The 288,358-nt window shown below is 39.2% G+C and overlaps 2 protein-coding genes, 1 long non-coding RNA gene and 2 pseudogenes across 17 annotated transcripts; 2 read left to right on the forward strand and 3 right to left on the reverse strand.

The window, feature by feature from the left end:
• Window positions 1-18,228: 18,228 nt before the first annotated feature.
• On the reverse strand, window positions 18,229-103,363 carry Lrrc8c (leucine rich repeat containing 8 VRAC subunit C). Of its 3 annotated transcripts, none has more exons than XM_074076541.1 (4): window positions 103,306-103,363; window positions 80,373-80,446; window positions 56,650-56,791; window positions 18,229-24,882 (listed from the first exon to the last, which is right to left on the reverse strand). In XM_074076541.1, the coding sequence occupies exons 3-4, from the start codon at window positions 56,785-56,787 to the stop codon at window positions 22,609-22,611; spliced, it is 2,412 nt and encodes an 803-aa protein (XP_073932642.1). In that variant the 5' UTR covers window positions 56,788-56,791; window positions 80,373-80,446; window positions 103,306-103,363; the 3' UTR covers window positions 18,229-22,608. The 3 variants fall into 3 exon arrangements, with proteins under 3 accessions (XP_073932642.1, XP_073932641.1, XP_073932643.1); XM_074076540.1 differs by lacking the exon at window positions 103,306-103,363 and adding an exon at window positions 102,768-103,025; XM_074076542.1 differs by lacking the exons at window positions 56,650-56,791; window positions 80,373-80,446; window positions 103,306-103,363 and adding an exon at window positions 46,425-51,950.
• On the forward strand, window positions 102,039-146,347 carry LOC141424105 (uncharacterized). Of its 11 annotated transcripts, none has more exons than XR_012448954.1 (8): window positions 103,094-103,427; window positions 103,884-104,048; window positions 114,561-114,639; window positions 114,750-114,882; window positions 133,026-136,511; window positions 140,093-140,264; window positions 141,646-141,724; window positions 146,215-146,347. It is a non-coding gene; the product is annotated as an uncharacterized lncRNA (long non-coding RNA). The 11 variants fall into 11 exon arrangements; XR_012448948.1 differs by lacking the exon at window positions 146,215-146,347 and adding an exon at window positions 142,656-144,069; XR_012448949.1 differs by lacking the exons at window positions 140,093-140,264; window positions 146,215-146,347 and adding an exon at window positions 142,656-144,069 and having other exon boundaries at window positions 133,026-135,484; window positions 136,389-136,511.
• On the forward strand, window positions 123,837-125,365 carry LOC141424104 (large ribosomal subunit protein eL31-like; annotated as a pseudogene).
• Lrrc8b (leucine rich repeat containing 8 VRAC subunit B) lies at window positions 141,957-207,083 on the reverse strand. 3 transcript variants are annotated; one of them, XM_074076537.1, is made up of 5 exons: window positions 206,180-206,417; window positions 203,533-203,624; window positions 164,667-164,768; window positions 159,498-161,662; window positions 141,957-146,566 (listed from the first exon to the last, which is right to left on the reverse strand). In XM_074076537.1, exons 4-5 carry the CDS (start codon window positions 161,634-161,636, stop codon window positions 146,294-146,296), a joined length of 2,412 nt encoding a protein of 803 aa, XP_073932638.1. In that variant the 5' UTR covers window positions 161,637-161,662; window positions 164,667-164,768; window positions 203,533-203,624; window positions 206,180-206,417; the 3' UTR covers window positions 141,957-146,293. The 3 variants fall into 3 exon arrangements, with proteins under 3 accessions (XP_073932638.1, XP_073932640.1, XP_073932637.1); XM_074076539.1 differs by lacking the exons at window positions 203,533-203,624; window positions 206,180-206,417 and adding an exon at window positions 206,962-207,083; XM_074076536.1 differs by lacking the exon at window positions 203,533-203,624.
• A 26,462-nt stretch (window positions 207,084-233,545) lies between these two features.
• On the reverse strand, window positions 233,546-234,903 carry LOC109677668 (histone deacetylase 3 pseudogene; annotated as a pseudogene).
• Window positions 234,904-288,358: the final 53,455 nt, after the last annotated feature.

Here is a 288,358-nt window from a genome sequence, read left to right on the forward strand (position 1 = left end):
ATCATTTCTTGGTGGAAACATCCAAAATCCTTTCTTCTAACTTTTTGAGTGATACAGTACATAATTGTTATCTATAGTCACCCACAGTGCAGGAGCCATCAGAGCTCTTCACTCCTATCCAACTATAATAGTACCTGTTGAACACTTTTCCCCATCCTCCCCTTTCCCTGCTCTTCCTGTCTCCATCCTACTCTCAACTTCCAGGAAGTCAGCATTTTTAGATTTCACTTATGAGTGACATCAATCGGTACTCCTCTTTCTGAGCCTGGCTTATTCCACTTAATGTAATAATCTCCAGTTCCATCCATGTTTTTACAAATGACAAGCTTACATTCTTTTTGTGGCTGAATAGCATTCTATAGTGTGTGTACCACTTTTTCTTTGTCCATTCATCAGTTTGTAAACACGTTTCTATTCCTTGGCTATTTGTGAAAGGCACTGCAATAACATGGGGGTGTAGATGCCTCTTCAACAGACCGAGTTCATGTCTTTTGATATATACCCACTGACTGGGATTGCTAGTTCATATTGTAGGTCTAGTTTTTAATTAAAATTTTTTGCTGGTATTGGGGAGTCTAACTCAGGGCCTTGTACTTGCTAGGAAGGCGTGTTACCACTTGAGCCATCCACTCCTTTTCGTGTTGGTTATTTTGAGATAGGGTCTTACTTTATCCTGGGATGGCCTAGATCACAATCTTCCTATTTGTGCTTCCTGGGTATCTTGGGATGGTAAGTGTACTACCATACTAAGCTGTTTTTCATTGAGAAGGCATCTTGCAAACTTTTTTGCCCTGGCTGGCCTGGAAATGCAATCCTCCAGATCTCAGCCCACCACATAGCCTAGCATGACATGCCTGTCCTACTACACCCAGCCATTGGTTGAGATGGGGGTCTTCATGAACTATTTGCCCAGGCTAGCCTTGAACTACAACTGTCCCTATCTCTGCTTCCCAAGTAGCTAGGATTGGGGCTGGTGGAGTGGCTCAAGTGTAGAGTGCCTGCCTAGGAAGTATGAGGCCCTGAGTTCAAACCTTAGTGCCACCAAAACACACACACGCACACACATGAATCTCCCAAGTATCTAGGATTACAGGCATAAGCCATTGCACTAGCCTTTAGTTTTAATTTTTTTTGAGGAACTTCCTTACTGTTTTCCATAATGGTTGTACTAGTAATTTACACTCCCACAAACAATGTGCAAGGGTTTTCCTTTTCTTCACATCCTTGCCAGTACTTTCAGCTTTTATCTGATGATAATAGCCACTCTTAGGTGGTAGCTCATTGTGGTTTAGATTGCACTTCACTGAGGTTTAGTGATGATGAGTGATTTTTCCCCGCATTAACCTGTTGTCCATTTGTATATCTTCTTTTGAGAAATGTCTATTGCTCATTTTTGATTGGGTTTTATCTTTTTTGCTATTGAGTTTTTGGAGTTCCATACATATCCTGGATATTAACCCATTGTCAGCTGTATAGTTTGCAAATATTTTCTCCCATTCTGCAGACTGTCTCTTTACTCTGCCAATTGTTTCCTTTGCTCTGCAGAAGATTTTTAGTTTGATATAATCCCATTTATCTATTTTTGCTTTTGTTTCTTGTGCTATTGGGGGCTCTTGTCCAAAAAATACTTATCCAGGCCAATGTCCTAAGTGTTTTATACTAACAGTTTCATTGTTTCAGGTCTTATATTTAAGTCTTCAATCCATTTTGAGTTGAGTTTTGTAAGTGGTAGAGATAGAGGTTCAGCTTTTTTATTCTGCAGGATTTCCCAAGCACTATTTATTGAAAAGACTGTTCTTTTTCCAATTTGTGTTCCTAGCACATTTGTCAAGTCAGTTGGATGTAGATATGTGGGGTTATTTCTGGACACTATTCTGTTCCATTGGTCTGGGTATCTGTTTTTATGACAATACCATACTGTTCTGATTACTATAGCCTTGGAGTATGTTTTGAAGTCAGGTTTGTAATACTTTCAGCATTGCTCTTTTTGCTCAGGATTGCTTTGGCTATTCAGCATCTCTTGTGCTTCCATATAAATTTTAGGTTTTTTTTTTTCTGGTTCTGTGAAGAATGTCATTCGGATTTTGATTACAGGTTCTACTGAATCTATAAATTACTTTGAAGAATATGGACATTTTAACAATATTAATCCTTCTAATCCATAAGTACAGGATCTTTTTTGTGGGTGTGTGTGGGTGCCCTTTCTAATTTCTTTCATCAAGGGTTTATTCTTTTCACTGTAGAGATTTTGTACCTTTCATTAGGTGTGCTTGTGTGTTTGTAGCTATTGTGAATGGAATTCCTCTTGTGATAGAGTCAGGAATTTTAACCCTAAAGGATATGCCAAAGGTGTGAGGGAAAGGAGAGGTTTCTTCTTTGGGGTTCTGTATTCACAACACCTTAGCTGGCTGGTCCTCTTATGTGGCCTCCCTGTTGATTCAGACCAGATCCTTGTAGGCTGCTAGGCAGGATTCTGGACCATTGAATAGACTCTGTGTGTGTGTGGCTATTTTTATTTTAAATTTTATTTCAAATAGATTCTATCATTCAGAACAGTTTTAGGTCCACAGCAAAACTGAGCAGGAAGTACAGATTTCCCACTTACCCCCACACTCACACTTACAACCTCCCCACTATCAACAATTGGTCAGGACAGACTTGTGTTCGAGGGTTACCATCCTTCTCCTTTTTTCACAAACCTGGGCTTTGTGGATCCTATTGTTCACTGTTCCCTGAGTCTTTTCACACATGGTTGCCAGGTTGTTGGTGCCTGCCATTCTCCTTTTATAAAGGAGGTCACATGGGCAGTCAAGAAACATGGACAGCAGGCTCCAGAGTGCTTTCAGGGCTGAGCTACTGCTGGGCTAAGGGGTGTCCTGCCTGACCCGTCAACACAGACAACCTTCTCTCAGCCAAGGTTAGGAATTCTTTTCTAGGAATTTCTCAACTCTTGCATTTCACCTTTTGCTGTTTAGCTTCTCATCCTGAGTTGGCTCAGCTTGGGCCCCTCTGCCCAACCACTTGCCTAAAAACTCTCTATTTAATATTGAGCCTTGAATAAATTCTCATTTGCCACAGTGCTGAGTCACAGTTTATGTCACTGCGAGAATGCTCCCTCCAAGCTGCCTTTCAGACAGGCGGCTCTGCCCTGTGGCTGAGAGGAAACAGCACCCAGACAGACACCCACACCTTTAGGCGGAGCCACTTCTGAGAAGCAGTGGGGTGGCGATGTGTCATCTGCCAGGAGAGGGGAAGGGAGGGGCATAGGGAAGTGAGAGGGGATCAGAAGAGGTGGGGAGGGGAAGGGATCAGGCTTGATGTCACCTGATTGGAGGGGAGGCCATAGGGAGCTTGCTTTTTGAGGGAAAAGGAGGTGAGGTCACTGATGAGGTCAGGGGATAAGGTCACACCTGCATTTGTGCATTTGGGAGAAGAAAGAGTGAGATCATACTGTTTCACTTTTGTTTGAGAAGTGAAGTGAGGACTGGGGCTATCGGCACCCCAGATGCCATGTTTCATGGCTGCAGAGGTGTGGAAGACCTTGGTCTTTAAGGGAAGGCTGACCTGGCCCAGCAGAGCTTGCTTTTTGCTGCAAAGTGCCCAAGGGAGCCACCCTTCCTGACAGCTCGAGGCTAGGCTAGTTTTGCTGTCCTACTTAGTCATCCAGGGCCACACACAATGACTCTCATGAGACTCCTCCACTAAAAAAAAAAAAAAAAAAAAAAAAACCCCAACTTTACAGGTTACAAGGATGGACTGGATTATTATATAATACTCATTGTCTTCTGTTTTGAAATTAAGAGAAAAACATTTATTGAATCCCTAGCACCACAGACAGGATGGTAAAAGGTAAAACATTTTTATGATCCTTTAAAAGTATCTGGGCCTGAGACCCTCTGTGTCTACCTGCCTATGGATAAACTGTCCTTGAGGTCCTGGGCTGGTTAGGGCTCTCCTTGCGTTTAGGAATGACTCAGGGGCTGGACCCAGGCATCAGCAGCCTTTCTTCCCCTACTTATCCATCTGAGGTGCTCCCTTAGCGACTGCACTGGGAAACTGTAAGAACTGAGCCCACCTCCTGCCATGGACTATGTGGAGGCAGGGTGCCCATCAGACAGCATGCTTCCGGAGACAACTTACTTAAGTTGAAGGGCCTGAGGCTGAGTAACTCATCAAAGAGCAGACACTGCTCTTGTCTCCAGGCAAAGGCAGAGCGCAAGGGGGGGGCACGCTTTCAGAAATTCAGTGTCACGGGTGATCAATCAGTGTTGAGGAAACAGTACAGGTGGAAGTGATCCTGTGCGTTATCCACGTTCACACAGTCACGTAACAAATGCTCATCAAACATCAGCCACGTGATAAGCACTAGGCCTGGAGGACATAAACACGTCCTGGATCTCATGGAACTTACACCCTGTACACCTGAATTCCCCAAGGTGTCCACTTATATTTATCTTCTAGAGAAGTTGAGAAGGAGAAGGGGAAACAGAATTAAGTTGTTAGAAGTCTTGTCACCTATTGCCTACCATCACTTGATGTAATGTATGAAGCACTTATTATCATGTGTTTCATAGACAAGGAAACAGGCTCACAGAAGTTAGGAAATGTGTCCACAGTCACACAGTTTACAGGTGGGGTTGGGGAAAAATTCTGAAATCCAAAGTCTGTGATGAAAATTCCACCTGGCTACTCGGCCTTACTAGCTATGATTTATGCTTCAGAGAAATAAGGCTTATCAATAGCTTTCTCAGAGTATGTTTACAGTGCAAAGTTAACATACTTTAACATTGCCACCCCTGTGGCAATGGTGAGGGCAAATTGCCTTAGAAAGAGGCTAAGTTCAGAAGAGATGGGGTAGGAGCCTATGTGAGCAGGTCAGAAGGGCAGGGTCTTCTTAGTCCATCTGGGTACGGTGGTAAGAGTGAGTGGATGGGGTCCCTGATGTCTGGGAAGACCACCTATGTAGTCAACTAGAGAAGTAAAGGCTTGGAGAAACATGAGTTCTCATATAGAGAAATGCTAAAGCAATGTGTTTGTTAAGGTACAGTCCTGCATGTACAGGAAAAAAGCTATACATAGGGTTTGGTCACTCCATAGTTTAGGACATCCACTGAGGGTCATGGAATGTATCCGTGCTCAAGATGGGGTGTGATGTATGACTGGTGCTGTATGCACTACAGCATGGACTGCAACATTTCACGTGCAGGACAAATCTCAGTCAGCTAAGTCTCCTTCAGGTAGCCACCAAGACTGGGCATGTGCAATTCAGAAGCTGCAAATCAGAAACCACTGCATCGGAGACCAGTGTTAGACCGGGGCTGCTTGGCGTTGACTTGCTTTTGCCACATGTGGGGGTGTGGGGGTATGTGTAGCACATTAGATAGTAAGGGGCAGGGAACTGGGTTCCAGGAATTCACAGGAGCTAGGAGCGTAACAGCTATTGATCGAAGCCTGCTGCCTCCTGAGGCAGGTATAGATGCTGTGTTGACCTCTCTGTTACCTGAATTTGCTCGTTTATTTTACACTGCCACCTCCTATAGCATGTACCAATTCCAAATATCTAAAATCTATTTAAAAATAATCTAAGCAATGTTTCTTTACAGTTCTTTTCTGCTGATTTGGTTTTCCTTATATACCAAGAGCCACATACAGTCCAGTCCTGTCTCACAAAGGCTCAGATGACAACAGTAGCTTCAACAGAATATTCTGCTGAGACTCATAGTCACCATTGTTTGTCTATCACTATCTTCTGTTTCCGCTCCTCAGCTCAAGCCCACTACCCATCCAAGGCATGTTTGAAGCCAGTGATGACTTCTTTTCTCCCTATATATCTGTTGGATTCAGGAGGAAAAGGGAAGTCATTAATTAATAAAATCTCTAAATGTCAAAACATAATTCCAGTAACTAAGCACAACCATAAGTGAACTGTCCACATAGTACTGTTTAGATAGCTCATCAGCTAGTCCCAGAGTCATAGCAAGGCAGATTCGGAACCACGTTGGCTGTGATACTAAAGTGGGTGAAATGACTCACCGGAAGGAGTGTGGATGCCATGGCACGATGAGCCTCCAGCTCACTTAGTGGAGGAAAAACATTCCTTCTTCCTCTCTGGAGGAGGAAAGAGGCTGTGAAAAGCAGGACGCTCACTTCCCAAGGAAAACACCAGACAGAGGATGATATCAAACGTTTGATCAGAGTACACAGAGAAAAGACAGAGATGAGCTGATGTAGTCATTTGAGTCTTTGGGTGGGTCCAGTCCTACCCAGTCTATGTAGTCACTCTCTCTTCTTTCTTTCTTTCTCTTTCTTTCTTTCTTTCTTTCTCTCTCTCTTCCTTCCTTCCTTTCCTTCTCCCCTCTTACACCTTCTGCCTACCTCCTCCTTTTGTTTCTCCCTCCCTCAATCCCTTCCTTCCCTCTGTATAGTATGTTTGTGTATAAGAATTTAAATAATTTTTCATTTTTTCCTTGGTGGTACTGGAGTTTCAACTCATGGCTTTGTGCTTTCTACCATGTGATCCATGGCCAACCATAAGACTGTGACTTTATCTACTTTTGTTGACACTGAAAATTCTTCTAGAATCTCAAATTCACTATTAGCAATGATTGTCATTGGATAGAAGGACAAAGGTTGACATAGAAAGTCTGGAGCCTGGTCTGAATTATCCTGGTCTTAGAATTATCTTGAAAGTTAGTTATGAGCAACCTAGTGAAGAGTTGCTTTCTTGAGATTTTCCATTTTCTTCAAAGGCAGAAGAGGTTCAGATTTCTGGTTTCTGATTATTGCTTTTCTTACCACTCTGCTCTGTCCTTTTCCAGATATTGGAAAATGTTCCTGGGTTAAGATATTAGCAAGTACCTAACAAGGGGAAAATTCCTTTCAATTTTATAAACCTTCCACGTATCTGGCTGCAAGATCATCTTCGCATGCATAATAATCTCTGGCTGAAAGCATTTTATCTTGATTAATTAAGCACTTCTGCTGTTGCTAACATCAGGGAAGAGTTTCTGGAAAGAACTCCGAAGCCACTTAGTCTCTTTGAGAGCTCTACTGTCCACAAGTCCAGACTGGCCTCAACTTCAATTATTTTATCGAGTACAGCAGAAGTATGGTAATTGCATTCTCTCAATTACTTCTGTTATGACTTAACAGTACCAACATAATTAACAACCTTAATTAAAAAAACGCTTTTCTATTTTAAATGTCACAGATTTTCATTTTGGAAATTATACTATACAATGAACTATCAAGAAGAAAACAAATCTCACTCATAATCTCACTGCTAGATGATAAACAACCTCCACATTTTGATGAACAGCCCTCATGTTTAGTCTCCTCATACAATTTTTTTTTGGTGGTACTGGGATTTGAACTCAGGACCTCACACTTGCTAGGCAGGCGCTCTACCGCTCAGCCAGCCCTGCATTATGCTTTTAATCAGCCACTTGTTTGCAGACCCTAGGGAGTGGCATATAATGCCATCTATTAAGTCTCCTACGGTAACAGGCATCTTTTGCTTCTTGGTTTGTAGGTGAGCTAATTGTTAGTTTTCACTGTCAGATCATTTCCAAGAATAAATCTTATGCAATATTTTATGTTTCTTTTTTGTCATCTTATCTAAGAAGGTCATGAGAAGTGAATGCATGCTAAAATCCAGTCAGTATTACCTGCTTCCAAATTTGTAAGCAATTTCCTAATCTCATGTGATTATTGTTCTGAAAATTTTCAGTGCCTCCTTTTCATCTCTCAAATGAAAACAAAACTTACTAGGAAAACTACTTACTACCACGTAACAGATTTCATCTAAAACTACACAGTCTAGTGTAGCAGCCACTGGCCATATGCTGCTACTTAAATTGAAGTTTTAAAAAGGCAATCGAATCAAAATTTCCATCCCTCACTTGCTCAATAGTCACATGTGGCTAGTGGCTACTATAGTGGATAGCACAGATAGAGAACTTTTTCATTAATGTACATACTATAGTACCGGACAGTACTGTCAACAGATTGTAACCTTTCTAATTCCCACACCTGCTCCCTTCTGCATCTCCTAGGCCCTCCTCTGAATACATCTCACCCTTTCCTTGACTAATTCCCATGTGTCCTCATGCAGCTCAGACATCAACTCTGCAGAAGCCTTTCATGTGTCCCTGCGTCACCTGCCCCACTCCCATCTGATTGCACACACTTCTTGAACCCATTAGAGCTCTGGGCGTATAGTGACCATTATGGTTCACTGTCGAAATCGTTTCACTGGTCTGTGTTCCCTACCAGCTTACTGAGGGAACAGTCACTGCCCAGGTTAGTATCTGAAAAACAGGCATAATTGGAATATGTTGAGTAAATGAACTGTCTATCCACTTTGCCTCACCCTGTGCAAGGGCAGTGGTTTTTCCCTAAAAGTTCTTAAGAACTAAAAAGCATAAAAAAAGTATTCAAAGATCAATATATTTATATTAGGAACATATTTATATTAGTAAGATGGTAAAAATAATAAAATACAGGGACATGCTTTATAAGAAAGGACGGTTATCACAGTGATACTATCTATAACCTTTCTCTTATTATCTATGTATATACATTACCTTTATACTTCAACAAATATATATCATTGGAACTATTACAAGTCATGCCTTCCTAATAATTCTCACCAAAAAATGAAAGCCTAGGCAAAAGCTTATCTGTTATGCTTAGTCCTCCAGGGTCCTTGTGGGATCTTCATTTTTCTTCTATAGCTACAATGTATAACTGGCAGGATATGCATTTGTGAGTGACAATCTGGGATACATTTTTTTTGCTTTTAATATTTCTTAGAGGAAAAATTTTAAGTAGTGATCCCTAGGTCTGAAACTGATCTTTAAGTTTTTATTTTATTTTTGAATTAGCCTACGTTAGTTATAGGAAGGGATTTCATTGTGATAGTTCCAGACATGATATAGTGTCCTGTGAACAAGTTCACCCCCTCCATTATATGTCCATTGACTTCCCTCTTTCCTCCCCACTTTTTAAACAGTGTTTGGTGGGTTTCATTATGCTGTCTTTACATGTGCGTATGTAGCATACTTTGATCCTCTTCACCCCTCAGTATCCCTTCCCCTCCACCTCCACTTATCCTCTCCCTAGACAGTTCTCCATATACAGTCCCATCATTATTATCATCATTGTCATTGTTTCAGGTCTAGGTTCCTCAAATGAGCAAAACCATGTGATATTTGGCCTTTTGAGCTTGGCTTATCATAAATTATGATCACTGGTTCCATCCATTTTTGAAATTGCAGATGAAATAGTTTCACTTTTCTTTATGGCTGAGTAAGGTTCCATGGTATATATAATATTTTTTTTATCCATTCATTGGTTATCAGGCTCCTCGACTGTTTCCACGGTTTGGCTGTTGTGAATACAACTGCAATAAGCATAGATCTTCAGGTATCTCTCTTGTATATTGATTTACACTCCTTCTGATATGTGCCCAAGAGTGGTAATTCTATTTTTATCATTTTGAGGGACTTCTATACGATTTCCATATTGTGAACCAGTTCTTTTCCAAGAGACAATGAATGGCCTTCTTTGGGGGCGTTAGGGGTATAAACTTGCCCAGACAACCTAAGAACAAACCAGCCAAATAAATGGCTCCGGAGTATCATTCTGAGGTCAATGGGCCAGTGTTAGAGGATTCCCAGATAAACAAGCCCAAGACAAAGCTCACCTGCTAATGCTCTTTTGGGAGGTGCAAAGGCAGGTTTGCAAAAATGAGAGCCAAGGAAAGTTCAGGCATGGAAGTAGGAAAGTGCATACTCCTTACTGAGTTGGTCACAGCTTCATGAGAAAACACAGCCAGTTGGTGGTAGCATGGGACATTTGTAGAGGACATACCAAACCACTGAGTCTAGAAATGATCCATAGGAGGGAAAGAGGGAGATTTATTTGCCATTTCCCTTAGGTTAGTTTTCCTTTCTCTAATTGGTCCAAGTTTATCCCATGAGGCAGTTGCTCCTCACCCCCCCCCTTTTTTTTGGTGGTACTGGGGTTTGAACTCAGGGCTTCATGCTTCCTAGGCAGGTGCTCCACCACTTGAGCCACTCCACCCCTTTTTTGTGTTGGGTATTTTCAAGATAGTGTCTCTTGAACTATTTCCTCAGGCTGGCTTCAAACCATAATCCTCCTGATCTTTGCTTCCTGAGTAACTAGGAATACAGGTATGAGCTGCCGGCACCCGGCAGCAGCCCCTTTCTTCCAGGCTGCGTCACCTGGTCTCTCTGGGCAGCCATCTTGGGGACTGAGCTCATGCTATGAAGCTTAGTGCTTTCTCTTGTGTCTGAAAGTGATGGGAAGAAACAGGGGTTCTTGTATGGTCAGGGTGAACATTAGTGCCAGAGATGCTGTGGTCCTCACTGTGGCTGATTCACTAGGGTCCTGCCAGAAGCTGAGGCAGGGGCTGCTAATACACTAAGAAATGATATCACTGGAATAGAAGCATGATCTCTGGCTTTCCACTTATAGTTTTCCCAGTATGCCTGCTCAGAGATCTTTGTTTCAAGAACCAAGGAATTCTGCCGAGTGTTGACCATAAGAAAGCCTAAGAACCATGTTACCCAGGAGGATAGGGCATTGTGAAGAACAGGAAAAGGAAACTAAGTTCTGTGGGCAGGAAACTCCACCTTTCCTCTGGGGACCGAAAATGAGGTCAGATGGGGACACTTGGCTCAGCCAGCCACAACTTCCTCCACATTTCTCACTCTGGGCTATCCAACCCACCTAACTCCAAGAAGGCAGCCTGGACTCCTGAGGAGTGTGCTTCAGGGAGGATGGCCAGGTGCAACCTGTGCACATCCTTGTGTGCCCTGACAGCAATGGCACCTCAAAAATGAGCATGCTAGTCCAATAAAGGGAAGGGGCTAGGGTTTGCCCTGAGAATGACAGAGTTCAAATTAATTGAGTGATTTCCTTCATGAGTTTACACACTCAAAACATGAAAAATTCCTTATCATTAAATGAACCATTTAAAAACCGGCAGCCAGGCAAAGGAAGGAGGTGGAGTGTGAAAAAGAGGAAGAGGCAGGGACAAAGGAGCATGAGTGTGCTGGGTCTGTAGTAAGGATGAAGTCTAGCAATGCCAAGGACAAGTTGAAGCAACATGTTAATGTTTGAGTCTCATTATATAGAATGAAATTTGCTCTGGGCACCATTAATCTGCTCTTGGCTTCTCTCTGTAGTCTTTGGTTTTTTGCAAGACCAGATGGTAGCTTTTTCTTCTTGCAGGGATTTCAAAGCAGAAAGAAAGGTCTGAGACACACTCTGTAAGACTATCTTGGTTTTGAATGTGATTAAGGATGTGATTATACCTTCCCCTTTTTTACCACTGCTGCAAAGTGAAAACAAAAAGCTCTCTGGTATGGGTGTCATTTACAGGGCACCCTCAAGCTGATCCTAACATTGCTTTTCATCTTTATCTCCTATCAGTTCCCTGCTCCCCAGTAACACCACTTGGTCTTTCAAGTTTTTGTTCCCATCCAAAAATCTTTCCCTAATGTGCTCTCATTTCTTCCTGGGGCCCCCTGCATTAACATTCAGTTCAGGTTCACCTCTGCAAGATTCAGTTAAGGTTTACCCCTGGAATCTTTACTTTGACCAGGTGACTCTGGCCAAAAGAGTAACCTTCCTTGTGGTTTTAGTGCCAACAGACATCTAGGATAGGTCTTGTGCTACACTGTAGCTATCTGAATGCATGGCTGTCTTGTCTTGTTAGATTATGGACTCTTTGAAAGCAGGGATCACATTTATTAATTTTTGATCCTCAATATCTAGAGTGCTGTCTGGTACCTAGAAGGTGCTCATTAAATGCTTATTGACTGAGAAAGCATGTGTATTTCCTGGGTGCTTCATCTAAACCCTCTTAGCATCACTGCCCGAGGTGACTATTCACTGTGATTCCTCTGTGATGCTCCAGATCCTGAAGGCCAAGGTATAAGCTTACTGCCTTTAAGACAATGTCTAGCACAGTGTGGGTCTTAAATAAGTGTTGAAAATGTGCAGTGTATAGTCATCACAATGTTAGCAACCTTCGTGAGTGTAGACATTTGAGCCAGACACATCTTCCTGACACCTCTAAATCATCATGGCAGCTTTAAAGACGGAGCCACATTACACATGAAGAGACTATGTCTGAAGGAGCCGGGAGATCACTACACACATTTGGAAAATGGCCTACATGGATGTAAACTGTGTTCTGAATGTTTAATGACCCTGCATGACCTCACGAGGCCTCCATGGCCCAGAAATACCTCCATAGTCATACTTTCGGCACTATCCCTTAGTTTCCTTATCTTCAGCCACCAGTCCACATTTGCGCTTCAGACAATAGGGAGCATGCTCTTTTCCCAATTCCACTCATTCTTCTCACAGCCCCCCAAATTGCTCCATGATACAGTTCACCATCCACCTAGTTGGTTATATATTATTACATTTGTCACTTCACTTTACTTTCTTGCTATCAATCCTGTTACGCCATACATACTTGAAAAAGTAGCTATTACTTGTGTCTAAGAAGGCAGGAAGAAGGTTATAAGCATGAGTGGTCTTTATTTGGATTAGAAACAGCACTGGTGGTGAACTATTCCAATTCCAATTCCAATTTAGTAAAGACTGCATTGGGTTGTCACCAGCTCTATGAAACATTCACATTTTAGTACCCCTGGGAAAGGGTCAAAATATGGATACCCTCAGTAAACAGAAGCTAGAGAGTTAAACTAACTTGTTCAGAGTCATAGTCAGATAAACAGGTAGAGAGAATTTGAACTCTTTTTATACTCTAGGGCTGTACTGGAAATGCCGTCAGGCTTAGATTGTGGTGGACTTGGAAACTCAGAGTGAAGACTTAAGCAGATAAAAGGAAGGTGTTTGTGTAGAAGAGCAGGAAGGTCAGAGTTACACTTGGGAGCACTAGAGGAGGAGAGAGAACACAGGGTGGAAGAATGAGCTGTTTATGGGGAGACAGTGTAGGGGCTGTTGCAATTACAATAGTTACGCTTACAGGAGATTTGCTTTCAGTAAATTCAACTTGAGGTGATAGGAAAGTGGAAATGTCCAGAAGGGAGTGGAGGTAGAAAAAAAAGGCTAACCAGAGGCAGAAATCTGGAAGTTGCTAGAGGAAGACTGCAGACATAGCCCTGCAAGTGAATGAGGTTACCAAGGGCTGGGATAAGGACAAAATAAACTTGGAAATCTGGCATGTTCAGAGGACAGAAGAGAGGGAATTGTGACAAGACAGGAGAAAAGGAAGAGAGATGCAGGTCAGGGCAGGGACTTGTAAAGTGGTGATTACAGATTTATACAACAGGCATGGGATTCCTTGGAGGGTAGGAAGTGTGTAGAGGAAATCTTTGAAGCTGGAAATTGTCATGTGAGTCTATAGTCCCAGCTACCAGGAAGCCCAAGGCAGAATGTCTTGAACTCACAAGCTGAAGACCAGCCTAAAAAAAACAAAGCAAAATTAAAACACACACACACACACACACACACACACAAAACCTTTGATAAGTTGTTAGGGTGAGAGAGTAAACTGACACGACAGGAAGGAGTTAGATGGTAGGGACTAGAAGGCAAGAGCAATGCGAGTCAACTCCCTGTATAGCTATCCTTATCTCAACTAGCAAAAACCCTTGGTCCTTCCTATTATTACTTACACTCTCTCTTCAACAAAATTAGAGATAAGGGCAAAATAGTTTCTGCTGGGTAGCCAGGGGTTAGGAGGGGAAAGGGAGGGAGCAGGGGTGGGGGGTGAGGTGGGGGAGAAATGACCCAAACATTGTATGCACATATGAATAAATTTTTTTAAAAATTTAAAAAAAATTAAAAAAAACTGCCTTGCACTGACTGAAGAGCTGGAGATGCATTGGGGTTGTGGAGGAGGTGGGACTAGGGGAGGGGAGCAGGGCTTCCACAAACTGGGTATTAAAGAGCTCCTGTTGTAAGCTCTTTAAAGAGCTTACTCTACTCTTGCCAAACCTTCATAGTCTCTATAATGCACAAAGGCCTGGTGTGAGAGTATTGGATGCAATCAAGGAACTCGGCAGACTGGTCTTAGGAGGGGTAGAAAAGAACCAAACACTAGAATGAGATTGAGCCCTTGGGAGAGTGAGCTGAGGAACAGAAGAGAGCTATAGAAACAGGTGCAGAGTCAGTGGCCTAAAAACATGGGCACACCAGGAATTTGTGAATCCCTGGGGAGGGCAGTAGGGTCAGAAGGCACGAAATGGGAATAGAGCTAATTTCCTCTCAATCTTCAGGGACACACCTCTGCAGTACACCCTTATCACACAACATGCTATTGAATTGAATTCTTTCTAAAGGGGCCACAGATGTTGGTGGATTTTACAAGGGAGAACATGAGTGAGGGAAGTCCTTTGTGAATTGGTTAGAGAATTGAGTAGGCTGGATGCAGAAGGCAGCTCTAAAGGCAACATTACATAACCACAGTTTACCAGCTGTAATAGGGCAGGCTGCCCGGCTGCGAGTCATTAGTTTAAATTGTTTGCTGGAGAACATCTCTGAGACCTTGTTGGTCCTTTTGCTCATGAGTAATTGTTTCCTAGAAAACTTTTTACAAGCCCAAATGTTCCTCCTGAGTTGAAAGGATATAATCCAATAGAGAATTTATGATCCAATCAAAAGGTCACAGCAGACTCACTGTGACTGTCACTAAAGTCAGGCTGGGCAGACAGCAGGAAGCTAGGGCTCTGTACACTTCTATGTGGGGATAGGAATGGAAACTAAGGGGGTTGGTCAAAGTTACACAGTTGTGTTCACCTTGTACCACAAAGACCGATGAGACATTTCCTCTTAGTAATCTGTGTAAGTTGTGCACACACATCTCTAAGCAATGTAGGAAATTTTGGCTTACATTTGGAGAAGCATATGACTTAAATTTTTGAGCGTACTAGCTGAAACCCTATTAAAAAGATGATTTAAAAAATGTAACTCAATAAAAGGGAATGATGGCTTTCTTGCAGTTATTTTATAATATACATTCTGCTAGGTGAAGAAAATGCTAGCTTTCTCAACTTTCTGGTTTTCTCCAATAATCACTGGGTGTACTGAAAGATTTTATGAAATTCATGGGTGTAACTTTGTCTGTATGGATCTTGTATATCTTATCTATAAATGCTAGTAAACATGAAGATTGCAGTCCTTACCGGACACTAACACTGAAGAGATGCCACTCAATGGTTGGAGAGGCTTGGGTGAGATTGGATGACAGACTGTATTTTAGACAGATGGTCACAACAGTAATTACAGTTCCACAAAGTCTTCTTATGATGTCAAACTGGCATTTTTCCCACAGAAAGGTGGGGCCCATGTCTTTGCTTCTACTCCAAAACCGAGCAAAATTTGTGATTGTTTGAACCAGCTGAGTTTAGCAGAAGTGATGTTTGTGACCTTGTTGGGATACTTGTTTTGCTAAGCTCTCATGTTAGATGTCTCACACCTGGAAGCTGCCATGCTAGGAGGAAGCCCAGACTGCACAGAGAGGCCTGTTCTGGCTGAGATTTTAAGTCATGAGGCTGATTCAAAGCATTAGAAAATTCTAAGTAAGCCTTAAAATGCTTTAAAAATTTTCAGGGATTTTAGTACAAATAGAGCCCTAAACTGGATTTAGGTGAAGAGAGCTGAAGCTAGAAGGGACAGTTCAATAAGTACCTAGCACTCTGTGTGCTCCTGTCTAATCAAAGAACATAAACAGAGCAAGTGCAATGCCTTTATCAATGGGCCTATTTAAAGCATTTATAGTCCTGGATACACTTTGTATATTTTTCCTCCTCTTGGTACTCATACAAAATGTATACAATTCTAAACATTTTAAAACAACTTTTTTTTTCTTGGTGCTGGGGCTTCAACTCAGGCCTACAATTTGAGACACTCCACCAGACCTTTTTAGTGAAGCATTTTTTTTTTTTTTTTTCCCGAGATAAGGTCTCTTGAACTATTTGCCCCAGCTGGCTTTAAACCACGATCCTCCTGATCTCTGCCTCCTGAGTAGCTAGGATTATAGGCATGAGCCACGGGTGCCCAGCTAAAACAACTTTTATAAAAGGAGGCAACTTATGTCTTACAATTGTTCACCATAGTGTGGTCAGTAGTATTAAGGATGTCATTATTAGTCAATACCATAAATTTTTGGAGTCAAATTTCAGACTTTTGATGTCAGATCTTGATCAGATTTATAGTGAAAGCACTCAACAGTCACTAGCAGTTTCTGAGTTAGGGAAAGTTATCCGACAACAATTATCTAGTTGGTTTACTGTATTTGAGATTTACTTGTTTTAATGTTGGGAAAATCTGAACAAATCATCCTGAATTTTAGAAAGTGCATCAAGGATCAGGAGGCCACCTGTTAAGCAAGTCATAGCGCTATTCCCCACTCCACGTTGAACAAGCCCTATTTAATGTAAATCAGGTACTTACACCCTCCGGCATTGTTCACATTTCCCATTTGATTTGAATTCAGTTTCTTAAAGAGGTTTCCTGGACTTAGACAAAATATTTATGTAGTTAAATGTTTAGACTGAGTTGTTTTGACTGAAGGCATGTCTCCAGTTTTCAATTTCACAGTACGAATGCATTCAAAATACTTCTTCCAAAAGCAAAGGCCAGCAACATCCTGTGTTTGTTTCTCCATTCATAAAACAACTAAGTCTGTTAGCGTGCTGGTATTGTTGAGGCTCAGAGTGTGACTACCAGGAAAGTTTATGAGTCACACTAGTGAGGCTAGAACATGGGGAGAGTTCCGAAAAAACAAGTCTCCGAATTTTGAAGTCAAATTGACTTCCTGTCGCAAAGTCTCCTAGAAAAGCTCTGCCCCCATGAAATAAAATTTGGTTTCCACTTAGGTCATTGTTGTACCTAGCCTTTTAGATTTTTGTTGAGAGTGGCTACTCTGTGAAGTATTTTTTCATTAAGTATATGTCTAGATGTAACTTGAGTTGAAATCAAATTAGCTTCTTAAAAGATTAAAAAAAGAGACAAAGTCCATCTTCTACTTGTTTTCAAACTGTACGAACAAAGAATCTTTGAATTGAAATACTCAGAACGTTTGCTGGTCTTATATCTTTTATGGAAAATATTCCAACTTATGGCTCGAATAATCATAGAAATACTTATTTGCAACTTGCCATATTCAAATGTTTAAATATGAATCTGAAGTATGACTGTATTCATAGATTTATAAACAAACAAAAAAATGTGGCTAATGAACAGCTTTTCACTTTCTTCCTTCTTGGATATTTAGGATGGCATTTAAACTTTCATTCAGCAATATGCAGGCCTTGTGTTGTGATTGTATAAATAAGAACCCTACTGAATCTGAAATTCACTTTAGTGACTACCACCTTATGTGTTTACTTTTGCCTCCTAAACATAATGCTTATCTTATATTTTGCTAGCCAACAATAGCAAATAACTGAAACTATTTGTTCAGTTTCAGACTTTATCTCAGTATTTCACATAAATGAAAGGACTGGAAGAGGAAATGGTGGAAGGCAGAATCTTTTTCTTATGTGTACAATGCACTGGAATCTCAAACCTATTGTCTCCAGAAGTGTACCAGAACACTCATACAATCTCTTCTAAGTTTCTGAAACACATGCACATGGCTCCTTTCCTCATCACATCCTTCCTATCTCAATCATCATTTTCCAGAGAGTTCATGATCAGTAAAATAAATACTGTGCAAAAAATATGTACTGGGACAACTGAGTTTTGAAAAATACTAGCTGAAATTTTCTTATGCATAAGTAGTACATAACATTTTCTCATAGAGGGCTTCCATAAGCCTAGAATGAAGGTGGTTAATTAGGGGAGACCTCCTAGCTGTGCAGAACCATTCCGATTTCTTTAAGTAACCGCCATCATTATCATAAGGGTATTTACAGAAAGCTGAGCTGGACAGCTATTGTACAATCAGATCTGGCAAATGCACAAAAATTGCACTCCAGATTACACATTAAGGCACTAATTATCCAAATGAAGCTCCAGGGGCACCTTAGGTAGAGGCAGTATGGTGAATTAAGGAAGGAAATAATTAGTCACAATTACAGAAAGTAGCTCAACACAAAGTGAAAGAATGTATGCAGCCTACTTCCAGCAGAGCACAGCAAGCCTTAGTAATAGTTTAAGATTAAATGCAAAAGACAAACATGACTTCTAAATGTAAGAAAGGGACAAATCTCAATGTTAAGTTACAAAAATGACTTTATTTATTTTCTGTTTCTACGTACTACATAGCCAAATAATGTTAAGATATTTTATCATGAATTTGCACTATGATAAATCAACTTTATCAGACCTCTGCTTGACAGACCTAGAGGTTTTGCCAGCATTTGACACAATCCAAACACATAAAGACAATGAGTAAATGAGTAGCTAAAGGAAAACTGAGCAAGCACATAAGGCATAAGTGTCAACCCCAATAAAAATATTCACTGAAGAAACAGAGTACGGTGAGAGAATAAAGAAAGTAGTAGATGTAAGCCACGACAGAAACTATGCAGGCCAGATGCACGCTTACAATCCCAGCCCTCAGGAGGCTGAGGCAGTAGGATTGAGTTTGAAGCTAGCCTGAGCTACATATGAGACCTGTCCTAATAAACAAAACCCTCAAACCAAAAACCAAACAAAAAACAACAACCTTCCACATCCCCCCAAAACCCAAAACCCAAAACAAAACAACAACAAAAACCCCATGCTTAAGAACTGTTATTTGACATGGCCAAGAAACTGAATTGTCAAAGTTACCTAACCCTTGTCAAGGTCTTCCGATTTAAAAAAGATCCCTTGAGGCAGAGGGAGACCCTTCTCTATCTCCCCCAAAAGAATATATAAGGGTGCCACCTTTATCAGTGAATGACTTCGGGAAGATGGAAATAAGAGTGGATGCATTTGGAAGCCTGGCACAAAACTGTATTGGAAACATATTAGGGCTTAAATCTGAAAACTCATGGAAGGTCTGGCCACGATACAAGTTTTCTTTCCACATTTCTGAATAGACAAAAGGGTCATATAGACCCTTTAGGCAGTCCCTCACTAATTACCATGCTGTTTCATTCGTCTTTTTTTCTTGTAGTACTGGAATTTGAACATAGGGTCTAGAGCTTGCTAGGCTGGAGCTGTACCACTTGAGCCACACCCCTAGCTGTTTTGCTGATTTGTTTTGCTAGCTTGGGGTTAGTATAAAACCCTATCCTGATTTATTAAGATTTTACCCCAAATGTAAATGGTTTGAATAGCATTATTCAGAATTCATAGGAGAATGTTAATTCAATCTTTCTAAAAACAAATTGAAATCACATTGACATTTATCTTATCTGTTCACTAAGCACTACTGACAATTTTCATAAAGATGGATCATGAATGTTCACTGTTCAAATAAACATGTCATTACTATTGACCAGGTATTTGGTATGAAATTGGATTAGAGAATAAAATGACTTAAAGAATGGGTTTTTCTTATAGTAGAAATAAACAACAGTTCTATTTGTTTATAAGTGGAATTTGTTTATTATGTTAATAAGAGATATAAAGACTTTTGTTTTCTCTTTCTGAATACCAGAAATCATAAGTAAGCATATTGTAAAAACATGGATTTCTTTTACCCCAAATAACCTAAAGAAGATTCCAGGTTGTCTCAACCCCTGACAAAAGCACTTGGTTCTAGCATATAGCAGGTGTATTTCCCCAGCTTTCCTCAAAAAGCAGTGCCTGTTGAACAAGACACCATGTAAATTGTAGAATTCATTAAAATACCTGGGAAGGACAGTGGCAGGGAAAGTCACAATTACAAATAACAGATTTCATTGCATCAAGATCCTTGAAATTAAATATGCTGCGTCAATGACAAAATCCACACATAATAAGAAAATGCAATAGTTTTCTGAGGCGTCATCTTAGGTGGTTCCATAAGATAAACTTACATGTTTCATTTCAGTCAGACCATCCTAAGCACTGTTCTGTACTTCACCAAAAAGCTTACCCACCTGAGCTTCAAGCAGCCGCTGGAGTTAAGAATACACACAGTGCTTTTATATTTGTACAGCAGTTTCTCATAATCTTATAGAAGGTGGAGAACGAAAGCTAGTTGTTCTTTTTAGCAAGAGCACTTGTAAAACACAGAAAAGGCTTCAGTAAATACCCCATACACTGAATTGACCAGCTAAGGAACTTTAGAAAAGTCAGCAGTTCATTTTCCTGAGTTTCCCATTTGAAGGATATATAGTAATGCTTTTTAGTTGAGAATGTGAACACAACCTTACAAAATTACAAAGGGCCAGAATGAGAAAATCTAGACTCAAAATTAAGCTTGAGACACATGAAGTTTTACAAAATCTAATAGAAAGTTTACAATTTTTTCCTCTTAAAACATAATGTTGTAGAATTATATTGATTTACTGAATGTTATTTACTACTTAGGTTGGGGGTCAGCTGCAAAATCGTTAAGAAAACAAATGAAATTATTTTGGAAGTTTGAGCAAGTGATAAAATCTAATTCTTAGTGACTTATTTTGGTTAGATACCCCATGAGATTATTAATTAACATCAGATAAAGTCTTCAGCATAAATATGTTTTTTTAACCTGAATAGTTCCCTTTTGAAGGGTGATATAGAAAACAACTATAAATTTTAATCCAGAAAAATAGTGCACCAGTGTTTCCATCAGTTGTGTAAGCTTATTTTTTTAACAGTGTATTTTAGTCATGCTCAACTATGGACAATCTGCCAACGAATTGTTTAAGACAAATAGGGCTATGTTTCTAAATGCAACACATTGTTCATACTCAATCCCAATATTCTGGAATTGAGCATTTTATCATATGAGAACTATAAACACGTTATTTCAAAACATTATTATTTCAATTTCAGCTTTACATAAATCAGCTATGCAAAATCACCACTGTGACATGTTAACCAAAGGCAAATGTGAAGAACTTGGCCTAATGATTGATTATTAAACAAATGAAATGCATCTCTTTCCTTTAGACTTCAGCTCATGGTGTATCTTTTTCTTTTCTTTGCCATACTGGGGTCTGAACACGAGGCCTCCAGCAGGCTACAAGCAAGTGCTCTGCCACTGAGCTGCACTCTCACCTCCCATGCTATCTCTTCAAACACAATCAATGTCCCCCACGTCTGCTAAGCAGCACCCACACCTGCCTTGTATATAATGCAATATAGCACGGGAAAATCCACCAGAATCAAAAACAGCACTTTGAAACCTCAAATCATCTTGCTACTTTCTGTCATTGTTAAGTTACAAAACTTTCATAATCAGTCAGGGAAATATCTAGCCCATGTCCCCATACTATCTATGCTGGATTTTAAGTACAAAGGTAAATGGAAACTTTGCTGACCATCAGGCAAAAGTTATTGTTAAGTGACATCACTTAGCAGTTTATTAACGCCTTTAAAAAAGTAACAGGCCATTTAGATGAGATACACATAGCATTCACAGCAAGGGCAGACTTTTGGAAAAATCCATTAATATGTAGATATGTATAAATGGATTATTTTGTGCAACAGGCAGAATTTAAATAGATTTCCACTGCCACAGGGCCCCTCACAAAGGAAAGGGCCTGAACGGAACTCACCAGCTCTTCAACAGAGCACTTTAGTAGTGAAATTTTTTTCCATCTGATGCATCTGCATATCAAGATATCAAAAATGATTAAATTTCTCAAAAACAGGCTTCTAATTCTATGATTTAAAATTTCATTATCTACTAGAATATTAAATCTAATTTCTTTAAGATTGTTTGCCAGCAGTACACAGCAGTATTGAAATTAAAGAAGAAACTAAAAAACTTTTGTATTTAATTTTTAAATGGTATTTCTAGGACAATGGTAAAAAGGCAATCAGTTAAATTATAAATGACCAACTCAAGCATGCCCACTAATAAGGATTGCTTGTTCACCCACTTACAAAATCCTTGCCTAAGGATAATTATAACTGTCAGGTATATGAAATAATACAACTTAGGGTTCTAAATTGGAGGCAGGAGAGTGGGGATTTAAAAATAATATGCTGAGACAATGCACTTATGTGAATTTACACTCCACAGAAAAGTTTTCTGTAGAATGAAAGACTTGGCCAATGGAGAAGACAACTGGTATTAAAATAACTAGCACAGATTCCATGGTACACATATAATGAGAACAAAAACAAGGACCCTGTGCAGGTGTAAATAAGCTAAAATGGCCTTGGCAAAATACCTTCATCAATTTAAAATATGCCAAAATGCATGCAATTTATAATTCCTTCCCTTTCATGAGAATGAACTAAAAAAACACTGCCCCCCAAAAAACCCAACGGAACCATCTGCCTCTGTCAGTAGAAAACAATAATATATTAGGTTCCAAGACAAATAAAACTTTAAAATATTAATATTGAAAATATACAATTAAATTTTTATTAAAAAATACAGACTCCTTACTCAATCTTTGTGTACATTTTGTTCTGTGTGAAAAAGAAAAAAAATAAGCTAGGAAAGGCATTAAGACTACCTAATTATTTATACTGTATTTGGTAGAAGCATGTGTCAGTCAAACTGTGATGAAAAATAAGTTATTCTGCTTTCATTTGCTCCCGGACATCAGAGGGCAGAGTTTCAAATAGAGCATCTTCCACAACTAAGCCAGCTCGCTTTAGAGCCCGGCAGTCTCCCAGTTCGGGTGGGAGGATTTCAAAGTGATTGCCTTTAACATCTAAGTAGGAGAGAAATAGTAAATTTCCAATTTTTGGTGAGAGTACTGATAGGCTGTTTTTCCCAATCTTTAGAGTTTTAAGTTTCTTGCAGAAGTAGAGTTCATCTGGAAGGCTTTCCACTTTGTTACAAGTGATGGAAAAATACTGTAAACTTTGAAGCACTCCTATTTCGGGTGGGATAAATCGAATGTCATTGTAGGATAAGTCCAAGTAGCGGATTTTGTTGCATAGGAAGAGGTGGGAAGGCAGCACCTCGATCTTGTTGTGACAGAAGGACAGTCGTTCCAGGCTGGTGAGTTTCTTTATGTGTTCTGGGATGTAGGTGATGCCATTATGCCACAGTTTGAGCACTGTCAACTTCCTCAAGTGCTGGAAGCTCACGATTTCTTCTATGGACTTCAGATTGTTTTCCTTCAGGTCCAGCTCCTGGAGGCTCAGCAGGCTGAACACAGCATGTGGAATGCGCTCCAGGTCACAGTGGACCAGCTCCAGCTCCGTCAGGTTGGTCATCTTCTTCAGGTTGTTGAGCATCACCAGCTTAGTGCCGTCATTATGTATGCACATCTTCTGGAGGTGGCTGGACACATCCACCACTGCCTGGGGGATTTTGGAAACGTTGCTTTTGATAGAGAGAATTTTAAGGCTTTTGAGATCCCGCAGAGACTCCAGGGTGATATTTTTGGAAATGTCATGACTTAGAGAGCCAACCAGGTAGAGCTCTTCCAGATTCCGGAGTCCATACATCCAGGGGGGTAGCTCCCGGATGTCATCAAACTTGACACTCAAGACCTTGAGGTTTTCCTTCAGGAAAGAGAGTGCTGCGCTGTGGATTTTGACAGAGCACTGGTGTAGAGAGAGCTCCTGGAGATTGTCAAGCTGCGCGATGGTGGCGGGTATCATTACGTTCTTGATGATCTCAAGCTTTAGAGACTGCAACTCTGTGATTTCAAAAACAGTGTCTGGCAGGCCAGAAAGCATGATAAGAGGCAATTCCAGTCGATTATGGGCATTCGTCTGCAGCTTCTGCCTCAGTTTATCAGGAGTCCACTCATTATTTAAGTTCAGCTGCTTTAGTTTGTTTTCACTGACTTCAGACAGGAACACTGCAAATCTCTTGGAATAGAGGGGGTCATACTGATCTATCATATGAAGCATAAAAGCAAAGTCATTTTTCACGTCTGGAATATCGTCAATTCCTGTCTCCTGCCGGACATATTCAAACGAATATTCCCTCAGAGAGCGGTAGAACAGCCAGTATAAGGTATAAAGGCACGTCAGCCCGTAGATACTTACGAAGCACAAATAGCAAAAGGAGAGTTTGGAGAACAAGTGCGCCATGGTATGATTGCAAGAAAAGTTTTTATATCCAGTCATGTCCTGAATGTCGACATTACAGTCCACCGTGAACTGGACCTTGGAAACCAGAGCGCTATTGTAGGCAATGATGATTAGGAATTTGATAACCTTAAGTACAGTCTGGCGAACATACATGGCATAGAGTATATCCCCTTCTTCCACATGGATCCTAAACTTCTTCACCTTCTCAAATAAGGCCTTTGCTTGCTCGCCTTCCTTTTTATCCAGAGCCCCTGCAGTAGCTTTGTCAACCACAAACTTCTCAGGAATTGACTTTAGAGACTGAGAGTTGACTAGGCTGCCTTCAGGACCAGACTGGGTGGTGTTGGACCTGTTCAAGTTATTCTTCCTATTGTCTTTTTCTTCTGAATCCTCCCCAGATACTTCAGATAAAGCCCGCGTGGTCCAGGGAGAGTCAAAGCACTTCCCCAGGATGGAGATGAAATGTTCTATTTTGGAGCTGGAGCCAGGGAATTTGAACCAAAAGTTACTGCAAAGCATGAAGACCAGGGTATGGATGAGCACAAGGTAAGGGAAATACTTGGCATACCAGTGAAGGGCTCGCTCATAACACATCTGGTTTATAAAACTGTACTGCTGGAGGTCCAAATCTGTCTTCAGTCCTTTCATTTCCACGGTGGTGGGGTTGGCAGGGGATGGCTTAGGGGGAGGCAGCGGGGTGGTACTGGCAATTGCTTGAGAGACATTTGAAATGGAAGAGTGGTTCTGAGCAGGCTGCACTCTTTTTGGAAGGCAGATTATCTTGTCTTGCATGACCTGAAACAGAAATAATATTTTCAAATTATATTACTCAAAGAGCTTTCATAATGTCATTAGTGCAAAGAAAGCAGCACTAACATCCAATAAATGTCCATTTCCTCTGCCTGGAGAATATAATGTTCAATTCCAGCACCAAGATTTTATTCTTAGCTCATCTGATGGAAAAATGAAATAGCAGACTTTGTTCATCATGTCTAAGTTATGACATAAAACAGTAGTTTTGTCAGGTCATAGAAAAAGTTATGACAAAGAATATTTAGGAAACATTTACTATGTTTCTTTAAATCTGCATTTCTTCTCTCACTGGAGCTAAAGAAAATCAATCACTGGTGTGGGAAGTGCATCCCCTTACCAGATTCAATCTAGAACTGGATGGCTCCCAACATTACCTTAGTTTGTGTATGAGCAGCAAAAGAACTGGATAGAAGAAATATGGAAAAAAATTCTTGACTTTATTACACACTCCTTTCTTTCTTTCCATATTCTGGACATGTACATAGATTAACCTGAATGGCTTTAACATAATGGCAATTCTACTAAACTTTTATAAAAACCATTTCTTCAGGGAGAGATGAAGATACAGAGGTGCTGAGTAGTAAAATAATTATATCTAAGCTTGCTAGCTTTTAAATACAGTATTGAGAACCTCTTTCTCTCTACCAATGCTTTAATTTGCTGAAAAGAACATTATGCTCTAAGAATGTAAAGCAGTCTCATAAGTTTGTAATGTGAGAAAGACAGAGTGCACCCTTATAATAGCTGAGGTAGGATGAGCCAGAATATATTTTGAATCAAATCAGAGGAATAATCCCCAACAAGAAGCCGACGTAAATGGAATAATTTGAACAATATGCAAGGAATCTAAAGGAAGAACAACCAGGAAGTACACAATAATACCTTGTCATATGGAATCAATAATGCAGAAAAAGTCCATTTGTACCTTACAAATGGCTGGAAACCCACAGTGTTTGGTGTTTTTACAAAATCTAAATATCTACTGATGTCGCCACAAAGCCCTTTGCATTGATTATAGAGATGGAAACTAAACTCACTGCCAAATAGAGTGTGATGACATGGTATGTGACCATAAGCTAGTGACAAGAGGATTAGTGGCCCACTAGACAGACGTACAAAGTTAACAATGGGTGGAAGCTTCCAACATTTACAGAAGTGCCATGGGAGACCACCCGTATGTATTTGCTGAGAAGGTGAATGCATCCAAAACCGTCATCAGTCCTTCCAGGTGTGGGGGGCCTTCTAGGCATGAAGATGAATGTGGTGATTACAATGAAACAACACCAAACTTACATTGTGCTTTATATGCGACTGCCCCAGTCTCATAATGTGAGTAGTAATTCTTTCAGCTGGCACCTTTAACTGATGAGGCAGTACTCTTGTACCACTTTACAGAAAAGGAGATGGAGGCCAGGACTCAGGTTAAATAACTCGCTTAGTATCATCTAGTTCAGGATATTATTATTTAACTGCATTGAATTTCTAGGATTAAACCAAATGATCCCAATTTGACTTTATCCTAAATAACAGATTACCTTCTACAAAAATTCACATTTTAGGAACAAATCCTACTGTTTCTCATATCCTATGCATTTAACAAGAAATGAGGCAAGAGGAAGTGGAGACTTCACTGCAGTTTATAAAGCTCTGTCTTGGAAAATAAAGTAAGAAACAAGTAGTTACTATTTAAGTCAAAAGAAAGCAGGGAGAATAAGTGTGATTACGTTTAGAGGGCTCAGTGGCTACAGAGATGTGAGAATCAAGCAGTGAGCTTCAAACATTTTTATCACTCATCAATATCAGAGAAAAGATGTTATGCGTGCCCACCCATATGTATGCCTACTCATAATTATATCTATGTATCAATCGATATTTCAAATACTGGGAAAGTTTAACTTCTTTTCCATTAAGTTGAAAATACTATAAATGAAATTTTTTTTGTGTTTTTAATCTTCTGTCTCAATAGAGCATCTTTCTTATTTCTTAGGGGTTGATCATCCTGCTTTGGCTATCTCTAGAATAGAAAATATTAGGAAAATCCTAGACAAATGCCAGGATAGCCTGAAGAAATATTCAGAAACAATTATGAAATTTGGTGGTTAGGATCACGGTCCAGATACTTTCCCATTTGTGGTCTCATTTAATGCTCCAACAATCCGTGAAGTAGGCAGAAGGCGGTGGCATTCTCCCAGTGCGCATTCTCCCAGTGACACCCTCGAGCTAATATGCTAGTGTGACATTGCAAAGGATGTGATGAAAACACACAAGAATCTGTCAAAGCAAGATCCTTTAGAAGATAAAACAGGCAGGTTCCTCCTGAAGGTGCTAAATCCCCACCCAGCAACCAGACAGGCTCTTACTGCTTTTCCCCCAGACTTGCTCCTCCTGGTGGAAGATGGCAGGCTTTGTGTAAGATTTCGGATTATGCACTGCACCCAGGTGCCCGGCTGGGGTGCAAATGTGGGCTAAAATCTAGCTTCTCTCACTTAGCTGTGAGGCTGTGTGCACAGCATATTTTTTCATATTTTACCCAAAGGCACCTAATTGGCTGGGATCTCCTATGCTGGGGAGATTGGTCATGTTCTCTCCATTCTACAGAAGAAGCTGATCTAGGTTTGGAAGACTTAAGTTCACCTAGATAGAAGTGGAATTCTACAACAGGAATTTAAAGCTGTCTTCTGTGTCTGGCCTGTTTTTTCACTGTTCCACAATGTCCATCTTTGCATCTTACCAGTCACAAAGGAGTGGGGGATACTAGGACAACCCTCAGGAAAAAGGTTTGAGAGTAGAGCCACTTGGTGTTTGGGTGAGGGGAAAGAGAGAAGGAGGAAAATGAGTATGTATGTGTGCGTGTATAAACCAAACCAAACCAGAGATCCTGATCCAAAATACATCAAGGTGAGAAAAAATAATATTGTAAAGGCTGACATGAAAATACTTAGAATGAAATTATTTATGTTAGAAAAATAAGGAAGGGTGGGAAATGAGGAGAGGAGACACAGAAGACGGTGAATCACTGATGGAGAGGGTCAGATACAAAGAGATGGCCGATTTGCTCCCTCTATGTGGGGAAGAACAGACTTGGAAGTAGGGGGAGGTGAGTAAGCAGAGCCAAGGGGGCTGGAATCAAAAAGTAGGTCAAACAACACGGCAGGTGGACAGATAGTGTATATACGCATCATTTCTATTTTGAGATGCAAATACCTTTCAGTCTTCCTCCAATCATTAGTAAAAATTTGCTATACATACCCAGGCACACATACATTTTTAATATCAAAGTTACTTTCATTATGAATGAATTTTGTAGAAATCACAGTAAATTTCATGGTTGGATTAGAGTTGTACAAAAAGGAAGAGTTTGCTCAGGACAGGTGAAAATCTATAATCCTAATTTATTTCCATGGAAACAGAAACTGGGACTGTGAGAACTGAACCCTTCCATGTGAGTCAAAACTTGGAGAGGGCACTGGACCAGCGTCTGACACAATATCCTCCAGATTTTTAAGAACAGCTGACATTTAGTTTACAAATGTGTACAAAATGATCTTGAAGGCTCCACAACTAAAGTTCTTGGAGGAAAAAATGTGCATGTAAAATTGCTCTATGACCTTAATAATATCTATTCAGTATTCCAAGAGTTGCAGGGTCTGGAGAAATGGGCTCGATAACATTTGGATTCATGAATTCTTACCTGTAAATAATCATGTTGAGAAAACTTAACAGCTATGTTTGAAAAGAAAAGGATACCGAAGATCCTCCTCAATCCTCAATGCTAGGGTCAAAGAAATAAACAGAATGTCTTCTTTTGCTTTCTTTTGTGACTGCTTTCAACAGAAACAAAGTAAAAATTCAGATTTTCTTTAAGAAAACAAACAAGTCATCCAATCTGCCCTGAAATGCTACTCAAATCTACAAAAAGAAATAGGATATTTAAAATTATAACTGTGAGATGAATTTATTTTGAAAATTTACCAGTATATTTTAATTGTACAAAGGAGTTTAATTATATTTCTAGACATGTATCTAGTGTACGTTGATCATATTCACACCTGTATTACTCTTTCTTATCCCCCCTTTTATACCATCAAAAACATCAAAAGGATGCTTTTTTTTGGAGGGGGGTGCTGGGGTTTGGACTCAGGGTCTTATGCTTGCCATGCAAGCACTCTTCTACTTGAGCCATTTTGCCATTCAAAAAGATGCATTTTGAAGTGGAGTATGTATGTATTTATCACATACTGAAAAACTTTGAGAGTCAATTCTACTCAAAAGAAAAGGGTCTTCCAGTAGTAATTTTCACTGTTTTAAATCATTAATAGAAATGAATGATAGCTACATCTTTGTATGATATATCTTTGGTGGTGATTATTTGAGTCTGAGCCCTCTTTTAAGTTAAACAAAATTATGGGACACCATTGTTTTGGAGGAGCTTCTGGACTAAAACCCCTACAGATCAGACCAAACCCAAATGGAGTCACTCCTGCTAAATGCTATGTAATCAAACAGAAACACTAAGGAGCCAAAGGAAGGTTGTAATGAAAAGCACCTGTCACTCACCATGACAACCACTAAAAAGTACTACTCTTTCATGTATGAGACACCAAGAGGCTGATGTTAAAACAAAATAAAACTACTTGGCTTCAAAGAAACTACTTGAAAATAACAAAGAGCAATATAAAAAAGCCTTTGTGGCTTATTTAATTCATTCAAGAGCTACAAATGACACCTACAGGATTGGTGTCAGACACATCCAGCATAAGTACTGGGGCAGTTATGCGTGTGCTGGGGAAAGTCAATCATGCTGGAATCTCCCCTCTGTCAGTTGTTCTGTTATGGTATCAAGAACAATAAGCCCTCCAAAATCAGACAGGAGAACACCACCTCCATCAGAAATCAGTGTGAGAGGAACTTGGATTTGCACTTTTCTTTCATGATGGACTTTACAATCTAACTTATCTACATTCAGAAAAAAAATTGGTAGTATTTCTATTGAAATTAGTTTACAGTTATAAGTTAAATAAGGAAGAACTGACATTTTCTTTCTTTTTTTTTGGTGGTAGTACTGGGAATTGAACTCAGGGTCTTGTGCTCGCTAGGCAGACATTCTTTACTTGAGCCCCAGCCCCAGCCCAAGGACTGACATTTTCATGGTGTTGCTTCCTCCTCTCCATGATGCTTGCTTCCACTTGCTTCCATCTAATTTTATCTCTCAGGAGTGTTTTACAGTTTTCCTCATAAAGATTTTGTACATTTACTGCTAAGTTATACTAAGTATTTTAGTTTTGCTACCAAGGTCTGTCTTTTAAACATTTATTTATGGCAAGCTTATCCCCCCCTTTTTTTTTTACTAGGTAACATTTTAATTATAAATTGGCATTATTTTGGTTGACAAATATCCAGATGCTGTTTTATTCTATGAACAAGTATTCAGAGAAAAAAACCCAGCATGACTTCAGATTGAATCTCATGTTTCTGGAATTTCATGTGGAGTCCAGGGACAGACATTTGAAGGCTATGTTTCTCTTCTTAAGCCTGTTAAAGGGCTGTTCCTCTTTTTTCTATAAACAGATCAGATGTGTCTTTCATCTGCATACTCCTTTCTTTGTACTAAGAAATCCAAATCCCTTAAACACATTTTTTAATATAGAAGGTAGAGGCCCACCCTCATGCCATTCCCTCAGCGAGCCTTAACAAATCTGATGTCTACTGTTTCAGATTTACATCTGTGCATTTACATATTAGTGATAAGTAAACAATGCAACCCTACCACATGTATTGTTCCTGCAATGTGTGCACTGAGTTTTCACTTTCATAAGATGCCTTTGAGATTTTAATGCATTGGCACCTGTAGGTTTTCATTCTGAGTGCTATGCAATCGTATTTTGTGGATGCGTTACAATTTCCTAAGGACACTTCCGTGACATGCATGAAGGCATGTCTGGTATTAAAAATGTGCTGATTGTAAAAGATTACATAGTCTCTGATTTTACATGGCCATCTGGAAAACAGTACAGAGAACAGATAGGGACCTAGAATGAATCACAGGTTAGGGGCTGGGGCTCACCGCCAAGATTACCACAAGCATTCCTTACGTGTTGAGATTGTTCTGTCCCTATTAGTGGTGACAGTTACAGGAATCTATGCAGATCTTTAAACTCAGAGACACACCATGTTTAGATGAAGGGTGCATTCTTGAAGAATGTTAACTGCTGTCTTAACATTCTCTACCAACTCTCCCCTGCTATTTTTATGTTAGTGATAATGTAATCTGTATTTTTTTACCATTGTGATTTTTATTTTTTAGATTTAGATTTTTTAAAAATCCAAACTAATCATCTCTTTCTTTTTACAAATGAACTGATTATACGTTACATTATTTCTGCTTGCTCATATTTTTATACATTTTAACTTATTTCTAGATTTAAAATTTTTATTTACACTTTTCCTTCCTCCTTTCTGTCATCCATTGTGTTGATAACTTTTTTCATATCTCTTATCTCTATCAGCCTCTAACACTCAGCCAGTCGGGAGCATGCAGACAGCATTTCTGTTCTTGTAGAGGTTACCTCTAATTTCTTGAAATGTACACTTAAGTCAGCATCACCACTCTTCTTCCAAGAAGGTTTTAACTACCTGCTTTGTCAACCCCAGACTTTTAGTTTCTTTTCATAGGCCTTTTTTTTTTTTTTACAATCTGTAGATGATTGATATTACATATGTATTAAGCCAGGGACCACCAGTTTTCTTAGGTCCCATGCCATCCCTTTGAAGTATATTCATCCCTTAAGTGGTTTTTTTTTTTTTTTTGTGGTGCTGGGACTTGAGCTCAGGGTCTCCACCTTGAATTATTACACCAGCCCATTTTTGTGAAGGGATTTTTGAGATATGGTCTCAAGAACCATTTGCCTGGGCTGGCTTTGAACCATGATCCTCCTGAGTGGCTAGGATTACAGGCATGAGCCACAGTGCCTGGCTCCTTAATTACTCTTTAATAAGGGTCTGTGGATGGGAAACTCACGTACCTATAGGTTTGAAAGTGTCTCTATTGCTTTCATTCTTTGTTTTTTGGCAGTATTGCTGTTTGAACTCAGGGCCTCACACATGCTAGGCAGGGACTCTACCACTTGAGCCACTCTGCCAGTTCTTTTTTGGGTTTTTTCAAGATAGAGTCTCTCAACCTATTTCCCCAGGTTGGCTTTGAATCTCAATCCTCCTGATCTCTGCCTCTCTAGTAGCTGTGATTAAACATGTGAGCCCAGGGCATTTGGCTGTTTTCTTTTTCTTTCTTTTTTTTTTTTTTGTGGTACTGGGGATTGAACTCAGGGCCTCATGCATGCAAGGCAAACACTAAACCACTAAGCTATATCCCCAGCTTGGCTGTTTTCTTAATAAATAGTTTGGTAAATCACAAAATTCTGTGCTGAAAGTAAATTCTCCTCAGCATTTAAAAAAAATATATTTTTCCTGGCCTATAGTTTTGCTGGTGAGAAGTCTCTGCCAAATTAATTGTGTTATTTCGTGGGCAATCTACCTTTCTCCACAGTAATGTTTAAGACTTTGCCTTTAATCTCAGATTTTCTACAGTTTCACTTTTTTTTTTTTTTTGGCACTACTGGGGTTTGAACTCAGGGCCTTGAGCTTGCTCTACTACTTAAGCCATGGCCCCAGCTTGCTTCAGTTATTTTTCAGGTCGGGTCTTGCTCTTTTTGTGCAGGCCCGCCTGGATAGCACTCCTTTCACATATTCCTCCTGTGTAGCTGGATTTCAGTTGTGTCCCATCACTACAAGCTTTTTTGTTGAGATGGTTTCTTGCTAACTTTTTGCCTGGGCTGACCTTGAACCATGATCCTCCCAGTGTAATCCCTGAGTAGTTGGGATTATAAGTATGAGCCACTGGGCCTGGCTACAGTTTCATTTTAATTTTGAATATAGGTGAATTAATCCTGCTCCATACCTAGAGCTAATTAACTTGAATTTCCTCAATTTTGGAAAATTTTAGTAAATAGTTTTCTAAATGTTGCTTCAAAAATTGCTCCATCATTTCTTGCACAATTTCTGTTAGATATGAGTCAAAGCTTTGCAGTCTGTCTTCCGAGTGTGTGAGTGTGTGTGTGTGTGCTTTGTAGTCCTTATTTTGCTCTGTGTTTGGATCTGGGTAAACTTAGGACTCTTGTCTAATTCATCACTTCTATCTGTAGCTGTACAATGCATTTGTCCTATTTGTGATGTTTTAAAATTCATGCTTGTTTTGTTTGTGGTGCTGGGGATGGAACACAGGATCTGGTACATGCCAGACACATGCTCTATCACTGAGCTATAACCCCAGGGTCCATTGCCGTTTTATTTCCAAGATTTCTTGATTTTTTTTTTTAATATCTATTTGCTCTTAAATCATATCTCCCTACCTTTTTAACTTGGTCTTTCTGACCATTCAAAATTAAATTCATTGTTGGCAGTTTCAAAACTTTTCTTCTTGCATGAATCAGTGTTCCAATGACTGATCTTGATGATAGTCTTTCTTGACTATCTTCATGTGTTCTGTGTAGCAGGCACATTGTGAGAGGGAGGTTTTCCATGGTCTTACTTGTGTGTGTTTTTGTGGTTTCCCACACCTGGTCAGCCCAGGTCCACTGTTAGGTCTCATCACGGGTGGGTGTCAGTGTCTCCCAGGTCCAGGTAGGGGGACTGTGGGTGGTAAGACACCCCTAGAGCAGTTTCCTCTGAAGCGCCAGTTCCAGCATCCAGTTAATCACCATTCTTTTCAGCTTCCTTTGGGGAGTGTGGGAGCCTTGGCTTCAAACAGTGACCAGACTCCTCTCTTATCTTGCTCAGTGCATTAATAGTTCCCTTTACTGGCAGGAGCTGAGCTCCTGGCTGTTACTGCTGAGTTTTGGATGTCAGCCTGACAATTGATTCAGCCCCACTCAGTATTCTATTTGTGCTCCATAAATGCTTATCTGGTTTTGAGTCCACATATGCACTTTTGCTATCTCTTTTAATATTTTAACCATCCTGAGGATATAGATGGACAGATAAGTGTTTTGAAGTGTAAGACTTACTTTACTAGCTTTTTCTGTGTATTTTAATACAAAAATTAGTCAAGACAAATGAACAGTATGAGGAAGCAGTATTGCTTGGGACATGCCAAACAAGGTAAACTTCTATTGCCAAATTACCTCCCCCACAAAAGACTGAATTCCTTTACGCTTCTCCCACCAGCATCATGAGAGAACGCTTATTTTCCTACATTCTCAACAATAAAGTCCATTGTTCTTTTTCTTTGAATGATAATTTAAAAATTATTTCTCCAATTTGGGCTGCTGTTATGACTATATTAGCATAGAAAGAGGAAACAGAGGAGGAAATTGGCTGGGTGTGATAAAACAGGTGCTACCATTCCTGCACAGTAGCTTGTGATCCAGATGCATTCTTTAGACAGTGGCTTATTCTTTAAAGACAGTGCTTTACCTTGGTTATGGCAGGTTTGATCCAAATGGATGGAATGGAGAAAGGTAAACTTTTTTGGGGGGAAGGCGGTACTGGGGTTTGAACTTAGGGCTTCACATTTGCTAGGCAGGCACTCTACCACTTGAGCCATTCTGTGAACCCTTAGAATAGAGAAAGGCAGTTGGCCAATACAAAGGTGATTAACTTTATCCTTCACTCTCCCTCCACCCCACAGATTCCAGTACAATTATTACCAAAAGGTTCTGCCCTGAAGCTGATTGTCTAGCCTTGCCCCCAATCTGAAAGAGCCAACCAAGTTATCCCTCTGACCTAATAATGCAGGAAGAAACACAGCCTGAAGATGCATTCCCTGGGGCTTATTCAGCAATACTAAGGACAGATTATCCTCTCTCTATCTGCTAAAACTTACTATTTGCTATTTGCTAAACATCACAGGGAAATTAAAGAGGCATAAGCAATGTTTTCTGTTCTGAAGGCACTTGCAATTCTGTTAGATAGACATAGCCATATAAAAAGTCAAACAAGAGGGCAAATAAGGCAGTAAATCCATCACACATATGGTTCATTACTGTAAGGGCTTGGGGCCTGGAGTAGGCAGGGGAGGGTCCATGGAATAGGCATGACTTCATTTGGCTCTTGAAGCTTCTACACTTGGATAGGGTATGGAGGATCCAGAAGGTCAGAACTTTGAGGGTTCCAGATACAGGAGCAAAGGTTGCATTTGGTGGGGGGAAGGAGAAAAGACTGGTCTGTTATTCTCTTGTTTTCAAGGCAGACCTATTTCTCCTTGGTAAAGGGATGGAAATAGAGGGGAGGAAAATAACTTTCATGGCACTAAGTTTTCAATTGATGCACAAACTTAATTAAGCACTTCCCAACTGAAGCACAAGATTTTTCTAGAGGACAAAGGAAGCATTCATTCTCAAAAGGCATGGGTTTACTCTTATCCGTGGTGGGTTAACTCTGAAAATGCCAATACTGTTTCAAGGCTAACTATTAAAAATATTTTAAGTGCCAAAAGACCTTGATAAGAAAGGAAAGGAAGTGAAAAGGCAGGATGGATAGCTCTAAAGGAGTGACCATCTAAAAGTTTTTGGGTTCAGCAAATGTCTCAGGCATAATTCTTGCTATTCTCCAAGTCCAAGACTGTGTGTCTGAGGACAATCACCACTGGAACACAAAAATAGACATGCGTGAGAACCATACAAGCTGCATCACTATCACCAGGACAAACAAGGGCCCTGTCTCCAGGGGAAATGGAAAAGCAAAACTGCAAGTGTGTGGCATCATTTCCTGCCTGCTGTACACACGCTATCTTCCCTTCTTCTTCTTCTTCTTTTTTTTTTAAAGTTTTACAGCAGTTTTACATTCACAGCAAAATAAAGTTTTCATGTACCTCCTGCTCCCCCACTGTTAACATTCCTCACAGAGAGGCATTTTTGTCACGGAGATGAACTAACATTGACACACTCTTATTACCTAACTCCATAGTTTCCTTAAAGTTCACTCTTTGTGTTGTGTCCTCTATGGGTTTAGACAAATGGATAATGACATATCTTCATCACTACGCTATCCTATGGAGCAGTTTCATTGTCCTAAAAGTCCCTGTGCTCTGCCTGTTCATCCCTCTCCTCCCCTGCCCTCTGCCTCCATGCAACTACTGATCTTTTTGCTTTTTCTAGAATGTCATATAGGTGGAATCATTCAGTACACAGCCTTTTTAGATTGGCTTATTTCCTAGCAATATGCATTTAAGGTGCCTCCAGGTCTTTCCATGGTTGGATAGCTCATTTTATCTTGATAGCACTCAATTGTCTCTTCTTAATTATGATGTTTAAAAGTTATATAATGGCCAGGAAATAACGCACTGTTCATAGACTCAGAGAGGGAAGAGACAGCAAAAATAGTATAAAGCAAATTGCCAAATTTTAAGGTGTTTATTAATAAACACAAGAGCTGTCTGGGGTACAGCTCAGTGGTAGAACCCTTACCTAGCATGTGTGAGGTATTGAGTTTGATCCCCAACACCACAAAAGAATAAAATAAAAGTAAGCAAACAAAGTTGAGGAACAGTGTAAATAAATATTGAACATGAGCAAGTTGAATTGTGTAATACATTCAAATAACTGGACATGTTTTTTTCATGAACATGTTTTTTTAATGAATTTTGTTTTCATGAGTTGCAAGAGGACAAGGAAAAAATGAAAGAAACCAAACCTTGGCATGCCTCAGGCATACAGACTGTGTCCTTGGGGGACAAAAATCTATGAGGTTGAAGGGATGTGTCCATAAATATTTGATCCTTCAATTTATGAACTTTCTCAGTGGTGGAATGTAGCAATACTAAATATATAGGTTTCAGTGATACCAGATATCAAGCAAATCTTTTTATGTACCATCAGAAATTTTGATGCTTAAGGAACATTAAATGCTACTAGTCTGGTAGAATTTCTAATTTATTATACACAACCAAGTAAAAGTATAAGGACCAGTAAGTTCCTTAAGATTTTAACTTCATTACCTGGCACAAAGTCAAATATCAGGTGAATAAATACCGCAGCAATGCCAAGTGTGCACCTCATACGGCCAGAATACGGGGAACACTTGGGTATGTTTGGCTTCTAGCCATCCTCCAAACTGCCAACTGATGTCAGCCTAGTGATTCCTAAGGCCGGAGTTAAGCCCTGACTCACTCAAGATCTATGAAGACAGGTAATTTGGGAGACACCGTTTGCATCTTCCAAAGTAAAAAAGAAGCCACCGCATCTACTTGAGGGTCATGTCAGCATCTTGACATATTGCTCAATAAGTACAATTCTCCCATCACTGTAGATACCGACTGACACAAGCATCTTTGATGACAGTGCACAGGCCTATTGTTGATTTTGTCAATCCATGGTTAGCCTGGCACTTTCCAGCCAGCAAGGATGTTTTCATTTCCTGTATCTTGGTTGTATCTATACTGTGTTTTTGCTTGATTCTTCTTGTGAAGAAAGCTGTTCCACAATAAACTAGGAATTAGGGAATTTTGTTTGTTTGTTTGTTTAATGAGGGGGTGAGTTTTGAAGCAGTCTCTTTTCATTTTGCTTCATGGTATTTTTCCGTAAGTCAAGTGGACCAATGAATTATTTGATCCATGGAAATTCAAGACTTAAGTGGAAAGAATCCATTTCAAAGTAAAAACCCAGTGGGAAAATTGAATGGGTAAAAACTATGGATAAACATTAGGAACATAGTTTGATTTATAACAAAGACTATTTGTCTTACCATATATTTGAAGAGTTTGAAATATTTTCTACAATTATGCCCTTGAAATAATATAGGAAAAGGTCTTTTTTGTTGTATTTATTTTTTCTGGTTACCACTTCAATTTTATTTATATTATTTATTTTAAGAGTGACCTATAACAAATTTTTTTTTTTTTGGTGGGACTGGGGTTTGAACGTGGGCTTCACCTTTGCAAAGCAGACACTTTTTGCTGCTTAAGCTACACACCTCCAGTCCATTTGCTCTAGTTATTTTGGAGATGGGGTCTCAGGAACTATTTGCCCAGGCTGGCCTTGAATTTTGATCCTCACAAGCTCAGCCTCCTGAGCAGCTAGGATTATAGTCGTGAGCTACTAGTGCCCAGGTAAAATCTTACCACTTTGTTTATGTTTGTCAAACATTTCCACAATTTAAGTAGAAGCTATTCATAAAATTTCACAACAAAATTCTGCGAAAGGATAAAAAAGAAAACTTCAAAAAAACGGTGGTAGTGGGGTTCAAACTCAGGGCTTTCTACTTGCTTAGCAGGTACTGTACACTTGAGCCATGGTCTCCATTTTTTTAAACCTTTTTATTAGTGTACGATAGTTATACAGGGGGTTTTGTAGTGACATTTCCATATATAAATATATTGAACCCAGGTTTGTTTCATCCTCTCTGTTAATCTCCCTCTTTTCCTACTCCCCTTCTTGACAGGGTTCAGTGTTCCATATTCATGCATGTATAGAAAGTACCTCAACCATATTCACCCTCTTCATTGACCTTCCCCCACTTCAATTACCTGTCCTTCACATGACCATTTTACATTCCCATTCTTCACTTTTTTTAGTGTTGTTTATTGTTCAGTGGGATTTTGCCTTGGTGTTTTACCTGTAAATATATTGTACTTTAATCAATCAACCCCCCTCTAGTACTCTTCCTTATCCTTTCCCCCTACCCTGCATTGCTTAACAGTTTTCAGTGATTTAGTTGTGTCTTGTTCCTACATAGATGTGATGTATTTCAATATTATTCACCCCCTATCATTCTCTTCTTCTGGAAAAGCTTTTTTTGAAGCAATGTGCAGGGACTGAACTTTCTGCACTCAGCTGACTTAAGACCCCCTTCAGTTTAATGATAAATCTGTCAGCAAAAGTAGGAAAAAAGAAAGAGAAATATAGGTCACCTGGACTGCCCATAACGCATTAACAGCACAAAAATATAGAATTCTAAATACTGGAAGCATCCAAATAAATAAGCAAAAATCCATTCTAAATAGGAATCCTCAAAAGTGATGATTATTTTGGAAATTCACTGTAATAATTCAATTACAGTGTGCAATAGTACTGAGTGAAATGATGTCAACTGCCAGGCTGTGGTGCAATCTAGGTGAAGGCACAGATTTGTATTACTCATAAAAGAGAATAGCTATAATTCATTGTGACATCACGGAAGGCTTGCACATATGGCAAGAACAGTGGCAACTGTTAGGCATTCGTTTATGTGGGCAGAACTCAAGACTCTTCTTTGTTCTTCTTAACCTCTTCCTAGGAGAAACAGGGCCAGAAGAGATGGCAACCTCAAGTACTGAACTTTGTTGTCACAAGTGTTAGTTCTGAGTTCAAGTAGCAGGGCTTTCCTTGGGATCAGTCTGTTTGGATGATCTATTTGTAGCTTCTGTTGGGAGTCCTTACTGGGGAGATGGGAGCACTAGGGGCCCAATCCAGGGCCTCATGCATGCTAGACAAGTGCTTTACCACTGAGCTACACTCTCAGCCCAGGAGTCTCTCTCTCCTTCCTTGAAGATGATGTGGTAGGATGGGTCTGGAGTTGCCTGTCTTGGAAGTTGATGGTAGCCTGAGAGGTCCCAAAGAAGACAGCTCAGGTGAACTCAGGTGACCTTTAGGGAGAATCAGTGGACATCAATCTTCCTCTGCCTTCTCTTCTTAGCCTCAACTTCTCCCTCTGCTTCTTCTTTGCTCAGATTCTCCTTATCTCCTCCTCCTTCTTTTTATGCAAGGCGAAAATGACAACATAGGAGAAGAGACTCAGAAGGTTTGTTACAGCCCCTCTCCCCTTCTGAGACTTACAGAGGAAAGGAAGTCCTTGTGACTGATTTAAAGTCTGGTCCAGCTCACCAGGAGACTGATAGTGAGGTTTGGAGTCAGAGTCTTAGCTTCAGTTACATGTTCTTTTGCTGGTTTTGTCTTCAATGTCTGCATATCTCCTGCAGTGGCTTCTAGGGAAGGAAGAATTTGGTCCTAGATCCTAGACCTTTCTCAATCTCCATTGGAGAGAGCAAGCTAATCACACTGAAGACCACATGGAGATGTTCCAAATGAAGAGAAGTCTATATTTTGAAGTTCAAGAGACTAAAAATAATAAATTTTTATTTTACTATCTACCATTTTCTTTTCACAATAAGCCTGTGGAAATGGGAATACCTAACTTGTTCACTTTATAAAACCAGGGCTCAGAAAAGCCACATATTTTAGCTACAAGCCAACTAAAAGCATATAGTAGGGCCCATGCTTTCTATTTGAAGTTTTGGGGATTTAATTTTTCTCTTGAAATTGAACTAACAAAAAAAATTCCTCAATTCTTGTATTTCTAGTGAACATACTAAGTTTCTTACAAAATAAAATGATAACATAGCTGATGGCCTGTTTATTGGACAAATGATTTGTGGTTGGTAGTACAAAATTTCTAAAAATCTAAAATTAAAGTGTCTAATATAGATCACGAAACAAGTGTTCCAGAACGGACTATCCTTACAACATTGCTTTATATTGCATTATGGATTTTCTGAGACCAAATGTAGAACTTATATGATAAATTTTAGCATCAACATCCCAAATAGTAAACTAACATAGTTGAATTTAAGTCCACATGACCCTAGCTTTGGGTATTAGTACAAAGAATCTCCTCCAGCTTTTAAGAACTAATACATCTGGAGTGGAGAGATACCAATTCTACTGTAAAGCAGTCAGTATTCCCTATATTTCTTAGAACAGCTGATACAGTTCAGTGAACTTGCTGTTACTTGAGGAACACTAAGCTTATAAGTCTTTATGCTTTTATTCTTAAGACATGAAGTGCTACTGCTTTTATACATATATAAATCCCAAGTCCTTATTTGCTAGAAACTTCCATATGGAAATTTATGAAATTTTCCCTTGTCTCACAAACCTCATCCTCTGTAATACCCTGCAGCACTTTTACTCCAGGAATATAATTTACTCCTATATTCCTACAATCATTCTTATATGGAACATCAAAGACCTTGATTTTCCCAGGTAGACTCAATTTTTCTCTCCTTTGCAATCATTATACTTTATCTATACCTACCCACTGTAGCAATTATGAACTTTCAGGAGAATATATATGAATTTCTACATTATAACAGTTTAAAACATTTTTAGGGCCAAGACCAAGTTTTGCATCATTAGAACCTAGAATAGTGCCTGTAAGTGTACAGAATAAGTCGATACAATGAATGAATAAATACTCTTTCTTTCTTTTTTTTGCCTCTGGAACTATTCCCTAAGGTCCTTTGGGGAGGAGATAGAGCCTTATTCTGTGTTTCCCATGGTGCCTAACACTGTCTTGGGAACCTGATTGGCATTCCATAAATATGCATTGATTTATTTGCAGTTTCATTACAGAAATTTCATTAAACAGAACTCTTCTGTCACCAGATGTTCTCAGGAATAGCTAGATATTAACATGTCAGGGATGTTATAAAAGAGATCTCTAGGCTGGGACATGGCTGTCTGCCTAGCAAGTGCAAGGCTCAAACCCCAGTACTGTCAAAAAAAAGAAAAAGTGAGGGGGATATTGGGCTTTCAATTCTTTTCCAATTCTGATACTGTTATTTAAAAAGAAAGAAAGAAAGAAAGAAAGAAACATCATTATTCAAGAACCAACACATTTTAAAATAAAAATTTAAATCCCTGAAAAAGTACACTAAAGAGTTAATGAACAAATGCTAGCTCTCAAAGTTCATTTAAAAATTAGTTTAGAATGAAAAACAGAATTTCTCACAAAGGACAGGAAGGTTGTAATACTCTTAGTGCAGCTCATAAAATCCAATCTATACGATACGATCATAAAGCTTATTAACCACTTAAAATGAGTTGTACTTTGGGATGCTGGCAATATACGTCACACAACGGATAATCATCACGACAACCAAGATTTTACTTAAGAACCATCACATATGGCCAAAACAAAACAAAATCTCAGTGCTGTAAGATGTAGCTATATAGCTCTGTAACTTACTTTAAGGAGGTGACTCAATTTCTAATTTTTTTTGCCCTAACTGTACATAAATTTTGGCTGTGGTCCTATATATAAGGGCACATAACAACACATAAATCAGGATTTATTGTTCTTTTGTTAACTTTTAAAAAACATTTTATTAGGATATATTAGTTATACAACGAGATTTCATTGTGATTATTTCCATACATGCATATAATGTACTTTGATCAAATTCACCCCCTCTATTACCCTTTCTTATCGCCTTCCCCACTTATAAAAATAACTTAACAGGTTTCAATATTCTATTTCACACATTTATATAAAGTATTTTGATCATATTCATCCCCCTACAAGCTGCTATTACAATATATTCTCAAAATATTTTTTTTCAAGTTTGTTATTCAAACATCCGGCTCTGTCTCTTTCTTTGGCATCGGGTTTTGATCATTATTCTAAGACTGAGGCCCCAGCCTTCCCATCCGGGTCTGCAAAGGATGGTGACAAATCTTTCACACTACCAAAGAAAGATCACTTGATACTAGCTGCATTTTATACCTTTTAGGGAAGCCCTGATTTTTCTTACCTCCTAAATAATGAGGTGAGAAAATTACCCCCACAAAGCTTTTCTCTTTCACTTTATTATGCAGGTTTAAACTGCATTTTTATTACTCTTTTTTGTTATGAAGATATGATCAATGAACCCTTAGCACTGACAGAATACATTACTATAGTCACTCAACAAATCAGCTATGAGTGTGTGCTAGGTTTAAGGCACTACATTGGTACAACGATGAATCAGACAAGATTCTTGCCTGCATGCAACTTGACATCCTACAGGAGCAATGAGGTATGCTTCCAACATGCTCTGCCTGACACCGTGGCTAGTTCAGTGCCAACAAAGACGTAATGATAACTGCTTTGGTAATTCATGGGGTCCAAAGATCCAAGATAGTGCAGGATTAAATTCTTTGTCCTACCTCTGAGAAGTCAGATGTAAAGTTGAAAGCTTAAATCCAAGACCCCTAGAATTCATGGGGTACAGTGCTCTAGGACACAGACTGAGGTGCTCAGGGTAGTTCAGCCCTTGTCTCAGGTCTTAGAAAGTGGATCTACTCAAGAAAAGCATAAAGGGAACACTCCCTTATTCTCTCTGCACCTGCCATGCTGGCTCATCATTCTTTGCCTAGAATGCTCTTTCTGCAGACACCCATGGGCCTCTCTCTGTTTCTTTGTTCTGCTCAAATGTCTCCTTTTCTGAAGACTTTGGCCACCTGATTTAAAGTGAGATCCCCTGTATTCTCCTCACCCTGCCCCATTTTTTTTCAAAGTACTTATGCCTGGCATTTATTATTTTAAATGTTTACTGGTTTTCATGTTGAGATTTTATCACTTTTATCATAGCTCAACCCCACTGCCTAGAATTATGATATACAAAGTAAAAGGGTTTATGACTTCTCCAGTGGCAGTACTCATGACCTAACATGGTATTTTCAGGAAGGTTTGACTTTGAAAATTCAGGTTTATATTGAGCCAAAACCTTCTTCTTAAAACTTCTACCACTGATTCTATTGGTTGTCTAGGACACATGGAATAGGTTTTAGCCTTTTAAATTTTTCTCATGGAGGCCTGTCATGGTTTGGACTTAATTGTCTCCCAAAAGCTCATGTATTGAAGGCTTGATCCCCAATGCAGCAGTGTTCAGAGGTGGGACCTTTTGAAGGTGACTGGATTATGAGAGCTCTTACTTTGTCAACAGATTAATTCACTGATGGCTTCATAACTTAATGGGCTAGTGGAGGTGGTGGAAATTTCAGGAGGTGGTGGCCTAGTTGGAGGTAGTAGTGCCCTTGAAGGGGACATTCTGTCCCTGTGGCCTTCCCATTTTGTTCTGCCCCTTGGCCACCATGAGAAGAGCAGCTTTGCTCCAACATGTGTTTCCCTCCCTCACCACAGGCCCAGAAACAACAGAGCAAGACCACAGACTGAAACCTCTAAAACCATAGCCAAAATTAATCTTCCTTTCTCTAAGTTGGTTTCTCTCAGGCATTTTGTCACAGTGATGCAAAGTTAAGTAACACACATGTTACTCTTATGTCCCCTTCAATCTTCTCAAGTTGCAATAAATCTATCTTCAGCCAGGCCATATACAAGCTTTGAGAGCTCTCTCCTTTACTGGTCATGGCCTCTTAAATTATAATGTAAAATACCCATAAAGAATGTTGAGCTCTGTAATTCAAAGATCTCAGCACCCTTTCCAAGGACACCAGATGCTCATTGTATGTTAGTACATCTAAAACATGCCACTTGCACCTCTGTTTTCTCATTCCTTCATCCATAAAATCCATTCTTTTGAGCACTTACATGTATCTGCTAAGGATTTCTGTTCTCAGGATAAGGAATGAATCTGACAGGTGAGGCTAGGCCTTATAGAGTTTATAGTTCTATAAATTGGAGATAATTCTTCTGACCATATTTTTGTTTTTTTAAACAAACAAATGATAAATCTTAGAACTAACAAGTTTCCCACTTGTGAAATTTGTAGTAAAAAAAATGTATTTATGAAATACAAATTGAAATACTTGCGAAGAGATTTATAAATTTATAATTGAAAAAAGGTAGGATTTGGAAAGAGCATCTGACTTATATTCTATAAAGGAAATGAGAAGAATTAGTTCATTTAATGAGGGTGATTTTGAGTGTGAGTGTGTTCAGAAGAGAGGAGCCTCGGGGCAGAAGGTTAAATTATCCATGCTCCTTAATTCAGTATATTTTCAGCATCAATTCATGCAAATCCTGTCTTCCTTCCTCCCCCATACTTCCTCTTTCCTTTTTTTTTTTTTTTAATCCCTTAAGACATTCTATGCCCCTCAACTAGTGTAAGTGAGCATTCATATAAATTTTGGGAGAAGTTCATAATTTTATTAATGTTGCTTTGGATGTATAAAATAACTTGTAGGAACTAAACTTTGTAGTATCAATTCTGTGCTATCCAAAGCATGTAATATTTTTCCATTTATTCAAATTATCTTATGTGCCATTTATTAGACATCTAAATAGTTCCTGTGAAGGTCTTATCTATTCTGGGTTAGCTTAATTTTTAGATACTTAGTTTCTCCTGCCATTTTCAATATTCTCTTACTTTTTGTCTTAAACCTTTCAGCTGGTATGTATCTTTCCAGTTAGGAGAAGGTTAGATATTCCAAAATGATAGGAATTATAAAATAATCTAACAAAAAGCATGATTTTGGAAAAGTAGTGTAGGGGAGAAGCTTTTGTTATATTGAATAAAAGGCTCCAGATATAACCTAGAAACTTCCTAGCCTTTAATTAAAATATGGTTCCAATGCTAGTCTGATTCTCACCACAGGGCCCCTGGAAGCTGAGGGGATACAAGTGTTCCCAGTGATCTCAGTGGAAGGGAAAGAGAAGACTTGGAAAAGAGCAAGAGGGCGGACAGAGTACAGTGACATGATTAGAACATTGGGAGCAATCCTGAAGTCACTTGCCCTGATTGGAAGTACAAGGTCACCCTCCTCCCATTAAAGTAAACTTACTTAATATAGATCTTTAAACAGAGGTCTTTTTTTTTTTTTTAAAGGTAAGACATTTTATTTTACATACAAAAAGGGTGCAAACTGAGTCCTTTCTTCCCCAAATTGGGGAAAAGGTATACTTAAAGATCACATTTGTGTTTTCCATTTTGCCCTAGGAAATGGGCTACTCTGAGATAATGTATTAAGACCCACTTTCCATTTTCTCCAAAGGTGGCTTCTTCCTCTGTAGATGAATTTTTCCTAATGGTGTACAAATCTCTCTCCTGGAGGAACCATTTCAAATACATTTGAAATTGACATTCATGTTTAAAAATACTACAAGTTTCATTTTCACAGCTGAGTTGTTCAACCAGTGCCAGGGTTTAGGAAACAATAAATATCTTAAAAAATAAAATAAAAAGGCATTTAACGATAGACACAACCACACAATTAAAACTTATTTCTCCATAGCTGATTTATACATTATCTAGATTTTTAAAAAAATGCAGTCAACATTTCAACATCTTTTTAAAAGAGTATAATGGGCAAAGATGAAAGGAACAGACAATAATAAATTAGAGCATATAAGATATCCAATGGGAATTATTGAATCAACATTATTTTCCATTAGGGGGGTTAAAATATATATATATTTTTTAATCTACCTTTTCTGTTACTCTTCTCTCTGCTTGATAAATGGGGCTCATTCCTAGAGGCGGTTTGCTCAGACACTGATTTGAGGAGCTCTCATCTAATTTATCTCTAAGAATACTCAGGACCACATGGTTCCCAGCAGCCTAGGCTGTCTTTATGAAAAAGAAAATGCACACAGATGAGTGCACACACAGCAATCAAACCCCTCCATCTGTAAATACACTTATCCCCAAAGAAATGGCTCATCTTTCCTGAGACATTTCTATCACTGATAACCCTCTATGAGGCTTTTGGTGCAAGGGCTGGCCTGGGATTTGGTCTTGAGCCCATGAAGAGGAACAATGAAAATGTCTCACCTACCCTGAAAGATGGATTTGGGGGGTGGTCAGGGAAGTAGTCCTCTTGTGGATTACTGGGATGACTGCACTGCACTCCATTGAGACAATCCTCCATTGAGACCTTAAAGGTGATAATGGCACTGGAAATGTGATTGTGAGGAATAAAAAAGAAAAAAAAAAAGAAAAGAAATCCTGTCTACACGACTGAGGTTTCTTTATAACGTCAAGTTTGGTAATAAAACTAAAAGTATATGGAATTCATGTCCACTTTTTCCTTTGTAAGCTGATCTACAAATATTGGGGTGGGTTTCTTGGTTGGTTTTTGAGAAAATATGTCAACTGCTATTTCCTATATTCAGGGACCTACTTACTATTCTGAATACAATGAGAAACCTATTCTTCTGCATTTAGTTACCTGCAAAAGGAGTTAGGAAAAACATTTTTAAGACTGCTTATTGGATCCAAGACCTGTGGCTTAAAACACTGCTCAAAATTCTACAAAGCCACAAAAGGGCCATGGTTGCCTCTTCCTTTTCTTAGAACTCCCCCCTGCCTCAGAAAACAACCCAAACCCAAAGGAATCCCAATCTGATTCCTACCAACTCATCATGAGCAAGACTGGGAGTCACTGGCCATCAACCTCTAGATGGGACTTCCATATAGTCTGCGAAACCAAGAACCCCAGAGATAAGTGCCTGTCACCCACATGGTCAATCCAGGTGGGGTATCTAGAATCCTGGTTCCCTGAGAGTCTCTGGAATTCACTAGCTCACTTTGGGCAATGGTGGGGATGGTGGCAGTGGCCTGGCAAAGGCAAAGTTGGCTGTATGGCCTTACAAACTCCCAATCTGAGAAACTCTAGCCCTAGCATGGCTCTAACTGGAGACATTGTCAGGGCAACTCAGTGGGAATGGAAAACTGGTTTCAATATAGACATGGGAGAGGTGGTTGGAACACAAGAGGCAAGTGAGCTTGGGAGAGAAGCATCAGATGACCAAGTTAAACAGAGGTCTTGAATGATTTACACACAGAAACAACAACAGAGACTAAATAAACAGTGAATCTCCTTGCTTCATAAAGAAAAAAAGCCCTGCACTCTGTCAGTGCTTTGTTATTTGAGGGAAAAGATGTGTTATTAAACAATCAATAGCCAAAAAGATCATATCAATCCATAACGATGAGATAAAAGGAAATGTTCCCCATTCACTGACTGACATTGGATGGTATCAGATGATCTAAGAATAGGATTTAGATTCATGCCCTTTGTTAAACCCAAGACAGTGAGGTGAAAGGCAACTCATATATTATTCTTGGGGCAGGAATATGCTGCACATTAAATTGTCAGAGTGATAGATGACAAAAAGCAAAGTCCTAGGGAAGATTAGAAGTATTGGGTTGAATAAACCACTACACCGAGGAGGTCCTAAGGCATATTTTGTTACTAGGTGTAGAATAAATTTTGAAATAAGTGTTTCCTCCATAGCATTCTCTACTGTCCCTGCAGACATGAAGAAGGCTGCTCTTCAGAATTATTTTCACCGTAATGACCTTTGTTTCCTATTCCTCAAAGCCCCATAACATACAATGAGTACATGGAAACTTTATAAAACATATCTTAGATGAAGTCTTGATTTTAAGTCTACTAATTGGTTCCATCTGCTATTTCATTGGTATTCTTAATGTCACCATAAATTCAAAGTTAGCAAGAGAAAAATGTAGACTAGAAATCCCAGAGAGTATGGGGCAGAGGATCGCAGGAGGGGAGCAGGAGCATGAATTCAAGGCATATAATAGTCACAAAATGAACTCCTGGGAAACCACTCTGGGATTTAAAATTTTTCCTGCCTGCATTTTCCACTGAACTGTGAGCGTTTTTACCTGGAGGCCATTTGCCATGGGGCTGACATTCTCTGAATCAGAGAAGTAGAAATGAACTTCAGTGAATCTCAAAATCAAAGTGGGGATCAACTTTGACTTATAAGCTCAGATGTCCCAAAGTCGTTGACAATGTGTCCTGGCTGGCCAGTTTGCTCCCTGGTGATTGGGTTAAGTCAACCAAGATTTTTTTGTAGGTGGTCTCAAGTCACTGAAATAATTCTCTTGTCTCATGTCCCCTCCCTATTCAGAAAGCAGGAAATGTCTTTCCTCTGTAAATCACAAGGCAGGTCCCTTAGGGCTTCCGGGGGTTTGCATCCTTCAATTCTTGTGTCTGGTTTTTCACTGCTAACTCTGTATTTGTAATAGCCTGCCTGTGCGCTGTTGTGAATTTGACCATAATAAGATAACCTGGAATCACCAGGCAGAGATCTAAAGCAATCTCATTTTTCCAGGAAGCAACACATTGACCTTTCAGGATCTGGTCTATTTTATGGAGTGTGTTGACTTTTTGAATAGTGTTGTTTACAGCACAAAGTTGGGTGTTTACACTCTGGGTCCCTGAGGGTGAATGACTGAACAGGAATAGGATATGAACACTCCTAGAATTCTCCTGGCTTACACAGTTTATATTTGTTTCTTATGTGGATTGATGGAGTCTAAAGAATGCTCTTTACACATGCTCTTATTCCATAGCCACTCTGAAAATAGCTACTTGCATAGAAATGAGTAAATATTCGTCAGATGAGTAAGAAAAGAGTGCTGATTCTAATCCTCCTACATTGAGGTAAGAAGGAACCAATCAACATCCCTTTAACAGGTAATAGTCTTTTCTTTCCCCCAGTGTTTCCAAAACTGTGTTGCATTAAACTTATATATACCTTTAGGAATAAACAGCTAATCAACTATTATCTGCCACAGAAGAAGCAATTTTAAAAATACTCAAGCTGTTTGATTACCATTTTATTATCAAGGAATGATCTTCCAACTCTACCTAGATTTTGCTTTGTTATGGTTTCACACCTAGGAACTAACTTGCTTTGCAGATAAGATGAGAAAGAGTGTACTTTCCTTTTACAAAGGGAAAAGCAAGGCATATAAAACATATTTTAACTATTTTAGTACCACCCTGGAAATGGAAAAGGAATTTGAGCTTCACAGAGAACCCTTTGTTTTGAAAAGTTATCAGACACTTAGCCAATTTCAGAGGATTAGTACAGCAGAGTTGAAATAAGAGCTTAAATTCCTTTCCTCAGGAACAGTGCTTTGAATTGCAGTGCGGATCTTGGGTGGTTTTACTTTCTTTAATAACTTATACCATGTTATTTCTTGTTTCCTTAATGCTTACTATAGAAGTTATTCTTTTTATAGCAGGCATATAATGCATAACCTTTAAAAAAACTTCATCTGTAATTTATCAAATTGGTACTTTTTATTACTTTCTGTCTTCTCTTTCAGTCATCTTGCACTTGTTTTTAATAGTGTTTCACAGACCAAACTTTTGAGTGCAATCTGTACAACTGTAATGGTTCCATAGCATTTGGCAGCAGCGAGCACAAGTGTGAAAGGCACAGGCTGGAGATGCAGCCTGAGACCTGATTCCTGGCTACATCCCTCTTGGCTTTGGGGCAGGTTACTCAAACTCCTATTTTTCTAATCCTCATCTGAAAAACTGGACTTATCTACTTCCACAGGTTCGTTCTGGGAATTAAAGAAAGTGTATACATGTCCTAACACAGGTTTCCTTACTTGTTACTCAGTGGAAGTGTTACTGGAACTATGGATGTGATGATTCCAGCTCAGGGCGGCATGCCTAATATTTCTGACTCCACCTCCTACAGTGGCACCTGGGCCTGTCTCCTAGCTGAACAGTGAGGGCTTTGTGAACTGATCATACTAAATCTTGTTTATTCTGAGTTTTTCTCCCATTCCCCCTTTGACATATTTCTTTGGTTCTGTACACATATTGTTTGAGACTTCACTCAATTATCTCTTTAAGTCCCTAACCCAGTGGCTGAGATAATTCAGACTTAATGCTCTCAAGGCACCAGTGAGGTGCTCATTCATTAGGAGGCACTGCTTATGAATTTCTCTGGTCCTTAGACTATTGCCATGGAGGGCTCCAACTGCACTGTGTCTCTGGTTCAGTGTACCCAGCACCCAGTGCCTGATGCATCACTGGCACAGGGGAAGAGTGTTGACTGGAATGGAATCCCCACTCCATACGAATTCTGAGCCCCCACTTCTCAGAACTTGGTATATCACACTGCACTGTCTGTACCCAGACGACTGGCATCAGATTTCTTTTTAAAGGCTGTAAAGATGAGGAGCCCAGGCTAGATAACCTATCTGATGTGGGAGGACCAGGGGTGGTCTATGTGATGCTCCTAGGGCTTCTAGATGAGGCAGCATGAGACAGAACTGAAGGATGATGATTCTGACTGTGGAACAGGAAAGGATGCCGAAGGGATGCTCCATCTTCTGCACTCACTGCAGACACGACTCAGTGATGCTCACTGATACAGTTTTGTAGATACACCCTCTTGTTTTTCATTCATTTGGTTCCAAGCGAGTTACTAGTTCTTACTGACTTTCTGTGCCCTTTCTCTCTTCTGTACTTCCTCCTGCCCTGAAATATGTAAACAACAGAAATGCTTCCTGGGCTTGCTATGTGGATCCTGCAGTACTGCTGGGAGCCATGCACAGTCATAAAGTGAGCAGGATTTATAGTCTTCCCGCTGCTCCATCTCCTTCCTAAACTGGCCATTCCAAATCTTTGCCCTCGAGGCTCCCACTCCACTGCCTTTCTTGTTGCGCTTTCTTGCTCCCTTCCATCCTCCCAATCTCTCAGCAGATGTGCTGCTTTCTACACCACAGAGAAACCAGAAACCATATGGCATAAACTCCCACCTTTTTGTCCCCTTTCAAATAAAATGCATCCTCACCTGTCATTCCTATGCTGGTGGAAGGTGCTTCTCTCCCTTCCGCCCCAATCAAGGGAGATTCTTCCATCTGGATCCTGGGCTTTTCCCCTCCTTCCTCCTGAGGCTGAGCATTCAGCACTAACCCTGAATCTTTGGATCTTCTATTCACCTGCTCACTTAGCATCTCAACTTGAATGATTGACATAGATCTCATACATAACATGCTCAAAAGCAAACTTCTTCAGCTGCCCAGGCTTAAAAACTTTGAGTCATCTTTGATGTGTCTTTTTATTTTTCTTCAATGTTTAACATTCAGTCTTTCAGTGAAACCTTGGTAGGTTATCCTTCAAAATATATCAACTATGGCTTCCACCCCAGTGCAAGTCATCTGTTTGATATCTTGTCTGGGTTACTGCACTAGCTTCCCAAAATCGCTCAGCTTCCTTGCCCCTACACTGCAATGTGTATATATATATATCTGTGTGTGTGTGTGTGTGTATTTATTTTTTTTGCAGTAGTGGGAATTGAACCCAGGGCTTTATGAATGTGAGGTAAGCACTCTACCACTGACCTACATCTTCAGTCCTTAGTTTTTTTTTTTTATTGTTGTGCTGTTTGGGGGTACAATGTGGCATTTATAGAAGCTCTTACAATGTATCAAATATATCATACTGGAATTCACCCCCTTCATGGCTCTTCTTTACCCTCCCCCCATTCCTGGAATGGTTTCAAGAGGTATCATTTTTGCATTTACATACATGTGTACACATTTTTTGTTCTGTATTCACCCTCCTATCCCCTATCCCCACCACGTCCCCGTTCCACTGGTACTAACCCCCGCTTGGGCAGGACCTGTTCTGCCCTCCTATTCCCGATTTTGTAGAAAAAGAAAGAAAATGAAAAAAAAAAAGACATTTTTGCTTGTTTGAGATAAAGGTAGCTACAAACGGAGTTTCCTTGTACTATTTCCATGTATATATGTATTATAACCCCAATTGGTTTAGCTTTTCTATTTTTCTTAATTGTAACTTAGTCCCTTCTTATGGTAGTTTCAGCCGGTTTAAAAATTCTGTATTTATTCTTGTATAGAGAGTACATAAACCAAATTCATCTCCTTAGTTTCCTTCTTTTACCCTCCCTCTCATTTGTGACCTCCCCTTAGTGTGACCAGTGTTTGATAATATTGCTATATTTGTTTTAGGTCTACATTCCACATATGAGAAAGAACATACAGCTTTTGGACTTCTAAACCTGGCTAACTTCACTTAAGATGATGTTCTCCAGTCCCATCCACTTACCTGCAAATTACAAAATTTCATTCTTCTTTGTGGTCTAGCCATTAGTTTTGTGAGACAAGGTCTCAGCCCAGGCTGGCCTGAACTTCATGATCCTTTTGCTTCCCCCTCCCAAGTTCTGGTATTGCAAGTGTGCGCTATCATACCTGCCCTCCACACTGTATTCTCAACAGCTAGAGTGGTCTTATTACAACATTAGATCATGACAACTCTGCTCAAAATCCTCCAATCATGTCCTATCTTGTTCAAATCAAAGCCACCTTCCAGTACCTACATGGTCTGGCACCTGCTACCTCTCGGCTTCATCTACTACTCTTCTCCTCACCCACATTGCTCTACCACACTAGCCTCTGTCTTCTTTAACATTCCAGGGAGACTCCTGCTTGCTTGGAACATCATCAGGGGCTTTCTAGGTTCACCTCAATGTTAAGACTTATAAGACTGTCATAAACTTCACGTAGTTCCAGAATCATTTAGAAAAAGACAGGACTGTAGTCATAGCTTGCCAGTCACAGTTGGAGCCCTGGGCTTTCCCCCTGTGGGAACATCTTCCCACCTGTCCAGGTAGTGGTCCATACTCAGGTGGTCTCTTGCTCAGCATCTCTTCCCCATCACCTCAGGGACAAAGAAGACAGCTCCACCTTAGACAGATCTAAGGTCTATCTAGAGTTAAGCCTCATGCCCTAAAGGAGCCAATATCTCTTGCAACTCAGTAGACACTTTTGATGTGTCAAGGAACATGTCTAGATATGAATGTCACCAAAACCACAGAAATCTCATGATACAACTTCCTATCAAGTATTTCTCATTCTCTTAGCCCAGACACAGCTGATCACTCAGTGGTCATTTATACCATGAGGAATGTTGCCTAGTAACACAGTTAACATTCTGCCTTGATCAGGTCTCCAGGGAAACAGAACTAGAAGCTGACACATTGATTTCCTGTGCATGTGTGTTACCTTCTAGGTTAATTCTTTTTGATCTAACCTTTTCTCTAGTTCCTGGTCCCCTTTTCCTATTGGCCTCAGTTGCTTTTAAGGTATCTGTTTTAGTTTCTCTGCGTTAAGGGCAACAAACGCTAGCTAATTTTTTAGGTGTCTTACCGATCCTCACACCTCCCTTGTGTGCTCTTGCTTTTATCATGTGCTCAAAGTCCAATCCCCTTGTTGTGTTTGCCCTTGATCTAATGTCTGCATATGAGGGAGAACATACGAGTTTTGGTCTTTTGGGCCAGGCTAACCTCACTCAGAATGATGTTCTCCAATTCCATCCATTTACCGGCGAATGATAACATTTCATTCTTCTTCATGGCTGCATAGAATTCCATTGTGTATAGATACCACATTTTCTTGATCCATTCGTCAGTGGTGGGGCATCTTGGCTGTTTCCATAACTTGGCTATTGTGAATAGTGCTGCAATAAGCATGGGTGTGCAGGTGCCTCTGGAGTAACCTGTGTCACAGTCTTTTGGGTATATCCCCAAGAGTGGTATTGCTGGATCAAATGGTAGATCAATGTTTAGCTTTTTAAGTAGCCTCCAAATTTTTTTCCAGAGTGGTTGTACTAGTTTACATTCCCACCAACAGTGTAAGAGGGTTCCTTTTTCCCCGCATCCTCGCCAACACCTGTTGTTGGTGGTGTTGCTAATGATGGCTATTCTAACAGGGGTGAGGTGGAATCTTAGTGTGGTTTTAATTCGCATTTCCTTTATTGCTAGAGATGGTGAGCATTTTTTTCATGTGTTTTCTGCCCATTTGAATTTCTTCTTTTGAGAACATTCTGTTTAGTTCACTTGTCCATTTCTTTATTGGTTCATTAGTTTTGGGAGAATTTAGTTTTTTAAGTTCCCTATATATTCTGGTTATCAGTCCTTTGATGTGTAGCTGGCAAGTATTTTCTCCCACTCTGTGGGTGTTCTCTTCAGTTTAGAGACCATTTCTTTTGATGAACAGAAGCTTTTTAGTTTTATGAGGTTCCATTTATCTATGCTATCTCTTAGTTGCTGTGCTGCTGGGGTTTCATTGAGAAAGTTCTTACCTATACCTACTAACTCCAGAGTATTTCCTACTCTTTCTTGTATCAACTTAAGAGTTTGGGGTCTGATATTAAGATCCTTGATCCATTTTGAGTTAATCTTAGTATAGGGTGATATACATGGATCTAGTTTCAGTTTTTTGCAGACTGCTAACCAGTTTTTCCAGCAGTTTTTGTTGAAGAGGCTGCTATTTCTCCATCGTATATTTTTAGCTCCTTTGTCAAAGACAAGTTGGTTATAGTTGTGTGGCTTCATATCTGGGTCCTCTATTCTGTTCCACTGGTCTTCATGTCTGTTTTTGTGCCAGTACCATGCTGTTTTTATTGTTATTGCTTTGTAATATAGTTTGAAGTCAGGTATTGTGATACCTCCTGCATTGTTCTTTTGACTGAGTATTGCCCTGGCTATTCGTGGCCTCTTGTGTTTCCATATAAATTTAACGGTAGGTTTTTCAATCTCTTTAATGAATGTCATTGGAATTTTGATGGGAATTGCATTAAATATGTAGATTACTTTTGGGAGTATAGACATTTTTACTATGTTGATTCTACCAATCCATGAGCATGGGAGATCTCTTCACTTTCTATAGTCTTCCTCAATCTCTTTCTTCAGAAGTTTATAGCTTTCCTTGTAGAGGTCATTTACATCTTTTGTTAGGTTTACACCTAGATATTTGATTTTTTTTGAGGCTATTGCAAATGGAATTGTTTTCATCCATTCTTTTTCCGTTTGCTCATTGTTAGTGTATAGAAATGCTAATGATTTTTCTATGTTGATTTTATAACCTGCTACCTTGCTGTAGCTATTGATGATGCCTAGAAGCTTCTGAGTAGAGTTTTTTGGGTCTTTAAGGTATAGGATCATGTCGTCTGCAAATAGGATATTTTGACAGTTTCTTTACGTATTTGTATTCCTTTTATTCCTTCTTCTTGCCTTCTTTTATTCCTTTTATGCCTTCTTCTCTGGCATCCTTGTCTGGTTCCTGATTTTAGAGGGAATGGTTTCAGTTTTTCTCCATTAAGTATAATGCTAGCTGTAGGTTTGTCATACATAGCTTTTATAATGTTGAGGTACTTTCCTTCTATTCCTAGTTTTCTTAGAGCTTTTATCATGAAATGGTGTTGGATCTTATCAAAGGCTTTTTCTGCATCTATTGAGATGATCAAGTGGTTTTTGTCTTTGCTTCTGTTAATGTGGTTTATTACGTTTATTGATTTTCATATGTTGAACCACCCCTGATGCTGTGTTCTTTCTCACATCTGTGACTTAAAGCTTTCTTCCCTCTCCCCTGTACTTACTCCAATCCCAGCTCCTGCTTCCTGACTAGCTTCAGCTGGTTCTCCAAGTTTTAATGCAACTATTATCTTTTCTCTTGTAAGAGAAAGCAGAGTTCCCTCCTCTGCACCCCCTTCCTATCTGTGGACCACCTGTTTGGTACGTAACACAACATATTCTGATTGCTAGTGTATTTAGCTCCCCCCTAGAAATGAACTACATACTGGTAGTGCCTGACACAGATACAGTAAAATATATCTGGACTCAATATGTAGATACATAGCATCTATACAGAATATATTTTGATTGGGTACCATTTTAATTCAGAACCAAACATTGGATAAAATAAGTATATCTTATCAGACTTAAGTGTAAGAGGCGAAGAAAAACAAAAAGTCCAATTTTGCTAACATAAATGACATTATGACTATTGATACTTTGCTATGAAGCTAACTTTCAAAGATAGGAAAACCTCTTTGATGTTAGAGATAGCAAGCATTACTTGAGCAGTTGGGCTCATTGAAGTCTTACAAGTACTATATTTACCTTATTAGGAAAATTCAGTAAATAAGTGTTTCAGTCTCCCTGCCATGATTACAGATGCCATACACAAATAAAAAGGAACAGATAATACTTAACACAATTAAAAGAAAAAATTGCACAGCCAGCTCTCTTTTTTGTCTTTATTTGTGATGCTGGGGATTGAACCCAGGCCCTAACACATCCTAGGAAGGTTCTACTACCACTGAACATCCCCACCCGCACACATTCCGCTCATTTGAGAGGTTTCATTGACCTTGTGTTCCGCTCTAGATCCCATCCTGCTGTGGGCCAGGCACCTACCTGTAACGTACATCCAAAGACACCTATCATCAGCATGGCCACCGAGAGGTAATCTGTGAACACATCCCACCATGGTTTCAGCACCCGGAAGGCAGGCTGCTGCTCAGAAAACTGCCGGAATTCCGTCACTGGAATCATGTTTCTGGGAAGAGAAAAGAGGGTTAATTTATCTGCAAGCTCTACCATGGGGCAGTTGCCAGCGTTTGAAAACAACACTTGAAATGCTGCTGTGACCCGTCAGGAGTAGGGATCTGCAGGAGTCCAGACACACCAGTGTCCCAACGAGTCAATGACAGCCACCAGTGGGGGAAATAAGGAGACCCGCATGACAAGGCAGGTGCCTGCACTAATTACTATCCAACCACCAGCCTCTCTTTGTGCTCTTCCTGGCACGGAGAGACCATGGCCAGATCCCGATTACCTCTTGGGCGCTTGCTTCCTCCAATACAACATGAAGATGCCAATAAGAACAGAGCCCATCCTTCAAAATTATTTTACTGTGTATCTGACTTTCTTGGGTTATTGCTTGAAACTATTCTTCAGTGTCATCTCAGCACTCATTTGTGTTAGGGCTTTTCTAGGCCCTGTTTATAATACATTTTGCTTGCTCCAAAGGAGAAGAAAAGCAAGGTTGCCACATGGTCTTTGCCTTTTAAGAGGTGAGATCTTATTGATGGTGACGTGGGTTGGGGAGGACCCCATTTTCTCTCCTCCTTTTTAGTCTCTGTGCTTTTGTCTTGATTTCTTTTCTTTGCTCCTTATGCTTCTCTTATGTCACTGTGAAACTCAAACTTACCCTGCTTTTCTCCTCTGATACATCAGTTGGCCCTGGAAACTTGCCATGGTTTGAATAAATGTATCCCAAAGGCCCCTGTGTTATGACAGGCTTGGTCCCCAGCCTGTGGCACTGTTGGGAGGTGGTGGAACGTTTAAGATGTAGGGCCTAGTGGAAGTTAGGTCACTGGGGCGTGCGCTTGAAGGGGATCCTGGGACCCCAGCCCTTTCCCCTCTATTTCCCAGCCGCCATGAGGTAAACAGGTCTCCTCTGTTTCATGCTCCTGCCTTGATGTGCTGGCTTCCCACAGGCTCTCAGCAATGGGCCAACAGACCATGAAGTGAAATCTCCAAAACAGAACCAAAATATCTTTTCCTCTCTTAAAACTGATTTGTCTCAGGTGTTTGTTACAGTGAAGCCAAACTAACTCCAAAGTCCTATCTCTATCTAAATGAACAGGACGCACATGGGGTGCTGAAAACAGGGAAACAGGGCTCGTCTGTCCCTTCTCATTCTCACTGCCTTTGTGACCCAGGACTTCTGGTTAATCATCCTGTTATTGTGAGGAGAAATAATCTTATTTTATGGCAAGGAATACAAGGGCCAAGAGAAAATCTCTCTCCCTTTGCCATCTTCAGATCCAGTAACCTAGCTCCTTTCATTTGTCTTTGTTACTCAGTCCTAATTAAAGAGGCAGAGGAAAGGCTATATTTGCTGCTTTATCTCCCAAATCTTGTGTGTTTCATGGTTTTTCCTTTCCTAACACTGAGTTAAGGACTATACAATAAATACTCCAGATAAAAGCAAAGCTTCTCTTTTGAATTCATTGGTGGTTATCATGTTGGGAAAATATAATGTTATTTATTCTTTCTTGATGTTTTATGACTTTTTCTTAAACAATAATTTGCTTTCCTTTTGAGTACTTTATTTTTGGCCATACTCAGGTTTGAGATCAAAGCTTTGTGCTTGCTAGGCAGGCACTCTACCACTTGAGCCACGCTCCCAGACTTTTTTGCTTCAGTTATTTGTTGAATAAGGTCTTGTGTTTATGTCTGGGTCATCTTTGACCATGACCCTCCTATTTATGCTTCCTGCATAGCTTTGATGACAGATAGGTGCCACCATGCTCAGTTTTTATTGGTTGAGATGGAGTCTCAGGACTTTTTGCTCAGACTTGCTTTGAACTGAGGTTCTGAATCCTGAGCAGCAAGGATTACAGGTGTGAGTCACCACAACTGGCCTTGGATTTGTTCTTTAATAATGTTGAAAATTTCAGCCCCACTAAGACCTAGCTACCTGAATCTGTGCAGCATTTGATGGGATTTCCTCATTTTACTGACATATAACTTGAACTTCATTCTGTTACCACTAGGCTGCAAGCTTCTTTAGAGTTGGGTCTATATGCTGTCATATGTATGTCCTTAAAACATATGTTGCATAGTCCTTATGTCATTAAAATTTCAAACTAGCAGAGCTGGGCACAGTGGCTCATGTCTGTAATTCTACCTACACAGGAGATGGAAATATGGGAGGGGCAAAGCTCAAGACCAGCCCAGGAAAAAAATTAGTGAGACCCCATCTCAATCGATAAGCTCCGTGTGGTGGCAGGGGCTTGTGACCCTAGCTACAAAGGAGGCATTGGTAGGAAGATCATAGTCTGAGGCTGGCCCAGGGTAAAAACATAAGCCCCTATCCAAAAAATAACTAAAGCAAAAAAAAAAAGGGCTGGAGGTGTAGCTCAAGTGGTAGAGCACATGTCAAGCAAGCTCAAGGTTCTAAGTTCAAACTCCAGTACTGCCAAGCCCCTCTCCCCCCCAAAAAGCCAAAACTAAATCAGACTTGTCACACTTTGATTTTTCTGACACTTTATGGCCTCTTTTTCTCAATGAACTATGATAATCTCACTGTCCCAAACATGTTCTATCAATTATTTGAGTTGAGTCACAGGCCAAAAATTTAACTCATCTTAACTTCTAAGGTGTGCTTCCAGAGCTACTGTCCGATCCTAGTTTGCATCCTCATCACTTACCATAGTACCTGGAAAGCAACATGTCCTGAACAACTGTGCTGAGTGATGCACGAATGAATTCAGATGCTCATTCAACTCAGATGAGGGCTGACCCTAACTGGCTGCAGTGACAGTGATAATTACTGTTCTTTGGCAGATTTGATGGCTGTCTCTTTCATGATCAGTTCCTTTACACCTTGGAGGGAATGGGCTCTATTCATTTAAGCAGGGGACAGTTTAGGGAAGAAAACTTCCTGGTCTCAGGACTCTTTTATGCTCTCAAACAGAATGAGGAGAACCTGGAAGTGTTCGTGTCAATTATGCCCATAAATAATCACCTTGTCAGAAATTAAAAACAAGAAATTTAAAAACATTCATTCATTCATTAAAAATAAATTCATTATGTGTTAACATGCATTATTATGAAAATAACTGTACCTTCCCAAACACAAAAATCGTGAGAATAATGGCATTATTTTACATTAAAAAATCTCTTTAATATTAGCTAAATATAGAAGATAACTGGAAATACAGATCTGCTTCTGCATTTGATATACTGGGACATATTTGGATTAAAATACACAAGTCAGACACAACCAAACAAAGATCTGTGGGTAGATGCAAGGAGTATCTTAATAGCTTTTTCCATGTCATTGTGGATATTCATTTTTGAGACTACACCAAAACTTGACTAGGTTAGCTGCAACACAGAATCTGGAAAATGTATTTCCAAACTCTTTGTTAAAACCCAATAGCTGGTCTTGCATCTTTTTTTTCCCCCCATTGCTGGGTCTGGTGCTCTACCACTGGTGCTCCATCTACTCTGACTTGCACTTTGAATGAGTATGAGTTTGCAAAATCGTGCATTGATAATTTGGAAAACAGTAGATCATGTTTATGTAATCTCTCAAATGTTGATAGTTTTCATTATAAAATATTTAAATCACATTTATTAACCACCACTATTATCAGAAAAAAAAAACTGCTAAGTACTAGAAACTGTCACACTCATGGTGGTTGATACATGTTCTCCAAAATCCTAATTATCACTTGAAAATTAGAATTTTATCACTGTCAACAAATATTTGTTGTTCTCCTTGAAGTCTCAGGCTCACTTCATTCAATGGGAGAACAAACATACTACATACCCATGTTTGAATAATCAGTTGTTTTATTCAATAGAAATAGTGTGATAAACAGCTAATACAACTTTCATCTCAGACATCACACAGGGCTTTCCCTTGAGATGCTGTGGTACTTCAGAATGCGGCAGAAGTGCTCTGTGTGTTTTGCCCAATTCATTACACAGTGTGCTAATATACCATCTAGAGAAGGCTGAGAGTTATTAAAATAATAACTTTTACTGCTTCCCAGGGACACTAAGTGACCCTGGCTTTAAAAAAAAAACTGTGTACCCGATCCCTTTAGCACAGTCTGCCTTGATTCATGCAAGGCACCTTACCTACCCATCACTGATTTTGCAACATTGATGAAAAAGGGAAAAGACATCTTATCATTAGAAAATTTGACTTTGTGGGGCCCCTTAAAAAGGTCTGGATTATCAGTGTTCCTTGGATCATACTTTGAAAGCCACTAAGGCAGAGGGTCACTGTTCCTTTCTTTCTCTTTGGCTTTTCTTGAAAGAGCAAGGGCCTGGGTACTCAGAACAGGTGAGTATCCCAGAGTCCTTGGCTAAGCTGCCTCCCAGGCATCATGCTTTTAGTTTTTGTTTCTTACTAAGATAGTGTTAATAAACAGTCTTTTTTTTTTTTTTGTGGTGGTACTGGGGTTTGAACTCAGGGCCTTGCACCTGCTAGGCAGGTGCTCTACCGCTTGAGCCACTCCACCAGTGGCATCATACTTTTAATATAGGAAATCCAGAAACTAAGCAACCTAAGTATTACCTACTGCTTCTTAATATTGGTACAGCCTAATTGAGATGGATTAGAAGATTTGTTAGAGACAGATCTGGTCAAGATGATGCAGCTTTTTAGTGCTATAACTCAACCCCTACAGATTGTACTTGAACTTTTTTTGGGTCAAGCATGGACATGTGTGTACATATACAATACATATAAATATATATATGTAGAAGTATAATACATACACAGACTTAATTGTTTTACTGTGTCACAGAGCTCCATATTAAACACAGCATTAATCCTGAATTTTTTTGGTTCAGAAAAGGGAGTGGGAAGGAGTTGATTAAAAAATCTCCCAACTTAGAAATAAGGAAAGGAAACCTAAAACTTGAATGTGGTTGATGTGCTCCCTATAGAGGAGTGAATATAGTAATCTCAAACTGCCAGAGGCCACTATGGGAAGGGGACCAGGAAGTCATGAAGAGGTCGGGTAGAACTGAACCAGTGTGGGTTGCAATATGCAGTGCATAGAAGCAACGCTAGGAATCTCTCTGCATAGCTATCTTTATCCCAAACTAGCAAAAACGATATTATGTCTTTCTTATTATCTCTTATGTTTTCTATTCAACAAAATCAGAGAAGAGGGTGGAACAGGTTCTGCCTGGAAGAGGGGGTTGGGGGGTAGCACAAACAATGAATACACACATAAGTAAATGTAAAAACGATAAAATAAAAGGAGAAAAAAATCTCCCAACTTATACAAGGGTGAATGGATCTCTTACTTGTCTAACTAAAATTTTTTTCTTTGTATTCTTCTTTCACAACTTTCAGCACATATTGCAGTCATAACTGCACTTGGTTTCTCTTCCATTTCAGTTTTCCTTTCCTAGTTATTCATGACAATGTCAAGAGTTATCATTGCAAATGAACAGACACATTCTGAAGAAACTTCTGGGTCAACATCATCTTACCTAAACAATTTTTTTTATTTTAGAAATGTTAATAATTATTTTTATACTTCTTTTGACTCTAATATCCAACTTATTACAAAAGACTTTATATAATTAGTATTGTCTTTGGAAATAAGGCATTTCAAGAGATTCTGATATAATAATTTTTAGAATGCAAGCTTTTACATTGCATTATATCTCTGCTTCTATAACTTTTTGCAGAAAGTTATATGCATTGAAAATATAAATTACAGTCTGGGAGTATCACTTAGTGGTATAGCCATGTGCTTTTTAGCACATGGGTTTGATTCTCAGTACCAGAAAAAAAATCTCATTACAAGAAACCATATTAATGTCTTTAAAATATTTCATCCAACTAAAATATCATTCAATCCTTTGGTAAAGAAGATTGGTAGTGTTAGGTGCAAACATAGTTTTCTTATTTCCTTTATTTATATGGCTTTTCCTAAAACAACGTCCCCACCACAACAGAACTGTCTCCAGGTTAATTTTAACGTTTTCTTGCCTAGAATTGATTACTCTGAATGTAATCTATTCTATTTACTAAACCATGACTTAACTCTACTTCAACATTGTTCTAGTATAGCTGTCATGTGGTACATGTGGGTACAGCTAACATTTACTGTATTGCACATTTTTCTGGGTGCTTCAATAGTATCACCTTTAGGTAGCACAGACATATGTCCTTTAAAGAAACAAGGGTCAATTCCAAATGATGACAGGTTTATCAGTAATCCAGTGAGTGGCCCCTTACTAGAATGAAAAAAAGATGATGATTCCTGAGTACATGAAATTCAACAGGAAAGAAATTCACAAACATTACTCATGTATGTTGCTAAATCCAATAATTGGTTCTCGTTTGTCATCTTACTTGATCTATCAGCATCTGACATAATATGACTGTTCCTCCTCACTTGGCTTTTAGGACATTGCAGACGTGGTTTTCTTTCTACTTCCCCTCAGTGTCTCAGTGTTTAGTCTTCGGTTCTCTTCTTTTCCCTAACTCCTTCACTTTCCAGGTGATGGTATCTGGTCTCAATGCTTTCAATACCACCCATACTGAACACTTCACAAACTCTTATCTCCATTCAGACTTGCAAATTCAGCTACCTACTTGACATTTCCCCTCAGATATTCACAAGACACATCCAACTCAGTATGTCTAAAACCTGCTCCTGTCCCACTCCTGACTGTCCATCACCACAGCAAAGCCCTGCTCCACTATAGTCTTCCTACTTCAGTAAACAGTAATTCTACCTGTCCAGTTGCCAAGGCCAAAAATCAGAGTTATCCTTGGCTCCTCTCTGTTTCTTACATCCACATTCAGTCAAAGAAACTTATTTATTAAATTTATTAATGTAACAACCCTCTGCTTCCACAAGAATGTATTACAAAGCCAGGGTTTATCTTCTCAATTCTATTTGTTCATCAATGTATCACAAATACCTAAAAAATAATGCTGGGCATATAGCAGACAACATTTGATGAGTAAATTAGTGAATATTTATAATTATTGAAGAACAGGGGTGCAATTGCTTTCAGTTTTAGAAATAATTGCAAAATCAAAGTGTTTATCTGAGTGATGTCATGGGAAGAAGGTTCCTCGCTGTAGGGCCAGGACATTAGCATAGCCGAGGCCAATATGGAGAAGTGCAAAAGAGAAAGAAGAGAGAAATACCATGGTTTTACACTTATGGGCTCTTTCCAGTTGAACCTAAAGGCGCCACAAATCAAAATAAGTCATCAGGATATGCTCAACACATCAGTTATAAAATAATCCTCTTTTCTCTAGCACTGTGAGAATGAAAATAAAAAGCAGGAAGAAAAAAGCCCCATTTTCCCAATTACATAAAAATTTCATATTTCTCCCTTGGGAAAGCATAACTCTGGATTGTATTTTACTGCATAGTTGTGGTACACATGACAAAACATTTCTAGAAGAATCCACAAAAGAGGTATATAATTACATGGTTGTGTAGAGATATCAATTATAAACCATAACATATTACAAAATCTTAAAACCTGAAAGGAACAAAAGAAATCATCTAGTCCATACCCTTATTTTATGGATGAGAAATGTGAACTAAGTAAGATTAGGTGACTCAACCAAGGAGCACAGCTAGTGTGAACAAGGATTTCTACCCAAATGTTTCTGTCCTCTCTGGAGCTCTTTAAAAACCACATGATATGTATTAGAACTTAAAGAACCTAAAATGTACTGAGAAACAAATAGTTGAAACAGAATGTCTCCTGTACACAAAAATCTTTTCATGTCCTATATTTGTCCATAAAAATAAAACAATATTATGAGTGCATTTAATTTATTCTTAAATTATATTGCCCTTATGGTGTCATAAAATGAGAGCATGTTGCAAGTGCTCTACCTCTGACCTGCATCCCAGGCCCAATGAAAGCACTTTGACAAAAAAAAATCTTAAAGGACAAGCTGAACTTGTAACCCAGCAGATTGCAAGTTTCTGTCTTATCCTCTTTTTGGATACTTCCATGATGTCCTATGTTCAGTTAATGGCCCAATTACATTATTTGGAAAGTCTTCAAATTGAGTTTACTTTGTTTTTCTATGGATGGTGGTGATGGGGAGCAAAAATTAGTTCTACCTAGCAATTCTAGTTCTCTTAACCAACAATGAGATCTTTCCTTTTTCTCATTATTCCCTTCGCACACTAAAGAACCATCCTTTCATGCGTGTGTACTGGAGGCATACATCTCAAGGCCTTTGTTTTTCGTGATAGCCTTCAGTTATCTTTTATGGTCATTGGCCTTTCAATTCACTAAAAATTTGTCTCATGTTCTGATCAAAAGCAGTTCCCCCCCCACAAGCATGATTCACTTTCATTCACTAATATGCTTGCCATAAGTTAACTGTGAAAGTGAGTTATGTTAGGCACTGCTAGATGAAGAGGGAAGAGAAGAAGACAAAACAGACAAGGTACTTGCCCTTGCCCACAGATATGCTCAGGGTAGAGTACTCACTAACACAATTCCTAAGAAAACGTGAATTCAAACTGCTCTTCTCAGTAAATGGTACTGATTATTGTTTCCTGTGTCAATTGTTACTTAAAGAAGTTATCTCCGAATCTCCAAGAAAATAGTACAATGGCTTAGTAGAGGACCTACTGAAGCCCTAATATTTGCTAAATTGAAATAGCCCTAAGCATACACACACAGAGATACACATACTCAATTATGCATTTTGTTGTAAAGACCAACCTCTTTTATTATGTTTTTAGTCTCTTTTAAAAAGCTTGATATTGCAATAAATAACAGTGACTATTGCCACATGGCCCCATATTGTAAATAATGATTATTCAGAAAACATCTACTGCTAAAAGGAATGCTTGAGATGAAGAAAGGGGTCAGGAATTATTTATAATTTCAAAGTTAAGGATCACTGAAATTTTAATGCACAATGTTCTGTCACTCGTGCTAAAGAGGATGTGTTGATCAATAATACTTTCTTACGTCTCAGCTTGCACCCAAGGAAATGAACAAATTTGTCACTCCCTCATCTGAACATTGAGTTATTTAGGAACAAGTGACAGAAAACAGATGTAAACATAAATGACTTATTAACAATATAGGGTTTGGAATTTTGCATTTCTAAATCTTGCTGAAGTCTTAAAAGGCTTAATTTCTTTGAGATTTTTGTCAAATAGCTTCAGCTATATTTATATGACACTGATAATTTAATGCCTATTCTACACATTTAAAATACATTTAAATTCAGAAATCCTTCCTGAATAGCCTTTAAAACTTGACCTTAAAAGATTATCACAAAATGTCATTCCTTTCCTCATCTCTATTATTCTGAGATCCCACAGTCTCTAAGACATGGCTCAGCTCTCTGCATCCCACTGGGTTTCTTATTCCATTATTTTCTATCTCCCTGAAACCAAGAATAGTATTTCAGGAGGTGAATGTGTACACACCCTGCACAACAGCAGTCTAAACCATTGAAAAGGCCAGTGTTTTCCCTCATCTTTGGCTGTGGTTTAGACAATGTTTCAGTTTACCGTATCAATCTGCAACAATTGTTTTGAAGATTATTTGTCTCCTCCTTCAGTGACTATAAAAGGACTGAGGTTTATCTCCAAGCCAGGCTTGTTCCTCCATCAGCAAAGGCACAAACAGTTGTAAGCAGTAGTCACACTGGACCATATAGTGCAGGCTAGAAAACCCAGCTGGCCAAGCTACCTGGACCACCATGGGAGGAGAAAGGAAGATCCTGCCCTGGAGAACATTAAAACTGGTTTGTTGTTTATTTCCCAACTTCTAGTGTTTAGAGTAATCTGAAAAGGCAGGGGTCACATTTTGTTTCCTATTCTTTGCTTTGGGCTCTAAAAAAGCTCAAGAAATTGTTGAAATCTTAATGATCCTATAGGGGAAAGTTGTTGCTTCTGTTGTGCCAGGAAGTTTGGCTTGCTTTTCAGATCCTTTTCACAAACATAGATGCTTGAGTGGTCCTCACCAGTGAGAAAAGGAAGATATAAAGCAACTTTCATCCCCCTAAATTTCCCATTTTTTAATAGAGATAAAATAAAAAATTCCAGTTATGTTAAAAACAAAGTAACATTAATCAGGAATGTTTATCTAAGAAAGGGTAGGGAGAATGAGGAAGAATGATGAAGGGGGCAAACCTAATGTGATTACACTGTAATCACATATGCTAATGTCAAAATGAATCAACCTGTACAACTAATACATGCTAATAAAAATGTGAAAAAAAAAAGAGACTGGTGTTTAAACTGAGAGACTGAAAGACTAACAGATTTATAGGCTGATCACTTTTACCTTGCTCTTTTAAAAAACTAGTCGTTTAAGCATCTGCCAGTTAAAAATTTCCTTTCTATGATCAGGGACCACGGAAGGTGTGATGATAGCAGAGAAACACTAACTGCTAAATGTTCTCCGGGGACGCTCAAGAAGGCTGCTCTAAGCTCATACCAGCTCTTGATTTGTCTTTCGTATTGGACGTGCTCAGTGAGATCCATGAAGGAAGAGCTCAGTGAGATCCATGAAGGAAGAGTTCAGGTCCTCTAGCTATGCAGGACGAGAGGAGCAACTGCAAAACTTTATTGTCAGAATATGTAAATTGACATGAGTGCATGAAAACTGGAATGTTAGGTTTTTGCCCATCGCATTGATAGTTAATGTAAGGCTTTGTCCCTACAGGATAATTAATTGTTAGGTTTGCCTCTAAATTTAACATACTGATTTAATGGTCAGCTTTTCCAAGTTAGACATTATATAAATTCACCTTTTCAAGTTATATTTTCTCATAGTGAAGCAAATAAAATCCAACGTGAAGACATTCAATGTGAAGAGCCTCACATTCTAGCAACTGGGGGAGGGCATCAATGATTTCTTTAGATGAAAGCTCTAGACAGATACAGCCAAAGGCTTCTGGCTTCTCACATTTAGACTGTGCCAAAGACTGATACGAAAAAAGTAAGTCTTTTAGTTAAAATTGATCTGTTTCTGAAGATGAATACTTTCTTCAATTTCAAAAGATAAAACAATTAACTATTCCCTCTTCTTCTAAAAAAAGAAATAGTAAAACTAGGTGATAATGTGTTACAGGATAGTAAAGGCCAAATGATCTTCATGGATCCTGAAAAGTCCCTAAAAAAAAAAGGTATAAAAAATAGTGGCAGGACCTTGTTGTGTTAAGCCTACATCTGGAATATTCCTTCAGTCCTCCTTGCTTTGCAAACTCCCATGCACACTGTGGGACAAAGCTCCAGCACCCTCGAATCCAGCATTTCAGGCTCTCACAGCAGGATGGACACCCTTGATGACTCTGCCACCGACTTAATTTCCCATTCATGGGTGTTTGTAGATTCATGCTGGTTTACTCCCAGACTAAAAGCGCCATGAAGGCAGGAATAATTTCTGTTTTATTCACCACCTTTTTACCTAACACCTCACAGTGTTTGGCACATAATAGATGCCACTGAATAAATAATGAATAATTAACTGAAATAAAATTTCAAGAACATTCCAAGTGTTAAGATCTTGGATTTATTTGTTTGAATCCTTTGTGAGCAGAAAGACAGATGAAAAAATTTAAACCCATCAGCTAACTTGGATTAAGACCCAAAGCAGTGCCATCTTTATAGATAAAGTATGTAGTATTTTGAAATGGTTTACTTGCAGTGGCTATTATTATTAAGAAAATTGGCTAGGGGCTAGATGGGGCCTTCCCGAGAAAACCATCTCAAAATATCTACAGTGTTGCCAAAAGTATTTTTAAAAATTGTTGTAAGACCTAGGAAACAGGATACAGAAGTCAAGCAATATATCAACTTACGTGCTGACATCTAAAGTTGGTTTCAGAACTTCATCAGTAGGATGAAAAGGTGGATGGGGGGTGCTTAACAAAACTAGCTCAAAGAGTTGTTAAATTGAGAGGCTTAAAATATTAATTGAGAATACCAAAAAATGAAAAATGGCACAGAAAGATCACTGGAATTCAATTAAAACCTAAAGATTTAGTAGGAAAAAAGTAGGGATGGAGCAAGGAAAAATTTACTTTTAAAAGTCAAACACCTCAAAGATATGTTATCTTTGGAAGTTCTGAAGAGGAATTTAGTGTATGATCTTTTGGGTGGTAGAAAACAGGCTGAGAGCCAAGAGCTGATGGAATAACTGTGGGGTTGTTTGTTTTTATTTGTTCCGTTCCTCTGTTCAGACAACCCATCTTAAAAACTTAATACAGATCAATGTTTTAGCGACCTAAAAATGGTTACACAGACATAAAATAATTTCTATTATTTTCTATAACGACTATAATATAATAATATATATTATTATCTATAATATTAATTTCTATAATGATAATAATTTATTGTAAAATAATAAATAAAAATATCCACTCCACTGAAAACTAGAGATTGGTAGAAAGATTGGTTGTTTTATTTCTATTCTATGCCCTTGGATACAAGCAGGGTCATCTCTGGGATTCTTGTGGGAAACAAGGGAGTATGTGAGAAAATTGTGTGGAGAAAGAACTAGGATCTGATTCAACCTTGGTCTCTCCCTTGCTGGAGGCTGAAAAGTACAGATTATCCATGGAGGCAGTCACTCCTGAGTGCCAGGGTTCTCAAGGAAAGACGCATTGTCTTTGAAAAGCTTTTATCCCTAACATCTCTATGACAGTGCATGGCAGCTTTAGTCATTCTTTCTACAAGTACTAGAATAGCTTTTATGTGCAAGGTATTGAGCTCAGTAATGTGGATAGAGCAGTAGAGAGACACAGCCTCCCTCTTTATGAGCCCTGCACTGTGGTGGAAAGGCAGGTAGTGAATAACTTCGCACACACACTTAATCGCAGTTGTGACAAACACAGTGAAGTGGAAGGTTAGGTTGCTCCAGCAACACACAGGTAGCTGAGACACTGTGGCTGAGGAAGTGACACTTGCACGATAATATCAAGAAAAAGTCAGAATGGAGAGTCAAGTTAAAGTTGGGGGCCAAGTTCAGGGGAACATTTCAGACAAGGTCTGCAATGTTCTGGCTTTCTTACCCCTTTTCAGATGTTTTATGCTGTCTTCCATTATTCAGCATAAATGTTTAGCTTCTGTTTATTCTAAATAAAATATATTTGACATTTTCTATCTCTAGAGACAGAAAGTTAGAACTGAGCTGGTCCAGATGCCCTAAGTTACATGCTCTTAGACTACATGGGCAAAATGTCATCAAGACTCCTTTACCAAAAGTCTTTTTCTAAGGGCTGTGTGAGAATCTAGCCAATGCAACCTTTCAGTAGAAGAATGTGGAACTTAGCAGTGTCCCTGTGTATCTGGCTGTTAAATGAGGCAAACTGCTTTCTAGATCATGTGAACTGACCATGATCTATACTGGATCTATCCCAGCGCCAGTTGCCTCAACTCTAATTCAGGGTGAAAATGATTTCTGTGTAAAAATGCCCTAAAGCAGTGACTCAGCAGCCTATGTTTGGCACCCAGTACACAAAATTCGCATTCCAAGCAGCAAGCACTGCTGTAGCCTCAGTGGGCCAGGTCTTAGCAATGAGAGGGCTACTTAGTGGCTTCCTGAACACAGAGGAACAATGAGGTTCAGATTGCTCTTCTCCCCTGCATCTGTCCAAACTTGGGGCAGCCTGCCCGAGTGAGTTTCAGTCACCTCACTCACAAGCCATCCAGGGACCAACTCCTGAGCTACATACAGATCAGTTCTTTGGTCAGAAGATGGTCTCCTGTGGTATGCTTTAAAAACTTTTAACTGGCACATGTTTATTGAGTAGAGTATGATAATTCTATACATAGACACAATGTATAATGATCAAATCAGGGTAATTAGCATTTTTACATCCGTAAGCTGTTACCATTTCTGACTGTTTTCTTTTATTTCTGCAGTGCTGGGGATGGAACCCAGGGTCTTGGGCATGTTAAATGAATACTCTACCACTCAGCTGTATGCTTTATCATTCTATGTGTTGGGAACCTCTTTTCTTCTCTAGTTATTTTGAGATATATCATATATAGTATAGACTATAATTACCTTAATGGCAAAAACCAGTTCTTCCTATCAAACTGCATTTTGGTACCAGCTGCCTAACTTTCTCCTTTCCTCTCTCCCCTTCCTTGTCTCTTGCCACCACTATTCTACTCTCTTCTTCTGAGATCAACCTTCTTAGATTCCACGAATGAAAGAACATGTAGCATTTGTCTTTCTGTGCCTGGCTGATTTCACTCAACTTGGTGCCCTCCAGGTTCTTTCACTTTGCTGTTTTACTTTCCTCTTTTTTGTTTTCCCTTCCTTTGATATGCCCTCTCTTTCCTTTCCCTTCTCCCTTCTCACTAGCTTCCTCTCATTCTCTTTCAATTTTTTTAACCAATTAATTGCCCAGCATTGGGTATCAAAAATAAATAAGAAATTAAAATAGACCTATATGTGGGAAGATTTTAAAGAAAATATTATCCCTTCTCTTTGCTCCTCAGCTCTTTACACAATTCAAAGCCAAAGGGTTTGTGTGAGCCAAGTGAGCGCTGGGAAGGATGTACCAGCAGCCATTTCACTCCCACAGGTAGATCGCCAAGTGGTCTATGGAGAGGACAGGATATAACACCAAGCTCAAGAGTGCCTTGGGATGAAGAAATGAAAGTGGAAATAAAACAGGTGTTTTAACTTTCACAATCTAAGTTTATAAGTGCAATAGTTTCAGATAGATTTTTGAAAAAGTCTTTGTCATACAAACTCTTGCAACCCGCTATCCAAAAGCTAAGACCCAAATAGATTTTAATAAGAGATACTTGAATGAGTTTCTAAATGTTCAACATTTCCCTCCATAATTTCTTAAGCTGGCATTCTTTTTCTGGTGAAAAGGTCCATAGCTCTTTTCTAGTTATCAATGGGATTTATAATCTCTGCAAATACTTTACCACTACACCAACAGTGCACCAGCTTTGGTGATTAAAAGAAAAGCAGAAAACATCTGTGTAAGAAAAGTAGCTGCAGGAATTAAAGTAGAAAAAAACTGTAAGAACAATATGAGTCAGCGTGAGGTATAACAGCCTGAAGGGCATCAACTTCAAAGAGAAAAAGAAATTATTTGGGTTGCCCTGGTAACACCAAGATAAAATGTGGAAATGAAAATGCAGGTCTAACATTAAGAAAACCTGCTTCAGCAGTAAAGTCTCTCACCTCACGGAATGCACTTTACCATGGCAACATGCAAAAAATATGTAAATGGATTAAACACAAAAAATATCCAACAAGTGGAAAGATGGCAATAAGGACTAAGCAGGTTTCATACATTTTCTGCATCTTTCTTTTCTTTGACTCTCAATTAATACAGGGGTGTGGTGAAGGGCCTAGAGGGATTGAATGGGATATAAGTGAAAAGTTATGTATCATTTTTACCTACTCACATTTCTCCAAATGACATAGAATCTCCCACATTCTAAACTCTGGTTTTATTCTAAGAACAATAGACAAGTATAAGAAATAGAAAGAGCCTTCCAGGTCACCTGTTCCATGTCTGATCTACACCTTTTTGGAACGGATGTGTCCAGAGTGGCTCTTCTCAAGAACAACCACAGTTACACAGCACTAGAACATTACTGTTGTTGTTATTTGTGTGTTAGGATTAAACTAAGGCCTTGGGCACACAGAGCACACACTCTGCCGCTGAGCGGTGCCCAGCCTTCTTTTGTTTCCTCATCTGTAAAATGTGGGAAAGGACAGTATTTTCCTTCTTGGGGTTGTTGTGAAGCATGGAAGAGATACTTGTGGCAAACACTAATTGCAGTACTGGGCAGGAAATGAGCACTCAGTGTATGACAGTTACTAATATTATCAATACAGATGACAATAAGATTTGGTAAGTGTGATAGGAAATTTATTATTTTAAACATTATTTACGTTATTGTGATAAGAACACCTAACATAAGAAACAAATGTTGTTTCTGTAGACAACACAGTTTTGCTGACTATAGTGTAATGTTGTACAGCAGGTCTCCAGATTACATTTATCTTACTAACTGAAACTTTATGCTCAGCAATTAGTAACTCACCATTACCCCCCTCCTCTACACCCTGGCAGTCACACCGCACTCCTTGATTTTGTGAAATCAACTGTTGCAGATTTGTCATTTAAATGGAATGAGGCGGCATTTGTCTTTCTGTGATTGGCTTCACTTAATATAGTATCCTCAAGGTTCATCCCTGTCATCACATATTGAAGAGTTTCCTTCCTTTTAAAAGCTGAATAGTATTCCATTGTTGTATGGGCCACATTTAAAAAATGATATGTACATCTATTGATGGACATTTCATCAATAGATGAAATGATATATTCATTACTGATGGACATGATGTGAATATTTCCACATCATGGCTATTGTGACTAGGAGAGTTTATTATTAATAGTAGGAATTTCTTGGTGTTTGATGTACCACGCTAAAAAAAAAAAAGAATTCCTTATAAAAACAGAAGAATCAAATTTTGAAAAAAAAAATTCTTGTTAAGTGAGAGAGGAAAGTTATAATATCTGACAATTAATGTTATTGTGCCTACCAATTGCTAGGCATTAAAAATGTGGTCTGTTAGATCTCTACATTAAACCCATGAGGTAGATGTTAGTTTTGTTCTATGAAGAAATCTGCAGAGGTCACATAGTTTCCCCAAGGTTACAAAGCCTGTGTATGGCATAGCAGAAATTCCAACTCAGGTCTGTCAGATTCCAATGTCCAAGCTCGCTCTACTTCACAAGGAAAATTATTTTAGTTTCTCACAACTTCTATTATGGGAAATTCAGGGTTGACATCCACTGGCAAAAATACCAGCCTTCCCAAATGAGGACTGTATTCAGGGTAGTCGTGTTTGTGACTTGAACACACTAACCTAAAATCTGGGACTGGGAGAGAAATGCAGTCTAAGGAAAGACTTTTTAGAGATTATAAAACACTCAGCTGGGGCTGCAGGCATGGCTCAAGTGGCAGCAGAGAGCCTGCCAAGCAACCATAAAGCCCTGAGTTCAAACCCCAGTACCACCAAAAAAAAAAAAAAAAAAAAAAAAAAAAAAGGAATCAGCTTCTGACAATGAGGGGGGTCACTAGTATGGATGGAACTTATCCTTCTGCCATAAATAGCTAGAAAAATGGAATTTTACCACAGAATGACTTCTGTGTTATTTCTTGGTTGTACCCATTTTTTAATGGTAAATCTTTGGATGGAGAATGCAGTCTCCAAATGTTGCTCTATTCTAATCTCCTTTAGGGGATCTGCGTGTGATTTCCAGGAACTCAGCACAGCAAACAGCAAGAAACTTCTGCACTGAGAATTTGAATACTGGGAAACTTACACCAAATTAAAATAAAAGGACACTGACTACTTATTTCTTCTTCATTGTTCTTGTTCAAATTAATTTGGTTAGAATACTTATTAACTATCTCTTGCCCTTAGAACATTACCATACTTTCCCTTTCCTGATGTTTTGGCTCAGTGTTCTGCTTCTCTCTCTCTGTCTGTTTGTGTCTCTCTCTGTTCCCTCCCTCTCTTTCTTTCATGATTTCTCTGGCTTTCTCATCAATGTTTGGGAAACATTGACCACAATGTTTCCAGAGGCAAGGGTTAGGATATACTTTAGATAAACTGTATGTAGAATATTCCCATGGGTACAGAGTCTCTCCCTAATCCATGGAGCTGTAGCCTTAGTTCTACCAACTAACTAGCACTGATGCTAAGACATATTGAAACATACATAGGAGGTTCAGCTCCTTAAGGAGAATATGACTTAAGATGTGATTTCACTTAATCTGGCTTCCAGGCTCACATACCCTTAGCTTTGGTTGTCTTTGTCTTATCAAATACTGTCCTGAAGGAATCTCTACTACAGCTCTGCTTTCTATTTTACATCTGTCATCTATCTATCTGTCTGTTTCACTGCCCGTATCCTCCTTTTTAAGTGCTTCTCAATATAACTTACCCAGGCTCTAGCTGAGGGATTAGATGTAGGGTAGGAGAAGAGTCAAGATGAGCCCAAGATTTTAGACTTGAGAAACCACACGAATGGAGGTGCCATTTGCTAAAGAGAATGAAAGACTATAGAAAGAGCAAGTTTTGGAGATGGGGCTTGGGGGTTTGATTACAAATATGTACATTAGTATATAAGTAGAGGGTTCCATGAACAGTTGGATATACTAGAGTAGAGTCAGGAAATGTCTTGGCTAGAGATTTTAACTTGGGAATTATCAGGTTATAAAAAGTATTAAAGACATGGGACAGGATGAAACCACTTAGGGCATGCATAAGCGAGGAAAACTAAGAACTTCCTAAAACAAGGAACATTTTGCCCCCAAATATAAGCATAAATATCTTCCTCTCACTTCCTTTAGGTCTTTGCACAAATGTCATTTTTAGAGGTGCCTTGTCTGGTCACCATGTTGAAAATATGTACACTAACTCACGCATAGCATCTCAGCAATCCCCCTCTCTCCTAAATTGTGCTCCTCTTAGCATAATCATTATGTGATGTACTATATACGGGGGTGCTTGTTTACTTGTGTCTTGTCTGTGTCCTGCACCATACTGTAAGCTTGTTTCTTAAAACAGGGGCTTTGTTTTGCTCACTCTTATCTCCCAGGCCTAGAACAGTGTCTGCCACATAAATATACTTAATGAACAATTGCTGACTGAATAAATGAAGGAGGATGGAGTGTACACTTACTCTGAAATTCTCCCAGTTGTTGTAAGTGTACAGCAGAAGTATTTCTATGACTATCTAGAATTTAAGATTAAGGTGATCCTAGTTTTGGGAAGAGAACTCCACAGATCCTTTGATGCCACTCTGAATTTTCTCATGATACTTCACTCTTCAAAGGGGCTGGGGAAAGCGGAGGAGTTGTAAGAGACCTGTACAAGGTGGAAGTGGGAAATCTCTATTTTATCTTTTTCAGGAAATTAGGAGAACGAGGAAAGGAGAGAACTCAGACAAGAGGCCCTCTTGGTCTCAAGAGCATGGGTTCTCTGTAATATTATCAGCATATCACATTCTTTCCTCCACCTGCTCCAGTCCCCTTCCAGGGACTAATAGTGGAATCTGGTAAAGAGTGCAAGAAGGGAAAATATAGGTATTCACCAAGCAACCGCAGTATAGCTGTGATCACTGACAGCTTAGGTCATCCATGTCAAACAGCCAGTAACACATAAGCACCACAAGACAGTGGCATGATGACTATGGAAGATGCGATGCATAAGAAGTGGAACAAATAAGCAATAATGTTGTTCTTGAAAAAAAAAAAAAGATACCCAGTTATTGAAGAGCCAGAAGGTTAACCTCTTGCTGTAGCTAGCATTATTCTGGTCCCCTATTGGAATTTAGGGCTCTATTATTTTAAAGAGGAATGTGGAAAAATAGTAGACACTTATTTCAGGGCAAAAAATTCTACCTAATATATCTAGAGTCCAACCATTTTTCCCCCCTCAGTGCTGAGGACTGAAGCCAGGGCCTTCAGCATGGCAGACAAGTACTCTAGCACAGAGCTACACACCAGCTGCCAACCACTTCTGACCACCTCTATTACCTTGGTCCAAGCCATCATCAACAGCTCAGCCAGATGACTGCCATGACCTCTTAACTGGTCTTCCTGCTTCCATCATTGATACCTGTAGATTGGCTTCAACTGAGCAGCCAGAATGACACGCTTAAAGTACTGAGTTTCTCCTCTGCTTTAACGCCTCTAACAACTCTCCATTTCACTTGGGGAAAAGCTAAAACATTCACAAAAAGTCTACAAGGTCTTATATGATCTCACTCTCACAGTCTCAGCCCTCTTCTGCACATTTTCTTTACTCCAGCCATACTGGTCCTTCTAGCAGTCCTGAAAACATCTGGGATTCAGTCCTGCCTCAGGACTTTCTGCCTGGAATTTTCTTGGATCTATATATGACTCCATCCTTTGCCTTCTTCAGGCCTTGGCTGAAGGCAAACCAATTTTGCCATCTCTGACACTACCACTTTAGTCCAAGCCTTCACCACCTCTTGTTTGGACAATACTGCAAAACTGATTTAATATTAAAACCATATTCCCTTTCTTTCAGATTTGCCTTGTCTTTCTCCATAACACTTAACAATGTTGAATACACAATATGTACTTCAGTTACTTATGCATTTCCTTTTCTGTCTTCTTTCACTTGAGTATAAGTCTCACAAGGGCAAGAACTTTTGCCTGATTTGGAAATTGTTTTGCCCCTAGTGTTCAGGAGAATGCCTGGCTCATATTTGACATTCAACACATATTTGTTGAATAAAAGCATAAAGTAGTAAAACAGAACCTATACAGAAATGTTATGCAAGTTGAGATGAGCAAAGAAACATGTAAGGTTAACAGATGAGGCAAGCCCAGAAGCACATGCATACCCTCAAGTACCAAATGCAAGATGCTTCCGCTTGGTCCATGGCAACAGGCTTCAATCTGTTACATGAGAGACTTGGAAGAACCTGTTGTTAAATAACTTGGAGAAAATGTTCTAGAACAAAACCTGTGGGTTGGTTATGCCCTGAAGAGATGAAAAATGGGACAGTAAATCACACCTGGGTGGTGAGCCTTGCTCTCTGGAGGCAGGTGCTAGCTGAGAAAGGCCCTACTGTAAGCCAGGGGCCTCTGGGTTTCTCCAGGAAGTGATATTACTGACACAGACAGTGCCATGTCTTCCCACAGGGGCAACATGTGTACTGCTTTGAATCAGGAACTGTTGGTTGGAAAACCTGTTGACAAAACCTGGGTTGAAAGCATCTCCTGGAATTTATTAGAGAACACCTGGTGGGAAATAAATCCCAGAGGAGGCAGAGAGACAGTGCTCAACCATCGCTGCACATCTGAAGCATCTGGAAAGATGTAAAAATACTAAGGTCTGGATGCAGTTAGGACAGAACCCCTGGGGAAAACCAAGGCATGAGGTATATTTAAAAGGTCTTGGGGTTGGGAGCTATTCTTTTACAAACATCTGTTTTCTCCTCTTGTAATTAAAATGTACAGCTCTGCACCAAATGAGGTCTTAGAGGAAAACCCAGTTTTATGTGGCCCTAACAAAGGTAGGGTTTGTTTATTTAGAATGCTTTCAATACTTAAAAAAATATATATATATAATATAAATATACACAAATATGCATACATATATATTTATTTTTGATGCTGGGGATTGAACCAGGACCTTGTGTACACCAAAAACATGCTCTGCCACTGAACTACATGCCCAACCCCTCTATTTTAACATCATATATTTATTTAATATCTACCTGCACACCATCCCTTCCCAGAGCACCACCTCAGGACTGAGATGCTTCCTTAGACAGTCGCCCTCCCTGGGGTAGAATAACTGCGGTGTCCTATTTTGGGAGCTTGTGGCTGAGTGTTTTCATATACAGTCCAAGATCAACACCTCCCTACCTGCTCTATTCACTCCTTCTCTGCCTGGGTTATTTATATACTCCTGTATCTCCCTCCCACAGTGTAAACTCTGTAAGGCAGAGATCAGTTGCTCATTTGCATACTCCCAGTCCCTGACCTAATTGTCAGTAATGTTTACATGACAGAGCTCCACACCTATTCTGATTTACCCCCTCCAGAACATCCAGAAAGGAGATGATGGCTTGAACACAGAGCTGTAGTTCTGATGATGTCTGTGCTTATGATAAATGTAGGGTTATACTGAGTATTGATTTTACTAAACAAAGCTCTCTTTATGTATAAAGAAAAAATTCTACTACATGGGCTAAAGGTTACCGCGTATGTAGCAGGCACTTCATATGTACATGTCTCTTAACCCTTACACATGTCTCTAGGTGTGAGGTACTACAAGCTATGTTTAGGGATGTAATTGAGACTTTGGAAGGTTGAATATTCTGGCTGGGGTTACACAGTGTGAGTAGAGAGGCCTGAATACAACCTGGGTAATCTGCTTCAAGAGGCCATTATTCCATGCCACTAAACCTAATGTTCTATACATAACACGGTAACATAATTTAACACTGAACTGAATTCCTTCTGGATTTAATTTAAGAATTAGTTTACAAGAAAGAGTGTTCTCTTTTTTTTTTCCATTTGTTAATTCAGTCCATCTTCAAAGGGAATTTTTAAATTTTATTCATATATTAACTGTATAAAATAATGGGTTTTGCTGTGACATTTTCATAGACATATTGACCCCACCCCTCATTTCTCTCTCAGATCTCCCCTATGTAGTGTCCTTTAAGGAAGGGTTTCATATGAACTGGAAGTGTCTAATTCATAAAATTTTCTGTTTACTTACATTGTAATATCAGAGATGCTTACATCTAAATTTATATTATACTCAGAGTAAATGTGATTGCTTTTCCATTGGCAGTGGCTCCTAACTCGCTGCCCTTAAATTTTTTAGCTCTACAGCCTCTCAAGCGCTTAATAACTTTACAGAATTTGAAGGGCAGGCCCTACTTCATCGAGTAGCTAAATGACAGAACAGGTAGCCCATTGTCCTGTCAGAAGAGGGCCCATTTTCAGTGCGCTGCAACAAGCATATTTTACATAAATGTTTCACAGTTTATCACCCCATATGAGACACAATGATATACAAGCATGGCTTGTATATCAACTGCTTAGTTTTAGAAAAATGATAAGCAGAATGGCTATTTGAAAACTTTAGTGAAGTTAAGAATTTTCTCATCTTTCTCAGATTACATTCTAAAAACAAATATATTTCAAAACAGGCTTCATTCCAGGTTTCCAAGCAAACATAGCCAAATAGATAAATTAATATATCAGAGATTTAGACTGCTTTCAAATGCTATCCTTAACATTACTTATGATGTCACAAAATAATTTTGATTCAGTGACTATGTCAACAGGAAGAGGTCTGGCAGAAACATAGGAATTCTTAGCAAATTAATCCTGAGACCCAAGCAAATCCATTACCAGAAATGCTAGTTAAACCAAACAGTACTGGAACATCAAGGACACCACTGTTTTCAAGATTTGTAGTTTCCTCATATAAGGGACCTATTATTCTCCTATTTTGGATGAGGCACAAGGGGGCTTTCTGAATGCATGGTATATTTAAATTTTAAAAAATCTCAGTGCAGCTGAGTAAATGTGAAGATACAGTCAGTCATATACTTATGATTCACAGTACCCAGGAATATATCTGCTGCTTGACATCAATAACATACCTAACTGCCTCACCTAAAATATTTTTGTTTTCACTTAAAAACTATTCTAATATAATACAGTCATTTGTCCATGGTCCCAGTTTTGGTCTCAAAATTTTTTCCTTGATATTATATAACAGGTATCCCCAAAATTTTGCAGAAACAAACTTACCATACTAAGCTTATTCTAAACCACAATGGCCACTAGTGACTGAGCCCAAGAGTCACAGGCAAACCATTCATGAAGATGTGATATGCCTCTCCTGAGGACACCAACATCAGATTATAGCATTTAATACACAGCTTTAAGGGAATTTGTGCAAGTTCTCTCTATGAATGGATTACAGTTGTTCTGTACATGTAGAATGATACAAAGTCTTTAATCCAGAATCATATATGTCAACAATAAAACTAATAAAAATATTCCTGTTATTACCTTATGTGTATGTCACTTCATTGAACATCTGCATTCCCAGAACTGTAAGTTTAGTCATAAGCAGCCACATTAATCTAAAAAATAAAAATAAGTGTAAGTCAACTCTACTCACCATTTTGTATAATGTAATTCAGTGTTTATGATGTAAATTTTACAGGCAGAAAGACCTAGGTTTGCAATCTACCTCTATGACTACTAGCTGATGACGTTGGGCAAGATCTTAACTTCTTTAAATTATGTATACTTAGAAAAATACCAGGTAGTATGTGCAACAATTATCAACTCCATAATTTAGTGAAGACAATAGTAGCGAGGCTTCTCTTTTGGGAATCTTCTGGATTCTGAAAAATCTAGTTTTATCGCATGTACTTCTATACCTGCTGTTGATGGAACGTGCCTGTAAGTACACTTAAATTGTGGTATCTTCTTTGAAACATCTGATAATTTCCCTCCTTGCCTCAAGATAGGTCAGTTTATCCAAATCAACCATCTCTAACTCCAAATGTAACTGTCAAAATAACTGCCTCAACCCAAAGGTCCTAGGTGTGCAATTCTCCTAGTTTCTCCAGTTTCTGTGATTCTTAGAGCTCTCTTAGCACCTAGCACCTCTGCAGCATGACCCAAAAACTTTAGGAAGTTTCAATAGCCAAGACCAGTAATGACCAGATCAATGGAAGAGTTCCTTGGGGACAGGGGCCCATTTCTACTCCAACCCTTACAGGTGGTTAGTCCTGCTGATGTGAAATTTGAACTACTTAGAGAAAGGCTGTTCCTGAGACCACTGCCTCCCAAGAACACAGCTGCCTTTCTGCAGCCTACAGATGCCAGCAGCTGTGCCTGAGGAAACCAGCTGCCTTCTACAGGACTGATGTGTCCCCTGATCTCCAGGAGTAGTCACTATTTGGGCCCCCATGTTGAATCACTGTTGCAAGCTACTGCTGTGCTCCAGTGCTCTTGTGCCCTTAGTAGAAAACTGCATCTTCATAGTGGTAGAGACAGCTTGTCAGCTCCCATTGTCCAGCCTTTCCCTTTTACATAATAGAAAAGTTAATGTTCCAACTCCCTTGTAGGCAGGTGTGTCTATGTGACACAATCTTAGCCAACGCAATATAAATGGAAAAGATGAATTCAACTTGGAATTGAAGGAAAGGAAGGTGCCTTGCAAATCCCTCTTCATTTTTTAGATGGGGTGTAGTCTCAGCGCTAAGCACCTTCAATCAGACAAGTAAGGGATACATGTTAGCAATGGCAGCACATCAAGACATAAAGAAGCAAAGTCTCATAATAATCTAGACACTATGACTATGAAAAAGAAAGATAATGTCCCTTCTCCAATTCTTCTCTATTGTGTGGGGGTGTGTGGAGAAAGGAGGGAGGGTGTCCCTTTGAGAACGTCTGAACTTATAGCTAACTCTTAAGTCATCTGGGCAGTGCTCCTCATTTGGAGTAGGTGGTGTGCTCGTGGTAATGGAGAAGGGAGGATAAGAAGCCATGGGATGCACAGGACATATTTTCTTGGCACACTGACTTTCCTCAAAGATTTTGGATTAAAAGGAAATTTTTTTTGAAACCAACAAAGATACAGAACTAAATTTAAAATTTGCATGCTTTTAGAAGTTATTTTTGTAAATGTCACAATGTACCCCCCAGTATGAAATAAAATAAAATGTTAAAATATAAGATATTAAATGAAATTTGGTTCTTTAAGCAGAACGCCCCCAGTTTTACTCCCAGCTTCCTGAAATATGCAAAGAATCTTTTCGGTCTTGAGGGAGGCACTGACAGAAAATATGAGGAGCATTAGCTGAAGAAAGAACTTTTAATAGGAAGGCCAAGGTCTAGACCCAATTCCATTTCTAACTATCATAGTCCTCCAGCCCTTGTGTTTTCACATTTACAAAACACAGCTGCATATATAAATAGGTCATCAATACATTGTCATCCTTTTGGGTTGTATAAGGATAAAGATGACTTGTGTGAGCTCAGCACTGGTGGCTCACACCTATAATCCTAGCTACTCAGGAGGCGGAGATCAGTGGTTTGAGCTAGCCCCGGCAAAATAGTTCATGAGACCCTATCTCGAAAAAAATCTAACACACACACACACACACACAAAAAAGGGCTGGTGCGGTGGCTCAAGGTATAGGCCCTGAGTCCAAACTCCAGTACTGCAAAAAAAAAAAAAAAAAGATGACTTGTGTGATTTTGAAAGGTAACAAGATATGAAGAATCGTATTCCTGTAGCAATGACACCTGAGTGGAAGTCATACAACAAAAAGACTACTCAAGACCTGATCACCCTATTTGAAGCTCAAGAAGGGACAGGGTCAATTTCACAGAACTCCTAAATAGTTTTCCCATGTTTCAACATGATGCTGTGGTTTGAATATTTGTCACTGCAGAACTCATGTTGAAATTTAATTGCTACCAAAACAGTATTAAGAAGTGGAGTTTTTAAGAGGTGCTATGTCATAAAGGGTCCACCCTCATGAATGAAGTAACGTCATCATCTTGAGAGTGAGTCTGTTGCCTTTTATGTGTGCTCCTTGGTCTTCTGCCATGGTTCCATCTGCCATGTGGTGATACAGCAAGATACCCTTGCCAGATGTCAGGGCATTGATATTGGACTTCCCAGACATCCATACTGAGAGCCAACACATTTCTGTTCATTATAAACTTTCTATCCGGGTGCTGGTGGTTCACGCCTGTAATCCTAGCTACTCAGGAGGCAGAGATCAGAAGGATCGCAGTTCGAAGCCAGCCCAAGCAAATAGTTTGCAAGACCCTATCTTGAAAATACCCATTACAAAAAAGGCTGGTGGAGTGGCTCAAGTTGAAGGCCCTAAGTTTAAGCCTCAGTACCACAAAAAAAAAAAAAAAAACCAAAAAACCCAAAAAACAACAACAACAAAACCCCCCAAAAAACCTTTCCAGACTGTGTATTCTATTATGGTTGTACAAAAAGGAGTAAGACAAATGCAGACACAGCTATAGGTCATCAGCCATTTGAGGAACGCCTCCAACCTGAAAGACAGGTATAAATAGGAAAAAGACACAATGATAGGAACAAATGAACACACAGAAAAACCAAAAGCAGGGCTGGAGATGGATCTCAGTGGTAGAATGCTTAGCAAACACACATAAGGCCTTGGTTTGGATCCCCAGCACTACAAGGGGGAAAAAGAGAACAAAAGCAAGGGAAATACACAAAAGCAGAGAGAATAAGTTTATATTTGTAACTAAACTCTAATTAATATTTCTCAGAGAGCTAGCAGAATGTAGTGTACTAATAAAAGTATCAGCAAAAGCATAGACATTAAAAACAGGATAATAAAAATCAACAAAAGGGTTAGATTTAATGCTGATGAGATTAATCTAAGTAGGATAAAAAGGGAAAGAAAAAAATGGAAATATGGACTACAGATCCAATATCTGAAAAACAGAAATCTCACAGCGAGTAAAATAGAGAAAGGAAAAAGGGCAAGAAAAATTTCCCAAACTATAGGACTTGATATCAAAAAGGCTGATTAAAATGTTCATCACAGTGAATCCATAAAGACCCAAAGCATCATGAAGGTTCAGAACTTTAGGGATAAGGAAAAGATCCTAAAAAGCTCTGGGAGTGGGGCTAGAGAAGGAGAGAGGGCATTTAACTGATCAACCAACAAACAAAAACAAAAATAAAAGTGTATCAGCATTACACTTAACAACAATACTGGATGCTAGAGGACCCAGTGAAAGCACTTTTCCATTTGGAGTTCAATACCCAGTCAGACTAGCTTTCAACTTTGAGAGTAGAATAAATAGTATATTCAAGACTCTGAAGAACATAGATAATTAACTATTATAAATTCTTTCCTTAAAAAGTGCTGAGGAATACAAGAGTCAAAATGAACAAGTAAGTATAAAAGAATTCTTCAATTCACTCCAAAACTCTGTCTGCTCTTCCCACAATCTTCTACATTTCAACAAATCTTTGCATTTCCTCTGGTTCAAAATCTTGGAGTCAGTTAATTTCTTCCTCTCATATCCAGGTCTACTCTGTCAGCAAAGCCTATTGGCCAACCTTTAAGATATATCCAGAATCTAACAAGTTCACACTACTTTTATTGCTACCCTAAGCCACTGGCACGCCTCAGTAGGCTTATTACAACAGGTTCCTAATTAGTCCCCATGTTTCCATCTTTGTCTCCTTTAATTTACTCTCTTCTCACCACTGTTTGTCAAAGTGTGCCTTTTGGGGAATTAATGAGGTCAATCAAAACTATTTCCACAATCTAGGAAACATTACTTGCCTCTTTAATTCACTTTCTGGTAAGCACACAGTGAAGTTTTCCAGAGACTACAGGACATGTGACAGTAGACATTTAATAGACTTACAAAACTTTCACTGCATCTTCTTACTGATTTTGTTTTTAAAAAACATATTTTCATAATAGTACATTAGTTGCATTAACATGCTTAAAAACTGCTAATATGGTAACATCTATAGACATAATCTGCAAAAATCTCTTTGGCATCTTCAATAACTTATGGTTGCAAACGCCCTGAGACCAAAAGGTTGGCTAAGGGCTGCTCTATAGTGCAGCAGGAGTGATCTTTTTAGAACTCAAGCCAGGTAACTATTCTCCTGACACTCAGAACAGAGGTGGACAGGACACTTATTAGTACACTCTTAATAATTGCTATCCTCCCATAGCTCAGGACCCTGCACACACTGGTATTTTTGTGGTTCTTCCATCATGCTGGGGATACACCTTTGTATTTTCTCTCCCCTGCTTGGACCCACCTTCCTCAAATATGGATAGCTCTCCCACTCCAGATCTTTGCCTTATTTGTCAGACTTTTAAGTGTATCCCTCCCCAGACATTTAAATACATGTAAATATTTTATGTCCTATTATGACATTGTTATCCACATTTTTGCCACTTGTATATTTGTTTACTCTCTTCTTCACAGAGTAAGTCCTTAGGGACAATGGCTATTCTTTAAATCCTATCAAAGATAGCAGATCTGTTGGTTTGCATCGAGGTTGGTCTTAAATGACAACTATTTGGGTGATCTCAAGGGATTATCTAAGACACTAAACCCATGACAGAGAAATGCAACTTTCTTCTGCTTTTAAGTTCTCCCAAAGATCCAGTCTCCATGAAAATTTATGAAAAGATGATTACTTGATGCCTGAAAGTTCATCTTTTTAACCACCAAATTCCTTATGTGCAGAGATGCACAGCAGCTCTTCCTTAATTGAGATGCTCTCATACCCCTGTAAGTAATTGTTCCATTTTTCCTTGACCCCCTCATTTTAGCTGAAGCATCTCCATTCCTTTCATTTTTTCCACAGAGCTGCTGTTTTCAATCCCACAATCCTTTGTGATGTTCTTCTGATTCTTTCCCAAGTCTTCCTATTTGTGTAGACCTACATTAAATAAGCTTTAAGAGCTATTGTGGCATCAAAAAACTCTTATAGTCTACTTTTCTTTGACTGCACCCCAGTGTATGCTTTGAAATACATCACGGCATGGCCTCGTGAAAGAAAAGTTTCCCAAATCCCAAATCTTTATGTATGATCTGATTGACAACTTCCTCCCAGAAAGAAATTACTGTTCCTAATAAAATACTTAAGTAGTTGATTCTCATGAACTTAAAAAAACACTAAGACTTGTTCTGGGAAATTAGTTACCACCCACAAAGTTGACCAGATGTCACCTAAGAGTTTAGTGACCACTAACCAAATACTATTTATTTTATTGTCAAATCTCATTATTTTCTAGCCCTTCTCTTTTGCTATAAAATACCTTTACCAAAAGTAAATCTTTGTAGCTCAGTGATTCAGTTTCCAGCACCAAACAAACAAAACAAAGCAAATTAGCCTATTAGAGAGCTTTTTCTTTATAGTAAGTTTATTACAATACTCTGATATCCTGAGCATGGTTGCTCACACTTGTAATCCTAGCTACTCAGAAGGTACAGATAGGGAGGATCAGAGTTCGAAGCTAGCCCAGGTAAAAAGTTAGCAAGACCTCATCTCAAACATTAAGCTGAGCACAGTGGCATGCACCTATTATCCCAGCTACATGGGAGTGTGCAGGTAGGAGGATCGAGGTCCATGCTGACTTGGGCAAAAATGCAAGACCTTACCAAAAAAAATAACTAAAACTAAAAAGGACTGTAGGTGTGACTCAAGTGGTAGAGCATCTGCCTTGCAAGCAGTAGGCTCTGAGTTCAAACCCCAGTATTGCCAAAACAAACAAACTTTGATACATATTAGCAAATAAGTTGTCATTTAAAAAAAAATTCAGGATCCTTCCTAGAAAGGGAGAAATGGTAAATACTTAAGCTTGACAGGTCACATGTGATCCAGGTTATATAGTCTATTAAAAAATTAATAAGTTACCTTTAAAAATATAAAAAGAGACCATGTTGGCAAGTGGATCTTAGAAAAACAGGTTTCAGACCCAAACTACATGGCCAGAGTTTGTCAGTGCCTGTCTCAAGTGTTCTCAGAAAGGCCATGGAGGCTTGCATAGTGTAAGAGGGACCAAGCTGTAGGCATTCTCCAAGTTCAGGCAGCATAGAGCATGTATCCTACTGACCTTCCCTTCTAGATGCCTGGCTTTTCTTTTTCTTTCTTTCTTTCTTTTTTTTTTTCTTTTTTTGCTGATATGGCAATTTGAATGTCAAAGTATAAAGACTATTTGAAAGGCTTCCCATTTTACTAGGTTTAAGATAACTTGACATATAAATTGAGAACTTGGAGAGCTATTTGGGTCCTAAGAATTGGTTGAACTTGGGGTTGGAGTTAAGTCAGAACTCTTTCCCAGAGTAATAGAATTAGATTTTGATGTAAGTAACACAAGTGTAGAAAGGAAGTGTAGAACCCAAAGTTTCTATCCCATGTTTTCAATTTGAGGACTTTCATGGCCAATGTCTTGTACTGACATAATTTAAATATGTATTATACTACTAAAAATAACCAAAGCCCTTAAAAATAAATTGTAAGATGTATACATACACATTGTTTAAAAAACACTGAAAACTTGGAATGAAGCAAAGACAGAACATATATCCTTTTAATGTAAAACTGAAGAATTATTTAACTGGTCCACCCAAAAATTATTTAAAGAAATATACCCTCTTTTAACTTGCTAATTACTTCTGACTAAATTTCAGATTTGTATTTTTGTCCAGTAGAAAACACAACACACTATAATTTTTAAGCAATATTATTCTAATATTACTTTTAAAAATAATTCCTTGAATACTCTTTGAATCAGTTTGTCATCCTGCTGGCTCCCTCATTTCTGAGTTAAATAAACATAGAATGAACTATATTTGTTTAGGAGGTAAACTTAAGTTTTTAAAAATTATCCTGACAACATTCAAAAAAGTCTTGTGTTTTGGCTGTGGCTTTGTTTGTGTATACATTTGCACTTGGATTTGCATTTGTCTAACAGTTCAAACTGTAGACAGGAGTTGGCTCAAAGGCTTCCTGTATATCTGTCTGTGTCAGCAGTTATTTACAGGGTCCTCTTTCCTTGGCCAGTGAATTCCTTGGGCACCCTCTAGACTTCCCACTTGCTTAGAACAACTCCAAGAAGGAAGGTTATGTGGTCAGAAGTTTGCTCTGCGTTCTAGGAGAATACCTCATTACACAAATGGATTCACTTTGAAATGAAGGGAGATGGGGAGAGCTGCCTGGGTAACTTCACACAGTGTGAAGAAGAAGGGTTAAAGGAAATTTCTGCTAGGCCTGCAGCTGACAGCAAATTAAAAGAACAGCTCTAAATAGACCCAACAGATAGGATCTACAATCTATCTAGAGAATTCTTCCACCATCATCCTGGACAAAACAGCAGTGACTGAAAGAATGTTAAGCAGGGAGAAATATTTTACTTTTTAGAGGTTTCTTTCATTCCTTCTAAAAAGAAATGAAGACTGTACAGTCTTTCAAATAGATCCATCTATTTGTTCTGTCACTAGTTCTGGACAGAAGCTAAGAGGACTCATATATATCTGGCCTATGAGAACTTAGGAATATCCCCCTTTCCTTAACATAGAACATAAAGAAAAATTGCACAAAGTGGACACAGTTCAGGTCACTGAGAACGACAAACAAAAAGTATGCAAATAGGTATCTGTCTGGCCAGCTTCCAGCTTTATTTCCTAACCAAGAACTCTTAAATTAAAACATAGAGCGATTTGGTAGTGCATTTTAATAGCATTTTTGTTAAATTTTATTAAAAAGATAGTTAAACATCTTAGCAATGATTTTATTTCTGTTTTGGGATATGATGCAAAATTATATCTCATTTACATCAAAATGAGGTTAATCAAACAGAGAGTTACCTCGTGAGCCAGCAATTCTACATCTACACATATCTATCCAAAAGCAATGAAAATACATGTCCTCATGAAAATTTGTACATGAGCATTCCTAGAAGTATTATTCCTAATAGCTCCAAAGTGGAAACAGCCTAAATGTCTGTTAATGGATGAGTGGACAAACAAAATGTGGAAGTCCATGAACTATGGACTATAATTTGACAATAAGAAATGCAGTAGTGATGGATGAATGAGGTTTATACATGGATAAACCTGAAATGTATGCTAAACAAGAGATGCTAGAACCAAAAAATCACATATTGTACATGAAATACCCAGAACTGGCAAATCTACAGACAAATAGACTGGTGGCTTCCTAGAACTTGGGAAGAGAGGGGAGGACATGCGTGGTCAGAAGTGAGCAGTGACAGTTAATGGATACAGGTTTCTTTTTGGAATGACAGAAATGTTCTAATGTTTAATTATGGTGATGGTTGCACCATTCTGTAGTTACATTAAAAACCACTGAATTCTATGCTGTAAACTAACATTATGATATGTAAACTACATCTCAATAAAGTTACTTATGTGTATTTTAGTTCATTCTAATGCCTTCTGATAGATCATAAATTTCAGTGTAAAGTACTAACCTTATATTTATATTTATTCATAGGTCACACAGCTGATAGTTAAAAACTTAAGAATTCAACAATATTGACTTATAACCAATGTCTCTTGAGCAGTTGTAAATTTTAGGCAATACTGCTGTAATGGGAGATGAGATCATGGAATATCCTGTTTCTCTGATAAGTTTTTTTCTTGTAGTACTGGGATCAAACCCAAGGCTTCATGCAGACTACTCATGTGTGTTACTACTGACCTGCACTTCCAGTCCTGATGAGCTTTTAATATGAAGAATGGTTGCAGTAATTTTTGGTATAATGTAAATTATAATTCAAGACATTAATTTTAAGATTATGGACTAATATTAAAATGAGGTAATTAATAATAATCTTTGGCAAAATAATAGTTTTAACCCGTGCATTATATCTATACATAAATACATCTTGCCCTTCATAACATTCAAATAAGTGTATGCTCATTGTCATTAACCTGTTTTATAAAATTATTTTTATCTTTAAAACTAAAGTTAAACACTTTCAAAAACTGTCACCCACCATTCTTTGCCCAATGTGATTTATATGGAAAATAACATACTGAGATAAAATCACTTTCTTTCTAAGTAGCTAAGCAGAACAGATAACTGGTAAGAAAAATTTTCTTCAGGACAGTCTTTTCTCAATATGAGTCTCTAAAGTTATTTATTTACTGTATGTATACTCAGATGGTAAAAGCTATCTTTTTCCTTCATCCCAACTGTGTCTTTCAGAAGGGTCAATTAGCTTTTCTGCTTGTGTGCTGCCTTTTAGTATTTCAGAACTGTAAATAAATATCTGAAAGCAAGCAAACAAAACAATAAAGACTTCTGGGTCAGTGGAGAAATTAAAATTCTAACACGTCTCATTATTAATAATAAGGCAGTCAATATTGTGGACTTCTCTTATCCTTGGCCATCTATACACTCATCTGACATCATTTTAAAATACTGCTGTACTTTGAAGATCATGTTTCAAATCTGGAATCATAATTTTTAAAAAGGGCAGATGTTTTTATACCCAGAACAAGAGTGGTACACACTAAATAGCACCTAAGTAGCACCAAAGGTTTGCTTCTCTCCTGTAATACAGGATGAGGCGCCCACAAGTTAAGTAATGTTAGAAATCACTAGTTGTAATTGATTTGCCCCTTAACTCCTTAATTAAGTCAGCAGTAGGTTCTGTTTACTGCACTATTAGGAAAAACTGTTAAGTAAAAAGAAAAGTAATAGGTAGAATGCTATTAGTGTGAATCTGCTATGGGATACACTTTCATGATGAGTAAAATCAAATTCACATTCATGTACTGACACTGAAGAGATGACTGACACAGGTTGTCAATAAATTTACTTCTAAGATTCTAAAAATGAATTTTAAATACTTTCATATCAATTAGAGATTAGTTTAACTATTACTATTTTCAGTTGTTGTTTGATAGATTTCTTAGGCTATGGACTCCTAATTTCTAACCACAAAGCCTATAAGGTTTCTTTCCAGTCTTCGTCTTGAATTATTTTTCATTCTTATAGTATTTGCTTAGCCTCCAGTATGCTGAATGGTAGTAATGAGACCAGATATTTTTGCTTAGTTTTTGATTTTAGGGGGAAAACATTCAGAACTTCACCATTAAGAATGATGCTCATTCTTAATGAGCATCTTACTTTTTACTTAAAAGTAACTGTAACTATGAGATTTATAGGTAATCTTTGAGAATCTTATCATGAATAGATTAAGTGCATCTAATGAGATAATAAACGAGGAAACTACAGTGATTGATTTTTGAATGTTAAACCAACCTTGCATTCTTGGGATTAAGCTCCTTTTGTGTGAAGTTTTCCTTATGGTAAGCTTTGGTTATAAATAAAATTTTGTCAGAGAATTTTTTTTCTATTTCAGTTGTCAAATGTATTGGGCATATAGTTTTCACAGTATTTTCTTGCTCTCCATTTCATGCCCATAGGCTCTGGACTGACAATGTCTTTCATTCCTGATACTGGTATACTGGCATATTATTCCCTCCGCACCCCATGCCCCACACTCCTATTTACGTCTCCCAGGCACTGGGATGACAGGTGCACAGTCTCCAGCCATGATCCTCCTGAGTAGCTGAGATCACAGGCATGAGCCTCACTTCTATATGAATTTTGCTAGACTCACTAATTTTTTGAAAGAACTAACATTTGGCCTATTTGATATTTTTTCTATCATTTGTTTTTTACTTCACTGATTATGTTATTAATTTTATTTTTTGCTTTATATTGTAGAGTTTAATTTAGCTTCCTGTGGTAAAAACTAAATTCATTGATATTAAATGTTGCTTTTTTGGGGTGCTGGGGATTGAACCCTGGGCCTTGTACATGCTAAGCAAGCACTCTACCACTGAGCTACAACCCAGTTCTAGATGCTTCCTGTCTAATATAGGCACATCAAACACTACAAAGCTGCATCCACCCTTCTACCCACCATCTACTGTTTATTTAGCAACCTGCCTATGCCCTGCTGTTAGCTATGTCTCCTCACTGTTTCCTATTGGTTTTTAAGTTATATTTTTATCATTCAGCTTGAAATATTTTAAAAATTTCTTCAATTTGTCTTTGGCCCAAAAGATACATGGAAGTTACTCATTTTATTTGTAAATGTTTGATGCCCTTCTAATACTGTTGTGGCAAGACAACACATTCTAAGATTTCAGTAGTCATGTTCTGTCCCATTTATTTCTTTATTTAGAGAAAACCTCAGTCTTCATCCATACTGTTACTGCATGGGATGTGTTTTTATTTTCTTTGACTTCTTTTATAGATTTCTCTTTATCTTTGATTTCCAGCAATTAGTCTCTGAAGAAATACTTAGGAATGGTTTTGTTATATTTAACCTCCTTATAGTATGAAGTGCTTCTTGGATTAGTAAATTTGTGTTTTTCACCAAATTCGGGTAAATTCCCAAATGGGAGTTTATTGACCATTATTCCTTCATTTTTTTTTCCTCTTCCTTCTTTTCCCTCCCTCCTTCTCTCTCTCTTTGATATATATATTTTAAATGTTTATTTCCATTTTTTATGCTGAATTTATTCCTGTGCTATGTTTATTTTTCTTCTGTGCAGCCTCCTCTTCTGGTTTAGGAACACTTTGTTCCTTTTCAGTGAGGGTCATCTCAGCGTGGCAGGGGAGCTCACAAGGGGTTAATCCGACCATGAGCTCTGTAAGTATAGCAGCACATCTTGGGTACTTCGTTCACCTGGATGTGTTCAGTGACCAGAGAGTCAGCGTCTGAACCCTTAAGTCCAGCATTGCTCTCTGCATTTTTAAGCACGTACAGCAAAAGTTCAGCTGTCTTTTTGGGTCACCAGTCTTGTGTCCAGCTCCTCACTTGGGCACACCTACCAACTCTACCACTGTAACACAGGAACAGCAGACATAGTTTCTTTTTTTTATTCCCTCCCTCTCTCCTTCCCTTCCTCAGAACACACTGTTTCTTTAAAGGGACATCTTTCAGATACATGGTGCTTTCTGGATATGCATATTCCTGATGGCTTTAACAGTTTAATAGGTGCTCTTAAAGTGAACAGGAAGATTCGAACCTCTTGACTTGCATGATTTTGTGGAGTTCTTTGGGTCAAGAGAGTAGCACATCTTTTTCACAGGTCATCTCAGGCTGCTAACAGGAAGAGTCACTGTTATACTCTTGTTCCATGTCATTGTGGCTCTGTTCAATTTTTTCAATCACTTTTCTTTCTATTCTTCAGAATGTATAACTTTTATTGATGCATATTTAAGTTCCCTGCTCTTTATTTGCTCTAATTAACAGTTAAGCCTATTTAGTGGATTTTCATTCTAGTTTTCTATTTTTTATAGTTTCCGTTTCTTTGCAAGAGTTCTCATCTGTTAATTATTTTTCATATTACCATAATAGCAGTTTTAAAATAATTACCTACTAACTCCAAATTTGGCTCATCTTGAACTTAATCTCTATTGACTCTTCTTTGTCTTGATTGTGGGTTACATTTTCCTGTCAAATTATTGATTTTATACTGGACATTCTAATGACAATTATGGAAGCTTTGGAGTCTGTTTTCTTCCTCTAAAAAGCACTGAGTTTAGTGTTAGCAGTTACCCTAAGGTGGGCAGCAGCGGCAGCACACAAGCTTGGCTTTTCTCCATCAGCTCTTGCTCTCAGTTAGGCTCCACAGGTCCTCACCACCTCACTGATCCTTTTGAGCTCAGGCAAAGATTTGGAAGGATTCATATGCAAATTGGGGGCTTTCCCTTTTATGTGATTCCTTCTTTTCTAGAATTTCCCCTTCACTGTGGAAGGCTCAGGCTCTACCCTCTGCCCTTTCAAGTCAGCTTGAGTGCAGCCTTTTGGTTTGTGATTTACCAGGCTCTCCACTCTATGAGCTGGATAAATGTTTTAGGTGAAAAGCTGTAGTTCAGATCTCTCCCAGTGCAGTGCTCTTCTCTAGAGCTGGCCCTTGTACTTCTGCTCACTCTTGGTTGCTCTCCTATGACATCAAAGAGTTGGGTTTTACATTTGCTTCAGAATTTATAATTTTAGCTGCTCAAGAGTTAATTGATACCAGCTATTCCTTGAATAACATTTCATCTTTTGAAAGGCATTCAATAAAGTACACTTTTTTTCTTCTTAGATTATTTTTAACCATTAATTTAGCAGGTTATTTCAGTGCATTTTTAGAATATATACTATAAAACCAACAAGACTGCTAACTTTAATACCATGAAAGAAAACATTCTTATATGAAAGATAACAGAGAAAGCTGTGACCTTGAACTAGTGAATACTCAGAAGAATGTAAAGATATTACTTGTAATAATTGGAATTTTAAAAGGTAAACTTAAAAACATGCAACTAGTTTTTGTTAAGGTTTATTTGGATAAACTTTATGTCAATTCTATATAAAAGCAATAAAAATTTATCTGAAGATAACTCCACTAACACAGAACCTATGTTCGCCTAGAAAATGTGATACGTAAGTTTGCCTCATCTACAAAGCCATGCAGAATGGTAGACATTACTGTGTACCTAGACCCTTTACTCCTCCTGGTAATGTCACTATTTGTATAAATTCATTAAGAATCTCTCCTCCCAAGGCCAGGACAACTGTTAACCCCATGTACTCAGGAGGCAGAGATTGGGAGGACTGTGATTCAAGGCCAGCCTTGGCGAGAAGTTTGCAAGGCCCCAATCTATCAACTGATAAAAGCTGTGTGCAGTGGTGTTCATGTATTATCTCAGGTACATGGGAGGGGGATACTTAAATAAGAGGTCCAGATCAGCTTGGCAAAAACACGACACCCTATTTGAAAAATAACTAAAACAACAACAGCACCAAAAAAAAAAGAAAGAAAGAAAAGGCTGGGGTTGTTATTCATTACTCCTTTGTAATATGCTGTGCCAAAAGTGATACGTTTAGAGACAAATTTAGTTTGCCTTGACAATACCACAATTAAGGTTCTAATGCTATGCTTTGTAAGTGATAACAATGCCTGCGACATTCTTCCATGATCTTCAGAATCTCAACTTTTCAGGTAGTAAAAAATATAACTTCCTAGCAGAACAAGAATTTAGTAGGGAAAGAGGGTCCTTAAGAAAACAGGGCTATGTGGAAGTGACCTAACCAATGAACAATGTAAGCCTATTTGTAATTGTCACAACGAATCCCCTCTGTCCAATCAATATATCCTAATAAAAAATTTTTAAAGAAAACAGAACTATCATAGTGACAAATACTATAGGCAAAATCATTTCCAGCTTGAAAGAGACAATTAAAAAATGTAATTCTAAAGCCTCAAGAGAAAGTGTTAGTTCAGATGATTTGAAAATCTTTCCTCATGTAGCCAACTGTATTATCAGTATTTAGACAAAGATTGCTGACAGTTGTCACTGAATGTACAAAAAGCGAAGGAGTAGGCACCAAATTTAATGACTTTAACACAAAAATGGAATGCCAGACAGACCTTTTCTTGACCAAGACAGAGTCTGTCTTGGACAGAATCTATTAGCAGGGTATTTTCACAATCTCCTTCTGTGAAAACATTAACATTTCTGATAAAATGTTTAATGCATTTTTAAATTATCTTTTAATGGGGATAAAACTTTATCCTTTAATGGGGATGGCTAGGTACCATCTTTGTTAACTGTCACTCAAGAATCTAGTAGTAACCTTGAAGCCATATTTTTAAATCTAGTCTAACCATCCACTTTTCTTATCAAATGTTCTAAAGAATGAATTTTTGGACGGACCTACCAGAAACATTTTGTATAGAAGACTTAAATAAAACTTTGCCTATAAATTATTTGCCCTCAATTTTTTCCTAGCAGCTTGCTATTCAACACTGTACCCTTACAAATATTTTGCTCTTATGTTAACGGCACATATTCTTTCTCCGTATTGCATTTCTTTCATTCATTTATTCATTCAGAAAATATTTATTTATCTTTTTATTGCTACATGTTATGCATTGTTCTAAATACTGGTGACAGCAATGAACACAAAAAAATCCCACAAACATCAAGTAGATATATACAATTTATTTGCTTGTTTATTTTTCTTTAAGGTTCTACCCTGTACTTTCCTTTAATTAATTTAATTGCTTGGTTTTTACTGTTTCCTTCCAGTTTAGTTTTATTAAATTTATTTCGCCAAGCTCCCTTCAAATATCTGCTTTAGCACCAAGGCACTTGTTTCTTTATGGAGTCCCTTATCTAAATATCACATATATGTTTCTTATTATGCAATTCAAATACTTAGGTAAAATGCTGAAATACTTAATCCAGATCCAAACTCCACATACCCCTACGCTAGCTCCTGAAATGATAAGCATTTGTTGCTACAATGATCCACGAAGTTGTGCGTTAACTAGAAAGTTATGTGTGCTAGTCCGTATTGCCTAACTTTACTGATAAGCACCTTATACTGGACCTTGCAAATGTCAAGGGTGGTAATACAAATTACCCTGACAATGCTTTCCTAATGAAATCATTCTTCAAGTCTTTAAAAAATCAAAGTGTTATTGACTAAATAGTCCTCCACAGTATTTTTCCAAAAGTTGCATTTATAGGTTATATTTTTCCCATTTACCAAAAAGCCCCAGAGATATCTGAACATGTTTCTAATTTTCATAAACCTCTTAGACACTTGAGAGAGACTATGGAGTAATTTTTACCGATTTTGACCAATTCTTAAAACACACAGAGAGAACTCATCAGACCAACACATTTTCACATAGTTAGTGACTTTAATCTAGGATTTACTATGAGGTTCTGACTTCATGTTTTGCATGCTTATTCCTAATTTATAATTATTTGGATGCTTTTTTCTTAATTTCCAGTCACATACAACAGTATGTACACATAAAACACTTGTCTCTATGAAGAAGGATGATTTCTAATTATACTACACATTTCATTACCTGCATTCAAAGTAACAGCAAAGGTAACGTATGTACTCCAAGACAGTAGGTAAGAAATGCCACTATAAAACACGCCACTGACATTTATGCCACGTCTGTTTCTTGAGCAGCTGTGTTCCAGATACTGTGCAAGTGCCGTGGACACTGTGGTGACAAAGGCACATCAGGTCATTGCCCTTGTGCAAGTTTTATTGCTGCCTCAAATATTAAACAGACAGAAAAGATGTTGAAAAACACACACATTTCCGGAGGCCTGAGGGTAAAGGCAAAGGACGACATGGTTAAAATAAAAGCTGGGGGAGATGAGGGATGAACTGTTTTAGAGCAGGTTAGTGCATGACAGACTCCAAATGCTGAAATCAGTCAATATTTTAACAAACTCTCTAGCAGCTCTCGAGATTAGAAATCAGAAGGCCGGGCTTATGCTCCCCAGGAAACCTGTACAAGGAACCTGACATAAAAAAGCCAAGGAGGACTTCAGGGTCCCCACCCTCCCCAGGTATCTACTTGTTGTAAACACATTATTTTCATGTGTTTGTGTGTGCACGGTGTTGAGGATCAAAACCAGAGCTTTGTACATGCTAGGCAAGCGCTCTACCACGGAGCTACATTCCCAGCCCTGAAATCTTTTTGATAAGAATGCTTCATAATTATAAATATAAATTCTAGACAAATTACTTCATACTCATATGTAATTGACCAATCACAAGAATGAATGGTTAGTAGCAGAACATTCTCAGGATAACAGAAGTAAATAAAGGATGTTGACTGGGTTAAGCCTGAGAGGGCCACCCACCCAGGAAACAAAAGGATTCATGTGGGACCTTGAGAGAAACTTTAGGAATTGAATAGTTTTGCCAAAGTGAAATCAGACGAGCAGGTACCTCACATTTTTACATATGAATTTCAGTTTAAGAGCCAATAAAGTATGCTTTTTATAATGATAAAAAGTAGCAATATACTTGCAAAGGATTTATAAATTTAGGTATATGTATTCATACAAAAATTTATTGATATACAGACTATTTGCCATGTCACTTAGTTATATGTCTTTTCCATGTCTTTTGTGATATGGGGACATAATACAGAATCATGTGACACCATGTGTTCTCAACAGGGGAACAATAAAAAATGGCTGGGCTGCAAAGGTAGGATAAAAAAAAATTGAATACTGATTGTGGTCCACAAAAGGGCCAGCCTATAAACAGATAAACCATGTATCCGTAGTATTATAATTTCTCTAAAATTTTTTTCTCAAGAAGTTGTCTTGTTCTGTCTTGTGTTCTAAGCACAGAAGAAAAGGCTTGGGCAGTCTTTGGCTTTGTTTGACAAATCATTTTTCCTTCTTGCTTCACCTTCACAGCCTTCTCTGGAATGGGAAAGTTTTGGTTTTTTTCATTCCTTAGAAAGATTCTTTAAAGAACACATAACTCTCCTGAAGTTTTTTTTTTTTTTTGGCTCAAAATACTTTGATCATTTGAAACATTTTTCAGTTGCTTCTCTAAACTTTAAAATAGCTTTTTGACAATTGACTTTAGAATTTTGTAACTTTCCCTTTCTGTTCTGAAACCACATTACAATTTCTTTTATCAAGTGCTATTCAGTTAGATACATCATACAATATGGACTCACATTTAAACAAAACAAAATAAAGCAAAACACCCAAGAGCCCGGGTGTAGAGTATGTGCTTAGCATACACAAGGCCCTCAGTTCAATCTTCACCACCAAAAACAACACCAGAAAATCTCCCTTGCTTTATTCTTTTTTTTTTTTTGGTAGTACTAGGGTTTGAAATCAGCTCCTGGCGCTTGCTAGGCAGGTGCTCTACCACTTGAGCCACATTCCGCCAGCCCTTTTTTTTGTGTTGGGTATTTTTGAGATAGGGTCTTGTAAACTATTTGTGAGGGTTGGCTTTGAACCCTGATCCTCCTGATCTCTGCCTCCCGAGTAGGTAGGATTACAGGCATGAGTCGGTGGCACCCAACCCTAGATTTACTCTTTAAAACTTCTGATGGTGTATTACTCTTTGAAGTATAGTCTAGGCTTTTTCATGTCTGGCATTAAAAAAAGAGCTTAGTCATTCTCTATCTTTTAATGATTACTACATTTTCAATATTTTCTTGCCAAACTATCTACTTTAAACAAATCTCTGAGATTACCCTCCTGCCTTTCTGTGCTTGCCCGGGGAGCAAGGAGGATATAAATGTGTTAGATGTTCAAGGCCACGTTAGTTTCTCTTCTCGCTTGCCTTCTTGACCCCGCAGTCTCTTTCCTGTCTCTGTAGCCCAGGAATGACCAATATCTAGCAGGTCTCAATCATACGGCATTATATTCATGCTTCATTTCCTTTACTTCTTCCTTTTTTCCTTTTCCTTTCTTCTTTCTGGGTGATGAGACTGTCTGGGTCTTCCACCTTTGCTAATTCTCTCATGAGAGTTACTTCCAGGTGTAGTCTCCATGTTGGAAGTCCTACTTCCAACCACAGTGGTTTGAAACCTTCTTTGCTCACTGTCTCAAACTTCTTCTGAGGTAGGTATTCCTTCCTCTCATGTAAATTCAATTCCTAATTAAAGAAATCCATTGGAGCCATTATCCTATCTAAAATGCCAAACTACTTAAATTTGTTATGTGCTCAATATATTTTCAACCTAGGTTATTTATTGTATTTATTGTACCCTGATCCTCCTGATCAATTTATTAATGAAGCATAGCTATCTCACACGGTAACTATTGGCCCAGGCTTTGTTTAAGAACTATGACCTTCCAGTAAAAGCAATACCAGTTAGGTCAGTGAAGGGTGGGATGAAAAGGCCCTAAAACAAGGAAGGTGCCACAACCAATCATGTAATAGGAAAAAAAAATTTGGTGTCTTTCCTGGTTACTTCTCTCAAAACATATGACTTGTCTTTCATTCAGGAAATAAAAACCATCAAAGTGTTATCCTAAGCAAAGAAAACAAAGAAATACAAAAAATGTCCTTGGTTTCAAAGAATTTATAGTATTTCATAGTATATTACCTGGAAAAATAACTTGGAAAAAAATTAAAAGCATTAAGGTACGTGTGAAAATTATAAATGAACTGAGAAAGGATGAAGGCACACTGGTTCAGGAAGGAGATGGGATTTAGGCTGGGTCATAAAGATGCCAATTTTCAGCTGGAAGGGGAGTGGTCAAGGGTGAGTGTGTAGTGGAGAGATACTGTTATTGTCTTGGTGACAGGAGAGATAAGCGAGGTGGAGAGGCAGAAAACAGGAAAGTATGGTGTTTGCCAAAACTTACAAATTCCAATCCATTAAAATATTGCTAGTAAGGTTGTAAAAAATGTGCAATGTAGAGCAAAGGAAAAACTACAAAACGTGAATGAGTACGTGTTTCTAATCCAATACTTTAAAAAGCTATGATTCAAAAGTTAAAGATACTAAAACCTGATTTTGACCTCAGTACAGCTGTATAAAGCATGACTCACTCTTAGCACTGACCATATGCATGCAAGATATACCTAAAGTAAAATACTGCAGGGCTAGGATATAAAGATAGCAGTCCTTACTGAGCACCTATTAGGAGACAGGAGCTAGCTGTTCCTTACATGCAGTGTTAAATTTAATTCACACAGCAGTTCAGCTAGGCAGGCTTTATTAACTCCACTAACATGAGGAAAACAGGACTCAGAGAAGTCCAAGAATGTGAGCTCCTTTGTACTACTACTGGGGAGTAGTGCCAGAGTTTGAGAGTAGCTTCTTCTGTCTTGAGGCTATGCCAATCTAGAGTGATTTATATTTTAAAAGAAATTAAATGGGAGTCACAGACACCTCCATAGTAATGTCACCCTCACTGGTTGTAATGTGCTTTTGTAAGTAATCCAGGACTAAGAAAAACACCAGCATTCCGGGGATGGAGTACAAAATCTTGGGAGTGAGACCACCTTCGGTATGTGGATGAGAGTAGCTGATGGGCAGGAGTGATTTGTCCATTAGGGAGAGTTTTGAATCATTTATTTAATAGAGATCAATGACAAGAAAACAGGTTTGGAGACCGATGACCCTGATTCAGAATTTGAATTCTGCTACATACTAGTGACATGGAAAGCCTCAGACAAGTTACTCCACTTTGTCAACCACAGTTTCCTCATGTAGTCATATGGTAAGCTACAAATAAATTTAGGTAGATTTTTAAAAAGAAGAGGTACTGGTGGAATGGCACAAGTGGGAGAGCGCCTGCCTAGCAAGTGTGAGGCCCTAAGGTCAAATCCCAGTACCACAAAAAAAAAAAAAAAAAAAAAAAAAAAAAGACAAAGCAGCTACCTTTGGATAAGACTAAGGAGCCTTTGTCCAAATTTTGGCATTAACTTAGCTGTATGATCTTTGGCAAGTCACAAGCTCTGAGCCTGTAAAATGTGCAAAGTACCATCTATATTAGGGGTTTGTTGTAAGAATCTAGGACACTGTGCTAGATACCTGGAGCAGCCAGACTGTATTACCTTATTAAATCATTAACAGAAATCTTGCCAAAATATAGTTTCTACCTTATTTCTTTTTAAATTTGGGCTTTATTATAATGTTACTGGTGACTAGAAATTAAAAATAGTAGCAAATATTTGAAAATCATAATAATTTGGTAAAAAAACTGGATATCAGGAATGAAAAATATTTCTAACTTTGTTTTGTTTTTAAAAGATAAACTTCACATAAGTGGAAAATTATTCATTTCTTACAGCTCTTAATGCATTTTCACTAAAAGCATTCCCTTAAAAATACACTTCACTAAAATGCATAGCCAATCTGAGAAATGACAGGTTAGTACCATTAACAAATATTTTGATAATAAGAAAATTGTTGGTAGGTATGCAGGGAGCTTGCCTAGCATGTGGGAGGCCATGGGTTCAATCCCCAGTACTTCAAAAAGGAAAAAAATGGTAATTGTGCTTGCTACCTCCATAGAAACACTGAGTTGGTGGGCCCTACCTGCTGCCAATCTTTTTCATGTGAACCATGGAAAATAACCATCCTTGCAAAACTGATACTTCATCTTGGCCTTCCTTATTTAAGCAAGTCATTTTAGGTAGGATGGGAATCTGAACATATTTCCTAACTGGTTTGCTGAGAGTTTGAAATGCTTAAGGAATTTGAAATCAAGTGAAGTTTGGCCCTTGCGTTCTGGACTATCTGCATAAGGACTAGGTGTGGACTAGGTGTCAGGCTAGCTATTGCAAAGCTAGGTGTGGTAAGCGGTTTGGAAGAAATCGTTTGAAATCTGATGTACATGGGCAGGCGTGGGTGGGGGAGGGAAGAACCGGCCAAGGGAGAGAAGAAAGGCATTAGCGTTTACAGGGCACCTCCTAAGGTTCCAGAGTTGCTAACTACATCCCTAACCACTTCGTGGCTGGGAATCAGCTGCAAAGAGGAAGATCAGCGAGTCTCAGTTTGGGATGAAGGTAGTGGTCCTGGCCTAGACATCTGGCTTCTCTCCCGGCTGGTCCTTCAGGTGAGCGAACGGTGCTCTCGCGTTCCTTCAAAGACCTCCCAATTCTCCCTCCTTTCCCAAAAGTGCAACTTCAGGCGTCCGAGGGTGGGGCGGGGAGAAAAGCACAGAAGGCGCAGGCCCCGGGGTGTCAGGGGTTTTCAAGGCAGGAAAGAACGACGATCACACCAGGTCGAGACCGCATGTGTCCCCCTCCCCCAGTGCCCAGAACCTGCCGGGCCGCGCGCTGCGTTTGGCGCCAGGCTTGGGGTCCCCGGTGCGGACGCCGGGCTGGCGTAAGATGGGTGGGGTAGGGCTTGGCGGGTTCCTCAGCCGTAGCAGCGGATGGCCCCGGGAAACCACATGCTGGTCAGGCGACCACGTTCTGCCGGTCCGGGAGCCGGGAGGAGGCAGGGAGCGAGTGAGCAAGGCGGGGCGAGCAAGTCCCGGCCCCCGCGCGCCTAGCGGACCGAGCCCGGTGGCCCTCGCCGGCCGTCCCTCTCCATCCCTGCGCGGTCCCCCGCCCTTACCTCTGGGCGCGAGGGCGCTGGAGAGGGTGCTGGGGAGCGGCGAGCGGTCTCTGGGAGGGCTCAGCGGTGGCCAGCGACGGCGTGCTCGCCCGCGGGGCCGCTGCTCATGGCTTGTCGCGGCCAGAGCACTGCGGCCGCGGCCACGGCGGCGCCTTCCTCCTTGTCCTCTTCGCGGGCTCCAAACCGGGACGCAGCTAACGCCCCAGCCCCGCGGCTCTCCTCTCCTCCCCTCCGCCTCCCCGGGCGCGGACAGAGCCGCCTCCAGCGCCGCCCCGCGCGCAGCCCGGCCAGCGGCAGCCAGCGCCGCCCAGCGCCCAGCCCCGAGGTCGCCGCCGCCGCCCGCCGAGCCGACCGGCGGTGCCAGCCCCGCTGTGACGCAGGCAGCGGTGCCCGGGAACTTCCTCCACTGCAGAGACCACCCCGCACCCCGGGCTGGCGGCCAGAGCTGCGGCCGACCGCTGGGGACTTGGTTCCAGACGGGGAAAGAAATCCTCCCGCCACCTTGCCACCAAGCCACTCCCGCCTCTGAGCCACCCACCTGGCGGGCTCTGCCGCGACTAGTGCCACCTCCACTCCCCATCCCTAACAATGTGCCGAAAACCCGTGGCTGCTGTGCGCGCAGCATCTGCTGCGATACCGGTACCGCAGCTCCTCCCCTGGGTAAGTTGGAGCGGAGCAGCTACCACTAAAAATAAAAATAGCCCCCTGGGAATACTCGGAGGAGCCGGATCACGGTGGAGCTACCCCCCCTTCCGCAAAGAGCCGGAGTTCCCCATAGGAACAGAAGGGTGGGGAGGGAATGGTGACACATCGAGGGAGACAAAGAGGAGAAAGGAAAACCCCTCTATCCCTCCACCACGATGGATACTTGATAACAGAACCCCCTCTCGAGCAGGAATCCCCGTTTGCCTGGTCTCTGCCAGGTGGGCTTCCTGATCTCTAAGGCGCAGGTTCCAGGGAGACTTGGTTTGAAAATAGCTTACGATTTTGTGGGGGTGCATAAAGGAGTCGACCCTGCACAACAAACCACCTGTTGTTCACGGAGTACGGGGGAGGGGCTATCCCTCATTCATTGACCTGAACTCTGCTTTTCTCCTGCTCATTCCTCTTGCCCAGTTTCAGGCTGAAAAAAAATAAACATGGACTTCTTGAAAGCTTGGCAGCTCTCGGTATAGAAAATCTTCTGCCCAGTGAGAAAAATGTACACACAAGATTACTATCAGTCTTCTGGAAATGCTTCATCAATACCAACCTTTCAAAAAGCACCCCGCAAAAATTAAGGTAACACTCTTGTCCTAGCAATCTGGGAGAGACAGATGTATGTGAATAGAGGAATTAACAACGAGTAACCATTCACTCACTAGTTTACGTGCTCTCACACAGCAGGTCTTTAGAGAGCAGTCATCTCATTTCACCCCACTTGTACTTCTGAGTCAAAAGGAAATGAAAAATTGAAAAATTTCTCTTTGGCTTTTAACTGTTTTCCTTGCTCGATCAGCAAAAATATGCTTTTTCTAACACTAGTAGTGTTGGCGCTAGAAGACAACCTTAAGCCCCTTGTAGGCCTTGGAAGATGACTCTAACATCAGCCTTAACTAACCTAGATAAAACCAAAACCCAGGAAAGGGCTTTCCTCCTAGGCAGCAGATGGGAAAATGTCTAGAGAGCCTCTCCGGAAGAGACAGAGGATGGCTTGTAGCAATTTACTAAAAAAAAAATTCAAGTACCTAAGCCATCAGATAGCTGCAAAAATATTCCCTGAGATAGCTCCAAACTCAAATGTCTTGAAGAACCACCAAGGGCACAAGCCCCTCACTGAGGGCCTTTTTCTCCATATGCCTTCTGAGGGGACGTCTGTCCTCTTGCAGCTTTTGTAACCTGATGGCAAGCTAAGGCATTCCTGAAATGCTCCCTTACTACCCAGTGCCAAAGAACCATTGGACCCTAGACTTGTGACTCAGGCGAAACAGGCTTAAATCTTTGCTTTTCCTTTTAAATCTTAGGAAAGGTATGACTCCTTTTTAATTTTTTCACCCACCATCAGTAATGTTGCTGTGAGAATTGTAATAATGTGCCTGAAGCACCACGAACAGTACCAAGCACTTTAAAGCACTCAACAAATGAGAGCTGACATCGTACCAATTTTTCTTCATTGCCCTGAAAGCAAAAGAAGGGGAACAGCAAACAAGGTTTGAAACCATGGGATAGAATCCCTTGCGCATGGAGCCTCCTCCTGAGTTGCTTTCTGGCAATACTTAAGTCTACTCTCTTTGCCTTGTAAGAGGTGAGCTGGTCTGTTCTACCAGTGTAGGCAGCTGGTTCATGGGCATATCAGGTGTTGAGAGTTACTAGTCTAAAAGCCACTGTGTTACACTGCATAGGTCATCTTTTCTTGTTTTATAGCGTGTAATCCTTAAGTCTAGTCTTCTCACCTCAGTCAACCTAACTGGAATCACACACTTATTAAGCTCCCTTCCCTGTAAGGCACTTAATCACCAATTAATCAGTCAACATGTGTGAATGCTGGGCCCTGAGGGTCTTGGAGAAGTGTGTCTCTTATTCCCTGAGTTCATAGTGTGTCATGATTCATGGGCGAGGGCATTTGGCATATATGTGAACTTTGAAGTTTGCGTCTTCAAATTTAAAGTAGTTGAAGTTTAGAGAAAAGAGAGGGATTCTGGGCTAGGTGAACTGGGGATAAGGTCTCCATCTTGGCCTTTCATTTTATACCTTAGTCATATTTCTCCTCTCTCCCTCTCCCCCTTCCTCCCTCCTTCTCTCCCTTTCTCTTTCTCCTTCCTTTCCTTCCCTTTCTTTTTCAGAGCTGGTGATCAAACCCAAGGCTTCTATAGGCAAGTGCTGAACCACTGAGCCCCATCAATACCTGATTTTTTTCCAGCCCAATTTCCACTTTCCATTTGAGCTTCCCCAGTAAATTTCCATACTCAAACTCCACATAGATACGAGTTAACTGTGTACTGGCTGGCAAAGAGAGCAGAAGTGGGTATTTCTGGGCAGGCAGGGCTGTCGTCAGGGTAAAGGACCACATAGTTCTGGGCTGGAATCCTGTGTCACTAGCTATGGGACCCTTAGTTTCTTTGTCTTTGAACTTTAGCTTCCTTGTGTATCTAATGGAACACAACTACATTTTTAGGGTTGTGGGGAAACAGTGAGAATTTATCTTGTAGGCTGTGTGGAAATGATAATTATGTTCCATTGTTTTGTTGTTAGCTACAAGTCTGTACCATTCTTTGAAGGCACAATTCAAAATTCTCTCTGTGAAACTTCTTCAGGTTCCAGGCCAGTGTAATTCTCCCTTCTTTTGCTCCCATAGCACAGTTTGAGCCTGTTTTTCAGCACTTACCAGAGTATGCTGTCATTTTTATCTTTAAGTATATGCCCTGCTATCAAGTCGGTAACCCTCTCCAGCACAAGAACTATATTTTTGTCTCTGCATCCATCAACACCTAGCCAGGACTAGGTATTAAAAGTTGAAAGAATGAGTTTTAAAATATTTTAGTTTCTTGTACTTATCCTGACAAATTTGAATCCTTTATCTCATAAAGAATTCACATTGAAATTGTATATTATGTATGTGTATCTACTTCAAACATTTTTTCAATGGTTGGATTATTCTTTAAGATTAACTTGCTCTTCTTGTTTTGTCTTATGTTTGATGTCAGTTGATTCTGCCTGGTAATAGTGAAAGTAAAATTTAAGTTCTAAACCAAAACCACCACCAGGGTTTTACCCTGCACTCTCCATCTACCCTCTGTGTGCACATCTGCTCCCCAGACCATTTCTGAGTTTTGTGGGAAGGAACTGAGCTAACAGAAAACATTCTGTGTTTTACTTTTCAGCTGTTAACGTTGTTGCAACCATTAGCACTTTTTGAATTAATAGCTGCAAGATAAAATCCACCTTTAGTAACAGTTTCGAAAACTCGGCACCAGTTAAGACAGTGAAAATAGAACCTTCCCTAGAAAGTGACCTCTGAGGTCCCTAAGAGTTAATGTGGCCAAATGTGGTCTTCACCCTAAAATGGTGGCTGAATTTGTTTCAGAGAGATGATGATGCCAAAGACATAAATATAGAATACTTTAGAACTTTGGATGAAATTCTTCTAAAATTAGGCCTTATGTGTTTCAACTTCCTCCCCCAAAGACAGAACTGTTTGGTCCCACTATGTTGTGAAATTTTCTTTGGAAGTAATTGTACTGAATTAGCACTTGGGGTACATATTGTGGGCTAAGTACTAACGACCATAGCTATCTATGAAATGGATACATAATACTGATTATGTTCTCCTATTGACAGAGGAGAACACTGAGGCTCACTATAATCAAATAGTTAGCCAAAGGTCACATGACCATGAGTGAAGAGTCAAAATTTGGACCTAAGCAAGTCTACTTTTAGAGCTATGCTTAGCCGCTACTCAATCCTATGAGAAAGAAATTGCTTTAAATTGAACCCATCAAGAATGGGCAGTAAGGCCAGTGATGTACTTTCCAATAATTTCTGAAATCACACTCATTTGTGCTTTCCCAATAGCATCATATCCTAAAATGTGCCTTCGTGAGGGGCTTTAATTGAAAATTGCTTTATGACTGAAAGTATACTTTTAAATGAAGGATCGTAAAGTGTCTCTGGCTCTGCATTTAGGCAATTTGAAACATATTGGACAGAGTCTCATTCTTAGATTCATTATCAGATGGGCCAATGATAAGCAATTTTCACATATTGCTATGTTGTGAAATAAAAAATACATGCCTTAGTCTTCATCCATGTGTCCTAGCGCTCAGCTTCTAAAACTTGTAATTCCCTAAGTGACCAGAACTATAGAAGCATCTTTTGTTATATTTTTCAGTTCCTGAAGTAGCAGACAGGGGAAAGAAGTATCTTTGTTATTTATAGCAAGCCCCTTCCAATTACACATGGGTTTATGTTTAAAAAAAAAAAAGGTGATTTTTTTGATCCCCCTTGGATAACCACTGATAGGAGCTTGTTTCTAGAGGGACCAACCTTAAAGTTAAAGGATTGGAACTTTCAGCCCACCAATCACTAGTGCTAGTGATTTAATTAATCATGCCTACGTAATGATGCCTCCATAGAAACCCAAAAGGATGGGGTCCAGAGAGCTTCTAGGTTGGTAGTGAATTAGAATACACCCATGTGTGAAAAGTATAGTGCACCACAAAATTAGCAGGACAGAAGATCTTACACTCAGAACTTTCTGAATCTGCTCTATGTATCTCTTCATCTGGCTGCTTATTTGTTCTTTAATACATATAAATAAATGTTATCCAGAAAATATTTTTCTAAGTTCTATGGGCAGATGACAGAACTGGAGGAGAAGGCTACAGGAACTTCCAGTTTGTAGCCACGTGGACAGAATTAGTGGTAACCTGGATATCTGCCACTTGTGATTGCCATAGGACGTTAAAGGATGGAGGAGCATTCTTACGGGACTGAACTCTTAAGCTGTGGGGTCTTGATACTATCTCCAGATAGACAGTTCAGAATTGAGTTAAATTATAGGACACCTTGTCAATATCTGCTAAAGAACTGAATTGTTTTGGGAAAGATCACACATTTGCTCGGGGAGATTACACATATGCTCAGAAGTGCTGGTTTAAGTAATAGAGTTGAGAGAACACAGGAACTATTTCCTATATACATATGAAAGTTTAAAGTAAAAAGTTAATTTGAAATTCTAGAAATGACTTTTTTGCACTTACATATTGTCATTGTTACCGGACCGAGGTCCAGTTTGGAACCGATACTCGGGAGATGAGGGTGGTGGGAAGGGATCAGGTTTATTCAAGGGCCTGAGAAGATGAAGGAGCTGTTGTCCTTAAGCTCCATCTTTGGGAACTCAGGTACATGAAAGGGGTTTTATAGGGAGGGAAAGGAGTTATAGTGAGACATGGGCAGGAAAGCTGCTTGCTAAGTGAGTCTTCCTCATTCAAGGCATGTGTCACTTTTTCTCTTTTCCCCCTCTGACTGGATTATTGCAGTGCGCTTTGATCTCCTAGGACTAGTTCCTGTATTTTATTCAAGTTGACATATCACTTTTCTGCAAGTTAAATCTTAACAGCAGTTTGCATGCTTTGCATTAATCAATGCACAGGATTAAAGAATGAAGGCTGTTACACATTCTGATGTTATCTGAATGCTCTGGGTTCTATAAGTTTACAGAAAGATTATTTAGCAACTAACATCTTCATCATTTTGGTGCAATTTTTCTTTGGAATTTAGAATGCTGGGCAAAAGGAAAGGGTGTTAACCTGTCGAAGGACCACTATTACACTGCAACTGCGTTACTAAGTGATAGCTGCTTGCTGTTGTTTATTAAGCACCTACTGCCACCATTCTAATGGCTTTGCACATATCAACTCCTTCATTAAATCTACAAATGACTGGTTCTATCCATGAAGTGAATTTTTCTAGAGATAATGAATGGTTATGAGCCTCTATGCTTATTTAAAATACATTAATAAATACCTCCTAAAGATCTTCACCCATTTTCCTAGGACTCAAGTTTTGCAATCTTTTCTTAACATTATATCTTATTATACATATACAATGTTCCATAGAATCTCTCGATCATAGCCTAACATTGAATTGCTTCAAATTTCAGTGGCATCAGCCCTGACAGTGCATCTAATTTGAAGTCAAAGGATTTGTTTTTCTTTTGATAAGCTGCCGTCTTTCTGAGGCATGATGATCAATGCCTCAAGAAACCTTATCAGGGTAATTAAAATGAAGATGCTCTTGTTACCCAAATAAACATTACTCTCTCTTTGGAGAACTACTGTGAACAATGCCTTGTACAGTTAGAGAATGCTATCTGCATTCTCTAGAAATGCAGGTTTTCTCTCTAGTAAATCCAGGTTTTCTCTCTAGTAAAGTCTCCCCCCATCAAAATGACACATGATGCACTTTTTTTTAACAGTTCCTTTCTCAATTTCCTGAATTCACTCATGTTTGTCTCTAGGGACAACAGCAATAACAAGAAAGACTAGTTTGCCTTCTCAGTATCAGTGATAGTGATTATTAATGACCACTTTTGATGCTGTTAGTGCAAAGACTGTAAACTGGTGTGAGGAGATCTGGATTCCAGTCATGGCTATTTCATTGACTAACATTGTAACTTGGGACAAGTTATGTTCTCTGTCCTCATCTGAAAATGAAGGAGTTTGAATAGATGATTTATTTGAGTTTGTTCAGTGCTAAAATTTTATGCATAGATCTGAAAATAATGCATATTATTTTTCTCAGATTCCAATCACTAATCACCTGCATTTAATCAAGAAAGCAGAAAGCTATCCATTGTGGCTCACTACTACCTATGAGAAATCTATTTGGAGCAGGCCGGCCAGTCAGCCAATATTGTCCCAAAGTACTTTGTTCTCCACCCAGTGCTGGAGAGTGAGCAAGCTGTTCCTCTACTTAGCCATTTCTAAGCAGCTTGCGGTAGAGCTCTACTTGAGATTATTCTGAAAAATTGAGATTTGTGATCAAATTTGTTTAGGGAAGACTATATCCCTCTTGGAGAGTCACAATGTGTGCAAGTACGCTTACATCTCTGATAAGTACTGCATTAAAAATGCTTGTTTAGCTTTGCTGATCTTCATTTGACGGTAAAGCTATTTCCCTTGTCATACCTACCACCATTCCAAGAAGAATAAAATCCCTCAGAACAAAGTGGGCTTTATTTGGTGGCACTGGGGTTCAAACTCAGGAACTTGTGTTTCTACCACTGGAGCCACACTCCCAACCCTTTTTGCATTAGTTTTATTTTTTGGGTTGGACCTCTTGCTTTTGCCTAGGGCTGGACTCAGATTGTTATCCTCCTATCTCTCCATCCTGTGTAGCTGGGATTGCAAGTGTGCATCACCACCCCTGGCTTATTTTGAGATAGGGGCTCATTAACTATTTTGGCTGATCTGGACACAAACCACAATCCTCCTATCTACATCTCCCGAGTAACTGGATTACAGATAGGAGCCACTATGCCTAGCCCAGATTAAAATATTTTATTTTAAAGTTAAGGACTGCAGAACCCTCAAAAATTTTTTTCTCATTGGGAAGAAAGGGTAATTATAGGCTCTCACTCAATGAATATCTACTAAGATAAGCCTTCTTGGTAGGTGTTTTCTTCAGTTATTTTTGTTACATATATCAGCCATAATAGAGTGTCTGTCATCTTTAATAGGACAAAGAGCAATCATTCTTATTGGTAATAATGAAGCTTTGTTCCTTTACACTGAGGGGCAGCTCCCTTGTTTTCACACATTCTTATTAGCCTGTGGGTTCTATGACATTCTTTAAAAAATATGTAGTTGAAACTAGTGTAGGACAAACACACATATTCTGAGCACTCAAAGTGACAACATTAAATAGTTTGTTTATTGATAACTATTGGAAAACAATTCTTGATAGATCTTTAGTATTTCTGCAAATCTTGTGAGGAAGATCCTGGCTGCCCTTTCTTCCCAACTAAATGTTCAAGGATATTTGTACAGTGAACATTCTTGAACGTAAGAGCTAATGTCTCCCTCTGGTGCAAAAGGCAAAAACATTTTCTGTTTAGTATAATAAAGACACTTTCTCTCAGAGCAAAGGGCAGGCACACTTACTACTCATAAAAAGTTCACATTCTCTAAGTTTAAGGATCCTCACTTGTAACAAAATCCACTGTGTATGCAGATGCTTTGTGGTTCTCTGTGGGAATTGGGACCCCAGGAACTGACTCTGGATAATGCTATTACTGTGACAAGTAAATTTTCTTTTTTCTCTGACCCAGCCATCTTATGTCTTTTATCAGTGTCCAAGAAAGTGTGGCAGGCTTTTTATTTTTAAATTTCCATGATGAGTAAAATCTAAGGACTTTCATATTTCTTGACAATGCCTAGTTTTTCCTTTCCAGTGGGACGTTTGAAGACAAACTTGATATCCTTATCTTTTCACTTTCTGTTAACCATTCCTGTCTTATGAATATTCTTGCTTATGAATGTACTTCTAGGCCTGTTGGAGCATTTGTAAGCCCTCCATCTTTGTTTCTTAGGAAGATTCAGTAGAGGGCTATTAGAAGTGGGGCATTCTGATTATGAAATTTCAAAGAAAAGGCACCATGAATTTATGTCCAACATGATAACATTTCATTAAATTATTAGAAAATATTTTACATTCTCTCTTATTTTTAAATGACTTAAAATTCTCAGGAAATAGGAAGTACCATGTTAAAATTTAGGAATGGAGGTGCGTGCTTGTGTGTGTACTTCTTCGTTGTGATTGTTTCCAGAAGAAATACAGAAAGGGAAAAAGATCAGAGATATGCCATTTAAGGTTTTAAATGTATCCCAAATTCCTAACAGAAGACGCATCTGCAAAAATTTTAATAGCCTAAAAGAAATGTGCCATAGATGTTAAGTGTCTAAGTCCATATCCAGAGAGGGAAGAAAAAACAATAGTATTTTAAAAATTATTAATTCTTTACCTGGACAGGTTTCCATTTTCCCAATCAGGGGAGGTGTTACTGTCAACTCCCAAATTGCCCAAATTTCCACAGTCCCCAGATGGGCACATTGTGATGCTGCTTGACCGTCTCATCACAATGCTTTCCTCAAATCAGACTTGTATCTCAGCACATCTGGTCTCCTGTTGAGAGGGTGGAGGTGGGGAACGGGGGGATTTCTGAATGCTTCAGAAGGAAAGACATTTTTTAAATCTTTAATGAGTACTTCTGAGGATGGTGATGGAATCATTTAGTATACAACATTTCTGGATTGCTGCATAGCCTGTGAAACTCCACAATGATTTCTCAACACTATTGATAAGGTTTCATACAAACCTCTCTGCAGCGTTAGATCTGTTCAGTGTTTGGGCCCCTGAAGACAAATAGTGTGGTACAAATTTCACATTTAAAGGCAGCTGTCATTCTAGCATCCCCTGCCATCATGGTCATTGCTGGACAACTTTGGTGGACATTTGTCTTTCTTCCTGTTAAGACTTTGAAGGACAGACTTGGATGGAACTTTCTGCTTTTCTCTTACTGTAATCCAGAATGAGCCTAGAGGTTTATGAGAAGCAAGTATGAGTGGAACCTGTAGTAGTTGAAAGAAAGAATTGAAATTCCTTTACTCAAAGTGTTTGGGTTTATCTCTATTTTAATTTGCTTTGGCATGTTTTTACAACGTATACATGATAACCAAATTCCTAGCGACTCTCTCTCTCTCTCTCTCTCTCTCTCTCTCTCTCTCTCTATATATATATATATATATATATTTTTTTTTTTTTTTTCCAAATCACCTTCCTAAACTTGGCATTGTTTATTCTCAGGGGACCCCCCTAATCAAATGTGCACATGGCTTCAGTGGGTTTATTATTCTTTACTGCCTCCTGGGTTTTGTACCTGAATGTATCAGCATCTAATTTCCCTTCCTTTTTGTTATCTTTCCACATTCCATCAGTCCTTAAATGTTCATTTCAAATCCTATGTCCATAAAAGGTTTTTGTTTTAGTACTTTCTTTACTGTAAACTCTTTCCTATGGTCTAAATGTTTGTTACCCCTCCCTATTTACAAGTTGAAACCTAATCCCCAATGTGGTGGTATCAAGAAGTGGGGCTTTGGGGAGATGTCTGGCTCATGAGGACACCACTGTTATGCAAGGTATTAGTGCTTTTAGAAAAGAGACCCAAGGGAATTTTCTCTCTCTTTTACTGTATAAGGACACAGCAAGAAGGCACCATCTGTGAAGCAGAGAATAAGCCCTTACCAGATACCAAATTGCTGATACCTTGATCTTGGATACCTCAGTCTTCAGAACTGTGAACTATAAATTTCTATTTATAAATTAATCAGTCTAAGGTATTTTGTCATGACAGCCTAAAGAGACTATGACACTCAGTAATTAATCACCTCTTTTCATCTTCTGTAGTTATGAGAACTTGGGCAGGCTGCTTAACCTCTCTGAGTCTCAGCTTCCCCACAGATAAGTGGAGATAATTATAGTGCCTGCTTTGTAGAATCGTCAGTAAGGATTAGATGATTTAAACATATGAAGTTTTAGAAGAAAGCCTGATACATTGTAGTCATGTGAAAATGTTAATTTTTATTGATATTCAACAGCTAGTTTCATCTTTTCTTTTTAAACACTACATTTTTTCTTCCCACATAATAGAAGTTCAAGAATTATTCATTCGTATTTTATTTAATTATTTTTAACACAATGCCAAAGTAGTCTTTTCTTTAAGTTTATAAGTATATTGGCAAATATTGAACTGTCACTTATCAGTTTTCTTAAAAGCCAGCATCTTGTAGTTTGATATATAATGAAAAATTAAATAAATGCAATGAGCACTTATTATGTAAATACATATTTTAAAATATTTCATTTCTATTTTAATTTAACATGTCACCCATGACACAATAATCATTCTTCTTCCTCTCCAAAAAAATTTTAAAACAATTTAAATTTTTTGAGTAATTCTTTCTCAAATTTTGTTTCCAAAATATTGTTCTGGGCTCTTAACTCAGGGCCTGGTGCATGCTAGGCTACATCCCTAGCCCCAAGTAATTCTTATGTAAAATATCTGTCATATTGTAGAATGTCTGTGGATGAGTGATTCAGTGTCTTAATTACTATTGTGGAAAAAACACTTTACACCAAAAATTTTGAAACACAACTTTTATTGTCTACTGGTCTATTTATAGAAAGGAATAGTAAAATCGCCAGTTTTAACACATTAGTGTCACACATTCTGTTTTATACATTATTTTTTATCAGCAGGACATCCTAAGATCCCCTTCATAAATCTGGGATCTACAGGAGAAGGAGTGAACAACTTCAAAAGGCTGTTTGAGAGGTAAAAAATGGATGATACTCTTTTTATGGAATGGATATATTTTTTATGTTTATATATAAATATGTGTTTATATATATTTATAAAATAATACTCTTTTTTTCTGTTTATAGACAGAAAAGTTTCAGCCATTTGAAGACTAAAGGAGTTCATATTTTTGTTCAGAAGAACCAATGGGAGTATGTCATTAAAATTAGGACAGGGGCCCTCAAGTTTGTTCAGGATATAAATACTCAGATCTCTTGGGTTAGTTGAGTTTTTAATGTTTAGAGCAAAAAAAGTTTTGTAAATCACAGAGGAGCCAGACACTCTCTTTATCAATGTTACTTTGATGTCTTGGGGAAATAATTTTAACTCTTCAAATAGGCTAACTCATCTACCCACTGTGTAGGATTTGTAATGGAGACAAAATTCTAAATGAATTCAAATCTTCCTTCGAAATCTCTCAAGTCCTCCTTTGCAGTGCCACATCTGTGCCCTTTGTCTGGCTCTCATCACTTTATGCCTGCAAGGTCGCCACTCCTCCTTCCCTGTCTTCCCCTGTTTTAGCTTCATCCAGCCACCCTCCATGCAATGGTCTGACTTATCTTTCAAAAGTATTGCTTTCAGCACATACATTATGAATGGCTGGCCATAGTAGCTACTCAATAAAAATGCTACTTGCTTAAACTAACTCCCCACTCACTGCCCAAAGTAAAATGCTTAGATGGTGGTATAATAAGGAATATAGCTGGTCTTTCCCCCTGGTTCCTAGTACAGGACTTCTAAAACCTTCAGAATTTTCTGATAGTGATGCCTTTGATATGCTGATGAGGGGACTTCTGAAGGGTCCTCGACAGTTTCAGAATTGGGGCTGATCTAACATTAGCCATACGGCTAAAGTTAGAACTTTGGCATAAATTGCCCTGAGTTAAAACTCAACTAAGTGGAAGGGAAATTATGCTGGAGATTGAGCTCATCCATGTGGCCAGGGATTTGATCCATCATGTATGTGAAATGAAATCCAAATAAATACTGTGGACAGTGGAGATACTTGGCTAATATTTATTACCAATTCTGTGGTCCTGTGGAGGCCTTTAGTAAGTCAGTTTTTCTATTACAGCTGTGCTATACACAATCATGTGGTGGTGACATGATCAACAGATTCTAGTAATAGCTACTTTATCCTGTTGCTGTTCTGTTTCCACCCCAACTTAGTTCCGGCACTAACTGCCCAGGTTAGGTGTGGTGCCCTGAGGTTGTGCATCTCCCGACACCAGGAGGCTTCACCTCCTGAGTGTGGAGGCTCTGGGTTCTCTCCCTGACCTTGACCTTTGTGTCTCTTTGGCTTTTCTTTAAATGTGTCCTGTAATATTAAAGCTGTGATCATAAGTATAGTGCCTTAAAAAATTCTGTGAATCATTCGAGTGAATTATTGAAGCCCATGGTAGCCAGTTGGCCAGATGTGTGAGTGGCCTACAGACCTCCGAAGACTTGTGGCTGGCATGAGAGGTAATGGCAGTGCAGTGGAGGCCTTTGCCCTTCACCTGTGGAGTCTGTGCCAACTCTGGGCAGCTAGTATCAGAATTAAGTTGGGGTGGAAACAGAACAGAGAAATGTTAAGTAGCAATTGCTGGAATCTATAGAAGATCAAGTCACCAAAGCATGATTTAGCACAACATTGCTTTCATGGAAAAACTGATTTACTAAAGGTCTCCCCAGGACCACAAAATGATAATACTGTTTCTTCTCATCTGCCTTACATAGAATATGTTAGGATGGCCTCATGCTAAGAAATCCTGCCCATGAACCATTTGAAGACAAGAGGAATCACAGTATTTTGACTAACCAAAGGCAAGGCATTTTCAATGCTTTATGATCTAGCTTCTTAATTTCTTAGAATCCTACTAATGGTTTATTTTGGCAGAAGACAAGACAGTCCTTTGCCACTTAGTTTCTCAAAGAAACATTCTACATAGGCCATATGACCAAACCTGATGAGTTATAAGTACATGGGCATGCTATATGTGAGGACTTGGAATACTGTGCTCTGTCGACATCCTAGATAGAAGTTCTGAGAAGAATCATGTAGCTGGTGATTGTAAGTGTATGGAGGAGGAAGGGTGCTATGTAGTTCTTACTCACTATGCTGTTTTCGGTTCTGGCAAGATAACATAGCAACAGAGGAAAAGAAAAGAAAAGAGAAGTCACAGGCTTTGAGCACCCACTGCCTACCAGGCTAGGGATGAATGCTTCTAATGTTAGCTTACTTAATCCTCATAATCTCCCAGTAGAGGAGATATTATTTTCCCCTTTGTAGGCACCCAAACTGTGGCTCAGAATTCCCTGAGGTCTCACAGTAAGTTAGAGAATAAGCATTAGCACTCAGGGTTGTCTGAATCCAAACTTGAACTTTACACTCTCCTTTATGCCTAGTTTCCAGCTTTGGGCCTCACTATGGCAACCCATGTCACACAGTGGTATAAGAAAGCAAAGAAAGGTTACCTCCTCCTCTCAACTTGTCAGGGGCTGAGGGACTAATCAACCTTCAAGTTAGGCTAGAGTCAGCTCCTAAAACAATTTCCCCAAGGTAAGTCAGATATTTTTACTGGAAAGGCAACCTTGAACTCCTTTCCAGTTTCCTACCTCACCACTACTCTTTTAGGAAAATTGGTGCTAATTCTGTGGAAGGAAGGCAGGAACAAGTATTCATCAGCCTCTTAAAGATATCCTTGGCTCAGTTGCCTAGGCACACTTGGCTGCATTTTGCAGTATACTCTCTTCACTCCCTAAATTAACTCTGTTTAGTTGCAGGTGGTCAGTAATGACTCTTCTGTCAGGACTCCTTCGTGGCACATCCCCTCTGACCTCCAGAAGACCTGCACCAGGGCTCAAAACATGTTGAAACCACACTGGGAGGATGAGACTGGGGTTCTGCATTCTTAAGTGTCTACTTGTCATTAGTAAGGGGCCCTTCCTGGTTGGTCAGGGACCTAGCATGGGGGACCTGGAATGTAGCACCCAGTGCCCCGGTTCGGGGAGATTGCAGGAGTAGGAAGAACTCACTGACCTCTGCAGGCTTCCGTGATCACCATCAGGGTGAGCAGCCCAGGACAGTGTCTTACCTGGGCCAAAATTTTGAACAGACTGTGGATTGATACCTGGGTTGCTGAAAGAATGCAGCCATTGGCTAGGGAACACCTCTATGCAAACACATTCTCTCTTCATTTCCTAAGAGCTTGTGGTAGTTGATTTTCCATGGAAACAAGCAGAAATCTTTTTTAATCATCTGGCATTTTTAGTTTCCTAATTTGTATGGGAACCTAGAGATAGAGACATATGGTACATTCATTATCCCAGAAAGTTACAGCTGAAAGAAAAATAGTTAAAGCCAGTCTCGAAACTGGAATGCTTTGGCACATGCCTTCAAATGACTTTCCTTAATCTCAGGAACTGTCAACAATCCTGCCAGAAGTGTAGTTTCTGTTTCAGCTCAGTACTTCCAGCAGGATTTACATTTGAATCTTGGTGGGTGTCTCCCCATTGGCACATCACAGCCAGCCAGTTCTTGTGGTTGGATCTCAGATTTCCCTGTCTTCTTTCCTGGAGCAGTTCACTGAGAGTAGAACATACAGAAACTCAGGAGTGCCAGGCCTGTGTTCTAATCCTGACTCGTGACCTTACAAGTTGAGACCTTGGGCTACAACTGAGTTTCTTCATGCCTCATTTTCCTCATCTAAAAGTTTCACTCATTCATTGAACATCTACTTTGTGCCAGGCATTGCTTTAAGGAACTAGAGACACAGCAGTGAACAAAATGGAATCCTTGCCTTTGTGGAGTTTATCTTCTATTTGGGAGGAGAAAAAAGTAAACAGTTCGTAGGACAGATAATATATTGGCTGCTGATAAGTGTTGTGGAGAACAGTAAAGCAGAAGAAGGGAATATTTGGGCAGGGAAAGGACAAATTATATAAAGGTTGGTCAGGAAAGTCCCCCTTGGGAGGACAGTTGAGGACAGGTCTGAAAGAGATGTAAGAGGGATTTGCGTGGTTAGGGGAGGAACAGCATTTTGGGTAGAGGCTGTGTGGATGGAGATGACCTGGGACTTTTGAGGAAGAATAGAGTCCAAAATGACTGGAGATACTGAGCATGTGGCTTTGGACACTACTGCAAATAATTTGGCTATGGTTACTCTTACTGGAAGGTCTTGAACAGAGGAGGTGATATGACCTGAGTGTGTCAGGGTTACTCTGGCTGCTGTGTTGAGTAGACTTCAAAGGACAAAGTGAAAACATTATCACAGTAATTGAAGAGAGGCCACATAATAGTTTGAGTCATTGGGTGAGAGAAGTGATTGAATTGTGGCTAATACATGTGTTAGTCAGCTTTTCATTGCTATGACAAAATACCTGAGAAAATCAACTTCAGTAGGAAAGATTTACTTCGACTCAGTTTCAAAGGTTTCCATGGTTGCTTAGCTCCATTGTTTCTGGGTGTGTGGTGAGGCAAAACATCATGGCCGTGAGCACACGATATAGAGCAAAGCTGCTCACCTCACAGAAGCCAGAAGAAAGAGGGTGAGGGGAGGAAAGGGCCAGAGGCAAAATATACCCAATGACCTACTCCACCAACAAGGCCCCACCTCCTAAAGTTTCCACCACCTTCCAATAGCCCATTAAGCTATGAATTCATCAGTGGGTTAATCCCTTGGTGAGGTCAGAGCCCCCATGATCTATTCACTCCCACCTCCACCAGAGCCTCCACCTCTGATTATTGCTGCAATAGGGACCAAGCCCTAAACACATAAGCTTTTGGGGTGATGTTTCAGATCCAAACCATAACAATACATTGTTTTGAAGGTACAAAGAATATGCTGATTAGCTGTGGGGGTGTGAAAAAGAGGAGTCCAGGATTACTTCAATTTTTTTAGCCTGTTAATGGGGATTATTTCTGAGATAGGGCATGATATAGGAGGAACAGGTAGGGAAGTATAGAAGACCTGAAATTCAATTCTGGACATCCTAAGTTTGAAGTGCCAATTGAAAATGCAAGTGGATAAAATGAAACATGTACTACAGGGACAGAAAATGAGGTGATATTACTTTCCACCATAAGACTGAGGTTAAACTGTCCATTTTTTTGTTTAGGTTTGAAGACGCATGGACAACTGTGTAGAAATGTGATTGTATAAAACGGATTGTGATCTAATGGTAATAGAATCAGTAGTGGGACACTCAGATTCTTCTTGGCCCCTCTGTGTAGTTTTCCTTCCTTCTGGGAAGGGGGTCTTATGATCTAGAATCAAGTAAGTTGGGTCAGAGAATTTCTTCATTGCCATCTCTTACAGAGAAAGGCAGGGGAAAGTTAGGATACTAATTTTAGATTTCAGGGCTAACTATGGGGAAAATGAATAATAGTTTCTATGACTCGACTTGGGAAGAAGAATTGTAGTCTTTACAGCTTTCTTGGGAGGGGGATGAGAGGTAAGAGACAGGAGAGCGGTAGAAAGTCAGAGAATGTTTGCTCCTGAGGCCTTTTCTCTGGGGTATCATTTTCTGAGCCCCAGCACTGCCTATCAAACTATAGAAGTCATCAATAAATTAAAAAAAAAAGCCTGCTTTTGTTTTCAAGAAAGCAAGAGTAATCTCTATTGTGGTGTAGGGGAGAAGCTGAACTGATTGAGAGTAATTCAGTTTCTGTGTTTTCCTTGCATGGTACTAATATCTCCATGCAAATTTAAAGGTCCTGACACCAAATACACAATATAGAATGGACATATGCAACTCTTCACTTACTTGTGTTTTTAAGGATAGTTACAGAGTTAGAGAGTACTTATGACTAAGGATGTGAAGAGAGTGCTGTGCTCATATCAGTTTGGAGAAGTTACTGTATCCCAAATGAAGAAGGCTTTGAAGGTCGGAAATGAGTTACATGCTAGAAATTATAATACAGGCTTGTAGGGATACCTAGGGTCTGGCACGTAGTGGGGCTCAATGAATCTTAGTTTGATTTCTTTTCTACCCCCTCCCCCACCTTTTTTGGTGGTACTGGGGTTTGAACTCAGGGCCTTGCACTTGCTAGTTAGGCATTCTACCACTTGAGCCACTCTATCAGCTCTTTCTGTGTTATTTTTGAGATGGGGGTCTTGCTTCATGCCCCAGCTTGACCTGGACGATGATCCTCCCATTTGTGCTTCCCCATGTAGCTAAGTAGGACAGGTGCGGGCACTGCACCCAGCCATTGGTTGAGATGGGGGTCTTGTGAATTTTTTACTCAGACTGGCCTTGAACTGCAGTCTTCCCAATCTCTACCTCCAGTAGCTAGGACTACAGGCTTGAACCACTGCTATTTTTTTTCTTGAGAAGAATTCCATTTTATTAATTTTTGTGTCTGTCATAGGTACATAGCAAATGTACCTACTTCTAGACTTGAATTTAATCACTTTATGTATTAATGTTTCTAATGTACTGGAGACTGAAGGATCCGGTTAAGGTAAAGTGTAGTTTTTATTCTGGAGCACCATGCCCAGTAGAACTGTAATGGGAGCCATGTCAGTAATTTTAAGTTTTCTAGTATCTTCATTTTGAAAGGCAAAAAAGAAATGAATGAAATTAGTTTTACTGTCATTTAATCCAATGTGTTTAAAATATTAATATTTATATATATATTTATATATGCAGTCAATATGAATATTGATAAATTTTACTCTTTTAAACTAATTCTTTGAAAACCAGTGTGAATTTTACACCTGTGGAGCATCTCTGTTCAACAAGCCACATTTCAAGACCTACACAGCCACATGTGGCTAGGGGTGATCGTATTGCACAGTGAAGGACTGGGGGCAATGAGGAGGGTTTTTCTCTTCCTTTGTATTTTCAAGAGCCTGGTATCTGACTGTAGAAATGTGATGTGTCTGAGCCAGTCAGGCTCAGAAATTACTTGTCCCTTTTTGAAATGTAGCAAGCAGTTGCACAGTTGCTATTGTTGTACTTGAAGGAAATAGAGGGCAGATCTCAGACTTACATTGCTGTACCTGCTCTCACCTCCCACTGGTAGAAACACCAATAAAGAGCACAAAAGAAAGATCCAATAACATGAACAGTACTGTAGCTCCCACTTATTCAAGAGAATATGTTCTAAGATCCCCAGTAGATGCCTGAAATGGCAAGTACTATCAAACCCTATATGTACTAAGTTTTATTATATTCATATATATATACACGCACATATATATCATCTGTGATAAAGTTTAATTATTAAATAAGCATAATAAAAGATTAACAGTAACTAGTAATAAAATGGGATGACTATGACATACAGTAATAAAAGTTATTTAAAACTTATAAATTGCATTACAGTAAATTTTACATTTAATGTTTTTGAACTGCAGTTAACTGCTGGTAGCTGAAACTCTGGAATGTGAAAGTATGGCTAAGGGAGGAGTATGTATTGTATCCACAAACTTTTGCTTGTGTGGGCAGTCATCCTAATTGCTGCATTTTAAAGTGTTGCCTTTCTCTAATGTTTATGCTTAAAGTTTCTCTGTATTGAAAAAGCATAGGGAAAGGTGAGTGGGATACAACTTGAATTGGTAGCAAGAGATATTTTAGGAAATGATGCACAAAGAAAATAAAAACAAAGGAAAATTAGAAAAAATGTAGAGCCTTTAATCACAGAATAAATGAATCTTACGTTTTTGCTGATTAAAATGACTTCATATGCTTTTGTGAACTCAATCATATTTCTGTGTTACAAAATTCCTCTCTGACTGCAGAATGTTAATATTGACACTTAATGAGAGAGGCTGCTACAACCAACCCTGTTGCAATGGCTAATCTTTTTTTTTTCAGAACTGGGGATCGAACCTAAGGCCTTTTGCATGCTAAGCAAAGACTTAACCACTGAGCTACACCTCAGCCCCAACAGCTAATCTTGATGGTCAAGTTAATTGGATGGATACCTAGGAAATTAGTAAAGCACACTTCTGGGCATGTCTGTGAGGACATTTTTCAGAGAGGATTAGCAACAACCAAGGTGGGAAGACCCGTCCTGAATGTTGGCAGCTCATCCAATAGTCAAGATGGGGTCTAGATAGAGCAAAAGAGGAAGAAGGAGAAAGCTGCTATCATAGGCATGCCACTTCTCACTCTCTGTGCTTCCTGACTGCCATGAAGCAACTTTGCTCTGCCATATGCTCCCACCATGATGTTCTGCCTCACTATGGGCACAGAAGGAGCAGGGCCAAGTGACCATGTATTGAAAGCCTTTGAACTATTTCTGTCAGGAATTTATCACAGTGGTGAAAGTCTGAATACTACAATTATTCTCAGCACTTTTTATGTATTAATTTATTTAATCCTTTTAATAGTCTTATGCCTCTTGTAATAGAACTATGACGGGTTTGAATCTCAGCTCTGTCATTTATTATCTATGAAGCTCTCCAAGACTCAGTTTTTAAAATACGTAGCATATTTTTATGGTTTGGACATGAAGTGTCCCTCAGAGGTTCATGTGTTGAGGCTTGGTCCCCAGTTGGTGGATCATGAAGGCACTAACTTCATCTGTACATTATTCCACTGAGGAGTTCATAGCCAAATGGGTTATTAGGAGGTAGTCCTGGCTGGGGGAAGTAGGTCACTGGGGGCATGCCTCTGAAGGGGATCTTATCCCTGAACACTTCCTTCTGTCTTTCTGTTTTCTGCCACGAGGTGAGCAGCTTTGCTCTATCACATCCTCCTGCCACCATGATGTTCTGCTTTACCACAGGTCCATAGCAATGGAGCAAGCTGACTCTGAACTAAAACTTCTAAAATCAGCATCTAAAATAGATTCTTCTTCCCTTAAGTTGGTTGATTTTCTCAGGTCTTTGTCACAGCAATGGAAAATTGACTAATACACATATCGATAATAATATAACCCATTTCCTACAATTGTGAAAATTAATTTGATGTAAGTGTAAAGCTTTATATACATAGTAAAGTATTAATACACATTCCTACTATTATTGATGGAAAATAGTTACTTTGTAAACCTTGAGGGAAGAGGCTTCAAAAATTCTATGGCAAGGAGGCCACAGGGAAAAAAGTCACCAACATGAGATTTATTTATTTATTTATTTTTAAAATTTTTATTTTATTCATATGTGCATACAATATTTGGGTCATTTCTGCCCCTCCCTTACCCCCCCACCCTCTCCCTCTCCCCCCTACCCCCTCGCTACCCAGCAGAAACTATTCTGCCCTTATCTCTAATTTTGTTGAAGACAGAGTATAAGTAATAATAGGAAGGAACAAGGGTTTTTGCTGGTTGAGATAAGGATAGCTATACAGGGAGTTGACTCGCATTGATTTCCCGTGCATGTGTGTTACCTTCTAGGTTAATTCTTTTTGATCTAACCTTTTCTCTAGTTCCTGGTCCCCTTCTCCTATTGGCCTCAGTTGCTTTTAAGGTATCTGCCTTAGTTTCTCTGCATTAAGGGCAACAAATGCTAGCTAATTTTTTAGGTGTCTTACCTATCCTCATATCTCCCTTGTGTGCTTTTGCTTAATCATGTGATCAAAGTCCAATCCCCTTGTTGTGTTTGCCCTTGATCTAATGTCTGCATATGAGGGAGAACATACGATTTTTGGTCTTTTGGGCCAGGCTAGCCTCACTCAGAATGTTGTTCTCCAATTCCATCCATTTACCAGCGAATGATAACATTTCATTCTTCTTCATGGCTGCATAAAATTCCATTGTGTATTTGGGCCTGGCAGAATGGCTCCTGCAAAGAAGGATGGCAAAAAGAAGGGTCATTCTGCTATCAACAAGATGTTGACCGGAGAATACACCATCAACATTCACAAGCAGATCCAATCCATGGAGTGGGCTTTAAGAAGCATGCCCCTTGGGTACTCAAAGAGATCTGGAAATTTGCCATGAAGGAGATGGGGATTCCAGATGTGTGCATTAATACCAGGCTCAACAAAGCTGTCAGGACCAAAGGAATAAGGAATGTCTCAAATCATATCTGTGTGTGGTTATCCAGAAAACGTAATGAGGATGAAGACTCACTAAACAAGCGTTACACTTTGGTGATCTGTGTCCCCGTTACCACATTCAAAAATCTATAGACCATGTCGATGAGAACATCTGAGTGAAAATAAAGTTATAAAAGTGCAAAAACAAAAAACCCTACAATTTCTCTTGTCTGTGTATTAGAAAGTCTGGGAGCCTATATTGATAGTCAAGGATTAGGGCACTCTTATGAAAGTGCCTCAATCAAGAACTCACTCCAACATGTTAAAATTTTTTATTATAAATTTTTATTAGGATATATTCATTATACAGGGGGATTTGTATTGACAATTCTGATTAGACTTATATTGTACATTATTTACATTGCCCCTATCATCTGTCCCCCTCAGCTCCCTTCCCACCCCATTTAAAGCAACTGGAAAAGGTTTTTTAGTTCAGTTTCATATAGGTGTATGAAGTCCATCAACCATACACTGTCACCTTAATCTCCTTCCTTCACCGTCTCCTCTCCCACTATATTCCCCTGCACACACTGTGCCTACTTATCAGTCCTGATTTTTGTTATTAATATTTAAGTTGACGTTCAAAGGGGTGTCTCAATGTATGCCCACTGTGAGTGTGCTTTACTTTCATCCATTCAGTCCTTTTGAATACTCTCCCTTGCCCCTTTACCTTCCAACCTCCATTTTTCAACAGTTTTCAATGCACATCCTTAAATCCTTTGCCTTTACATCTTATGGCACGTGATATTACTGATGCTCTATCATTCTCTTTTCTTTTCCCTCTTTCCCAGAGTTCCATACAGTAGTTCCACTGTTACAAACATGCTGTACATCTGAGTTTGTACATGATCATGCTTGTTTTTGTGTATGTTTATTTTTGGATCTGTCAACCATGTATGAGAGAAAACGTGGCTTTTGTGTTTCTGATCCTGGCTAACTTCACTTAGCATGATGCCCTCCAATTGCTTCCATTTACCTTTCAAACTCCATGTCATTATTCCTGTGGCTGAGTAATACTCCACTGTGTATATGCACCACAATTTCATGGTCCATTCATTGGTTGTAGGGCATCTGGGCTGTTTCCAGAGCTGGGCTATTGTGAATAGTGTTGCAGTGGACATCAGTGTACAGTTGTCTCTACTGTATCCTGTCTTACAGTCTGTTGGGTAGATGCCCAGGAACAGTATCACTGGATCAAATAGTAGTTCTCTCTCTAGTTTTTTGAGGAATCTCCATACTGCTTTCCACAGTGGTTATACTAACTTGCATTCCCACCAAGGTTCCTGTTTCACCACCTCCTCAACAGCATTTGTTGTGATTATTACCCTTGATGATGGCCATTTTAACTGGGGTGAGATGAAATCTAAGTGTTGTTTTGATTTGTGTCTCTTATAATCAGAGAAGTTGAACACTTCTTTGTGTATTTACTGGTCATTTGTACCTCTTCCTTTGAGAATTCCCTGTTTAATTCATACAGCCATTTCTTCATTGGGGTGTCAATTCTTTGGGGGCTGAGTTTTTTGAGTTCCCTGTAGATTCTGGATATTTGTCTCTTATCGGACGAGTAGCTGGCAAAGAGTTTCTCCTATTCTGTGGGCTGTCTCTTGAGTCTGGTGACTGTTTCCATTGTCGTGCAGAAGCTCTGTAGTTTGATGCAGTCCCATTTGTTCATTGTTTCTCTTAGATGCTGAGTATTTGGAGATCTGTTTAGGAATTCATTCCCTATACCTGTCTGTTCCAGAATACTTTCTACTGCTTCTTGGAGTTGTTTCAGAGCTTCAGGCCTTATATTAAAGTCTTTGATCCACTTTAGAGTTGATTTTGGTACAGGGTGAAAGACAGTCTCCTACATGTGGATATCCAGTTTTCCCAGCAGCATTTGTTGAAGAGGCTGTCTTTTCTCCATCGTGTGTTTTGGGTTCCTTTGTTGAAGATCAGTGGGCTATAGATGCGTGGGCTTATGTATGGGTCTTCTGTTCTGATCCATTGGTCTTCCTATCTGCTTTTGTGTCAGTACCATGCTGTTTTTATTGTTAGGGCTCTGTAGTATAGTTTGAAATCCAGTATTGAGATGCCTCCAGCATTGGATTTTTTGCTCAGAATTGCTTTGGTTATTTGAGGTCTTTTGTGTTTCCATTTTGTATTTCACAATTGCCTTCTCTATTTCTGTGCAGAATGTCTCTAGAATTTAGATAGGGATTATGTTGAACATGTAGATTGCTTTTGGTAGTATGGCCATTTTCATGATGTTGATTCTGCAATCCATGAGCATGGAAGGTCTTTCCATCTTCTGATGTCTTCTTTGATTTCTCTCTTCAGTGGTTTATAGTTTTCATTAACAAGGTCTTTGGTTTCTTTTGTTAAATTTATTCCAAGGTACTTTATACAGTGTTTGAGGCTATTGTAAACTTGATTTCTTTCTCAGTCTGTGAGTTGTTGGTGTATAGAAAAGCTACCAATTTCTGTATGTTAATTTTGTATCCTGCTACTTTGCCAAAAGAGTTTATGATTTCTAGTAGTTTTTTGGTAGAGTTTTTGGGATCTCAGGTATATGATCATGTCATCTGCAAATAGGGATAGTTTGGCTTCTTTCTTCCTTATTTGAATCCCTTTTATTTCTTGTTCTTTCTTATTGTTTTCAATGGGAATTCCAAAACTGTACTGAATAGGAGTGGGGAAAGCAGAACAGCCCTGTTTTGTTCCTGACTTGAACAAGATGTTTCAGATGTTCTCCATTTAGTATGAAGTTGGTTCTAAGTTTGTCATATATAGCCTTTATCATGTTGAGGAACATTCCTTTTATTCCTAGTTTCTTTAGTGCTGTTATCATGAAAAAGTGTTTGATTTTGTCAAAGTTTTTTTCTGCATCTATTGAGAGAATCATGTGGTTTTTGTCCTTGCTTCTGTTTATACGCTGTATTATGTTTATGGATTTATGTAGGTTGAACCATCCTTGCATCCCTGGAATGAAACTGACTTGGTTATGGTGTATGATCTTTTTGACATGTTGTTGAATTATGTTTGCCACATTTTGTTAAGAATCTTTGCATCTATATTCATTAAAGATTTTGGTCTATAATTCTCTTTTCTGGTTATGCCTTTGTTTTGTTTTGGAATGAGTGTAATACTGGCTTCATAGAATGAGTTTGGTAGTGTTCCTTCCCTTTCTATTTCCTGGAAAAGTTTGAGGAGTATTGGTGTTAGTTTTTCTTTAAAGGTTTGGTAAAATTTGGCCATGAATCCATCAGTTCCTGGGCTCTTCTTTGTAGGGAGACTTTTTATTACTGCTTTAATTTCATTGTACGTGATAGCAGTACTTAGGTGGTTAATATCTTCTTGGTTCAATTTTGGTTGGTTATATGCATCTAGAAATTTATCCATTTCATTGAGATTTTCCAGTTTACTTGAATATGTGTTTTCAGAGTACTCTCTAATGATTCTCTGGATTTCATTAATATTTGTGATTGTGTCCCCTTTTTCATCTCTAATTTTATCAATTTAGGTCTTCTCTGTCCTCCATTTTGTCATTTGGCTAAGGGTTTGTTGATATTGTTAATATTTTCAAAGAACCAACTTTTTGTTTCATTGATTCTTTGTGTGGTTTGTTTGGTTTCAATCTCATTTATCTCAGCCTTGATCTTTATTATTTCTCTCCATCTGCTGGTTTCGGGTTTGGTTTGTTTTTCTAAAAGCTTAAGATGCATCATTAGATTGTTTACTTGAGAGGCTCTGTTTTTTTAATGTAGGCAAGTATAGCTATATACTTTCCCCTTAGCACAGCCTTTTCTGTGTCCCACAGGTTCTGGTAGGCTGTATTTTCATTTTCACTGGATTCTAGGAACTTTTTGATTTCTTTCCTTATTACTTCAGTCACCCATTGGTTTTTCAGCAATGTGTTTTTCAGTCTCCATGTGTTTGAATATTTTCTAAGGTGTCTTTTGCTGTTGAGGTCTAGTTTTATTTCATTGTGGTATGATATGATGCAGGCAGTTATTTTGATTTTCTTGAATTTGTTGAGACTTGCTTTGTGTCCCAAAGTATGATGTTTTGAAGAAAGTTCCATGAGCTGCAGAAATGAATGTGTATTGCCTAGTTGTTGGGTGGAATACTCCATAGCTATCAACCATGTCTTTTTGGTCTAATGTGTAGAGTAGCTCTGAAGTTTCTTTGTTGATCTTTTGTCTGGATGACCTATCTGTTGGTGATAGTGGGGTATTTGGGTCTCCCACTATCACTGTGTTAGTGTCTATCTGTACTGTTAGTGTCACTAGAGGTTTTTTTTTTATGTAGATGGGTGCCCCTGTGTTTGGTGCATATATGTTATGGATTGATACATCCTCTTGATGAATTGTTCTTTTCATTATTATGAAGTGACCTTCTAATTGATTTTAGTCTGGCCTACTTTGTCAGATAAGTATGGGTACTCATGCTTGTTTTTGGGGTCCATTTGCCTAGAAAGCTTTTTTCCAGCCTTTGACTCTAAGCCAGTGTTTATTTTTCTTCAATGAGATGAGTCTCTTGAAGCAACAACATATGGTTTGATGATGTTTTTTAACCCAATTTTCTATTCTTTATCTTTTGATTGGGGCATTGAGGCCAATTATATTCAGTTATTAATATTGAGAGGTTCCTGTTGTTTCCAGTCATTCTTGTTCTCCTGTTTAGTTTTACCTACCCCTTGTTTACTGGTCTGCTTGTGCAAAAGGGTTTATTCTTTCTTGAGTCTTCCTGTCTCACTCTAGTTTCTTCTTCTATATGTAAAAGTCCTTTAAGTATATTCTATAGTGCTGACTTGGTGGCCGCAAATTCCTTTAGTTTTTCCTTGTGGAAGGTTTTAATTTCTCCTTCAATTAAGAAGGATAGTTTTTCTGGGCAGAGTAGTCTAGGTTGACAGTTGTTTTTGTTTAGGGCCTGAATTATGTTTTTTCATAACCTTCTTGCGTTTAGAGTTTGAGTTGAGAAATCTGCTGTTATTCTAATGGGGTTGCCTTTATATGTGACTTGTCCTTTCTCTGTTGCAGCTTTCAGAATTCTTTGTTCTGTGTGCTGGGTGTTTTGATTATGATGTGCTTGGGGGGGTTTCTTTTTTGGTCCTGACGGTTTGGTATTCTATAAGCTTCCTGTACTTGGGTGACTCTCTTTCTTGAGCTTAGGGATGTTTTCTGCTATTATTCTATTGAATAGGTTGTCAGTGCCTTTAGTTTGTATCTCCTCTCCTTCTACACCCATGATTCATAGGTTTGTTCTTTTCATGGTGTCCCAGATATCTTGCATGTTCTATTTGTATTTTCTTAGCATTCTTTCATTATCTTTTATTATTTGGTCTAATTCCTCTATTTTGTCTTCCATTCCTGGTACTTTATTTTCAACTTGCTCCACTCTGTTCACCAAGCTTTCAATTGTGAAATTTATTTGGGAGAGTTGGTTATTTTGGATTGATTATTTTTCAGGGTTTCCATAGCTTTATTGATTTATTCTTTCAAAATCTTCTTAATTTCATTCATCTGTTTGTATTCTCTTTGAGGTCAAATACTAACTTTTGTGTTTGTTCTTTGAGGTCGTTAATCATTTTTACTATTGTTTTTTGGAATTCATTATTTGATAGCTCCTCTTCTACGCAGGTGTTTGGATCCTTAGTGGTGGAATTGGCTTTTGATGGAGAATGGTTGTCTTACTGTTTCATTCTGCATTGAGATTTATGCATTAGAAGTCGGTTTTGGTTAGGGTTTTAATTCTTTGTGCTCCTCTAGTTGGGGTTTTGAGTATTTTTCTCCTGGAACTCCAGCAGTGTTCCTCAGAGAGGTGTATGCTAGGTATGTTACTCCTTGCAGGGTTTGTGTTGTGGTGCCAAATACCTGTTTTCTCTCCTAAGTGAGGGGGCTGGAGTTCCCATCCTTTGATGGGGGTGCAGGGGCTCTTCTGCAGGAGCAGTGGGAGTGCTGGGTTTCTTTGCACTGTGGGAGGCAGGCCTCCTAGCACCAGCAAAGTAGAGACTACCACTCAGTGGAGGAGCTGGGGTTCCACCTCTTGGGCAGGAACCCCAAGGAAACTCCTTCTGAAGGGAGATGCAGTGTGAAGTGTTGGGCTTCTGTGTACCTTGGGGGCACAGGGCTTCTGGTGCTGCCTGCAAAGTAGCAGGTTATAGCATTCCTCCCCTCTGTAGGGAATCTAGTATTCTTGCTCTTGGACAGGGGAGTAAGCGTTCTCTTGCTGTCAGGGACAGTGGGGAGGCTGGGCCTCCATCCTATGTGGGGAAGGAAGCCTCCTGGCACTAGCAGAATAACAAAGCCTGGAGCTTGGGGTTCACTTCGGTGTGTGGCAGGCTTCTGGCACTGAGTAGCAAGTTGAGGGTACCTGTGGAGCAGCTAAGTCAGTGGGCTTCACTCTTCTGGTGCCTACAAGGCAGCAGAAGCCCTGGGGTCTACTTGTGTTGGGATGTGGGCTTCCAAGAGGGAGAGCAGCTGGTGCAGGCATGGGGGACCCAAGTTTGCAGGGAGCACAGCCCCTGAGGCTTGCTTGTTGGTGCTGGGCTACCTGGAGCCATGGCAACTGCTGCAGGCATGGGAGAACCAAGCCTTTGGACAGCAGTAGTTCTTGGGCCTGCTTTCCAATCATGGGCTCCAGAAGGGTAGTGCAGTAGCACTGCAAGCATGGGCGACCAAGCCTTCGGATAGCGGGGGCCCTGGGGCCTGATTTCCTACATGGGCTTCAGGGAGTGCAGTTGAGTGGTTCTGCTGCCCCAGCTCAGGAAAACCAAGCCTGCAAGCAGTGGGAGTTCTGGGGCCTGATTTCCCACATGGGCTTCAGAAAGCACAGTTCAGCGGTGCTGCTTTCAGGGGAGAACAAAGCCTGCTGGCTTATGTCTTCTGTTAACTGTGGAGCAGCAGGAGTTGTGGGTTTTAGAATTTTAGGTTAGGAACACTGAGTGTTTCCCCAGGGACACTTACAGGTTTACACTGGTTGTTAACTCTGTTGGTGATCATCTCACTTAAGACCCCAGAAAGGGGTTAATACCAAAGAACAGGAACCAAAAAGTGGGTAAGAAGGAGGATAATAGAAAGGAAGGTGAGATGTGACTATTGGGTGTCAGATGTGACTCTAATAATTTTAAGTGTGCCCTCTTAATTTTCCCAGCTACTTTGGATGTACATGTCTCACCCGTTTTGTAGGTGAGAAAACTGAAGTGTAGAAAGATTATGTGTTTTGCCCAAGGTAACATCAGGAAAGTTGGGAGGCAGGATTCAGACTTAAGCCTGGCTGATATAAAAATCTCAAGCCCAGTGACTGCCACCTCAAAGAAAGCACAAAGGGGATCAAATTCTAGGAGGGCAAGAGTGACTGAATTCCAAGATGAGTGCTCTCAGAAAAGCTAACATGTATAACATCTAAAGTAGCACCACTGAGTCAATAGCCCTCCTTCTCTGTCTCGGCATCAACTCAGATGCATTTTAATCTACAGAGGCCAGCTCAGAGACAAGCACTTCATTGACATATGACAGCATTTCATTGGGAAGGCAGGAGTTCTACACTTGCTGCTACTTTAGTCCATCCAGAAAATCCTCAGTTTTGTTACTTAGTGGAAATCAGCTGCACTCATTGCTAAGATTTTTATAAATGAAAATTCCTAAATAAAAAAAATTAAGATATATTCATCATAATGGAGTTGTTTCTAAACGTCTTTTGTCAGTTCAGGGCTGATAGCAAGTACCATGGACTGGAACAGATGTTTGGTTCTCACAGTTCTAGAAGCTGGGGATTCCAAGAACAACATGCTAAAAAATTCATCTCCTGGATTATAGATAGCTGGCTTCTCACACAACTGTATCTTCACTTAACAGAAGAGAGAGCTGTTTGCTTTTTTTTTTTTTTTTGTCTTTTTTGATGGTACTAAGGTTTGAACTCAGGGCCTCATGCTTGCTAGGAAGGTGCTCTACCACTTTAGCTACTCTGCCAGCCCTTTTTTGTGTCGGATATTTTCAAGATAGGGTCTTGCAAACTATCTTAGAAGACTGTGGTCTAGAACCACAGTCTTCCTGATCACTCCCTCCCCCAGTAGCTAGAATTACAGGTGTGATCCACCAGTGCCCAACAGCTACCTCTTATAAGGACATTAATTCCATATTAGGGGCTCTCTCCCTTTTGTCTCATTGAAGGCTAAACACCTCCCAATGCCCTGCCTCCTAGTACCAGCACATTGCAGTTAAGGAGTTTCAGTGTGTGAATTTCCAAGGCACAAACATCTGATTCATATCACTAGCAAAAGCAAAATAATACATTCATACTATAGAGCTTAGCAGTTGGCAACGTAAATTCACACAAATCATCTCACCTGAACCCCAGGGCTGTCACCTACCTGTGAAGTAACAATTTTTATTTTCCCTGTTTTACAGATGACAGAACTGAATTGAGAAGCATTTGGGGATCTTCCCGGTGTCACACATTCAAGTGGCAGTGGTGGAGTGCCATTCCAGAGCTTCTAATTTCATATCCTACGTTCCTGGCATAATACCACTGTGTTACCATTGGCAATAACGAAAAAGGGGACAAGACCTGATGCTTACTTAGTGTTGTATTGTGTGCCTGTCCCTTTGAAATTATTGTATTTTGGGGTAGATACCAGTACTTCCTCTACTTTTCTTGCCTAAAAAAAACCTAGAACGATCAAGGTTAAATAACCTGGTAGAAGACAGACAAAGCCTTTGACCCAGTTCTGGCTGAATGTAGAAATTATGCTCCCTGGAATCACTGTGCTTCAGTGGCTCTTGGATGCTTTTGAAAAATGGTATGAAGATGAAAATACTGTTAGACATACTTATCGAGATTTTAGTTAGAAATGGATTTCTTGCCCTTTAAAATCTCTTGTGTCCTGCAAAATACCCTATTGAAAGTCCTACTTTTCAGGCACCACAGATGGAGGACAGATGTTTCTTTATGCGCTAAAAGGTCCACTATATGTAGCTGTCTACAGTGAGATTGTATCTTGTTCTGAATGTTTCAGAGACATGGCACCAGGCAAATCATTCCAAATGAAAGCCAAATCAAAGGAGTTATTGCAGATTTGATGAAAAAAGAAAAATTAAAAAAAAACTAACAAAAACCCCTGAAACAACAGGATGTTATTCAGTGGTATGGGTGGGAACTTCTTGTTTCAGAGTTCATTCTGAACCCAGACATTTTTAGATGTGTTCTACCCTGATTCAGCCTGAAACCAGAGGATTTGTATGTGTGTGTAATTGAGGCCTTTGTGATGGGTGAGGTGGGAGTGGGAGGGATGCAGCAGGTTGTATATTGCAGTGAGATTCAGAACTACAGGGGGCATGGAGAGCAAGTGGAAACCTTGTGTGTCTTAAGTAGACTATTCAGATAACAGAAACTTAAGTGAGTTCAGAAAAAAATACACTTTAATGCTTGAGCATATTTTAAATAGTCATTTGGGAAGAATAATCTGACCTCTAATATAAAATCTCACAGCTTTGGTAGTGTGTTAAGACATGGTTGCAACCCATGAAAAGGTTTTTAGGACAAATACACGAGTACAGTTATGTTTTGATGTAGCTGATTCCCTGGTTGGGAAGTCCATTTGTTCTCTACAGAGAAACAAATCATCTTAGAGCTACAAGTGACTTTAGGGTCTACCTAGTTCAAGGCTCCTTATTTTATGGAAGAGAAAACTCAATGAGGGTTAGTGGCATTCTGGAGTCAAACTTAACACGGCTGGGAGCACATTCCCATAAAGATCTGAAGGACTCTTGTTCAAAGTGATGTTTGCAGATAACTCTGAAATCATATCTGGATTCTACCACAGATTCCTTTTCGTATTAGTTATGTATCCTTTAGCAAGTCACTAACTTCCTTAAGTCTCAGTTTCTTCATCTGTAGAAAATTATTACCCACTACACCACCAAAGAATATACCCAAATTATCTCTTCCTCATGCCATTTATTTTTGCCCACAAGTTTTTAATGACTTCTCATTGTTTCCACAATCTAGCTATAAAAGTATCCACTAGTAGTTTCTGGCATACACTTGTCCTGATGCATTCTGGCTGATCAGTGGCCAGGATACCCCTTACCAATGCCAGGGTGTTTGCTTTCCGTTCATTTTGCACCTACAATGTCATAGGCACTTTACTAGTTGAAGGAGATAAAGGTATAAAGAAGAATTGGTTTCTGTCATCAGTTTAGAGAGGGGGTAAATCCATATTCACTACATTGTTATAAGGGTTAAGAATAAAGCACCTAACTCTAATTTGAGAAAAGGCATTTGGTCAGAGGTGTTGCAGATGAAGTGATGTCTCATCTTAGTCTTGAAGAATGAATTAAGGTTTGACAGATACTTACATAGGGAGGAAGGGACTTCTGGTTGAGGGAATAGCCTGGGCAAAGGCGTGGAGGTTGGAAAGTGTTGACACAGAACACTGTTCCATAGTGGGCCTGCAGGAATGCATGTGGGAAGTTCAGTTCTGCCTGGAGGGTTTGGATTCTAGCCAAATGAAAACCACTGGGGTCAGGTCATAGGGCCCTTGTTAAATACCATAGGGCACAAAAGGGCAAGACATTCCTATTTCCAGTGAGTCACATGTAGATGGCTGTATGTTGGCCAAGGTCTCATTTTCATAGTACTAAGGCTCAGGACTGCTTTAACACTGGGTGACAGAATGAAATGATAACATTAAACAGTCTTGTGCCATAGTTTAATTTCCCCCCTGAAGCTTTGACTATCTGTAGCTAAAAGAGATAAGATGTTCTTGAAATTGTGCTGCCTGAGTGTGATGAGAACCGTGATAGTGCAACCAAATGGGACTCTGGCTGCCTGCCCCATTTCTCAGCAGGTCCCAGGGTGTGTGCTGGTAAGTATGCCAACATGCCATCCAGTCTTAATACCTCGATTTGACTACCTGTTGCTTCCAAGGAGAAGTTGAGTGCCACACAGGAAATGGCCTGTTTTTCCAGCCATTTCTTGTCTACCCTTTCTCCTCACTGTAGGAGAAAAGAAGGGCCCATGTACTCTTGATGGGCCAGATTCTAAGAGGGGAGTATCCCCTTCAAATGACAGTAGTCAGATAGTTATTTATGAAGATCTCAAAGCTGGTGCTGTGACTTCAGGTAGATGTGGATGCTGTCTATATCAGGTTTACAAAGTCTACTCAGAAAAACAGACATTAGACAACTAGTGGTCACCAAAGTGATGCATACCTCAAAGCACTGTGTCAGCTGCCATGGGAATGCACAACAGGGTACCTAAGAAAGCATGGACCTGATCAGCAAGGTGCTGCAGCACTGAGCCCCTGACCATTTACACTGAGAACAGGAGTTAGTCAATGAGGAAGAACCTTCTAGGCAGAGAGAAATGCATGGGCACAAACCAAGGCAGAAAGGGCTTGCTTTTAAAGCTTTTGCTCCCATCTGTGGAAGAAAACTCACTTAGAGGTAACATGCAGTGAACACCTCCTGGGGCCAGAGAAGATGCTAGGCATTTTGCACGTTATCTCTTGGATTATTCCTAAGAGCTTTGCCCTGTTTGTCCCCCACTGTATCCTCAATGCCTAAGGCAGCATTTGGATAGTAGCACACACTCTATTTCTGGAAAAGTTTGTATTTACAGAAGAGAAACGGGGCTTGAAGATAGAAGGTAACTCAAAGAGTTACTGGTGTAAATAGGACTCCCATCCGCATAGAGACGAGTGTCCTTCAGGCTGCTAGATGATAGCACAGCCCCATGGAAGACAACAACCTTGCCTTCTCTTCTTCCAGATGCAGTGGAGTCCAGGCCTCAAGCAGTCCTGGGCTTGTGCAGTCCACAGCACAGAGGAAATTCAGCCACTCCATAGCTGATGAGCCTGATGGCACATAGCTTGCCCTTGCAGCCAGACCCAGGTAGGGTTGTATCCTAAGTCCAGTCAGAAGGTGACACTTCTCAGTGTGCCCCAGCCAAGAGGGGTCCGTTAGGGGACCTGATACTCAGGCCTAAAGCCCCATTGAGCAGAAACCTGAGAACTTCAAGCTGCAGGCATCTGTCTTTGTCCCAGGCAGACCCTGGGCCCAGTGCCAGTGGTAAAGGGTCAGCTTCAGCTTTGGTGTTAAACCCAAGAGGGCTGATCACCTCCCAAGTCACCTGTTTACCTGTGCAACCTCAGGATTTCTCCTTACTGGGAACTGTAACCTGAGCTTCCTGCAGGATCTGCTGGGAAGTGTTCCTATCTGTCCTGCCCTAAATAGCTTCTCTCCACTGTATATACTTGGCTCTTCTGACTGGGAGGCCCTGCAGAACAGCCCTTTAAGATATTCCAGCCTCCTTCACTTGCCATTATAATTCAAGCTCTTCAGTGAAAAGTTTTGCTCATGTGTCATAAAAGTGAATCATTTCAAAAGCTGAAAAAAGAAATGCACGACCGGCTCAATCTTTTAAGAAAATTACTCAGTATTAACCCTGACCAATACTTCCCACTTGCCCAACACTTTTTATAGATGGAATATGAGATGGAAGGCAGCCTAGGGGACTTGCTTACTTAGGCTCCATTGGGCGGGGACCCGGGGGATGCTGACACAGGACAGATCATGCTGGAAAAGGTGAGGTCATGCAGCTGAAGCTCTGGTGAACCTCAACATCCTGAGATCTCCTGAGTCACAGCTCACCCTGAGAGGTGTGTACTTCCTGCCCGTTTTGGCCAGGGCCTTTACTGATTATCTGACACAACACCCAAGACGTTTGGCTCATTTCTAGCCTTGCAAAAAAATCCCCTTCTGTGGACACCCTCTACTAAGCCAGAGGATTTACATTTTCCACCAGAAAGAAAAGAGAGAGAGAGGTCAATGTCTTTCATCTTCAAGAAGAAAATAAAAACGCTGATGTGATTGTGCAAAGCCCCAGCAAAGTCTCTTGATAAGTCCTCTTCCTTTCATTGGCAGAGCTCAGTGGAGGGGAAAAGAAGGCCCTGAAACTGCAGTCCCCCTGTATGAGAGAGCCTTACCTGGAAGACAGTTGAGCCAGGTGACTGGCAGTGGCCTGATACGCCACACGCCTCAAAGGGTCAGCATTGTGAAGGACCCTTCACAATGAAAAGGCTAAGTGAGCCAGTGTTAAAAGACAGTGGTGTGAGAACTTGGGCCAAGGCTTTCTCTGGGCTTAGCAGTGCGGTCAGCCAGAGGCAAAGCCAGGGTCACAGTGGCATCTCCTCCAGGACACAGCATCTTATCTGGAACAAGGCATGAATTCAACAAGGACAGCTTAACTTGTCCCTCCTACTCCTGCTCCAGCTGTCTAAATCAGCAGCAGCAGAGTGAATTTAGATGAACTGTGAGAGGAATTCATTTTGCGAGTCTAAAATGTCTGCCAGCATTTTCCTATAATAAATCAGGGCTCTCGGGGAGTTAAACTGTAACTTCCATTCTGTAATAAAACCCACACTGTGAACCTCATCAGCAACTTGAAACATAAAACCACAAAGTGTTAACAACTCTTTTTAATAGGCTAGGTAGGGGCTTTATCCTACATCATTCTCGGGCAGAAGTCTAGTGTGACAATCTACTCTTCAACTGCAGTTGTGCTCACAGATTTAGGTTAAAATTAAAATAAAAACTACGCACATTCAAAAATAGCTACAAAGTTTAAGCAATAATCATTGAGATGACATATTTATACTAAAGTGAGTTAAAAACCCTCTGTGTGTGTATACTGGCAACATGTACATCATTACCAGATTACTCACAGTCCACACAGAGGGCAGGTCACATAGGAAATGGCAGGATCATAGGGCTGGGATGAAGCCCAGTCACAAGAGCCCCATTTTTAATTAATCTATGAGACAGCCTCCAGCATCCTCAACATTGTCAAAAGGACAGAATACTGGATCCCTGCCACTTGTTAGTCACGTGACCTTGGCTGTGTGCAGTATAGAAAAAGTAGAGATTAGGTGCTAGTCTCTAAAGATCTGACTCTATTAACTCAGTATATTAGTAACCTGCTTGCACCTATTTCCATCTATTATTTATAGGGCTCATGTCTACCTAAATGCCTTAAGTGATGTTAGTAAAGCCTGTGTTCGGTGTTTTCGCAGTTCTCAATAACGGCAAATACTGAAGGTGTCTCCTTCAGAGCCTAGTGCTCTGAGCACTGTATGCATTACCATAGTAATAACCAGGATGTGAATCCAACCAGTTTGGGGAAAGACAACTCCTTTTACACAGGTGGTGTTTGGTCCCCCCTAGTGGTGCAGTATGGAAACTCCAGGAAGGAAACCTTTCCACCTCCTTAATACCTGTAAGCGTTTCAAGTGAGAAATAGCCTTTTAATTAGTCGCTGGCTAATTCCAGTTGAGAAGAAAGCAGTCATAGCCAAGAACAAGACACCCCTGTGCCAGGTGGAGCTGAACTAAAGGTTAGTGGATTTAGACAGTGCCTGGGGGCACTAATCTACAAGGAGCACCAAATGTCATTAGAATAATTGGAAATATGGGGCCAGTTAATTCAGGCTTACACATGCAAATCTGTAGGTTACCAGCCTAGGAAATGGAAGTTGGCTCTGCTCCCAGCCAGCATATTGAGTGAATGTGAATTTGAAATTGTGGCAAGAATTTACCTTCTAGGAAGGGAGAATCTTGATAACTGAAAGATACTTATTTTAGTGACTATAAATCAAAGCCTCCTCCTTGGAATTAATAGCATTTAATAGTCTTGGAGATAGGTGAGGATATGTCAGAGTGGGGCATGTGGCTGGGGGAGGCTGAACAGCAGAGAGGCAGAGGACTGGAAGGTGCAGGATCTGGGGAGAAGGTAGGGGCCTAGAGGAAAGAGGGTAGACCTGGAAATCAAAGGGCCTGCTCAAGAGGTCTGGGATATATGACACAAATGGCTGAGATGTGAGAACACTCTAAAGCTCCAATCCCTACCCTTCTTTCTGCTCAATCATGTTTAAACTTTACTCTTGCTAGAATTTTGTTGAGAATGGAATAAGAAGTTGACATAAATGTCTACGATTTCTCTTAATAGAAAACCAGTCTCTCCACCTTTACTGAAAACATGTTGAATATTCAAAGCATGTTTTTTTCCTTTTAAAAAAAGGGGTGCCAAATTCTCAACTATTCAGGGGATGCACACTTGACCTGGCCCCGGTGCCAGGTACTGCATGGGGCTTTTTTGTGCATCTGAGACAGAGTCACTAAAACTGAGGGCCAATTAATTTTTAAAGTCTTACAAGGGGTGGGGATGTGGATTAGATAAAATCAAGGTAAAAGGAAACAATATATATAAGCAGGAAATTGGGATGCATAGTTTAAGAACCGTATCAGGAAAGAGAGGTTGGGGTCCAAAACAACTGCTCTAGTGTGAGAGCTGCCTCAAAATGTGGGGGTTTTACATGCAAAGTTGAGGCTTACTACGTGGGAAAGAAGGCTGGCTAAGATAATTGTGTATGTTGACAAAACAGAGGCAAACATTTCCCCTCTGCCTTTGGAGTCTAGGTCTCAGACATCCTGTATTTGGCAAATAAGTAATTGACAACTGTGTAAGAGAATGTACCAGGAGGGGAATGTGGAACCACAGAGCTGGAAAGAAGAGGATTAAATGTGAACAGTTAGTGGCCTAGAGGTTTGAGGTTAAAGGAAGGCAGAAAGAATGTGTTGGCTCTGTTAGGTAAGCATGAATGTTATTTTTCCAAAAGAAAGAACCTGGAGCTGTATTTACTTTCTAAATGGGTGTTGCTGGGTATGCTTCTACTTGATTTATTCTCTTCTCAGCAGCAGAGGGAGGTAGAGAGTAAAAAAGTGATGTGGGCTGACCCCTATAAGAACAATAGGCAAGTGTACACAGGCATACACAATTTAAGGTATTAAAAAGGTCTTTGAAAATCTCATAGCAGACAGTCCACTCCATAGGTCATTGGTAATTAAGTGACAGAAGACATAGACTGAGTCTAGAGGAAGATAAGACAAAATAAGGTGAAGAGATTGTATTTTTACAAAGACTACACATATTGAAAGTGGCTTTTTTTTTTCTGATCCTTCTTTAGCATGTGGTTATATGCTCTTTTACAAATATGGGGCTTGAGCTCAACATTTTACTTTTGCCTTTGAGGCAAACTGCTTTCACTAGACCTCAGAGATGAGGAGAATGGAGGACACCAGGGGGAAGTGTCCAAAGAAGGAAGCTGAAACGGGAACAAAGCTGCAGCTCAGGAGGGAGCCCAGCCCTCATGGTGCCAGTGTGCCTCCCTTCCACAGTCAAGCCCCTGGCTGCACTCTTGAGAAGCCATTTTGAAGTGAATGCTAACGTACACAAAGCCACAGTGATTGTGTTAGTGGAGGCTGTTAGTCCAGGACTCCATCTCTGAAAGCACCTAGGCACTCACTGAAAGGCAGTGGAAGCCTTCAGCAGCCATTGCTCATTTCCCCAACGTGCTTGCTGTTCCTATGCACTCAGAGGTGGAGGAATTCCAGGCTTAATCACTGTATCTTTAGGGAACACGGTCAGGGAACAGTCAGAGATACTTCATTCCAGCAGAATCTAATGTGGTAATGAAACTGTGGGAGTGTGTGTGGGGAGTGTTTGAGTGTGTGTTTGGGGAGTGTGTATGTATGTGTATGTGAGTGTGTGTGCACATCAGACTGTCATATGCATATTTTGCCCAATGACAATTTTCTCTTTACTAAACCTTCTCATAATTGCCTGGCTTGCAGCTACTTAACTTTTATCTGGTTCACTATTTTCTGTTGGTATTAAACTAAAAACTAAGTGGAAGAATAGATGTCAACAAGAAGGGAGAGACAGAAACTGGTTTCTGAGTATCTGTACCTGAAAGAGTCCAAGGAGAAGCAGAAACCTGTTGGAGAGATGGGATTGGCATGAAAGTAACAGATTCCACTCCCTCTCCCAATCCCCCAGTGTATCCTAGATGAATCTACCTCTTTCTTCAGGCACTTGCTATTTTGTGGTTATTGTCTTAGACATGCTAATGTCTTAGCAGATTCTGATAATTCACAGGTAAATCTAAATTTCTCATTTTATCTCCTAATAGTCCAATTGTATATGGAAGCATGGGAAGAGCTAGGGACTCACTTGGGAGCCTGGGCACTGTTAAGTGGACACAGGTAAAGGTAAGTGCAGTCAACTTCTTCCAGTATTTAATTTTTTATTTGCCATTTACCATAAAAATTGAGTATTTTTACACAAATGATACTTTAAAAACACTGAAGTTTACTAAAATTTGAATCTGATTTGGGAGGAGGAATTTAAACCTGAGGGCCAAAAGCATTGAACAGGCCCTTACATTTTCTAATAACTCATTACCAGAAACAAAAACCAATCATGCACACTTCCAAATATGTGACTGTGAGCTAACAAAAGAAAATGTCTCAAGACTGGCTCATTAGTTCACTAAGAGAAAAACATTTGAAGCATTTAAAAAATCTTGTACAATGTTAATATTTAGGCTGATACACAACATGTATGTTCACAAACACCCACTCTCACTTTATACCCTTGGATTTTTAAAATTATTCTGTCTGTTAGAGATAATGTACGACATGCAGAAGGCATTCATAATTGTTTTTCTTAGGAATAGTGTATTATATCAATTAAATGCAAAACTTAAATATGAAATAAAGTTCAATTGGAAGTGATCTCAACTCAGTACTGTGGCTCACATATTCTTCGTTACTGCTTTAGTGTTGATGAAATTGTTCAGATTAGAAAGGCTGAAGAAAATGTAGTCCATTACCAAAGGTACTTAGTAGTTAGCTCTCACTGGATGAAGAGACCAATTACACAGGGAGGACTCCAGCTTTCTCACTGCTTTAGCATCTCACACCCAGATGAAGAAAAGAAATAATTATATCTAGGGCACTTTCCAACAGTTATTAGTTTATACTGTTTCATACATATATTGTCTTCAGAATACAACCAGGATGCAAAATAATTCCTCCTCTTTCCTACTAGTCTTTCATTTCCACAAAGAAATAAATACAAATTCTCAATCACTGTACAAAACAAAGTAGACTTACAGCTATATTCTCATTCTTTTGGTAGGGTTGCAGGATCACAGGATCAGCTCAAAATACTGCCGGGATGGATAAAGTGGACCTATTCAGCCATAATTACAGGCACTGGCTCTTCCCCCCCCCCCAACAAAAGTAAATACATGCTCAGGTGTCACTGCAAATCCTCTAGCACAAATATATTCTGTTACTATGCAAATGCTGATCAAATTTAATGGGTTGGGTGAATGAAGAAGGAAAAAAAATACCTTATGTGGGTAGAACAATGCTAAGAGAATATAAAGATGGGAAGATAATTTTACTAGAAACACAAGGAAATAATGTCAAGTCCACAGAATAACTGCTTGATTATTTTAATGAACCCATCAATATTATGCAATATTTTAATTAAACATAAGAAATTTGACTCATCAAACACTTGAAGAACAGAAACATATATTTCACTATCCAACAGAATGTTACAAACAGAAACCATTGCTGAGCACCACACACACCGGCCAGAGTCTGCCACAGCACTATGATCCTCAGGATCTCATTTACCCTGCTTTAACATGAATGTCTGTTAAGTGACAGAGAGACATGGTGACAGAGGGGAAAGAAGTTAGGACTGAGGGCAAAAAATGAGAACACAGTACCTACATGCTATTCAGACACACCTTGATAAAGGCTGCAGAAAGAACACGACACCTTTATAGGAAAGCATGAAAACACTAAGGGGAGACATTTGGTTGTCTTTTTTTTTGGCAGTACTAGGATTTGAACTCAGAGTCTCACACTTGCTAGTCAGGCACTCTACCACTTGAGCTTCCTCACCAGCCTTTTTTGTGATGGATATTTTGAGATAGGGTCTCAAGAACTATTTGCCTGGACTGGCTTCAAACCATGACCCTTATGGTCTCTGCCTTCTGAGTAGCTAGGATTATAGGAGTGAGCTACCAGCACCCGGCTTGGTTATCTTTTAAATATCGTAACTAGGGAAACAGATAACTCCATGATTATTAGTAACGAATTGCAAACATTGCTATTAAATATATCAAAAACTTGCATGTATGGGCATGTGTGTCTGTGTGCAGGCAAATAAAATGAAACAATGCCATTGTTAGCTTAAGTCAAAATTTTGTTTTTAATCCTCTGTATTTTGGGAGGAATGTATTTTTTGGAAAATACATTCTTGGAAATCAAACTAAAGTCTCGTAATTTAGCAAACTTCATTTTTCTTCACTTAAAATTTTTCTTAAATGAGTATAAATGCTTGCAAAATAAAAACCTGTTCCAACAGTGTGGTAAGGTGGTATTAACACTATGTTCTCATGTCAAGCAGTAGTGTCATTACTCATTGTATCAGTGCTGGGTTATTTCAAAGGCCACCTGAACACCGGCATGTAAGATGAAAAAAAAAAAAAAGACATTTAAAAACTGTGGTATCAAGAGCAACACAGTTTGCACCAGTAACACTCTTGCGTGTACAAAACAGCTTACACATTCATTACTGATCCTGCCAGTAAACTGCTCCCAGACATTGTGCAGGTGATAAGGAAAATTCAGACAATGATGTTAACATAACAGTGACTAGCCATGGGGAAGTTCAGTTCCAGTTTGTCAGGAGAATGGTAGCAAATCTGAACTTTGCTTTGAAAATTTTTCCTATGGAATTATTTGGCTGAAAACATTGAAAAGTCTGAGTCACATCCAAGTCCAAAACTTAAGATACCATCTAACACTGGAATCAGTACATATGACAATTCTACTGTGAAACACTAAAATAACCATCAAGTACATTTTAAAAAGTAAAAATAACAAAACCTTGGATAGTCAGAATCTGTTTTATGAGGTCCTAGAAGACAGTTTCATCAGTTATGCCTGGTTCCCTGAGAACTTAAATGTGATTAAAGGCAAGTTTTGGTAAGAAATTTATTTTTACTCTGTTCCTTCCCACTCAGAATAAACAATAAAGTGTTAGGCAGCTTTGGGTGCTCTATATTGTTTACAGCTAAATTATTGAAATTTCATTTGATGTGAATAATTCTTTTTCTCTGAACTTCAGGCCAGGCATGTGTGACAGGTTAGAGAAGATACATTTGATATACTTTAAAGATTTACTTTCATCTTTCTGGAACAAAACAAGGGAAAAAACATGTACCACACACCACAATCCCATGTTTACAGTACTCTACCCATAGTGTTTTCCAGTTAACAGATTACTTTAGAGTTACACCCAAAATGAGGTGGCATCGTAATGCCTAGACCCATTAGAGAAAAACATTAAGACTGAACATTTCCCCAAAATGAGCCAGTTGATTTTATTCATTTAATAATATGCATGATAATAAAAGGCCAAACACAACTTTAAAAGGAGCAGATGTATTCCAGAAGAGTTAAAGGCATGAGATGAATTTCGTTAAATGACCTATTCCTTTGCAAGCTTTGAAAGCTCATCACTAGATACTGACTAGATGCTGAGTGTTTTTATTATAATCATATCTAAAGATCATGCAGATGGAGGAAAAAAAACCCATTTTGCTTTGATGCTTACTAGGTTTCTACAAAGTATTTTCAAATCAGTTTTAAAATCTGAATTTGTCCCTCTTCTCTCATCACAGTTTTTATAAGTAATTAAGAATTGTACCCGTACGATTGCAGAGCGACTAATGAAGAGAGAGGTAGATGATACAGCTGTCCTCTCACAAGGAAACCCCCAAATACTTAAGGGCACAAAACACAAGTCTTTTGTTATTCAAAAGTAATTAGTTGCAGAGTACAAAAACATTTTGGAGCAGAATGTGCACAAATGAGAATCAGAAACAGCCCAAACCAAGTATCTTTAAGTTCTTAAAGAAATGTGTGTGTTCTTTGTACCTTACAAAAATTATTCTCACAGATAATCTTGGAATCCAAGATCACACAATAGAAAATATGTCTGTGTTTTATATTTCATATAAAAAGTCTTAACAAATAAAAAAGGCTTTGATGCTAGATGAAGAGGAAAATTTCAGGAATAGATCAATTTTTAGGATGCCCAAAGGATGATATGTCTTCAGTATCCTGGCTCCTGTTCTACACAAAGGCCAAAGGCAGGCATTTTCTCAGGGAGCTTCACTGTTGTTCAGAAAAACCAGATTAAGGAAGGCTTAAGCAAGCTGGGAAAGGAAGTAAAAATTAAGCGAAAAAGGAATGCTGCCAAGCACAATATTCCCTACCTAAAAAATGTTAGAAAACAAATCATAGACAGTGGTGAGTATACATCAAGGGAATTTATACTAATGAGTTTTTATGACTTGGTGATAAATACCAAAAAGGAAGTCAGTTAAAACAATTGTGCAAATAAGTGATAGGGCCTGGGGACAGAAGAAGAAACTTCTCTGATCCTCAGGTAAAAGCTGCAAGGTAAGATCTGTTAAGTTCATGTCTCTCACTCTACCTTCAATATGTGCTTCTTACAGCACACCTCAGTAAGGTAAATGCCAGCTATTCCCAGAATTCCAGGGGGATGTTGACTCTTCTTATCTGTTTGACTTAGGCCTAGACACTGCATTGCGTTAGGGAGAGACGGCTACAGCGTGTAGTAACTGCCCCCACTCTTCTCTTTACAGCTTAGGACATTCTGTTTTCATGTAAAGTCCCGGGCGGACTTTCAGAAATGCGTTGTGGCCCGCTCTCTGGTCTGGTTGGTCAACATCTATCTAAGCACGCCTGCAGACGCTCTGCCACAGGCAGAGGAAGGGTGCTGAGCAAGCCGTCCTCGACGACCAGACAGCTCCGCTTCAGGGCCTGACACCCTTCCAGCTCTGGAGGCAGTGTTTCCAGGCAATTACCAATGAGCTCCAGATGTGTGAGGTTTGACAGCTCACCTACATGAGGGGACAAATCCATCAGGCTATTTCTCCCCAAAAGCAGACACTGCAGTTTCTTGCACTGAAACAGCCCATCTGGTAGTGTCTCGATCTGAAAGGAAAAAAGAAGCCGGTGAAATGGGTTTTGACAGTCTATGATAGTAAATGCCCTAAGCTATCTTTTCCAAAAAGCACATTTGCAGGTTTATAGGGATACACATTAACAGTGGTGATAAACTTGAGGGAAACTGGAAAAGATAAAAGAAAAGTAGGGGTAGGAATATCCCACAAAGTCGGGACAGATGCACCTATGAACATCTAAACACTGGGTGGGTGACCGATTTGGTTCTCAATGCTCTTTACCAAGTGATTCTTAAAGAAACTGTACTTACGCATCCATTGTTTTTTAAATAAAAAACACACATCAGTAAAAGGAAAATCATAATTATTTTTGAGTCCTAGAACAGAAATAAATGATTCTCAAGTCCTCACACAGAGTGTACTGTGTATGTAATGAGCAACATTCCTAAAATCATCCTGAAAACAGGCAAAAGGCCATTTCCTACAGTTTTTCTCAGTATAGACAGCAACTTGATTCTGTTTTTTAAAAATACGTCTATAGAAGCAGAGATAAAAGATATAATACATAACACACACATTTCATTCCTCACCACATACACATACCTTTGAGTGTTTGCCTGTCTTCCTGTTCTCTGACATGGTTTCAACTAAATTACTCATATAACCCAAAAAGTTTTACATAGGATAAACAGCTTGCAAGTAGGTCAGCTCCTGGAGCTGCTCCATTTAACTGTTCCCCTTGTGGTGAGTGGGCTTCAAAGGGAGTCCCACTAAACATATGAAATAGAATTTGCTACAGGAGACCTCCAAAGAAGGTGAGCGAGCATGCACAATCATTTCAACACATCACCTTACCATGTGAGGGGTTGGGTGGAGCACTGTGGGACAAAATAGCTCATCAAAATTGGCAACTGTGACACTGAAACAGGGTACGCTTTCCGGCTCTGAAAATGGCTTTGTTAGAAACAAGGATGAATGGGTACTCAAGGCTCAGCCTGCATCCTCTGATGGGCTAATGCTGACCAGGGGAGCCAGCTCTGCTGGGGGTCATGCTCCTAGGGCCATTCAGAGCTGTCTCCTCAAAAGGATAAATACTCTTCCCATAAGTTAAAAATGGTCAAACTGCATTAAAAAATGTTTGTTATGCTGGAAACTTTCCCCTCCTACAGCACCCCTCACATATTCAGTCCTGGGTATCTCTGATAATAAATTTAAGGATCACCATTGCTAAGACTAACATTCAATATAGATTGCCACTATATACTAAAATATGAGAAAATAGTTCCTTCAGTGGGGCAAAATCACCCCCACTTGAGGAGCAATGGTCTAAAGGGGAGAGAGAAATATTAGATAGCTGCACCCAGAATTAAGAGTGTACAGTGATGTGAAGAGAACCCTAACCTAAGCTGCAGCAGGGAACCTCACAGTTCCTTTTTGGTCACTATAGATGGCCAGCAACTGCTTAGCTGGACAGAGTCCCTCCTGGGATCACCCTGAAGCCATTTCCCTCACATTCCTATTTGTGCTTCCAGCCTTCCAATCTTTTCTCAAACCCTGCATTTGCAGTTTTAGCGACTTACCATCCCTAGCAGAGTAGAGGGGTTTCACAATGCAGTTCCATGAGCCTCTGGGGTCAGCCCTCAAAGCCAGAGGCTCTGAAGTCCCTCAGCACTGCTGCGGGAGGTAAGTCCAGGTTGAGGCTGGTGAGCCTGAGGGTCTGTCTTCGGGCGTTCTCCTCAGGTCAGAGCCCACAAAAGGCCCAGGACCTTAACTAACTCATGCCAATGCAACTTGTCTAAAGGAAGCTGGGAAGCTTTAAGAAACTCAAGACTTTCCCTTCAACCCAGTAATTTTTTCCATAAAAAATTTACCTTCAAACTTTAAAAATGGTTTACTTTGGAGCTCATAAGAAGACCAAGCATATTTTGCCTGGGTCAGTGAATTTTCTAAAACTGTTTCATGGCATTAATTTACACGTAACTCATTTATCATGCCCTTTCCTAAATTGTAGAACACATGAGCCAAAGAGGAAACAGTTACTCTCGTGGACCTCAGATTGCTTCTTTAAATCTAAGAGAAGTTTTTAGGCTGTTAGGGAGATGATTAATTAGAGAATGATTTTACAGAATAAGCTATCATATATAATGTAAACATATGTAAAATAAACTATATCATAAATTGAAAAAAATAGTGAAACAAATGGCTGTGGTGCCATCCTACATCTCTGGCAAACGAAATACCTGAAGCAAAAGGGACTGGAGTTCCCTTAACAGGAACTCTGTATTTACAGCTGACACAATAATGAAATGTCCCATCATGTCTCAAAGACTGGGTGGGATCTTCCAAATCCTTCTCAATATCAGATTTTTCCCCCTCTTTCTCCCCAGCCAAGGACACATGCTATATTTTAGGACACAGTAACTAAACCCATAAAGTCAATCATTTCAAGAAATAGGCTGAATATTTCTATTTCTAAGAAGTGATGCCAAAATAAGAACAAGCATCACTGTCACACAAATGATCTTCAGATGGAATTTCTGTCACACAAATGATCTTTAGATGGAATTTCTACATTTTTCACTCTCTGGGTAGAAAGCTTTGAGTTCCTCAAATGAATAAACATACAAATGTCAAAGTTGGAAGACCCAAGCCTAAGTTGGAGTGGCTTCTAAGATTTGAGCAAATATAGCTAAATCCTTTCCCACACCTACACCTATAATCTGATGACCTTTTGGCACTGTGAGAGGAATGGATCCTGCTTCTCCCCCTCTCACCTTCCACACCATTCATACACACCATGTGCCACACAGCATCACTTGGATGGGTGCACCTGAGAGGCAGGCCCAGTAGAGCAGGACCTGAAACACGTGGGCTCCACCCTAATACCATCACAAGGAGCTTCACGCCTCACATGAGTCACTCTGAGCCCCAATTTCAGTATTAGTAAAGTAAGGGCACAGGCCTAGAGCAGGGATTGGCAAAAATTTTCTCCAACGGACTGGAAAAGGAAATATTTTAGATTTTCTGAGCCAAGAGGAAAATCTGAAAATATTATATAGGTACTTATATAATAAGAGATAAAAATTCCATGTTTTTAAGTGATAAATTCAAAATATCCCCAGAGCTAACACAGTGGCTTAGGTGTTAGAGTGCCTGCCCAGCAAGCATAAGGCCCTGAGTTCAAACCCCAGTACTGCCAAAAACAAAAACAACAACAAAAAACCCCAAAAAACCCCAAAATATCCAATGAGTATAATTTTTCATAATGCAGGCCCACTGGTCAGAAGAATGGAATTTATTAATGGACACTAAAATTTGAATTTCACATGTTATGAAATGTTATTATTTGATACTCTTCCCTCCAATCATTTAAAAATGTCAAAACCATTCTTGCTTAGACCACATGAAAACAGGCTATGGTGGATTTTGTCCCCAGGCCATAGTTGCTGACTTCTGGACTAGATGACCCATAGTGTTCCTTTCAGACACAAGTCTTGGTCTCATTTAAAATCTATATCCCTACTTCTAATCATAACTGATTGAATCTTTCCATGGGGTTTTGCTTCTTGGTTACCATCTCTCAACCCTTCTACATGCACAAACAGAGCCTCCTTTGAAGGCATCAGCTCAGTCCAATGAGCACTTTGAAGTCTCACCCTAGTCATGTCACCATCCAATGAATCAAATGTGAAGTCAGCCAAAAGTCTTCCAGTCACTCCCCATTCTGACCCACCTTGCTAATGCTCTCATCTCTTATTACATCTGGGCATCCTCCTGCAAAATCCTCTGCGCATGACCTCTTTTTACCATTGCCTAATCCATTATTCTCAGGGTGTGTTTCACATAACATTCCTCCCACAAGTTCCTTGGAAAAGCTGCCTTACTCAAACACATTTGACAAATGTTGCAGACTACACCTCCTTTTTGGAGAATCACAATGCATATTCACATCTGTATAGGTGGTAAGGAATCCTGCAGCCAAAATATGATTGGAAAACAAACATTTAATGTTTTTGTAAGGACACCTATTACTGCCCTGTGGAGGCAACTCGGGAGTGCCCGGAATGTGAATGCCTGTCGTTTGGGAGACTGCCCAACACTGTCCTATGTCTCAGGGACTTCTTGTCTTATGAGTAGTAGAAAGCAGAGTTCACTTCCCACTAGAGAAATTAGTAACACCAAATTCTTGTGTCCCCAACTGTCTTATAGTTAGAGTATAGGCACTCAGAAACCGACAGACTGGTATTCAGCTTTGAACTTGTAAATAAGGCTTTTGTAAAGAAATGGAAACTATGAGGAACTACTTTTGTGCAAGAGCAAGTGCTACAGTAGTTTCTAGAGGTAAAAGTGGTGTCTAGTGCTGTGCTAGGTAGTACCCATAGTTAATGGTGGGGTATCCTCACCGTTTGCTTTTGTACTTGATCTTGGCAATGGTTGTCACTGCTGTCTGGCAGTGTTTGAGTTTTCCAAGTTTGACTTTGCAGCCTCAAACTTGGAATAAATAATAAAATTTTATATCTAAATATTTATGCAGCCAATAAGATATTTTACTTTCTAGTTTTCATAAATATTTGAACTTTTGAATCATGAGAATCTCCAAGGTTAGATGGCAACTTAAAATTATTTAAATCCTCACAAGAAACATGAATCCCTACCTCCCTCTACCAACATTCCCACCAACAATCTGTCTGGCCAGTTTTGATAACAAGACAATCCCTTCTCCCTCAAATGCTCAATTCACCCTTTCAGCAAACATAGGAGCAAGATGAGAAAACTTCCCCTGCCTGTTCTAGTTCCAACACTTATGACTACCCCCAACAAGCTTTGTTCTCCATGTAAGTCTTTCAAATATTTAAATACCAATACTGAACTATTCTCACTGCCCCCCCCCACTTCCTATTGTTAGGCTGAACTGTTTTTCAGAGAACTTTTCATCTCCCTGGAGGCTATGTTCTGAATGAGTTCCAGTGAGTTTCTTCATAGCATTATTAAATGAGTCTCTTTACAGTGCTTCTTCAACTCTGAGTTCTGGGAAGGGCGTTCCTTTGAGACAAAGGTGTCATGTTGATCGACTGGGCCCTGAGGATGCTTAGGAATAGCCTTTTCTCAGGTTTCTGAGATGAGCTGTGCAAAGATAACATTCTACTTTGGCCATAGAGTACCTTCTCCCTAAGACCTCTCTTGTGCTACAAAGTATCTTCCTTCATTCACATAGCACTTATCCAACAAAGGGTGTGGCTCATATTCTCACCTAGTCTCTCTTCCAGATATGGTCAAGAAGTCAATAGCCTTGGTACAAAAGTACCAATGGAGAAATGTGACCGAATTGTTGATTATTAATTGACTGCAAAACTAAATAATAAACCTCCAGATTTATGGTTTTCTAAATTTTAGTCACTAGGCTATCAGCCTCACTTGAGGACGTTCCAGAAATGTAAACTCTTGCATCCTACATCAGAGACCCACTCAGTCAGAAACCCCAGCAGTGGGGATCCAGCAATCCATGGTGTAACAAGCTTTCCAGGTAATACTGACATACATTGCTAGTCCAGATCTAAAGTAACTTTAAAACCTTACAATCTGAAGCATTCTCATTTATCTTAGAGAGGATCTCTACTTTTTTTCATCCAAATTTCAAAGTTCCAGAAAAATCAGGACAAATTTTCCTCTTACCTCCCAATTTTCTGGCATTTCTCTAACATCTGTGGTGATAGAACAATAATGTCGCCATTTGTAAATCAGCGGCCACTTTATCCTCAGGCTTCACTTGAGAAATGGAGCCATTCCCAATAACAGCTCCGCTAACTTCCTTAACTTCCCTCTTCTATAAAAGCCACGCCTGGCCAAGAGTCTGTGCTGCACCATCTTTCCTGGGCCAGCCTGGCAGTTCAGGCCTGCCATTAAACTTTGCTCTTGGACGTGAGACTTTTCTCATGAGCTTTCTTTGTGAGCAGCATTTTTCCTAACATTTTGGTGCCGTGACTTGGATTGGGGTGCACTTCCGGCACTGACATAGCTCTCCAGGCCCCCTCCCATCCCGCCCTCTCTCTCCTCTCTCCTCTCTCTCTCTCCAAACTCCTATTCCCTTCCTCTGGGATCTGAGCTGCTTTGCTGGAACCCCTGATCCTAGAAAACGCCACTCTGTCACAGCTCACAGGGAATTTCCTCCGCCCCAGTGCACCTCCAGTTGCCATCCACCACCAGCCAATCCTCCCTCAAGGTCCTGTCTCAGTGAGTCCTCACACGCAGAGCTGTGATCTCTTTCTCATTTCCTTGAAATCCTAGTGCTAGGTTCTTGGCTTGCTTCATCCCTGAGAACCGGGTCCCCTAGGACTGTGGGCCCCCGTGGTGGAGACGTTCCTCCCGGGTGTCCCACATCTACCCTCTCCTGAGGAACTGATATTTTGGGGACACCTGCCATATCTCTCCTCAGTTCAGGCCTCACCATGGAGATTGGACCATCCCAAATTCCTTCAGACTCCCCATGGGATGTCTCCTGGTCAACCTTGGGCCCCTTCGCCTAACACCTGATCTTAAGCCATGAAAGCTCATTTTTCTCTGTAATCAGGCATGGCCCCAATACCCATTAGACAATGCCTCCAAATGGCCACTTAATGGCACTTTCAATCCCAATACATTAAGGGATTTATACAATTTCTGTGAGTGTGCTGGTAAATGGAAGGAAATACCCTATGCCCAATCCTTTTCCTATCTCTGCACTAAACCCTCCCTCTGTACTTCCTGTTCCCCTGTGCAGGTTCTAGTAACCTCTAAACCACCTTCTAAACCAAATTGTCTCCCAAACCTCCTCCTTCCCCATGTAAGCAGACTTCCTTGTGTGGCTCACACTGCCTGTCTCTCCCTGTCTTCCTGAGGGACTTTCCCATCATGGTGCCATGCCAGCCACTCCTTGCCAAGTCTGGCTTCATGGTGATCCTGGCTCTGGTGAAGCTCATGCTCCCTCCCTGTGGGCAGAGACCAAGCCCAGGGTTTATTCAGGTACACCTCATGCTACATTGGCGGAGTCCTGATTGATTATGGCATCTGATGACTACTTCTCTTTCCCCCCTATCTAATGTCCCTTTTTCCTGAGACAGCAACCGGAGAGTGGAGGTTTCATTTTGCTAAAAGTGTTCCAGTACCAGTCAATGGGAGCAACCTGGAGACACAGGTGATGGCTAATCCCTCAGGTGTATCATGCCTCTAGGCTTTGCCTTCCCCTCCCTTATCTAAGTTGTCAGGACACCTTTTCTGCTTCCTCAATGGTCTCACTGCATGTCCTTTGTCTCTGCCTGCCTTCCCCTCCCTGGGCTTACTGGGACACTGCCTCCCATGAAAAACTTGTAGCATAGTACCTTATGACTTAAGTTATTCCAACTAGTTTGCCAGGCCTCTCAGACTAAAGTAACTTTAAATCAGCTGCTAGGCACCCAGCGAGGCAAAAGCGCTTACAAAAAACACCGCACATGGTGGTAGCTGCAGCCCGCCACCACTTCCCCTAGAATAAACGCACACAGAGTACACAAGAAGGGGGGAGGGGCAACAGGCCGTAGAATCAGGCCTAGGCAGTCAGGCTTGCTTCTCCCGGGTGTGTGTGGAGGGGGTTGGTGCCTTACATATACCCTGCTCTTAGCCCCACCTCACACCTTGGGGCACTGGACCCAGCCCTTGTAAGTCACTTGTTAGCTCAAGGTTATAGTCCCAGAAATAGCAAAATGGATATTGCCGTGGTCTCTAAACTTCTCATTTAAAATTTTCTAAACTTTCGGCCTCAGCATAAATTTTTCCCTCCAAATATTAACACTAGTTGTCCCATATGATACTATTATTGGCCCAGGATGCCCTCTGAATGCCTTTCTCTAACTTTGCAGATGATTTAGTCCTTTGTGAAAAAGGTAGCCTTTATTAAAGAGGCTGCCTACTGTTAGCTAAAAGGCAGGATCCTAACGTTTTGTTCTTTCTAGATGGGATCTGCACCTTCCAGTCTTCTGGCTTGTAAATATTGGAAGCTTTGTACTGAGGCCTGGCCTCAGTATGCCTTGGGTGACCAAGAGAAGTGGCCTTCACAGGGTTCCTTAAATTATAATACCATACTCCAATTACACCTTTTCTATAAAAGGGAAAAAAGTAAATTGAGGTCCCCATACAAATTTTCTTTCATCTCTGAGACCACTCAGACTGACTCCATAATTGCTATTTAGATACTCAAACACTGGCCATTCTTTGTAAGCCACAGCATAAACACCCTCTGCCCTACCTTCTAAGCCACCCTAATATTCAGAACCTCCTAATGGGTGCTTCCCCCTTCAACAGGTAATGGCAGGAAGACAGCAATTCTTATATGTCCCCTGCCAGTTATCAGATGTAAGGGAAATTTAAAAATATCTGGACAGCTATACTGATGCCCAGACAAATACATTCAAGTCTTTATCTCTGTGATCCAAACCTTTCAATTGACATGAAAGGATATTATGCTTCTATTAGACCAGACTCTTGTCTCATTAGAAATGCAATGGGTTCTGGCCCAAGTCACTCAGGTTGGAAATGATTACCATTTACAATAAGCCCCAATACTAATGGCACCTGGAAATGAAGGAATAAATGTGCCTACCTACAGGGGCATAGGCAGTCCCCTCGACAGATCCACACCAAAAGGGGCTTGTGATATGTCTCAAGCAGTAGAGTGCCGCTTTGCAGGTATAAAGTCCTGAGTTCAAGCCCCAGTACAGCCAAAGGAAAGGAAAAAAATATTTGGGGATAAGGAAGTAGCTCAGTGGGAGAGTGTCTGCCCAGCATGTGCAAGACCCTGGGTTCAATTCCCTAACATTGCTAAATCAAAAAAAAAAAAAAAAAAAGGTAAGGAAGATAAGTAGCATTAATGTCACTTCAGCCATATAGTTTAACCTAGACCAGATCCCTCATTCTTCAAGTGAGGAAACTGAGGCCCAGAACAAAATAACAACTTTGCTTTACAGCAACGCTCTAAAGAAAATCCCCTTACCTTTCTACAGCATCTTAAGGACACTATCAAAAAGCATACCACAGTGGACCCAGAGTCACAGGTGAGAGAGGTTCTCCTCAAAGATAAATTTCTAACAGTCAGCCCCAGATATTTGTAGAAAACTCAGTCTGTGGCTGAAGGAGAAAAGTCATTGGATCAACTAATACAACTAACCATGTCTGTATACTATAACTGGGACATTACTAAAAGGAGAGAAAAAGATAAGGAACACCATGACCTCATTCTGCCCCCACCCGACTGGGGCCTGCATCCTGAACTTGCTACCATGGTGGATAGGAGGGGCATTTCTGCAGAGAATGCTTAAGGGGGGACAGCCGGGAGACAGCCCCACCCCTAACCAGGACCCTGCCCTCTCTGCAAAGGTAACCACTGGAGGTCACCCAACCATCTTCTATCCTTCCATCTGGAGGTGCCCCCATCTCCAGATGGAAGGCAAGGTGCCACCTCCTATGGATTGATGGGTCCTGGGACCCTGTCCATGCTCCACTTCTTGGCATCGATGTTGAGGAGCCTCGTGGTAGCCATTATGGCAAGAAAAACAGAAGATCATTTTCCAGCTAGACAGTGGAGCCCATTTCTCTGTTTTACCTTTTTCTCCTGCTCCCTGGTCCTATGACAAGGTTATCATTTGGGGCATATCTGGCCAGCCCCTAGAGAGCTAGTTTACCCGGCCTCTGGCCTGCTTTTTGGGAGACCTGCTCTTCTGTCACTCTTTCCTCATAGTTCCTGAAACTCCATTGACTCTGCTGGGATGGGATTTACTATCTCAACTAAAAGCTCAAATTCTCCTCCCCCCAGGCAGCTATCTCTGCTGCCCCCTCCTTCAGGAACAAATAGATTCCACAGTGTGGACTGATGGGATGAGTGTAGGGTGAGCCAGGATGGCCCTCCCTATTCAAATAAAACTCAAAAATCCCTCACAGTTTCCACACCCAAAACAATATCCCCTCAAGCCTGAGGGATGATGAGGCCTTATGCCTCTCATAAATTCCTTAAAACAACAAGGGCTACTAATTAGTTGCTCCAGTCCCTATAATAAATTCAAAATTCTTATAAAAGTTAATTTTAAAATACAAGTTACGAAGTAAACAACTGGAAAGGATATAGATAGGTAGTGAATGTATTTTTTGAGAAGTTAAAGGAAAAAGGAATGTTTTGGATGAGAAAGGATTTTGTAAAGAAGGGTTTGTCCTAAAGATTGTTTCAAATAGGAGGGATAAGGACAAGCCATCAAAGGGTTTAGTATGTTATATAAAGGTCTAAGTAAGTTTTAAAAGCATATAATAAAAAGCTTTGGTGTGTAATAAAGTTAAAGTTGAGTATAATCTAAGAGTTGCCTAAAAGATTTTTAGGGTCATGTCAAACTAAAATCAAATTCTCTATGTCTATAAAATAACAAGGTTATCTTAATATTGTTCTGCTCTGAGTAACATCTACAAAAAACCATTACAGAGAAAGATTTTATTAAAGAAATGATTTGTGTTTTCTGTGATCTTGTCAAGCTTTAAGTACTACTAAATCAGAGTTCATTTACATAATTGCTTATGTGTCTTAAATGACCACCTTGTAACAGTGTTGTGTCTATACTTTATCTAGATATGGTATAAACATTTACAAAGTTATATAAAAAATGAGCTAGCGCTCTCTTTTATCCAAGAATGTTACATTTAAATCCTGACAGCCCCTGCCTCCCACAGGTCACCTACTTAGGTGGGGCCTTAAAGAGACAGACTCACTCCCTGAGTCATGAGTGCATCGACCCAATCCTCCATTTCCCACTCCCCGATACCATAAAGCAGCTTAGAGCTTTCTTGGGAGTTACAGGATTTTGCAGAATTTAGATCCCTAGATATGCAGTCCTTTAGCAGACACCTTTTATGCTCCTTCTAATAAACTTGCCTCCAACAGACCCTGCTCCTCTGGCTGACTACCTGCCTTACCTTAACCTTCTCAGGGAACTTCTCAGAGAGCATGCAGACCAGATCCTGCCCCACCCTATAACAATTTCTGTTAAACCAGGGCACCTTGTTCTCTTAAAGGATCTTCTACCCTCTTCATTGGGACTTCAGTAGACCAGCCTTCATCTGGTCATTCTCACGACACCCACTGCTGTCAAGCTCAATGGGATCCCCCAGTGGTGACACCTCTCAAGGAACAGTTAGAAAAACAGAAGGAAATTGGAGAACCCTTGAAATTGTCTAGGGCACAACATTTCACAGTGGTTCTCCTGGCCAGCGCCCATCCTAATGCCTATGTTTCTTGCTCTCCTATCCTTAAGCTTCCTCCCTTGTATCATACTACATGTCTGCTGTTGCTAATCAAAAGTTTAACCAGTTGTACCTCCAGGGATACCAACCTCTCCAAAACTGTCCAGAGGACTGCTATGAGGGCCCCCACCAGGACACAGGAGTCTGAGGCTCTCGCCCCATACAGCGCCCCCTGCCAGCAGGAAGCAGCTAAAAGGCCAACGCTTCACCCCAATTCCTGATCCTCAGCTCCTACCCTCATCATTATTAAAGAAAAAATGGGGGAATGATAGAACAATAATGTTTCCATTTGTAAATCGGCAGCCACTTTATCCTCAGGCCTCACTTGAGAAATGGAGCCATTCCCAGTAACAGCTCCGCCCCTACCAGAGACTCCTGTGCATGCCCTAACTTCCTTAACCTCCGTCTCCTATAAAAGCCACACCTGGCCCAGAGTGTGTGCTGCACCATCTTTCTCCAGCCAGCCTGGCAGTTTGGGCCTGACATTAAACTTTGCTCTATGGATGTGAGACTTTTTTTCCTGAGCTTTCTTTGTGAGCAGCATTTTTCCTAACATGTGGTTTTCAAAAACAATGTCTGATCAAGAGTAGAAGAGGAACTATTTGGGAAGAGGAAGGGGACCAGCAGGAGGTGGGAGGGGGAATAAAAGAGAGCAATGGGAGGGTGAATGTGATCAAAGACCACTACCTACATTATGAAAATGTCATAATGAAACCCATGATTTTGTAGAATTAATGCACACTAGTTAAAAAGGAGAAAATAATGTCTGATGACTATCATGTTCACAAGCCAATACCACCTCATAGCTATGCTTAGCATGATACACAAATTACAAAAAGTGTAGAAGATAACATGCATTTAGGTGGGGTAAAGGAAAATAGTAGCACCCATCCTTCAAGCAGAGGAAGATCAGTTTCATCTCTTGGCAGACCTGATTTCTGTTCCCTTTCTTCCCATATGGACATTATCCTCACCCTCTTGCTCTCTAAACTAGCAGGAATTTTTGTCTTTTTTCTTTTTCCTCTTCCTTCACATTATAACCTAGGAAACCACTTGTTTATTTTTTTCTTGTTTCAGTGAAGTTACATTTTCCTTAACTTGGCTTTACTCTTGCAAATTATGGTTCATTTTTAAGCATGGATGCTGGAAAAAGCGTCTAAGAAGCCCTAGTTTTGCATTATAAAGCCAGGCCTTTCATTTTGAATTATCTTTCCAGATATTCATGCAGATTTCAAGTCTTTTTTACTACATCACAAAAGGATTTATGAATAATTCATTATCTCAGCATTTTTAAACAAAAAGTTATTCTTTTATGGCAGATCTAGAAGGCTGAAAAGTTTTATCAAGCGTTCTAAATACATAAGACCTCACCAAAACAAAAAAGTAAGCTCTACTATAACTAATTAGTTTAAAATAGTTTAACTGTGATGTTTATGTAGAAAATGGGAAAAGAGAAGAAAGCTAACATATGTTGAGCAACTATTATGCGCCAGAAACTGTGCCAAAGCTTACATTATATAATCTTTGTGACAACTTGTAAATTAGATTTAAAAACTAATGCTCAGTGTTTTGGTAACTTGTCCAAGATCATCACAGGGGATGGGGCTCAGTTCAGAGAATGCTTAGCATGACCTAAAGTCTGCCTTCTTAAAAGGATGAGTGGGTTTACTTACATTGTTGTTGGTCACAGCAAAGTACTGCAAATTACTCAGATACTGGATTTCTTCTGGAATGAAGGTCAGATGGTTATAGCTTAGATCCAAGTAATGGAGTTTGGTGCATAGAAAAAGCTGCAAGGGCAGATTCTCAATATTGTTATGATCCAGGGAGAGCTGCTCTAGGTTAGACAATGCCCCAATCTGGGCAGGAATATAAGCAATATTATTGTGCCATAACTTTAAGCAGGAAAGATTCTGGAGATGCTGAAAACTAATGATCTCTTCCACAGTTTTAAGGTTGTTTTCCTTTAGGTCTAACTCATGCAAATTGTTCAGGCTGAAAATGGAGTGTGGAATGCGTTCCAGGTCACAGCTGATCAGTTCTAGGCTTTTCAGATTGACCATCTTTTTCAAGTTGTTCAACACAACCAGTTTACTTCCTTCGTTATCCAGAGACAGCTTCTGCAGCAAAGGCAGGAGGTCTGTAATGACTTGGGGGATGCGAGATAGGCTGCTCTTCAAGTAGAGGGCCCTCAGGTTCTTTAAGTCCTGAAAGCCCTCAAATTGCACAGCACTCAACTGCTCAGGGAGGACAGAGCCTGACAGATAAAGTTCCTTGAGATTCTTCAGGTGAAAAACCCAGCGTGGGATTTTTCCCATTTCAGTAAATTTCAGGCGGAGGATTTTTAAATTCTCCTCTAGAAAGGCCAGTGCAGGATGGTCGACCACCAGGGATGAATGGTACACATGAAGCTCCTTGAGGTTGACCAGCTGTGAGACTGCGGAAGGCAGCTTGACCTCGGGGATGAGCTCCAGGCTTAGCACTTCCATTTCAGTTAACTCAAAGACATTGTCTGGAAGACCACTGAGCATGAAAAGATGCAATTCTATCTTGTCCTGGGAGTTTTTCACAAGCTTACTTTTCAGTTTCTCAACCGTCCATTCATTATTGAGGTTGATCTGTTTCAGTTTGTTCTCACTGACCTCTGACAAGAATATGGAGAAGCGTTTGGAATAAAGAGGATCATACTGATCAGCCAGGTGAAGGATGAAGGCAAAGTCATTCCTGACATCTGGGATATCACTGTAGTTGCTTTTTTCTCTTAGTGCCTCAAAGGAATACTGCTTCAGGGAACTCCTCAGCATCCACCACAAGCTGTAGGAGGAGGTGAGTCCATAAAGTATTACCAAAATGACATAAAATGAAGCCAGGACTTTAAATATTTCTGCCAAGGAGTAGACACACTGGTAGCGCTTATATCCTGTAAAAGCCTGCACATCAATTGAGCAGTCGATTTCAAGAGTGATGTAGGTTAAAAAATATGGAACATAAGTTATGATGAGGATAAACAAAATGACTTTGACTATTATCTGCTTCAGATATACCCGATAAATGATGTCCTTCTGCTCCACATGCATACGGAATCTTTTCACTTTTTCAAAGATGGCTTTGGCTTGTTCACCCTCCTTCTTGTCCAGGACACTAGAAGTTGGGCTTTCTATACTAGCTGACTCCAAGCCTGGCTGTGGGTAGGGCAATGACTGCTTACTGGAATCAACATCAGCTGAACACCCTGAGGTTGAAAGCAGAATCTTGGACTTGGAGAGTTTCAAGGGCCTCACTGACTGCTCCGCTACCGTTTCTGACAGGGCACGGGTGGTCCACGGAGAATCAAAGCACTTGTGAAGGATGGCCACAAAATGCTCCAGCCTGGAGCTGGTACTGGGGTAGTGAAGCCAAAAGTTGCTGCAGGCTGCAAAGATAAGAGTGTGCAAGAGCACCAGGTAGGGGAAAAACTTTGCAAACCAATGGAGCTGTTTCTCGTAACAGACAGCATCGATGTAGGAGTACTGCTGTCTGTGGAGGTCATTCTGGATTCGGAGGGGCAACGGAAGTGGCATCCCAGAATTAGAGGAGGTGTTCATGCTGGATTTCAGGATGTCCCAAGGCACGGCACAGTGATTGTCGAACTCCACTTTGCATGGAAGACAGCACAGAACCCTGCTCTGGGTAAGCTGGAGAGCTCCAGCCAGCACAGCCACCAACAGCATGATAAGAGTGATGTAATACCAGAAGACGTCCCACCAGGGTTTTAAGATGTGATAAGATGACTGGGCGTCTGCTAAACATTTTAGCTCTGTTAGTGTAATCATGACTTTCCCTTGTTTGAGTACAGAAACTGGAGGAGGAAAATAAAGAAAACACTACTGAAACAGGTACTCTAACACGTATTTAACTCTGATGCATGTACATGCATAACCTACCTGTGAGGATTATAGCTCAAGGGTAAAACCTGAGATAAACCCTTGAGGGTAAACCCTTGAGATCAAGGGGCACATAAAGTCTCTTGGTTTCATTTGGAACTGTAGGCCAACCCAACTGTGCACTGTAAAGTCCTTTGGATGGGGGAACTTGGTGATAGTTACATCTGTACAGGGATTTGGAGGTTGTCCCTGACGCAATTATTTAGTTACTTCCTGGGTCTCAACTCCAGTCTGGGTTATTAAAAACAGGGACCAGTTTCTCTTCAACTGACATTGGCCAGATTTGTTCTTGTAATACTGATTTCTAACAGTCACATTTCTGACCCTCCAAGAGTTCTGAATAAGCTCCTGTGCTCATCCTGCCCCATGTCAGAAGCATTATTTACAGCCCAAGAGTTATTTCAATCACCATAAGGAACCACGTTTGAACAAGCTCTGCTTTATAAAAATGTCCTTTAGGCCTATAGGAATTTACCCATGGTCTCCAAAATAAATTGCCACATAATGCATTACCTTTTTTCCTCTCCCAGCTATCACTTTGTAATTTAAGCACATTGAGTATTTAAAAACTTAAGAGTATTTAAATGTTGGGAAACAACACCAATGGTTTAAAAAGGAATAGGGGGAAAATACTGTTAGAATACTCTATCATGGGGACCCCTGAGGTTTAATATGACACACAGCACTAAAAGGATATATGGTTAAGACATACTCTATTATTTTTACCTTCAGAAAAACAAGATGGAGTTTATGTTTTTGCATTGAAAAGTATTCAGATAACACTTGAGAATTTCTATGTTTAGCCTTACTTACATCAATTATTTTAAAAATTATTAATTAGCAAAATCTAGACCACCTACAAGATGGTAGAGAGTCACATAAAATGAAATATTTGGAGCTTATAAAGCATCTAGTAAGAAAAAAATTATGGTAGCAGATGTCGCTTAGCTGGGAGGACACCTCTAATGTAATCTTTGTCTTCGGGCTGCTCTTGGGCTTTTTTGAGTCTGAAGTTATCAGTTTTCCTGGGCTTCAGTTTCTCTCTAGGTACCCTATCATGGTAGCAACCCCAGGGAAGTCCTTTTTGCTCTTATTAGTAAGTCCTTCTTCTAGAGACTGGTACCCCTCTCCTTGAACCCTAGAAGCTGATTACAGAGGGCTGGCATCTGCTAGTATCTTCTCTTGTGCTGGTCATCCTCAACATATTCCTGACCATCTGACCATCTATACCTTCAAGTTCTCCAACCTGTTAGGGTATCCCCAATTTTAATTCCTGGACTAGAACACCACTTTCTATATGCATCCTCTCTAGGCATATCATATTATGCGGACTCAACTTCCTCCTAGGGCCTGTGACTGATTATATAACTCTGAAGGGCTTCCCTCCTTTACTTTAGCTTGGTGGGTCTGACTCTCAATTCCTCCCATTCTGGCTCACCTCTAATGCAGTTAACCATAACTGTGTGTCAAGGTAAAACAACAACAAAAAAACCAAGAGGATTACAGGAAATAAATAGAAAGTTCTGGTCTTAGACTCCAAAATACCATGTACAAAGTACCAGAAAACATTACTGGATGAAAGGACATGTAAAAATACTGATGGACCTTAATTGACAAGTATGCATACCTTTGGCTAATCATTTGACAACTATTATGCTAACACAGTGATTTGTAACCTTTGGCCATATTACTAGATGAATTCAGATTAAGGGGTGACAGTTGTGTGCCTCCCTAGTGAAAGCATACATGGATCCCAATGCCAAGTTACAGGTTAAAGATGAAAGGGCCCCCAAAGACCAAAAATCGTATGTTCTCCCTCATATGCAGACATTAGATCAAGGGTAAACACAACATAGGGGACTGGACTTTGATCACATGATAAAGCGAGAGCACACAAGGGAGGTATGAGGATAGGTAAGACACCCAAAAAATTAGATAGCATTTGTTGCCCTCAAGGCAGAGAAACTAATGCAGATACTTTAAAGTGACAGAGGCCAATAGGAGAAGGAGATCAGGAACTAGAGAAAAGGTCAGTTCGAGAAGAATTAATTTAGAAGGTAACACACATGTACAGGAAAGCAATGTGAGTCAACTCCCTGTAGAGCTATCCTTATCTCAACAAGTAAAAACCCTTGGTCCTTCCTATTATTGCTTATACTCTCTCTTCAACAAAATTAGAGATAAGGGAAAAATAGTTTCTGCCTGGTAGCGAGGGGGTGGAGGGAGAGGGAGAGGGTGGGGTAGGTAAGGGAAGGGGTGGGGGGAGGGGGAAGGGGGGAGAAATGACCCAAACATTGCATGCACATATGAATAAAAGAAAAAAAAAAGATGAAAGGGCCCAAAAAACTCACCAGGAGCTGCCATCTAAAACCATTCCCTACAGAGGAACACAGGGCATTGATGATATTCTATTGATACAAAAAATGATTAGGGGAGCCTAAGAATGTATCTTTACATTTTTGTGCAACTATCTGATGGATGAAAGAATATATGGATTTGTTTCAGAGGCAGAACTAAGTGGGTAGATTTAGTTAGAAAGTCATATTTTGACTCAACCTGTTGGTGGAACATCACAGAATTAGCTGTTCTTTGAAACAGTTCAGTTCCTTATCCCTCGTTGGGTCTAGATGAATAAAATGACCACCATTCAAGGATGTTGTAAAGGAATTTGTTGTAACAGAGAAATAAAGTGAATTGGATAATTTCTAAGGGCTTTTTCCAGCTCTGATTATGATTTTATCCATCCTCTAAGGGTCCTAGGAGTTACTTTTATTTAAGACATGCAACTGAAATTGCAGCAGAATGAAAACAAATAGCTCAAACAACACTAAAGGTATTTGGCAGAGAACAGAGATTTAGTCAGCAAAGAATCCAAGCCAACACTGACCAATATAACATACTTTCAATATTTGTACTTACTATTAAAGAAAAAATGAGTCAAATAAATCTGCTGTGCTTCAATCAGGAGGTCTACACCTTTTGAAGTTTCTTAGACACACCATCTCTGAATTTGTCTTCATTCTATAAGAAAGCATAATTATCTTGAAAGAACTATACTCATTTAAATAAATGAAAGCTTTGGAGATACTGGCTTTGTAGACCTTCTCCGTAAGGAGACAAAATACTGCAAACAGATTTTTATATGTCTGTTTATTTTTCACAAGGGGACATGTTCTGGCAACGCTGTATAAACAGGACCCCATTCACACATCAGAGTACAAGAAGTTTCTACAGAAGTTTAGGTGGAGCATATTTTAAGATTCTATAGCTATAACCTTAGCTTTTTCCAAGTAGTTTTCATATGTTAATTTCTCTTACTCAGCCTCATACACAGTTGGTCTCATTTGCATTTGTCAGATGGCTTGTCAAACCATGTAATTTCTTACCCTTATTTAAAACCACCATTTACCCAAATGAGATGTCTCAAGGCTCCAAAAATTTAGCCTACCAATTTCATTAGAAAAAGTCACAAGGCAATAACATTTTTCACATACGGCTCAGAAATATGGATGAACTTCCCTGAATTTATGTTATTAAATATAGCTATAATTTATGCTAGTTTTTCTAACTTTAGGTTCATAAAAGTCATTCTTGGCACCTACCTCAAACATTTGTGACACTTAAATTATATATATATTGATGAGTTTGAACTGTGAGAAAATTCTAAAATGCTAGAACATTTTTAACTGAGTTTAAACATTAGTATTTAGTGCCCATGGAACCTCAAAAAAGTTGCTAGAAATGTTTTTTAGGTTTTTATTTCCCTTGAAGATATAATCCTTCAAAAAATTTATTAAGTACCTGAAACCCTGCAAAGAATACTGATATTGAATTATATTCAAGACATTTTTAGCAATAATCTTGTGACCATATTACTTCAAATATCAAAGGCTGGGGATGTCTGAAATTTACTTTGGTTTTATGAAGCTATGTGCAAAGCTTGCTTTCTAATTAATCTCCATACTTTGTGTTGTAATTGTTTTGCAGGTTAAAAAGCACAGTTAGAATGTGTGACAATGTAACTGTGAACTGATCCATAAGAGGGCATTACTATAGTATGAATTTGCAACATATAATACATGACCACATTTATATGAAGAGAGCTGGATAAAGATATCTGGGGAGAGGGTATAGCTCAGTGGAAAACTGCATGCTTAGTATACATGAGGCCCTGGGTTCAATCTTCAGCACACACACAAAAAGACACCTTAATGTGTAAAACATTTTATATACTCTTCCATAGTGTTGCATCTATAACGTGTCAGAAAAGAATTTATTGGATAATTACACAATGCTACTCAGCCATCAAGACACTTCTTATACAATAGATTCCTTAAGTAGTACAAATCCATTTTCTACTTTATAGATAGATATCAACCTCCAACTATAATCATAATGAGAAACTAATATAAACTCATCTGCCAGAAGACTGCAGCTGAATACAGGTTTGCATATTCACTCTATCTGAAAAATTAATTGTCAATAATTTTTCCAATCTTTTTTAAAACTGTAGACTTTCCTCTGACTGTCTAATTCAGATTTCCTTTGATGAGCTCCTCAATGAGAGCAAATGAAAATCTATTATTAGTAATCTAGCATCTGCTTTTCCACATTCAAAGAATATTTTATTTACATCAATTTGTTTCATACTTACAACAAGCCACTGAGATAAATAGTATTCCTCATATTACAAACTTGAAAAATAATACTGGCCTTCAAATTTTACCTTGCCTAGGAAATAAAATTACAACTGGAATTCAGGAACTTAAATCCCAAGCCTTGTCCACACATGACCACATGCCTTCAATGAATCCAATTAGCTATGTCACAGTCTCCATTTTCTGAAAAGCTGGAGAAAAAGCTATTTAGCTCTTTCTCCCAGCATTTGCATTATAACTATATTCTATTATAATCTTGAAAAAAGATACAAATGTAGTTTTTTGCAATGACTCCAGTTATACAGTCACATACCATGTAATCTACTTTCTTGGCTAAATATTTTTTCTACTAAATGTTTTCTACTGAATTAAGATGTAACATTTAAATACATTGTATCTGGATTTAAAGATACATGAAAATGTCAAGTATTTCTATATTAATGCTGCTGATTTTTCTAATTGAAGTGCTTAGCCAGAGTTAGAGCCATTATGCCACTTAATACTGTTTTTGTGTGCTCCCAATTTTCTCCAGACCATATTTTAGCAAAACAATGAAGATTCAATCCAAATGAGATCACTATTTCTAATATACAAATGCATTAAATCAGTTCAAAGAAATAATGTTAAGAGTAACAGATTTTATGATCCTAATCCCATTCCTTTAGTTTTTAAATCTCATTAAAAAGTCATAAAAGCTTTTCAAAGCACATAAATCCATCTGACAATCTCATCCCAAAGTCTCTAAGACTGGAACAAAACACTCAAGTAAGGCATCTTTATTTCCCAGTAGTCCTTATTTTACTTTGAAAGCATTTCCAAAATAACCAGTGAAAAAATAAACAAATGATGATCAGATGGCATTTAGAGTCATTATACGCTGAGAACTGGATGCTACTTCAAAGATCTCTGTCTCTGATCCCAAGCAAACAACCGAACTGGGGGTTTTCTACAGCAGTCACTGAAAATTGAGTTAAAAATACTTATATCCCATCAACATGTACACTGCTACTTCCACCAAGATGTTGTTTGGGTCTTACCTGTATCTGACTGAAATTTAAATTCATCTCTTTGAGCTTTCTCTCTAGAAAACAACTCACCAGCACCTCTGATTAATTTGCTCCTCCTCTTCATACAAAGCAACCCATTAAACTAACTCTTCAGAAACCCGAATACAAGACTTTAACATTTCTCATGAACTTCACAAGGGGACCTGATAGATTAATATCCTTATATCCCTTCCCAGTTCTTTCAGATCTGATCAGTATACACACTTTCAGATAACAAACATCCTTTCTAGTTGAGACCTAGAAAGAAACTAAGAAATTTATCTAGTAGAGTATTTCTGTAACATTAACACATCCACAAAAACCATAAAAAGTCAAAATACATTTTTCTTTTTAAAAAGCTGGTTATTTCCAATATTTTGTGTCACACTAAGAGAAAACTGACCAACACGGTCACTGTAAATTAAAATGTAATTAAAATTTAACACCATTTAGCAACATTAGATAGAGGTCTGTGGAGATGTGGGAGTGAAATGGATTCAGATTTTGATCCTATGCTATAACTGTGTCTTACATAGTTTCTAGCACACGGTACATGATGAATGTTTATATAATAAAGTAAATATACAAAATGCAAAACCCAGGAAAAACGTTCAGATATTTATGCAGCATGCATTCAAGGTGACAGAATCTTTGAATTGGCCTGAGTGGGTGAGTGGGGTGGGTCTAGGATCCAGCAGCAGAAGAAAGGATTAACTAATTCCAAATCTTGATGGCTTAAAAACAACTAAGGTTTTATTTCTTGTGATTCTGTGGAACATTCTTTTAATTTATTTTGTTGGCCAGCACAAAAATGGCTGGAAAGCCCCACATTCATTAGGCTTGCAGTTGTTTCTATCTGCTGGCTGAGAACTTCACAGGATCTTTCGTGTGATTTTTTGAATGTGATCAAAGAGCACAATGGCTGAGTACTAAGATGATGCACTGCAAGCACAAAAGTAAAAAGCTATAATTCTTTTAAGGCACAGCATTTGAAGCTATACAGTGCTGTGTTCACAAATGTCTGTTGATTAAGGGAGTCAGCAGGCCAGCCCATATTCAAGAGGAGAGGAAGGAGACAGTAACTCTCAATGGCAGGAAAGAATTTGTAGCCATGTTTAATCCCCACAGTCTACTCTCTATGAATAACTTACTTTCTCTTACATGGAAAGCACACAAGCCTTCTTCCAAAAGTTTCATCCTGACACAGCATCAAATTCACACTTTAAGTCTAACATTGTTATCTAAATCAGGTCTAGGATACTATAGGACATCACCCTTGAGAGTCTTAGAGGCCCTTCCAACTAACTGAGAGGATTGAGGAGGCACTGCCTTAAACTGTTTTGAAGTTTTAATATAGAGTCTTACAGCTGTGCCCTTGTTTTTATTTTTACCTTGAGCCAAGATTTACTGGAAGTAGTACTTTGGATCTGATCTTTGGACATGAAGCCAATTGAGTACCATTTCCTGGGAATGAGAAATAGTTGTTTTTTTTTTGAATGACACTGGCAAGTATTTTTGGAGCACATAAATCAGAATTTCAAGGAAAGAAGCTGACATCACAGTCAAATAATACAGAGAAACCAGAGAATGGAGATATGTTGAGCTGGTGATGTGGTTCAAGTGGTAAAGCACCTGCCTAGTAAGCACAAGGTACTGAATTCAAACCCCAGAAGCAAAAAAAAAAAAAAAAAAAAAAAAAGAACAGAGATATGTAGCTACCATTTGTCAATTTCCTACTCAAATCTGTAGAGTGATAACAGGCAAATAATATTCTAAATGTTAGGAAAGTCACCCCAACCATCTAAAGCTCCAGGAGACGTTACTAAGTAAATGAAATCAAATTGGATAAACAAATGAACTAATTAATTAAAGTTACTGAATGAATTAAAATCATAGAAACAATTCTAGAAATCCTAATGAAATCTGAATTGTTCTGAATTTAAGGAACTTTGCTTCACTTTTTCTTGTTTCTAATGGCTATAGAACATAACACATATTTAATCTAGATATTTTTAGGAAAAGACTTTAATTCTTTGATGCTTTTAGTAGGCTACCATATTCTCTAAAATACATTTTAAATGAAAGAAGTTGTGGCTACATTCCCAGCATATTAATACCAGAACATAAGCTAGGAGTGGTTACATAATTCTTAAGAGACAAGGTACAAATAGAAGGTAACCTCAAGTTCTTTATGACCTTTTTCTTGGTGGCACTGGGGGCAGGCGCACCTACTGCTTGAGCCACTCCTCCAGTCCTTTTTGTGATGGGATTTTTTTGAGATAGGGTCTCATGAACTATTTGTCTAGGGCTGGCTTTGAACCACAATGCTTTTGATCTCTGCCTCTTGAGTAGCTACAATTACAGATGTGAGCCACCAGCACCCAGCTCATGACCTTAGATTGTTTGTAAAAACATTTTTCTGACCACCTCTCTCCACAACCCCATGATAAGGAAGCCATAACAAAGTAGGGCCCCATTGCAGTCTCTTATGAATCATACATGCTCTTCTTTCAAATGTCAGGCAGAGAGCACAGATCATTCTTCAACTGACATCTCATTCTTTCTCAGGTGACCTACCCTTCCCAAGAGAAGAATCACACAGACTATTTAATATAGGAAGATTTCACAGAAACCACAGTCTACTGTTTACTGTATAAATAAGGAAATAAGTTCAGAGGAGTTTACAGGGACATGGGCTTACAGCTAAGGGTCCTAATTTGAAAAGAACTGGGAGCTTGATAGTGTTGATTCTGACCACCTTGCATAGAAAATAAACATGAAGATGCAAATATAGGCCAGGAAATTTTAGAATATAATTCTTTTGCTTTTAACTATAAATCAAAATGAGAGAGATCTGTTAGCTCTGGAACAAATCAGTGTGCTCTAGAAATTCTTCAAAACACAATTAAGCCACCAATCTTAACCTTTTCACTAAAGTTAACATTTACATATTCAGTTATGGAGGCCAGGCACTACAAAGGCACACCAAGGAATTATGAGGTCTTATCTCTGCTTTCCTCGGATTACAGTTTTACTATAGAGAGAAGACACGGATGGCTGAAAGTTGCACACCATCTTCTGTCCTTTCAGTGACTACATGAGTGGGATGATGGGATAAACCTAATAAATGTTATATTTGGTTTTATATTTTAAAAATGCTCAAAGAGAATGGGTGGAACATTATTGAATAGAAGCATCTGACAAATGAAGATCGGGTTGCTACTCTGTTATGAAAAAAATACTTAAAATGCCTATTATGTACCAGCAGGAGTTATAAGTTGTAGGGAAATAAAGGCGTGAAAGATAGGCTCTCTGCTCTCATGGATTTTATTGTGTAGTGAGGGAAGAAAAAAAAGAACCAAATTATCAAACTTGGTAAGGTCAAAAACACTATGAAGAATACAAAGCTGCTTTAGAACGGGTGGTCAGGGAAGGACTCTTTTGAGGGACTCTGTTAGAATGGCAATCAGAATACAGCCAGTCATGAGACCAGGTTGAGGAAGATGATTCCAGCCAGAAGGAGCAACACACTTAGGATGTGTAATGATCAGAAAGGAGGCCACTGTGAGGACGGTCAGGAGCCTGAGGAAAGGAGGAGAGTGACAGAGAGCTCGCAGCCAAGGTAAAAAAAAAAAAAAGGAAAAATTGGGTAACAAAGAATCCAGCAGTGAGAGAACAGCCATGAAGGGTCATATGTAGAGGGGTGGCAAAAGCTGTTATCATCTTTAAAAACTTACAATGAGCTCAACAATCAGAATGGCAATGTGGATGTACCAAAAAAACAACCAACCAAACAAAAAAACAAACAAAAAAACCCAACCAACCAAACAAAACACCAAAGGATGTTCATATTTATCTGTAAAAAGTGTTCAGAATGTTGCAGGTGACAGACTCACTGTTCTCACCCTGATTTACCTGGACCTATGTCCACAGCTGGGTGACGCTTTGAAGACATATGCTGTACTCTCCACACTGAAGAGTCATGCTACTTAGTACAGTGTACACATTCATCTTTCATCATGTCAATGTCAAAAGCTGTGCCACTGGGCTAACTTAAGTTAATCTTCCACAATTATAAAAGAACAATGATGTTTCCAGGAAGGGCCTGCTTATTTCTGACTTGCCTACTCAAAGAAAACATGGGCATCTTTTACTTAAGGAAACATGGTAAACTGATTCTGTGCTAACTTATAAAAATCAGAAAGACAGATATGACTCTTAGTTTCTCACAGACATTTATCATTTATCATACTCCTTAGATCTTTACTGGTAAAAAGCAACAAATACCTAACATGACATACATGTACATTCTCCCTACACAACCCACAAAGGTCAAGAAAGTGACATCTTACTTAAAATCCATACAGATTAAATTTCTGTTTAACTGGGTTAAAAACATCGGGGTAGTTTTGTCTACCCAGTTTTCTTGGGGTTTTTTTTGTGGTTTGCAGACCTATTAGTTTTACATACTTGCACCACTGGAAAATTCAATGGTACAATACTGAGATTTGCTTTTATCCCTTTATATATTCTGGGCTTTTTTTTTCTTTCATTTTTGGCTAACTTACATTTATTTATTAACTTTTGTGGACTTTCTTGATGTTAAAGTTTCTCTAAACATCTCTTTGTTTTGCAATAGAAAATACAAGTTTCTTGCTTTATTTACAATTGTTACATTTTACAAATCTGTCCATTTCAAAATGTAGGCTTACACAAATTTGTCATTTGGTATGTTAAACAGTCTAGGATTGCTTACAATTGGGTCATTTAGGTCCTTTTCTAAACATCATTTTTGATAGTAGCATAATACTCCACACTTGGATATATCATAGTTTATAAGGTTATTCTCTTACTGAATCCTAGATTTTTATTTTTTTATTATTAATTCTGCTGAAAACACCTCTCTGTTCATGATTTCTTTTACATGAGACTACTGAGTCAAAGAGCATGAACCTTGTAAAACCTCTATGTAATGTCAATTTATTTCCCTAAACAATGTTACACTAATACTCTTTCCTGTAAGAAATGTAACAGTAGCACTAAATAATCTTAGGAGTTACCTTTAAAAAACACCACCACTACTTCTTCCCCCTGAAACCCTTTCCAAATACATTTCTTTGAGTTCGTCTGAAACATTTCCATCATGTTTAACGAGTTTCATTCTCCTTTCTACTTAAATTTACCTAAACTAGAGGGATAGTTTGCTGAGATGATATAAATGTAGAACTTAATGAAAGCTCTTATAATGACTACTTTTCATCTCTGGGAGAAGTCATTGTTGTCAAGTAAAAGAAACAACGAAATATAGCTCAGTTTCTTTATACAAGCTAAACAAAATCATTCAAACTAATTTTAGAAACTGTAGCAAAAGTTATCCTCCTTTTCCTCCTCAGTAGAACATGAAAGTACTAAGCTGGAAGAATGAAGTGTGAATATACAAAATGGCAATGCTTCTTAGAATAGAATAAATCATCCATATTAGGCAGGATAAAAAGAGGACAAAGACTGTCACAGCAATTCTGAAAGACCAGCTGCTGAGACACACAGCTTGCACAGTGCTCTTCAGCTTGCTATGCTAATGAGTGTTATCAAACCCGTGCTCCAAACACTTTCTCCCCCAGAGGGAGGACACAACACGTGTATTTTAACTTAGAAAAGTTAGTTCCAAGATAACCTAAAAAGAATATCTTCTGGAAGATGTGGAGATAGCAAGCACAATTCTGAGCTTTTTTCTAAGATCTCCTTTCAGAAGGCTCCCACTACGGGACATATAGGAAAATCATCCCAAGTGACTGAGCATTACAGAACAATATGTGGCAATCAGCTTTTTGATAGAAAAGCAAAGGACCCAAGGTTTTTTTACTTGAAGGTGGACATGTCTGGATGTTCTCGCCTTCCCTCTAGTCAGTAGAGAGAAGAGAGGCTACAAAACAAAACTTCCTGTAGTAGAGCAAACAGTAGTCATATGGCTTTGGAATCCAAGAATGGGTTTCCATTTGTATGAGTTTGTCTTACATTAGTTACAAAAAATCCTAAGAGGAAAGATTAGCAAAAAGCCAAGAGAACTAATCCTTTCTCTCTCCTCCCTCCCACCCACCCTCTCTCTTTTTGTGGTGCTGGGGATCAATCCCAAGCCCTGAGCATGCTAAGAAAGTGCTCTGCAAGTGAGCTATACCTCTAGCCATCAAAGGACGTGAAAGGGTAAATGAAGAGTCCTGAGATTTCACTTTGCAGGTCACTATGGCAGGAATCAGTAAGGTATCATACTTATTCACTCTGGCTCATACAATCTATGTTTTAGGGTATATAAAGTCAAAGTCTTGTATTTCATCAATTCGAAAACTTCAAAACTAAAAGCTTAAAATAAACATATTCTACTTCATCATCTATTCTTCTCTGGGGTCCTGTGGAATCACCTCCATGAGCTGCTTTGACCTCGACAAGCTGAATTTATGGTTCCTACGTCTGTCTGTGAGTCAGTCTGGGATACACTTACAAATACTTCTCTTACATTGTTTTATGGTGTATGTTAAGCTACTTCCTCAAGTACCTTGAGGAAGATCCCAGGGATCTACCAGAGAATCTTCCTAGGGCTAGAATAAAGAGTATTATAAGTGATTGGAGGAAAAGATAAGGAATCTGGCTGCTATTTCCTTTTGGTCAGTTGAGACCCTGGGAACTGGCAAATAGGGGAAGTAGAAGGGCTTGTTTGCTACCCTGTTCAATGCAGTGCTTGGTGTCTCCTCTTATAAATGTTGTAAACCAATATTTAAGGAAAATCAGGCTAAAGTGGTACTGAACCTTTAGCCTGCCTAGAGTAACAAGTGACTTACCTGCCTAGGGCGGCCCCATGTCTGGTTTTGTCATGCCATAGATATTTACAAAGTCATTGTTGAATGAATGCATGACACCAGACCAGGTTTTATTACTCAGTTAGGAACCAAGAGTACAAAGGAGACCTGGCTCTCAGAAAGATCTGTAAATAAATCTGTGTATATGGATGGTGGACCTGGAAGGGCAGCAAAGAAAGTGGTGGGGATAGAGCCGCAGGTATTTTCATCAACCCACAGTAGATACAGAGATCAGAAGCAGAGGCTAAGCCTTCACCTTTCGAGAAGAAGGAAGACAAATTCATACTTGTCAACTTATCCACTAAACATGACATCTCACAAATCTGAATGAAGAACTGCTGTCAAATTTAGCATGACTGTCTGCACTATGACTGCAAGTCATTTTGAATCAGTGATGGACCACTGGATAATGCCATAGCATTTCTAAATGACCTAAATATATCATTGAATTATAATTTCACAATTATTCTTTAGCACAAGTTAGTCTTATAATACAACAGGAGTAATGCTGACATGGAATTACCAAGCGATCACTCAAACAAGAATGTTGGGTATGTATCATGCTGTTCTGTGCCTAATTATCCTGAATGCTTTTCCAAAAACCATGAGCTCTGGGAGGGCAAGCATCTTTCTTGTTTCTAAGGGTCTGCCACAAATAAGTTGTTCCATAAATATTACAATTCCACAATCCTATGAGCTATGATAAAACTGGTCAATATTACATGTCTTTGGATAGATTTAGCGTCATAAAACCAATTGCCCCTAATAGTGATCACTGTAAAGAACGCCATATGTGCCACACAGCAACAAGAAATCAAACTGCCAAGTATTGCAAATCACCCTACAGTGTTTATTTAACTCGAGCTAATTTCTGACAATGAAATATAAAGGTTTAATGTTCACCAAGTATTAAATGACTATGAAACACAGTAGATGTTTAAAATGAACACTGCTGCTTGACTTGTTTCCCAAAATCAGTAGTTAATCCAAACTATTATTTTTCATCATTTAGGGAGTATTGACATTATTGTGCTGTTAAATTGCATCACAAATATCTGGTGAAATGCCTTCCTGCTTCAGCCTTTGAGCTCTTAGAAGACTGAATGCACAGGACAGGACCCGATACACAACAGATTCTGAATCATTCTCTGTTGAGTGGGAAGGAGTGAAGGGAGATGGAAAGCGGCAGGTGAACATTTCTGTGTACTCACAGGATGGTCTTGTGATCTCAACTCTAAAGGAGAGAAAGCTGAGGATCTGAGAAACTCAGAAACTTGTTCAAGCTCATAAGCAAACTCAAAATTCACATCAGCTCTTACTAAGAGCCATCTGCTCCATGGCCTCTCCCAAAGCTATATAAAAAGGAGTTTTATATAGAATGTGACATCTCTCTTCTTTTTTCAAATCTACAATCTATCTTTTTGAGAAAATGACATCCACATTGTTTTCCTAGCTTGTTGTAGAGTATTCTGTCTAGCATAACAGAATAAGTAAGAGCTTCTTCCATCTTGCCTGCCTATTATGTAATTAAGACTGACAAGATAGATAACCAGGGCAAGGATGCATCCATCCTGCTGACACAACCTTGTACAGAGAAACACTTACCCACCAGTTTATTAACAAGATGGACAAGCCAATTTTAATATGCATATAAATCATGTTTTATATCCTGGTGCATCTATTAAAATGTGGTTCAGATAAATTAATACCATTATCATTTAAATACAACCTTCTTTTTTGAATGGCTTAATTAAAGGAGCATCACATACGCATTCAATGTGTAGTTACTTTGTTAGGCCCACTTCTTATCCTAAAACGCTAAAGAACATTTCTGAGATTTGGAAGGGAGGGTAGCAGAATGGCAGAGATCAAATTCTGACTTTGTCATTTACCACCTGCTGGGTCTCAGGTAAGCAATCCAAGTATCAACTTTCTCATCTATGAAATATGATAATAATGGCTTCTACCTAATTGAAACTGTTTTAAGAATTAAATGAGGCAACTACAACTCAAATTCTTAGCATGGAAATAGGCACAAAGCAAGCACTCAAATGTGGCAATCTATTAACAGAATGGTAGCTTTGTCTAAAACTAATCCTTTAAAGGCTAGCTTTCAAGAAGTATTCTACAAATAGATACCAGATTTTATATTAGGGAGTTTGGTTTTCCATCTATGTTAGTGGTTTCCAAGTCAGATTTGCAACATATTGATGACTCCAGTTACCAAATACAAATGTCATCTTTCTCAAACATTTACTGAATAGGCCACAGGGAAGATATGGCATTGTGAAGCTGTGATGCAGCATGTAAACAGAGTTAACCTGTGGAAGTCACCCAAACTATCTGATGTAATGTTCATACCCCCGTCAAACTTTCTCCTGAAGACAAGTCAGACATAACCACTGTCACGCAGCAAAGAGCTGTAGTAAAAATCTATGATCATGTAAAATGGGAAAACTGATTTTACTGCTTTAAAATAAACATTAATGGTTTATACAAATTAAATATACAGTGAGTCTCAATGCCTCAGAAAATATTTTAACATTAAAAACATTACTTCAATGTATTAAATGTGCTTTGTCCACAATTTATAGGTTACTATAATAAATACTAAATATTTAATTACCAAATTGCTTCTAACATTGAATTAGAGAATTGGTAAAAAGGGATAATATAATTCCTTAAATTAATCCAGAAAAGGCTTAGGTCTTCCTTACTAGATAAATAGCCATATATAAAGCTAAGACATTAAAATAATCTTCTAGTGGCTATTGAGGTAAGTTATATATGAGATAACTTTCTAAAATAATCACTGAAGCATTTACATCTTTATAAAGTTTATCAGTTAACTTTAGATGCTTTTGAAAAGTATCTGATCCTCTTGTTAATTTTCTATTAAGGGGCCGAATCTATTGGAAGGCATCAAGTGGGTCATGGTGCAGAGAGAAAAAGGGAGAAAGGGAGAGAAAGAAAAGAAGAAAGAGAGGGAAGAGGGGAGGGGAAGAGGGAAAGGGAAGAGAGAGAACACACACTGAGAAGTAGCTGAAAGAGAATGATCATTAACGCTTAGCTTTAGTGATGGAAGACCTATTCATTGGGTGTTTACATGAAATAAATAGATCAATCAATCCCTGAGACCTTCATAATAACAAACACATTTTTAAGGACTGCCTTGTTACTTTCTTGTTCTCTGGATATGTATGGTCAAAATATTCACCCAAAACATGAGCAGATAAAGGCAGAGAGCCATGTCAAATGAAAGTTTAATTTAAAAATGAGAATACAGCTGCTCAACCTCTCTATGGAACTATATTGGAGGGTGAGGAGAATGTAATAATGTGGTTGGATGTTCAAGTGAAGGAAAGTAACCATTACAATTGTGGCATAGGGAAGGATCAAGACTATGTCTCTAAGACATATCACCTCTGGATTTGGTGTTAGGAGACCCGGCAATGGAAAATGGTAAGAAAGATTAGTCATTGGTTTTCTACTCTTATTGGGTCTTGGAATTTTTTCCCAGAATTGCTAGGATTTGACCCCCAGAGACTGGGCAGGCTGGAATATGTATTTTGTGGTCACAGTGATCACTGCTTACATGAGAATAGCTACAATAGGCTTCCTGGGGCCATTCACTCCCTGCACTCTTCATTGTGCTACCTGTGCCATGGGTTCTGATAAAGTTTGCCCACTGCTATTAGGGTTCATATCCAGGTGTTTAAAGTCTTTGGTTTTTGTTTCCATCCACATGCCACTGAAGTCTGTGTTCGGAAACATGGGGCACTTTACACAAGCTTTCTACACTCCCTGGTCAGCAGCAGTATTGCTGACAGGCATTGCTGGATAAATGGAGAGACTGTTCTACTTGCTCTGTAAATGCCTTGGAGCTGCTTTTACATAAGTGCAAAATGCTCGGTTTATATTAGATATTTTCACATCTTTTGTTCCCAAGCCCCAGGAGCCAAGTGTTGACTGATTTCAGTCTTATTTTGCTTCTCTACTCCCCTCACAAAGGGCTGGCTTTCCATGATCATTATGGAACATGTATACTGGAGAGAGTCCCAGGCCTGCCTCCACTGCCATTTGCGTGGGCTTCAATCCAGTCTCCATCTTTTTAGCTTTAAAATATGATCTACTGGCCTACAAGTTGGTATTAATGGTGAAATAAATATTGTGGAAACACTCTGAAATCATTACAATGACAAATGTAAAGGGGGAACTCTTATAAAGAAAGCCAATTCTTTTACTGGTAAAGTGATTTAAGGAGAGGATGTCTGCTTCAATCTGAAGCAAAACAACTCAGGAAATGAGCTTTATTTAAACCACTCTGGTTCCAAGGAAACAAAACAGCTAGTATTGCAAGGTCACTGACATCCCATAACATTTAAATCCTATGAAGTCAAAAGGAACCTTTCAAAGAAATGGTCACACAGGCCCAGGGTCTATGTGGCCCAGATAAAAATTGTCACTGTGATAAAACCTGAGTAGAAAATTTTCTCCAAATCTATTTTGCAATAATGGACAGATACTAGACTACTTATGGTTTGTCAGCTGGGGGAGGGGAGGGAGGGGGGGAGAGGGGGGGATGGGGGGGAGAGGGAGAGAGAGAGAGAGAGAGAGAGAGAGAGAGAGAGAGAGAAAGGAGAGAGGCAGGAAAACAACACCTATAAATAAACATCTCTGGCTTGAAGTACCAGTGCAGTGCTGCCTCGCTACCTGCTCAACCCAGAGAAGGCCTTTTAAAACATTCCTGTCAGTCAACACCGCTTACCTCTTTAGGTTTTATTTTTCCTAGAAGAAAGTGTAAGAAGTGAAGCAAAGATAAAAGCATTAAGGGAAAAACAAGTCCGTTTTGAAAGAAGTTACTATGTGCATTTTCACCTGGGTGTTAAATCATTGCTTCATATTTCCACTTGGCTAATGACCACAAGCCACTAAATTCACTTGTTGCCATTTGCTCCTTTGCTGGAATGGAAATGTGTTTGGAGACATCAAACATCAGCCACATATCCTATAGTTCAATACTACTCTGTGATAACTACTTGGAGTTAGCTTTAGACTCCACAGGTTTAAGGGCTCAGTTCCACAGTGTACCCTTAACTTCAGATGGCAGGTGCTAGTCCTAGGTATCTAAGCTACCTGTACTCCTGTCTTAGTTGACTACAGATATGGGAGTTCCCACAACCTCCTTCTCAAGCTTGATAATTTACTAGAGTGACTCACAGAATTCAGGAGAACACTTCAGATACTTGTATCAGCTTGTCATAAAGAATATAACTTATGACCAGCCAAATGGAAGAGATGCATAAGGAAGAGATGCATAAGGTAAGGTACTGGGGGTGAAGATATGCATGGAGGGAGTAACTTTCCTGACAGCTCTGACTGATAACTTCTTCGCACTTTTATGTGGTCACCAACCTCGAAGGTAACTGAATCTCATTGCTCAATGATTTTAACAGAGGTATCACTGCACAGACATGGTTGATTAATTCAGGGGCCACTGGTGATTGAAAATTTCTACCCTGGATCACGTGGTTGATTTCTCTGGTGACATGGCCCTATCCTAAAGCTATATAGGTGCCCAATGAGTCTTCTCAGTACAAGTTCATATATGGTTGAAAGGAGCTCACTATCAGTAACAAAAGATGGTCCTGTTGAGAAATCCCAAAGGAACTGGGGGCAAAGATCAAATATGTATTTCTTGTTATACCATGCACAGCAAGGAGCTGCATAAAAAGTTTCCCAGGATGGCTAGTTCTTATTCTAAATGGCTGCAATTTAAAGCAATGTGAAGAAGTTCACTTAGAAGGTCAACCTCACCTTCAAGGCCAAAACAAGACAGTCAAAGTCACTGATGCCCTGAGTCAATGACTTACAAAGTCTGTATCCTAAGGGACAGCTCTTTGACACCCTGACCAGGTTTCTTCACAAGAGGTGCTCTTACAGTACTCTATCCCTTTCTTTCATAGTCCTATCATGCACCTACAAGTAGTTGCTCCATTAAAGGCTTATTTCTTTTCCACTAAACAGTAAGCTCTCTAAAGTGTGGTTTGTATATATCATGCTGATGAGTGAGTCTCAGGATTTAGCATGCAAAAGCTGCTATTTTGTATTAATGGGACAGATAAAAGAGTTAAAACTAGACCTCTTTGCTTGGAACAACAGCTACACCTTCCCATTACCTTGCCTTCAATTTACCTAATTCTGTGTTCCAGGCAAAGGTCCGTGAATCCTTTAACAGTGACTAGTGGGTTCCATTGAGCCTCATCAACAGAGAAGAGAGATTTAGCTCAACTACATTATTATTATTATGAGGTTTCTAAAACAACCCACAAAACTAAGGGAATCAAGTAGAAAGCCCAAATTCCAAAGGAGACAGGCAGTGTTTCTGCACATGAGGGTGCCTTTTTGTTTCAGAGCTCAGCAGGATTCTGTGGCTTCATTTGGTATTAGCAAAAGGGAAGAAACCATGTTTTCTCTAGGAATTTTGGAGTTTTGATGGCTTTCCACGAGACAGAAGCCACATTCCCCATTTGGAAGTTCAACACGACTTCTAAATCAGGGTGGGGCTTTGTCATGCCTCAGTGACAAATTCAGCTGCACAACATGCATAGTCTCCGGCCAGTGACCTAAGTTTCTCCTTTATGCACCACAAATGAATCTATGGTTATTTCTTAGCAACCAAATTTGAAAGGCATAAAGACTGTGCCAGGAAAGCTAATGGTGTATTTTTTCCTGTCTCCTTTCCCCCCCTTACCCACACACAAGAAATATTTTCCTATTTATATATGACAACACCATCTGTTTTTATCGTGGAGAGTTTCATCCATTCAGGAAATGCAACAACTTAGTCACTGCTAGTTGAATGGAAGTAGAAATGAAGAGGGCCCTATGTATCACTCACTGCGTCAAGGCCAGAGATGGGCCACCAAGAAAAGGTGAAAGAGGAATGTTACATTTTGCATTCACTCTGGCAACAGGTGTCAACAATCATGACCAGGCTTCTTCTGGTTACAAAGTATTGTTCTAGGAGATGAAGAAGGTGGAAAGGTGTCAGATTAAGACCTGACCCTCAAAAGGAGTTTATGCTTTGGGAAAGAAAGCATGAACAGAACAAAGATGAAGCAAATGGATTGTACAGTTGTGTTTTACGGCAATATACAGTAAAGGAATAATAGGTACTGTGCAGGGGGTATGAATTGGGCCAAGAAAGGCACACAGGATTTGTGCAGGTAGGGCTGAAGGGGTAAGGAGCAGAAGTGAGAGGGGTTAATAATGGGACATACAATATTTTAGATCAAAGAATAAAACAACAAAGAGTAAGAGAAAGTCAAGGTGGATTTAAGGATTAACTACTAGACATATGAGTGGAGTATAATTTTTGAGACAGAAATAATAAGAGATGAGCGGAAAGTAGATTAGGGTCAAATATTAAATATAGATTCAAATGTAAACCTAAGAATTTTTCAAGACATAATTCAGGCCTAGCATTTAGGTTGGATCACATAAGCAGTAAAAAAAAAAAAATCACTGAAGGTATCTCAACAAGGAATTAATAGAAAAAAATTGTTTAGGGACCTATTATTTGAAATTAATTTGAAAATGTCAAAAAATTCATTGGAAGAAGTCTGAGATTGAGAGCAGGAAGTCTAATTTTATGTTAGAGTATACATCTGATAACATCAAAAAATAAAATATAAATGGGTTTCAAAATTAAAATTCCAAGTAGAAAAATAGTTATGCTATAAAAAAAATCACATTTCCAGACTGTCTAGTAGATGATGCAAATGGACAGAGCAATTAGATTTTGAGAAAGCAGACTTTTCCTGAAGGTCTTGACTGACTTTTTCAAAAGAGAAATGAATTCAACTAATTCTCTTTTAGCTTTAGGTAAAAATAACAATTTTAAAATAAATAGCCAAATATTTCATGCAATGCTATAACATGAAAGAACATCCTTTAAAATCTACACACAGAAGAGTACTGGATCCATTATTGGCCATGTTAAACAAATGCGCCATAAGCAAGCTATCAACTTGAGAATACACTGGGGTCTTAATCATTGGAAAAATCATTAGACATTATGTCACTCACTATGCAATCAAACCTCTGTTTATAATTACTCTAATTATGGACCAACATTTCATTTGTTTCACAACTGGTGCCTAATCAAACAGTTCTGTAGAAAGATGATTTCACCACAAGGTAACTTAATTAACTTCAGTCCAAAGAAGTCTTTTTTTTTTTTTTAAGAGTTTAAGCAACTGATTAATCAATTTAGGTGTTAGAAATATTCTTTCTCTAAAAATTACTGCACAAACTAAATCTAAATCAATCTACAATGCACTCATCCATTATGAAAGAATATTCTTGTCTCATAAACAATTATTTAAATATTTCCCAGCAAGAGGCTGTGTGGACACACTGGGAAGTGAAACCAAATATCATGAAACTGTGAAAGCCGAGTGAAATGAAAGAATACATTTGGAATTAGCTGGGGCACAATTAAAATTTCATTTAAAAGTGCATTCCATTGGAAGCATTAATTTAATCAAAGCGGCAATAAGAGGAATTTCAAAAGCGTAAGTCTTCATTTTGGATTTTTGGCAATTTCCCCAATCTTTTATGCAAATGTCTTCCTGTAGCCTAGCTGGCTCATTTGAAATATGATCGCTCACTCAACCAGCAGCCTGGAATGGACATGCAGGGTTAAGCTATAATTTCTATGCTAGTAAATCCAGTCTGACACAAACCAATCGCAACCTTCAATGACATTTTCCCCAAAGTATCTTTTGCTTCTTAGTAACAGGCAAATCCCATTTGTCCTAATTGTTTTGCTGAGGTTATTGTCTTCTCTTTTCTACTGTAAAGTATAAACTCCAAAAAACAGAACTGTATTTCACTGTTTGACTCACTTGTTTTTTAACTAAGACCCAGAAGCCCAGGCATAGTAAGAGCTGATTATTCTTGTCCAAAGGATATTGTTAAACAACACTTGTTTCTGTTTAATTTTCCTCCTGAGAAGGATAGTAGGTGGAATAATCAATTCCTGGGTTCCATATGATATCCCTATTCCAAAAGGTTGGGTGTGGGAGAGGGCCCAGAAAAATATAATGAATTCTCATTTACTGACTATTATTCAGCCTTATATTTAAAATCGAAGCAGGTTGAGTAAATTTAACCTAACATGAAGTAAAGTATTTTTATGAACATTTCTCAATAATCTGAATAAATAAGAATGATTATTTATGACTTCAGCCCCTGATCAGGTAGCCCTGAGACACTGCACAAAGCAAATGACTGCTGTTCTGCAGGCAAAGCAGACTCACTGCTGCTACATATCAGAATGAAATTTAAAAGGGAAAAAAAGGCCTTGAATAAATATAAGCAGTGATGGACAAAACTACTGATTGTTGTGTACATGTGTGAGTAGACATTTAAATAAAATATGCAAATCATGTGGCTAGTGACGTTAATAAACATTTTAGAGCCTGCTCTGTGCCAAGGACAGTGTCACCCCTAAGAAAGTAAGCCAATTTCACTGCAACTGTGTTAACAGGTTGAAGAGCCTATACCTAGGAGTCTAATCCACTCCAAGTCTGTGACCCCCGGAAAGGAGGGAGTATGGAGGGAGGCTGGCCTCCTAGTCTGTCCTCTTTCCTTTGGGCCCCTCTGCTCCTGTCAAATGCTATACTTTCACTTTAGAGCCTGATACTTTATAGTTGTACGATTCAATTATTTTAACAGGGAGAATTTATTGAGTATTTGCTTAACAGGACAAGAAAGTATATTTCATCTTATATCTGTCTTTAAAACACTCATAAAAACTAGGAAAATGGGAAATATATATATAAAATGAATAAAGGAATAGAAAAAAACAGGATTAAACAGTATAGTTGTTCAACTATGAACACTGGTATAATGCCTTGTGTATATGGAACATTCTTTCATAAGTAATTATTTCAATCATGCCTTTGACTTTAAGATAAGGATATCTATCAGCTCAGAGAGGAAAAAAATAACTTGTGGATGGGGGAGTGTAGCTCAGTAGTAGAGTACTTGCCTAGCATGCATAAGGCCCTGAGTTTGAGTCCAACACTACAAAAATGATAATAAATTGCCAGAGACACATGGCTAATGAACAAGAGCTGGAGATCATTCATAACTCTGACCCCAGCCAGGAATGGAGGAAGCAGCACAGATGGTTCCTCTGGTCTTCAGGGATATACAGGAACTTCCCTAGAAGATTCAGCTGGGGAAGGGCAAGGCAGGAAGATTCCAAGCAAGGAAGAGCAGAGAGGTGGCAGGACTTGGAAAATAAGAGAGATAATGAGTAAGGGCTTAAGATTCTAGAATGAAGAGAATGGCTTGAGTGACTTATAAAACAGAACCATTAATAGAGTCTATTTTAGGAAAATCAAGCTGGTGAGGCATGGGAAATACAGTGGACATGGGCAGAGTGAGGAGAGAGATGGTAAGGGACCCAGGTAGACCATACCATAATAATTAAATAATATAAATATGACAATCTGGATCAGTGGAGGGCCAGTGAGAATGACCAGAAATGAAGGTATTTGGGAGGAACTATGAGGAAAAATCTGACAATTACAAGCTGATGGGAGAGATGGGGTCAGGAAAGAGGAGTGAAGCTGCTCTGGTGAAAGGCTCTAGTTAATATTCCAATATTCAACAGGAGACTCATGAGCAATCTGGTGAGTCTTTCAGTTTCACTTGAGTCAAAGCTAATTATGAACATATCTGGCTGAGTATTCCTCTCAACTAACCCAGTGAGAAAGCTGAAGAAAAGGCCAATTAGGTCCAGATCCTAGAGACACATGGGCACCATGCTCCAGAACTTTTAAAGCCTGATAATTTATAGCTGTATTAATTAAATTCTTTTGACAGTGAGTACCAAGTATCAAGGCACTTCTGCAAGGGAGTAACATGTCAAATTTTAAAGTTAGAGACTGAGAATTTGCCATTTTGATTGCAGCATGGAAGACTCCTTAAGAAGGGAAAATATACACATGGAAGATAGATCAATGGCTCAGGGGATAAATATAAAGGAGGCCTAAACTAAGACATGACTGAGATGAAGAGAGGCAAGGGATAAAAGTTAAATTTATTACCACCACATTTAAACATCAAACACTCAGCTAAACAGTTGATGGGAATGGGTTCTAGGATCCCTCAAGCATTCCACAGAAAGACTTGGTGTCAGGTGAGACAGCAAGAGAGTCAGGACTCCAGGATGAGTGACCACCCTAGTTTTGGCCACAGGGTCAACAGTAGAGGAGAGCAATGAGTGTGGTTTTTAGAGCAAGTTTGCAGTCATGGAGGTGGTAAAGTTTAGCAAGCAGCTGGAAAAACAAACTGGAGCCCTGGGAAGAGGAGGTAGTATGGACAAGGTTGTTAGGCCATTCATTTTTTTCACCAAAGACTGGCTAATGTTGTACATAATAGCCTGAACTTGGTCATCTGGAATTAAAAATAAAAACGAAATGCAGCCTTACTCCATCTCCCACAGAAAGGAATTCATTTAATAACTCTCCTTCCAAATATTTTTCTTTTAACGTAGACAATTTAATTTTTTATGGACACAACTCAGTAATTCAATAGAAGATATAAAGCCTATCTGTTACCATGAGTGGTAACCCATACCTGCGATCCCAGCACTTGGGAGGCTGAGGCAGGAGGATTGTGTGTTTGAGGTGAGCCTGACTACACACCAAGTTGGAGTCCAGCCTAGACTATGTGGTGAGACCCTGTCTCAAACAAAACAAATAAAATGCAAGCGTGAGTTATAAAGCACACACATATGCACACATGTATGTACACAACTACAAAACACCTCTTCTAACGGCTCCTACTTGGCTGCCCAATTGGAGGCAACAGGTCTGGAAACAATCAAAGATAGTTTGTTTCTAAATAGCTAATGGCCTCCCAAATGCAGGTGTTCTTTGCCTTCCTGATCGTGAACTGCTAACTGTTGAACAAAACCTGCAAGGATATATTTTTTTTTACTTTAGTGCAAAAAAAAAAGCTACTTTCTACCTCTCCCAAGACACTTTGACTTTAATTTGTTTATAGAAATAGTGAGCATGTATCAATAGATACACTAAACTAAGAGAAATGAGGGAATTTCTGGGGTGGGGTTTTACGTTTTTATGAGCATCAATGTCCTTTCTTTGACAGTTTTGATAAGAGTCGGGAAAGTGTATCCTTGAGGAATATAATTCTGAAGAATTGTTCCTGTTTTGTTTTCCTCCACAGAATTAATCTGTTTAATGTTCTTTATGGTTATTCTATTGTCTCTACTCACTAGATGGTGTGTTCCAAGAGCACACAGCTTCTATCTGTAGGGTTAACCGAGGTCTCCCCTCTACCCTGCCCAAATAATAGGGTGAAGTAAATATTTAAATGAATAAATCACAGTTCTGTGATTATTCCTGTCTGAGAACTTAACGTGTGCTTTCCCTTAGCAATCGGTGTCTCAATCTCTAGGGCCCAACTTAATTTTGAATTATGATTTCTATTTATACACTCAAGGAAACTCTTTCAGGACCTATAGTGTAGTGGGCCCCTGCTGGCACTGAAAGTTATTGGAACAGTAATGTTTACACAAAACGTGTGAAAAATGCAGCCAAGTGTGGTTCAACGCCCTCCAGTTCTCCAGGTAACTTCTCTACCTTGCTGTCTTATATGGGGAGGGGTTGTGATGATTCTTCTCCTTTGTACCCACCCTATTCTTCTGGTGGAGTGGCTCAAGTGATAGAGCACCTGCTTGGTAAGTGTGAGGCCCTGAGTTCAAACCCCAGTGCTACTAAAACAAACAAACAAACCCTTTGTACCCTATTCTGATGGCTGGCTTCCCTTCTGGCAATTTTTGTTTGCAGTATCAGTTTCACTCTAGGGCTCCTTTTGGTATTTTGACACCAGTTACCTGAAATCCACACTTGTTACTTTCAGTGCTTGAAATGCTTTTTTATGTGTGTGGTTAAACTTAGAGAATGGTCTATGTGTCTATTTCTACACAGACCAGAGGCTTATAACTTAAAAGTTACAAGGCAGATATTCTAGATGACTTTCCCTTCAAGGATCTTACTGTCTTTCTCTGTCCCCATTATAAAGCCCAATAATTTCTTTACTGCCCTGTTTGATGGGATAATTATAGTGACCACTTGCATTCATTAATCATTATAAGTTTTTTCTGGCCAATGGGATTTAGTTTGTATGAATTATTATATAATCAAGCCCAAGAACAACTGGTTACCACACCACAAATTCATAGTAAGATTTGAAATTAAAATTCCAAACTCAGAAAAACAGAGATGTATTTTTAGTAATTTATGCCACATCTTTTCATTTGATTTCTCATGTTTGAAAAAATAATGTACTTTTGCTCTCTTTGTGAAATGTAACCAGATTATAATGACTTTTTAAGTTATTAAATTTAGACTAACTTAATTCACAGGCCAGTAATTCTGAACACATCAACTGTATCAGCAAGGTAGTACTTAGAAAGGCTCGTCATCTACATGAAGACAATTCACTTGACAGCACTGCTTTCTTGGGCAATGACTCAAATTGGCTAGACTGAAAATAAATCTGAAGGGAACACAGCTGTCATGTAGTCGCAAGTAGCCTATCGAGTAATAACTTGATTCATTTTTCCCTATTTTTACAACTGGCTTTGCAAACAGGATTGCAATCAAACAAATACACGTGAAAAGAAAGAGCTTTTTAGTGTCCTAGGGATGACTCTATTGAGTTCCTTTGCTCTTACTGGTATGATAGGCTATAAATAGTGATTCCTTGAGTTTACTTAATGAGAAACCAATTTCTTGATTTTATTTAAACTCATTGGTCTAGGTGAACCACTTATAACATAAGGGCTACACAATTTGAAATAAGACTATCAAAGGTAACACTGGCATCAAAATTTGAGGGAGAAACAAGTGCCGAAAACAATTCTATGCTTGCCTACTGGGTATAGGCAACTTATCTGTTTTCACTGTAACCTCCCTGAACTACCATTTTAACTTTTCTGTTACAGAAAATTCCAAACATACACTGAAGCCCATGTACCTATCAATGATATAACAATCACAATACCCACCTTTGCTGGATTATCTGAGAAAAATTCTAAATAAATATTATCATCTGTCTTGCTTCAGATTATATCTCTAAAGCAGAAAGAGTCTTTTAAACAACATAGCCTCAACACCGTAATACCCAGTGGTATACTGGTAGATATTTAACAACCAAATTATCTGAAGGAAATAAACAGAAAGTCCTGATTTGCACTCTTTGCTATTTTCCTTGGTGTAAATTCCACGGCCGATTTCAAACTACCTGCACAGTATCACTGAGGGTGGAGCCGAGAGGAGATGGGCAGCACGCCATTACATAACGCTTTCGCCTGCAACTCCATTAGACACCAACACTAACCTTACGGCCAGAGCGTAGCAAGTAACAGTAACTCGGAAGTCATAAATTTGAGTATCGATTTCACTCTTAGTATCTTAATTGTAAGTGTATAATTTAATTTAATGGTTATATTTAGCAACTGGCTTGCAAAATTCCTAAAAATATAGCAAACAGTTTTCATAAGCCTATGTGTGTTGGCTTTAGCAATCACATTCAAATAGCTCACCATTCTCTACTTATCAACTATTCAGTTTTCTCTGATTTCTCTCTCTCTCTCTCCCTTCCTCCCTCCTCCTTCTCCCTTAGCAGTAGACAGTTATTTGAGTAGGAGGGAAGAGAGAGGGAACTCACTTCAGGAAGCCATGCCAAAGTGATATGCTTTCCACATGGTTTAGGGCTACTTTCTGTGTATAATTCAATCTGCTGTTATGGTCTGTTTCCAGGAGGTTAAATTAGATGCCCTCATGAGTATGTACCTATTATCAATGGAAACCCAGTAATTCTTTTATCTTGCTTTTACTGACCATTCCCAGGCCCCCAGAAACGGTTTGAAAGAGAACAGAAAAGGAAGTTGGAAGAAGAGAAAATATCTCCATTCCAAGTAGAAAACAGCAACATGATTCTAAGAGGAAGATTGCTAAGAACATGAGAGTGGAACTGGTGGAAGGACTCAAGTGGTAGAACACAAGCATCAAGCCCCGAATTCAAACCCCTGTAACACACACACACACATACACACTAATCTTCTGTGCCTGATATATCCCATCACTGAAACACAGTTTGCAAAAAGCCCTCTTTAAGTGTGCCTTCCAGAACTAATAAGCACGGTACATCAGACATGGTGGGGCTTAAGCAGATGGTAGCATAGCTCCTGTTATCTTAGTTAAGGAAACCATGCTGGGCTGTAATACCTCCGGCTCATAGACAAGCAAAACTTGAAAGTCCTATCAATGAACTGGTGTTGACCAGAACTACCTGAACTTCACAGTATCTTCACGGACCACCCCCACTAAATCTGGCCCCAGAATGCTTTTCCACTGTCATTTCCCACTATTTCTTTGAACATATCCTTGCTTCCAGAGGACACTGCCAACTTCATTTCTGTCTTGTGAGAGATCTGCAAACAGGCTTAGCCTATCTAAAATACCCTTTCAGGGATATTATTAATTTTACTGTAAGTTTTCTTACAAGGAAATTAAAAAAATACAGGGACTGGAGACAAGGATTAAATTTTATAAAAGTCTGAATAATCTAGGCCAACACAGCAGAAAGGGTTTTTCAATTTCGGACCATAATACAACTTAGACATAGTTGATAAAAACAACAGCTGCTGAGCCTGGTAAATCCAAATCAGATTATTACGTTAAAAATCACAGAAATATGCTGAGAACATTTCAGAATTCCCAGCACACTGACAAAGCACCAAAACAAAATCTTACCTAGGGAAGGAAACGTTTTGTTTAGAACATTTTTTTCTTTTTTTTCTTAAGACTTCAGCATGTGTAACATCCCTGAGAAGTTACTGGAGAGGAAAGACACAAAACAATCAAAACTGTACACTAGAGAACATAGCTTTCTCCTCTCCTCTGCTTCTTCTCTAAGCCCGACTGCACGCACAATGTAACTATGTATCCTTATTGTGTTCTCCATACCCACAGGCTTACAGAGATAAAAACTATCCACTGCTTCTTTTCCAAAAATAAGAGCCTATCATTAGAATCTTCTTGTATAGATCGCTTTAAAATAAGGATTGTATACATTGCTTTCAGATAAGTCATTGATTTTGTAACATTTCTGTACATAGCAAATGAAAGAATTTTTTAATACTCCTAAGAAATAAAATGAGGATTTACTAGGTTTATGTTACTTGGAGGGTTTTGAGCATTGTTATAGATGAGGATCAATTAGCATCAAAGTGTTTTTCACATTACAGCCTACATGTCTCAAAATGTGCTTTAAGTATGTGAAAGACCATAGTTTTTACTTGTCCATTTTCTGGTTAAGGTTGAATTTCAGAGGCTTTTCTGCTCTGGTTCCAGGACACCTATAATTTCTCCTATTTACCTGTAGTTTTTCTATTAGATCAATAACTGTTAAGCTTAATTTTTCAGCATTAAGTAATCTGACTCTTAAAATAACAAGGAAAAAAAAAGTCAGTTTAAGCCTACCCAACTGAATTGATAAATTATAAATCATCAAAAGACAAATAACCGAGAAGTTTCCTTTCCCCAGTAGACAAGACTTTAAAAAGCCCAATATGAGAACCCCCAGACCCTAATAAGTAGCTGACTTGAGGTTCAAGTAGTTGGATATGTTCAGTGTGTTATAACAATCATAGAAGCTGGGGTTCAGCCTAAGACATTTAGGGAATCTTCTAAGTACTTCACACAAATAATTGAATGTTGCCAACAACCCCATGAAGTTTTTCTCTACTTTACAGATAAAGCAATTGAGAGTTATCTGATTTATCTAAAATCCTGCAAAACTAGTAAACTGGAAATAGTAAAACTAGCATCAATGTGAATAGTCTTCAGAGACAACTTTGAGGGAAATAAAAGGCAGCTTAGTTAGATGGAATGAACAACAGGCTAAACATGCATGCATGCAGTCATTTACTGATTCATTCATAAACAGTCAGTGGCCATGACACAGAGAATGACACTGGAGAACCAACAATGGTAAAGAAACCAACGATGCTGCCAAACAGATGCCATCCCTACCTCATAAAAATCAGTCCAGGGATAAAGGTTAAACAAATGGTCAATTATTTTAACACAATCATAAGTGTTCCAGATGGAGAAGAGCAGGTAGAGGGACTACCTTATAACCCTGAGGCTTACAGAAAGCTGCAAAAAAAGGCAGAGATTGGACTACTGTGAAGACCACACCAGAGTTCAAAAACTTGCCCCAGTGGGTTAACACTTCTCTCTAGCCCTCACCTAAAGGTGGGTGTGGATTCAAAAAATAAAAAAAAAAGTAGAAAGTCAAGAAAGCAAGGTATGCATAGGGCCAAGAGGACTTTGTTTAACTAAATCTGTCTGGTACATGGGAATGGCTTTGGATTAATGTTCGAGTTTCTATTGCTCCCTGAATTTTAACCCCTTTTAAAGGTATTAAAATCACATTAAAAATTTTATACCATAAATTTAACTGATGTAATTGTTAATACCAAGAAAGAAGTTGCTAAAACTATAGATAAAATTTGATTCTTGTTACCACCAATCCAAAGGAGAGTCTGATGTTGCAACTTTGTACACACAGTATAGAAGCCCTCAGAGACTGAGAATAACTCATCTGGTTTACCAGCTGCCTTAAACTTTAGCAGAGTTACACAGTCTCTCACAATGCCAATTTCTTACCTGGTAAAAACAGAAATAATTCTACCTGGCCTACTTTCTACCTTCACACTGACATCAAAAGCAGCAATGCAAACTACCTCCTCCCAGGAGGTATCAGAGAATAGTAGTCTATGAAAGAAGAAACTCCTTACAATCTCTGTTTTCCCCAGACCATGAAACCTGCAGTGTGTCCACAGTTTCCTGGTCTCCTGGACAACAATAAGCTGTCCTACATGAAGGGACTATCTGGTTTTAGCAGGTAACAGGAGTCTATTTTTCCCATAGAACCAATTCTATTTCTCACAGATTGTTTCTCATTTCCAGTCAAAAGATATTCACATTTAGAGGCTATAATATTTTAAATAGTGTTAATATAAAGTATACTCATTGATAAACCTGAAATTTGAGGATGTGTTGAGAACTTAATACATTCCTTCTCTGAAAAATGGCTGAAAAATTAGAAGTTACAGTAAAACTTTAGTAAGCACAGTTTTATTTAAGTAATTATGATATGATGCTTCTGATCAAAGGAAGTAGAACATTTAATCCTATAGGTTTTTCCTCAACTTTCTTTCATACTAGTCTCTTTACTCCATCTCACTGCCCTATTGGTCTCCCAACACATTTTCCATTCGGCTGTCAACATTACTTCCCTAAACAAATCTGCTATTGCCTCTGCTTCAAAACCTTCCTGGGGCTCCTGGGTTATTCCTGGAATAGCATGGCAAAGCCATGTGGTACTTACAGGGTTAAAATGCACCTGCAAGCCTGCCCCAGGCAGAGGTTGACCAGAGTCAGTATGGGCACCCAAATCCCAACCCCAATGCTCTCCCTTCATCCATGCCACTAAGGGGAAAAGCTGACTATAGGTATTTTAAAAACTCAAAGTGTGGTCTGCATCCAAGCATACTTTTAAATCAGTGTTAGAGTCATTCAACAAATACACATGCATCAGGCAAAAAGAAAGGAGCTATAGGGGCAAAGAAACAAGACTTTAGAGATGGAGGAAGTTTAGACCCTCATGCCACAATGCAGCAGGCATGGGAGTCAGGTCACTTATTTAGCTCCAAAAATTTGATTTGTGAACCATGTCTCATATTCTAAAACACTGTGTTAGATTACTTTAAATTGTGCATGCCATCTAAGCAAAAAAATAAGTAAAACAAAATTCAAAAATAATCAAATTTAAATACACTTGAATGAAGGTAGAACTTAGTAACTTGGATATTGATTGAATCTTGGGTAGGAACATGAGACATGGAGGAACATGAGACATGGAGATGTAACATATGACAGAATGAACATGCATATAGAAGGCTAAAGCCACACTATCCAGAGAATATTTTATTGTAATCATAAAATAAATGCAAAGTAAACATGCATTAATTTAGGCTACCTGTTTGTTTAATTCAATGGTCAAGAGCAAATACTATAAGCTATTAGTAATCAGCATTGTTGTTTATCAAATTAAAAGGAAATCTAACATGAGTTTAGAACACTGAAGAGAGGAAATCCTAAACTGGTCTATCTTCTCTATTGAGAGATTAAGGTGAACAAAGCAAAATTCAGCAAAGAATTAATGACTGGTATGCATTAAAACCTTCCTAAGATACCCTCCCATGTAATATGCATTAGTAGTAGTATTTGTCCTTTGCTGTGCACTGACTATTTCTATGGCACTAATTTCTGTGCTACATCCTCTTTTCAGGCTCCCATTGCTCTGTCTTCAGCTTCAAAATGACTCCTGAGTAGAGAAGCAACTAGAATAGAGAAGAACAGGACAATGGGAATAGTAGGGCCCAAAACTGCCCGTAACTCCAGTGCCTCTTCCCAGTTGGGCTGGTCCAGATCTGCCACCAATAGTGTCTGAAAAATCTAGAATCCCTTTTTAGCATTATGAACCCTGTAGGAGATGCTTATTACATATGCTTTGTTCTCTATTTCTATGGCACCTATCACCATAGTAACAAGGCACACAGATGAAAAAGTAGGTTAGAAATTCTAAAAATGGGGGGTGGGGTGGCTGGGAAGGGGACCAACAGGGAAAGAGCCTTTCATTGACTAAGGGAGAAAAGACTAGATTCTTCTATAAGAGTAGGCAGGAGAATTAAGGGGGTAATGCTAACTGAAAAGGTATGTATGCCTTTATGAGAGCAACAATAGAAAACAGTAAAAAAATTCAGTAGATGTCAATGTTTATAAAGGTAGACTTGCTGGGTTTCTGAGGTTAAAGTCAGATGTATTTTGCTAGAAAAGTTTGAAGACGTAAATTGCAACCTTTAAACAGCATCTACTTTTGGAAATCACAAAATAATTCCACAGTGTGGATGATTACTGCTTAAAATTTTTGGTTATTTTGTAGTACTAAAAGTTGAGACATCTGTTAAGGAAGTGTGGTTTGAAAGATAAGTTGCTACAGTGAATTTTCTCCTGACAGTGACAAGTTTATCTTAGGAATAGCTGTATAAAGTGTCTTCAGAGGAAATTACTAGGTGGGGGTGGCTTTTGTTTTACCCTAAGGGAGTCACTGCCTCTGCTCAAACAGGGACAAGGCCTTTTCCGTCTCCAGCCCTCTGCTGTTTGTATGTTCAGAGACCTTTAAAGGAACTATTATTCTCTATTCACTCTTTCAGTCCACAAGGTGCCAAAGTTTCAGCAGTAAGGAAAGAAAAATCTTGCCACTTCCCCATTTCTTTGCTTTTTTTTTTCATGCCATCAGCACTTGCTCATTACTTTCTAGAACATCTGAATACTTGGAATTTATCTATGTTGTGCTACTGGTCAGGAAATAGGAAAAAGCCACTCAGCTTTTACTCTACGTAAATAAAAATGGTGCACATCTTAGTCTGTTCAGGTTGCTGTAGCAAAATACCATAAATAGGATAGCTTAATAACAACAATGTTTATTTCTCACAGTTACTGAGCCCAGGAAGTCTAAAATCAAGACACTGACAGATCTGGTGTCTGGTGAGAACCCTTTCTTCATTGACAGGTGACTTCTCACTTTGTCTTCACATGGAGGAAGGGGTGCACAAGCTTCTTTGGGCCTTGCTCTGGTTTGATATGGCTTCTATATCCCACTCCACCCCTCACAAGCTAATCACCTCCCAAAGGCCTCAACATCACCTTGGGGATTAGGTTTCCACACATGAATCCTGGGGTACACAGACATTCAGACCACAGCAGTGTATATAAAAACCAGGAGATGCTTTATAGACTATGATTGTTTTTATTTTTGGCTAAAAAGATCAAAGTACCTTGAGATAATTCAACTCTCTACAAACAGATTTTAGTGAAGAAAGCAATGAATAACTTTATGGGAACCTTGGGTCCTTGATTTAGACACTTAATTACCTGTGGCACTGTTGACAATTTTTACTTTGTCTTTCCCAACCTTAATGTGTTATGAGTAAAAAGAAGTGACTAAAATAGAACAGAGACATGAGTGTGGAGGAGTTCCACAGATGATTTCAAGGCATGTTAAAATGTTATACACACAATATGTGTATATTCTGGGAAAGACCCTCAAGTATATCTACAACAGAAAAAGTTAAAAATCAATAGCTACTCTTTAGGGTCTCTTCCACACAACTCCAGAATATCATGACTTGAATCGGTTACTAAATAAACTCAAACTCAAAGCCTTGAAGTCAGACTCATAAGCATCATATTCAGGACTTCTCAAAAGTCCACTCCAGGACTGCAGTCCCTGACCACTGTACCTCATTCCTATCACTAGCCACTCTCTAGCCCTTCACTCTGCTTTATTTTTCATCATGCACCTATTATCACATTATATCTTGCAATTGCTTATTGTCTCCTTCACTCCTCTAGGATGTATAGCATACACAAAAGTTTTTTCTGTTTGCTTCTTTGCTGGACTTATTCCCAGTACCTGGTGTGATGCCTGGCACATTTTAAATGTTCTGCTAATGAATTCACTTTTTAAAAAAATGTATAAAATGAACCATACCAGAACAAAGTCTCAAATGTAATTTTTTGTTTGTTTTTTTAAAAATCTGGTGATTTGCTAGGAGCCATGCACTCTACTAAGTATTTTCTAAGCATATCTATTTTACTTTTCATACTATCACTTTCAGGCAAGTTTCCCAGTCCTTAGAGCCTCTTACAAAAATAATCCATCTGTGAAAGGGAGCCAGGCAAAATATTGAGGAAAAAATTGAAAAAGAAAAAAAAAATTGAAGAAAAAAATCAGGATCTGAGTTGTCAGATCTCTCACTAAGGGTGAAGCTAACTTAGCTAAGCCACACACCACCGAGGAGCTCCAATTCTGCATTTGCATTTTAGGGATAATACTTGGTCCATGTATAGCAGATCATCAGGAGAGTAAATGTGAATACAAATGCTTGAGTATGCTGTAAGTGATATAAAATAATAAATGATGCAGTGTAGTCTCCTGAAGCATTTCAGGTGACATTTGTTGTTGAGAGAAGGAAAGAGAGCAGGGGACAGCTGGGTAAATGTCCTCTCATACAGGGCCAGAGCATCCGGATCTGGAAGGGCCCCAAGAAAATATTGCAACTCAATAGGATGATAGCCAGGTTAATTGTAAATTCCATCCAAATCCTCTGATTGTACTACTCCATGAAGAAAAAAGTTCCAGGTCTCTCCTGGGACCAAACACCTCTGCATCTTGAAATTCCTCCTTCTGGGAAGAAGTTAGCATTCTTTTTTTTTTGTTTTATTCATATGTGCATACAATGTTTGGGTTATTTCTCCCCCCTCCCCCTGCAGAAGTTAGCATTCTTAATAAAGTGCTGAGCATTATCTTTCCAATAGGATTAAGATTTGTTCTTAGAAGTCAGTCACCTGTTTACCCAGCTGACCTTCAGTTAATAGTGATCTTTTTTGGTTTCAAAAAAACTTTGGTTCAAGTAATCTCTTGAACCAAAGTCTAACAATGAGTATCAAAAACATGTACACTTCAGTTTCTCACTGTTCTAGGAGTTTGTTCCCGTGTTCTTAAAATGAATGGTGGTGATAATCACTCTGATATCCAGTTAGTTTCCACTGGGTATATTTCAAAGGATGACATTCTAATCAAGCTCTTTCCCTGCTGAATGTCCCTAACAGGAAATCTTTAAATTTTCCTATAGGGAGAGCCTTTTACCCCTTTAATAGCTAACTCAATGGACGTTATTAATTAATTATTTTTTAAGCATCTAAACCAGTGCTCTTCAAACTTAAGTATGGGGTTTGGGAGTCCACTCTAGTGGAATCTATTTCCAGATCAATTAACTCTGGCTTAAAATTTTCTCCTTCTCACACCTGCTGACTTGATGGCCCTTTCCAGTGATTTCCTTTACAAATGTGTCATTTTCCCACATTACAAAGGGGGGACAAACTCAGCTCATTGTGTACAAACTTCAGGTAACCAAGCAGAGTCATTTTGAAATACTCTTTAGGGTTACAGAAGCTGAGAAAGTGAAAGACCTTCCTGACTGAGAAGCCAGACTCAGCGGTAAGTTGCTTTGGAGGAGGAGTGAATCAAGTGTCAGGCAAAAGAACACTGAAAACCATTTTTGTGATCAGTCACTAGTCACTAGACAACATTTGGCATATATTCAGGAACTTAAGAAATACAATGAAATTATATACTGTCTTCATTCCTCTATACTTACGTGTGCAGCAAGATTTCTTAAACACTTACTTTTTTTTTTTAAATGCACCTAAGAGCTAAGAATAGTGTCACAACCTGTAATCCCAGCACTTGGGAGGCAGAGGCAAGAGGACCACAAGTTTGAGATAGCAAGACCCTATCTCAAAACAAACAAAAAAGCTTGATTTGATTACAAAGTCTGTGAGTCTATCTTATTCTAAAGTAATGTTTACTATGCAGGAAATACAGATTTTTAAGTGTGTATATCTCATTAAGATATTTCACCAATAAAATTCCACTCATACTTAATAATTATTCATCAAAAACTTACTTGTCATGGTTAGTAGTATACTGGTAAAAATAACTCAATCCAAAAGAAATCCTATTTAATATTTAGAGCTTTATTATTCTAAGAATTAATGATATACACACACACATACATATAGTGGTATATGTACAGAGAGAAAGAGAGGGAGGCAGGGAGGGAGGGAGGGGAGCTGAGAGAGAGAGAGAGAGAGAGAGAGAGAGAGAGAGAGAGAGAGCAAGCCCATGCAAGCAATCAAAAGCAAGAGCTTTTTTTTTTTTTTTTTAATAAAGTAATCAAGAAAGGACATCCAACCAGGAGAATGCTGGCCTGAGATTAAGTTTTAAAGGAAAAGAGGAATGAAATGAGTCCCATGACCAAAAGAACTATGTACATTTCCTGACTTTTGACAAAAAGGAGCTTTATGTTTTTTTTAATAAGATGGTGTTATTTGTAAAATAATTTTGGTATTTAATTTTGTTTCCTCTGGATATATGTAAAGAATGATTTTTTTTTTAAAAAATCAATGTTTATGTTATTAGAAGTCATCTTTCATAATTATTAAAAATAACAGGCCCTGTCTGGAGGGGGATGATCCCAGTGTGAAGGGGGAGGCTATAAGGAAAGGATGTAGGAGGGTGAATATGGTAGAAATATTATGTACTCATGTATGAAAATGGAAAAATGAGACCTGCTGAAATTATTCCAGGAATAGGGGAAGTGGGAATAAAGGAGAATGATGGGGGGCTAAATTCAGCTAAGATATATTGCAAGAACTTTGTAAATGTCACAATGTATCCCCAGTACAACAATAATAAAAAAGAAAAAAAAACACTTAAAAATGAGTAACATTTTTAGATATTTAAAAATGTATGAGGAGAGCCCCCAGTGTACAAAATCCTTTCAACAGGACACTCAAAGAAAACCAATCAGAAACTCTGTTTTAAACTACCTGTATGCTAAGAGTCTATGCTGACCCTTTAAAATTTTGACTTCTAATAGAAAGACAAATGCCAGGATTATTTCAGAAGTGCAAAGGTTGTCAAGTACCCCTTGTAAACTGTCAAGTCTTGAACTCTGAATCCAGTAAATGTTCAACACACACGAGCTCATTAACAAAGCACTGTGGGTATTCAACTGGTATCTATCAACAGCATATATAATGTAGCTTACTACTTCTAACCTTCAAAGACATATTCTTTCAAGTCTTAGTCAAATACCAGTTAAAAGTATGTTAGCAACATGAAGTCCTGGTATAGGCAATAGGTATGATGAATCTCCTTCCAAATTTTCTCCATGATACCTACTTATTGCATGTCCACTGTATGTCAGGTCTGAAGCCTAACCCAGGAAGCCCACAGGTGAACAGAATACTTTCTTTATCTGGAAGGAACACAAAGGGGAGGCAGAGCTCTTTCCTGGCAAAGGTTCTATCATCAATGTACAAGGCTCTGAGACAGCACAGAGGCCAGAGGGCTCTGGGGCAGGGTAGGCAGAGAAAAGATGTCAGGAATGGTCTTTTAGAAGAGGGATGCCTGAACTGAGTCTTGAAAGATGGGCACAGGCTTGTCGAGAGGATTGCAGATAAAGGGAAGAAAGGTAGTCATGGAGCAAAGCCACCTGGCTACCTAGAACCTCCCTCCCCATACTGCAAATAGCTCAGCATGGTTGTGTACGGGGTGAACTCTGTACACTGTGTCTACAGTGCATGCACTGGAGATGCAGAAATGACAGAGTGGCAACAGGTGAAGCTGTAGAGTTGCAGAAGCCAGACAAAGGCAGACTTTATCATATGGTACATCAAGGCATTTGGATTTGCTCCCCACGGCAAAGGCAGCCATACCACAGGGCAGCAAAGCTATGGGTAACCTTCAGAAAGGTTACTGCAATGTGGACAACAAACTGGGAGTTGGGGTGGAAGATGGGCAAGACTATTATGAACTAAACTATCACTTAGACAGTTGTCAGTGTTCCTAGAAAAGACTCATGTGGCAAAAGAGGCTGTAGAGGAAGGGTGGTAATGGGAGGAAGCTGAAGGACATGGCCTCTAGAGAAATTAGCTACCAACAGTATAAGCAGAAGTGTCGAGGCACTGAAGGAAGAAGCCCAAAATGATTTCTGGTTCTAGGTTTCTCTGGGTTAGCTCATTGGGTAGATGGTATTACTATCTGCAAAAATATGGAACTTAAAGGTTGTGAGGAAAAGAACTGTCAGTCCACTGACTCCAGGCCTGCATTTGTTCTGTAATATAGGTGTCATATATATTGATAACCCAATTTTATGCCCAATGGAGCAAAATTATTTGCCCACTATCACATGCAGCAATCCTGGGACGCTTACTACATAGCAGCTGTTAGAGCAGGTCAACAACAGAGACAAACAAAGTCTTGTTTTCACTCAACAAGCAAGCAAACCATAAACCAAGACATGAAAGAATGATGGATATACAGGGACAGGGGACAGGTGCTTTACCTTTACGGGGAAACATATTCCTGAAGTCCCTTTACTTGAGCCGACCCTGAACTGACAAGAAGGAAGTATGTAGGCACATTCACAACACAGAGGGAACCACATCTGAGAAGCCCCAAGGTAGAAAAGAGCTCAGAGTGCTACTGAAGGGGAAATTCCAAACACCAGGACAAAAGCAGAGCAATAAGTTCCAGTTACAAGGCATTCCTGGGAGGGCAGAGGTGAGAGACTTCCGGCACCTTAAGGTAGCACTGGAACAGCAAGCATTTCTTGGGATAGCCTGTGAACCTGACCACCAACCACACACAATGTGGTGCTGTTGAGAAACTGCATTATGACTCACGAGTGCTTTTGGAAGACAAGACATAGCTCACTTGAGGACTGCCTATTTCAGCATTGAAATGGGGCCACGAACAAACTCATTTAGTTTTGCCTAGACAAATGAACTCTAGATGAATAGAACTGACCTTAAATGTATCCATCCTGAGCAAGAAATAGTGTGCAGTAGAAGGGCTGACACCTCTCCCCACCCAAGTCATGCACACTACATCGATAAGAGAAACATGGAAGGAGGGCTTCCTCCCAGGTGGTTGCAGGGATTAGAGGCAACACTTTTTCCCACAAGCTCCCCTTTAGCTTAGCTGGACAAAGCAAGATGGCACAGCATCCTCTGCCCATGTACCTACAAATGATATTCCCCTGCCAAGCTGGGTCCTGCCTACACAAACCTGAAACCCAGTGGCTGCCCAATGGCCTGAGATAAACCATGCTAGGCCTAACAGTCCAGCCAGACCTCTAGAACACACTGCCCATGCCTCCCACCATGTGCTCATTCTCCATTGCTGCTTTATGGGCTACTGAGTCTTTTGCCAACAGTCTTTTCCCACTTGGCTACATGGCTTCACATTCTACTTGCTATCAGATCAGGTTATGCAGATCAACTGCTCCCTGACTGCCTCTGCTTTATAGTTTCCTTTCTCAGACCCACTGGTTGGTGTATCAAAAAAAATCTAAAGTTTACCAGAATAGTATGAAAATATTTAGAAATTAAATTATACCTAAATTAAGCTGCCCTTTTCACAGTAGCACACTGCAAAGTTATATATTATTTTCAGTTATTTTAAAGATGCCTCCAAACATTATGAAATGCCTCCTTTGGAATGGTGCTGGGAACCTGCAGGTCCCAGCCTAGGGTCAGGTTCATCTCACCTCATGTGTGAGCTCATCTTAAACCACATTCCTCCTTCACTTCCTGCAGCTTGCTGGTAAAGTCACCATTCAGCCTCTGATTACAATACATCTGCACATACACTCACAGCATCTCGACATCTCCTTCCCAACACTCTCATGGTGGTAATTTTCAATGATCAAAAACACAGGAATGGTTTTGCTTTATTTGAGTTAAAAACTCATTTTGGAGACAATTCTAAAGCTTGACTAACAAGTTAAAAACATTCATTTGGCAATGCACACAGATGACTAACTTGAAAATATATTTTTTAAAAACAGAGTAAGAGTTCATTTTAGGAAAGATTCACCCAAATTAGGCCAAGTTAAATGGTTATTATCCCAGTTTATAGATAAGGAAGCTGAAATGAGAGAGGCTACAATTGCTCATTGAGTAAGTGGCAGATCCAAGAATCCTATCCAGGTTCATTTCATTTTGTAAGCCATGTTTCTAATGTTAGTGGATTTTTAAGCTAAAGAAATAAATGCTGACATCGTACAATGATATGTTGCTCCCTGTCAAACACCTCGTCTCCCTCCCATGGCAAAGCACAACCCCCGCAGTCCACTACCAGCAATTAGGGCAAATGCCCCAATATTTAAAATACGATTTAAATATCAATTATGTGGCAACAGGGAAAAGGAACAAGGAGGAATATGAAGGTATTTACTGAAAGCCTGTTTTATGCCAGATACTGTGTTACATGCTTTGATGCACAATGTTACATGCTTTAATGTGTAATATTTCTTTCAGTCCTAAGAATCCTATAAGATAGGTAATACTGGTCAAGAAAAAAAAAAGGTTTAGAATAATTATGGTGTTTGGATACCCAAAGTTCATTTCCCCCTTTTTATCCTAAGCATATGAACCTCCCCACACTTTCTGACTGAGAATTAAGACTATGGATTCAGGGTGATATTTCCTAGACTATTCCAGCAGGTGAGGTAAGGCACTAAATTCTGGTCAATGAAATATAAGAAGAAGTATATAACAGCTTTATAGGAAATTTCATTAAAAGACTGCAAATCTTTCCTTCTCCGTTTTGTTACTTCTTTCTTTTCTGCCATTGGCAACTGGGATGTCTTGGTTGAAGCATCATCTTGGACTACAAGGGTGACAGTCTCATTTTACATATGGTACATCCAGTAGATGGAACTAGTACTGTTCTTAGAAGACTGCAGAACCATCATTCATTTCTGGATTGTCTGTCTATAACTTTTTTCTTTAATGTGAAAGGAACATCACTTTGATTAAGCTATTGTTTTTTGTGGTCTCTGTAAGTACTAGTTAACCTTAACTAATCCAGTAAGTCATTCATGTGACACTAGAGCTCAACCCAAGCCCTTCAGGATGCAACATTCATGTTCTTTTGGAAAAGTCTGAAGAACTCCTACTTGTAATTTTCAATAGATTTTGGAAAAAAAAATATTTCAAAATGCTGAGAAAGGATTTGCTAGGAGAAAATAAAGAAAGTTTTAGCCAGGTATGGTGGCTCACACCTGTAACCTAGCTACTTGGGAAGCGGTGATCAGGAGGATTGAGGTTCTTTAGATGTCAGTTCACGCAAAAGTTTGTGAGACCCCATGTCAATCAAAGACTGAACATGGTGGCATACATCTAAAATCTCAACTTGCAGGGATGCACAAAAAGGAGGACTGCAGTACAGGTCAGCTAGGCATAAAGCAAGACCCTAGATCAAAAGCAACCAAGATAAAAAGGGCTGGTGGAGTGACTTGAGTGGCAGAGCTTCTGCTTTGCAAGTATAAGGCACAGAGCTCAACCTCCTTCAGTACTGGAAAAAAAGAAAATAAGGAAGGTTTAAATATACTCTCAATTCTGCATACCTGAGAAAGTACCCAGAGGAATATGCTACTTCATGGTAAAGAATTTGGTCCTCAAAGATGAGCAGAGGAAAATCTCAGTCACCTGCACAGAGCTGGAAACAGAAGAAAAATAAAGCTGTGTACCATCAGCTTCCATGAAAGATGCTGTTCACTGAAGGGTGGGCATTGCAGAAGTGAGCTGTGGAAATGGCCAGGGGAGGAGACAGACAAGAAGAAAGAAGAAAGTACACTCAAGTTCAAACATATACAGCCTGGAAAGGGACAAGGAGAATCATGTGACCCATATCAAAGACAGCATAAAGGTCAAAAGACAAAAAGGAAAGGACAAGGTTGAAGCCCTGACAACTCATTTTTATTCGTTTCCTTTACTCTGTTCACAGTAGCATTGAAAGAATAAATTTAAATTGTGTTGCAATTGAGTAAAATCCTTTCATTTAGAAAGGAAGTCACAGAACAGGGGGCTTTTTATTACTCTTTGTTCAATTTCCAAATGAATAACAGTGATAAGACTCATAGAGAGATCCAGTGACTGAAGCTAGACCTAATTTTATTTGAGATCAATGTTAATGATCTAGAAAAAGAAAAACAGTTTATCACATATGAAAGTTATTATTTTGCACACCAGAGAAAACTAAGTCAATGTAAAGGCATGTAGGAAGTTTAGGAGATAGAGATGAGAAATAAAATGACAGTAGGAGATAAAAGGCAGAAATATGAAAACAGACAAGACACAAATTAGAAAGTGTTTTACAACTGGCTACACAAATTCTACACAGTAACTGGGCCTCCAAGTTTCTTTTGGGTGGTCACAGGCGTAAGTTGTTTTCTGGAATATCCAGTACCCTGGGTACCAGAACACGGCACACAGAGCAATAATAAACCATTTCACCAAGTGTGACACTCAGATGCATTAATTTCTGTTAATAGCAATGGATAGTAGAAGGTTGCTGGGAAGGAGAAATAAAAAAAAATTGTAAATTCAACTTTAGAAATAATTAAAATGAAAAGGGCCCTAATTTTCATTTATGTTAGTGTTTTCATCCTGAGGGTTCTGAAAGTTAAAACAGTCATGTGCAACGGTGGTTCGGTGGGGAACAGGCTTAAAAAGCAAATCCTAACTAGTCACATGAAATCACTCTAAATGTGAATAAGCTCACGTTAGGGTATACATGTTAGAACATGTTTTTCCTCTACTTGAAGAAAAACAGAACAAGTTTCAAACAACAGTAAACTTAATTCTAAGTTACTTTTTCTTTCAGAAAAAGAAAATTTTCTGAAAACTAGGCATAAGAAAAGTGGCACACTCTATGATAACCTTGCCCACTCCCTGAACCAAGAGCACTCTTTTCAGCTTAGAGCAGTATCAGACTTAATGTCTGATAAGGGCTTAATGTCTTAAATCACACAGACCCAGTCACCTGGGGGATTAGCTGGCTTTTCATATTCTCTTCAAGAGTGGAACTACTGACTAGGAAAGCCAGGGGCAAAAGAAAGTGACGATGGCACAGCTTAGAGCATTTTGGGTTGTCAGGAGGTGTAACGTGTGCACTGGAATTGTTAAGTAATTATACAGCAGCTTGACTTCTTTTCCATACTTTAAGCTCCCCTTAGGTTTACAACACAGCACTCTGGAAAAGACACATGCCATTTAGTAATAATACTTGCTGCTGTTACTATTATTGCTAGTAGTAGTAGTAGTAGTAACAGTAGCTTGGGTGCTGGAAACTGAACCCAGGGCCACGCCCATGCTAAGGCCATGCTGTCACTAAGCTACACCTCCAGCCCCTAATTTCTTCTTAAAGTACACTGAACAAATTGCCTATTTAAATTGGCTACCTACTTACGATTTGAATATTTCACACTGATAGCTTTTTATAGGGGGATTTTAAAAAACGTTCTTAGGAAAGGTGAATGTTTTCAAAAAGTACACATTGTTTTTTGTTTTTAAATTTAGGTTTGTCCTTTTTGTGGTGGGGCGGGGGAGGGGGGGAGGGGGAGGGCTGGTAGTGTTCCTGACCACAAAGAAGTCTTCCACAGATGTCATCCGACTACAGGCAACCTATGGACTTTGGGAAGTCAGTTGAGGGCACAGATTAATGAACCAGCAATGGATTTCACTGACTTCTCACACCTGCTCAACTGCAGCCCAGGAGGAAACTCTGAGCCTCTCTCTAAATGAGCACCAGGGACCCCCCTTCCCTCAAACGAATGAACGCCTAACACCACCACCACCAAAATGCAGGCGGATAGCGAGCATCCAAGAGCATAAAATGTTTGCTAACAAGCAGCGCCAGGGCAGGGGGCAAACAGGAGCGACCAAACGTGGCCCCCTTCGAAGGAGCTCTGCTCACCGGGGCGAGACCCCAGCCTGGAAAGGCAGCCTTTCCCGCACCGCCGCCAGGACTCGGGCTCAGGTGCGGTGCCGAGCTGCGGGGTAGAGACGGGAGCGGCCGCCCACTCCAATTGCCCTAGGTGACCCCAACATCCAGGAGAGGTCCTCTCTGGAATGCTGCTCCCTCTGTCCCGTAGGCCCGGGAGCCGCGAAGCCGCCGCGCCACCTACCCGCTGCCCGCGTCCCGCTCACAGGTGAGGCGTAGGCAGGTAACCGCACCTGTGCCGCCAGCCCCACCTGCTGCGTTCCCCTTACCCCGTCCTCCTCCGCCGCCAGCTGGGTGGCTCGGCTCCTCCACCGCGCGCCGGGTGTCAGGCTCCGACCTACCCGCGCGACTCCAGCCCGGCGCCGCGCCGGCCCCAGCGTGCGCCCGCTCGGGGTGCCGGGGTAGAGGCCCGCGCCTGCCCGCACTTTCCCGGCTGCCGGAGACTGCGGGCTCAGCGGGAAGCCCCGGCGCTGCCTGGCTCGCCGCCTCCGAGCGGCTCCATTGTGACGCGGCGCATTCCGCTGGCCAATGGGCGCGCGGCAGCGCGAACCCCTGACTAAGTTCGCGGCTGGAGGAGGAGCAGGCGGGACGGGGCGGGGCGGGACGGGGGCGGCCGCGGCGGCGGCCGAGGAGGAAGAGGAGGCAGAAGAGGACGAGGCTGCAGCTGCTTTGGTAGCTGCTCCTGTTGGGAATTTTTCAGCTGTCTGGGCCCCTGTGTTTGCCCGGCATTGGGACCGCGGGGGCCGGTGACTCACCCTCGCTGCTGGAAACAAAGCGCAGCTGCCATGTCCCCGAGCGCGCGCGCCATGTGGCCGCTCAGCCTCGGGTCGCCGGCAGCAGTGCGCAGCCACGCGTCTCGCGGGGAGCCAGCAGATCCGAGGGACAGGGGCATCGGGTTGTCCCCCTGGGCGCGCCCCGCCAGTGACTGGCAGTTCCCGGGTGACCGGCCGCCTTCTCACGTGCGCACCTCGGAGTAACTTGTTACTTACATAATGCGCGGTCGGGCCGCGTGCGGGAGCCATGCCTTCCGAGACCCTTCCCCCGTCCTTACCATGTGCCCTGGGAGAGGTACAGGCCCAGCCCCGGGCGGGGAGCGCTTCCAGCAGTGCCAGACTTAAGCGGCTTAAGTTAGATCCTGGGCCTCCAATACCATCCTCCTCTTCCAAATGTTCTTATCCTTAGGATGAGGAGGCGGTAACCTGGGAGAGGGCCCACCTTTATACTCATAAGCTGTATTTTACTACTAATTAACTGCAGGCCCGCCCTACCATGGCCCCGCCCGGTTCCTTCTACAGTTAGGTGGCCCTGCGTTTGAAGAGTACCTTAAAAAATAGGCAAAATAATAATAATAATAATAATAATAATCCAAACCCAGGAATTCTAAAGATTTAATATTTTTATCATTCTCATCCACTCGATACTTCTCCCCCCGCTTTTAACTCAATCTTTGTCCAGGCTATCATTTTCAGAGCAATGATTCAATTAGGCAAGATTTATATCTTTTAGTTGCTATGGCGATCACATCCCTATTAAAATAAAAGGAAAAGGGGAAAAAAAAAAGGCACAATGAACTACCAAAGGAAGAAGACGAAAACTATTGAAGACAGCATTTAGGGCATCAGATCAGTGTGTTATATGAGGGTGAGCTGTGTCCCACAGACTGTTCAGATTAGAGCTACCATTTGAGTCACCCTGAGCCATGGTAAGGCTGTCTCTGCATCACTACTGTTGGTTCCTTGTCCATTCCATCCTGGATTGGCAGTTGTCTTCCTGAGCATAGGAAACAAAGTTGAAAGAACAGTCCTTCATTTGGTCACTCAACAAGCATTTATTGAGTTATGTGTTAGCCACTATATACACAGATGTATCTAATTTAGATTTAAGTGTTCTCAAACTGCTTACCAATTGGAGAAAGAGAGAAAAATGGGTATTTATGATTATGAAAAAAGGAAAAAAGTGTTATAAGAGGTACAAATTGTTAAGATCACAACATTAAACTTGACATTATCCAACTTTGCCACTAGGTCTTTCAGTGTTTTAAAGGATATTCTTTTCCCTTTCCAAATCTGTGAACAGATAATCCATTTTTCTAGCGAAACTACATAATTCCTAGGGTGTGATTCAACCTCTTGGTAAATCCCATCTATACAATACGCGATTATAAAGTAGATTATCTGCTTAGTGGAAGTTAGTGACCAAGTTCATTCAAACTTGGTCTGGGTAAACCTCAGATATGTAACTTTTAATGCGATTATTATTTTATCCTAATTTTCTTTAACAATATCACCCTCTTATGATGACAATCCTCAGAAAGGGTTTAGGAAACCCTCTCTGAAATGTGAGCATCAAATAGATATTTCTTTTGTTTCTTCTTCGTTTTATGACCTGTCATACAAGCTCCTGCTTGCATTACAGTGAAGAGAAAGATGAATAATTTCAAACTGTTGTTGTCAGAAAACTTTTAAAATACTATATATATATGCTAGGGTCCCATAAAAAACACATTAAAAGATGAGAAAAATTTGGCATCCCATGGTAGACTTTGTAATGAGAAATATAAATACAGTTTGAATCCTTATGCTTGTGCCCAGTTTTTCCATGACATTGCTATCTCTTTGAAAACAGGACCCGTGGAGTCTTTGAATGTGTTCAGTTCTTACAAGAGCATCTGAAATCCTCTCAGGGACTCGCTGCTAAACTTTTTTTGGTAAGAGAAAATTCTAAAGGACTCAGCCATGATTTCAACAGCCAAATTTGTACAAGACAAAGGGTGACTAAAAATTGCATTTTAGATATAAAGTCATTATATGCCTCACAATATGGTAGGCACCATGGGCCATACCAAAGAAGCTAAACCTTTGTTCCTGACCTTAGCAGCACACAACTTCGATGAACACAGAAAACAGTCAAGTGCTTCATATGTGTGCTCAAATGAAGAGAAAAACGGAACAAAAAGGATGGCAGAAGTCAGAGAAAGCCTTGGGAAGAAAGGATAACTAAGCTTTGAGAAGAGAGCAGAAAAACCTGTTCTTTTGCCCTATCTGCCCCAAACATTATCTTAAAATGACAATACATCTTCAGGGCTCTTTCAGGCAAGGTAAGAATCTAAAGAATAAGCCAAAGCAAAAGTATCTGCTTTGTACAACACCCCAAGAATAGCTAGTGGTAGTATCTTTACATTCCTATAGGAGCAGCTATGTGGTCTGTTCCTCTGCAAAGTGACGCAGGCAGAGTCACAAATGACAAATGATCACTACAAGTTTGTCATCTCATGGCTGAACTCTGTGACCCATATGAAGTAATTGCCTACCTCCTGGGAATTAGCAGATCTCTTCTGGATTGATTCTCCAAAAGAATCTACTGCATGGGACTGCCTTGATAAGAGTTTAGTTTTCTTTGAATCTTGAAAATATTTGATTAATAGGAGACAGAAAGTTATCCAAGATTAGCAATTCTTTTCCATTTCAGTATTCTACAAATTCTTGCTGATAATGAAAAATCCTCTAAAAAAGTTACACTGAATGTCTGCAAAGCATGTAAGAAAGCATTGGGGATCTGATAGAGTACCAAGCATTGGGGATCTGATAGAGTAAGATGAATATAATAATTCCTTTTCTTGAAGCTTTAGCCTTGGAGTAGGGAAGGTATATTCAGAAAGCATACAGCCTGCTGAAGTGGAGGTGAGGCTGATGGGCACTGAAGGTTTGAGGGAGGATCATGCTGAACACAGGTTTGAGGAAGTTCAGCTAGCTTCAGTGTTCTAAACAAATGTTTTTGCAATAGTGCACATTACTTTTAAATGTTGGCTCAGCATCACAGTACAAACTTGCTAGTTCTATCATAGTGTCAGGTCACAAAAAAGATCAAAAGTTAGAACCTGCTCATACCATTACACTCTCAGTTTGCCACTTTCCCCAGGTTCAACTGTGTATGGCTGAGCAGTATCGTGAAGGATTTTTATTTTTGGTGAAACAGTTTGCCATGCTTTTCTGTAACCTCTCCAATCTGTTGGTTGCAGTAATTTAAAATGAACTTTCCTTGGGCTTGGAGTACATTTTGAGAATGACCTCTTTGAATGAGCTCAGAGGTGAGAACTCTGAGACAGTCAGGGCTAATGGATATCACATATGTGTTTGGAATAAAGTAGCTTGACCTAGAAATCTAAGCTGCAGTTGTGCAAGGGTGGTTGTGTACTTCTGTGTGGGCTGATGGCTTATCACAGTCCTAGCCTGAAATAGTCACAGTCACTCTGTGTTCTCATCATCAACTGAGTGTCCCACCTGCTTTCACTAGACACAGTCCCTATCAGACCAGTGCTTTGAGTCCTTCCCCTTAGGAGAAAATAGCAGTTCCTGTGGTAAGATGCCCGCATCCTTAGCTGATCTGTCTTCTGGGAATTTATCCAAATATTTCTTTGAAAGTTCCCCATGAATCCCATTTAAAGAAAATATGCTGTCATCTCGGTCACATTGGAATCCACCATGGAGCAGCCAGGCAATTTTGACTTGTCCTTTTCTTATCCATAAAGAGGAGATGACTTCTAAGAAATTACATGTAAGTGAAGCCAGGCTGAAAGCCCAGAATTAAAGCAAAACCAGTTTTCTCTCCTGTGCGTGGTCTGAAAGAGATAGGGATTCTTGCTGGAGTCTCTGTGCAGTCTGTGTTCCCTGAACCTTGTTGAAATCTGGGCAAGAGGTTTCCTGTGCTGGTTTTGAAATTCCTTATAGTGAACACTTCTGTTTCTGAGGTTGGAGTAACCCCATTCTAACACTTGCCAAACTTTGATTTCCACTTTTTTCTGGATTTTGGTTTCAGGCCTAATATAAATGCATCTGTTAATTATGCTACATATTGAATGCTGGCCTTCATTCTCAACTGAACTTATTCTTTAAGAGTAGGAATGATAAATCTCTGTTTTATTAAGAACTTGAAAAAAGTTGTTAAAAAAAAACCCCAACATTTGGAACATTTTAGTGCTGGTGAAGAAAGAGACATGTGCTAGAAAAAGTACTGTACTTAGAGTCTCCCGGTAACTCTTCTGGTCATGAGACTCAGGGTAAGCCACTCACACTCTAAGCAGGACTTTCTATTTTTCCAATGTGTTTCATGTAGCTCACCTGGGCTATGAAGGAAGAGAATTCTCAGACTTCATTTCAGTTGACTCATTCATTCATCATCCAAAACAATATTTATTCTGTGCCCACTATGTGCAGAACACTTAGGGGTTTCTGGGTATGTATTAGTCTGTGTGATGAATGTAGCTTTTGCCCTCCTTAAGCCCCAGCCTCATAGCTTTTCTTCAGTTGGTGTCAGGTTAAATGTGACAAATCAGCAAGGACTGTAACAAACCAAACTTCTAGTCTATTCTTTGGCCTTGTCTTCTGAATCCTACATTTTCAAATAACCTTCCAGTTATCTGCTTATTTTTTCCACTATCTCTGCAACCTCCTTTATGTCCAATTCAGTATGTCTGCCAAATTTTTATTTTTGGAGAATATAAGGTCAATGAGACCTTTGCCCTCAAGAAGCTTAAAGATTTCAAAACTCTCTTTCAAAAATAGAGGCAAATGTGTATCCAGATATTAAGTGAATCTGAGAATCAGTAGAATCCTCTAACACTTGTGACTGAGAACACACAATAAAAATATGCTTCATCAGCGCTAAATATAACCTGGTTACTGATGAGAAAGGTGGGAAAATAAGATATTCTTCTTGAAACTGAGGGGCAAGGATAGTTGTATCTATATTGGTAGAGGAGAGAATGGGTTAAAGTAAGGAAGATCTTTTTCTTTTTTTTTTTTCAAAATGGAGATCTGATGAGTAAATTATTAAGGAATTTAAGATTTTGGAGGAAGTCTGTCATTTTAGTGATAGAATAGATTTGGGTGATTGAAAGAGGCTTCAGTGTAGGTGGGTAAGTTCTAAATAGGTGGATTATAAGGAAAGATGAGGGGAGATCATACTGAAGAATGAAAGTAGATATGTGGGTGTTAAAAATTGTATCATTTAATATTCATCTTTGAATGACCTTGTTTGTCAAATAAAACCTCTGCATTTAATGTAATTATCAATTTAATAAGTAGTTATAATATTTTGTTCTTCAGGGTACCTGGAAACAAAATTGTGTGTATATTCTAACAAAATACAAAAATAAAGCAAGTGATTTTTATTTATAAGGTACTTTATAGTTTACATAACTCACTCAAATAATATATGATAGCTATTTCTAAACAATATGTTATTCCCTCTATGGTTTGTATACCTAAGGGTAATATAAACTATTAAGCTGAGTGACTCTGCTAAACCTTCTGCAGCTTAGGTCTCATCCAGAGGCCCACTAGGTTCAAAGATGACCACTGCTTAACTGTGGATCACTCGGCTTATGCAGAAATGCTGTGATGCTGTGTTTTAAGAGGGCTAAAACCACATCCATCACGGACTTGTATGTCTTTGGAAACCTAGTAGGCACAGAATAAATATTTGCTCCAGAATGAATGAACGAATGAATGAGTTGCAGTGAGGTCTGAGACTTATGAAACCTACATATTCTCCAACTTGTATACTCTGGGGTCATCTCAGGACTTAACCATTAGCCCTGTTCCCCTTTAATTCTCAGAGTTTAACTCTTTCTTACTTGATTAAAGAATCAATACATATGAAAGAGAGTGGTTTTAGAGCTGGGGGCAGAGCTCAGGGAATACTTACAGATGACCAAGGAATGATATACAAGAAGCAACATTTGCCAAAGGTAAACTAAAAAATGTACTCATTATACAATTACTGTATTTGTCATGGCTCCGGATAGCTTCATCTTTTTCTAATAACATCTGCATTCACTGTGGTACTGGATGACTCTTTTCAGCTTGAGCATCTTGTGACTTTGATGCACTATAATATTTTGAGGTTTCTTTAATAATTATTAACTAGTGGATTGTGTTTAGAATATCAGCCTGGGAACTGGGATAATTAGTATAAGAAAAAAAAGCCAGTCTAAGGACATGTGTCAAAACATCATGATTATCTTTAGAAATAGTACCTAATTATAGCATGAATTCTAGAGCAAGATTCCCTCTAGCTATTGTCAGGAGCTAGCTCTTCCCTGAGGTGTTGGTTTTCCCATTTTGAGTTGTTTGCCTTTGTCAAATTACTGAATTCTTCTGGGTCTTAATGTTCTTCTTGAAGAAGTGAGGATTAAATGAAATATATGGCCAGGGTGTTTTCAGGTACATTCTAAGCCCTAGATTAACTATGACCACCATCTTGGGTAAAAGTCACTTACATATTCTGAGCTTAAGACTTTCCATCTGTAAAATGAGAAGTTTGACTAGGTTATTTTTCAGGCTTTCATGAGCCCACTCTTTTCAAATAAGAACAGTGAACCATGCAGTTCTCTACATGTATGTGTGTGGTTAGAGATAGGGAAATGGATGATTTGCTATTAAATGTTTTCCTTGATTGATGGAAGAAGCGGGATATTGGGAGAGTGAGGCAGAATTCTTCACCAGACTCTAAATTCCTCAAGTAGGCCTTTTGCCTTAGGTGCCCCACAGCCTCTTTCACAGTCTCTGGGAAGAGTGAGTGGCCAGTAAACAATAGGCAAAATGAATGCCTTTATGCCTTATGGTACAAGGTGTGTGAGATGGGAAAGGGTGGTGACTGCTTTCTAAGCCTTTTCTATTTTGAAAGCTACAGCACAAAAATATTTAAAAAACATTAGTGCTCTCTACTGGAGATATTTATAATGTAGAAATTCTTCGTTGATTGATTTTTGTGTGTGTGTGTTAAGTTTTTTTTTAAATTTTATTATTCATATGTGCATATAAGGCTTGGGTCATTTCTCCCCCCTGCCCCCACCCCCTCCCTTACCACCCACTCTGCCCCCTCCCTCTCCCCCCCACCCCCTCAATACCCAGCAGAAACTATTTTGCCCTTATTTCTAATTTTGTTGTAGAGAAAGTATAAGCCATAATAGGAAGGAACAAGGGTTTTTGCTGGTTAAGATAAGGATAGCTATACAGGGAGTTGACTCACATTAATTTCCTGTGCGTGTGTGTTACCTTCTAGGTTAATTCTTTTTGATCTAACCTTTTCTCTAGTTCCTGGTCCCCTTTTCCTGTTTTTGATCTCATCTTTTCTCTGGTTCCTGGTCCCCTTTTCCTATTGGCCTCAGTTGCTTTTAAGGTATCTGCTTTAGTTTCTTTGCATTAAGGGCAACAAATGCTAGCTAATTTTTTAGGTGTCTTACCTATCCTCACCCCTCCCTTGTGTGCTCTCGCTTTTATCATGTGCTCAAAGTCCAATCCCCTTGTTGTGTTTGCCCTTGATCTGATGTCCACATATGAGGTAGAACATATGATTTTTGGTCTTTTGGGCCAGGCTAACCTCACTCAGAATGATGTTCTCCAATTCCATCCATTTACCAGCGAATGATAACATTCCGTTCTTCTTCATGGCTGCATAAAATTCCATTGTGTATAGATACCACATTTTCTTAATCCATTCGTCAGTGGTGGGGCATCTTGGCTGTTTCCATAACTTGGCTATTGTGAATAGTGCCGCAATAAACATGGATGTGCAGGTGCCTCTGGAGTAACAGTCTTTTGGGTATATCCCCAAGAGTGGTATTATGGCAGATTCTGGTTTGTGTTCATAAATCCTGCATTTAAAAACAGATATGGCAAACAGACATACTATGCTGCCTTGGAAGTGCAGATTTGGCATTTTATCATCAGGGATGACATGATTTAACTCATATGCCAAGAAATGTCCTCCCTCCAAAACACTTGCCTTTATATATTTGTACAAATGTGGTATTCTTTCTTTGTAAATTAATAGAGAGGGACAGTATGAATTAAAATATCAATGTTGAAAATGTGAAAAGACAAGTCACAGAATGGTGAAAACATTCGCAAATAATATGATGAAGGAGTTGTATTCAGGATATATAAAAACATAAAACATAAAAACATTGCTCAACAATAAAAAGATGAATAACTCAATTAAGAAATGGGAAAGGGGCCACGGACACAGCCCAATTGTGGAGCACTTGCCTAGCATGTATAAGGCCCTGGGTTCAAAAAAAAAAGTGAAAGGAAAAGGATAGGATTCTTGGAACACAGTGAAATAGAACGCATCAGGAATCTCTCTTCCCAACCTAGACAACAATTACATTGGTAGAATCTGTCTAATATATTGATTTTGGAACTCTGGAGACTACTGAAATCTTGCAAAGTCCAGACAAATACTTGCACAAAATGTGGCTAATTGCAATTTTTTTTTTTGGTGGAACTGGGGTTTGAACTCAGAGTTTTGTGCTTGCAAAGCAGGTGCTCTATTGCTTGAGCCACACCTCCAGTTCACTAATTGCAACCCTAATGCTGTAGCAGCTACACTGTCCCCCTGACACCCCTCCTGAGCTCCATGGCAGGCAGCTGTGCATGTGTTCCAAGACAATTTATTCATAGTTTATAGGAGCCCAAATGGAGCAAAAAGGAGCCTGTTCTTCAATTACTGGGGATCTCAGCCTGATTCCTGATTGATGCTTCTGATGACAGGGGCAGACAAAGACTGGGTGGCCACTGAGATTATACTCCCTTCCAATGTTGTTAATCCCTCCCCCTCTGGCAGAAGTTAATTGCACAGTCTCTAATTTTCTTTCTTTTGTCTCTTTTGGGAACCGACTATTAAAGACTAGAATATTCAAGAGCAACTTCATTTATAGAGAAAAAAAGTGACAATATACAATCAGGGAAAGTCACAGATTCAGGAAAGACCTAAGAAGATCTTAAGTTTACATTCCAGGCTGATCCTTGACATGAAGACAGTTTACAAAAGCAATAAGAAAAAAATGATAAAAGCAGTAACAAAACCCAACAAACATGAGGGGGAGGATGAGAAACTCATTTCTAGTGTGACCACTTTAGACTCAAAGGCCCAGTTTTCAACAAAAATCACAAAGCACACAAAGGACTCTTTTCAAGGGAAAAGATAACATGAAAAAGTCCTAACGGACAACAGCTGTTAAAAAGCTATCTTAAAGATGCTCAGAAAACTAAAGGATGATGTGGAAGAAGTGAAAATAAAAAGATGTATAACAAAATGGAAATATTAATAAGATAGAAAACCTAAAAGAAATTACAGAGTTGGAACCAGGCAATGTGACTCACACCTGTAATCCTAGCTACTTGGGAGGTGGAGATCAGGAGGATCATGATTTGAAGTTAGCCCAAGCAAAAAGTTGCTGAGACCCCATTTCAACCAATAAAAAGCTAGGTGCAGTGGTGTGTACCTGTCATCCTAGCTATGTGGGAAGCATGAATAGGATCTCAGTGCAGGCCAGTCTGGGCAAAAAAGAACCTATTAGAAAAATAAAGAAAGCAAAAAAGGGATGAGAGTATGACTCAGGTGTGGAGTGCTTACCTAGCAAGGGTGAGGCTCTGCCTTCAAACCCCAGGACTACAAAAAGAAAGAAAGAAAGAAAGAAAATTGGAAATTTGGAAAATATAATTGAAAAAAATTCAATAGAGGTTTTCAAAGGCAGATTTGAGAAGGCAGAAGCAAACTTGAAGATAGAACATTATTGAATCTGCATAACAAAAAGAAAAATGACAAAGAGAGCAGAACTTCAGAGACCTGTGGAACAGCATTAAGCGAACCAATATTTGCACTGCAAACATGCCATAATGAGAAGAGAGGGAAAAAGGGCTGTATATTGAAACTGATAAAAGAAAATGATAATCTGTGTAAATAGTACAAAAAGATAGCAAGGATGGCCATTATGGGACAAAATAGTTTTAAATAAAAAGATTATGAAACAAAGAAAGATATATTTTAATAAAAGACATACTATAGCAAGAAGATGTAACAACTATAATATTTATACACCTAATTGCTGACCATCGAAATAGATGAAACAAAACCTGATAGAACTAAATAAAAAATAGGTAATTCCACAATAATAGTTGGAAGCTTTAATATCCCACTCTCAATAATGGACAGAACAACCAGACAGAAGGTCAATAAGGTAAGGGAGCATTTGATCAACACAGTAAACCAATGTTTCTGGACATTTTTCAAAAATAGTGAATAAGAAGTCATACTATAAAACTCATTTGATGAGGTCAGCATTACCCTGTAGCAAAGCAAAAGACTACAAGCAAAGAATTACAGACCAATAACCCTTATTAACACCAATGAAAATATCCTCAACAAAATACCAGCAAAATGAATTCAGCAGCACATTAAAAGGATCATGCACCATAAGCAAGTGGTATTTATTCTTGGAGTATAAGGATACATCAATATATGAAGTTTGATCAATGAGATATAAAGCATTAACAAACTAAGGGAAAATCATCAACTTATTTGATGCAGAAAAATCATTTGACAAAATTAAACATCCTTTTATAATAAAAACACTTAAACTAGTCATAGAAGAAGTTCCCTTGCAATGAATGTCATATATGAACACCCATAGCAAGCATCATTTTTTTTTTCAAAAAAAAAAATACACGTAGTTCTAATAGGTTTATAACCAAACACAGGAGTAATTTGTGTGCTCTGCCAATGACACCAGATCCTGCTCCCCAGAGGCAGCTTCTTTGCTGTTTTTTTTTTCATTTTTCTTTTATTATTCATATGTGCATACAAGGCTTGGTTCATTTCTCCCCCCTGCCCCCACCCCCTCCCTTACCACCCACTCCACCCCCTCCCGCTCCCCCCCCTCAATACCCAGCAGAAACTATTTTGCCCTTATCTCTAATTTTGTTGTAGAGAGAGTATAAGCAATAATAGGAAGGAACAAGGGGTTTTGCTGGTTGAGATAAGGATAGCTATATAGGGCATTGACTCACATTGATTTCCTGTGCATGGGTGTTACCTTCTAGGTTAATTCTTTTTGATCTAAACTTTTCTCTAGTTCCTGGTCCCCTTTTCCTATTGGCCTCAGTTGCTTTAAGGTATCTGCTTTAGTTTCTCTGCATTAAGGGCAACAAATGCTAGCTAGTTTTTAAGGTGTCTTACCTATCCTCACCCCTCCCTTGTGTGCTAAAGCTTTTATCATGTGCTCATAGTCCAATCCCCTTGTTGTGTTTGCCCTTGATCTAATGTCCACATATGAGGGAGAACATACGATTTTTGGTCTTTTGGGCCAGGCTAACCTCACTCAGAATGATGTTCTCCAATTCCATCCATTTACCAGCGAATGATAACATTTTGTTCTTCATGGCTGCATAAAATTCCATTGTGTATAGATACCACATTTTCTTAATCCATTCGTCAGTGGTGGGGCATCTTGGCTGTTTCCATAACTTGGCTATTGTGAATAGTGCCGCAATAAACATGGATGTGCAGGTGCCTCTGGAGTAACAGTCTTTTGGGTATATCCCCAAGAGTGGTATTGCTGGATCAAATGGTAGATCGATATCCAGCTTTTTAAGTAGCCTCCAAATTTTTTTCCAGAGTGGTTGTACCAGTCTACATTCCCACCAACAGTGTAAGAGGGTTCCTTTTTCCCCGCATCATCGCCAACACCTGTTGTTGGTGGTGTTGCTGATGATGGCTATTCTAACAGGGGTGAGGTGGAATCTTAGTGTGGTTTTAATTTGCATTTCCTTTATTGCTAGAGATGGTGAGCATTTTTTCATGTGTTTTCTGCCCATTTGAATTTCTTCTTTTGAGAAAGTTCTGTTTAGTTCACATGCCCATTTCTTTATTGGTTCATTAGTTTTGGGAGAATTTAGTTTTTTAAGTTCCCTGTATATTCTGGTTATCAGTCCTTTGTCTGATGTATAATTGGCAAATATTTTCTCCCACTCTGTGGGTGTTCTCTTCAGTTTAGAGACCATTTCTTTTGATGAACAGAAGCTTTTTAGTTTTATGAGGTCCCATTTATCTATGCTATCTCTTAGTTGCTGTGCTGCTGGGGTTTCATTGAGAAAGTTCTTACCTATACCTACTAACTCCAGAGTATTTCCTACTCTTTCTTGTATCAACTTAAGAGTTTGGGGTCTGATATTAAGATCCTTGATCCATTTTGAGTTAATCTTAGTATAGGGTGATATACATGGATCTAGTTTCAGTTTTTTGCAGACTGCTAACCAGTTTTCCCAGCAGTTTTTGTTGAAGAGGCTGCTATTTCTCCATCGTATATTTTTAGCTCCTTTGTCAAAGATAAGTTGCTCATAGTTGTGTGGCTTCATATCTGGATCCTCTATTCTGTTCCACTGGTCTTCATGTCTGTTTTTGTGCCAGTACCATGCTGTTCTTATTGTTATTGCTTTGTAATATAGTTTGAAGTCAGGTATTGTGATACCTCCTGCATTGTTCTTTTGACTGAGTATTGCCTTGGCTATTCGTGGCCTCTTGTGTTTCCATATAAATTTAACAGTAGATTTTTCAATCTCTTTAATGAATGTCATTGGAATTTTGATGGGAATTGCATTAAACATGTAGATTACTTTTGGGAGTATCGACATTTTTACTCTGTTGATTCTACCAATCCATGAGCATGGGAGATCTCTCCACTTTCTATAGTCTTCCTCAATCTCTTTCTTCAGAAGTGTATAGTTTTCCTTGTAGAGGTCTTTCACATCTTTTGTTAGGTTTACACCTAGGTATTTGATTATGTTTGAGGCTATTGTAAATGGAATTGTTTTCATACATTCTTTTTCCGTTTGCTCATTGTTAGAGTATAGAAATGCTAATGATTTTTCTATGTTGATTTTATATCCTGCTACCTTGCTATAGCTATTGATGATGTCTAGAAGCTTCTGAGTAGAGTTTTTTGGGTCTTTAAGGTATAGGATCATGTCGTCTGCAAATAGGGATATTTTGACAGTTTCTTTAGCTATTTGTATTCCTTTTATTCCTTCTTCTTGCCTAATTGCTCTGGCTAGGAATTCCAGTACTATGTTGAATAGGAGTGGAGATAGTGGGCATCCTTGTCTGGTTCCTGATTTTAGAGGGAATGGTTTTAATTTTTCTCCGTTAAGTATAATGCTGGCTGTAGGTTTGTCATATATAGCTTTTATAATGTTGAGGAACTTTCCTTCTATTCCTAGTTTTCTTAGAGCTTTTATCATGAAATGATGTTGGATCTTATCAAAGGCTTTTTCTGCATCTATTGAGATGATCAAGTGGTTTTTGTCTTTGCTTCTGTTAATGTGGTTTATTACATTTATTGATTTTCGTATGTTGAACCACCCCTGCATCCCTGGGATGAAGCCTACCTGGTCGTGGTGAATAATCTTTTTGATGTGTTGCTGAATTCGATTTGCCATTATTTTGTTGAGGATTTTTGCATCAATGTTCATTAAGGAGATTGGCCTATAGTTCTCCTTTTTGGAGGTGTCTTTGCCTGGTTTTGGGATAAGTGTAATACTGGCTTCATAAAATGTGTTTGGCAGTTTTCGTTCCCTTTCTATTTCATGGAACAGTTTAAGGAGGGTTGGTATCAGTTCTTCTTTAAAGGTCTGATAGAATTCAGCAGAGAATCCATCAGGTCCTGGACTTTTCTTTTTGGGGAGACTCTTGATTGCTGCTTCAATTTCATTTTGTGTTATAGGTCTATTCAGGTGATTAATGTCCTCTCGGTTCAGTGTTGGATGGTCATATGTATCTAGAAATCTGTCCATTTCTTTAAGATTTTCAAATTTATTTGAATATAGTTTCTCAAAGTAGTCTCTGATGATTTCCTGGACTTCCATGGTGTTTGTTGTTATTTCCCCTTTTGCATTCCTAATTCTACTAATTTGGGTTTTTTCTCTCCTCATTTTAGTCAGGTTTGCCAGGGGTCTATCGATCTTGTTTATTTTTTCAAAGAACCAACTTTTTGTTTCATTAATTCTTTGTATGGTTTTTTTGGTTTCTATTTCGTTGATTTCAGCTCTTATTTTTATTATTTCTCTCCTTCTATTTGTTTTGGGATTTGCTTGTTCTTGTTTTTCTAGGAGTTTGAGATGTATCATTAGGTCATTGATTTGGGATCTTTCAATCTTTTTAATATATGCACTCATGGCTATAAACTTTCCTCTCAAGACTGCCTTAGCTGTGTCCCATAGGTTCCAGTAGGTTGTGTTTTCATTTTCATTGACTTCTAGGAACTTTTTAATTTCCTCTTTTATTGCATCAATGATCCATTCTTCATTAAGTAATGAGTTATTTAGTTTCCAGCTGTTTGCATGTTTTTTGTCTTTACTTTTGTTGTTGAGTTCTACTTCTACTGCATTATGATCAGATAGTAAGCACGGTATAATTTCTATTTTCTTATATTTGCTGAGGCTTGCTTTGTGCCCTAGGATATGATCTATTTTGGAGAAGGTTCCATGGGCTGCTGAGAAGAATGTATATTGTGTAGAGGTTGGAGGAAATGTTCTGTAGACATCTACTAGGTCCACTTGATCTATTGCATATTTTAGATCTTGGATTTCTTTATTGAGTTTTTGTTTGGATGACCTATCTATTGATGATAATGGGGTGTTAAAGTCTCCCACAACCACTGTGTTGGTGTTTATATATGCTTTTAGGTCTTTCAGGGTATGTTTGATGAAATTGGGTGTGTTGACATTGGGTGCGTACAGATTGATGATTATTATTTCCTTTTGGTCTATTTCCCATTTTATTAGTATGGAATGTCCTTCTTTATCTCGTTTGATCAATGTAGGTTTGAAGTCTACTTTGTCAGAGATAAGTATTGCTACTCCTGCTTGTTTTCGGGGGCCATTGGCTTGGTAAATCTTCTTCCAGCCTTTCATCCTAAGCATATGCTTATTTCTGTCGGTGAGATGAGTCTCCTGTAAGCAACAAATTGTTGGATCTTCTTTTTTAATCCATTTTGTCAAACGGTGTCTTTTGATGGGTGAATTAAGTCCATTAACATTTGAAGGTTTGATTGTGTGTGCCTAACTTGATGTTACTCTCTACTGTCTTGCTTTTTCTTATCCTGTGGTTTGGTGCTGCCTGCCCTTTCATGGTTAAGTTGGGTGTCACTTTCTGTGTGCAGGATCCCTTGCAGAATCTTTTGTAATGGTGGCTTTGTGGTCACATATTGTTTTAGTTTCTGCTTATCATGGAAGACTTTTATTGCTCCATCTATTTTGAATGATAGCTTTGCTGGGTAGAGTATCCTGGGGTTGAAGTTATTTTCATTCAGTGCCCGGAAGATCTCACCCCACGCTCTTCTTGCTTTTAATGTTTCTGTTGAGAAGTCTGCTGTGATTTTGATGGGTTTACCTTCGTACGTTACTTGTTTTTAATCTCTTACAGCCTTCAATATTCTTTCCTTAGTTTCTGAACTTGTTGTTTTAATGATGATATGTCGTGGAGTAGTTCTATTTTGATCTGGTCTGTTTGGTGTCCTGGAGGCCTCTTGCATTTGTATGGGAATATCTTTCTCTAGATTTGGGAAATTTTCCGTTATTATTTTGTTGAATATATTACGCATTCCCTTCGCTTGCACCTCTTCTCCTTCTTCGATGCCCATGATTCTCAAGTTTGGTCTTTTGATGGAGTCAGAGAGTTCTTGCATTTTCTTTTCACAGGTCTTGAGTTGTTTAATTAATAGTTCTTCAGTTTTTCCTTTAATTACCATTTCATCTTCAAGTTCTGAGATTCTGTCTTCTGTTTGTTCTATTCTGCTGGATTGGCCTTCTGTTTTGTTTTGCAGTTCTGTTTCGTTCTTTTTTCTAAGGTTTTCCATATCCTGGCTGTTTTCTTCTTTATTGTTGTCTATTTTTGTCCTGAGTTCATTTATCCATTTATTCATTGTGTTCTCTCTTTCACTTTGGTGTTTATACAGTGCTTCTATGGTTTCCTTTATTTCTTCTTTTGCTTTTTCAAATTCTCTATTTTTATTGTCTTGGAATTTCTTGAGTGTCTCTTGTACATTTTGGTTGACCCTATCCAGTATCATCTCTATAAAATTCTCATTGAGTACTTGTAGCATGTCTTCTTTTAAATTATTCTTGTGGGCTTCATTGGGTCCTTTGGCATAGTTTATCTTCATTTTGTTGGAGTCTGGATCTGAGTTTCTGTTCTCTTCATTCCCCTCTGGTTCCTGTACTAATTTTTTGCTGTGGGGAAACTGGTTTCCTTGTTTTTTCTGTCTTCCTGTCATTGTCCTTGGTGTTGTTACTGTCCCTGTACTGTGTGTAATTAAGTATTTTCTAGCTTGTAATAATAACAATGGTAATATTGAGAATGGAAGAGTGAGCTGAGATGGAAAGCAAGAAGTTAAAGAAAAGGGGAAAAGAAATATACAGACAAGAGGGAGAAAGCAGAACAAGGAATCAGACAAGAGAGTTTCAAAGGTATAAACAGGGAGTGTTAGTGTACTAATCGACAGTAAGCTGAACAGACAATAGAGAGACAGAGAGAGGATTGAAAATCAAAGATAAAAAAAATAAAAAATAAGTATATGAAAGTAATATCTATATATAAAAATGAATTAAAATAAAATGGAAAATAGAAAATTAAAAAAAAAAAAACCAAAAAACTTCCAAGTTTATATGCAATGCAATTTCAGTCTTAATAATTTGGATGTCCGTCTCAATCTCCAGTCCTGGAGTTGGTGCCTCAGATATTGTTCTGTAGTTGTCTCATCAAAGGGGACACATAAAGTAGAACAAAACTACACTCACACACACACAGAAGAAAAAAAAAAAAATCCCCACCAAGTGTCCCCAGTTCAAATGCAATACAGTTTCAGTAAGTTTTTTGGCTTGCAGGTGTAATTCGGTTGTTCTCTCATCAAAGGTAGGGAGAAAAAGAAAAAAAAGCGTCTGGAGGCAGTTCTGAGAGTGGTATCTGCAACTGTGGCTTGCCTGCCTGCTGCTCTCAGCCTGTAGCTGGCGGCATTATTTATGCAGATCTCTGGGGTGAGCTAGCACTCACCTGGTCCCACAGGCTTTGTTTGCTCAGAGTTCTCCTGTGCGGGAGCCTCTGCTACAGGCTTTCCCCTTCCCAAGCACTGGGAAAGGTGACACTGCCCCGCGTTGTCAGGCCTGTGTGTTTATTTACAGTTCACGTGGGAAGTGGGTCTTCCCTCCTCTCACAAGCATCCCCGCTCCTGGTTGCTGGCGCGCCCCGCTCCCGCCAGAGCCTCTCCGGCCCGCCGGGCTCATTTATTTACAGTCCCGGGAAGGATTCCCTTCCCCCAATCTTCAGCGCTCAGGGCGTCCCACCCTCTTTCCAGCGTGTCTTAACTGTTCTTATTGCTTAGTACTCAGTTTCTCTTTTTTTCCCGGGTAGAGGTCAGTCTGTCCAGGGGGCTATGCTGCTCTGGCCCAGGCTTGTCTGTGGGGCTACCGTGGTACCGTGAAGCTCACCTGGTCCGCGTCTTCCCAAGCCGTATGGGCGCCGGCCACTGGCGGCTCCGGGGGCCCTCCTCGTTTCTCCGTTTAACGTGAATTGGAGATTCTCTGCGCTGGCTGGAGATGTGGAGGAGTCAAAGTTATGCCTTTTCTCGGTGATTATGCCTGCAAAGTGTGTCTCCAGTGTCTCTCCAAGATTTCACTATAGGAGGGTCACTTTCTGCTTCCTACCTCTAGCCGCCATCTTGGAATTCTCTCAGCATCATTGTTGATAAAAGCTTTTCTTTGAAGATCAGGACCAAGAAGATGTTTACTTTTACCACTTTTATTCAACATAGAAATTCTAGAAATAAAAATTGGACAAGAAAAAGAAGTAAAAGATTTACAAATAATACAGTTGCATGAAGTATTTCTATCATATTCTCCCCCCTTCACCCTTTACTTTCACTCTGTGATCTTATTTGTAGAAAACCTTAAATAATCCACAAAAATCTGCTGTTTTTTTTAAATCAGTTAAATAGTGAGATATAAAAATCAACACATGAAAATGAGTTACATTTCTACACACTAACAATGAGCAATCTCTAGAGGAAATTACCAAAAAAACTCATTTAAAATAGTATCAACAAGATACTGTTTAAGCAATTAACATAGCCAAGGAGGGTAAAGACTTGCACAACTAAAACTACATAATGTTGTCAAAAGAAAGAAGACATAAATAAATGGAAACTCTTCCCATGTTCATGGATTGGAATATGTAATATTGTTAAGATGCTAATATTGCCCAAAGTGGTTTGCAGATTCGATGCAATCTCTATCTAAATCTCAATAGTGTATGTTGCAGATGCAGAAGCACACATCTAAAATTCATATGTAATATCAAGGGAACCTGAACAGCATAAACAATCTTGCAATGGAACAAAATTGGAGGACTGATACATTCTGGTTTCATACCTAAATACAAAGATACACTGATAAAAAGTGCCATGCTGACATAAGATAGACATTTCGCTAATGGAGTACAATAGACATCCCTAAATAAGCCCTTAGATATGGTCAAATGATTTTCAGCAAGGATCTTGAGAGCATTGGATGAGGGGAAAAAACAATGTTTTTAACAAGTGGTGCCAGGAGCACACAAGGGAGGTGTGAGGATAGGTAAGACACCTAAAAAATTAGCTAGCATTTGTTGCCCTCAACGCAGAGAAACTAAAGCAGATACCTTAAAAGCAACTGAGGCCAATAGGAGAAGGGGACCAGGAACTAGAGAAAAGGTTAGACCAAAAGAATTAACCTAGAAGGTAACACACACGCACAGGAAATCAATGTGAGTCAATGCCCTGTATAGCTAACCTTATCTCAACCAGCAAAAACCCTTGTTCCTTCCTATTATGACTTATACTCTTTCTTCAACAAAATTAGAGATAAGGGCAAAATAGTTTCTGCCAGGTATCGAGGGGGTGGGGGGGAGGGGGAGGGGGTGGAGTGGATGGTAAGGGAGAGGGTGGTGGCAGGGGGAAGAAATGACTCAAGCATTGTATGCACATATGAATAATAAAACAATAAAAATTAAAAAAACAAAAAACAAAAAAAAAGTGGTGCTAGGAAACTGGATGCCCAAACACAAGAGAATGACGTTGGACCCTTACCTAACTCATTTACAAAAATTAACTGAAAATGTATCAAAGATGAAACTATATCTCTCCTAGAAGAAAAATAGGCTAAATCTTTACAACACTGTATTTGGCAGTGATTTCTTGGATATGACACCAATGGCACAGGCAACAAAAGAATAGATAGACAAATAAGGCTTCATAAAATTAAATAATTTTATGCATCAAAAAGAGATGATCAGGCCCAGGCATGGTAGTGTACACCTGTAATCCCAGCTACTTGGGAGGTGGAGACAGGAAGATGAGGGTTGGAGGCCAGCTCAGGTTGCAAGTTAGCAAGACCCTATCTCAAAAACAAGCTGGGTGTGGTGGTGCATACCTGTTCCTCCAGATACTCAGGATGCATAGGTAGGAGATCACATCTTGAGGCCAGTGAGGGCAAAGTTAGCAGAAGACCCTATCTGAAAGACAAACTTTAAAAAAGTCAAAGGAACTGGGGATGTGGCTCAAGTTGTAGAGCACATGCTTAGCTGGCTCAAGGTCCTGAGTTCCATACCCAGTACTACAAAAAGAAGAAATGATACTATTAGTAGAGTAAAACTGTAACCCATGGAATGGGATAAAGTATTTGTGAACCATATATCTGATAAGGATTAACATTCAGAATATGAAAGACTCCTAAACTTCAACAACATAAAACCTGTTTAAAAATTGGCAATAGCTGGGTGCCAGAATTCATGTCTGTAATCCTAACTACTCAGAGGCAGCGATCAGGAGGACTGTGGTTCAAGCCCAAGCAAATAATTCGGGAGGCCCTATCCCGAAAAACCTATCACAAAGAAAGGGCTGGTGGAGTGGCTAAAGGTGGAGGCACTGAGTTCAAACTCCAGCACCACACACAAAACAATTGGCAATGGACTCAAATATACATTTTTCCAAAGAAAACACAAATAGACAATAGACAGATGAAAAGATGCTCAGAATCATGTGTCCTTAGGAAGATGGAAATGAGTATTGAAATGAGATGCCACCTCACAGCTACGGGGATGACTGCTATTAAAAAAAATCTCAAAATAACCAGTGTTGGTAAGAATGTCAAGAGGTTGGGACCCTTTGCGCAATCTTTATGGGAATGGAAGTGGTAAAGTTATAGTGCGTGGCAACTCCTCAAGAAATTAATAATACAATTAGTAGATGATTCAGCCAATCTACTCCGGAGAATATATCCCAAAGATTTGAAAGTAAGGTCTTAAAAATATCTACATACCCATATTCACAATAGCAAAAAAGCAAGAGCAGTCCAAGTATTCCCTGATGCACAAATGGATAATCAAAATGTGGTACATGCATAAAATGGGATATTAGCCTAAAAAGGAAGGAAATTCTGAGGAATCCTACAATGTAGATGAAACTTGATGACATTAAGCTAAGTGGAATTAAGGTAGTCTCAAAAAGACCAAAAAGTCTGATTCCACTTATATGAGGGGCTTAGCATAGTCAAAATCACACAGACACAAAGGAGAATGCTGGATGCCCTGAATTGCAGACAGGTGGATGAGGACATTCTGTTTAATAAGTATAGCATTTCAGTTTTATAAGATGGGAAGAATTATGGAGATGGATTTGTTAGTAATGGTTGCACACATTGTAAGTATTTATATTACTGGAATACACTTTAAAATGTTAATTCTAAAAAATTAATAGTATGCTAGAAAATATCCTGTTTGAAATAGCCCTCAAACTGGCCAAGTTTTAAGGATGATAGGAATGGGAATTTTGTTTTTATTCATTTTTTTGTGTTTTTATTTTTTGAAACAGGGTCTCACTATGTAGCACAGGTTGGCCTTAAACTCATGAACCTTCTGACTCAGCCTCCTAAGTACTGGGATTACAGGTGTGAACCAGCATGCCTGGCAAGAGGGGGAATTTATATAAATATTTTATATTGTATATGTACATGAGCTTTATTGAAATATAACCCATATACTGTAAATTCATGCATTCAGCATACAGTTCCATGATCTGTTTACAGATCTGTGCATCTGTCAGCACAGTCAATTTTAGCATATTTTTGATACCTTGAAGAAACCCCGAATCCTTTAGCTATCACCCCCTCATATCCCTTCATCATCTCCAGCCCTAAAGAACATTGATCTACTTTCTGTGTTTATACATTTGCCCTTTCCCTAAATTTTATGTGAGTGGAAATATACAGTATATTTTGTGACTGGCTTCTTTTGTTTAGCCAAATATTTCCAAGATTTATTATTACTGTGGTATGTACCAGTACTTTGCTCCTATTTAACATTGAATAATACCCGTCATTCGGAATATCTCCTGATGTTTATACATTGATCCAGTACTTTGCTCCTATTTAACATTGAATAATACCCGTCATTCGGAATATCTCCTGATGTTTATACATTGATCAGTTGGTGGACATTTGGGTCATTTCTGTCATTATGAATTATAGTGGTATAAAAATCCATGTATAAGTTTTGTGTGGATATGTGTTTTCATTTCTCTTGGATACATAGGAAAGAAAATGCTGGGTCATGTGGAAATGCATTTGAGAAACTGCCAAAGTGACTCCCAAAGTTGTCACATCATTTTATATTCTCACTGACAGAATATGAGGGTTTCTCTGATTTTTTTCGAGATAGTTTCTCACTATGTACCCTAGATGGCCTTGAACTTGAGATTCTCCTGCTTCTGCCTCTCATGTGCTGCGATTATAGACTTGTATCACCATACCTGACAGACTTCTGATTTCTTAATATCCTTGTCAAAACTTGTTCTTTTTTCCCCTCTGACCACCTTTTTATTTTAGCAGTCCTAGGGGATGTGAGGTGGTACCTCATCGTGGTTTTGATTTGCATTCCTTGATGACTAATTATGGTGAGTGAGCATCTTTGATTGCTTATTGTTTGTTATGTTTTTGAAGAAATGTTTGATTAGATGCCTTGCCCTCTCCTGAGTTATTTGCCTTTTAATTAATAGTGGAGTTGTAAGGTTTTAAAAACATATCCACGTATAAGTTCCTTATGAGATATATAGCTTTCTCATATTTTCTTCGATTCTGTAAGCTGTCATTTCCTTTTCTTGATAATGTCCTTTGAAGCATAGAATTTTTAAATTTTGATGGATTGTAATTTATCTACTTCCTCTGCTCATCATTTTTTGTCTTCTGAGTCTTCATTGCCAAATGTGAAGTTGTATAGATATATATCTATGTTTTCTCCTAAGAGTTTTATCGTTTTGGCTCTTACAGTTACCTTGTACATTCTGCTTGAGTTCATTTTTGCATGTGATGTTAGGTATAGTCCAACTTCACCTTTTTGCATGTGGCTATCCATTTGCCCCAGATCGTTTGTTGAAAGGACTATTTTTCCCCTTGAATACCATTTTCCTTTTTGAATATTAGTTGTCCATAGACAATATGGACTTAATTTTTTACTCTTAATTCTATTTGATCTATATGTCTATACATTTGCTAGTACCACAATGACTTCATTTCTGTTGCTTTGTAGTAAGTCTTATAAATGGGAAATGTGAGCCTTCCCACTGTTCTTTTTCAAGATTCTTTGATCTATTCTGGGTCCCTTGCAACTTCCTATGAATTTTGGAACCAGGTTGTCAGCTTCCCATAAATTAATCAGCTGAGATTCTACTAGGAATTGCATCAATGGTTTAGGTCAATTTAGGAAGTATCACTGCTTTAACTGCATAGAGTTTTATTCTCCACGAGCATGCATTCTTTTCTGTTTTATTAAGATCTTTAATTTTTTAAAGTAATATTTTAGTCTTTAGAGAATACTTTTTGGGCTTCTCTTGTGAAATTTGTTCCTAAATATCTATTGTGGGATTGCTTTCTTTATTTTTTTAATATTGATCTGGTGTAGTGACTGATAGGATTATTTGTATGATGTGTCTATACCCCCACTAACAGTCCCCTGAACACACATGCGCGTGCACACGGACTGAAGCCTCAGGTTGCTCCTCAGGGGCACATCCTTAGGCTTGCCTGCAGTCACCTTGGAATAACAATGATTTTGTCAAGGCTCTCTATTTGGTTACCTGACTACATCCCTTTGTGAAGCTCCACTCGCTCTACTGGTGCTGGCTGGTTGGTCTAAAATGTTGTGGCATATGTTGCTACATGAGAAACCAAGTAAGGCTATTCTGAAGGAAAATTTCTTTCTTTTTCTAAAATAAATTTTTATTAGGATATATTCATTACACAGGGGGGATTCACAGTATCAATTCCAATTAGACTTATATTGTACATTGTTTGCATCACCCCCATTGTTTCCCGCCCCCCAACCTCCTCCCCGCCTCACTTAAAGCAATTGCAAAAGGTTTCTTTGTTCTATTTCGTATAGGTATATGAAGTCCATCAACCATATACCCTCACCTTAATTTCCTTCACTCTCTCCCTCCCTCAGCACCCCCATATCTGTACCTATTTTACAGTCCTATCTTCCATTATTCATATTTAAGTTGATGTTCAAAGGGATTTCTCAATATATTCTCACTAGGGGATACTTTACTTTGGTCCATTCAATCCCTTCCATTACTCTTTAAGGAGAATTTCTTGTGATCAGTGTTTGAGGTTTATTCAGAGTCTAGGAGGGCTCTTCCAGATAGCTCTTTCCTCTTTTTTCTCTAACACCTAGAGGGTTTCCAGTTTAGCCTGTGCCTCCAGTTCTCTTTTACCAAAATCTCTACTGTTTTTGAGAATACCCTTCAGTTTCAACTTCACACACTGTTGCAAGCAAAGTTAGTTTCCTTATGGAGTGATTTTAAGCTCTATGTCTTATGGTGTGCTTTTTGACCAAGGCAAAATAATCAATCCGTAGCTTTGGTTCTGGTGGAGTGACAACAGTGCATTTCCCCCTGAGGGACAATCAACTCTAGGAACTGAGTACTCAGTAGAGGAAGATGTCCTTGGCTTGTCTCTCTTGGCATAGAACCTCTGCTCTATGAGCAGAGTCAGGAGCAATTGAGACCCTAATGTTCCAAGTAGCACTGGGCCTAAGGAAGAGCCTTTCTCCTGTAAGTGGGAGCTGGGTGGAAAAAGAAAATGGAGCTCTCACCTGCTTGTTATATTTGTGAGGAACCTTGTCTCAGCAACAATTAACAGGGGCAGCCAGAGAAAGGCTGATGGCCTCCCCCTCCCAGGAATATAGTTGGGGTCAGAACCTTGTGCTATTGCCTCTAACTGTTGGGGTAGATCTTCTATAATACTGAACCAGATATGGGGAGAGTGGGTATGTGTTTTGGTACAAATGATGCAGACTCAAAGATTTGCAGAGTTTTAGTAGATTTTCTTGAATGAGCACTTTCTCATTTGCTCTGTTTCCTTAGAACTATTTCTAGAGACTTTAAGTATTTAATTTTTACCCATTTTGATGATAGTCCACTGAGTTTCTCATGTTAGCATACCAGAAGTAGAACCAGGAAGGCAAAATTTTGTCCCATTATAGATCAGCAGTGTTTCAGCTGAGTTCTTTAAGTATCTTTGATTGCTAGTAGAAGGCCTAAAATATATTTACAATAATAATAATTATAAGTGTTCTTAGGTTAGTGCCTCAGAAGCAATGCTTAATATAGGAATTCTTGTGTAGGTGATTTATCAAGGAACACCTCTTAGAAGAAAGCTCTAAAGGGTTTGTGACACTGGGGACATAAGTTGCCAGGCATCTTTTTAGGGAGGTAGGGTGAGTGTAGAACAGCCTGCAACTATGTCAGCAAGCTCTGGCTTGGTAAACAGACTCAGAGTGGAGTTCAATAGTAACTGCTATAAGAATCTGAATTCACCTAATAATAAAAGAGCTGGTTTTGTTAGCCAATTTCTACCTGTTTAGGAACTTTACTGTTATTATCCCTAATACTGATAGCAACATCATAAGTTAGATCTTATCCTTCACTTATATGAAGAGATTAAGATGCTAACTTACCTGGCCCAGGTATTCCAGCTTAGCACTAGAGCTTGGTCTCAGATGCAGCCTGTCTAACTTCAAGTCCTGCCTCTGCCTATTACTACACAAAGCATTTTAGAAAGAGGTAAAATAGAGAGACATGAGAAGAGAATAAAGGAAGGGTAATAGAAAAGAGAAGAAAATAGTGAGCAAAAAAACAGAGGCGGCATGGGAGTGCCAAGGCAGGACCACCAGTTATCCCTGGGGCCATTCAGTGGTATTAATGTCCATGGCTTTGCCCTGTCTTCTGTAGTCAGCCTTGTCACAGCTCAACAATCCTGCGATCAATATCATTCAAGGAGTGAGAATTTTGGAAGCATTGCAGCTGGGTCCATTTCCGCCTAGGGAAAATGCTTCAAGTATTTGATTTATGAAGTTGTAAAGACTGTTTTCTCAAAGGAAGAACTCTGCATGGTAAATACTCCCCTTCAAGCCAAGTGGCGGTGGAGAGAATTCAAGTGGTGCTACACACCCTGAGCCCCACTGTGGTTCAAGTGCTAAACGTTTAAGGTGCTGTGCAAACATGGATTCAAAATGTGCCCTGCAGTGGTTTTTTTTTAGAAGGAATTATATTTTGTGAGTCTTTTTTTTAAATAAGTGACAATGTGATATACTTACTAAGAAAGAGAATTCACAGACTGAGCCATCCAGGTTAAGTGTAATAAGCATTTTCTTTTTTCTTCCATTGATGATGTTTTGGGAAGTAGAGCCTAGGGACCATTTCAAAACCTTTGGTGCTTATGTGGGTTAGGTTAAAGGGAAATTGCCATTTAGTAAGAACAAACTCCACTGAAGTGAGAAATTAGATACCTAACTGACTTGGAATTGATCAGTGAACATGTAGTTTGAGGTAGAAATCACTCTCTCACTTTATCTTGCTCATTCAAAATACTTACCAAATAAGTGACTCTTAAAATAGTATTCAAGCACTGACTCCAAATAGTGTGCCATTTGAATACCATAGAAGCATTTGAAAGTGGTGGTTTTAACTATAAAATAGTAACTCTAGGTTATTCAGAAGTAGAAGTTACGATATCAGATCCAGAAAAATCAATGCTATCGGACCAGTTAATAACTCAGCAACAAAATCACAAAGACCCCTTTGGCCTGTGAAAATGGTGAGACCTATAGCGAAGACATTTGGGAAAAATTTAGACCTATTATACTCAAATGGAATGCTCTCTAAAGTTTCCTCTAACATCTGCTTTCTCAATGCCAACAAAGAATGGTAATACAATTAAACCATATTTTTATTTTATTATTATTTTTTTAAAGGGACAAAAATACCAATTTGGTTTATTGGATAAAAAGTGGTAAAATGGACATAAAGCCAAAAGTTAGAACAAGACATTTTCATATCCTTCCCTACTTGAAACCACACTACCCATCATCGGGGGTTAAGGTGTTAGGGAGCCAAAGCCTCCAAAACTCTTATTCTTCACCTGCCCTTGAACAAGGCCGCAGTAAGAAAACCCAGGAGAGGATGCCAGAGGCAATCTCAGTCCTGTCTACCCCTCCACCCCTAAAAGTCTCTGGGTTACAAGGAAACAGGGAACAAATAAGGGGCCAGAAGAACTGGGGAAAGGCCTCTAGGGCCCACACCCATAATCATCCCTGTCCCCATCCCATCCTGAGGTACCATCATCAAGTTGTGGTAGAGAAAGGAAAAGGGATTAGATGGTTCTAGAACCATATATGGTCTTCAAGTCCTTCCCCTGAATTAGTAACAGCCCAGAACTGGTGAAACCACATCTTTCCCTCCCACACAACCAAGAGGTGAAAAGAAATTCCTTGGAACATAGCATCCTGAGCTGTTCTTAAATTTCCACATCACTTTCCTTGTCATTGTCATGGTCTCCATCATAAAGTTCATTGGGTGCCTCTGGCCTGCTGTAGTTCTCCTCAGGACCCCTCTCCTCTGCATCCACCTCATTAGTCCTGTCATAGGTCAGGAGGTCTGCAGGCACATCGTGGATCTGGACTCTAGGTGCATGGTTCAGCATCTTTAGGTTTTCAAAGATTGTCTGGTGGATCTGATCCAGATAATGGCGTGAGTTCTGATTCCCGATGCGGGTGCTGACATCTGGATGGAGGGTAAAGTCCGGGGCAAAGTAGTCGAAGTACTCACTATAGGGAAGCTCTTCACTGATGGCCTCTTCTACCAGAAGTGATGTCTCATATGTCCAGCAGCGGGCAACATTTCGGACAGTATAGCCACCACCACCTAGCTCTTGACATATTCAACGCATTCCCCATGCCCTCGTATGCTAAGATTGAAACAGCCCAATCGATCACAGCCCAGAGAGTCAGCTCCACACTGGAGCACAATGCATGTGGGCCGGTAGAAGTCCACCACCTGGTTGATGACCGACTGGAAAAGGTGCTTGTAACTCTGGTCATCAATGCGATCCCGTAAGGGCACATTGAGACAGTAGTAGCGGCCACTCTCTGCTCCAACTTCATACATGTTACCTGTCCCTGGGAAGAAGTAATTTCCGTATTTGTGAAAGGACACAGTCACAACCCGGTCAGTGAAGTAGAAGGCTTTCTGAACCCCGTCACCATGGTGGATGTCGATGTCAATGTAGAGCACCCGAGGGTGGTACTTGGGGAGCTCCAGGATGCCAATTACAATGTCGTCGACATAGCAGAAGCCAGAAGCCTCAAACTTCTTAGCATGGTGAAGACCACCAGCCCAGTTAATGGCAATCTCACAGATCTTGTTCAGTTGGGTTGCTCCTTGCAGAGATGCACCTGTGTAATGGGATCAGAACTCAAAGAGCCGGGGAAACACTGGGCAGTCATCGCCCACATCGAAGGCATTAAGGCTGTTGGTGAAGCCTTGCATATTGGTGGGGCTGACTCTCTGCAGGAAGTCAATGTAGTCCTCAGAGTGGAAGCGGCACATGTCATGCTGGGAGGCCTGGTATGGCTTGAAGACGATCATCTTCTTACAGAGACCATAAGGCAGGACCAAGCTATGGGTCAATGCAAGGCGATGGGGCTTCATAGGGTGCCCAGCTCCGTGGTGGAAGTTGCGCACGTCGGGGTCGTAAAAATAGGCCACAGTTTTTGCCATGGTGCGGGCGGGACCAGGTCTTGCTGCCCGCCCGCCGCCCGCCCGCCGCCAGCCCCACCCCCGCTAGTGCATCTGAGCCATATTTTTAATCCCTTGGGTTTCACATTGTTTACATTTGTCATGTCATAAGTTTTTGTTTTAGCAAATGGCCCTTAGATTTTTGTTTAAGATTCCTTAGAACAATTTCTGGGAGACCTTATAATTAAATTCTCCTTAGGAAATGATTGTCTGTATCAGAAATCAGAGCTGGTTGAAGCAAAGTTTGTGAAGCGACAGTGCCAGGGCTTGGTACCTGCTGCTTGATGGCACAGTGTTTATTCCTTACAAAACCGGATTAGTCTGTAGTTTACTGGCATTTATTTGTTATTATTTTGACTTTATGTTGCAACTAAGACAATCTAATCTATACTTTGCATATACCAATTTTTAAATATTTTATGAGTTTTCTCTAAGATGTATTTCATTTGCCGTGAATTTTATCTTCCCCTTCAATGCCCTCACGATTCTAGACAAAGTCAACTCTCAAAGGAAGGGATCAGGCTCTCTCTATGCTTTCAACCTCATTTCTCCTAACCCTTGGGACTCTGCCCCAGTTACATCAATTCAAGAAGTGTCCATGTCTGGAAATAGTTTAATATTTGCTAAAATCATCAAATAGCCACAAAAGTTACTAAACAGCTTCTAGGTACTACACAGAGTATGGCTTATATTCCATATTATAGCATACCCACCCCCCCCTACACACCCTAGGCAGCCTTGCCATAGAAGACAGAGATGTAAAAATGACATTATGAATGTGAATAATTCAAATTTATTTTCTTCTTGATAGTAGTTTGCTCTCATATATGAAATATAATAAATATATAATACTTCTTTCCAAGGTCTACTGGCATTAATGAATAAATATATAATTTTTAGCTTAAAAGAAATAAGTAGAGTTATATCCTATTTTAAGCAAACTATTCATATAAAAATCAGAAGCCTAGAATTATAAAACAGAATAATTAAGAGTGGTTATTTAGCCAGTGCAAAGATAATTCATAGCATTATTTTAAATTGAGGACTCATTTAAATATCATTAATAATTAGGTTTTAAATTTTAATTTGTGTATTAGCTTTAAAGGTATACCTGTTACCATTATAGCTGCATAGATTTATCTATCTGAGCTATTTTATGGGAAATACATCTGTTTTGATAGAGTGCTTAATTTAGGTCAAATTTCTTTTTATTTTAAATTTCCACTTATTTTTATTTTTTTGGTGCTGGATATTGAACGCATTACCTTGAAGATGTTGAGCATGGACTCCACCACGGAGCTACATCCCAAGCCCATAAAATTCCTTCTTAAAATTTCAGGTTACATTTTTTCTTTTGGGACATTGAGGATAGAGAAGACAGAAGCACAGGTAAGTAATATTTATTCAGTTTTAATTTTTTTCAGATTCTTTACTTAAGTGTTCTTTCTTGACCTCCCATTTAGCCTCAGAATGACTTTTGTAGTTAGTATTTCTATTCTTACTTTGTAGAGCAGAAACTGTTTCAGAGATAATCATTTCTATACAACTAGTAAGTACTTCAAAAGAGTATAGAATCCACATCTACGTGACTCCAAAAGTTAATGGTTTTTTTTAAAGGGGGAAAAATTTGTCAACTGTGAATGTACAACTGAACACCCTTCTTGTTTTGGAAGGAAATAAAAAGTAAATATTTTTTTGAGTACAAAGGGCCAGATTGTTACACTCCAGCTTCATGTAAAGTAGTTTTTCTAGTTATCTAGTTTTGAGGTAAAACCATTTAGGCCTTTCTAAATTGTGGGTTTAGTCTTTTGGAAAACACTGAAAATTTACCACGCATGAAGGAAATGATTCATTGTATCAATTATAGCCTACTGGTGTATTAAATGCTCAGTTTTTATGAGAACACTCTGCCAAATATAGGGTTATTTTAGCCATTGAAGTCTGTCTTTATGTAAATAGATGTCTGTTCTCATTGGTGTTATCCCCAGCAATACAGATGGGCTATTTGTTGCATGGTGCCAGCCCGTAGAAAGATTGGTTTGATGTTTGAGTTGGATCTGAACCAACTACCATATGATGGATACAGTCATCTGTTAGGTCATCAGTTGTCTTCATTAGTATTCATTTCTGCTCTGAGGATTTAGCCCTTACACAGAGGGTGGGATCCTGAAAGCATCTGGCTTTTTATCACTGGCCGTGGGTATTTTATTAATTGCAGTTCGAGTTGGCACCATTCACTGGTTTTAAATACTCTTCAAATGCCATCAGTATAAATAATTCTTTGTTTCCTACTTATGAAAGAATCCCCAGGTTCAAAATCACAGGTCAATTATGCTGCTGTATTTAATTTCATTTTTGGCCTGTAGTGAACGAAGCCATTGTCTCAGAATATACTAAAAGATTTTTGCTAGCATTCTTCTTGCATGACTTTATTCTACACTAACTTTCCCCTAATCCACTCTGCTGATTCCTGAACTTCTCTTGCTTCTTTACAACTCTCAATTCTTTTTCAAAGTAACTGTCATAGTGCCTAACACCACAAAGTAATAAACATGATGTCACTTCAGAATTTTAATGTATCCGAATTCATGTAATGCCCTTCACCACACTTTTACACTGTCTGAATACAGACCAAGAGATTAGTCAGGCAATTAAGGGATCTAAGATATAGGATGGTTCATTCTGTTCTTGACCTACTCTACCTCCATTGTAAGAGTAAAGCCTAGAAAAATACTTATGAGACACATAAAATTTCTGAAGTAGCATAGAGCAACACACATTCCTTTGAATGAATCTTATATTCTAAAAACAAACAAACAAAAAAACCGTAAGAGCATCTTACAGTATCCCAGGGTGGCAGTCATACTGGATTCTGCCTCAGAACCTGCAAGACCTAGAAAGCACAGTGAATGACTACTTGGGATATCATATCATGTGTCAGTACATTGTGCCCTCTCTTATGCAAGCAGCTTTTTATTGAGCCTTGAGATGGAGTTGCTAGGGTTCATTCATTCCTTGTTTTCTTCCTTCAGTCATTCATTCAAAAATAGTTGTTGACTGCTTGCTGTGTGCCAGGATCTGCTAAGAGCTAGGAATATTACAGTGAAAAAACTTAAATGATCTATAGAGAGCACACATTCCTTTTTTTTGGCATTATCCCGGTCTTATTTCTTCCCTTCCCCTCTCCCCCTAGTCATAATGATACCATTGGTAAGTATTTGCCAAGCATTTATGCAATGCTAGGCACTGTATAGTTATTTGCATAAGTATTTATCATCCTCATCATAATCATGCATAAAAGATACTAATGTTTGCATTTTATAAGTGAGGACAGATAAAACCATTTATATTCTCAAAGTAAATGGTAGAGCCAAGATTCTTTGAGTCTCAGTTTATTTGGACTCGGTTATACTATGCTCTCATTTCTCAGGAGGTTATGGAGAAGGCTCGTATGGAGAATTCAATGCTCAGAGTGCAGATCCAAGCTTTCTGGAGCAGTTACAACTCTTGCACTGAGTTCCAGTCTCCTTTCTGCTCCAGGGTTTGGCAACCAAAGTTCTTTACCCAGAAACCAGTCTTTTTTCTCTTGTGTCTGTTGCCTAACTTTATTCACCTGCCAAGTCAGAACATATTCAGCTTAAATTTTCTTTTTCTCACTATAACTCTTCTCACTTGTGTATCAGTAGATTTAAAGTCATTTGCTAAGTCACCTGCTTTTTCTTTCTTTTTTTTTAACTATGTTTGGCTTTCATTCTTATGGTTTGAGTTTTTCACTGTCATTTCCTGGGTCAATTAAATGTTTTCTTCCTCTAGCAAATGTATATGGATTAAATCAGGTGTCCTAGAAACTGCTACATGGCTTTGTCCAGTCTTGTCTTTACTTTTTATAGACAATTAATAGTGAGCAAATTATATGACTAGGTTATACCTCAATATCCTAATTTTAGAAAGCAATAATATGTACCTCAGAGGGTTGTTATAAGAACCAAATACAATAATACAGTAAGTACTTCACAAAGTGACTGGAACATAACAAAATACTAATAAATATTTAGCTCATTATTTCTGGGATTGGTGGGGTAGCCACTTTCATTAGAGCAGGCTTAGGAAGGCTAGGCTCTGACAACAAGCAGCCAGGCCCGATGTATGTACTAGGGAGAAGTTTAGGCTGATAGTAAGCAAAATATCTGAGGGCCACAGTCAGGTCCACCCAGGGAAAGAGTTGGTAACAGAATTCCCTAGTGGGGAGTTCTAGCAAAACACAACAATGAACACTTGAGGAAGATTTGTCAAGCAATTCAAAGGCTAAGTTTCCCAGGCTGATGTCCAGATCTGGCCTCCCATCCTTTAGAAGTAAACTATAAAATGTCCTGGGAAGGAACTGGAATATAGGCAGTTGATCAAGAACTTAGGGATGAACAGAAATCAACTATAAGCCACAAAGGTAAATGTTATAATTTGGTAATATTGTGAAGGCCCAGATAGCAGGAGGCATCTCAAGCCAGGGTCAGATTGAGAGCAAAGAGAACTCTTGTGACCTGCATGAGCTCCTCCTAGGAACCTAACTGGGAGCAATGGGAGATTGAGAAAGGACAAAAGACAAGTATGCAAAACGCTGGGATCAGTATAGGAATAGGTAGAAAACCCAAAACATGAAAGCATTTGATGTCCCCACTCCAGAGGAACTAATACAGAAACCTTAAAGCGACAGAGATTAACATGAGAAGGGGATCAGGAACCAGTGTAAAGATCAGTTAGAGATGAATCAACTTGAATTGTAACACATGCGTACACGAAAGCAACACTAAGAATATTTCTGTATAGCTATCCTTAACTCAACTAGCAAAAATGGTTTGTCTTCCTTACTATGCTTACGTCTTTTCTTCAACAAAATTAGTGATAAGGGCAGAACAGGATCTGCATGGAAGTGAGGGGGCAAGTGGGGAAGAGGGTGGAGAGGGGGAAAGGGTGGAGAAATGACCCAAACAATGTATGCACGTGTGAATAAATGAATAAAAAAAATAAAGCAGACAAAAAAAAAAAAGCTGGGATCAGGTGGGCTGGGTGCTCTGGTGGAGACACACAACAGTCTTGACCACCTCCAGTGAGTTTATTATATACAGCGGCAAACAAGGAAGTAAGATAGCGAAGTCAGCAGAGCAACAGTTCTAAGGGCAGCGTGACCTTGTAGTTATTGGGAACAGAGGGAACCTGTGATCGCTACTTTCTGTACGCACTGTTCCTGTCTGAAGGTCATAGTGTAAACATCCTTGTTCTTACGCAAAGCAGCAGTGCTGCATTTTGCTCCCTTCTGCAGCTGGGGGCTGTGCCGATCCCAGCCTGCAGATTATTTGACATGGCTGTGCTCATGTCAAGTTCTCATAGGCTGTCATACTCTGCTCTCCACAGAGAACAGTGTGGAGTCTTGGGATATGGGGCTATGGCTGTCCTGGGTCAGGCGAGGGAACAAGCCAAACAATGAGGATCCAGTGATTCTTGGTGGGCAAAAATATGGAGGTCAGGAATGAGGCTAAGCTGGACCCAAGGTGAAGCCCTTTATAAATCTAATATACAAATGTTTTATGAAATTTATAAACTATGAAAGTCTAGCTAGTGTGTATATACAGGTCTCTTGATGTGGTGCTTAAAGAATATTGTATTCTGCTAATACTGTGAAGTGTTATATAGACAATGAAAAATAGATATGGAGGTGATTTTTAGGATTTTTTAAAAAAAAGTTAGATTTAAGACACAGTGACTTTTATATATAGTCGTATTCTTTCATGATATCAATGAAATGTTCCATTTAAATTCTTATTTTTATTCACATATATTACCTGAATAATAAATCCACTAATGGAAATATGGCTGATATATTGAATAAGCATGGTCTGAGGAATGTAATAAGAACAAAAGCAATTTAATTTTTTGCTTCTGTCTTTTTACAGTGTATTCAGTGGGATAAATGTTTGCCTGCTCCTAGACAAAACCTCCAGGGAACTTGAAGACAGAGATTCCTATGGTTGCTTTAAGTTGCAAAATAAAGCTTGATTCAGAAATTAGAATGTCTCATCTAAACTTTCGTCTCCGTCTAAAGGTAAAACTTCCTTTCTCCTGCCCCCTCCTATCCCAATCTGTTCTTAACCTTAGCACAGAGCTCAGGGAGGGACATGGGGATGGGAACTACAGAGTTCGTACTCCACTAGAACTTGACTGATGTTTAAATCTGACTTCTCCTCTCCAGGGCATCCTGACCTCTTTGACAGTCACCTGCCCATCCCTCTGACTACCCTTCTTGCCATGGGCAGGGCCCTCACTCTGCTGACTGCTGCCAGTTCTCGTTAGCTTCTAGATTTCCAGACTGTTGGGATCCTCTTGCACTCTGGCCAAAGTCCTGAGATGAGAAGCAAGGATTTCAGTTAAAATCATTCCAGAGTCTCTTGGCTCTCAGTCTGCATGGAAGTCACTCTTAGATGGTTCTGTCTTGATCTCTCTGCTAACAGCTACAGCATCCTCTTCACAGTGGGATTTTAGACATGTGTCCCACAGAGCCAGCGTGGTCTCTAAATGCAGGGAGCACTTGTTAAGGCTTCCATGGGCTTCCTTGCCTCATTTGAAGGATAAATTTTGTTATGATTCTACCCTCTAAGTGCACTCAACCACTTACTTCATCAAGTTGGGTGAGAGGTTTTAAAAGTACCCAAACTGGTTCACATAATATTACTTGAAAATTTGCATACGATCTGATATTTTACTTTGGAGTTAAATATCTATTGTATCTTGATGCAAGAGATAAAAATTTCCATTTGATAGCCTATTATATGACACAATGCATTAATAAAATAGATTCTCATAAATAAGTGAGAATTAGGATACAGGTAATCCAGAGTTCATTGGGATATTAAATCAATAGGAAAAATAAGGATACTTATTTATCATTAGAAATTCAAGCTCAGGTATCATCCACTGATCTTAAGAGAATAGGGTAAGAACATTTCCTCTTTGCTTCTACTGTACTTGACCTATTGCTACTAGTATATCTCTTACCGATTTACATTTATTTCTTTGTTTATCTATTTATGTATTTATTTATTTATTTAGAGACAGGGTCTCAGTGTGTAGCCCAGACTGGTGTGGAACTCACAATGTAGCCTGGGCTTGCCTTGAACTAATAATCCTTTTGTCTTAGCCTCCTAAATTCTGGAATTTCAGGTGTGCACCATCACACCTGGGATGTGGAGGCAGTAGAGTAGGGTCAAGTGTTCAAAGCCAACTTAGCTATATATTGAGACTCTGTCCCCCAAACAAAACAGAACAGAGCAAACTAAAACAAAACAAGCATAAAAAATAAAATGCTAAGCTAAGGGAACTTTTGAATTAAATCGTACTTTAAAATTTTTAATTTTATTTCTGATTTATCATATATTAATTATGTGAGGATATTTCACTGTGATAATTCCACACATGCATACAGCAGTAAGTACCCTGAACACCCCCTCCACATTCCCATTCCCCCTCTTGCTCTTTCCCTCTCTTTCAGATAGTGTTTGGTGGGTTTCATTATGTTGTCTTTGTATGTATAGGCAGCATACTTCTATCCTCTTCACCCCTCAGCATCCTTTCCTTTGACTCTCCTCCTTCCACTGATTCCCCCAGACAGTCCCCCATATACTGTCATGTTTCATCATCATCATCATCATCATCATTTTAGGTCTAGGTTCCACAGATGAGCAAGAACATGTAATATTTTCCCTTTTGAGCTTGGCTTATCTCACTTCGCATTATAATCTTCAGTTCTATTCGTTTTCCTGCAAATGACATGATTTCAATTTTCTTTACGGCTGAGTAATTTTCCATGGTTATTTTCTTTATCCATTCATCAGTTGTTGGGTACCTCAGCTGATTCCAGTCTGACTATTGTGAAGAGAGCTGCAATAAACATGGTTATGCAGGTATTTTCATTCCTTTGGATATGACAGAGTCATAAGGTAGGTTTATTTTTAGTTTTTTGAGGAACCTCCATACTGATTTCCATAGTGGTTATACTAATTTACATTCCCACCAATATTGTGTGAAGGTTCCTTTCCCCCCTGCACCATTGCCAGCCTTTATTGTTGTTTATTTTCTTGTTGATGGCCAACCTGACTGGGGTGAGACAGAGTCTTAGTACAGTTTTGATTTGCATTTCCTTTATGGCTAAAGATGTTAAACATTGCTTCATGTATTTATTGGCCATTTATATTTCTTCCTCTGAGAACTATCTGTTCCATTCATTTGCTTATTTATTAATTGGGTTAGTTATTCTGCTGTTTACTTTTTTGAGCTCTTTGTATATTCTGGATATTAATCCCCTATCTGTTGAATAGGTAGTGAAGATTTTCTTCCACTTGGTGGGTTGTCCCTTGATTTGGTAGCTGTTTTTTTGACATGTAGAACCTTTTTAATTTGATACAGTCCCATTTGTCAATTCTTGTTCTCATTTCCTGTGCAACTGGAGTCCTATTCAGAAAAATTACTTATACCTATATCTCCTGGAGTTACCCCTATTTTTATCCTGTAGTATTTGTAATGGTTTTGCTCTTACACTAAGATCTTTGATCCATTTAGAGTTGATTTTTGTACAGGGTGAGAGATAGTTTCAGTCTTTTACATGTAGATGGCTAGTTTTCCCAACATCATTTGTTGAAGAGGATGTCATTTCTTAGTGTGTATCTTTGGCTCCTTTGTCAAAGATAAGCTGTCTGTAGTTGTGTGATTTTATTTCCGGGTCCTCTATTCTGTTCCATTGGTCTTATGTTGGTTTTGTGCCAGTACCATCCTGTTTTTATGGTATTGTGATATCTCCAATGTTGCTCTTTTTGCTTAGGATTGCTTTTGATATTCAGGATTTTTTATTCTTCCACATGAATTTTAGGATTAATTTTCTATTTTTGGGAAGAATGACATTGAGATTTTGATGGGCATTACATTGAATCTGTAGATTACTTTCTATAGTACAGCCATTTTCATGGTATGAATTCTACCAATCCATGAACACAGGAAGTCTTTCCAACTTCTGGTTTTTTCTTTGATTTCTTTCTTCACGGTTTTATAGTTTTCATTATAGAGGTCTTTCACCTCCTTGGTTAATTTTATACCTAGGTATTTTTTTGTTTTGAGATTATTGTGAATGGGATTATTTTCCTGATTTCTTTCTCAGTTTATTGTTGGTTTGTACTAATTTTTGTATGTCGATTTTATGTCCTGCTACAATCACTGAAATGTTTATTAGATGCAGGAATGTTTTGGTGGAGTCTTTTAGGTGCAAGATCATGTCATCTACAACTAAGGATATTGGACTTCTTCCTTCCCTATTTGATTCTCTTTTTATTTCTTACTCTTGCCCAATTGCTCTGGTAGGAATTCTAATACTATTTTGAGTAAGAGTGAGAGAATAGACACACTGGTCTTGTTCCTGACTTTAGAGGAAATGGTTTCAGTTTTTCCCCATTTAGTATGATGCTGGCTACAGTTTTGTCATATACGGTCTTTATTATGTTGAGGTACATTCCTTCTATTTCTAGTTTTTCAGAGTTTTTTTTTTTTATCATGAAGGGATGTTGAATTATATGCACCTAAAAAATCTATCCATTAAATTGTGCTTTTGTTTTATGAGCCATGAAAGGTTATAGAGCGACAATAGCAGTATAGGAAAAGTATGCAGACTAGTCTATTTTTGTAGCATCTTTTTGTTAAACGTGTACAAAAAACCCAAGAGGCATGTGTAGTCCATTATTCACTCACGTGTCTGTGTAATGTGTCTATCCAGTTCAGCATATGTCACTGCATTCCTTATGTATTTCTGTGTAAACAACTACCTCAAAACTTACCAGCTGAAACCAGCAAACATTCCTAGTCTCACAGTTTCCTTAGGCCAGGAATCTATGCGAGGCTTAAGAGGGTGGTTGTGGTTCAGGGTTTCTCAAGTGTCCATTCAAGGTGTCAGCCAGGCTGGAGTGACCTGACCCCTGACTGGGCCTGAATCTGCTGGTGGTCAGCTCTAGATGCTGGGAGGATGCTTCATTTTCTTCTCACAGAGGCTTTTCCACAAGGCTGTCTGGACATGGCTTCCCCCAGAGGGCGGGACCCAGGGCAAATAGCACATTCCCAGGGCAAATGTCCCAACAAATTTGAACATTCTAACCTTAGAAGTGAATTCGGAGGCTTCAAGTATATTCCAATTGTTAAACTTAATCATTAAAACCAACCTACATTCATGGGGAGGGAATTAAGCTTTTCTTCCAGAGGGAGGAAGGTCAAAGAATTTGTGGACATTGTTTTAAAACTGCTACTGCTGAAGGAGGAAGACAGTTTGCTTTTTAGTTGTGTGACTTTAAGATGTTTAGATATCATTACAGACATGGCATAGTCATGTTATCTTAAATTAACAAAAAGGAGAAGGTTTAAGTCATGTTAATTACATGGAGGCAGTAAAGGAAGTGACCATTAAATTTCACACTATGGCTCAGGCAAGCAGAAAAAGACAGAGGAACTCACAGCAATGAGTATGTCTCTGTGTCAGCTGTGAAAATAGACAATTCCTACTGAGGGCTTTATCTGAGGTTTCTTCAGATTTGTGCTTAAATAATATGCGGTCAAAAGGTTTTTGTCACCTACTCGTCATTGTAAATACTTCCTCTTTGTTGATTTCTGGTTAACTTTGGTCAATACATTCCAAACTAAATAACTCTTTTATGGAAGCAAATCCTGAGTTTTTAAAAAGGTGATGTGTAATAATATAAAATCCGCAATTAAATATTGCAGATATGGTAGACAGAGTAGAATGGTACCTCCTCGAGAGGTACATGATTGTTACAGAAACTTGCCAGCTGTAATTTTCATCTAATTTTTAATTCTTCTCTGCATATAAGTAACATTCAATGACTGTAGAGATTGGAATGGTTCTAGAACAGTTCTGTTGCCATGTGCTTGTTCTATTAGGAACTGGAGTTCATTTAAGTAGCCGAGGACAGGAGAAACAGGCTATTGCAGCCTGTTGATAACATAGCCACATGAAATGTTTGAATTGAAGTCAGAATTCAGCATCAATCAAAGGAATACTTACTAGAATTCCTAATAAATGAAAAGAGATCTATTTATTGAATAGTCAATGAACAGAACTCTGCTGATAACTATTTTTTGATTTACCCTTTTTGACCCTTGGCAGACAGTTGTATACAATTGGGAATGAATGCAGTTAGCAATGAAGCAGATGTTAGTGATTTCTCCTATAGCACAGGGTGGCTGTAGACTTCAAAGCCTGGGAAAAACCACGTTCTGTGCCTTATGTCGCCCTCTTGTGGGCACAGCACAATCTTACCTAACTCCTGTTCAGTTAATCAAAAATGAAGGCTTATTTTTCTCTCTGCTTACTTACTAGTATAACTAACTCATTACAACTGGGAGCCAAATTTTTCTGAATTTATCTACTTTACATATTTAATGATAGTAGGCATAAAAAAATCCTTGTAAGCAATCAACAGGTTGGAGATTGTTACTGCTGCTCTCTTATACCTGAGTCCATAAAAGGTTTCAAAGCATGTTTTCCTTTCTTTTTTCTTCAACGCATGATGACTACAAGCAAAACTTAAGAAAACCCTATCTATGTATGTTGACAAAATTATAATGTTGTAGGAGATAATAACATCAATTAAGCCTCAGTAATTTTCATGAATCACATAACTATCATGAGATTGAGGTATAACTATGTACAGATACCAAAAGTTATTAAAACCATCAGAAAAGTTAAGATATCTGATGGTGATTTGTAATGATAATGAAAGGGTGACTTCCTAAGCATAAAGCTTAAAAAATCTGTATTGTGCCCATTTGCTGATAAAGTCCTAAGATTATCATAGCACATGATACAAATTATCATGAAATTTTTATGAACTGAAACATAATTTTTGCCAACTCATACTTTCTACTGTAGAACTATAATAAACAAAGGTACAGAAATATTTTTCTATATTTTTATTTTTAAATTAAAAATTTGAAACATGTATGCATAGTGAGCTGCGGTTCTTTAATTTTATTTGATACATGGTACTCCATTTTATGAATATATCCTATTCATTTAGTGTTGGTAAACACTTGAATTATTTAGGCTATTAGATAGAGTGATATTATGAATAGTTTTGAACATGTGATGTTTAGTTGTACATATGCATGTATTTCTGTTAGCTATAAAGCTAGGAGTGTGTTGACTGGACAGGATGGATTTCATGGGTGGGTGACCTGTGGTGTGGGTGCATGGGACCCTGTGCTCAGAAGAGCCTTGTACTAGGTTTCATGCTCTGTTGTTGCTATCTTGAATGCTTTATCTTGAAACGTGCTTTGTAACTGAAGTCTGATGGGATTATAGCATGTTCATAAGCAGAGAAACCCTGGCATAAGATGCATGCTTTCAGTTCCTGGAGCCTTCATTTGCATATAACAAATGTCCCAGAAGCACAGAATTTCACTATTCATGGGTGTTTAACAAGATTCTAACCAAGTTTAAGAGAAATGTATTATATTTACAAACTTTGTAAGCAGGGCATTGACAGCTTGAGTGGCCACATTTTCATTAGACTTCAGAACCTCTATTAGGTGCAAAAAGAAGTCAGTGCCTTCTGGAAACATGACTTCCTTTTTTAGCCAATCACTTAGCACTGAAAATAGTGACATTGAAGAGAAGAGAAAGGTGGGGCAAACTGGTTTCTTTCACTCTAATTCGCAATCTTCTTGACTCCAGTGTGCAGCAATTAAGGGTGTGCACCTCACATATCTTTAAGTCTTTTCCTTTTAGTTCTTCTTTACTTATCAGTAAGTCAAAGGTAGAGAATGTTCAGAAAATGTGAGCATATTGAGAAATAAAGTGAAAAATAGGAGACTTTGTTTTTTACGGCATCTCCACTGTTTTGGTAGAATAAAATACATATGCATATATGAGATATAAATTACAAATTGCACAATTTAGGTGATTCTATCAGTGAGCTCGGTGCCCTCATATTTGTACTGGCAACTGGCATCACTCAACACAGAGCTCAATGGTGAAATGTATGCTAATAACTAAACTTTTATTTTTACTTAGAATGACATTAAATTGCGAATGAATAATGCTGTGACAAATTATCAAAGAGCCTGTGGGAACAAGGATCTTTAGTACCTTTATGCTTTGGTAACTTTAGCTACATGTTTTTTCTTATCTTTTGAACAAGGTCTATATTTTTATTTCGTATTGGACCTGCCCCACTGCATAAGGTCACAGGGTATATGTAGCATGACCATTTCGGTAAGTCATTTTGGTTCTGAGACAGGTCTTGCTATGTAGCCCAGGCTGGCCTCAAGCTCTCCGTTCTCCTGCCTCAACTTCTTTTTTTAATTTTAATTTTTTAATTAGGAAATATTCATTATACAGGGGAGGACTCATAGTCGAAATTCTGATTGGACTTATATTGTACGTTATTTACATTTTCCCCATTATCTCTCCCCCTCAACCCCCTCCCCACCCCACTTAAAGCAATTGCGAGAAGTTTCTTAGTTCTGTTTCATATAGGTATATGAAGTCCATCTGCCATATACTGTCACCTTAATCTCCTTCCTTCACCCCCCCTTCCCACTAATACCCCCCTCCCACACACACTGTGCCTATTTTACAGTCCTTGTTTTCGTTATTAATCTTTAAGTTGATGTTCAAAGGGGTGTCTTAATGTATGCCCACAGTGGGTATACATTGGTCTGCTCAACCTCTTCCATTATTCTCTCTTACCCTTTTACCTACCCCCCTCCATTTTCAACAGCTTTCAATACACATCCTTACATCCTCTATCTTCATGTCTTATGTTATGCGACATTACTGATGCTCTATCATTCTCTTTTCCTTCCCCTCTTTCCCTGAGTTCCACAGAGTAGTTGCACTGTTACAAACATGTTGTACATCTGAGTTTGTATATGATCATGCTTGTTTTTGTGTATATATATATATATATCTTTGGATATATCTTCCATGTATGAGAGAAAACATGTGGCTTTTGTGTTTCTGATCCCGACTAACTTCACTTAACATGATGTCCTCCAATTGCATACATTTACCTTCAAACCATATGTCATTATTCCTTGTGGCCGAGTAATACTCCGTTATGTATACATACAACAATTTCTTGATCCATTCATCAGTTGTAGGGCACCTGGGGTGTTTCTGAAGCTTGACTATTGTGAATAGTGCTGCAATGAACATTGGTGTACAGGTGTCTCTACTGTATCCTGTCTTACATTCCTTTGGGTAGGTGCCCAGGAGTGGTATCACTGGATCACATGGCAGTTCTATCTCTAGTTTTTTGAGGAATCTCCATACTGCTTTCCATAGTGGCTGTACTAATTTGCATTTACACCAGCAGTGTATAAGGGTTCCTGTTTCACCACTCCCTCACCAGCATCTGTTGCTGTTATTACCCTTGACTATCTGCCTCAACTTCTTAAATGCTGGGAATGCAGGTGTGTACTACCATCAGCAGCTTAAGTAACCTGAAGTGATTGTTGTAATTACATCACACCTGGAGAGGATAAACATATCCTTTTCAGCACTTGATGCTAATATTCTTTCCAATCTTAGATATTCTGGGGAGTGCGTTGCATTTCCCTAATGGTCAATGGAATTGAGTATTTTTCATGTTTATTATTGGTCATTTGGACATTGTCTTTTGTGAAGTCTTTTTAAGAAGCTCATTTTAAAATTGAATTAATCATCTCTTTTGCATTGATTTATAAGTTTCTTCACATACTTATCTAAAGTAAACATCAATCCTGGGAAGGGCCTGTCCATTCTGGTATTTTCTTAGTTTAATTGAAGGAATTCCAATGAAAAACATGCAAGCTATCACAACCTCTGGTCCTTGGTAGGTCTTAAACCCTAATTTTGCCTTCCTAACCATGAAATTTGTTTCCATTCTTGTTTAGCTCCCCAGCACCTCACTTGTTGTTAATGAAATTGGCACAGATCCCTGGGGGGAAAAGCAGCCCCAAACACCCAGTTTAAGTCTATGGTTTTTCTTCTCCCAGAATTTGGCCACCTACTTTTTCTTTACCTTTGTAGCACTCTGATTACTTGAGACATGTATTTGTGTATTTTCCCCACCTCTTTTAGCTCTCAATGGGAAAATTGGATTGAATAATTTGTCATTGTAGAGGTAGAGGACTAGCATGCTTTACTCTTTTATTGAATGTTCAAAATATGCTCTGCTCTATGTAGAGGACCCATCTTTATACCTAAACCTGATTCTGATTTTGAGCAAGGAAAGACTTTCTTTTTCATTTTTATTAGGATATATTTGTTGTATAGGGAGGATTTATTGTGGCAATTCCAAATAGGCTTACCTTGTACATTGATTAACTACATGGATTTTGGGAATTTTACATTTTATTCTTGTGGAAAATTCTTTGTTTACTTAAAGGCCTCTTTCTGTGCTGTAGTTTGGATTTTAAATGTCCCTCAAAGGCTCATGTGTTGAAGGTGTGGTTTCCTAGCCCCCGACACCATTTAGGGTTAGTGAAAGTTTTAGGAAGTGGAGCCTAGTGGAAGGAAGATAAGTCACTGGGTGGTGTGCTCTTGAAGGGGCTATTGGGACTCAACTACCTTTCTCTCCCACTTCATTTCCTGTCAGCCATTAAGTGAGCAAATTTCACCACTAATTGCTCCTGCCAGGATGTGCTATGCCACTACAGGTCCAAAGCAACAGGGCAAATTGATCATGGATGGAAACACATTGAAACCATGAGCCAAAACAAGCCTTTCCTCTTTGTAAGCTGCTTATTTCAGGTATTTGTTGCAGTAATGGAAAACTGATTAGCACAGCCATACTTACAACACAATGTAAGCAAAAGTATTTTAATTATGCATTATGATTGAATTATTTCTATTCTACTTGTGTTCAAGGCTTGATAAATATTGTTTCTATCATAAGACCCTTTTTTTTTTGGACATCTCCTGGCAAAATAGTTGCTTATTCTTTAGGACCATTGTGAACTTTTCTGTTTTAGCTCTATCTATTTTATTCCACTATATGATATAAGCTTTTGGCCAGAAAAAATTGTGTCCCAACAAAATGTATACATTCAAACACTTAAGTCATTTTGCATATAGTAGAAATTTAATATGTATTTACAAAATAAATGGATGGATGAATAAATAAGTAAGAATGAAGGAATGCTGATTGCAATAAAAGAGGTAGGTTTATGTACCCATGTGTGTTTAGACAAGTTCTGTAAAAGGCTTTCTCAGTGTCTTCATTTGTAAAATTGGAATACTTACCTACCTCAAAGTGTTACAAGTCTTAAAGATACAACTTAACATTCATTGTGGAACTGTTATAGTTTGGATGGTGATTGTTACACAAAGGCCTGTGTTTTAAAGGCTTATTCCCCAACTTGGTGCTTTTGGGAAGTGATGGAAACTTTTAAAAAGTGGGGCCTTAGTGGGAAGTCTTCTGGTCATGGAGTGGAGGGCCCTCAAAGAAGATAGTGGGATCTCCACCCTTCTTCCAATAATAGGAAGTTGACTAATGCAAGAACAATACACAATATATAAGATACGTAGAGCCTGTTAGAATTTGTTAGAAATTGACTAATGCAAGAACAATACTCAAAGTATAATCCTGTTAGAAGGGGAAAATATATGCCTTAAAGACACAAAGTATCTTGAGAAGGATGCACAAGAAATTCTTGATGGTGGGAGGTAGGTGGTAGGGAGACAGGATAAGAATTTTACTTTTTATATTATACACACTTGAATTTTAAACCACATTTATATACTAATTATTAAAAATAAAGCAAGAATTTTAAAATATGGTTTATTGCTAATATTTCATTTTGCATCATAGAACTCAGTAAAGAAAAAACTTTTTGCAAGCATAATGATTAAAATTGAGAACCTTATTTCAGCAATTAACTTAATAAAGGTCTAAATAGTTTGTGAAGTAACTACTTTCTTTTTAGAAAATTTTCAATTTTCACATTTGTTCTCTAGCTCAGAGCCTAGAGAATATATTATTTCTTAAATTCTTTATGTAGTTTAGGTTTGTTAGATTATAATGTAACTAGATTTGGAAGAGTCAAAAAGCTATAGGTTTTGGAATGTGAGTTTCCTTGTCATTTAGTAATTTCTAAATGTGTCCTGAACTCCCTGCCTCACATAGATCTTCCTTAGGCATCCAGCAGGGAAGTGCAGCTACTCATGTGTCCTTGCTGAGGAATCTTGTCCTGCTGGGCTGCCTTTGGGGTATTGGGAGGGATATATGTTCCTTAGTGAAAGGGAATGGACCCTCAACCATTTTAAGTAACCATGCTCCCAGATGATAAGTGGAGTGACACATGTGGTAGAAGGTGGGTCATATTTCTGGAATTTCTGTAGAGCTTTTCTAAGTCAATTTTTTGGGCATTTGAAATTTTTCTGAATAATCAGGGACCTCTCTCTGTCTTTCAATTTTTGTGGTATGGGGGTTTGAACCCAGGGTCTGCATCTTGAGCTATTATACCAGCCCCATTTTTGTGGTGGGTTTTTTCAAGTTAGGGTCTTGTGAACCCTATGTTGCCCATGCTGGTTTTGAACTGCATTCCTCCTGATCTCTGCCTCCTGAGTAGCTAGGGTTACAGGCATGAGCCACTGGCATCTGGCATGGAACCTCTCTTGGCCTTTGGTTTCATCTACATTCTGTCCACTTTCAATTCCATCAGATGACTATAGGAGGAAATTACGAAGTACCACGTGGGAAATACTGCTCTCTTCAGTAGTTCTTGTTTACCGTTGGTGGAGGAGGAGAATGAAACATTTGCCTCAGCTAAGGATGGATGTTGGCGCTGCTCATTTATTCTTTTCCTAGGGTCACAGAAATAAAATTCTGAACTTTACTCTGTCCTTCAGCTAAAATTATTCCTGTTTTTTTCTTTTTTTACTTTTCTTATGTCCCTTTTCAAGCTCTCCAGCTTCACTATATTAAATTTATGATGTGTTAAGATAAATAAGCTGAAAAAGACTTTGAGAGGAATAGTTTTCTAATCATAATTTGGGTATCCCATTTCTTAATCATACCTCTCAAAAGACTTAAGTATTTTATCATAATTTTTAACACTGAGTATAGAATTTTTGAGGGATAAATTGTATGCTTGTCTAGAACCTGATATTTCTAAATTTGACAGCAAAAATAAATCATATGAGCATTGTATTACAAAAGCTTTATAGTCATACCCACCCTATGAGAAATAAGAAGTTGGTACTTAGCTACAATTTGATTAAAATATAGAGCAAGACATCTACATTAGTTTTGCTTCTTTTGCTCACTAGGCAGTGTGAATCAGTGTGAATTCACTAGGCAGTGTGAATCAGCTACCTAGATGTTTCAGTTACTTATTGCTTATGGTCTGGGGTGATTTGTTACACAGAAGTAGGTAATGGAACAACTGAAATAACAATAGCTACATAATTATTCATTTGTCAGGATCTGCAATTTGGGTAGAGTTCTGCGGGGATGGCCTTTTTTTGCTTCAGGTGGCATTGGCTAAGGTGACTTGACTGTTGCTGGAAGATCCATGAACTTTTGTTACATATCTGATAGCTCACCTGGGTGGCAGAATCAGCTGGAGATTGGCTGAGCTTCCCTCTTTTTTTTTTTTTTTTTTCAAAGTCTTACATTCCAGGGATTCCCTCTGCATATTTGGTATCTGTCTGTCTCTTTATCTGTCAGCCCATCTAATTATCCATCCAACCATTCAATCTCCATCCAACTGTTTACCTGTTCACATACTAGCTTTATCTAACATCGTAGTTGAATTTTATATAGCTGCTGACTTCCAAGAGAACCCAAATTGGAACTTTGATGTTTCTAAAAACCTATGCCTCGAATATGTGACAGTCACTTCTGCCACATGTTATTTGTCAAAGCAGGTCACAAGGGTAGCCCAGATTCAATGGGAGAATGAATGAATTTCCTTTCTTCCGGGTGGAGTTACCTGAATATCCAAAGATGGAAAGAAGGTGCTATCTTTGAAAGAAATACACTATGTAAAGAGAGCAAAATAGCAAGATAAGTTTTAAAATACCTCTTTGATAAGTCTCTTTCCTCCTAAAAAGGTTCATTCTGCTACAATGTATTCCATTATGGAATCTGACCTTTGTATCTATAATTATCATCAATATACATAGAAAGGTTTTTAAGTGCTTTCACATTGCAGATTAGAAATCTACACTTGCCTTCTTTATTGCATTTTTTATAATAGCTACACATATTTTCATAAATAGTAGACATATACATACACATGAATATACACCTTTAATTCCATACTTATCAAACACTAGCTTTGTGGTTTTGGGAAAGCTTCTGAAACTCCATGATTCTGTTTCCTTACATGCAAATTGGATTGGTAGAAATACCTATTTTTACCAAAAAATCAAATAAAGGTATTTATTCATAGCAATGTAAAAGAAATATTTTCATATGAATTATTTAATGCTTATAAATGTAATATCTCTGGAAGACTATGAAAGAAACTATTAATAGTGATTTTATGTGTGAGAAATAGTACCTGAGATGGGAAAGAATACATTGTTTGATGTTAGAATTTGAACCTATTACTTAAAAAAAAATCCTAGTTTAAAAATACAATGCACAGATGAGCCTAATCCTTGAGTTCAAAATTCGTTGTAAAATTGAGGATCAGATTTTTGAGTTCCTTAGACAGTATTAATTTGTATTGCTACTAGGTGTTTAAAGATTCCCACACACAAAGTTTTCTTTTCTTCTTTTTAAAAAGTAGTGTATATTATTATACAAAGTAATGGGTTTCATTATGATAACTGCATACAAGTGTATAGTATGCTTTGATCATATTCACTCCTTTATTACCCTTTTAAAAAATCTCCTCTTTTTCTTCCCCTATTCATAGCCCTAAGAGTCCTCTTGTCCTTCTCCCTGCCTTAGAGTTCACATATAAGAGAAAACACACAATATTGTCTTTCTGAGACTGAAAGTCTTCATTTCTCCATTGATTTTAAAGTATAACTTTGTTAGATATAGTAATATTGGTAGGCAGTTATTTACTCTCAGGATTGAAACATACCATTCCATTCTTTGCTGGCCTTTAGTGTTTTTGCTGAGAGGTCTGATAAAATTCTGATAAGTTTGCCTTTGTAAGTATCTTGGCACTTTTTCCAGTTTTCAATATTCTTTGCTCTGGATTCTTGGCATTTTAACTATAATGTGAGTGGAGACACTCTTTTGTGGTCATGCCTCTTTGGAGTTCTGAATTCCTTCTGTACTTAGATGTCCATATCTTTCCCTGGATTTGGAAATTGTTGTGCTGTAATTTTATCAATATACTTTTAGTTTATTTCTTGGCTCCTTCTTCTACCCCATGGATTCTTAGGTTTGGTCTTTTGATCATGTTCCAGAGGATTTTTCCCACATTTGGCAGTACTGAGGTTGGAACTCAGGGCCTTGCTGTTAATAGGCAGATTCTTTTCCACTTGAGCTACACCTCTAGCCCCTGTCCCAGAGGTCTTAAAAGTGTTAGCCATGAATGCTTACTTTGTTCTTTATTGCTGTCTGAAGGTTACGATTCCTTACCCTTGTCTTCAGTCTTTCATATTCTTTCTTTTGCTTGATCTAGTTTGCTAGTATAATTTCTATTTTTATTTGCTTTATTGAGCTTTTCATATCTAAGTTTTCCATTTGATTGTTTTTCAGAATCTCAATCCCCCTTGCTGAATTTCTTATCCACGTTGCTGAATTTCTCATCCAAGTCTTGAAATGACTGCTTTTCTTCATTCATCTTTTTATTTAAATCCTCTCTGAAGTCATTGATCATTTTAAAAACTAGACTTTGGCATTCTTTGTCTAGCATTTCAACCATTTCAGTATGTTTGGATTCAGTTATTGAGGAGTAATGAACTTTGAGAAGAGTTATATTCTTATCAGAAAATTGAGTCCTGGTATCTACCTTGGTTCTTGCATCCAGTGAGAGAAGAATTCAGACAAGACTTGGAAGCATAGTAAAAGTGATAGTAATGTTTATTAGGAAAGGAGTACACTTTCAATAGACTGAGCTCTAGACTGAGAACAACAGTGTCAGCATTTGGAGCTGGAATATTTATTGAGGAATTCTTAGAACTAGGTCCATTTAGTAGTAGGATAGAGTACTGGGCCTGGGTCTTTATTTTATTAAATTAGATTAACCTGTGTGAAATTCTTAACCATTGATCTATCTGTGTGAAATTCTCAGACCTCTGCCTATCTGGTGGAGATTAGCTGTGTGAAATTCTCAGCTCCTGCTTATTAATTTAAAGAGATTACCTGTGTGAAACTTCCAGCCCCAGACCTAGCTGATGTTTAGGGTGTGGTTTACTCTTGAGTAAAGAAAGAATTAAGCTTTTGGTAAGTGGCAGAGTTCAAAGCATCCTATTATGTCCCCTGGCCTTGATGAGGTCTTTTGATTTTAACAGAGACTGGTCACCTTGGAGTTGGGAAATTTAATTATAATGATTTTCATTGCTCTTGTGGCATAAGCAGTGGCTTATGTCTGTCTGCTACCTTTCAATATTGCCTTGTTTTTCATATTACTTGTGTTTTTATGTTGTGATTTGTACATCTGTTGGGGTGAATACATTTTTTTATTTTCATGTGAAAAAATAAATAATATATAATACATTATACTTTTTATAGACTTTTATAATTTATTATACACCAAGTATAGTCTTCTAAGTGAAAAATCTCTTGGTGGTCTCAATCCCTACTACTACTCAGAAGAGAGAAACCAGACTATAGTAGTAAAAACAATTACAGAAACAAACCAGGTATTTAAATGTGGTAAAAAAATTAGAAACATGAACTATGCATTTGTTAAAGATAGAAAAGAGAGGAGCTAGGATAAACCAGGAATTTAAGAATGATCAAAAGTAAAAATATTAATAATTAAGTAAAAAGAAAGGGGATGGGGAAAGGAAGAAAGAGAAGAAGCAAGATAGGAAAGAGAAGAAAACTATAGGGGATGAAGATCAAAGAAGTAATAGTGAGGGACAACATAAAAAAATACAGAGCAAGACAGGAAAAAAGATCAGTCAATATTCCTTCATGAGGAGATGGAGGGTAGAAATTTTATTTCCTCAGGCTTGTCACTTTGCAGTATGTTTGGTTTGGAGGCCAAAGGGTTTTGTGGAGGAGGCTCCCATTTATGGGGAATGCTTTACCCTATATGGGAACTCAGAGAACTCCTTTCTTTTCAAATCAGGAGTTTGGTGGTACTATTCTGGGGTTTGTGGACAATTGCAGGTCTCTGACCAGGATGACTCCCTGGAGGGATCCAAAGGTCTCTTCCTCCTGGGTGTCTGAAACCCATTGCTCTAAAGGGTGAAGAGCCTGCCTTTTCCTCTCCATTTTCAAGTCTCCACTTCCAACATGCAGCACAACTGGCAGTAGAAGCTCACCAGGCCAACCTGTGTGTGCTTGCTGTAAGGAACCCTAACTTTCTTCTCACAATTTAATTTCAAATCCTCTCAATAACTTCTTGGACGACAAAATTTCTGCCCTGAAGGATTGTTTCTGCCCTTTACTGTGGAAGGATTATTTTTTCCCTGTCTCGTAGAACAAGTTGCAGTACCACTGGTGAGTTTCCCTTGTCCCTTATCACTCTCCTTCTCTGGTCAGGACTGCAAACCCTGACTTCATGTTTGGAAGTTCTCTCAATGCTGAGATAGCACTCTGGGGGGAGGGAGTTCCTATCATACTGGAAAGTTGCACCCCAACTTTGGGGTCCCTCTGACTTGGTGGGATACCCCAGCAGAGCAGGCATCCTGATTTGTCCCCTTGTGGATGGTAGGCCTCTTCTCTCGTGGTGGGATGCCTTATGGAGACTTAGAGCACTTAGAAACCCCTCCCTTGACATGGGTCCAGCTGCTTCCATCCCTTCAGACTTATGCCTGCATTGCATTCTCTGCCACTGGGCTAAATTTGATCCTCAAACAATTAAAAAACAAGCAAGCAAGCAAGCTAGCAAGCAAGCAAACAAACAAACAAAAAAACCCTTAATATTTCCTTGTAATGTGTCATGGTCGGCTTACAAACTGCCAGATCAAGAAGTCTGGCCTCAAAATAATACTCTTAAACATAGCACCATTTTCCAACCTGATCTTTTCTGCTGTAATTTCTCTAAATATTCTGAGGTTCCTTAGGTTCAGGCCTTCATGTCCCTCTCTAAGAACTGGGACCTCTGGGAGGGACATAGGTCCAATGAATCCTGCCCTGATTCTGTGTTTCCTGAGGACTTAAATCTCTCTCCTTATTTTGTTTTCTCTGGAAACCTTTTGGGATGACTTTTCTATTCCACTCTGCCCAGAGGGAAAGTCTTTTATTCTCTTTAGACTTCTTTTTCCTTTTTGTGCTGCTGAGGCCCAGGAAGATTCAGGAGTCTTCCATTTGTCTTATCTTACTCCTCTAAACTCTCAGGGGTTAGAATGAGCCTCCCTAGTTTGGGAGAGAGCCCTTTAAATTGGTTCTACCACCTGTGGCCTCTGGGGGCACAAACAACAACAAAAAAATTTCCCGTTTGTTTGTTCTGTGCTTGTACATAACATGGCTTTATATTCCACTTGAAAGCCCTTTGTACAAACCTTGAGGTTGAAAACTCCTCAGAAGGCCATGGCAGGGACCACCATGTTACCTGCAGCCCAACTTCATACTGCTTATCTATACCATGATGGCATGAAGACTGGAAACTAGGAGGTAGAGACTGGTCAGGTAGATTAGAGGAGGAGGAACTTGATAAAAATTTGCCATAGGCTTAGAGACAAGAGAAACAGGATATGGGGATCTTTGAAACTGCTTGACCAAGCCTTGAAACTTTTGTGGCATGTGAATGGTGTGTGAGCCATGCCCTGATAATATGTTTGGCTGGTATACCAGACCTCAGAGTTGCTGGGGAAAGGAGAGGGGAGCATATATAACACCCCTGTGATGCCCATTGACTGGCAAAGGCATGTATCCCATGAATGGACTAATAACACAGAGACACAGTGGACCTCCCTTCAGTCAGGGAGTTAAAAATCTTTATAAAACTCCTGGACAAAGAAATCCCATCTGCTCAGTCTCTGTGAGAACCCACCCTTATGGGAGTTCTTCCACTGTTTTTCTCTTTCTTTGCTAAATACAGCTCTGTTCTTTTGCTCACCCTTTTGTCTGTGACTTTCTTTCTTTGATCACGTGAGACAAAGTTTCTGGGGAACTATTACACCAACACCCCTGTTATCAGCACTAGGGCAGACACAAAGTCTGGCCATCTTGTTACCACCTACGGAGGATTGTAACAAATCTCTGTCTAAAAGGTCTTATCTGAGAGTACTCTAAATTAATATACTGCTTTGTGTATGTTATTTTTGTAAAAATGTAAAAACTATTATCTGTTCAAGAAAATTGATTATCTTATCTCAATCATGTCTAACTAAAATTCAGGCATTTGGGATTTAACTCTCAGACTCTGGACCAAGGGAAAGAGTTCGCCATTTTAAAACTCAAGTGGCTGTTTTGGCTGCTTAATTGGGAACTTGTAAATGGGGCTTTAACATTTGTTTTTTTAAATTTTATTTAAAAAATTTTGTTTAGTTCAGATTTTTATAAAAATTATTTCAAAATATATCAACAAATAGGTCTTGAACTGCTAAATTGTTTTTCAGTATTTCAACCATAGCTATCTTAAGAATGTCATTATAGTTTTGATCTTTCTGGAGCATTTATAATCAAACCCATGGAAAATGACTTTAGCAATAACTTAATCTATAAAATGAGTTAGATTTTATACTTGCTTCTGTTGGGTTTTGTTTTTTATTTTTCTGGTAAAATGTTGTACCATTGTCTGCTGTCATTCTGCAGAAGTAAAGCTTCTAACAATAACAACTTGAGAAATATTCTTTTTGAGAAACTAGGCTGTTACTTATAAAACAAAATTAAGCCCAATGAAAGGTAAACCTAGCCTAAGAGCCATTTCTAAACCTCTTTGTTGCTTAAATTTGACCAACAAGGGTCTTAATGGCACTGACTGACTCCCATCTGATCTGCTTGTCACTCTCCTCCAATATGTGACTAGACCAGACCAACTGGAGCATCTTATACTGGCAACAAGAAAAGACTTACTGGGGCAAAGTTCTTCCCAGTGACAAGGGACCATTCAGAGATATTGTTTAGAAAGAGCTGTTGAGACAAGAGGGAATTATTAGATTTCAAATGGAGTCACTTGAGCCAGTTTCCAAAACAACCAAAGCTGAGAGGCTGTGAAGAAATGGTTCATCAACATGAGTACCTAACTGTAAAGCCCATGCCTCTCTACCTTCCAAATGGATAAAAACTAGCCTTTCTATTACCCACTATTCCTATAACTTCAGGAAATCTCTAGATATTCTTCCCTATGTATGGACATTCACAGCTTTTAAAAAAAGGGAGGCTTTCCAACTCATGGCTGTACTAATGGGCTTCAAAATTACATCAGATGTAGAGCAGGGATGGCGGGAATTATTTCTTCCTCCATAATCTACAAAATCCTGTCACTTGAGATAGCCAATATTTTAGATATCCTGACCAAACCCTCATTGATGTATAAAAACAAACTTACTTTTTGGGTAGTCTTACAAGAGGGCTTTAGACATGCTCACTGTCACCTGTGCTATGCTAGTGGAAGTCTGCTGCTTTGGGGTTATAGATCAGGACAGTTCTAACATTCACAAACTAATCCACCAAACCTCTCAATTTAGAGAATGAGCTACCCAGGGATAGATGACTTTCATGGGAAAATACCTGGTCATGGTTTTAGTGGCTTCTCCTCTTCTTAGAACCTCTAGTTTTTGTTTCAGTTCTCTGCTATTGCTCTTTAACTTATTAATGCTCTAACCAGATTTGTTTCTTCTTGCCTCCAGGCCACAAAGTTGCAAATAATGGTACAACATGGGTTCCATCCTCTACCGCTTGACCCTCCAGTGCCTCTGTCCTCAGGTCAGGCAGGCTTCCATACAATTTTATTTCTGTATTCAATTAGACCTTGCCATTTCTCCTTGGACTGCTCCATAACCCTCTGCCAGAACAATAAATACATAGGCAGGGACATCTCTGTGATACAACCCAACTCAAAGCAGTTACAAGATGAGATATTCGCCCCACTTAAACCAGGATTGTTTTTGTTTTTCTGTCAGGGGGGAATGTGGAAGAGGCCTCCATTTTAAGGAAACATGGCAGACAAAGAAATACCAAGGAACAGATGGAATGTAGGGGGTGCATCCAGCCACCCAGGAGGCCCATGGAACAGAGATGTTCCTATGTGCGAGAAATTCAAACCATGATCCCAGGAATAGACAACTAATCAGTAAGGTCCACAAAAGTGGATACAGCCAATCAAAAGTGGCCTAACCCAAGTTATAAAACTTACTCTGACCCTGTCTCAGAGCTATATACTTTTTGCATATCCACATACCATTTGTCTTTTCTCTTAATGGCATCCTAATCTGTTTTCTCCATCTTGGTAAATTATTTTACCAACCCGCAGTTCCCCAAATCCATGACATTTTCTCTCTGACATCTTGACAGACTGAATCAGAAAGGGCTGTTTGGTAACTCAGCTGTGCCCTGTCTTTCCCACTAAGGTGAAATGCTGCTGCACTGAGTTCATGTCAGTGTTTTTAATATCCAGGTCTGGCAATGCAGGATCTGCAGGAGCTGCCCTCAAACTGCTCTTGCCAGCTGAGTCCAAGGGCTGCCTGGCTGGATGCCTTATACCGGAGGCACTCTGCCAGTGCATGTGTGGCTATGGGAAATGCCAGAACAGCAGATGCATTTCCACCAAATGTCTCTGGTGCTCCAAGAGCAGACTAGAGCAATCAGCACTTGGGGGGAGGCACTTCATGCTCTAGCCATGCCAGTCTCTATCCTAGCCCCCCCCAGTCACACTCACACACAGTTAGTCTCTCTCCTCTTACCAGAGGTCAGGATGGAGTTCCCCAGTGTAATCACACACAACTTCCCTTTGCCATGTGGACACAGACCCACAAATCTGTGTGCGATCACAATCAGCTTTCTGGGTCCACACTGATTCTTGGAGTGGTTGCTTGCCTAGTCAGTGGAAAAGGCAAGGCTTTGGGGACTTGGGAATATAAAAAATTCAGGGGCTTCTGCTCTTCTTGTCCAAAAAGTTTGACTGTAAGTCTTCTCTTAAGATGTTTCCTCAGTATGGGAGCAGTGCCCAAGCTAGGAAGTGCAGGGGGAGCTTCTCCAGTGACTGCTTGCTGCCTGGATTGCAGGTCTCCATCTTGAGCTGAATTTTGCAGGGTGCTAGACTATGTGCTGTGGAGCTTGTTGAGCTTCTCTTTTTGTCTTTTGCTTAAAGCCTGGATGGGGGCATTCTCCCCCTTTCCTACCATCTTGACCAGTGCCCTGTGTTAGGGCCTGTTGTTTCTTTTAATACCTAATGTTCATCATTTCTGGATTTCTTTATCAATTGTTTACTGTTACACTCCTGTGTCTTTCCAAGGAGGGTTAGTAATAGGGAAAGAAAAAGTCATGGGACTCTCTGGCACCACGAGTCTTTCCTCAGTGAAGTTCATCCTGAACTTCTGTAACAGCCCAGTGCCCTGCTCTGCAATTGTAAACTTCTTTTCAAGAGTAAAATCTTAGCAATTGTAGAGTCCTCCTCAATTTAAATCTTTTGCAATTGTAGGTTTTGCCCAAAGAAAAGAAGCCTTGGGGGAATTCTTCCCTTAATTACCTCTCAGGTAAAAGCCCTCTACTTAAAACATGAATACTGGCCACACCTCACAGATACAATTAAAATATGTGACTGCATGTTCAGAGTGCCCCATGTTGTATGAAAAGACTCAGTCAAACCAGTCAATCACCCTAATCACCCTAGCTCATCCTGCAAAGCTCACCCAAATTTTTCCTGCCATTTGCCTTTTCAATTTTTAAAGTCCCTTTAAAAGAGAGACAGGAATTTCTATCCCATCTGGCTGGGGACCCACCATTCTTTCATTTGTCATGTCTTCCCCTCACCATCAATAAACTTTACTTATCACTTTCACTGCATTTCTGCGTCCTGTCTGAACTCTTCTCTGTCAGGATGCAAGTACCTGAAATCTTTTAACTAGAGTTTTCAGGGATCATCACCTCACTTTTTTAGCCATGCACCTGACATTTTTTCTGCTATGTAAGTCTTCGATCATTTTTGAGTATTATTTTGATTCCATTATGATTTCAAACTCATGTATAACACTGTGTCTATTTTAACTCTTCTTTTCTCAGGCTTCTTGTAGTTTGAGCAGCTGGTGCCCTTTATTCTAATTAGAAAGACCAAAATAACAGTGTTTTGGGTAAGTAATTTTGTGGGGAAGAAATGATCCCAGAGACTACTAATTTTGCATACAAATTCATGTATATATGCATAGATTTAAATGTATGTAGGAAGAGAGAGAGAGAGAGAGAGAGACAGGGAAAGAGAGAAAGAGAGAGGGAAAAGGAAAGGGAGTGAGAGAGGAAGAGAGAGAGGGAGTGAGAGAGACTTTGGAGACAGTCTGCTTACTGATGATCTATAGCTAAGACATTCATTACTTTTTCTTCTTGAAGGCAGAGATTGAACCTTGTTCATCTTTCTAATCTCAGTAGCACACAACTCTTTCTATCACCTCCATGTAGTAGGTTATTTATAATTTTTTACTGAACTGTGTTAACATCTGCCCTCTAGAGTTGGCTTGAGAAATAATTTAAAGACAACTTTTTTTTTTGGTAGTACTGGGGTTTGAACTCAGGGTCTCATGTTTGTTAGTCATGTATCTACCATTTGAACCATGACCTAATCCATTTTTCCCTTTTTAGTTATTTTTTGAATAGGGTCTTGTTTTAAGCCTGGGCCAGCCTGGACCACGATCCTCTCAGCTTTAATTGGTTGAGATGGGGGTCTTAAGAATTTTTGCCATGGTGGGCCTTGAACTGCCATTCTCTAATGTCTGCCTCTCAGGTAGCTAGGATTACAGAGCTGAGCTACTGAGGCTGTCCAACTTCCCCTCCCCTCCTTTATTTTAATGGTACTTGGAGGTGAACTCAAGGCCTGTGCTTACTAGGCAGGTGCTTTCCCACTTGAGCCACACCCACAGCTGGAGACAACTTTTAAAGCTCCTTATTATTTCACAGGTTAAATCATGCCTTTCATTTACTGAAAACTTTAAATACCTTTCTTTACTTTCTCAGGATGGTAATTGAATAGGAAAAAACTTACAATGTGAGTATTCTCTTTGTCTTTTTAGGACAATAACATCTGTTAGAATTTGAAACTAACAAATCTCTTTATTAATATTCAATATACTTAAAATTTATAACAAGTAAATCATTTTGTAGTTGCTGTGATTTGATGTGCCACCCAAGAGTTTGTACATTGCCTGGATGTGGTAGCTCACTGGAGTAATTGGGATTATAGCTACTCAGGAGCAGGAGACCTGGAAGATCACAGTTCAAGGCCAGCCAGGGCAAAAAGTTAGTGAGACTCCATCTCTGCCACAAAAATCTCGGTGTGGTGGCATGCACCTGTCTTCCCAACTATGCCAAAAGTTAAGTAGGAGGATCACAGAGTAGGCCAGCCTGTGGAAAAATGCAAAACCCTATCTCAAAAATAACCAAGGCAAAAAGGGATGAGGGAATAGCTCAAATGGTAGATTGCTTGCCTATTAAGTGCAAGGCCCTGAGTTCAAACCCCAGCAATGCCAAAAGAAAAATAAAGTTCGTATGTTTGAAACTTAACCCCCAAATTCGTACGTTTAATGGTATTTGAGAATGCACTTTCTGGGAAGTAATTAGAATTAGATTGGTCATGCAGATGGGGCCTTCATGATGCCTTAATAGTTTTATTATTTTTTTTTAATAATTTTTTTAGTGGTCCTGGGGTTTGAGCTCAGGGTCTTTCTCTTGCTAGGCAAGTGCTCTACCACTTGAGCCATGCCTCCAGCACACTAATGACTTTACAGGAAGAGGAAGAGACCTGGTTGGTGCATTTGTTCTGTCTTGCCATGTGATGCCCTTGGTAGGTTGCAAGGCAGCACAAGTCTCCACCAGATGCTGGTGCCAGCCTCTACAACTGTGAGCAAAAGAAACTTCTGTTCTTTATAGATCACGCAGCCTCAGTATCTTCTTATAGCAACAGAAAATGGACTGAGACAATAGTTATCAGCCAATTTGATAAAAATAAACCTTTGGTGTCTCCTCAATAGACAAATAGACACATATGGCAGATAAGGAAGCATGCTCAGAAGGTTTAAACATGTAGCTGGTCCATGTCAGAGCTAATACTAAAATGCCTGCCTTCCAACTCCACAGTCTATGCAATGATAGGAGGCTTAGGAGGAGAAGCAACTTTGGGAACATACAGGCATTTAAATTATTCCTGTTACTCTGAATAATTTGAAAGAACTTTACATATTTCAAAATTCCAATTAAAATACTTTGGTAACATTCTTTAAAGTGCACCACCTGTGATTTTTCAGCAAGTTCTCATTGTTGACCTATAGTTTTTTTTTTTAAAAAATAGCTTATTAACTATTAATCAAAGAGACTACATTATTATAATGGCAAGGAAATTTACCCACAAATACATGTCTCACTAAAGACAAGATTTTATGAAGTTTTTCTTTTTTGTCAGTTATTAATAAGATTTTGAAATGAAAATTATTCCAACTTACAGCAACCTGACACAATAATGTACCAGGTTGAGAAAGTATTTTGACTACGGTGCTGTCCTTACTTATACACTCTCACTTTAGCATTCAGAGAATCACATTAAAGTGCGCTTTCTTCCTTCTAGGAATTCATAACCATAGTATAAAGCTGTAACTTGGCTTTTAGCCATCAAGAATTAACTAAAGCTAGAGTGGGAGATTATTTTTTTTTTCAGAAACTCCAACAAATTTTTATTAAACTAGAATTTTATTTAGCTCTATCACAAGAGCATTAAGAAGTCTGAAAGTCAACTGCAGTAAAAGGAATGCAAAGCAGATTTGTCTTTGAGGTATACTTCCTCAAAGTAATGAGGATAGAACCTGAATATTTTAGATGGTAGTTTTTTTGTGACCTTTCAACTATATACTTAAGAGTTTTACTCTGTACCCCAGGCTAACCACGAACTGGTGATCTTCCTGCTTCTGCCTCCAAAGTGCTTGGATTACTAAAGGTGTCTACCAATATGTCCAACTCAGCTCTATTGGATTTTTTGGGTAGTACTGGGGTTTGAACTCAAGACTTCACACTTGGCAGGTACTCTACTGCTTGAGCTATCCCTCCAACCCCCCTTGCTCTCTGATTATTTTGAAAATAGGGACTTGGTTTTTGCCCAGGCTAGCCTGGACCACCATCCTCCTATTTTGGGCCAACACGTCCAGCTTTTTCTCTTTTTTTTTGGGTTTGAACTCAGGGCGTCACACTTGCTAGGCAGAGCTCTACCACTTGCGCCACTCTGCCAGCTCTTTTTTGTGTTGGTATTTTTGAGATAAGAGTCTGGCTTTTTTTTTTTTTTTTTTTTTGCCTGAGCTGGCCCTGAATTGCCATCCTCCTCGTCTCTGCCTCCTGAATAAGGTAGGATTACAGGTGTGAGCCACTGGTGCCCAGCCAAAACTTCCCATTCTTAAGTTTGTTTTTACAAAACTCTTCTAAAGTACAAATGGACTTAATATAAAGAAAGCTGGTTTAAATTTAGTCTTTGTCAAATGAAAAGACAAATGACCTAGCAAAAGGAGGTCAGAGTCTTCTACTGGAAGAATACTAATACACATACATTATTTCATTGAGTGTGCAAACCAAGTACTTGAAACTCTACAACAGAGAAAATTCTGATATAACTGTTTTACTACAAGGATTGGATTCCTCAAATCCAGCAAGAATGTCTGCTACACCAATTTGCTGAAAGGATTATTTCAGTGTCCCTTAAAGCAAGATTATTCAAGAGTTAAGGGGAAAAATACCAACAAAATAATTATCCTTCAAACTATGCTATGACTAATTCTCTTGGCTTAAGAAAAGAAGGGTTCAAGCCAGGTGTCTATGGCTCACGCCTGTAATCCTAGCTACTCAGGAGGCAGAGATCAGGAGAATTGAGGTTCAAAGTCAACCCAGGCAAATACTTCTCAATACTCTAGCTCGGAAAAGCCCATCACACACAAAAAAAAGAGCTGGCAGAGGAGTCGCTGGCAGTTGGGCAGATTCAACTATTTGCCAAAATTGCCGTTATGATGATTGAGACTAGATTTTAGTGCAAGTTTTTTGGGAATATTGCTAAGACTACAGCAGGTCACATAATTTCAAATATCATGTATAAAAATGCACCTACTTAGGAGTTGGGATTGTAACTCAACAGTAAAATGCTTGCCTAGCATGCAGAGGCCCCGGGGACCTCCTGAACCAAAAATAAATTAATTAATTAAAAGGCCAGGTATGGTGGCACATGCCTGCAATTCTAGCCAGTTCCAGGCCAATCTGGGCTACATACTGAGACCACCCCCCAAAAAAATCCTGAGTAAACAAGGGGTCTATATTTGTATTTAACAATGGAATAGGCTGGGCACCATGGCTCATGTCTGTATTCCTACCTACTGAGGAGGCAGAGCTCAGGAGAATAGCAGTTTAAAGCCAGCCCTGCCAAATTGTTTCCAGAGACCCTATCTCAAAAATATCCAACACAGGAGAAGTTGTGGCTCAAGTGGTCGAGCACCAGATTTGCAAGCACGAAGCCCTGAGTTCAAACACCAGTCCCACCAAAAAAAAAAAAAAAAAAAAAAGACAACCAAAAATATCCAACACAAAAAAGGGCTGGCAGAGTGGGTCAAGTGGTAGAGCCTGGCTAACAGGCATGGGGCTCTGAGTTCAAACCTCAGCACCTTAAAAACAGCAACAACAAAAAACAATGGAATCAACACAACAAATAAGGCAATGTTCAGATTGAAACAAATGCTGGAAATTCATGCTGCAAGAGAGAATAGAAAGATGCAAAGCAGCTCAGGATTGTTTAGCAAATACTGAAATCAAAGTAAAAATGTTTCAAGCCAGGCGCCAGTGGCTCATATCTGTAATCCTAGCTACTTAGGAGGCTGAGAGAGGGAGGACTGAGGTTCCAGGCAGGCCTGGGCAAATAATTCATGAGACCCCATCTCCAAAATAACCAGAGCAAAATGGACTGGAGGTGAGGCTCAAGCAGTAGAGCGCCTGGTTTGCAAGCATGAAGTCCCTAAGCTCAAAGCCCAGTCCACCAAAAAAAAAAAAAAGTTCCAATTCTGTAACTTCTAAGGGCAACAACTTAGTCTATCTTAAAAAAAAAATATATATATATATATTTATATATATATATATAAATATATATAGGACCAAATATACCAGTGCTATCTGTGTTCTCATGCTCCCTGCACTCAGTACTGGATGACAAGGGGATGAAGTTTTCCAAATTATCACAGCTTCTCATGTCCATAAATCTATCAAGGCACTGACTTCTCTTCTCTGATTTTCTGGAGATAAAGCATAAACACTCACCAGATGCCAGTGGCTCATACCTGTAATCCTAGCTACTCATGAGGCAGAGATCAGGAGGATTGCAGTTTGAAGCCAGCCAGAGGCAAATAGTTTGCAAAACCCTATCTCAAAAACCCCAATACAAAACAGGGCTGGTGGAGTAGCTCAAGAGGTAGAGCACCTGCTTAGCAAGCCTAGCAAGTATAATGCCCTGAGTTCAAGCCCCACTAACATAAAAAAAAAAATTATAAACACTCAAGAACAAAGAGATAGGAACACCAACAACCTCCAACATCCAGTCAAGTTTGTGTATTTCATCTTCTCTTGATTTATTAAGACACCTCAAGAGCCAAGCCCAGGACTGTACCTACTCTACCTACTCTAAAAGGAATAGAAAGACAAGTTCCAAACAAATGAAACTCAAGAGAACAAAAACTCAGATGCCAACATTTACACAGGCTGTTCACTTATTTCATCTGCCAATTCCAAAATGATCAGAAACTTCAATGACAACATAACACAGAAACACAAGTTGCTAAAACCAAAACTTACTCAAAATGTGTTTGGTATTTTACAGAAAAACATGACTTGAGCAACTAGAGATTATAAAGACGTTGCAATGACGTGAAGTTTGCACACGTGCAAATCAAGACCACACTGTTGTGTGACCAGATAATTCAACTGACAGTATACTGAGGTAAGACTGTCTCACCAAAAACAATGAAGGGATAAACAAAGAACTCCAGTAAGAAAGGACCAGCAAAACGATGGCCTTATAAAAAAGTTAACTTGAGCCACATGCAGTCAAGAAGCTTAATGACTTAAGCCAACACCAGAGGATCCCACAAAGAAAGCACCTCCTATAACGGATGTCCCCAATCCTGTTTCCCAAGAGTATCTTTTGTGACAAGCAAGAACTTCTCCTGTCTACTTGTAGTTCTCTCACTCCCACCAGATGCTTCCTGCTCCTGGCTCACTGAACCTGAGGGGTGTTCAGCCCCTCAAGTCCCAAAGCCTCCCGCAGCTGAGGATGCTTCTAAACACACACATCACTCAGGAGCCTGTGGGGGTGAGAGGCGCTCCTTGAGCACCCCCCAAATAGAAAACCATTTTGCATAACAGGAGGATCCTCTTTATTCACCTTTCTCCCAATGCACCTAACACCAGGTAGTGCTTTAAAATGCGCACTGAAATGAAGTCAGGGTCCTATACGTGGACACATGTAGATTTCCAGAGCTCTTCCATTTTGCTACTCTCTCATTGTCAGTATTTGGGACTCCCGCTATTGCCACACTTGCGATGGGCCATACCCGGAGGGCATCACCCCGGGAGTCACTGTCTCGGGCTGGATCAGTGCAACCTGCAAGGGGTCATTCCGTCTTTGCATGCATATCTAAGTGAATTCAGGCAAGAGTGACAACCTGCGGGCCTTCGGGCACAAAAGTCCTCCTGTGCACATTTGCACGGAGTCTCCCAACAGAACTCCCAAGCAAATAGTCATTCGTAGGCAGTTCTAGGGCTGACGCCTACAGAACTCGTCTTGGTCGTGCGGTGGACTTCTTATCACCCGGAAGGAGCCTGATACTGGTTTTATGGTCTGATGAAACAGTAGGACCTGGAAGACCTGGCCTGAGAAGTGTACACTCGGCGCATCCCAAGATCCTGTCATTCCCACTCGACGTCTAGGACCGAGTTTCCAGCCCCACGCCCCAACCAGAGGTTGGTGGCAGTTGGAGGCAGCAGGTTGGAACCGGTCTGGGCCGGGCCGGAGGAGGAAAGCGGAGATTATTAATGGTAAGCAAATGAAGAGTCAATCCTGACTCCCAGAATGTGTTTCAACACATTGCGTTTGGTATGAAGGAAATATGCTGAATTTTTCTAAGTGAGCAGAAATATGCCCTGTATTTTAGAGAGCAGATAATAAGCCTAGAGATTGTCCTTCAAATTAAGGGAGCACATAGCCATTTACCTTTGCAAAGAAAAGTTGAAAATATTTTCTGATTCTCATTGTGACTTGTTTTTGAACAGTGAGTTATTTAAAGCATTTGGGCATTTTTCTAGTTATTTTTCATTTTTGATTTCCATCTTAATTTATCATGACCAAAAATATAATCTGATGATTGCAACCCTTCAAAATTTGTGGAGAATTAATTTTGAGGCTCAGTTATTGCTAAAAATCGAGAAATAGTTTATTTTCCTCTAAAATTGACACATTTGTCATTATGAAATGACACTCATCCATCTTCTTTTCTTCTGTCCTTCTTTTTCCCTCCCCTCTTTTCCCACTTCGTCTTCCATACACTGTACATACATTGTTGTAGATAGATTAAAGAAGTTCACTTTTTACTTACTCTTCCCTTCCTTCCTTTTCCATTTTTTTGTTTCAGAGCTGGGAGTTGAACTCAACGCCTTATACATGCTAGGCAAGTGCTCTGTCACTGAACTACATCCCTAGCCTTGTTAGGGAAATTCTGTCTAAACTTTCCAGAAAAGAGTTAAACTGACTGACAAACATGGTCACTGCTCAAGGGATGCTGAAACACCCTGCATTTGTATATTTTTAGAAGCTTACAAAATACTTCCTAAGGCTTATCTAATCCTCAGAATGACAGGTGGCAAGTATGACAGTAGAATCTTTATGGTGGAGGGAATTAAAGTTTGGAGATGTTAAATGATTTGCCTATGCTACCTTAAGTGGTGGATACTTGGGCACAGTGGAAAAGCCTGGTGTCAGGCAGACCTGAATTCAAATTCTACCATTTCTGCCTAACTCTCTGACTTGGGACAAGCTCTTTCAGTGTGTCTGGATCTGTTTTTTCATCTGCCGTGGCTTTGTTGCATGGTTACATAAGACTGAGTGAATGAGTGTGTGTGGAAATGTTTCTAAACTGAAAAGTGTTAGCTGTAATTATGTAACCTTTGGGGAAGAAAAGGCACCTTGTTGTGGACCACAAATTTTGAGTCAGACAAGGCTGGTTCTAACTAGAATGTACTGAATTCTCCAAGTCTGTGTCTTCTCAACTGTAAAATATGTGTGCTTTGTGCATTATTTTGAAAATATGACAGAAGTGAAGCATGGAGCTCAACACTGGGATTCCAAGAGGCACTCAGTAAGTACCAGGGCTCATCTCTCTGGCTTGCAGTCCTGCGTTTAGTGTCAGGCAGCACTATCTCCTCATGGTTTAGGTTTAGTCTAATGTGCAAGAATTATAATGGATATAGATGAAACTGATGCCCAGAGAAGCGAACCAACTGAATGCAGGACACAAAACTAATGGCAGAGTTGGGAGTTGAACCCAATTCTGATTTCAACTTCAGTACTTTTTTCCTATATCACAGCAACTTCCATAATATCGCTATTCATACCTGTCCTCATTTTTGAAAATATTTTTGTTAAGAATTCATTAGTATGTATAGACAGCATTTCTGGAACAGTCAAATCATGTCAGAATTGTTCTAGATCACGAACATGAAAGTAGGTATAGGACTTTAAGAATAGAAGGTTTATTTGTGTATCTTGAGCTACTCTGAAGCAGAACCTGTATTCTTTTATGCCTGGTTTTCAAAACTGTGCTGCCTTTGAAACAAGCCACCCACTTTTATGTCTACATTTTACTTGACTTCAAATTCCCTGGTGCTTTAACTCCTGAGAGTTACCTGTGTTCACTGCAGGATGTCATGGAAAGAACCAAGCACTGACGTGTTCAGAGAACCAGATTCTAGCTCCACATTTGATATTAGCTAGTTGTTGGACCTTGCTGGAAACCTGTCTACCCTCCCTATAACAACTTTAAAGATTTTGAAGTGGGTCTAAACTAGTTATAACTGAATCAGTTTGTCATTGCTGCTGTAATATATCTGAAATGGGGTCAAGCATGACCCCATTCTAGGTGGCTCACATTATAATCCCAGCTACTCAAGAGGTAGAGACCCAGAGTATCATGGTTCTAGGCCATCCTAGGCAAAAATTTCATAAGACCTCATCTCAACCAATAAACAGCTTGGCATAGTGGTGTGTGCCTGCCATCCCAGCTCCATGGGAGGCATAAATAGGAGGATTGTCCTTCAGGCTGGTCTGGGCAAAAATGTATGACCCTATTTTGAAAATAACTAAAATAAAAATGGTGGGGCCTGGCACAAGTGGTAAAGCATCTGCCTAGCAAGTGCAAGGCCCTGAGTTCAAAACGCCAGCACCACCACCAAAAAAAAAAAATCCCAAATCAGTCTTACAGGCCTAAAATCAGATGTTGGTTCCATCTGGGAGCTTCATGGGAGAATCTGTTTTCTTGCCCTTTTCAGCTTGGAGAAGCTACCTCTTGAGCCCTTCCTTCTGTCACTCCTCTCTCTTCCTTCCATCATCATAGCTCCTACTCCGTCCTCTGCTCCCCTTTCATACTTTCTATAAATACACCTTTGATTACATTGGACTCACCTGGATAATCTAGGAAAATCTCCCTAGATGCTTGACTGGGTCACATCAGTGAAGTGACCATACAAGCAACACCAGAGGTTTTGGCGATTATACCATGGACATATATGAGGCCTACCATGATAAACACAGTGGTCAGTGAGAGATGACTGTAACCCTGTGAGTTTTTCCTTTAAAAAATTGTGCCTTCAGTATGGACTTCTCATACCAGTGCCATTTCCTAATTCTGTGACCTTGGATTGGCCATCACTTTTGTTTAACTTAATTTTAATATTCTCATCTCTTTCCCTCAGATTCTCATGCTTATTTCTTCTGCTGCCTTCTCAATAAATGCTCCTTAATGTACTTTCTATGTCTTTTAGATATACTTTATTTAAAAATATACACTATGATTTTGTACTTGTGTTTTTTAGTTAAATGGGATACATTTTGCCATAAAGCATGTCTGTTTCTTACTTTTCAAACTCATTTTTGTGTTGATCAAGATTTGTCCATTCCAGCACATTGACTATCCCCTCAGTAGTGATGGGCATCTAGGTTGCTCAATACCACCTGCCACAGGTTCTCATCCACTCTCATGTCCTTATGTAGACCTTTGCAGTATTTCTCTGGGATCTGCATCCAAGAGTTGGAAGCAGGTTTACAGATAAGTGTTGTCAGATTGTTCCATGGAAAGACCACACACTTCTTGTTCTACTAGAATAACAAGTGTTCTATTTGCTACCTTTTGGACAGTGCTTTCTGACCTGATTTTATTAATACACAAGGTGGCATCATACTTACTTTTTAATTTATTTGAGCACCAGTAGACTTGAGTTTTACATATTTCTCATTTTCAGATTTCCCCATTTTATGATAAGTATATATAATTTAAATGGATATAAATCCTTTGTTCATTTTTCTTACTAAGTGGCTTTTAGTTGTTTGTTAATTTGTTGTTGTCTCTTGAATGTTCTAGATGTTACTTGTTTGTTGGATTAAGATATTTAAAGTTCTGGCAGAATGGCGCAAGTGGTAATAGTGCCTGTATCACAAATGTGAGGTCCTGAGTGCAAACCCTAGTGCCGCCAAAAAGCAAAAAAGATATTTAAAATGTCTTTTTCATGTTTTTGTTAACTTTATGTTTTATATTAGATATACACTGATATAAATATCATGTCAATTACAGATGCCCAATCACCTGTATTTTAAAAGTTTGAGAGGTTCCATTTTTAAAGGAAATTCAATAATTTCCCATCTATTATGTGGGATTTTGGACTGTTGCTAAAAATATCTTCCCTATTGCAAGACAATGAAAGCATACTCCTCTATTTTTCCTATTAGTTTTATATTTTCCTTTATACTTTCAGCTCCTGAATTCTTCTAAGCTCACCTTTGTGTATAATATGTGATTAAAGATTCAACTTAATTATTTTGCATGTAAAATCAGTTTTTTTAATAACATCTTGCAAACAATGCATCCTTTGTCCACTTATCTACGGCTCCATGTCCATGACATGGGTGGTTGCCGTATGCACACACAGATCTGTTTTTAAACTCAAGATTTAATTGCATTGGTTTTATTTTCTATTCCTATATCAGTACTATATGTTTTTCTTTTTTATTTTATCATTTCATGTTTTTCAAAAGTACTATGAACATATAATACTCTTAATTTCTAATAAGCAGTTCTACTCTTTTCTATACTTATAAAATATTTTTAGGTATTCATGAACTTTTCCCAATATCCCAAATTTGCTGAGATCCCTTAAAAGTTCTATTGCAATTTTTATTGGAATTCAATGAAAATAACATTTGTAGTCTTTTATCCTGGCATCATGTGAGATATGAAGAGTAATGTATGCCAATGATAGAGTTATTTCTAGCATTTACTATAAATTATCAAGGATTAAATAGTACAATTGTATATAGCAAATGGACAATGTATTTGAAACATATATTGTATAACCTTCAATTATGACAAAAAGGTTCAGTGCTGTCAAAATATTTCTATGGTCATAAAATCTTAGCATTTACACATTGCTGCCTGGTCTAAGAGCCCTTTCACGTGCAGACACAATTGCAAATGCTAGCTCCCAGCTTCAGAGATTCTGTGGTCTTTGACTTTCTCCATGTAATAGGAATACTATGAGCTATTACTTTCTTTCAGATGTGTTTTTGATTCAAAGCCTTAATCCTGGAGCAAGAGACTAAATGCACTCTTCTAGGATTGTGTATCTGCAGTTATTTGAGCTTTCATTTCACTATGGAGCCACAGTTGTTTAGACATTACCATGCACAGAGCTCTTTGCCTATCTCATAAAGGCAGATCTCCACTTCTAGGAACAAACATTCTGCAAAATGAAACTGTGAAGAGGGAGATATATTATCCTATTAATTGTAGGTTTGATTTGATAAAGTTTTGTAGTAGTCCTAGCTGCTTTCAGTACTCATTTTCCCATATACACCCATGTCTCTTTCCTATTTAGATGCTTGTTCTTCATTGGTTTTCCTCGTTTTTTTTTCCTGCCTCTGTGAGTTGGGTTTCAGGAGGTAATTGGAAGCCCATCTAGATCAAGATGTAAATATCAGTAGGGCTTAGTGGATCAGCCTCCAAGAGATGGTTGTATCCATCTCTAACTAATGATACGGAACTGCGAGCTGAGCAGTGATCACTTTTGGAGCCTCTACACTTGTAATTCATGTTCCATTTTTGCAACATCTCAGCTTTAGAACTAAGAAAGAGATTTCAGCAAAAGCAGAAAACTGGTTGGATATAGTTGTCAGTGATTAAAAAAAAGTACTGAAATCAAGTTGCCTCTAGTAACTACAAAATTCAGTGACATTGCTTATTTTAATTCAGTGCAATTGCTGAGGAGCCAAGCTGCCTGAGAGCAGAGCAGAGTCCCTTAGAAGGTTGTTTGGCCCCCAATGCTCATTCAGTTTTGCTTTTTCTAAGCCCATCTAAGGCATGATATCTCCAAAGTTTAATTTCTTGGATTTGGCCAAAGTAAGTATTTTTATAGGGTAGAAGCTTTCAAGCATTCTCAAGGAAAATATGGTTTTACTTCTGAAAAGTAACCAGTCACAGATGAGGCTCATTCTAGCTAAGTTGTGAAGAAGAAACCTCACAACTACCATAGTAGTTGAACTGTAAGGAATAAGATGGTTATTTCAGCTGAATTTTAATCAAAAGGATTCAACTTAAGCTTTGAAAACACATAGGTCCACAATTAGTCAGCTCCTACTTTCTGCCAAGTGGATTGAACTTTCCAAAGTGGTGTTGTAGTTGGAAAGCACCAATAGGAAAAATGAAGCAAGGGTCACATGGAGTTCAGTTAGGATTTGGGGTGTGCTTTCTGAACTGCTGTCCCAGGTTGCCCACAGAGTAAGTGGGACAAACTTATTAACAAACTCATGTGTATGTGAGTGTACTGGGGAAATACGCAACCTTTCCAAACATGTCCTGACCTTGACAAGAATGCATTTCTCAACCATGCATCCAGAGAATGATCACATTTCACAGCAGATTTCTTTTGTTTTTTTTATTGTTGTGCTGGGTAGGGATACATTGTGTCATTTACAAAGGTTCTTACAATATATCAAACACATCATACTTGAATTCTCCCCCTCTACCATCACAGCAGATTTCAGATGTGCTGGTGATTGCTTATAGTAAAGGTCCCACACTGCTGATTGAGGAGCTGAGTGACTTCCACTCTGTCCCTTCCTAGTTACTAGAACCTCTTTTACAGTAGAGATAGTGTCTTTCTTGTTCAAATCCCCAGCATGTAGCACAATGCCCAGCACATAGTAAATGCTTACTCACTATTTGTTAAGTGATGGGATCAGCTTCACCACTTGACTGTGCTATGAAGACCCTCAGGCTGAAAGGTTTTGTGGACATGGCATTCACTGTGAAAGAAACTCTTCTAACTTACAGTCCATGCCTAAAACTCACAGAGGCATAGGTTAATTTATTGGACTAGGTACCTGTCACCTAACATTGGCTCCAACGTAATGATGTTATAAAAGATAGAGTGGAATTGGGGGAAGGGAGGTGTGTCTGGGCCTAAGGGTAGAGAAGAAAGAAGGCAGTGCTTTGAAGGAAAAAGTGATTCAAACACTCAAGAAGACATAAAAGAGAGTTATGCTTCAGTGGGAATTTAGACTTTTGAGTCTGTTAGACAATGAGAGGCATCATCTTTTATTTCTACTGCACACATAGGTTCAGAAACAATAAGCAAATGATCTTGGTTTGTTTGTAACACATTTTATTTGTTTTTAAAAGCGGTTTTAGGTTCACAGTAAAATTAAGCAAAAGGTGCTGTGACTTCTCCTTACCCCCTGTTCCATATAAGAACTACCTCCCCCACTGTCCACATCCTGTACAAGAGTGGTGTTTGCCACCCACTCTGTGTCTCTGTCTCAGTTCTCTAGAGCCCTTCAACAATTCGAGCAAACCTTGTACTGCCCTCTTGCGGATATCTGTTGGCTAGCAGGCATGCTCCTCTGATGGAACTGGCGGGCAAAATGGAAACAAGGAATTGGTGAGATTAACCCCTGGCTCCCAACAGGCTGCTTGGAGGTTGTCTCCCTCTCATGCGGCAGGCAAGATCGTGACCCCCCCTAGAAAGCCACACTAGTTCTTTAATGTAACTTCATAGGCTCACTTAATTTCTTCTTGCTGGTAACTTATGAGTAGTTTTTCCTATTTTCTTGTCTCAGTCCTAAGGTTTGAAGCTGTTGCATGTGGAAATTTGCCTCTTCACTTTGTAGAGGGGTGGCTTGCCACCTGGTCAGATCAGAATAGTCCCGTGCTGGTTTTCTAATTGACTTTTATTTTGAGCACTACTGTGGTCTCCTTCTGCCTCCCTTCCCTCTAGAGGAGGGCATATACTTTTTTTTTTAACTTATAAAAGAACATGCTTACTTTTATAGTATTAAGGAAAAGCAGGTGGTGAAAGTCAGTAAAAGGCACATGAATTTCAGCATACAGTCATACTGTTAATAGTTTGCACAGCAACATCCCATATGTACATGAATCTCTAAAACATTGTGTCCCATTATAGAATAGAAGTGGCTTTATATCACCCTTTTCACACCGCTTTTTAAACACCAGCTAGCTTTCTCATCCTGCATCAGTGCCTTTGCACTTGGGTGTCCCTCTGAGAGGATGGGAAAACTGAAGGGTCTTTCCCTGGTTGACTCCTGTTGTCTTTCAAGCCTTGCCTCAATACCACTTCCTCCATGGTAGACTTGTGTAGAAAGTCTTACATATATATAAATATATATATATATATATTTATATATATGTATATAAAATATATACATATGTATATAAAATATATATAAAAGTCTTACATATATATATTCAATCCATATTTTAAAAAATTATTTTTGAGACCAGGTCTTGCTTCGTATCCCAGGCTAGCCTTGAACTCACCATCTTCCCGCCTCAGCCTCCTGAGTGCTGGGATAACAGACATGGGCCACCATGCTTGGCTTCTAAATTTTTTAACTTTTATTTTTGTAATTAAACATTCACTGAAAAAAATACATGGAGTAAAACTTTTGATTTATTTAGCTTGTTGCAGCAAGGAGAAGGTACAGTGTAGAGAGCTATGGGGCATCTCAAAAGTGGGAAACTGGGGAAGATGCTGGGGCTAGTGATTAAACCCAGGATGGTCTTGGCAGGGACTGGTCAGAAGTTTTAAAGTAGGTAAGCTGGTGACACAGCCAGTAGTTTTACGTTTATAACTTGGGAGGCCCTGATGAGTGATTAGCTGAGCAGATCAGTGGTCTCTTCTTGAACCTATGGGCTGAAAGCGCTAGTGTAAAAAGAGTTTGAACTTAGTTTTGCATGCTATGGTTAGATATAGTTGCTCTGTTTAATGAATCATAGTTTAGTTTTGCAAGTTGTGGTTTCTACTTAAATTATCAGTTCTCCCATTTTAACCTAGCTTCCCAAAGGATTATTTATTATTTTATAAATAGCTTTAGAAATTTTATTGATTGTTTTTGTTTTTTGGCAGCACTGGAGCTTGAACTTAGGACCTCATGCTTGCTAGCTTTGCTAGGCAGGCACTCTAGAAATTTTATTGAAGTGTAGTTGTATATTTGTATCCAAATATACAATACTGTACATATTTACTGTATATTATCAATGGATTGGGGCATATGCACACCGTGTAAAACAATCACTGCCATCAAGCCTGTAGACAGCCACCGCCTCTATGACTTTTCTTTTGCCTTTTTATGGTGTTATGGTTGTTCTTGTTTCATAACAACACTTAATATGATATGTACCCTCTTAACAAATTTCTAAGTGTACAACACAATATTGGTAACTACAGCCATGATATTATATAGCAGATATTTAGAATTTATTCATTTTGTATAACTGAAACTTTATTCTCCTTGTACAGCAACTTCCCATTTCCCTTCCTCCACAGCCCCTTGCAATCACCACTCAATTTTTGCTTCTATAGTTTGGCTATTGTGGATTGCACATAAAAGTGTGGTCATACATTATTTGGTGTTTTGTCATTGGCTTTTTCCACTTACAATCTCTTTTAGGTTCATCCCTGTTGTTTCAAATGGCAGGATATCCTTGTTTTTTAAAGACAATAATATTTCATTGCATATTGTGTATATATGTATATCCACATACGTCAAATTTTCTTTACTTGTCCATCATCATTTGTGTCATTTCCATATATTGGCTGCCATGAATAATGCTGTGATGAACACAGGAGTGCAGATGTCTCTTCTTGATACTGATCTCAGTTCTTTTAGGTATGTATCCAGACTGGTGCCGGTGGATCACATGTACTTCTGTTTTTAACTTTTGTGCAAACTTCCAGTCCTACATTCTATTTTACATAGCTGCAGCACCATTTGTTTTCTCTTCAACAGTGTATGAGAGTTTTAACTTCACATCTTTTCCAACACTTTCCTTTTGTTGTTGTAGTTGTTATTAATAGGCATCATATCCAGGATGAGGTGGTATGCCATTGTGGTTTTGATTTATATTTCCCTGATGATTAGTGATGTTAAGTCTTTACTCAACATACTTTCAAAATCTATAACACAGCTACAATAATTTAAAATTAGCATAAGACAGATATGCAGATCAATGGAACAGAATGTCACAGTGCATAAATAAATCTGTATATATACAGTCCACTAATCTTCTATAAGAGTCACAAATGGGGAAAGGATAGATTTCACCAAATGATATTGGAAAAACTGCATATAGACAGTGGGACTATGACACTAAAAACATAGTTTATACCTGTTAGCCATTTGTATGTCTTCTTTGGAGAAATGGCCACTCAAGGCCTTTGCCAATATTGAAAATTTGTGAGTTCTAGTCTAGAAATTTCTTACATACTACACATATATATAAATTTCTTACATATTACATATATATACACACACATATATGTATATAGGTGGAAGTGGAGTTTGAACTCAGGGCTTCACATTTGCAAAGCAGGCACTATACTGCTCGAGCCACACCTCCAGTCCATTTGCTCTGGTTATTTTGGGGATGCCTGGGCTGGCTTCAAACTGCATTCCTCCTGATCTCAGTCTTCTAAATTGCTGCAATTACAGATATGAGCTACCAGTGCCTGGCACATATTTGATATTTTAATCCCTTATCTGGTGGATGGTTTTCAATTTTTCCCATTCTGTAGTTTGCTTTTTCATTCTGTTGACTGTTTACTTTCCTGAGCAGAAGATTTTTTTACTTTCATTTCATTTCACTTCTCTATTTTTGCTTTTGTTGCCTCTGCTTTTGGTGACATAGCCAAAAAAAAAAGTCACTATCAAGACCAATATCAAGAAGATTTTTCCCTATGGTTTCTTCTAGAAGTTTTATGGCCTTTAGTACATTTCAAAATTTTTTTTGCACATGGTGTGAGATAGGGGTTCAATTTCATTTATCTACTTGTGAACATCCAGTTTTTCTAACACCATTTGTTGAAGGGACTATCCTTTCTCTAAAGTGTTTTCTTGACAGTTGTTGAAGACTGACTGACTGTAGGTATATGGACTTATTTCTGGGCTCTCTATTCCTTTTCATTGGTCTGTGTATCTGTTATTATACCTGTACCATATGGTTTTAACTACCATTGCATCAAAATATATTTTGAAATAAAGAAGTGTGATGCTTCCAGGTTTGTTTTTCTTTCTCAGCCACTTTGACTATTCTTGGAGTTTTGTGCTAAAATCTTCACTTGAATTTATGCACCATCTAAAAGATAAACCCCATAATAACCATGTTTTCTAGTTTCTGTAAATCTTAGGGCTTTGTGACAGAAGAGGTTGAGTGGGCTAACTTCAAGGTATGATCGTTCTGATCTCAGCCTCTCAAGTAGATAGGATTACAGATGTGAGCCACCAGTGCCCAGCTACGTTGTCTTTTTTGCTGTTGGCATGTATTAATTGTACAAAGGGTTTTCATTGTGATATTTCTGTACATGCATATAATGTACTTTGATAAAATTCACCTCCTCTGTTACTCTTTCTTATCTCTCCTCTCCCTTTTACAACAATATTAGGGGGTTTCATTATTCTATTTTCATACATGTGTATAAAGTATTTCACACAGTCAGTCCCCTTCACAATCTCCTTTCACCTTTCTCCCTCTTACTGGTTCTCACCTTCAAGCAGTCTCCATTTTACACTTGTGTCACTTGTTATGTTTTTAGATCTAGATTCTGCATATGTGAGAGAGCATGTGATATTTGCCTTTCTCGGTCTGGCTGATTTTATTTAATATGGTGATCTCTAGTTCTATCCATTTTCCTGCAAATGACACAGTTTAGTTCTTTATGGATGAATAATACTCCATGCTGTATATATACACCATATTTTCTTTATTCATTCATCTGTTCATGAGTACATAGGTAGATTCCATGGATTGGTATGTAGGTGTCTCTATTTTATATTGACTTAATATAAAATTCTTAATATAAAATTCCTGGGTATATAACCCAGGAATGGTATAGTAGGATGATATAGTAGTTCTATTTTTAACTTTTTTTGGCAGTACTGGGGTTTGGACTCAGGGCTTCATGCTTGCCAGGCAGGTACTTTACTGCTTGGGGCTTACTTGTGTCCTTTTCGCTCTAGTTATTTTGGAGAAAAGGTCTTGAGTTTTACCCAAGCCAGCCTGGATATGATCCTCCTATTTTATGCTTCTCATAATAGGCACATGCCGCAAAACCCAGATTTTTTTTCCATTGAGATAGGGTCTCATTGGCCTGGAATTGCGATTCTTCTGATCCCAGCTGCCTGCTTAGCTTTGGAGGGCAGGCATGGACCACCGCTCCCAGCTATTGGTTGAAATGAGGTTTCATGAGCTATTTGCCCAGGCTGGTCTTGAATCACAGTCCTCCTGATCTCAGCCTCCCAGGTAGCTAGGATTACAGGTGTGAACCACCAGTGCCTGGCTTATTTTTTTAGCTTTTGAGAAACCTCCAAACAGGTTTCCATTGTGGCCTCACTAATTTGCATTTCTACCAACAGTGTGTAAAGGTTCCTTTAACCCACATCCTCTCCAGCATTTGTTGTTAATTTTAATGATTGCCACTCTGACTGGGGTGAGAGGAATCTCAGTGTGGTTTTGATTTATGTTTCCTTTATGGCTAAGGATGCTGAACATTTCTTCATACATTTATTGGCCATTAGCACCATTTCTTTTGAGAATAATCTGTTCAATTAATTTGCCCATTTATTGTTTGGATCATTTATTCTTAGATGGTTAATTTTTGTATTTCTTTTTTGTTTTGTTTTGTTTTTGAGGTTCTGGGGCTTGAACTCAGGGCCTTCACCTTGAACCACTCCACCATCCCTCCACCCCCTTTTTGTGATAGGGTTTTTTGAGATAGGGTCTCACAAACTATTTGCCCGGGCTGGCTTCGAACTGTGATCCTCCTGATGTCTGCCTCCTGAGTAGCTAGGATTAACAGGTGTGAGCCACCAGCGCCTGGCTCAAAAGGTTTTGTAAATTGTGCTTTAATTTTCATTTGATTCTAGAAATCGTTTGACTCCCCTCACCCCCAATTTTGATGACACCGATTTTCAAAAGTCGATCATTCGGTCTCATGTATTTTACTATTTTCTATAGTTTCTCTTGTTACTGATTTCAAGTTTTATTCTATTGTGGTCTGATAAAATATAAGAAGGTTCTTTTTGGCCTTCTTGTATTTGTTAAGACTTACTTTATGTCCTAACATATCTATTTTTGAGACAGTTCCATGGGATTCAAGTGTATATTCTGTGTCTTTTGGGTAGAATATGCTGTAGATATTTGTTAAGTCCATTTGATCTATCAAGTCCTTTAATTTTGAAATTTCTTTGCTGACTTTTTTGTCTGGATGACCCATCAATTGATAAGAGTGGGGTTTAAAGTCACTCACTATTATTGCTTTAGTGTCTGTCTGTGCTTTTGTCCAGTAGTGTTTGCTGTGTTAAATTGCATGTGCTGAGTTTGGTGTGTATATGTTTACAATTGTTATCTACTCTTGATGAATTGCTCTCCTTGTAAATATGAAGGGACCTTCTTTGTCTCTTCTAATCTGCTTCCTCAGATATAAGTATAGTTACTTCTATTTGCTTTCTGGCTTCTTTTGCTTAGAAAATACTTTTCCATCCTTTCACTTTAAGGCTGTGTTTATATTTGCTAGTTTGGTGTGTTTCCTGTAGTCAACAATTGAACAAGTGTGAGTCTTTTTCTTAATTCAACCTCCCAGTCTGTGTCTTTTGATTGGAGAATTGAGGCCAATAATATTCAGAGTTATTTTTGAAAGGTAGATAGTAATTCCTGCAATTTTGTTGTCTTTGCAGTGTTTGAGTCTCCTCTACTCATTTGCTTATCTTTGTGTCTAGTGAGATTTTTTTTCTTTCCTGTTTTATTAATGGTTCTTTTGGTCTTCCTTTTCCTTTTAGTATCTTCTGCAGTCCTGGTTTAGTGGTTGGGAATTGATTTACTTCTTGTTTGTAATGGAAGGTTTTTATTTCTCCTTCAATTATCAAGAATGGCTTTGCTGGGTACAGTAATATAGGTTGGCATTTATTTTCTTTCAGGGCCTCACTCTGCACTCTCAATATTTATAAAGTTTCTGTTGAGAAATCTGCTGATGTTCTCATGAGTTTGTCTTTATAAAGGTGACTTCATACTTCTGTCTTGCATGTTTCAATATTCCTTCCTTGTTCTTCATGTGTAATGTTTTAACTACAATATGATATAGGAAGTTCTTTCCTGGTTTTGTCTGTTTGGAAAGCTAAAAGACTCCTCTACCTGATGACCATCTATTTTTCAAGATTGGGAAGTTTTTTTGGGAGGGGGTGGATACTGGGTGTGAACTCAGGTCCTCATGTTTACTATGTAGGCACTGTAACACTTGAGCTGCTCCACGAACCCCTGGGAATTTTTCTACTATTACTTAATTGCATATGTTTTCTATGCCTTTACCTTGAACCCCTTCTCTTTCTCTATGCCCTTGATTCATAGTTTTGGTCTTTTAATTCTGCCCCAGAGGTCTCATGTGTTACATTCATACTTCTGTATTTTTTTCTTTATCTTCATGTGAATGTTTTAAAACATCTACCTTGTATTCAAGCCTTGATATTCTGTCTTCAGTTTGGTCAAGTATATGGGAGAGGCTCTTAATAGTGTTTTTCTTTTATTTTGCTTATTAAACTTTTCATTTCCAGAATTTTGATTGATTTTTTTAATAGTTTCTATGTATTTATTGAATTTTTTTTTATTTCTTTCATTATCTTCTTTATTTCATTTGGCTCTCTTCTTGAGCTCTCTTTGAATTCATTCAGGTGTTTACTTATGTCCTCTTCAATTTCATTAATTATTCTTAAATCACTTTTTTCATACACTTCACTATCATTAATGTTTGTTACTGTGGAGTTGTTTGTTGCCTTTTGGAGTAGTTATATTGACATGTTTTTCATATTTCTTGTTTCTGCATTGGGGTTTATACGTCTGAGAACAAGTTGCTGGTTGGAAGTTTCAATTACCTGTAATCTTTCAGTAGAAGTATTCTCTATGTTCAGCCAGGAAAGTTTAACAGCAGGGTTGGGGTGCTAGTTCTCATCACTGTACTGAGGGCATACCTCAGTAGTCAAGGATTTGCACATCTGCTCAAGCCTGATCCCCACCACTGCTCAGATTGAGGAAAACTAGCTGGAGTCTCTTGTAGAATGGTCAGTTGTCTACTTCTGGGCTGATTTCTTCATAGAAGCTTCTGTTCTTTATGTGCTAGAAACAACAGCTGGCTTCAGGAAGTTTTACATACTGTGGACCTGGCAAGTTTCCACTTGCTCTGCAAGTCTCTCAGTTTCTGAACCCAGGGCCAGCAGGCATCTAAACCTAGGGGTGACCCCTGAATGTGTCAGTTACTGGAGAGTTAAAATAAGGCACTGAGTTTTGTAATGACAGTGGGGAAGAACTGAAGGGCCAAGGACTCTGCCTGTTGGTTTCAGTTCTCAGTGCTATGTGCTTTAAGAACTCACTCAGTAATTCACCTCCTTATGGGTGTGGAAGGAGGCTGTGGAAGGAGTCATATGTTTCCAAGGGTCTGGAGTCAGGGCCCTCAGTCCTACCTGGTAGCAAACACATGCTGAGATGCAGTTCCTGGAGGTGGATCTCAGTATTTTCAGACCAGCAGTCTGCTCCTTGTGGGGGAGATGGGGGGAAGGAGGCTATTAAATTCACTGATTTGGAAGGCCTAGCATCAGGACTGTCAGACCTACCTGGTAGCAAACATATGTCAGGGACAGTTCCCTGAAGCAGGTTTCAATGCTTTTAGACCTTGCCCAGAAGTTCACCAACCTGGGTTGGGAAGGAGGCTGTGCAAAGAACATTGTTTGGAATGTTTGGGCTTAGGGTGGGGGCTCTCAGACCTACTTGGCAGTCCACATATGTAGCCAGGAGGCAGAACCTGAAGACTGAATTCTACACCAGTCATAGGCTCAGTAGTCTGTTTGCATCATGACCCTCAGGCAATGGGAATCACTCCTCACTAGGGATGATGGGGCCTCTGATAACTTTCACTGCTGGAATCTCACTGCCTGGACTTCTCTGCAGTTCCACAGACTTTCCACAGTCTGCAGTTTCACATCAGACTTTCTCCCTTTCCACAACCACCTCTAGTGGCTGACTGTCACCCAGACACTGTGTCCAGTTGTCCCAAGACTTCCTGTTTTTAAGCCCCCACAATAGCCCAGTCTCAAATGATAGGTCTTGCTATAACTCTTAGAGATAAGGGGAGTGACAGAATGTCTTTCTTCACTGAGGCTAGCCTTCCACACTGTACATTCACTTATTCACCAATTCCCTGCACTGGGTTTAAGGCTTGCAGGAGGTTTGGACTTATCTTGGAGCTAGAATTGCCAGGCTGTTGCCAGGGCAGTCTGGTTTACTTTGTGAATGTGTCTCTAGCTTCCCCTTCCCTGAACTGGGAGGAGCCAGGGACAGGGTTTGGATGTTTTCTGCTTTTCTTTGTTGCCTTTTGTTTCTTCATGCTTTTCTTCTGTTCTGGCACCTGTTTTGTGATTCCTGATTCTCTCATTAGAATATAGTCTCTCTTTTGTTACTTATTTTCATCATAGAGTCAAAATTGAGGATTCTTCTAATCTGTCATCTTGCTCTCCTTCCCTACACTGACCTTTAAAGAGGTAATCTTGTAAATCCTCAGAATTCTATGTAAGTCCCCAGAATATCCACATTGGGACTGATTTCTTGATGTCCATAATGGTTACATACTCAGTAATTCACCTGTTTGGCTTTTCTATTTTTCCTGTAATACTCTCTTTCCTCTTATCCCTTCTTTTGGGCTTCCTTTCATTATTTCCCAAATAAACTTCTTGCATTCCTAGCTCTTTTTCTTGGAGGGAAAACACAAAAACAGTACCTTCATAGGTGCCTTAAGACCTTATCACTTCTTTCATCATTTCACTTAAACTTTAAAGAACCTGCATGAAACTTTAAAGTGACAGAGACCAATAGAAGAAGGGGATCAGGAACTTGAGAAAAGGTCAGTTAGAGATGAATCAACTTAGAATGTAACACATTTGTACATGGAAGCAATGCTAGGAATCTATCTGCATAGCTATCCTTATCTCAACTAGCAAAAATGCTTTGTCCTTCTTATTATTGTTTATATTCTCTCTTCAACAAAATTAGAGGTAAGGGCAGAACAGTTTCTGCCTGGAAGTGAGGGGGTGTGGGGGGAGAGGGAGGGGCAGGGGGAAAGGGAGGGGCTAAGGGGGAGGGAGAGAAATGACCCAAACATTGTATGCACATATGAATAAACGAAAAAAAAATGCTGCATTTTGGCTAATGTGTATGTTAGGAAATGTATAAGGTCAATGTTATCATAATGTGCAGATATTTGTATTGTAGGTTTCTACATTATTAAAATCGTTCTCTCCTTATATAAGTTATGATAACTGCATAATAATTATAAATTTCTTTAATTTCTATGCTAATATCAATACATTTCCATAAGTTCTATGTTGATGTTCATAGATCACTTATGAGGAAAATCCAATCATTTCATTTTATGAAAAAAGTGTGACTTCGAGCTACCACATGATGGTAGTGCCTGCAAGCTCTTCTCTGTAGAGCACGGCCCTGTGATGTGTGCATAGTAACTGTGTTGTTAAATAATCTGTGCTTGGAGCATACAAGCTGTGCCTAGCAATTGCAAATAGAAGGATCCTTGTGTTTATAAACTTCACCTTTGCCCACCCCACTCAGGCTAACTGGAGTTACCATGTCATGACCCCACATGTTAGGCTTCCTAGCTCACTGAAAATTGAAATAACTTCCTGCATCTTATGAGACAACAATGGAACACGAGAAACTATGGAAAATGTTCAAAAACATGAGACTGAATAATTTTCTTTGGAATGATCAGTGGGTCATCAGAGAAAAAAAGGGGAAATCAGAAGATTCCTAGAGTAAAATAAAAAAGAAAACACAACTTACAGGAACCTCTGTGACATAGCAAAGGAAGTGCTAAGACGAAAGTTTATAGTTACAGTGCCTGTATGAGAAATTACAAACAATGTAATCATGTAAAAAAGGACAAGTGAAACAAAAAGTAAGTATATATAAAGAAATTATAAAGATCTGGGCATAAATTAATGAAATGGAGACTAAAACTATGTAAAGAATCTATTAAATAGCAAGTTGGGCCACTAGCTACTTGTGAGACTGAGATTGGGAAGATCATGGTTCAAGCCCAGTTCTAGCAAATAGTTTGTTGGAACTAATAAGCCCCCATCTACAAAATATCCAGAGCAAAATGGACTGGAGGTGTTTCTCAGTGGTAGAGCACCTGCTTTGCAAGTGTGAAGGCCTGGGTTCAAACTCCAGTCACCCCTCCACTCCCAACCAAAAACCAAAACCAAAACCAAAAAATCCTCAAGGAGT

The sequence above is a fragment of the Castor canadensis genome, chromosome 6 (genome assembly GCF_047511655.1).
Source record: "Castor canadensis chromosome 6, mCasCan1.hap1v2, whole genome shotgun sequence".
NCBI classification, from domain to species: domain Eukaryota; kingdom Metazoa; phylum Chordata; class Mammalia; order Rodentia; family Castoridae; genus Castor; species Castor canadensis.

What these genes read in the sequence shown, in the direction of transcription:
- Lrrc8b (XM_074076539.1), bottom strand. Translation starts at nt 161,636, where the DNA reads ATGATTACACTAACAGAGCTAAAATGTTTAGCAGACGCCCAGTCATCT. An exon ending in TTGCTGTGACCAACAACAAT is followed by an intron (nt 146,567 to 159,497) that starts GTAAGTAAACCC and finishes TTTTCCTTTCAG; the next exon opens with ATCGAGACACTACCAGATGG.
- Lrrc8c (XM_074076541.1), bottom strand. Translation starts at nt 56,787, where the DNA reads ATGATTCCAGTGACGGAATTCCGGCAGTTTTCTGAGCAGCAGCCTGCC. An exon ending in TCTTTGGATGTACGTTACAG is followed by an intron (nt 24,883 to 56,649) that starts GTAGGTGCCTGG and finishes TTTCTGTTTCAG; the next exon opens with GTCATGCAAGACAAGATAAT.